Below are 288,358 nucleotides of genomic sequence, written 5' to 3'. Positions count from 1 at the left end.
GGAAAAAGAACTTAACTTAATTTTGGTTATTCTTCCTGTTATTGAAATAAGTAAATTAAGCAAATAACTGAGATAGTACGTTTTGGAAAAATCTGACAGGGAAAAATAAAAGTTAAGCACTTTAGTCACGACAAAATTTTCTGTGTAAAAGTAGAGGTATTTACACCAAATTTTGTCAGTATAGAGATTTTAATACGTAGAATTCAAAAATAACATCAACTCGTTTTTGTCATAACTCGAGTTAGTCACTTTTGGCTTATTGCCACAGAATTGTACACAAATCTTAATGTCTGCAATTTTTTACAAAAGAGGTTTAAACGTAGTGGGAACGAATTTTCTATTTTTCTACGTTTACAAAATTAAAAAAATATATAAGATTTCGACGCAGTAAATTTTTAAATTTGGACTTGCCAGCAAAATTTATTTCTGCATAAAATATAGGCTTTCTGGCTTCTAAAATATAGAAATCTTAGAAAAAAAAGAATAGCAGATTAAAAATCTATTTTGCTGGTATTACCCCAAAAATATGCAATTTTTTCAACTATTCTATTATTATTACTGATTTATTTTTACAAACTATTATTATTTGTAAAAATAAATCAGTATTACTTCTCTTTCAAATTAGCTGGTTGTAATTGTGATTTTTTCTAAGAAATTAAAAATATTTGAAACTATTGCACACTTGGCAATAAAATTATTAATTATGTTTTTTATTTTTTTTGAGATTTTACGAAAATATGTAAATTCTTGGCAGTAAAATATTCTAATTTTACAAAACCGACAATCTTAAAGTCTATTATTATTTTCGAAAGTTAATGTACAAATTATTTTAAAATTCAAGGTTCAGACTTGACATAATATCAAAAATAATTGCTTTTTCAATTTGAAACATTTGAAACAAACAGACATGCATACTTGAGATTTTTTAATATTAAAGAGCTTATAAAAATTTAGTGTTTTTGAATAATTTTAATAATGCAATAATCATGTATTTTACAATCAAGACAAACAAGCAGTTTCGATAAAAAGGGAATTATAATTTCGCGTGTAAGGGCTTACTATCAAACATGATTTCTATAGTAAAATTAGACAGAGGTAAAATATAATATATTGAACAAATTGCAACCGGAAATTGAGTTAGGTACTCATCAAGTAACCAAATTCAACGCCTAAACAACAAGAACAATGTTTAAAATGTTGCTGGAAAACAACCACTGAAAATATTTCTTTCCTTATGAAGTAATTTAAAATTTAAAGTCTTTTTTTCCTTATGGAACTATGGGGAAATATGAAAAAACAAAGAATGATTCTTGTAAATAAAAATTTGTAATTTACAAAATAATTTTTGATGATGCATCAATAAAAATTTTGTACGCAAAATTCTGGTTCAATTGAAAATTTTTGGAATAATTTAAATTTTTTTCCAACAAAATATTTTGTTTCGATTTTATTTTATCAGTAAGGTTACTGACCTTTTTGATTGAAATTTATTTTGTAAAATAAAATTCACGAGTTGGCATCAAAAATAAACTCGTGTATATCAGTAAAAGCTTTTCATATAAAATCCAATTTAAAAATAAAATAAAAATTTTGTATAAATACGAATGAAAAGTGAATATTTGGTTACGATATTTTAAAAGGATATAGTCAGGACAATATTTACACTTTTACATAGTTGAATGGAAAAAAGAAAAAATTCACCTCTATTAGTATCAAACTTTTAACTAATTTATTCTTCTTTTTTTTTTTCACTCTCTGTCAACCCCTTTATACACATTCCCAATTATTTCCTTTGTCATCTTCTGCCAAGCAGCAAAAATAGTTTTTGTTTTTCATTTTTATTGTGTATACTCGATGAATTTTAAAAAAGTTTTTGTTTTTTTAATTACAAAAATATTCAAAATACAATTCCATAATAGTTTTTATATAAAATATAACAATAGCAACAAACAACTATATAAGTAAATATCACATAAAAAGGGCATTAAACCAACACCAAAGTTTCAAGAATTACATAATAATAATGACAGTATAAATTTTAAAAAATAAAATGAGAAAGAGACACAACATACTAATATGAAAACAAAATATTGTTAACAATTTTTATGCAATGTAAGCTTGAATGCTTTTGATAAAATATTTTGGAGAGCAAAAATTGAATTTAATATATAGCTATAGAATGTATATACATACAGTTTTATATACATACTATAAAAATAATAATATCAACAAAAATATTAATAAAAACTGGTTATAAAAAAAATTGTCACGTATTCAAATTAGTTTACAGCAGAGAAAAGTATAACAGTAGCAGCAATAATAACAACTAAACTCAACAAAACAAAAAAAAAATATTTTCAATATAATGAGAATTGAGAAAGTTTATAGTGGTATGTGTTAAAACCCCGAATAACATCCGTTCATTTTTCCGAATTAATTTTATTTTGTTTAAAAACTGTCATTTTTGACATAACCATTTCCGTTAAAATTTATATGTATATCATATAACAATATGCATATTAAATGTGACAATGAGTGAATTTTAATATTTAAAGGATTTTTAAAATTGAAATTCGAGTTTAATTTTAATTTAATTTAATTTTATATTTTCGCCTAATTTATACAAATATTTTAATTATTTAGTACAGTATCCAAAATCTGGTAACACTAATTTGACTGAAATAAATTATAAAATCAATGAATGCGATATCAAACAGCAGACGCCTTAATGTGAAACCAGTCTCACAATATAAGATTTATCTACAAAAATGAAAACTCCGCAAATAATACGATTATATTCAGTATTCAATTAACAATGGAAAAACAAATTCATAATGTTACGCAGATAATTGTAATTACTATGGTTTAAAATATAAATTTACGGAAACCTTTTTTATTTGTATACTGTTCAAAAGAGGGTCAATGCATTGAATTATACCAAAAAAAAATTACATGTAAATATTTTTCAATAGCGCACTATGACATGACAGGGTAAAAATGAAAATGTCTACTGCTCGTATTTGTGTCATGTAAGTGGTAGAAAAAAATTTTCTTTTTCAGGAATTTTAAAATTAAAATAAAAGTGACACTGAAATCTTATACTAAAATATGTTAGGGCTGTAAATTTTATACTTTATTTCGCACATTTCTGTTGTATAAAATTATATTGAAGAACTTCTTACTAATATAGAAAAATATTCGTTCTTATTTTGTAATTTTGTAAAATTTTCAGTGTACCTACAGCAATATAAATTTAATATTATAAGTACAGGTACTTGGCAAAACCAAGATCACCTGTACAAGATTTAAGCCGTACGCTGCCTAAGTTCATTATTGGATTTTATTACATGTGTATTGTTCTAATAATGTAATTCATCTCTATTGAATCGTTCCAGTTTTATACAAAAATTAGTACTTGATTACCATTTTTAATTGGTCTAAAAGTTTTTCTTCCATTTCTTTTACAAAATATAAATTAATTTTGCTGTTTTATCAATGTTACACAAAACTGCAAGTACATAGGCTTTGCAAATCATGTTTAGTTGCGGGTACCCTATAATTGCATAGCACCATTTATTATGTGTGGATTTTTTTCTTATCATTACCTATACTTATACTATTGCGGAGAAGGTCATCACAAAAACCACTTTCTACTCAAAAATTTTTTGATATTTTAATTTTTGATCTTTTAATTTGTAATGTCAAATTCTTAAAGAAATCCCATAAATATTATACCATCTTTATAGTAATGTTGTTGTTGTAATAAGTTGCACATAACTTAAGACTATTGGAAGACAAACTACGGGAAAAAATGTACAACCGAAATCACTTTATATTTAAAAAAAATTAAATAAACAATAACATGTGAAAAGATCTAGTATATTTTAATATTACTTTTTTCTTCCTGTTAAAACCTCTAGAGAGATGAATACCCATACCCATATATCTGCAAAATAATCATCTTCTAATAAATATATTGAATATCAGTCACGAAAACCTACTAAGTTATCATTATTTTATTCGGCAATGGCCACTTCAACTCTAATTCTAAAAGTATTTTTTTTTTATTTTTATCATCTATATTGAACAATAATTAAATTACAAAAGTAATCAATAAATTTTCAATATAAATTTTTATTTTTGCTGCATAACAACAAAAAAAAAACACTTTCAAGCTCATGGTAGCCTACATTGAATATAATTATTATAAATTTGTTGGTCCATTTGACAAGGTCAAAACAGAAAAATTAAACATGTATTTCAGAATTTTTGATTACTTGCTCTCACAAAGTATTATGAAAAATATGAGATCGTTTTTAATAATGAATGATTAATAATCAACATCCGGCCTCGATTAATAAGTGTAAATTTTCTCAAAATTGCAATAGTATCGCCTGTGCTCTGCGATAAAACCTAGAACTTTGAATACCATTTTCAATGTTTTGTAAAAATTTTCTGAATAGTTAGATTTCGTTTATGTTTCAACTATAAGGCAATCTTATTAGTATTCCTTACCAACAATAATGTTATTATAATGAAATGGAAGAACAATCATCAAAGCTTAAAATCAACTAAAATTAATTTGTAGAAGTGAGAAAACAAAAATTGATCCACACATTTAAAAATTCTATTCCTATCTCTTCTGTAAATATCTCTTAGTTGGCAAGATTAACTCTTATTCATTTTTTTTAAATTTACAGCTATGATCAATTTTATTTATACAAGTGGTTTTTGCGCAAAAAATAAAAAAAAATTTTTCAACTCACAAAAGAAAAAATTTTTATACATGAGAGTCTCAAAACATAAAAAAAAATATTCACTCAAATTCTCAAATATTTATGCATTTTCAATTTTCAACAAATCACCATAATAACAGTTTTATATAAAATTGCAACCCAATAGGACAAATGTATGACAGTATTGAATTTTAGATTAAAAAAAAATTTTTTTTTTGTTCTTATTTTTTAAATTCTATTTATATTTTTAACTATATACCTACTCCATCTTGCCTATCACATGAAATTTAATTAAAAAACAAAAAAAATCGTTTAGAATTGCGAAAAAAAATTTATGCTATAACTGTTAACATAAATGTTATCGATGTTATATTGATGGTTCATAGATAGTAGTTATTTTAATTTGAATGTCCAATTCAAATTAAAAAAAAAAAAAAAAATTTAAAAAGAAAATTTGATTTAACAATTGAAATTGTTTTTCGTTTTTGATTTAAACGAGTTTTGGCTACTCCTCAATTTAATAAATAAGTTTGGAGGTAAGAGAATAGGAAACTTAGCCTATTTTCCAAGAATTTAAATTTCAATTACTAACAAATTTTCCTATATTACTGATTTAATAGCTAGTAGAAAATTAAAATGCAACTTTTTCGTTCCTCCTGGATCACTCCATTGTAATTGAAGCAATAATACTTGCATCACAGCTGCATTCTTAGAAATAAATTTTTATTTCTAAATTAACTTATCTTTTTGTATAGTGAGTGACTTCCAGTATGTTACACATGCCTGTCATATTCAATTATTATTTGACCGATCTTCAATATCTTCGATTATCCGAAAAGGTTTTTCCAAAAAAATTTTCCGTTTCATTTTGTTTTCGACAATTGGCCCTAATTTGTCAAATAGCGATAATATTCTAAATAAATTTATTATAAATTTTAAAATGCCATTGATTAATTACACTATAATTCCAATTCCTTTACACAAAACTACATATTTTCATACAAACACAAATCATATACATAATTCACACCCGTAACTAATCATTTAGCAATTTAGAAAAACAAAAACAAAACTGAAAATAAATGCAACCAAAATAACCTTTTAATTTTTCCCCCTTTTGCCTTCTTAAGTACACATGCATAGTGCAATTTAATTTTTGCAAAGTACAAAAAGAATTTTTCTTTCTCCCTTGTAGTACTTGTTCAATTTAAGAGAAAGAGCAATTATTTACACAAGGAAAAAAAAAATAAAATAAAATATTTCAAACCAAAACATACAAAAATAAAAAGTCCAAAATGACCAAAATGTTCACTTTTCACCACCATTTCCCCAAAATGAAAAAAAAAAAAAAACTTGAAAGTAGATCAAAAATTTTTGCTGTCTCTCATAATTAAATACACTTGTTTAAACAAAATACAATACAAAGAAAATTCTTTTCATTTTTCCCAAAAAAAAAACTTTAGTGTTATTTTCTGGTCCTCATAATATAAAACTTTAAAAGGCAAACATAAATCCGAATATATGGTACCATAAGATTACAAATATAACTAGGGTTTCTGTTTCATATCATTTCCCACAAGCAAAAGAATTTATTCCATGTCTAGAGAATATTTATTCTATTCAGATAATTTGATTTGTAATGTATAGGGAATCCAATTCAATCTCTTCTCTATTGAGTCTAATTCGAGTTGTCACTAAATTGGCTGTTTTCATTTTAACGTGTTCTCTTCCTATTCTCACAAGTAGAAGAAAATTATCTGCAAATTTCATTGAAAGAAGAGCTCTATTTAGTAACTTCTGGGGCAGGAATGGATAGAAATAAAAACAAATAACTATAAGATATCTAAGAAGAAAATTATTTTAATCAAAATTTTCGTAATTTTATTAAATATGATATTGAAAATCAAACAAATCCCCAGTAGAGCGTGTTTTAGAAGAAGAGTTATAACGTGTATGACTCGATTCTACATAAGCCATTCTCGTTAGAAATTCTCTCTAATTAAAAGTAATAATTCTCTAGATTTTGGTTCTTTTAAGGAAATTGTTCGAGGACAATGTACTATATGATAACAAATTCGTTAAAATAAAAATGCCGTCATAACGCAATATCAAAATTCTCGTGAGAAATCTAGAGACAACGACCCTATACACAAATAAAATCATTTTATATGCAATATTATTCATAAAACATAAAAAAGAGTGTATGAGTTAAAAAATATGCTGTATGCATTATGTATGAATTTTATATCCTTTTTATAAGCAATATCCTTTTTCATTTTTTTCATTTTTAACATTTCTAAACTCAGTTTTCCTTAAAATACATAAATTTTTTTTTATATTTTTTTTTAGAAACAGCTTTTTTGTGGAAAAACAAAAATTAAAAAAAAAAAAAAAAAAAATTGTAAATAAATCACTGCATCATCAGAAAAATGATGAAAGTAAAAATTATTATGATTTTGTACACAAATATAAAAAAAAAAAACTGGTTTGGAAAAAAAAAAACAAAGCGATTTAAGAGCCCAATATTATGTTCAACTCTCATATAACACAACTCCTTTATGATGTACCCATAATTTTAACTAGATTTCATGTCCAAAATCATAACGTGTAAAAAAGATAATATAAAACAACATAACTATTTTAGGTTATTCACAAAAGTTTATTTATGTATGTAGTTTGTATATATAGAAAATATTTTTACGAATAACGAACATTATAACCAAAAGAGTATGAAAATTAAGTTTCGGCAATTTACACAGTTGGTTGAGTTTCTCTATCATAATTATTTTATTGCTATGTGTGGCTTTTATTATATGTGCACTTTAAAATTTAATTTGTGAAAAAAAAACGGCATCAAATCATCATCACACAACAAATTTTGTAAATAATTCAGATTTATTTTTTTTGGAAAGTAAAAATTCTGCGTTTTAAATTTAATTTAAGACCCTGTTTGTGTTCAAAAATTTTATCAAAGAAATATCCAATTTTTGCTATATGAGAGTGGACAAAGTTATAAAATTTTTGTTTACTAGATTATCAAATTAAATTCTAGATTTTTCAAAATTCAATTTATTTTTTTTTTATATTTGAGGTTATTCTTTACCTAAATCGGACATTGATTCATTTTTTGTATTGAGTTATGACTTTCAAATCATAGAAACACAAGTTCAGTTTTCAATAAATTTCAGCAGACATATACTAGGTGCTGATTCATAAATTCATTTTTGTAAGTAATTTAAATTTATTGATATTAAAGCCTTTGGTGTGTATACGTTCGTAAAAAAACTTTACTCTACAAGTAAAAATCTCTTCCAATTCTTAACTTAGAAGAGAAAGCTTAAATTGAAATATGAATAAATTCTGCAATTCCTGCTGTAAGTTCTGCAATTTCTGAGAGGAGAACAAGAATATGTTAGAATTTCCTGAAATTCATATACATATATACTCATGAGTGATTGGTAAAAATTTCTCTTTTGATTCAAAATAAATCAAAACGATCATGATTTCAATTAGTGTCTCGAAAAGCTTCAACTTTATTTCCATTTTCGAAAACTCTCCACTCTTATATTTAAGGTTATATAAATGTAATCAAATTAAAACTTTAATTAATAAATATATTGTCAAATTCAAAATTTCATGGTATTCATTACAAAAATACAATTCTTTGCACCCACCACAAAATAAAGCACTTTGCTTTGATTCTGACAAACATTTCCTCGATTTTTTCAGAAAATTTCCAATCTTAAAATATTTTATTCGTTCTCATACATTTCTTTGACATCAAGTATACTAATGTTTTATAATTTATAAATAAAAGTGATGACGTCAAATAGCCGCAATGATACTTTCAATATTGCACTATGCCATTTCCATTATGACAATATTCTCTTGAATTTTTTTTTGAATAATACGTGCATACTTTTATATTTTACTTACATATTGTATATACTACGTATATAAATATTCAACTCCCAAGCTATATGGTTTTCGAATTATTAAGAAATTATGGTATGCAAAACGTTTTGCTCTTTCTTCATAAACTTGTTTAATTTTCTCTTTTAGCAAATATTCCATAAAAAAAAATTGGAAAAAGTGCGTATTAGTTCCACTCTTTCTGCTTGTCCTGGTGCCTAATTATTGAAGTTTAAGAATATTAAAGATACAAACAATTCTCACATATATTCTTACTATATACTTATGTCTGTGGAAGAAAGTTTCTGTATGTACATATCTCCGCTTTTAAATGTTTTAGCTTTTCAAATTCCTCAAAGTGTTATCATTTTATTGAATATTCAGACACTTATTTCCGAAAATGCAAGCTTTTATGTGCAATAACTTGATATATTATTGAATTTATGAACGAAAGCAGTTTTGTTCAAGGAAAAATGGCTTTTCTATACGTAATTGCTTTTAACCGAACTTATTGTAATATTTTGCTCTTTTCTTCAATTTTTATTTTAATATTTATGATTGTTTATGGTCCACCTCTAATATCTGTAAAATCGTTTATTCTTTTAAAATAATAAAACACTTTTTATGATATTATTTTTTATTCAGAAAATATTGTTCAAATGAAAATCAACATGGCGATTTCTCGAGATATTCGTGAGTAATGAGACCTTAGAATTCTAAAAATTTTAACATACAATTGTACGTAATATATTCCTAGCATATATATAAATTTTAATCTTCTTACGAAAAAAATATAATAATAGATGTTTAATAAAGGTTCGAACTTAGATTAAAAATCAATATATATATTTTCCAGACACTGCTTATTCTATGTCTTTAAAAATTTCTGAAATATTTTCAAACAATTTAAGAAATATGAAATTGTTGCACGAATGTAATATGCACATAATAAACTAGGTACTGCAAAACAAACGAACGTTGTATTAAAAATGTGATGAAAAATGTAATAAACAACGGTCATAGTAACAGTTTGCCTAAAACGAATAATATTGAAAAACAACCGTCTCATTTAATAATCCAATGTTCTTAGTTTATTTCTCGGATGAAATTAACGGGTTATACCAAATTTCATTGTAAAAAAACCCATAAAATCATTCAGATAAATTTCGTTTTTTTACACCTTCTCAATTCGTCTGATTATAATAAATCTGAAACTAAATACTAAACCCTATCAACACTCTATTCAGTTCACTTAAACAATAATCTTACTTACAAATCTTGAATAAATTTCATTGGAAAATTTCGAATTTTGACGCAAAAAAATTAATTTTCTTTTAAATTTTCTCATATTATACACAAAATTTTTAAAAATTTTAATATTTAAAATTTAATATTACAATTAAATCAAACATTAATAGAATTTAGACTTCTTTTGTTTCCTCTTTCTGAATTCTGATTAAATTTTGATAGAATCAAATTTTAATATTTCAATATAAGTTATAAAATCTATATATGTCATGTAAATGTCATATACAAAATAAAATTCAATAGAAAATTTTTAATGAAATTTATAATTCAACATAGAGAAAAAAAAATATTAAATTTTATTTTTAGTTTAGTTTTTGTGTTTTGAAGTGTTTAAAATTGCAAAATTTCATTGAATCTGTCAAATCATCAGAAACGTACATATACATATGTGTATAAATATAATTGCTTGTCAATTTTATATTTATATTCTGCAGAAGGTCTATGTAACGTTATAAATATATATTTCATATACATCTATACATATACACACATACCCATTCAGGTATAGTCGAGTTAAAACCGTCGTTGATGCATCAATGCGAAGTCTTTCAAATTTTTCAAATTACTTATGCTATGTCTACAATATTTTTTAAAAACATTCAGCAAATTAAAATAAATACTTAATATTGGAAAATTACTCCAGCGAGAGCGCAAATTTCTACATAAAAATTTCAACTGTTGCAGGCCCAAAATGTGAAATATGTGCAATTCAAAAAGAATCAAAAATGTGAGGAAGCAAACCTCAAAACGTAAAAATACTGCTTCTTAAAGAAGTCTACAACATTATTTAAATTAGTTTCATATATAAAAGTTATGTATGAAAGTTTTATATATAAAAATATTGCATACTTTTGGGATGAGCAAAAAAAAAAAATTAAAAAACACTTACATATTGGATATTGGACGTTTAAGCGAGTAAGTTAAGCAAAATAATTATATTTTTTTATAGCATGTTATGTATTTGCCGTTAGCGTTCTATATTTATAGAAATTTGGAAAAGCTTGCCGTTTCGGTAGTATAAGACGACAGAATGAAGTTTATAAGTACTCGTATTTCTTTTCAAAGTTTTTTGTGGGAAACTGCTAAAAATATTAAAATTATTATTTTGATTAATACAAAATACAAAATACTGAAAAAATGCTACTAAAATTTTTTACTAAGTTTATAAATTTTTTAAATTGAAATGTTTTCTACAGAGATAAAATTTGTACCGATATTTCAATTTAATGTGAGTTTTGTCAGACTATTTTTCAAACAAGAATTTTTAAGTAATTGAAAAAAACAATATTTATTTACAACAGATTTAAACATCTATTCAAAATAATGCAATATTTAAACAGCTTGAGCAAATCGGGGCCAACATTTTTGTCATTTTCTTGGAATTGGAGTAACAATTACAATGCATTGGAGAGCATTCTGTATATTCTAACTTCAAGATTAAAAATCATTTATGCCATGCAGTATTGTGACTTATTATACCAGAGTTATAAATGGCTAATAGCTCGGTTTTGTTTAATTTTGACAATTAGGCAAAATTGTCGCAATAATTTTTAATGTGAGCAATTCTACTGTTCTAGCTAATATTAATTATAGTACAATTCTTAAATAATTTATAATAAAAAAGTTTTTTCGTAAGTCAAATCAGTCATAGTGTGAAATCATAAATGGAAGTCATAATATGCGAAAATTTTCTTAATATTTTTAACCAAAAACTTAAATTAGAGAAGAATAACAAAAATTTCTAAAAATAATTTAACCTAAAATAATTGTTAACCACACTAATGATGTAAAGGTATGGATTACTTTTCCTGACAAAAGCCAAAGAATTCAAAGACAACAATTCCGGCCAACAATTTGTTTTTTAATCGTATAACGTTCGCTATAATGAAAACTTATTTTATTTGCTCGTGTAAAATAACAAAACGTTTGATGACGTTGCTTTTTGTATAAGACACGAGTAAGCAAAAATCTTATATAATATAAATTTAAATATTCAAAAATAAAATAATATCAATATATAATAAACATATATACGTATATATGTGTGTGTATATTATTTTATCCTTGTTCCACAAAAACACCCCAAATATTTCGTTTGAAAAAGAATCAACAGGCATTTTTCTATTTTTAGAAAAATTTTTATTTTTTTTTTTTGTATTTTTGCTTGTTTTTGGTAGAACACATACATACAGACACAATATTATACACACACGATTAAACATATTTGCACGATTTTAATAAAAAATGAAAAACAAAAATAGAAAAACATTAAAAATCCTTGATGTGACATTTAACTTTTTCAGCTTTTTTTAACTTCTTTTTGATTTTTTTTCTCTCCCGATTCTCCTGTATTGATGGAAAACAGAGAAAACGATATTCTGAAAAAAATTGTATGTACTTTTATCCTTGTCGTTGAATTCCTTTTGGTATATGATTAAATTTACATAGTAATGAATTTAATTTTTAAGTTTTTTTTTTTTATTTTGTACGTTAGTTACAAATTAAATTCCCTGCTTAGATTATAGATTATTTAATGTCAACATTGAAGTTTTTGTTTTGTTAAGGGTTCCACTATGTTATATTGAAATTTTGTTAAATTTTGTAGGGAAATTTTTTTCTTATTATGAAAATAATTTTCTATTTTTTTTCTTTGAATATTTTTTCAAGGTTAATTGTTTTTTTTTTGGAACGTGTTTACAAAGGATTTAAAAATATACCCAGAAAGGGAAGAATATTATGTTAGTTAAAAAGGTGAAAATAAAAAGTTAGTTTTTAGAATTTTGCTATTGACTGCAGACTCTGACTTTTATATTTTTAAAGATAATTATTTTGGTTGCGAAATTAAATTACACATAGTTCTTGGAATACTTATTTACAAAAATTATATGAAGTAAGAGATAGCATTGTAACACATTAATTCTCGAACTGGATTCCAACCAGTGACCTATCGCATTCTAAGCGGACGCTCTACAAACTGAGCTGCAGAGGTATGAAATTGCCGAGGAAATGTTCTTGTATGAAGAAATTTCCGTTAAGTTAATATTATTAGTGTAATAAGCACATTACTTATTAATTTAACAACTATATGTTGTATTAGTAAATTCATAATAAATAGAACTTATTTATCTAATGAGAAACTAATTTGATAATTCGTGGACTTGAAGTGCTTATTGACAGGAAGTATGGAATGAAAATACTCTTAGTTTTAAATATTATATTTTTATATCTGCCATTTTAATGAAACACTCGAATTCAGTAATTCGAGTAGTGTTATTACGAGAAATTGTTTTATATTAAAAATTGGAATGGCAGAAGTAAATTACGTTTTTTTAATGTAAGCAAACATATTTTTACCAAGTCTTTCTTATAGAAAAATCAATAATAAGTAAAAAGATTTTTCAAAATACCAAAGACTTGTAAAGGTGTTAATTACAAGTACTTATTTCTTTCAACATATTCTAGTGTAATAGAAACGCTTATGAAACATGATAACAAATTCAAAAATAATTAAATTCCTTTCCAAGAAAAAGAAAACCAAGCAAAAAAAAAACTAATTTAAATGTACTAAAAATTTTCATTTTTATTCATAAAAGTATTTCAATTTCGACTTCCTAATTTGAATCAAAATTAATCGATTTAAATTAAAATTACACTCCTAGATTGGATCGAATTAATTGAAATTGAGTTCAGGAAAGCTAGAAGAAGAAGAATGCAACTCTATTAAAGCTTTTTCATTTGATACAAGTCTTAGGATTATAGGGCTTCCAGTTGACATCTCCGTCTAATTCTTTTGTTGTCAACTTTCTTAATTTGATCCCATGTCAAACCTGCGCTCTTACAGAACTGCTCCCGCCAAGTATATTTGAAGCGACCGGGCTTTGACCGGGTCGCTCTTAGCTCATTCGGGTTTTGTTAGGGTATCCATAGATCCACCTCCTTTTTTTCCTTCGTATTTACTTGATGATAGGTTCCTTTTTCATCATGTATTAATTGAAGCCCTTATGGAACATCACAAATTAAGTCCTTCTCTGTTATTTTCCAGAGCTAATCATTGTTTATAGTTTTCAGAATATTCGGTATCTGTTGATAATATGAGCTTCAGTGCTATATATGTATTTAAGTAAGTGATCACACTGTTTCAACTCATTGCACTCCAAAATCTCCAACTGTTATATACGATATTGGAAAGTATTAAAATTGAAAGAATAAATTAAAAAATTTATTTGGTACTTTCAGTCTATTTCCACAAGCAATTTAAAATTAAATTCTTAATACTTGGAAAAAAGTTAATTAAAAAAAATGAAGCAACACTTCCTATATTTTAATTTTCTTCCAAGTGATTCACTTGTCCGTTTCATTCCTTTCCATGAAGCAAAAAAAAAACAAAGTATATGTAAATATGTAATTGTTATTTTAATTTAAATTTACTTAGCTATTTTTTTTTCCTTTTATACTTTTTTAACAAAAAAATTTTCACTAATTACAATTTGAATTATACTTTCGTCCTTCTACACATTTACATTCCTTTCGTTTCTTTGCCTTTTTGTTTTTCTCTTCTTTTAAATTGCAGCAAGCGCAAGTCTCTCTGTACTTAATTATACCATTTTAATTCAATTTACAAAACAACTATAATAAAATTTTAAAATTTAATTTAGAAAATGAATTAACATCGCAAGTGTTAAATAAATTAAAATTAAAAATTGAAAGCAAAAAAGAAAAAAAAGAAAATTTTCATTTTATTCAGTCGCTTAGTCTATAAAATTCTTTTGTTTTCCTTTTGTTCATTTTTAAAATAGAAATTACTAGCTATATATACGACAAGGTTTTCCTATCTCTTTCACAAAAATTATTGTTCCAACAATTGTACGTATCACATTACACATACCTACCATACTATTACAAACACATACAACATTTTATAATGTGACACAATAGTATAGAAGGTGTATGTAGTACAAAAAAATAATGAATCACTTAAAAGTAATGCACAAGGTGTAAGAAATATTAAAAGCACATTTCAACACTGTGCTTGATAATATTATTAGTGTTAATTATCCTATGTATAAAACTAAAATTAATTGTACCAATAATTGAAATTAAATATATTATTGTATCTATGGATTGGTCATAAAATTTCACTTAGTCAGATTTCATAATTAATGCAGAAAATTATATTGAATTTTAAGGATTAATTTAAGATAATATCTTTAGGTACCTCATAATTACAATTCAGTTGTTTAGGGTTATTTCGGTAGGTAGTTGTTTAGGTATTCAGTTGTTAGGGTTGTTACATATTATAGTGGACAATTACTCTGCAATAGTAGCAAAAATAACAACGAAAACGAACGAACCCAATTGCAATCTATACGCCGATATTTGCCGATTAATCGGTTAAATAATTGATTCTAGAATTTCTAAAAGAAAATAAAATTGATTAAAATAGATTCATGATCAAGAATCAATTGTAATAAATTTTACAAGAAATATACTCATCCACAACACAGTAGTGCAACTGTTCAATAATATCTTCTACAAATGAAATATATTCTGTAGTCTTCTCTGTATATTGTGCTTGAGAGTCAGAGAAGAAGAGATTGTTAGAAATTACGAAAGATATACGTGTGTTCAATTGCAAGAACTGGACAGAATTTCTTTGCTTTACATAATTTTAATGAGGGACATTAAGTCGAAATAGATTCAATGTCAGCTCGTTAATTTCAAGTCATTTAATTCCATTTGTTAAAAAAATTTTTTTGAATCCAATTTTAAATATTTTTATTAAACACATTTTACTTTAAAAATCACATGATTCTTAGTTATGAAACAATTTTGTTCAGGCTGTAAATTTAAACAGCTTCATTCAAAATATTATTTAATAAAATTTAAGAATATTTTCTGAATGTTGCGCTCCGTTTAATTTAAAATCTATGTTTCTTTATAAAACTATTAATACAACAGCATCTTGAACTGATTTAGCAACCTCAAACTTTATGATTATTATAGCACATTTTCTCACATTGGATCAGCAAACTGTGGTCTGAAACTGTTTATGTTTCTTTCTTCTAACATCTGCCTTGCTTCTGTTTTCCCTTATGAGGAAATTGTGAAATGTCATTCCGAAAGAGCCAAAAAAATTATCAAATCAAAAAAGAAAGGCAGTCTTTTTAAAATGATTTTTTTTTAAAACTTTTTTTAAAATTCAAGGAAATTCGAAAAAAAAAACATAAAACAAAAAATATTCACAATAAAGTCATATAAATTCAAGTAATAAAAATTTTGTGTAAATAGTCGTTATTGTGAAGTTCTTTTCTTTTATAAAATTTTTTTTTATATATAATAAAAATTTTATAAAAAATTCATAAAAAACAAAAGCAAAAGATTTTTTTAAAACCCACATAGAAAGGACGTGGTTTTGTCCCATTGCAATAAATGAATATAAAGAACAAGGCAAGTAAATACGTTACAGACACTGAGTTCCCACTGAAAAGAATCAAGAAAAAACAAAAACAATTTTTTGAAATTTTCACGTTTCTTTGTTTTTTCCAGCTATTTACACTTCCAATACAAGTAACCATGTAATGCACCATTTATATTTTTATTACTATTTTCATCATTGTTCATCAACATCACAATTATCATCGTCATCATCAAATAATATTGTGTACCATGCACATTATCATATACCTATGTAATCAAACGTATCAACTAAAAGCTTTCGTATACAAACATATTTTTTGCAAATTATATTGCAAGTCTCTCTCTGACAATAGTATGCAGAATTAAATGGTGTTCACATCCATTCTCTTAACGCCATCTCATTCTCCGCAAGTATACATGTACATGTATACAATGTATGTAAACGGAGATTTTATTCATTTACTATTATGCAATTTAATTTACTTTTAATGTAAACTTATTCAGTACAAAAAATAAACAAGAAATGATTTTCTCTTTGTATTTTAATTGAATTAAAATTAAACATTATAGAAATTTAAGCATTTTTTTTTCAATTACAATTAAACGAACATCAAAATGCAAAGATTTACATACACACAAGTGCATTTGCATAAATTTTTTTTTTTTTTTTGAATTACTTGATCAAAATACAGTTTTTATGTATGACTTTGTTGAAAAAAAAAAAAAAAAATGAAATTTGTTTACCAAAAATAAACGAACAAAATTGTATTCAAACATTTTTTTTCAATTTCTTTAAATTTTACAATAAAACGGAAGGCTTATTGTATTCGTAAATGACATAGGATTAATAACAGGTCAACTGCGTAGGTTTTGTACTCGTAAGCTTATAAAATAATTTATGACAGCAAAGCGAGAAATGAGCATTTCAATAATAAAGATGGCGAATTCCGGAGTTTCAGATAACTTGAAAATTATAAATTTTACTAATACAACATCATAGTTGCGGAATTAATAAGAATGTGCTTATTACGCTACTAATTTATCCTAATGGAAATTTCTTCATGCCTGATTTTTTTAATGAATTTTTCTGCCTTTAACTCGTTCCTTTGATTACGTCATCCATCTGTTCTGCAGTTGCATGAAGAAATTTCCATTAAGATAAAATAACTTGAAAAGTTATTGCATAAATTGGACATTATTTGCGCGACACTGATATAAAACTGATGCGCATAGATTACAGTACCTGATTTCAATATTAAATTTTGAAGCCAAGCTTTAAACCATAAAAATGAATGTTAAATAATCCAAAATAAAAATTAAATTCAACCAGTTTAAGTTTGAATACCTTATTATTAAGTGAAAATATTAGAAATTAGCTTTAGCTTTAAACTTCTTTTGTAAGCTCAACTGTTGTTAAATATACAGGTGATGAATAAGAACTTACGTAAGAGTTTATGAGGATATTCTTAGATGATAGATTCACGTACATATTCATATCTCTATACAGTTTTTCATTCATTGTAAAGGTCTTGAGGAGTTTTGAGAAAATAATATATTCTGAAATATTGTTTTATTTATTCCAAAAAAAATTGTGATTCAGCACTCAACAAAAATGAGCTCACATTGCATTAAGCTGAAAGCAGAATAAGAGCAATTTCCCGCCGCGAAATATTAGAATTCATATAGAATATACAAATTTAAATGTGACTGCTCATATCATGCGAAATTACGGCCGTGAATAGCTTAAATTTACCCCTTTGCTATTTTCCTTACGTTATCAGTTTCCATCTCTATGATAATTTACGCCATTGCTGTTCACCGCACCTGGCTATGTTTTTACACTTTTTACAATTAAATTGTAGAATGCAAACAATTAAAGGAGTTTTCTGAACACGGCAAAAATTTGTTGAAGGAAATTAACATTGGGAGTTTATTTTGGAGCAATTGATGATTTCGCTGGCCATTCGCCCCTTGTCAATTCGATAATTTGTTTCAATAAAGCATAAGTTTTTATTCGATCAAAATTCAAAACTCGTACTTAAAATTTCACCTGCGCTTGTATTTATTTTTAACCAACTTACCCTTTAGTTCTCTTATTTTTTATGTCTTCGCTTTTTTTTCCAATTAACTTTTTTAAAAAAATTAATTAAAAAAGTTAAAGTTTTTAGTCAATGCGACGCATCTTTAACAAAAAAAAACTCATTATAAAATTATAAAAAAAAATGTTAAACTACAAAGCACTACGAAAAACACAAACTTTATTTTAATTAGTTTGCATATTTTTTTATTTTTATTTTAACCGAAGTGTTAAGTTTTCGTGATTGTGGTTAACCCAGAATATGTGCATTAAAATTAATGTACACTAAAATTTTCTTAAAAGTGCCATACTCCGTTCTAGTTTATAAACACGAGAATTGAATTTAAATTGAGCCGAAGATTCCCATTGCTGCTTTAATTTGACTAGAAACAATGAAAAACACGTAATCTCTTAGTAAAAAAGCTGCTTATTAATTTTACTTTATCCGTTTGTTCGTTTAGACCTGCCGGTCAAAATCAAAAATTTAAATAATCCAAGCTCAAACATTTGAACAACACAATTTCATTGTTAAAATACCGCCGTTATATAAAATTTCTACTGCATTCCTTTGTTAATGTAAGAATTGTATGTACAATGATATTTATACCCGTACGAACGTATGTTCGAAGGGTATACTAAATTTGCCTTACCGTTTGTAACGCTAAGAAATAACGGTGTTAGATATAGACTCAAGTGTATGTTTTTGATCAGCGTCAAATTCTGAGTTGATTTAGCTTTGTCTGTCCGTCCGTCCGTCCGTCCGTCCGTCCGTCCGTCCGTCCGTCCGTCCGTCCGTCCGAACGATAACTCAAAAAATAATTGAGCTAAGTTCACCAAATTTTCACAAATGATTTATTGTAGTAAGTGCCAGAACCCTATTTAAATTGGACATGATCGGGGTACCGGTTCGGGTAGCTGCCATACAACTTCAAAATTTATTTGGCTATATCTCAGAAACTATAAAAGTTATGGTATTGAAATTTCACTTAAACGAATATATCAGTAGGGCCAATGTGTCACATAAAAGTCGTTGAAATTACTTGGCTCCTTCTGGTACCTGCCATACAACTTCAAAAGTTATTTGGCTATATCTCAGAAACTAGAAAAGCTGTGATATTGATATTTCACACAAGTGAATATATTAGTAGGGCCGATGTGTCTGGTAAAAGTCGTTGAAATTACTTGGCTCCTTCTGGTACCTGCCATACAACTTCAAAAGTTATTTGACTATATTTCAGAAACTATTAAAGCTATGGTATTGAAATTTCACACAAACGAATATATTAGTAGGGCCAATGTGGCTTATAAAAGTCGTTGAAATTACTTGGCTCCTTCTGGTACCTGCCATACAACTTCAAAAATTATTTGGCTATATTTCAGAAACTATTAAAGCTATGGCATTGAAGTTTCACTTAAACGAATATATCAGTAGGGCCAATGTGTCACATAAAAGTCGTTGAAATTACTTGGCTCCTTCTGGTACCTGCCATACAACTTCAAAAGTTATTTGGCTATATCTCAGAAACTAGAAAAGCTGTGATATTGATATTTCACACAAGTGAATATATTAGTAGGGCCAATGTGTCTGGTAAAAGTCGTTGAAATTACTTGGCTCCTTCTGGTACCTGCCATACAACTTCAAAAGTTATTTGACTATATTTCAAAAACTATTAAAGCTATGGTATTGAAATTTCACACAAACGAATATATTAGTAGGGCCTATATGCCCCATAAAAGTCGTTGAAATTACTTGGCTCCTTCTGGTACCTGCCATACAACTTCAAAAATTATTTGGCTATATTTCAGAAACTATTAAAGCTATGGCATTGAAGTTTCACTTAAACGAATATATCAGTAGGGCCAATGTGTCACATAAAAGTCGTTGAAATTACTTGGCTCCTTCTGGTACCTGCCATACAACTTCAAAAGTTATTTGGCTATATCTCAGAAACTAGAAAAGCTGTGATATTGATATTTCACACAAGTGAATATATTAGTAGGGCCGATGTGTCTGGTAAAAGTCGTTGAAATTACTTGGCTCCTTCTGGTACCTGCCATACAACTTCAAAAGTTATTTGACTATATTTCAGAAACTATTAAAGCTATGGTATTGAAATTTCACACAAACGAATATATTAGTAGGGCCAATGTGGCTTATAAAAGTCGTTGAAATTACTTGGCTCCTTCTGGTACCTGCCATACAACTTCAAAAGTTATTTGACCATATCTCAGAAACTATAAAAGCTGTGATATTGAGATTTCACACAAGTGAGTATATTAGTAGGGCCGATGTGCTTGATAAAATTCGCTAAAATTTCTTGGCTCTTTCTTGTAGCTGCCATACAACATCAATAGTAGTTTAGCACAACCAGTATTTTGAATAACACATAGTACTGAAATTTTTCATAAATTAATATGGTAATACGGCAACTTAAAGTCATAGTCTGCCCCATAGTTAGTTATGGCACAATAGTTATTCGCACATAGGATAACAAATTCGTACGGGTATCACAGAGTTGACAAGGTCAACTCTATTTTTTTCTCGTTTAAAATTAATTTCTCTTGTCATACAAAAAACTGTAAAAAATGGAACACATTGGTTTACACAATCAACACTGCACCAACCAACAATACAAAACAAACTAGTAAAAAAAGAAAAACTAAAAATTGTTTTTCAAACTAAAAAAAGTATTAAAAAAATTGTTTTCTTTTTAAGAAAAAAGTTTCGCAAAATATCACGATTTTAAAAACAATCGACTTCAGAAAAGAGAAAAACAAATTTCTTTTCAAGTTGGCAAAATACAGGTGATTACAGGCAACATTACATTTGATTCTCTTTTAATTTTGTGATTTGAAAATGGTGACGGTTATAGCATGAATTAGAAAGAATCTTAAAGAATTCGACATTTCTCGTTCCAGCATTTCTACAAATTTATCGTTTGTAGAAGAAGTGAATGTTATTGAGAAGCGAATTTGAGTTTTTATTCATTAATAGCACTTAAGAGCTTATTTATAATAATAATTCTCTAGTCTCAAACAAAAAGTGAGTTTAAGCTGAAATTCGAACACCCTATGCTATGCTTTCTATTCCCTTTTAATTCTATTAATATACGTTTCGAAGAATTCCGAAGTTTTCTGTTCTTAGTTTTCAGAAATTTTTTTTTCCATTAATTTCGAAATTACAGATAAAAGCATTAAAACTCTCCTGTTAAATGTATTATTTCAAGTTTACTAATTCCCGGAAATAAAAAAAAACGCTATTTTTATAACTTATAAAATATTTTCTGCACAAATTTTTTTTCCATTACAAATTCCGAGAACAGTAAGAGATGGATCAAGAATTCTTAGAAATTAACCAAAGTTAAGTAATTTCTTATGGAACTTATGGAAATAAATTTCTAAGTAATTTTCTGGAACTTACATGCGTTTATATAAAATATTTCAAATTATACAAAACAAAATTTTAATACTATTTTTTTTTCTTTTATTTACTTTTTTCTTTATCTGAAAATCAAATACTTTAGACCTAATTATTTTAGATTTAGAATAAAATTATTTTAGATTTAGAATAAAAAAAAGTCTAATCAAATTTTCATTAAAATGAAAAGTTATCAAAACGAATTTTCTCGAATTTTTAAGAATTCTTTTGAATATTTTTAGCGAAATCCGGCAGGTATTTCAAAATTTATTTAGCTTTCATATTTTGACGTGTATTTTTACGGCGACTAGATTTAATGAACAATGAAATTTTAGATCATGTATGTGATAGATTTTATAAGAATATCAAGATCTGTACATTACAATATTATGAAAATATTCATCCAGTCAATTAAGACGCTATAATTCGAAAAAAAGATATTAGAAACACCCAAAGGAAAACAAATAAAGTTGGGTCAAACCAATGGTTTGTATTGTAGCACTTTTCCCTTCAACAAGTGAAAATTCTGCTTTTAAATACAGTCTATGTGTACCTACCACACTATTAAAATTATTTTCATTCATATTTATAAAACTATTTTTAGGATTGCCTATATTTAGGATGATGCATACATGCAGTCTTTGAATAAAGCAAAAATTAATATAAAGATAGGTTAACATATTGCTCGATTTTAAGGGTTAATTGTGTGAGTTATGAAAAATAATTATATTTTTTAATGTCATGGAATTTACCGTTAGCTTTTTGTGTTTATAGAAATTTGAAAAAACTCGCGGTTTCGGAAATATAAGGTATCAAAAATTCAAATTTTACGAATTTCAAGAGGCGATAACTTGAGAGTGGGTGGAAATGGTAAAAAATTTTCTTCTAACGAAATGAACTATTTGTTAATGTCCAAAAGCTCCTAAAATTTCAAGCTGCTACAGGCTGGGGTCTAGAAGAAAAACGACATCAAAAATTTGGAAAAAAGAACTTTTGATAACGGTAAATTTGAATGGCCATTTTGTTTTTCTAAAGTTTAACTGTAGTATACCGCGCTAGGGGAAGCAAGCCACTGCCTTTCTGCGTTTGAAAAATTTTAAAAGTGCTTAAGGTTTCATTCCAACAAGTATTTAAAAGAGGCCATTTTTAGGGTTTTGGGGGGGTATAACTTCTAGAGGAGGGGAGATAGGTAAAAGTTTTGCTCTACGGAAATAAATTTCTAGTGAAGATCTATGTACGTATGAAATTTCAGCTTTCTATCTTCAAGGGTGTAGAATTTTTGTAAACAAATAAAGTGTCCACGCACGGACGGACGGACGGAGTGAAACTAATAAGCACTTTTTTCAAAAAATTTTTTGGAAAAGTGCTAAAAACAAGGAAATGCGTGTTTACTTCTTCCTGACAGAGTTTAAGTCAGAATTTTATGCATAATGATGAATTTGCAAATAAACTTCGAATATTACTCTCGATTTTGGATTCAATTCCAATTCTTTTGAAATAATAAAACTTCTTATATCAGAAAACTTTAAAATTTTAAAAAATTTTTTAATACACACTCTTTGCAAATTTATAGTGACTTAATGTTTGTTAATTTCTCATTTTTATAAAAAAAATATTATATAACAAATTATATAAGCACTTAGATATCCCCTTAAAACAACATAGGGAAAACCATTTTTCATCAAAAAAAAATGAAGAAAAATCAGTTATTGTTTTAATTTTTTTTAATCTGTGTATATACCTAGCACATACCTACATAATATCAACACAAACACAAACTATAAGAATGCATACTTTAAGTCTTTTATATTATATGCATTCATGTGCATTTTATGTACATCTGTTATCTCACGTTCACTAATTCCCGGAAATGAAAAATAACAAAAAAAAAAATTGTTAAAAAAGAAAAACAATTTGCTAAACAGAGAGAAAATTTTGTAGAAATAACTAAACAAATCCAACATAATAGCATAAAAGGAACATAAATTATTTCATAAATGAAAATGAAAAATAGGTTAGGAAAAATTGAAAGACGTTTTTAAATTATTCATAGAGAAAACCCGAAAAAAAATTATGGAAAAAATGAGTAAAGCAACGATAATTTGTTTCAAAATCACGAAAAAAAAACGTAAAAAGAACAATAAATAAAAACAATGAAAATTGAATCAGAACACATACACACATACTTTCAAACACATACATATATGAATACAAATAAAACATGTCATTTGCAGTTGCCTTAAGCAGTTTTTCTCTTTTAATCGAAAAAAATTATGCAATATTTATAATAATAGCGGAAAAATAACTAGAAAACAAAAAAGAAGTTGATGAAAAGAGTTAAACTTCCATTATTAGAAAAAATCATTAAAACATTTGACTATATATGTGTGTATAGTAGAAATATTTTCGCTAATAGAATAGAAAATTAAATTTTAGCTGGAAATTTATACATAACGTCAGAGGAAAGAGGAGAATTCGAATTCTCGCGTATGAAAATGCATTGTGCTTTAATTTAATTTTTTTTTTTTTTGAAAATAACTTCATTCCGCCACAAAAATTATCATATAAATTGAAATGAATAAAAAAATATTTAAAATCTCTCTCTCCATTCTTATCAAAATATACTTTAAAAGAATAAAACAAATGCATATATTTATAGTCATCTTAACAAAATGTTAGTTGAAGTAATAAAACCCAATTTGTTATGTTAAAATTTTAATTAAATTTATTATTTAATTTGAATACATATATTATTTTGTAAGTATATGTATTGTGGTAAGAACTATCACCAAAGCATCATGATGCAATTCGATCTCTAGATAATTAGTATGTATGGTAAAATTGACTGTAAATTGATCACGAATATTATCCCTAATGTACAGAAGATAAGGACTGGTTCTGAATAAAAAAGTGCGGCACTCCCCTCCCCCCCCCCCCGACTTTTAAATTAACGAACAATATGCAATAAGCATTGTACACTGTGCATAACCATCACTTTGTTATGACTTTATCATGCTGGAAATTTTCTTGGAAAACACGTAAATATTGGAAAAAATTAATTTTTTTAAGGTCTTAATGGCGCCTCTATTTTCAATGCGGACACTCATTGCACGTGCTTATTTTGCTTAAATAGTAGATCCGGCTCTGTATTAGATGAACTTCTTAAAATAAAATTTTTCAGTTCTTTATTACAATGTTGTTATATTTTAGATCCTTATGTTATAAATACCCAAATATTGCATCAGTGGAATGCATTAGGATGTCTTCATATACTAAATGATTCAAAGAGCTATTATGTCACGTGTTTGCTAAAACACACTGTATTTTTTGTGATTATCTTGAAGAGTAGGTGTTCTGTGCTGTCTTAAATTAACGTTATATTTAAAACTTAAAGCTAACTGCAAGATTAAATAGAAAATAATATTTTCCACAACTCCCACACTTGTGATTCTAGTTAAAAAAATATTCTAACTAAAAAAGAAAACAAAAAAATACCTCAAATAAACAAGAATTTTCCGTGAGTAATGAATTTTGCCTATGTATCTATGTATCTATATAAAAAAAAAAACAATCTATCAACCAACCACCTGAAGAACTTACAAATCAAATTTTATATTCCATATTATATACTCTAATTTTTATCCTTATATAATTTTAAATTAATTTGAACTGTAAACAAATTACGATCCTAACTAATAAAATATTTTTACGACAGCGATTTATTTCTCAAACGAAAAACAAAAAATAAATTACGATAAAAAATTATTTCGTGTCCTACATTTAATTTCAGTATAAGTTTTTTTTTTTCTTTATAATACAAAAAAATATTGCAATAGAGAGAAATGCCAAAAAAATTCAATACTCACGTCATCACTTCATTTTATTAAAACCGTAATACTGTTTTTTTAACCTCTTCAAAATTTGTCTCTTATAAAAGTACATAGATACATATGTATGTCTATAAGGAGAAGCAGATTAAAAAACGATACGAAATTGTAATACATTTAAAATTCAGAAAAGAAAAACAAATTTTCTTTGCTATAAATCAGCTGATTTTTACGATATTAAATTTTACGATATCAATATATTTTCTCTTTTAAAAATTCTCTTTCGAATTTTCGGAAATAGAGAAAGTATATCTTACTACTCCTTGTAATTTCAACTCAAAATATTTTACGTTATATTGAATGAAAGACAAACATATTTTCTATTATACGAGTATATAATACATAATATTTCTATATATATAATACATAAAATACTCCGAAAATAAATTTCGAAATATTCGGAAATCTTCCACAGCATTCAATATATAGAAATAAAGTCAAGCAGTATATATAGAAATAAAGTCAATTGTTCTCAATTTTCAGGTATAAAAATTTCTCTTAATTTTCTGGTTAAAATTATATTTTGCAGCATTCATGTACCCACTAACACACTCATAAAGTATGTACGTAAATTTACTCAGCTGATTGAGAATTGAGTGTTATAAAAATATTTTTAAATTTGTTGTAAAATAAAGAATGTCAACTCAAATAATTGAGTGATAATATTTTGTATAACAGTTTGAAAATGAATAATTTAATAATAATATTTGGAATTATTTTTACAAGGATTAGAAATAATTTTCCAAATGAAAAATGTCAATTGCCCATATTTATGCTGCTTTCATACAAATTCAAATCGGAAGTAATTTTTTTCAAGTTCAAGCCTTAAATTATTGCAGATATTATAAGGAAAGAAAACTGGTTCCATTTTTATAATATTTTATTGAACAAATTTCATGTATAAAATAAATCAATGTTGAAATATTGAGGAAAAAGGATATAAAAAACAAACTATAATAAAAAATTAAAAAAAATGAAAAAATATGAAGAAAATTACGATGTTTTAGATGAATTTTTTTTTGTAATAAAAGTATAGCTGCACCTTTATATGTATTTTTAGTTTCAGCCAAATTGCCTTAGTAAATTTTGATAAATATGAGGTAATTAACACCTTAACAATTTCCTTGAAAACAGTTATAAAAGAATAATAATAGCTCTTTATTTCAAAATTTTCAATTTCAATTCTCTGAAATTTCTAAAAATTCTATTATCAAATTTAGAAAACTAAAGAAAAATCTCCTTTTTTCATAAAATTTTATTTTTAAACTATAATATAAGAGTTTTATATTACAATTTTGTAACTTAAGCATACAAATCATACAAGTGGGTATATGAGTGCTTCTATATAGAAATATTTTTTCTTAGTATTTATTTTTTTTCCTTTTGATCCTTGAAAAAATCTATTAACGACGTGACTACTTGCAAAAAGTTGCAAAATAAAGAGAAACTAAGAAATCTATTTAGTTATTTTTAAGTTAAAAGTAAATTAAAATTTAGTATAATAATTGGGTGGCAAAAATACCTAATGTGTTTTTTTTTCATACTAAAAAAAATTAAAAGAGGAATTTTAAGTAATTATTTCTTATGAATTATATGAATGAAATGCCTTTTGTTTTTGTAGCCTTGAATTAAAATTTGCATTCGTAGTCATAGCATGGAAGAGAAAAAAATTACAGTTCTGATGAATCATATAAGAATAAGTGAATGGTTCCGTTACTGAAAAATTCTAGCATTACAAAACTTATTACAGAAATTGTAATTTGCATTCTGTTACAATGGCCTTATGCCTTGCATTCCATTTCTGTTTACGTTCATACAATTTTGTGATTCAAATTAGTATTTGAGTCATTGCTATTCTGATGTGCAGGACTTAAAATTCTCTTGTATTTAAAATTTTCCAGGTAATTAATATTAACGTATTAATTTATGTATTAATATTACAAATATTTTTAATTTAAGCCCTTCTGTTAAAACTCCTCCGAGCCGTCGGCAGAAGGGTTAATATTATAATTCTCATACTACCTCCGAGTTGAATTATTGTTGTAAACCTTGTTTTTTTTCTAAAAGAGTGAATATTACTATGACAGGTGGATTTATGAAATGCTATTGGAAATATATATGTAAATTTGCAAATGCATCTGCCATGTTCTATTCTGTTATTTAGAAAAACCAGATAGATAGCTAGAACAGATTTTATTTCTAAGCAAGAGTTGAAACAGCTAAGAAAGGAAGACTTAAGAACTGGCTAAAAGATATGATCAAATAACCATATTTAAAAAAATTTAGAAAAGTTAATGAAAATTACTACTTTTATTACAGATTTCGGACAAAAATTAATAATTAAACGCAAATGCTGAAATTTATCTCATTTTCAAATTAAAGTTATTAATTCTTGTAAAATCAGAAATAATGTTAGATAAATTCTTAGATATCTAATTGGCAATTTTGCAATTAAACTTAATGTTATTTAAATGTGGATGTAATTACTTTACTTATAATTTTCTTTTATAACAGCTAGAGAAACTACCAAGTTAGAATCGTTATTTCTCAGAACTATACGTTTACTTATTACATTAATTAGATTTCTTATTAATTTGAGTCAATAAAAATAGAATTAATTCAGCATATTTAAATAGCTCGCATTTCTTTAAAAAATCAATATGGATCTTTCAGGCAACAATATTTCCTGGCATTAAAATTGCCACATAAGCTGAATATTTGTATAATAATACACAGAATTATTTTTTTGTCTATTTTTTAGAAGTAGTGTATTCACATGACAGTTTGCGACTCTTTACTCACAACACGTTTAAATTTGAAAATATTTTACTTCAAGTTCATACAAAATGACGTTCTCCTGCCAAAATTAAAATTTAATTTCAATTTCAATTCTTTTTTATCACTATATTCCTTTTTTTATAAGAATTTTCATCATAACATAGAGCAATCAAATATTCATTATTGAAATTCTTAAGTAGCAAATTCAAAAATTTATCAAAATATCCTCGTCCTTAATCATCTGATAATGTTTTCTTTTAATATTTTTTCGATTTGTTTTCATTTTGTTTTTCATGTCCTTTTTTACTTTTTTTTTATTTTTTTGCAATATTTCTCTTTTATTGCCTTCTTTTATATTATCTTTCGGTTTTCTTTTACTTGTTCTTTTATAATAATATTTTGCTAAAAGAATTTCCACCGCTACAAAATTCCAATTCAACCAATTTTCAGGTGAAATAAGGTGATGATATGAAATTTTATTACATTTTGTTTTCCTTTCCAATTTTTTTTGTATTTTCATTCAACTTTGCTGATGATGAACTGATATGATAAAAATTAGAAACACACATCATTCGCACCTCAAATTTTTTTAAAAAAAAAAAAAAAGTACAACAAAAATATTGAGCGTCTTGCCTATATAGAACTTCGATATTATTGCAAAGGAATTTTGTTAAAACTTTTGGTAGGTCTTAAGGAATATTTAGAAAATATTTTGCTTAATTTATTCAATACTGGGTACAATTAACAATTAAAAATAACGAGAGCTTACTGAATGTTTTCTTTAAAAAAATTATAATTCTATAATATTAAATGCGAGTAACAAAATAGCAAGGATATTTTTGAATAGTAGAAATAAGTTTAATATTATTAAGGCTTTGTAATAGGAAAAAATATGCCAGTTTAATCTAGTGAAATCCTTCAAGCTGCCCGGACTTAGGATTTGGTGCTCATTAACAGGGAGCCCAATAAAAATATTATTTTTAGACCTCGTTTACTATTAACTCATGTTGTATATAGTTATATATATTAATAGTTATAAATTAACTGCGATTAAGGATTATTTACACTTTATTCTTCGCTTAAACCATGCTTGAATATAGACGTGATTTTCAAACGTAGTCTTGTCTGAAACGTATTCAAGAATAATAATTTTTTCAATTGAAACTGATTTTCTCACTCTTTTAAATAATTTTCCTACTATTCTGGATTAATTGCATAAACGATTTTCCAAAATTTGGGACCGTAAATATTTTCTTTTTCATCAACTAATTGGATTTCTTCTTGACTAATTTTTAAAGCCTTGCTTCTTGATTTATAAAAAATATTTCTCTTAGATGTAATTAAAAATTTTTCATGAATTTCAGGGCAACAACAAATCATATACAGTAGTTGATTAGATAGAACTCTTGATCCTATAATAAGTATTCATTTGATTATCATCAAATTGTTAAATCAAAATACTTTTTGTAAATTTCTAATTCTATTGAAAATACTAATCTAAAAAAGCACAAAAATCACTTTCAATTTTCAAAATTTATTTTAATGATTCTTCTATACCAAGAGTATCAATTATTTACTTAAACTTAATGTTCTCCCACAATATTCAAGGTATCAATACATAAATAAAAGAATTAATACGATATTCATTTCAACTACATATATAGCATACATTCTCCGTACATATTTATGTGAATTAAGTTATGGATATATATATGTATATTCGTAAATGTACACGTTTAATCAGTGAGTGATACGTTTGAATTGATTAAAGTTGATGTTAAAATGGGACACCAATTTTCTTAATATTTTGTATTTTTTTTGTATATTTTTCTTCTTTTTGTTTTTTTTTTCTGATACATGGACCTGGATTGATAACAAACTGACTATTGAAACATGGAACTTTTCATATATGTATACATATAGGTGTGCGTAGTGCTTATACATATTACAATTCAGATCCTTTTATAGCCTATTTTTCATTTTAAAAATGCTTTAGTATAATATTCTTTTCTTTTTTTTCATTTCATTTCATTTCATTTTATTCTTTCCTCTCTCACGATTCTCACTAGAATCCTGATTTTGACCCGTGTCCTTTATTATTTCTTGTTTTTTATTTTTGGTTATCATTTTCTTTTTTAAGTTTTCTTTTGCTTATTTATGTTTTATCAACAACAAAATAAAATGGAGAAAATGAAAACAAAAAATAGCAAATTTCGTATCTTTCAAAGCCATTTGCGACAACTTTAAAAACACTTTACAAACTATATACATAAATACATATCTATAAAATAATTGGTTAGAGAACCTGAAGGTGATTTCTTTTATTGTCTTACTCTTATTGGTTATAATTTTTCTTTTTTCTTTCGTTTTGTAATCGTTTGTCCTACGATAATAATATTATGAATATTATAGGATAAATCGAATTTGATCATACTACTCAGTATAATATTAACAATTCTGAGAAAATAAGGAAATGGAATAATGTTGAACAGAGTAGGTCCTTTAATGGTTTACTCGTATTAATTTATGAAAAATGTTTGATATTTAAAAGTAATGTTAATTAATTTCGGTTTATAACCAGGTTATGTTTGAATCAAAATTAAAATTATTAAATGAAAATTTAGAAATTCAGCAAAAATATAAAATTTTCAAAAAAGAAATCTTATTATCTGAGAATGGTTGACAAAATGTTTTAGAGGAAACTCAAAGTTACCGTAAATGTGATAATTTGTAATTGAATTTTAAATAAAATTGTTCAAGACTTGCTTTGTTTCTTTTGATTGTTCTCTTCTCCCAGGGGTTAAAATTTTGCTGAGTTTTATTGCAATAGCGATGAAAAATTGTCGCTGGAGAAAAAAACGTTACATTATTTTTACACAAGGTCTACAATTTTGAAATTTTACACCGACTAAGGCTATAATATTTTGTTTGAATGGCGCCCGAGCATAACACTCATCTCTCCATGAGTAATAGTTGTATAAACTAAAAATAAAAACTGATTTTACTAAAGTTGTTCCAAAATATGGTCATATTGTTGTAGGAAATTCTTATACTAAAATAAACTCAAGATTTTTTTTGAAGTGGCACTCCAATATGATTATACAATTTTTGGAAATATTTTAAGACTAATTTCCAATATAGTTTTTTAAAGATACCACAATGGCTTTAATACAAATAAAATATTTTCCTTTGTTTTTCATTTAGTTGCAGTTGTTCATCACATTTTCAAAAGTTCGTTACCAAATTCATAATATCAATCGAAAATATAAAATTAAAAATTTATTGTATAATGAATTGATTTTTAATATACGGGAATACAAAAGTACTGCTGCAAAGTGTATACAATTTTTAAGCATTAGAAAAAAATTAAGTATAAAGCCAACAAAATATTTTTATGGCAGCTGACTTCAAAAAAATTTCTCTATCATATGCAACATATTTTATATCTTAGAACTGTACTTGTTTTATGGACCTGGCCCATCTTATATTCTAAAATTATTAGGATTTTTTTTTACTTTTACTTTTTAACTAAATGCCACTAGCAGACTTTAGCTTTCGTTTCATTAATTGACTGATGATGGTAAAAGAAATGGTTTGAGAGAAATACAAAATGTCTTTGAACGTATGGTATACCATGCGGTATACCCATATGTACTATTTTACAACAGACAATTTTATTTAAGCTTCTCACTTTTGCCTATCTATAATATCTATACATATAGTTACATGTATACAATATTGGAATGAGGTCAACAACAAAATGAAATGAATTTTTATATATTGTATAAATTTATACAAGTATTTACTTTGTATGTGGTACTCCTGATTTAACAAAATATTATACATTCGTGAACTACATGTGTGTATATATAAATTTTCTTTTTTTCATTTATACTTCTCTTGATACTTCAGAAAATGTTGTTCAAGGATAGTCAAGGATGTTATAGATAATATATTGTAAGAAGCTCAATACTCTTATTGCAAGAATGTCTTCCGCATAACTACAGCAACCTTATGATGTGTAACATAATAGATATACGATATTACAATATAGGAAAAAAGGATATTTTTTTTTGTAATAGTTACGTGAAATGTGTGCATGGAGGTATTATATTATATGCATGTATAAAACACAAATATACGTGGAAATTAGGTAACAAATTATTCGATTTGTTTGTTCTTTATATTTTATATAATATTACATATATTATGTACATGAACACTATCTAGGTCCTTACAACATGTATGAATATAATACATACGAGTATATGGATATCATAGATATAGTTGTAGTAAATGAAAATTAATTTAGCTGATAAAAATCGAAATAATCTGGAAAAGTGTTTATTTTTCTTTTTATTTTCCATACACTTTGTTTGAAGAATGTAAGTTGTCTTTACAAAAAGTTAAAATATTAGAATTAGTATTAGTTGATAAATAAAAATAATGAAAAAATACAGTTTGTGTAGAAAGAAAACTATTAGAAAATTTAGTAAAGAAAAGTACATAAATATACATTAATTAAGTTTTATTTGGTATTGGTTTGGTAAACTGTAGCTCATAGTAATAAGTTTCTTAATAACTATATGATATAGAGCAGTATAAAATAACATTGAGTTATTGCATACAACTAAATATTTATGAAAACTAAATAAAGGTAAACGACTTTCACTAATTGCGCATCAAGGTCTTCAAACGCTATCCTTGCAATAAATTCAAGTATTTTATATGGAACGATTGCTTGCAGCTCTTTTCTTTTGAAAAAATCCGTATATGTCCTAGCACATCTTCCTCTAGTGGATCAATCCTCCGAATTCTATAAGAAATGGATCGACTATATCAACACTTAAAGCTTAAGAGTGCCCCAAAACTTCAGACCTCGCATCCACAGAGGACCCATGAAACACGTTAATATTTTCATTCAGTTCTTACTCTATTTTACTATATTTCTTTTTTGTCGATCCTGTCGTTAATCACCTAAAAAAGCACCCCTCGCAGCCCAGTTTCGCTTCAATTCTTTTAATATTTTTCTGATTTCCTTTCAAATCGTTTCTGGTCCAACCCTATAAAAATTCATCTGTATATATAGAATTTGTTAACAATATTGCTTTTCATTACTGGTTATTTTCTTAACAAACTGTACTTTTACTGTACACATAAAGAATACAAGGTAAAAAACATTCGATAACAAATAGTGTACACAAACAATTCAATGTTCACTATATCTACTTGTAAAAATAGAAATGGTATAAAACAGGAAGTAGTGAGTGGACAATTTAAGAGAATTTAATATTTTTCCTGTATTAAAGAATTGCGAGAGTATCATACAATAAATAAAAATGAAAGCTCATTGAATTATTTTATCACCTGAATATAGCGCATATTAAATCAAAGTATAAAATGTGAAAATTTATTGTTATGAAAGTATTAGACTTAAGAATTTCCCTAACGGAAATAATAAAAATATTTTATATAAACTGGAAAAAAAATATAAAATTTTAAGCAGTAAATTATTATTATTGGTCAAAGATTCAAAATTTGTATAAGAAATAAAATAATATGAATTAGAAAATATGGATTAATGAAAATTTATTACAAGTGCATGATAAGTGAAGTTGCTTTTGCAAAACAGGGCAGGGAAAATAATTATTAGAAGCCCGAAAAAAAAATCCCAATATTTTACATTTCCATGAATTGCACTACCAAGTCAAAAATTTGTACGACCTCATTTATATGACCTCATTTCAAAAAGTTTTCATCTTAGTGGCCGAAAATCTAAGGCCGAAAATTTCCTTTCAGTAAGACAATCGACACGCTTGCTGCATCGACAATTATTTTTTGCTAATCTGCAGGATCTAGGAGACAGAAGATTTGCGGTCGCTACTGTTTATTTTTTCTGAAACTTTAGAAAGTACTCTAAGATGATCATCAATGAGTAAATGACGTAATCAATATTCGCCAAATATCAATTATAACAGCTATGCGTTTGAAAATTAATGCGAAATTTGTATGTTCTCGGTATCGTACCCTGAGAATCTTGTTTGCATGATATAATCCATACCTAAGACGCTATTGCTTTACTCATCTTGGATATTGATTGAATTCTAAAAAATCTTGCTAATTATACCCTGCACTTCGTGAAGGGTATATTAACTTTGGTATGGAGTTTGTAACTACTTGAAGGAGTCGTCTCCGGTATGGACATATTTATGTATATTCTTGCTCAGCGTAAAATTCTGCGTCGATTTAGACATGTCCGTCCGTTCGTTCGATTGCACGATAACTCAAAAACGAATAATGCAAACGACACCAAATTTTCACAAATTTTTTCTTTTGTGCCACGGACGAACCCTATTGTAATTGGACTAATTGGGACAACGGGTTCTGGTAACTGCCATACAACTCAAAGAGTTTATTTTAAATATTTCAAAAACTAATAAAGGTATAAATATAAAATTTTGTATACATGTGTCCAATTATATTCTACATATGCTCTAAAAATTTTAATGGGATAGCTGTATCGGTTCGGATGGCTGCCATACCGCTCCAAAAGCAAATCTTTTATAGTCGGAAAAATAATAAAATCAGATTCATGAAACTTGGCAGTCATATGTGCAATTATAGGTCAGATATATTTCTGAAGTTTTAGTGGAATTACTTGACAGATACGGATACCTGCCACACAACTCCAAAAGCTAATTTTAATATTTGGAAAAATTATAAAGTCAGACATATCCTTGAAGTTTTTATAAAATGGTTTCACAGGTTCGAGTAATTGCTATATAACAACGAAAGGTGCAAGGTATAATTCAAATCGTTTATACCGACTGAAACGTTTTTACTTGTTTTAAATTTAGAAATGGTAAATTATTATTGATAGGAAACTTTTATTTAGGACAAAATTAATCGAAAAGAGATTTGTTACGAAATTCGGAAGCATTCTAAATGTTTCATTCGAATCGCAGAATAAGTAATTTCGGAGCAATTTCTGTATATACAAATCAAAATATTTGGATCTAGAGAAAAGTAGTACAATGATCAACTACCAAAACAAGTTTTAAGCACAATGATCGGACACACATAATTTTTTAATGCAACCATTTTATTGAGACTAAGGCTGTGTTACTTTATTCCAAATATTATAAGTATATTATAAAATAATTCTTATTTTTGCCCCTCTGTGCTGTGCAAAAAATATTTCTCATTTCTCCCCTCCCCACTCCTCTACTGCACAACTGCATAATATTTCACAAAATTATTTATTTACTTTTACAAAAATTCAAATTCCCTTAAATTTTTAATTACTAAACTATAAAAACTTCATATAAAACCGAATTAAATAGAAAAATATCGAAAAGTTTTTTTTTGGAAATTAAAATTCTTCCTCGAATTTAAACTTTATTTTTAAATTGCATTTATAAGTATTGCACCTTGAAATATTTTCTACAGTTGTTTCTAAAATAAATTTGTTCAACTTTGAAAAACTATAGAGAAAATTTCTTATTTACAGATCAAAATCTCTAAATAAAACTTCAATTTAAGAATTTTAAAAGTTTTATTTTTTTTTTGCAAATGTTACAAAAATCTTTTTACAAATAATTTTTACATATCTTCATAGTTCCTCACAATATTCTGATCCTAATACTCGTATAACAGAAGAATCACATTTTTTGTTAAAAATTTTAACAAATCCTCAACATTCTCGAAAAAAAATATGAGATTTTTTGAAATTTTAAAAAACTTGAACTTCTTTTTCAGCGAATATCATATTGCATAGTTGCTAAAATACTTGTGATATTCAAAATTTTTATAAAATGTAATCATTATGGTATATAGAACCTTATATATGTAAAATAAATCAAATTTATGTGCTATGAATTAGAGTATATAATCTTATTTTATGTAATTAAAGTTTAAATGTAAAAACTTTTATTTTTTTTTAGTCCTTTAAAAACTTTACAAGGAATAATAATTTTTAAATTTTACCGGAGATGAGAAAAAAGAAAAACAAAAAAGTTTTTAAACAATTTCACCGACTTTCACCTAAAATAAATTAAAATGCATTTAAAATTTTTCTTCTTTTAAAAGTTTTTCAAATTAGATGAAATAAAATTAATTTTTTATGTATTTTTAATCCAAACTAAATGATATGGTTTTCATTTAATCTTAGGAATTTAATCGAAAGTTTATTTTTGAAAATAATTTGAAAATGAATGCAATCAAAAGGACGTTACAATTCCAATTCTTGTGTTGTACAAACCCAATCGATTTTTTGAACACTTTACCCGATGACCAATAAAATTTCTAGGGTAATAAGTCAAATTTAAATTTTTAGTCAAACAAAATTTAAATCATATTACAAAGTATGGGTAAAAAATCAATTCACATTAACTTTAAATATTGACAGCTTGACTAAATGAAATTAAGGATTCAGTCTAGGAAAATGCATATCCAATTAAATCTAAGCTATAACATTCCTAATTATTATTCTAATCCAAACACCTCGAAATTTGTTCACCCATTCCCACAATACGAATAGTTAGGAATGAACAGATTGATTCGTATCCTATGGTTTATGCCTATGGTTTATCTTCATTATTATAAACGAAAAATGGGAATGAGAGCAGTTTCCGAACGCATAGGAAATCCTGTCCAAAACAATTATGACGCCGGAAAATCGCTAATGGACGCGCACGGTAGTTTTTTCACTATTTCCACAAAATTTTCACAAAGGGGAGGCCGATTTCTCCAGCTTATGCAAATGATATTTTACTGGGCAATATTCTAACAACTCTAGAAAAATTTAAATTCAAAATGTTTACTTTTAGATGTAAGATGCAACCTATTGTCGTAAAAATTCTGCATTTCTCTTGTAAATTTTATTCTCTTTCAATGAATCAGAGAATTAGAAACTTTTTTGTTCTACAAGAGTTTTTTTACTACTATATAAGTTGACATGTTGTTGAAATATTTTTATGCACAGTATCCTTAATCCTCAATAATATTTTTCTTTCTATAAATTTAAATAGTCTGCATACATACTTTTAGTACAATATTGGACTTATTAGCAAGAATTATTTTTTTAAATTTTCTAAAATCTAAATAATATGAGCAAATATGAGATAGTAGATTGATTTATTAAATAAATGTTGTGGTTACAAAAAAATTATTCAACAAATAAAACAAAAAAAAATAAAGTTTATGAAAAAAATTTAATTTTATAAAACTAAAAGTTTTGTTTACTAAAAAAAAAACTTTAATTCTAAAATCAGATGACCAACTATTTCTATTTAATCTTCTTCTTGATTAGAAAAATGAAAATATCAGAAAGTGGTCAGTGTTAACATTTCTCTCTCGCAAATTAACTAGAAAGAACCTACATGATGTCGGTAAAATTGAAAATTTCAAAAAGGATAAAATTTTATAAAATTAAAATTTTTCTTAAATATCAAGGAAAAATTAAAAAGTAAAATTAAACAAGCTACAAATCGATGGTGAAGCGGACAGATATGGTAAGTAGCAAAAATAAAAATTTTGATAAGGGAAGTTTTGAAACATTGGAGCTTTTCGAGAAGTGCCCATGTTAATTGGAGTAACGCGGCATAGCTAAATTTGTTTGTTTATTTTTACTAATTTTGTTTGTTTTTACTAATCTACTTCAATTAAAAAAGGCTCGTCCACTTACAATAAAAATGGATAATAGTGTTAAAATTGCTAATGCCAACTAATGTGCATTTCGTTAGTATGTCAGTTTATGTAATATAAACATTATAAGAAAGCACTTAGTCTAAAAAAGTGCCTGAAACCTACACCACCGTCCGAAATTAGTATTAGTGTAAAACAAACGCATTTTGCAAAATTTGCTACTTAGCATATCTGTGCACTTCACCATCGATGTACAGAAATAAAAAAAATAAAAAGAATTTTTAATTAACCTTCATCGTTTGAAAAATTGGACAAGTTGCTTTCAATAAATTTTATTTTTAGTTTAATTATTTTTTTTTTTTTGAATATTCTAAAGGAAAATTTCATGTCAGCTTATTATGATTTTCCCTTTAATTTCTCTCTCTTTCTCTTTTCTCTAAATCTTTCTTCATTTTTTTCCTAAGTAATTATCAGCTTATATCAATTTTTTTTCCTCATTATCCTTCTATTTAATTACCCTATTATTATCAGAAGAAATTGATAAAATTTTTTGCTGACTTTAAGTCATATCTTCTCCCATCTATTTTGATTTAAATTAAATTAGGTAAAGTGAGTAGTACAAGTTTGAGTAAAATATTTAATATTCAAAGATTATAAAATTTTCTCTAATAATAATTACCTTCAGAAATAATATCTCTTGATAACTGATTTCCAAAATGATTTCAGACATCAAATATTTTTCTTAGGGTTTACTTTCAAATAGACTTTTGTTTGTTTTGTTAAATCTTCAACCTATTGAGATTATATATTTAACGAATAATCTGTTGTTATATGGAATTTATTTTTTTCTGTTCTTTCATTCTTTGAGCAGTAAAAATTTGATTTCCAATGGACTGACTAGTGACTTCTTTCTATATTCTGCATGATATTCTAAGTGAGTTAAGTTGGTTGGCGTATAGCACTGCATGACGTAACAGTGTTCTTATTTATGAATTGTGTTTGATTTGAATGAAAATTGCAAGAAATTTAGGACATACTTGAGTCTGGTTCGATGTAAAAAATTGAAATAAAATTGGTTTTCATTCAACAAAGCCTAAGACTATTATTTAACACTTAAACTTAGTCCAAAAATATTTTCAATTAAATAAAATTTGGTTTGGATTTTCATAGCGTTGTACCCTGTAAGGTGTATTACATGGCCTACCATGTCAGTTTAATGCAAATGTTGTCTTCTTTTCATTGAAATATAAAATATAAAAATTTTAAAATGTTTTCCACTTCTGAAATCGTTTTTCAGCTGCTAACTGCCAGATCTGCTGCTACTGCTAATAGAATACTTTAATTCCAGGAAAAAAAAAGCAATTCATTTGAAATTGGAACTTGTATTCTTAAAAAAAATAAATAATTATTTCAATACTTGTACCACGCAAAATACATGCAGTATGTATGCTTCTTGCATATCTACGTATCTACTATTATAATACACGCAACCATGTGTATCCCAGGTCAAATTTCTGTTCGTCTGTTACATAGAAAAATTTCAAAATTTCACATTTGAATAAATGATAATTTAAATTTTTCCGACATACAAACATCTGTTACCGAACGTCATTTCAAAACACATATTTTCGATTCAATTTACATATAGGAGGATAAAATAAATTCAACATTACATTCAAACTTACAGCTTAACAACCGATATCCTCAATTTAATACATAACTGAGTATAACTTTCTCTACATAAAATCCTTTTTACAAAATTACGATAATAAAACTCTACATAATTCTTAAAACATTTACATGAATGTATGAAGATGCATTAAACATTCCAATATTCATTTTAGCGTGCAATTATAAGTCGAATATATTAAAAAAAAAATGGAATGAAAAAATTAGAGTTAAAGGATTTTGAATAGTTGTTCATCTAATGATATGCACTTATGTAAAAAGTCTTAAAGGATAACTTACTAAAATTTTTGTTAAAATCATAAAATTTTATTTAGTCTGTATAAGATTTTTCAATATGAAAGCATAAGCACGTCTCAATATTATGCAAAAAAAAAAAAAAACTTTTTGAGAAATAAATCATTTGGAAAAAATAATGAGAAAAAAAAGGTCATGTGAAGGTGATTACCTAAATTTATAGAAAATTTTAAAATAGATAATATGATAAAAATTCGACTACATATAGAATATTTTTCGTATATTGTGAAAATTATGAGATTCTTCTCCTTTTTGTAAGAAAAATTTAAGCAACAATTAGAAATTTTATCGATTAACGTCAAGTTTCCAATCTTTATTTTCAGATTGTATGACAAAAGACTAAATTAATTTAATTTAATGGGCATATAAACAACAAAAACTAAAATTTTTATTACAATTATTTGATTTGAAACAATTTTTTATGGTAGTACTAATTCGATTTATCTAATCTGTTCGTCCGTCTGCTCATTTCAAATACAATTCTAATACGCATTGAGCTAGGGTAATCTTATTAAAAAAATTTACTGCAAAAGAGTTGGAAAAATAAAAACAACATAAAAAATTTTGTTACAAATAATTTCTTATTGTTTTTGTGAACTTAATTACTAATTTCATCGTATTTCGTTAATCGAGATTTTGCCGAAATTAGTTTAGTACCGAGCATTTTAACTGCCATGAAAGTATAATAATAATTTAATTATTTGTCAGAAAATATTGAAACTATAGTAGTCAAATTTGAACAATATTTTATAGTCTGGAACTGGGGTTCAAATTTTAGGAATGCCCTTCTCTGAATTTTTTTTACGAGAAATTTCAGGGTGTGTGTAGGGGGCGGCCTCGGATGTCTAAGAATAGTTTTGGAATATTAAAGAAATTTTGCCCGAAAAATATTAGTAATAGCTTCAGAAGATATCAAAGCTAGAGTATACGAAATTGTAACAAATTGCATTGTTAGATTGTAGTTTATTTATGTTTATGTTAAACATACCCTCGGTCAAGATCTTGTATAAGAGCTCTCTGAAGAATAAAATATGTTATGATCTATTACGGAGTGGTACAAAGTTAACAAGATGTCACATTTAAACTTACGAAAGGAATTTTGTCGAAAATAATTCCTACAATGTTACAAAAAGCATTGAAGAATTTGTGGCAAAAAAATCATTTTGACTATTTTATATACGCAAAAATGGAAAATGTTGGTTATTGCGTTGGTTGAAATTCCCAATAATAAACTTTTTCTTATTGGAAAAATTAACTACTTATATGCTAAAAATGTTGACGCACAAAATGTTGTAATAACGTTATTGCTCCAAAAAATGTGTTTAGTAACATCATGGCACAATTTTCTGCTTGGCGCAATATTTTCGTTTGAATTCATTTGATTTACCTAATTAAGACGACTGATTTTTAGCACTTTTCCAAAAAATTTTTGAAAAAAAGTTTCACTCTGTCCTTCCGTCTGTCGGTGTGTCTGTTTACAAAACTTCTTCACCCTTGAAGATAGAAACCTGAAATTTTATATGTACATATGTAGATCTTTACTAGAAACTTATTTCTGTAAAACATAATTTTTATCTATCTGCCCCCCCCTATAAAAGATAAAGCCCCCAAAAACCTTAAAAATGCCATTTTGCAACTATTTTTGCAAATGCCATTTACTGTAGAAGAACCATATGTAATTTGCAAATTTTGCAAACGCAGAAAAGCAGTGGCTTGCTTCTTCTATCACGGGATACTATACTCGAACTTTAAGAAAACAAAATGGTCTTTAAAATTTACCCGTTATATAAAATCCGTTTTTTTCAAATTTTGATATCTTTTTTCTTCTAGACCCCCGGGTGTGGGAGCCTGAAATTTTAGTAGCTTTTAGGCACTAACACATAGTTCATTTCGTTAGAAGAAAATTTTTTTCCATCTCCACCCCATCTCAAGTTATCGCCTTTTGAAATTTGTAAAATTTGAATTTGTGACGCTTTATATTTCCGAAACCGCAAGCTTTTTCAAATTTCTATAAACGAAAAAAGCTAATTGTAAATTCCATGACATTAAAAAATATAATTATTTTTCTTAACTCACGCAATTAACCCTTAAAATCGAGCATTATGTTAGCCCCTCTTTAAATTAATTTTTGCTTTATTTCAAAAACTGCATAAACTGTTTATCCTAAATATATGCAATCCTAGCAATATTTTCGAATATGAATGAAAATAATTTTAATAGTGTGGTCGATTGTTTGTCAAAGCAGTATTTTGACTTGTTGAAGGGAAAAGTGCTACAATACACACTATTGGTTTGACCCAACTTTATTAATCAACTTTTTTGAAAATCAATTTCTCAAATTCAAATTCAAATAGACATAAATTTTTCTAATGATTTCTAAGATTGTTCACTAAAATTAAGCCATTGCCTAATTCAAATAATATTAATAATGAGCTACATAAATCGGTACAAAGATTATTTTCATGCATTCAAAAATTCCAATTATAATTCGAGCGTATACTCTATTCCGTTTCTTTTGAAATTTCATTTCTTTACGTAATGTTTTTTTTTTTTGTATTCAATTCATAGAAATATTTTTTTTTAAAACTGAAAGTATTTATGAAAAGAATTTAAATTTTTAATGTTTGAATTCTCAGAAATTTATAATTGTTTACATAAGAATTAAATTTATTACTGCAGAAATATTATTAATTAAAAATTTATGCCGAAGGTTAAGTTATGTAAGTTATAAATTTAAAAGAATTTCACTACCACCGTATTCTATAGAAATTTTTAAGCAGCTATTGAGAAAATTAGAATAATCTTAGCCCTCTTATACTTCTGTATTAATTTAATTAAAAAATTATTAAATTGTTGAATTCTATAGTTGAATTAACGTATAAAAGAGTTTATAAGTACACTATTAAAATAAGAAATAAGTGCTTAGTTCTATAATAGGGAGTAACTTTTTAAATAAGACATACACAATAATTTTTATGAAAATGTCCTTTAAAAAATCCTTACACTATAACTACTTAGTTATTCATTTCAAAAACCATTTTGCACACTTAAAGAATTTTTTTTTTTTTGTTTTTTGTCTCCTATTTTATTTACATTTTCTCTCTTTTATTGTTTTTATATATAAATATATTTATATAGTAGATTTTTAGCGTCTTAATTAAATTTAAAAGTTCTGAATTTTTACTCAGTATTGTATTTTTTTCATCTTTGTCTCTCTTTCACTTTTTACTATATATTCATCTCGTTTTCCTACTTTTTGGTTCCCTGAGCACACTCTTTTATTGTTGATAAGAATAAAAACAAAAAAAAAAAATTAAAAAATTCTTTTGCTATCCTTTATTTTTTGAATCTTCATGAAATGTGACCGAAATCTTAGTTTTAAATTTGTATTGTATAGGTACCATAGAAAACACACTGAACAACAATTCCCCAAAAAAAAAAATTATAGTATATAGTGCCATAAGGATATCACTTTATATTTTATATTGTGTGCACAATTTTTAAGGATTTTATATTCCTTATATCCTGACAATAAGCATATATCGCCCATGAAGCATTCATTTTTCCCGCTTTCAGGTTCAGTACCATGTCAACTATTCACTATTGTGGTACATTAAAACAGAAAATAAAACTAAAATAAAAAAGAAAAACAAAATAAGTTAAAAACTTTGTATTTTTTTTTTCGCTCTAAAAAAGAGAGAAAGAAATATAATTTTTTTTTTTTACTTTATTTTTGTTTTTTTTACTTCATATGAAAAGCTAGTTTTCTATAATAGAAGTGAACTTAAATCGCTTAGCCTTCGTTGTAGTAATATAGAAATTTTATAACAGAATTCTCACGTATAAAGAGCCGGTATAACAATAATATTGTTTGAATTAAATAAAATTTCAATTTACGAAGAGCATAAAGGCAAGAGGAAGTACAAAAAAAACAAAGAACAAAAATATGAGAGAGAAAAACGACAATTTTTATAGCCAAAAAGTTGAAAATAAACACCCAAAATAGATTTTATAAAGAACAAAGGTTAAAAACATTTGAAAAAAAATTAGAGTTCTTTTTAACCAAAATATAGAAATATTGTGTGTAGTAATTTTGTCAATTGTTCGCAACAACTATGAGAGTAAAAGACAATAGACAATTGTTTTCTTATTACTGAAAAATTTATGCCGAATATAAAATCAGAGAGCATGTGCGTCGGTGATGGACTAAATATCAAATGTTAGATTCCTCAAGAGAATCAAGTGGTTTAGATTTGTGATTTAGAGAATAGAGTGCGTGGTGAACACGGGCTAGTGGTAGCAAAACGGCACATTTCTGCTAATTGGTTTGTGCTGGACTTGCTGCATCTGCCACATCAACCAACCAACCAACCATAAAATTATAGTAATTTTAGACAATATTAACTTTATGGTATCGAACCACGTATTATTTTTTGGAAGAAATTATAGACTATATAGAGCCAAGGATGATAGAAGACCCAACAATATTTCTATAGTGTGGTAGTAGTCATAGCTATATTTGATTTTTTAGAGACCAAAAATATCCTCAACATCACTATTATTAACAACATTCAAGTAACAAAATTTTTATTATTAAGAAAACATAGTGTATAACTTCAATGAATTTCATTTGTGTTTATTTACGAGACAGGAAATTTGTTCATAAATCTAATCATACAAAAGAAATTTGTAAAAAGAATTTGAAAAGAAAAAATTGCAAATTTTATGTTACATAGTTATTTTGTATAAAATTTGTATAACATAATCGAAGTTCCATTTGTGAATTGGCTGCAAAAGGAAAGCCCAAGTGGAAATGGTGTTGTTTACATGAACATAAATGGCCAAATTCGTTATTCTTAAATTTAATATTTTCTGGAAGTTTCAGTAAACAAATTTTGTAAATCGCAACTTCAATTGCAGCAGAAATCTTCAGTCTGTTTCAATTAAATTTCAATCACTCTGCAATTATGTTTTAAATTTTAATTTTGTGGCAAACCTATAATGCTGTACACTTGAAGTTAATTACAATATTTTTTGGGTAGAGTTTTGAAAACTTTGCGATCATTTATAATTATTGTATAATTTATAATTAATTTTTAATAGCTTGCATTAGTTTGTGCAACGTAAATATGAATAAAAATTCAATAAAGGTGCTAACTTAACGGTTCACTTAAAAAAAATGTTCGCATGCATCCACACTAATAAGTATAGTGATTTTCGTAAATATTAGTATTCCCTGAAGAAATAATAGTACAAGACGATTTTAAAGTAAAATTATTAAATATAAAATGAAAAATCACGGAATTTACTGGGAAAATATTACAAATGGATTTTCAACTTTTATAACTACCTTATATAAAGTTTATTTAATGCATTAAATAAAAATAATAATAGTCTTTAATTTTTCTTTAAAATTCTAGCAAAAAATTTTCAAACTATATAATTATAATTAAATGCAATCCTTTGTAATTACAAAAAATATAAAGTAGATTTTCAGAATTACCAAAAAAAAAAAGTATTATTCTAAACTACAACCTTGAATATTAAAATTCAATTGAAAAATTTTGAATAGAATCTCAAATAGTAAAAATATTAATTAATAAATTTTTTTTGCTGAATTTTACTGAACAAAGGTATTGTTTTAAATTTTCTGATAATATTACGAATTTTATTAAATCAGTTATGAAAAACCACAATCATTATAAAGTGATTGGCGAGAAATAAAGAAACTATGATGTCTTATAAAGGTCATTATAAGTAAAAACTTAAATATTTTCCACCACAATATTGTTCAGTATATTACGAAATTATTAATATGTTCAATATAAACTTTTGCCAGAATATAGATAAAACTATCTAGAATTGTAATTTTCAAATTTTGACAAAACATCCAATTTAAATTTTTTATGAACTTTAATTTCACTCCTATAAACTAGGAAAAATTCAATATTTCCTATTACTAGTTGCCAATACAGCGTGCAGTTTTTTATCTTTATTATTAATTTCTTATGAGAATAAAAACTAATGGAAATTCCTTCATACAACCGCAGAACAGATGGATGACGTAATCAAATTTTCGCTAGTTATTTTCGTAAGAAATTAATAAAAATGATAGAGAATTACAAGTCGTATTGATAATTACGAATACTAAGTAATCATACAGATTACCCAAGAAACTGGAAAATAATTTGCCAATAATTTCTCTATACCTCTGTAGCTGAGTTGGTAGAGCGTTCGCTTAGAAAGAAGTAGGCTGCTGATTGGTGTCTAGTTCGAAGAGAATTCTGTTTCAATTTTTCTGCCTTAGCTCCTTTCATTACGTAATCAATCCATTTTTTGAATTTTCATTAGTTATTCTCAATATTTTTTATTTTTTTCTTAATTTCTCCAAAAATTCTATATAAAATACACTTCAAATTCTTAAAATCTTTTATGTTATTTAAATTCACAAAATCCCGTTTGTTTTTTTTTTTACAAAATTAACTCTTTAACAATTTTATAATAGTACCGTAATAAAATATAACGGCAGTCATTAGACATATCATATAAAAAAATTTATTTAAATTATTGCATACTTTTAGGGGAAATATAAAATTTTAATGATTTTTGTAGTATTCGCATATCTATATAATATTTGCATAAGTATGTGAATTTTAATATAGAGTTCCCATTTCTGTTTTGCTTTTCTTTTACTTTTAATTTTAATGAGTTAGGCATGAAAATGAAATCTCAGTTTTTTTGAACAATATAACAAGAGAAGAGCACCATTAAATTAAATTATAACATACTTAAAAATAATTTTTATTTATAATAATCTCAAAAAATTACCTGGTTATTATATTATTAAATATAATATATATATATATATATATGTATGTGTGTACATAAAAAGGATATTAAGAAAATGTTTATAAGAAAATATTAAAGAAAACAAAAACAATAATTACAATTTTTAATGTTTAATAAAAAACAAAGAAACATAAAGGGGGAAAAAATCTCAATTAAAAACAATTTTCACTTCGAATTTCATATTATTGTTATACAAAAATAGAATATTAAAGTACCTCATTTTCACTTTTAAAATTTTCAAAAAAAAAATAGAATTAATAAGCTTATATAAGAAGTAAATTGTCCTTAAAAAGTACAACAAAAACAAAAAGGATGTATAAATTAATTAAATAAGAAAATTTTCTTATTGTTTTCCTCTTTTATACAAACAACATTCTTATTATGTATACTTACATTGGAATCATATGACTTACTCTTAAAATATGTATATCGCTTTTATTCCTGGAAAATCATAACCAGAAAATAAAAGAGAAAATGAATTCTTTGATTGAGTTTTAAAATTATTTAAAATTTTGGTTATTTTGGTTCTTTTGGTTTTTAATTCATCCGTTTTTTTTTTTTTTAATTTGGTTTCTTTCATTATAATATTAATTGTAATTTCGTATAATAATTAGAAAATTTGTAAGTGTATTTAAATTTCAATATTAAAAGCAACAATTTTAAATTAAGCAAAAACCAAAAAAAAAAAATTTTGTATAACAAAAATTTTTTCAATTTTCTTTTAATCATTATTATTATGGTTTCCATATTGGTTTCTGTTATGCATTAAAGAATTAAATATATTATTCGAAAAATATAAAAGATATCTGATATCTGAAATAAATCTGTTGAAATTATTGACATTTTTTCATATTGAATTTTTGCTGCAATTTAAAAACTCAAAAATTTATAAAAATTTTATTGATTTGGCAATAGATTCATTACTCAGAGGCTTTAAATACAATTTGTGTTAATTTAAGTGCTTTGATTTGAGTGTATGATATATGTGAATCAAACAATTAAATAACTTAAGAAGAAATTATATCCTATATTAAAAAGGCTATAGAAAATTTGTGATCCCATGTTTCAATAATTTTTCGAGAATTTCTTTGATTTAACGCTTTGCTTCTATCTGTTTTACTCTCTTTGAGTTTTGCAATTTTTTTAAAATTTGAACAAAAAAAAATATTAGAGTTCACGCAGACATGCAATTATAAATTTTGCAAATTACTGCTTAATAGTAAAATCGATTAACGTACATCTAAGAAACTAAGCTATTGCGTCAATTCATATCGATTGCCCTATCTAAAAATATTAAAGCGTGCTCAATTCCACGCGATCATACAGTTGCATATGTGCCGGCTTGAATATAAACCTTTGGAATAAAAATAGACATTCAAACAGTTGCAAAACTAAGAATTGCATGTCCTCCTATAATAAATTTCTAATAAGCTAGAAGCACCCATACTATCTTTCGAAGAAATTTCGCTAAGTTAATTACCACTCCGTTAATACTTTCACAAAATTTTTGAAGTCTTCATATTTTTAATAGTGCATTTTATAAAAAGTTTTATATTTATTTCAAAAATTCTATATAAGAAAATATCCGATTATCAACGACAAACAGCACTATAATTAAATATAATTTTATTTTTTATTATTAAATTAAAATTTGTTTTAATTATACACAAGTAAATAAACATGTAAAAATTATAAAAACAAAAAAAGAAAAATGAAACCGAAACTTTGTAAAAGGACGTGTTTTCTCTCTTTACTCTATATATTATTTTTTCCATATAAATAGCAATATAAATGTAAAAGAATAAACAAAAAAATAAATAAAACATAAAAAAAAAGGATGCTAATTAGACAACTTTAATACAATCAGGATAATTCAAATAATTTCAGGATAATAACAATTTAAAGAGAAATTTTCTTTTATTTTTTCCCCATTACTTACACATATGAACAATTTTAAAACTTCTAAATATGAAATGAATATAATAACAGGAATATAATAACAGGATATCTCAGTTAATAAAATTTAACTCAGTTAATAATAAATATTATTAAAGCAAAATTAATTCTAAAGAAAGATTCTGAGTTAATAATAAATATTATTAAAGAAAAATTACTCTAATTTTGCATGGGGACTTATCAAAACATGTTTACTGCATGTTAATAACCAATATTTTTTTTTTTCCTTCTTCACTTCTTGGAGGAGTATAGGGCTAGTGCATGATATCTATCATGCCCTAGTTTCTATAGTCATAGAGAGTTAGCTAGGTAGGTGACTAGCCTACGGTAAATAACCAATATAAAGAGCTGTTTTTCAAAAATTGGAAAACAGTTTTCTAGAAAACTTCGTTATAAATTTTATTTTAACAAAAATAATGATAAAAAAGGACTCGGAAAATTTTTAATTCTTATTGCCACTGGAATTAATTGTAACTTTCTAAAAATATAAAGGAATTTATTGCTAAGATAATCTTTTACTACAGAAATATTTCAACTCTACTTAAAACTCATATATAGACAAATAAATATTGAAATATGATTAGTGTTTTTTTAATTTAGGGCTCAATCGCAAAAGATCTATTAACCAATATACCGCATGAAATTTATGAGAATTTCGTTTTAATTCAGCATAAACAATAAAAACAACCTTAACCTCTGAATAATATCCAAAAACATACCCACATATTTTTTGCATACAAAAATCATCAAGTTGTAAAACTACTACTTAATGATTTGGAACACTTTGTATTTTTATAAACGTGTATAGATGCAAAACTTATGTAAAATGAAAGTTTACAAAAATTTAATCCTTTTCTTTTTTGAAATTTTTGTTTTCGTTGTTTGTTTTTCTCTCCAAATTCATTATAAGGATATTTTCTCGAAAATTACAAAATTTTAAAATTGTTTTCTTCCCATATTTTTGTTTTTTTTTTTTTAACTTTTATCTGAATTTTAAAATAAGAAAGAAAAGAAAATAATGATTGCATATAAAAGTTTTACTTAAAAAAATTTAAAAGGATATTTCTGGAATATTTTTAATTGAATATGCGGCAAAATATAGGTGTTCATATACGTTATATACTTGTATATATTATATTAAGAGCATTTATTGTAAAGTAAGAAAATAGTTAAAATTGATTTTATTTTTTGTTAAATTAAATAAAAAAAATCTGATGTGGTCAACACATAACCGACCGCATTGTGTATTGTCTAGTTAAATGAAAGTGTTACACAATATTATAAAACTGTCTATTAAATACTCCTTTCCAATTTTTAGGACATTAGTAAGCTTATAGTTAACATACCTAGAAAAATATAAATTTGGCTCATAGTGGAGTTTTGCTTTGTGCCACCCGAATTCCCTGAAATGCTCGCCAGTTAGTTTCAGTAACAACCAGAACTCAAATATCAAATTTCAAGAAATTCCAGCAATTCGTTCCGTAGATATGGTGAAAAATGTAGAATCGGCCCGCAGATCAGTTTTCGAGTCCTGATCTTTCCAAAAAATTTACATGTTTATTGTTTTAATATGAGGAATTCAAATATTAAATTTCAATGAAATCGGTTGATTATTTCTCTTTATATACACAAAAATATATATTTGGCCTGTAGTAAAACTCTAGTTGCCGATGTCTGATTTCTTCCAAAACATAGGAATTTTCGCGGACGGTCGAGCTAGCTTATATATAAAATTTCAAGTAAATCGGTTGAATATTTTCTTCAAAATGGTGAAAAATGTAAAACAGGCCCGCTAAAAAGTGCAGTTCCCGAGGCCTGATATATACCAAAAGTTGATCAATCCGTGCCATGGTGGAAATAAACTTACATATAAAATTTCATCAAAATCGGTTCAGCCGAACTTGAGATACACTCGTGCACACACAGACCGACAGACCGACAGGTTGCTAAAAATAGTTTATTTACACTTCCCTACTATGGAGAAGTACGTTCCTACCGTAAACTCGATATGCAAAATTTGTTGCCATCACATAACCTACCTATTGTTTACACAATACGGTCGGTAATAAATAAACTGAAGGAAAACAGAAACAAAAACAGAAATCTGATTTAATTTTTTTTAATCTAGTTTTTTTTTTTCAAATAATAAGGGTATTTTCAATTTATTTAAGGATTATAGTTATACCATATAATTTTATATTGTACGTAATGATGTCACACTGTATTATTAAATTTTATAGTTGAAGAATTTTGTGCTATATGAAAAATTCATTGTAAATAACAATTTTGTATTCAAATAAAACTTTATTAAATAAAAAAATATATAGAAATTTTAAATTTAAATAAGAAGGTTAATTAGTTTTCGTAAAATAAATTTATTATTATAATAAAAGATTCTATACTAAAGTTTTAAAAAAAACTCTCAATTTTTCCTTAAAATAATGTAGAATTAATAAATAAGTTAAAATGTCCTCTATTAAAATATTTTATCTTCAATTGGAGTTAAAAATATATGAACAAGATTTTCAAAAATACAAAATTTGAAGTACAGAGCAGCACTGCCATAATCATTAAATTTTCAATTAAGAAATCTCAATTTTTAAAAGTAAATTTTTTAAGAAAATAATTTTTCTCACTTACCTATCCTTATTTTTATTGCGGATTATCCAATATAATTGCATACTTTTAGGGAAACAACAAAAATTTTAAATTAGTGGAATTTTAAATTCAAATTATAAAATATGGTTACGGAAAAGCCCTATTTCGTATTATTGTTATACTAAGTAAATTATCCATTCAGTGACTTAAAAATGCGGATATAAAACTTTTGGAATGCGGTGCAACTAAGAAATTGAATAATGTGCAATTATATTACAAAAATTATGTTATCATTTTAAGTCTTACAACTTATTTGAATATTGTCCAAATTTAATAATTTACTTAGAACTCAAAATAAAAGAAATAACAAATAATATATTCTAAACTATGGAACATATAGATCCAACTTCAAGAATTCCAATTTCTGACGGGTCCAAGTTATTTTATATGATAAGGTGGAAGAGTTTTCCGAAATATTATTTAAGCTGGAAGCTGACAATTCAATTTAAAAAAATGCATTACGAATATCCGAACGAACGTATGCTCGAACTTTATACTAAGTTTGCCTTACTGTTTGTAAAGGTATAAGAAATAATGGTCTGAGACATAGAGTGAAGTGTATGTTTTTCATCAGCATCGAATTCTGAGTCGATTTAGCTTTGTCTGTTCGTCCATCCGGACGGACGGACGTCCCAATGATAGCTCAAAAACTATCACAGGTTTGTGATAGAGAAACAGCAAATTTGTACTAATTGGGATGCGGTGGACCTGCTGCACCTGCCAAACAATCAACCAACAATTGTTACTAATATTTATAATTTTATTCATATGACCCCCCGTTTCAATATCACATTCCTTGTAATATCTTTTTCGCATATATTCTTCGTTAGTACAGGGCTCTGTATTATAAGTACATTGTTTTGGCGATTTAAAAAAATGTTGGCCGGCCTTAAAAAATCATCCGTTTTGCGTTTATTTCAGAAAAGCGCCGAAGGCGAGATTTCCGAAAATTAATGAATATGGGAAATTAAAAAGCGGCCATAAAATATTTCAAAACCTTGTTGAAGACAAAACAAATCTATTAAAAATACTATGAAAGATCACCGCCAAAACTAGCATGTCTTTTAGTATTTCAGCATTAATTTTGATACTATTAGTGCAAATAGTAAAAAAATTGTGTTTGCCCCACAGAATCTCGAAATCGATGATATCTTAGTTCCGAAGGTATCCAGTCACGCATTAATAATGTTTTAATTTTTTAATTACAATTCATAATCTAGTGTAAAGGGGCTGGATTTCAGCTTTCAACTATACCTTAACTTGAATTAATACGCCTTTTAGTTTCAAAACTAAAGATAACCACAGGGATAAAAAAAACCGAAAAACATTGAAAATTCGGCTTAAAATATCCTTGTGAAAGTGAAAAAATATTTTATCAATTTCTACATTATGTAACTCATTTATTATCCTTTTCTCACATTTTTTTTTTTGCTGCTTCTACTCACATTCTCTCTGTACTTTGCGCTTCTTTTTCTTCTATAATATTCTAAATTCTTTCTCATTAATTTTCTTAACTTAAACGTTATTGTAATTCAAAATGATGCTGATGTTGCTGTTATCAAAGCTCTACTTTGAATATTTTAAAATTTGCATGTTGATGATTACACTATGATCTCGGTGATATTGATTGTGATGCTGGTAATGATGATGATCGAATTGATAAATTGTGCGGAAAACGTTAAGCATTTCGAGAAATAACGGTTTATAACTTAAATATAACTGTAATATAGATTTTGTTTTACTCTTTTTTTTTTGCTTTTGTGTTGTTGTGTTAATTTTCATATCCTTTTTTTATCCTTCTTCATATTGTCCCTTTAATTTTTTTTTTCAGAATTCTTGTTTAAAATTTTTTTTTTGTTTTTGTATTTTTTTATTTTCTCTTTTAAGGATTGTCTTTATTTCATTTTTTTTTTGTTTATCATAGAAATTGTCCATTTAACCAGTAAACCATACTCGCTTAACCATTATTTAACAGCTTAAGTTTTAGCTTCAGTCTAGTGAATTAAAAAGAAAAACAAGAATATAAGTAAAAAGGAAATAGAATATGATCTAAGGAAAAGAAGGTCTTCGTTTTCTTCGTGTCTCTTTTCTTGTTGTTAAAAACGGGAGAAAAAAAAATTTTCATTCTATTTGATTAAAACTTTTTCGTTTTTTGTTTTCTTTCTTGTTTTTTTAACAGGCCTGTGGTTTTCCAATGGAGACATAACACTTTGAATGTATATCTTAATTTACAAGCACACACCCAAACACTCATATTCCGAGCTGCTTCCTTGTCTTTATACAGCAAATTACGACAAATATAATATTTTCTGTTTTGTTTTTTTTATTTAAAGGATATTTTTATTTATGAAGGACATCATATCATTCTATATATTACATTTTATTTATGTTAGTATTATATATACAATATAATATTTTAAAACCAGAATCATAATAAAAAAAAATTTCTTTTTAGAGATAAAAGGAGAAGATGAAAATATAATGTGTAGCCAGTTAATAAAAGGGTCATGAATTTATTATCGTTTTTGAGATTCATACGGTATATTGGTGCGGTAAAAACAAAGTACTACAATTGGCAATAGCATCAAAAATAAAATATTCGAATCGGTTTTGCTGATTGGAAAAAATAATTAGGTCAAAAAATATGTGTTCGTTGTGCACACTCTTGGTTATTAAGGCATTTCATTGTAAATTCAAAACAAAAAGAAATTTTTAAAACAAAAGTGAACATAGCATAAGTAAATCACGTGATTAATTCTCAATTTCAGACGCAAAATCATATCAAAAAAATTAAAAATGTTTTTGTTCGAATTTTACATCAAAATTGCAAACGAATTTTTTAACAAATTAAAGTTTGATTTATTTAAAATATCAAGTTTCTTTGCAGTTTATACAAAATTTTTTTTTTGGTGCGAGTTGACTTTTGTAAAGATTTTGACAGCCGGATAAAAATTTGAAATTTAAGGCTACGGCTCTCGTCCTTGGTCAGAAAAATTATGTATATAACAAATAATGCGTACGTCATAGCTTTTTTTACATGATCATGAATTATTTACTGCTAGGGCCTACAAAATGAAAATTTTATTTTATAATCAAGTTACAAAGTATAAAAATAATTTCAAATTCGTGAATTTGCAAAGAACTTCTTTTTGTTACAGCTTCCTGTTACAAAATTTGGGTTCTTTTCTTTATAATTAAATTTACATAAATAATTTAGGAATATTATTTGGTCATAAATCATCAATTTAAAATTTTTAAATTTAAATTATTTTACTCATTATAGAGAATCGACAGAAGACCTCTATAATGTAATCAGGACTAAGAAGAAAAAATTTTCTTTTCTGTAAATTAATATTTTTTTTCTATCTCACTTTATTTTTACTACAGCAATAAGAGAATAAAAAGCAAGAGAAAACTGTAAACGTGTCATAATATTAGAAATGGAGTCATCATCTCATTCACTTGAATGAACTCTTCCAGCTGGTAAAATTTTACAATATATATAAGAAAGTCCAAAATAATATCAAAAGTTTTTCTCTCATCCTATATATACATACGTTATTATTGTTTTAATATCTACCTCTACTTTCGCATTCTATACTGTTTCTCTTAAATATTTTTCTCAGCATATTCTCCTTTTAATATTTTCATTTAAAATTTCTTACTCTTCACTTGACTTCATATAATATTTTTGATAATGTTTATAAGAAAACTTTTTTAACAGAAAAAAATATCCTTAGTAAGTCATATTTTGTTTTTTATTTTGTTGTAAAAGCAAACGACCAAGGACAATATTATCGAATATGTAGTGTGCGGTTTTAATGCTATATTAAACATATAATCATACCCTTAACATAATATTATTGTTGTGAATATACATTGAATTATAATATTCTCTATCGTGCTTACAAAAATCTCGGTATAATATCGATATGTATATGTATGTCCTATATTGTATGTACAAATTTGACTCAAAGGGTTGCTGTAATTTAGATGAAAAACTTTTTTTTTCTTCTTACTTTATTGTTATTGTTATTATTTAATGTGTATTATCCTTAATCCGAAATATCTTTCTTATAACAGTTTAACTATAAATGGGTTATTTGTTATACATATATATAATATATATATGTTGTTGTAGTAGTCATTTATTTCATTTTAAAAAGTGTCAAACCTAAAAATGGTTAAAATTTTTACTTTTCTTGACATTTTTTTTTTGTATTTTATTAATTATCTTTTTCGTAATATTTTCATATTATTTCCTTTAATTTGACTTCCTGATTATATTGGTAGTTGGTTCCTTAAAGAAAAATTACCTATAATTCTTATATTTGCCTTTGAATACAATGACTTTTGGGTATTAAATAAAATACGAGTATGTTTGTTTTCATTAGCACAATAATTCCTTTTCTAGAGTAATTCCATGCAAAACTATACTAATAGAGTTAATTGAATTAGGTCTATTAAAATTTAGATATTCGTCATAGTATTATAGATCTATAATAAATTACTACTTTAGATCTATAAGAATTCATGTAAGAATTTCAAAAACTATAAGAAATGATGTTGGGATTAGAATTTACGTTGGGACTAGAATCAAATTACTTGGGACTAAAGTGATTTAGTGCAAATGGCTGTCTAAATATACTTGCGTTTTATTATTGCTCGTTTAACACAAACTCAATAACTACTATAAAAAATTTTGTCGGAAACCCGAAAATTTCGAAAAAATTGCATCTTTAAACACTTGATATTCTCTAATAAATCACTTCATCTACTGTTAGTTTTTATTGAAATTATATGTAAAATGTTATATGGAATTTGAATTTTGGTTTAGTCAACAAAATTCTCAACTTTTCTGCTATTGCACTGAAACTTAGAATTCTGTAAATTGTAGATTTATACAAGCGGGGTAACATTGCACCGAGACTGCGTATAAGAACCTATTGTAACAGCCCGCCCCCCCCCCCCCCAAGCACTTGGCATGAACTATAAAATACGCTCGATACCCACTCGCAAGTTGTGAGGCCCGGAAGACGGTTACTCAGTCACCGTGAGAGGAAAGCTCAGAAATATTTTTATTCTCCCATAGGCGAGAGTATAGAATACCGTAAGTAAAGAGAATTAATGGGGCCTGTCTCAAGTTATATCTCAGTTGTATGTTATACTAAAAACTTGCTCTTCAATTTTTAAGGCTGTGTTGAAATAAATCGTTCTTGCATCAGAACTGATAACTTTTAATTTAGCTTTCCTATAAATAGGATGTTTATCTTATTCTCAACTAAACCTACATATATGCTAAAAAATAAATTAAAAATTTGTAGAAAAAAAAAACAAGTTACATATATTATGTGCTACACAACTACAGAGCCAATTTAAAATGTCAAATGTTTTTATCTGTCATCCAGTATGAAATATGTACCTACCTACAGGTAGCCATATCGTCAAGTTTGTGGTGCTTTTAATTAATATAGCTTGAATTGGAAGTAATTTTATGGTTTATCCGTATTTTTCCGCATAGCTAACCAATGTCAAAATATCTAGTAAGGAATCAAATTTAATTTTAATTTCAGCAAATAAATTTTGCTACGAAAATTTTAAAGAAATTCCAACTCAAAAGAATTTACTTTATTTCTAATGCAATTACTGCAAAAATTTAATCTACGAGTATAACCCAAAATTGGATTTTACTTCTTCAATATAATGATAAAATTTCTCTTAGGTCTCTTAAAGTTTTAATCCTTAAAAGTTGTGCAATAAGATGGAAGAATTTGTAATAACATAATAATTAGTTGCGATAACTAGCTTGGAATTTCCGATTTAATTTTTTTTTAAAAGACTTTTAAATATAATTAATAAGAAAATTATTATTATTACCGGGCATTAAAGGTTAATTTTTTTCTTTCCGCAATTAAATGAGAAAGTAATTATCGTAGTCAGTCAGTTTCCTTTTCTTTTCATTAATTTAAAGTAATTTTTCGTAATTATTAATTTTATGTATTTAAAAAACAAAGAGAGCAAAAAAAAACACGAAAGGATAATATGAATAAATTTAAATGGTTTACCCTTCATCTTCATAGCGCACATCATTTTATTTAATACTGTTTAAATTGTGTATAAATCTATGGGTACCTATAAAATGGAAGAAAATTTTTTAAAAAGAAGAATCGAAGAGTTTCAATTAGCCTACAGGAGATTTTTCAAAAAGTAATAATCATTAACTAAAATAATAAAAGATTATAAAAGCTATAAGAAGAAAAAAGAAATTAGAATAAAATTTTCGGTTATTATTAAAAATTATTATGAAAGTTAAAAATGGTTTCGAGAAAAATTATAATTTTGACAATAAAATAAAAATATAGGTATTTAAAATACTTTTAAACAAAAAAATTTAAGAAGTTAATTTTTCTTTTCCGTGAAAATTATATATGAAAGTTTGAACAGTTGGAAGCAATCCTTAAATTTAAAATCGGATTTGGGCGATTTTCTATCACAAATAAATTCGTGTTTTATTACAGACCAATAATCCATAGAAATATTCTTAAGAAAAAACTGGAATTTTACATAAAAACCGCTTAAGTACTTTTACGTAACAAAGTCAATGGGTAAAGATATCTAAATGGGTAAAGATAAAGAGTTAAATATCTTTCTCAAATTTGCACAAACAATATAATATATGTATAACAGTTATTCAGTTCCTGTTCTGGTGCATATGGTTACACTAAATTTTTATGTTGAGTAAAATTTTCCTCAAATTAAGCTGTAAAACACTGCCAGGAGCAAAATAAAGCACCGGAGATGGTAACACTACTTAAAGTAGCAGACTGATGCGACCTCAATTACCCCTTAAGTAACTGTAGTTTACACCTTTTACATGAAGCTTCTCATATTTTCGGAAGAGAATTATTAAGAAATTTTCCAAACGAGAATTTCACCCGTTTTTGATGCTTTAAATGATGTGTTACATAATATTAAAATCTTGTTGTATAATACATTTTTTATTATCAAACAAAAATTAGAGTTCTAAGACCAAATAATTTCTAGAAGAAATGAATAGTTTTTGTGATAATAGTAAGAAAGAGTGTGTAATAGTAAGAAAGAGGGTGAACATTCAACACTAGCCTCACGCAAACGTCCAACACATTACAACCCTTAGAACTATACCTATCGAACTCCATCTTGAATCTCTAAAACCTCCTTCAAACTTCCAAACAACTTTCGAAAGAATAAAGTAAGTAAAATGTCTTTGAGTAGTGGAATTCAACCGGTCTACTTTATTTTGTTATTAATGGCTCCGCATAGTCTCTTAAAATATATGTAAACAAAAATGCACGTAAAAAGCTCAATATTGTCTTTTAAAGCAAAACATTTGCTTGTCTTTTAAAAATCCAATTTTGCATATCGAAGTTTTTCTTTATAGGAATGGGTCTTTTCCTACATTGTTTTTCATTTTTGCAAAACTTTTCTTTCTGCTTCTTTAATTTTTAAGCTCTACTGAAACAAGTGTTCATATTATTTTAAATTTTATTTTATATAGTAAAGCGTATTTGTGCATGTTTTTAAATATTCTTAAATTGAATATAAGTTCTGTGTATAAAATAGGAAAAAAAGGAAGAATAGTATTTTGTTTTTTACTTTACTGATCCTTAGATGCAAACAAAATTTTAAATAAAAGCACATGCTACTTCTTTATTTTGTGTGTGTTCACGTGTTAAATACACGCTTAAGGTAACCATATGCTCTGATTTATAAGATTATAGAAAGTTTTTGGTATTTGTGAAGAACTTGAATTTTGTTATTTTAAATCCATATTTTACGGAAAATTTATTAATGTAAGGGACTCTTTTTTGTTTTTTTAATGACAGAACTAGGACACCCGTGACCCTTCTCACTTCGACCGGTGATTTGCAATTCAGTTACATGAGCATTATTGAACTATTCAGTTACATGAGCACTAGGCCTATGATGAAACTCAGTGATACATCCACCAGGAGCCGTGAGACATCCGAAAGACTAGGAGAGTCTCACCCAAAGCACTTCAGCCTTAGCCAGGCCACTGTCTCAAACTGGCATGGCAGATACTCCGTTTTCACATCCACATTCAAGCACAGACGACACAACTCATTCTTCACCTTACCCATCCTTTTCAAATGAACCACGGTGAGACAATGCCCAGTGAGCATCCCAACCACCACTCCTAAGTCTGGAGGACTCAGCGAGATTAGCTCTCCTCCGTTCCTTAAGGGTGCCATCAATTTTTTTGGAATGCGCCATTCCTGAGCGACATCTCCATCAGTCATTTTCAATCCCCATGTACATACGATGTTTTCAATCCCCATGCTCCGAACATTATTGTATTTCGACTTAGTTTCCGACAACAAAAGAGAAAGTTAAAACTTTCCTTCAAAAATTAAATTATTTAAACTTTGATAATTTACCTCATTATTTTATGTATTTCAAACTTGGTCCTGATTTATTTTAAAAACAATTTTTTGACTTAGCAAACTTTCCTAAATTACAACAAAGTATAAGGGAAAATAAATACTGTACAAGGATGATTCTCATAGCAATCTCTACACGGCACCTATAACCAAACTAAATTTTTTTTTAGAGTTTTTTAATTTTCACGGAACGGAATTTGCAAGTGGAGTTGGAAGACAAAAATTTTATGAAATTTTATTTAAAACTCAATATCTTGGAAACCATTCCGGTGTTTGAAAATTTAAGACCTTAGAAATCATTCCGGCTTCACAAGTTTTAGTTTTTTTTTAAACTCTGCACTATAGTATGAGCTAAAAAAGGAATAATTTATGTATGCACCGTTTTTTTTTCACAAAATAAAAAAGAACTGTTGGCAATCCTAACACATATGAAAAATATTATATGAAATATGTTGAATGTTTGTTAAAAAAATGTCATCTTTTGAAATGATATATTGCTATATTTTAAATTGTTATTGGTATATTTGGTTGTACATTTTATTTTAATTTTTCTTTCTTTCTTATATTGTGGCATAAACATGGTAACGGTAATGTCATCAAAGTGAATTTACATTAACATCCTTTATTCGCATATATGTAGGTACATGTAAACGTAGACATTTTATAAAACTTCACTCAACTGTACAAACTGTTTACTAAAAATTATATTTTTATTATTTCTATTTTATTTATAAATTTTCTTCTATATTAATATATTTTATGAATATATACGTATGTATGTACATTAACTATATGAAATTTATGAATAAATTATTTAAAAACAAATTATATTATAATTTTAAATTCTTTATTACAATATCACTTTAAAATTCTTTAACAAAGAAATTATAATAAATTACAGAGCAACTTTTACATTTCCATTATTACCAATGCAAAATATTTAGAATTTTAAAGTGCTGTGCATATAAAATAAAATTGTGCATTTGACTCTAAAATGTCGGTATGAAATGAAAACTTATAACAATATGAATTCAATAGATTAAAGTAGTTATTAAAATTTTAAAATTTAATTATACTCGTAAAGTGAATATTTTATGTATAGTTTTCGATTTTTGATGGACATTCTCTATTCCAAATGCGTATAGATCTAACCAAATATTTGGAAAATTCTAGAAAAATCTAGATTATTTTTGCTCTAAATTTTTATTTAGTTAACGGTTTTAGGACTATTTTTATACATATCTTCGGGTCTTCGTATCTAAGTGGACTGCTATATAAAATACCATTATATAGATCCTCGAGTGGACAAAACTTTTGTATGGGGATGATATTCACATCTCAATAAATTCTGAGTTATAGAGGATTAAAATCAATGTAGATAACTTTTCGAAATTTTAGGAATAACTCAGTTTCTGTGTAAGACAGGCACATTATTAAATATGACTTCGAAACCTTCGGAATAACAACCACTTTTCATTTTTAAAAAACGTCAATTTCCTAGGTGACATAACATTTGAGCTTTCTTCAATTTTATTACATCTGGCAATCATGTCTATTGACTTTTAATTTGGTATACAGGTCATCTTCGTACCTTTTCTGGTTTAAGAGTTATTGGAAAAAAAAATTATTTTATTCCAATTTTTTTTCTTAATGAGTTAGCAAAATTTACAACAACCGTTCAAAATGGTGTTTCTCATTTGTCACGCAAATGTTCAACTTAACAACCGTATTTCCCTTGAATTTGCAATAATTAGTTGAACGGAGAAAATCATACGGTGCCTTTCATTAATACAGGCATGTAATTCTGATTTGATTTGATTACAAAAACGAAAGCTAATAAATCGAAAATGGCTTATATGGCTGTATAAATGAGTTCGATTATGGTAATATTCTTATTACACTGGGAAAGTAGTTTTATTGGAACTTAAATAACAAATCTATTCTTAATTAATCAATTTACTTATGTTTAAAACGACTAACCAATTTTCTTATGTATTTGAAAATTGCAATTTACCTTAATGTGCAAGTTATGAATTTAGAATTTTTAAAAAATTATAGTAAATATGGAAATTTGTATAAGGTAATCTCTTAAACCTATTACTACTGTTCTTCTATAAATATGTAAAAATCTTCTAATTTCTTTTCTATGGAAAGATTTTGTAACATAAGCTATAATACGAGTAGCTTTTATTTTTTTATGCAGGGAAAAAAATACAACACAATTAAGGTTTGAAAATTCATAAAAAAAATTTTTTTACTATTTTTGAATACATAATTGGATAAAGTTTTTGAAAAGTAAGTTTTTATAGTAACTTTAAAGGATTATAAAATTACAATAAATTCCTAAATTTAATAATTTTTTGAAAGTATACGAGTATACTGTATTAGTAAAATAAAAATAAAATCGGATACAAAGAAATCCTTAAAATATCATGTGCCTTTCTTAAGTTCTAATTTTTTAAAGTTAATGCTAGAACAATAATTGGAAAATTAAACTACTGCACATGTTAGTTTGCAATATACCAAAAAGATGTAATAATAGGATTTAGATAAAACCTCGATTATTATTAAAAATTTTTAAAGTTCAAATAGTTTCCAATTTTCTTACTATTGTACTCGAATATAAAAATGCATAAATTGGTTTATGAACCAAAATTACAGAAAAATATAAAATATTTTTATGATTTAAAGATTTCAAGCGATATTGTCATTTTGCGAGAAATAAATAGAGCTACGTTATCGTTATATATTGTGAGTTAAACAAGCTTGCTGTTTAAATCACAATTGCTTTAATGATTTTTCATTTTCATTCCTGTAGGAACACAAAACAAAATGTTTTACTATGTGTTAATAAAGCTAACGGACCAAATATACGAAAATTAAAGAAAATTTCACTAAAATTTTGAATTTATCTGATAGAGATAGATGAAAGTACATGACTGATTTTGGTAGCTCTTATACAATTAGAAAAGTTATTTAGCATCATGTTATTAAATTCAAATATGGCTTTGTATATATTGCGATATGGCCATTATTTGTAATAAGAGAAGGTGAACGAGTATCATGCGAGTTATACGCAAATATACTCAATAATAAAAATTTTCTTATTTACTCGTAATTTGCGAAAATCTAATAAAAATTTAAAACAATCTTAACAAATTAATTTTGGCCCTTTTAAAGTGGTATTCCCTTTTTAAACATTTTTTCATTTCTCAAACTCAATTTTCATAAATTCTTTAATTTTTAAGCAAGTTTTTGATGAAGAAAATTAAATTATTTTGCATCTCTAACAAATAGTTTGTTTGTGTGTTTGTTCGAGAATCAAAATGCCGCAATAAATGTTGCATATTTGAGTTTTTCTTCAATCAAATTGAGCAGAATATGAAAAAAAACTTCGAAATAGCAATGTTTTACTTTTAATAAAATTTTGTAATTTTCTTTGTTTATTTTTTTTTTTTTTGAATATTCCAAAAATTAGGTTCATTGCATTTTGATAAATTTGCTTTAAAAAGAACAAAATGTTATTGTTTTTCTGTTTTGTTTGTACTTTTTTTTTTTACAAGTAATTTTCACTTTTTTATCCAATCCTTTTCTCTTCCCTGAAGAAAATATTTTCTATTATCGTTTTTGAAAATTAAGAATGATAAAGTTTTTTTTTATATTGTTTAAATTTTGTACTCTTGTTCCTGAATAAGGATTACAATTTTTTCTTGTTCTTCTTTTGTTTTTTACTCTAAGGATTGAACATAATCATAAACTTTTATTCTTTTTTCTTTTTTGGAATAAAACAACTTTGTGAAATTTTATTTAAATCTAAAGTTGATGTAATCAATCATTACAATCTACAAAATCTTCGAATTCTTTTTGGAATTAAAACAAGAGAAGGCAACAAAGAAAGTTGAAAAATTCGAGTGTTTGATAATTGTATTATAGGATGATGATTGTATTATCGGTCCTGAATAAGTTTACTGAAATTTTGTTAAATTTCATTAAAATCCGAATTAAGTTGAAATGCTAAAGCCCAGTTACTTTCGTTTCCAATTAATTATAATGAGCTTTTTCACAATTCCTCCTAAAAGTTACTTGGACTAAATTCGAATATTGTTCTTAATTTCTGCAAACCTATAATGTCGAAAGGACGAAATTAATTAAATATTTTCGAATTCCAAAAAAAAGTTTTAAAATTTCACTATAATTTTGGGTAAATAATTAAAAATTCCGCTATCGAAACTCAAAAATAAATGTTAAATCTTTGCTTTTTGAGTTTATTAGCTCGTTTCCTTTAAAATTTTTTACATAAAACAGAATTGTCCTCTTACATCTGAAACGTGAGAACAATTTTGAAATATTTTTAGAAAATAGCGTAAATTAAATGCTCCATAATGTAAAAGATTTTCTTTTGAATGACGAAATTTTTGAACTTTTTTTAACGAGAAATAAAGCAAACACAAAATTCTATTAAACGAAAAATATTAAATAAAATTATAAAATACTTTTTATATTGTTGCTTTTAAGCATAACCTAAACACAAACGTTTATAAAACTTTTTCTCATATTTAAGTTGATTTTTCAAAATAAATGACATTATAATAGAAATATTTATAGACCTACTTAATCTGCATGCACCCTTAACAAAAAATGGGGAACTTGTTGTAAAAAGAAAATAAAAAAAAAAATTTTTTTAAATGTAAGTGACAAACTTTGTATAGATACTAGAATTCAATTTATTCTGCATTGAATTGAAGTGTCGAAGACGCTTACGGAAAAAGATGTCGGAAAATTATCATTCTTCATTGTTCATCATAAATGAAGATCAGTACTAGAGATTTTAATGAAATTTATTTTTAAAGTACATCAATCAATTTATTGTCTTAAACTTTTTCACGTTAAGAGCCAGAAAATTGTGTTAAGATTTGGAAATATCAGGATTTAGTTTTAATTAAATAAATATTTTAAGTAATTCTTGTAGTAAATTCTTATGATAACAAGAAATTTTTATAGAATTGTTCGCGATTTATACTTTTTCTAGTTTTAAATTTACTCATAACACACGCCTTAAATATTTATAAGATGTGAATAAAACTAAGAATTCACCCACTGATGAGCAGAACGGGTAGAGAAATCCCTCTTACAGAACTTTCAAAAATATTTTAATCACTATAAATAACGCCTATTTATTGAAAATGTACACTATGAAGGAGACCCCTTGCTAGTCGAAACACTTTACTGTACGTTGTCTCCACTACTGGATTTTTCAAGCCAACTATAATATTCTTCAATAGGAATATGTAAGTTCATTTTATTTATTACATAATGTATATTGTTATTTAATTTTTAATTATTCATTATTTATTACCCAATAACAAATTTTAATTAATTTAACAAAATTTTCGGAAACTGAATTCGAAATTTGTAAGTTTAAATTTTTAGCTTCATAGTCTTTCCCTAAAAGTATGCAAAATTTTGTGTAAATTGATTATTAATATTAATTCATATTAATTTTGATAACAAATAGTTGTGTCTTTAATAATATTTTATTAATTATATTCAATAAACTCCAAAATAACTAAAATTAATCCCATTTCTTAATTTTCCTTTCAGCGGGTACAGGACAAATTATGCCTTTCCTAGTAAGAATATTCAGAAGCAGCTTGGATCTCGGGTATATCCCGAGTTGTAGCGGCTCACTAGGGTGGTCTTTATTGCAAAACTTGGCAGGAGAGACATAAGGATCAAATCATTCAGGCCAATTAGCCTCACGTCGCTTTTGTTGAAGACAAAAATGATACACTGTAACCTCGTTTTTACAAATCTACAATTCCAGTTATGTCGATTTCAGAAATTTAAGAAAGAACTCAATTTTTCACTTTGAGACAAAATTGGTAGTAAACCAACTAAGGTAAAAAGATTCTCTTTTACCACATGTTTTTTTCATTCAAATGGATTTTATAATTAAAACTGTTCTCTTCCTTTACGAAGCAATTTTTTTACATAAACTAAAAAAAAATAATTTCCAGTTCATTTGAATTTGTTTATTTAATATAAAATAATAAAACACCTCAGGATATTTTATATCGAAATTTCTGTATATAAAGAAAAATAATTACTTATTCCTTATATGCAGACCAGGTTATCAATAAAATAGTAATTTAACATTTTCTTTGAGCTTCTCTACTTAAATTTTCCAGCGAATTCTCTATTGAAGAGACGTTTTCTATTTCATATTTTTTATTTTTTCTTTGAAAATTTTCCTGATTTCAATATAATAGGGGAATATAAATAAGAGGTGAATTATAGGATTTTTGTATATCCTAAGCTTTTAAAAGGGGACAGTGTTAATTAATTGAACTTTTATTAAATTTTCATTAAATTTTAATTAAATGTGAACTCATTTGTTAATAATAGGTTTAATTTAAGTATCTTAAAATCAAATATAATAAAAATGGAAAAAGAATAATTAGATGGAATTATACTATTAGTGTTTTATTCGTGTCGGTAAAAAATCAGATTGAAAATCAAAAACGCAAAGAACACGGAGAGAACAAAAATAAAATATTTTTAGATTTTTTATAAAGTCCCACTGTGGGACTCTATAGGGTTCCCTATATGTGGGACTATGAACAAAATCCTATTAATTTTTAATTTATTTTCAACCGCTTCTCCATAAGTTACTCTAAATCAATCGTAATTCTTATTCTATACAGGATGACCAGTAACAAGTTAGGAGCCGTATACCATCGGATATAATTTCCATAAAAGACACTTTAACGCTTTAATAACTTAGATTAAAGCTTAAGTAACTGAGCAGAATTTTGTTAAATGCATTTTGATAGTTTCAAAAAATTTCATAAGAAAATTTTTCGGACAAAAAAAAAAAAAAAAATAAAAAAATTAAAACTGAAATTCGAATGCTTGTATTTTCAGAAAACATGTTCATCCAACATTATTTATATTAAGCCCTTCAATAGATTTTTCAAAATTTGAAGCTTCTATCTTTTTTGGAACGGAAGCTATAACCAAAAAAACTTAGATATGTTAAAGTTTCGCCAAATTGTTTTAAAATCCTGCCTCTCGGAAACAGTTTCGATTTGACACTATGTTCCAAAGAAAGAATTTACTGATTTTCGATCCTCTACTCCACTAACTTGTATATGATCAGTAACTTCTGGCTGAACCACCCTGTTTAGTTTGAATTTCTTTTCCAAAAATTTGTACTTTTCTAAAAAGAAAATTCTGAATTTTTTCAAAAATTATTTTGAATTGGAATTAGAGAAAACTTAAATTCCAACATAATTTAAAATCTTAATTTTCCTCTAGTATATGATAATACGTATGAGTAATATATGTAGGAATAAAAATATAAGGATATTAAAATTTTGACAACATTAAATTATTTAAAATGGAATCAATTTTCAATTTACAAAAGATTTTCAGTTCAGTTATTATTACTTATTAAAATAATAATGATAAATTTTGAATTTTATAATGACCATGTCAAATATACAAAAATCTTAAATAATATTTTGATAAATTATTTAAGAATTAAAATTCTAATAATTTTCAATTATTTATTTTATAAAATCCTTTTTTTTTTATTATTCAACTTTACAAACAATTGTATACTGAATATGGAACATGTTATAGATATATTTTTACATATATAGAAATTACGTAATTTTTTTTTAAGATTGAATTTATAAAATTTTCAAAATTTTTCTTTACAAATATAATATTATTGTTCTGGTTATTAAATCAAAATTTTATTATAAATCTTAAAATAATTGACATTTTCAACAGTGCATATATGTATATATATGTACATACTTATAGACACATTAATATTTTATTATAAAATTATTAAGAAACCTTTGTTCAAGATTATTTTATTAAATCGGATATTTTAAAACAAAAACGTGATGACGATTATGATATTTTAAATAGAATATTTAATGTGAATTTTTAAAGAGTTAAGGAAAACATTCATGTATAAGTATACAGAAACAAATATGTGTTTGTATAATAATATGAATAAATTGACATAAAAATAAAATATTATATAAGAAATATAATGTTACTACTAAGGTTAAAAATTTCGAAATTTTCAAATGATCAAAATCTCTAGAAAATTTACTAATAATATTTTGATTTGAATTAGAATAGATTAAAAAATTTAGTTAAATAAAACTAAAGAGCCAAACCAAAGGTTTCTATTAATAAATTAAAATTACTTTTATTCATACAAAAAAAATTTCAAAAATTGCATACATTTAGGATGAGAAAAAAAAAATCTAAGAGGATTTTAGATAACGGTTAATTTTAACTGCTATTTTGTTTTTTTAAAGTTCAAAACACTATGCCACAGTAGAAGCAACCAGCCATTACTTTTCTACGGATCGATGGACAGAGGGGGGATATTATGAGATTATAAAAGATTAACTAATATTTTTTTGGAACTTTTCAAACATTTTGTTTTTTGAAAATCAAATTTTGGAAATTGCATTCACTTCACAGTTTCCAGTCGATATACAATTAATAATTCTCATTTTATCAACTAAAATTATAAATTTTTCAATTATATTTTCAAGGTTTTCAAGTTTATTTCAATATCATCAAGTAAATATCGTCAATAAAATATTATATTATGTACATTTAAAATATCGACTAAACTAGTGACTATCCAAACATAAAGTTCCAAAATTTTGTTCAATATTCACTTACAATTTCCGAGAAAGAAAGATAGATTCATTCCATTTCAAAATTATATTACAAGAATTAATAACACTGAATCATAATCTGCTCATTCTGAAATCATTGTTGAATTACAAATTTGAATTTTTTTACACTTAAAAACTTTGAGGGCGCGAAATTAATGGGGTTTAGTGTAACAAAATTTTAAGAAAATCATATTTCTTATTTAAATTTTTAATCAATTAAATCTATAATAACACAAGGTGTTTTTGTTGTAATTTATGTGCATATATACATATGTACAAATGTATTTAAAATCTTAGAAAGGATACAAAAATAATTTTATTTTGAAAATTAGATTTCTTATATTATTGTTTTTTATAATTTAAATTGAATATTATTTGAATTTGATTTGTGGTAAGATATAAGTGTCAAATTTAATTTAATATTTGTGTAAAAACTAAAAAAATAAATAAAACAAAAAAAGTTTCAGGCTTAGTTAAGAAAATTATTATTAAATAAAAATTTTAATACTTTAAATTAAGAACTGAATAAATTAATTTGATCCAATTTAACAAGTTGATAGGGCCACTTTCTATATTGATTGATAGAGTGTTAAAAAATGTTCAATATCCCAGGGAAAACGTTTGATTGTTCGAGTGTGAAAACGGTAATTTTTGTTTCAAGGTTTGCAAATTTATCATATGCTGTTCTCTTTTTCAATTAAGAATTATTTTAAGTTCCAGGGTACCTTTTCCTACGAAGTTTATTAAAAATTTCTGGCGAAAATAGTTTGACATACGTACATTTTGGATTATTTTGAAAACTGTTCACAAAATAAATTTTCATACTGTTTTTATCTTTCGGAAAAAATAAAAATTCTAGTTAACAAACTAGTTTCAAGTAAAATTAAATTTTAAATGCACATTTCCAAAAACTCCGATTATTCCACAATGAAAAATATTAATAATGATAATAAACTAAAAATATTTTTTTGTTTTTACTTTTTCCTCCTTATGGGGGACTCTTTAATCTCAATTTTATTCCCTTTGTTTTTTTACCTTACTGTGAATAGTTACGTTTTAGAATCTGTTACGATAGAAAGCTAAGGTCTATAATGAAATGCAATTCTAAATTTTAAATATTTAATTTAAATTTTATTCAATTTTTCTGAAAAAAAAGGATATAATGCACATACGCGCAGGGTATAAAAATACAAAAACTCGAATTTCTATTAAAAATAATAAATTTTTATTTTTATTTTTTTTTTATATTGTAGCAAAAATCCATTTTTATAAACTTTATTTCCCTATTTCCATTGCTTTAGGAATGAATTTTTAGCATACTTTATCGTTCTCTATACAAAAAGCTTTAAATCCTTTCTATAATCCGTGTAAAAGGTTATGCAAATGTAGGCAAATCGAAATATACTTTTTTTTTTTGCCAAAGTTTTTAATAGGAAAATAAAAAAAAAAGAGAACTATCAGAAAAGTTTAGTTTTTATTTTAGCAATATTAAATTCCAATATTATTAAAGATTATGTAAAAAAAAATTTTATAAGAATTTTCCTATTTAAAGAATTTAAGAATTCATCTAAAATATTTTGATTTGTATTAGAATAAAATTAGAAAAATTGTCTGGTATGAGAATTTTTTGAATACACTCACTACTTACAATATTAAGACACTGCTTTATAATATATCTGATATTTCAATCTTCTTAAGATCACGAACAAGAGCATGGGGGAGGTATGGTTTAAATTGAAAATTTTGTTCATTTTGTACGTGCCCCTAAATATATGCTAAAATCGATCTCAATTTTGTTTTATTAAAATTTTCTTGAAAATACAGCTAATTAGACTAACTATATTTAATATAGACCTACCGGGATGTCAAAAGGTCGAAATTAATTTTATCATAGAAAAAAAATTAAAATAATATTTTTAATATTAAAAATTAAATACTTTTTCTACTTTATTTTCTCGATTCCTGCCATAATTAATAAATTCAACCGGTTTTCAATTTTCAATAATTTTTTACTATTGAATAATTTTAAAATTATTCAATTATAAATATTTTAATACATTTTTCATAAAATCAGGCGAATTAAATGCAACTTAAAATTTAGTACATTCGCTTATTCTAAATTACCCAACAATATTGATAATCTCACTTTTTTCGGATTAACACTAAAAATTCCAAAAATTTAATGCAAGCAATTGATTTGGTAAACTTTTTAGAAATCGCTATTAATTGCTTTTATACAATATTGTGGTGGCAGCACTATTAACAATATTGACGGAATCAATCGACTGACAAATCTTTTTTATTTGCGATTATACGAGTATTATCATTCTTAAGTAAGAGAGAAACAAAATTTTTCAGTCTAAAATTAAAAACAAAATCTATCTTGATTTCATAAATTGTAAATAATTCAAGTAAATTAAGTAAATTACATTTGTTCGTATAAAATTCGCATAATACAATGCGTACACATAAAAGCTCAACAAAAATCAGAAATTTCAATGATATTTTAAATATAGGGACATAAATTATTTCTACATACTAACACTAACTTATGTGTTAGTGTCCAATATCAAATATTATTTTTAAGTAATTTAAACAAGAATTGGATGATGTTCAACTTTTCAATCAAACAAAAAACAAACGAACGTTCCGACATCAAACTTTTATCAAATTCTCATCAAATCAAACAATGTAACAAAATCACGTAAGTACTTTTGCAGCTCAATTTATAAACCTTTTAATTATTCCTTTTAAAAAATTTCCAAATTCATGTCTAACATACTTATACACTAAAAAATTAATTGTTAATATTCTATTTTTACAAAAGAATTTAATGTTATTCAACAAACAATCAAACATTTTATGACACAATTTTACAAAATTTATGGTACAAAGTAACTTAAATTGAACATTAAAGGGTATAATTTGAGAACAATAATAGAAAATCTCCTTTAATATTTTGAGAAGAAATGAAATTATTACCACAAGTTGAACTAGAATAAGAGTTGTAGTACTGCATATAGTACATACACTAAAGTCCCGGCCGCCCCCTCACTCAACATGCAACATTCGTTAAACAATACATGCACGTATTCTTTACCTGCAACACACACAAACTTTTGTTTTATACATGCTTGTAATATAACAAGTATAATTTTATTTTAAGCACTTTTCAAGTCAAAAGTTGGAAAAAAGCTGCTTGTTGGTTTCTCTCTTACCATCTTTCCACCCCTCTTCTAGAAGAAAATTTTTACTTATCGTTCCGAATGTTATTTTTCGACTATTTACTGTATGGAAACCGGAAACACTACCTCTGCGTGCTTCTACCGCTATACAGCATAGTCAAGAATTACAATTATTAAATGGCAGTTAAAATTTCATGACACTGTTATGTGAATATAACACTGTTATGTAAAACCCGTTTTTTTTTTTAATTTTTTTATGGAGAAGAAAAGCGGTACAAAAATTTTCAACCATAGTAACCTGAAATTGTAACAGATTCAAAATACTAATAAACAGCTGATTTTGTTATAAGAAATGTTCTTCCCAACCTCCCTTGTTATCACCACACGAAAATGGTAAAATTTGAATTCTGGGCACCTTATATTTTCGAGAGTATTAGCTTTTCCAAATTTCTACAATCTATTTAAATATACAGTTATTCATAGCAACTCTCAAGTTTTTTTGCTTAGCCTCTCTGTATTCAATAGTTTGATTGAAAGCAGTGTTTCCACTTCTTAAAAGGAAATGTGCTACTTTACAAACCATTGGTTTAATTTACCTTTATTATTTTTTTGTTACATTCTCTACATGAAAATTTTATCCTTTATTCAAACTTCAAATTACCTGAAAATTAAATTTGACATTAGATAAAATATTTTTTTTTGCAAGTATTGGAACAATAAGGTACTTACATGTAAATTTATAGATGTATATATAGAATATGTGAATAGTTGCATATGTGCTAGGGATGTGAAGTGAATGTAAATTTTCTAAAAAAAAAATATTAAATATTTTATATCAAAGAGAGTATAATGGCATTATTCAAAATTAGAAACTGTGTTTTCAATATTTACTTACTACCTTTTTAATATGTTACTTACCGACACATTACTTTGACACTGTAATCATACATAATACAAAATGCCAAATTGTAATATTTCCAAAATTGATTTTTTATGTATTAAGAAATATCTTTAATTACGTTTGTTTAATTGCGTTTTTGTATTCTTCAAACTCAAGTCAAAGCTTCAAATTGTTCTCCTGTAAAATCTAATTTTTGTTACCTTCTCTATATACTCCTATGTAGAAATAATGACCGTAGCAAATATTATTATCAGTATAAAAAAGGAGTGTTGCAACTGGGAAACTGCATTTTCGCTGCAAAAATACTATTTAAAAATTTCCACCATACTTTAGAGAAATAAGTGGAATTTTGAGAAGTGATTAAATTTTATTTCAAATATTAAAAGATTCCATCTTAATTAATCTTAGTGGAAAGCTTGCTATTTATTACTTTTTTAATACTCTAGCAAAATTTATTACTCAATTACATTAATAATCGAAAACCTATTTGTTTTTCGAAAGATCATTTTGCTTGCACCTTCTTGAAAATTGAGACTCCTGCGGGAAAACCTCTTTTGTTTTCAGGTCTTACTATGTATACACTTTACTTTAATTATAATTCACAACTGACCTTAAAGTATGTTTTCAAAATATTTATATTATTTATCACAGCTCATTGCAAATATTTCAAAAGTAAAGAATACACTAACAAAAGAGCCTAATTTTTATAGAGATAACAAATATAAAGTTATACAATAAAAAAGAATCAGTGATACAATGAAACATCAAGTGATAAAATGAAATACAGATGTCCTACATTCTGTATACAACACCGTAAAATCACACGATCTTGACGACTAAGTGGCAAGTTCGAAATGTTGCAATGGCATAATGATTACAAGTTTGCAAGGTTAAATGAATCATGCGTCCGAATTGACATAAAAAGTCAATCAATATTGTCAATAAAATTTATACCCTTCAATAGTTATAAAAGTTTCCAAAAACAAGAAAAATCTCTAATTATTCCACAAAATATTGAAATGAACTCAACTGTATATTAAAGAATTTCTTTTTTTTACCAAAAAACTAAAAAAAAAATTAATTTTAATTTTTATACAAATTGTTTACTTTTTATCTGATACTCGTATTTAAATTTTCAATCTATTATTGGTATAGTTGGTCTATACACTCAATAAAATGGGGAGAAAAAAAACAATCCAAATAAAATTTTTAAGTATTTTCGATTTTCCCCATCACTCTTGTATCGTCTCAAGCTCTCATAGACTGTGTCATTAAATAGTCCTTACATAAAATATGGAACAAGAATTTTAAAATTCTAATAGAAAATTCAACAGATCCTTAATTTTTTTCTTTTTTTACTTTTGGTTGTATTATCCTTGTTATGTGTATTTGTACCTGTGTGTTTTTATTTTCGTAATATTTTTTTTTTTTTTGCTTTAATATAGTTCTTACGCATAGTTGAACATTGAATACATAAAATGTTCACACACACACATGCATATTTAAATGAAAAATTGTTGAAAGAAAAAAAAAATTATTTTTTTTTTTAAATGTTTCCGGAATCAGGACTATATTAAGGTAGCTATATAGGAAAAATAAATTCAATAGAAATTTTTTTACTATATAAAATATTTTTTTTTAAAAAAGTAAGAATTTTTTTTTAAAAAGGTATGATCCTGGCTATATGTTTATATATAGTTGTATTTATGTTAAAAGTAAACTGATTACAATGAAACTAGTTTAAAATCTGTAAAAGAACCTCTTAATAATTCTTTGAACTTACTGAAAATTCTTTAAAATAAAACTAAAATGAGAAACATACACGTTAAGAGAGGGTAAACATACATGAGGGGTGGAGGAATATAAAAATTATTATTTTTTTCCTCCATCCTTTGTCAAATGTACTGTTTAAGTTGTACCTATACATAAAATGTTGGTGTTTAAAATTTTATTTAAAAAAAAATTCGGAATAATGTTGTACATGTTGTACATGTTATATTTCGGGTCTAGCAATAAAAAACAAACATTTATCATTGGAAATGGTTTTATTGTTTTTCAAAATATTCCCCATGAAGATCAATACACTTTTGCATGCGCTGAAACCAATTTTCGTAGCACTTTTTCCACTCCGATTGAGACACCTCCAAAACATGGTTTTTGAACGCATCGACTGCTTCTTCAGGTGTTGAAAATCGTTGTCCACGCATTTTTTTTTTGATGTGACGGAATAAGAAGAAGTCATTGGGTGCTAAATCAGGACTGTACGGCGGATGACCCATCAATTCGACATTTTGAGTGCTCAAATAGTCCATTGTTTCAGCTGATTTGTGAGAGCTTGCATTGTCATGATGAAGAATGATTCGCCGGCGCTTGTTTGTTTTCCTTATTTCTTCGAAAACTTTCGGCAAACAGATGGTGGTGTACCATTCAGAATTGACCGTCCTACGTTCCACTAAAGGTACTGTGGCCACATGACCGGTTATACCAAAAAAAAACGCGATCATTTGCTTCGATGTGCTTCTTCCACGAACAACTTTTGTTGGATTTGGCTCGTCTTGGAACACCCATACGGTCGATTGCTGTTTCGTTTCGGGCTCATATGCATAGATCCATGATTCATCACCTGTGACTATCTTATAAACGTCTTTTAACGCACCGCGATTGAATTTTTTCAACATTTCTTTGCTCCAATCGACACGAGCCTTCTTTTGTGCAATCGTCAAATTTTTTGGGATCCATCGACAACACACCTTTTTCACGGCAAGATGTTCATGCAATATCTTATGTACGCTGGTGGAACTAATGCCCAAGGATGCCTCAATCTCACAGTATGTCACATGCCGGTCCATCATTATCATTTCGCGCACAGCATCGATGGTTTCCGGCAAAACGACCGAAATTGGCCGACCTTCACGAAATTCATCCTGGAGCGAACGGCGTCCGAAACCAAACTCTTGGTACCAGCGATTTACAGTGGGTTTTGATGGTGCTTCATCACCAAAAGTCGAAACAAGTTGATCGAGACACTCTTGTCTCGATAATCCGCGCCGAAAATCGTAAAAAATCATCGCACGAAAATTTTCACGGGACAATTCCATTTTTTGACCGAGATGAATTTTTCAAGTCACTGTAAACAAAACAATTCGCGCTCGAATGACAAAACGTTCTGAGTGAAGTTGTACTAAAAAATGTCAAACTTTCCAATGGAAGTGTCAGATTGCACCTGGCAGCACTAGTATTGCCAGGACCCGAAATGTAAATAGTGACCCTCGTATTATTGGCAAATACACGTACTAAAAATATATGTGAAAAAAGGAATGCCTTCTTTTAGTACTTTAAACCTACATGACTACATAACATGTAGACACTATTGCATATTTCAAAAACATATACTAAAAGGAAAACTTAGCATTCTTTACGTACGTGCATTCTTTATTTATATAATATGAATAAAAAATGCTATAATGGTGAGAATCCTTTATTCAGATATGCATTCTATATTGTTTAAAATTCGAAAACAGGCGCACATTACCAACCCTAGTTACTAGATGCACAAAAAGCCGTGATAACATTCACAACCATTGTAGAACAATTTAAAAAGTAATAAACAGTTAAAGCGAACTATCAAATCAGATTAATAAAAGAGCTATTCGTTCCAAATATGTGGCTTTTTTAATATGCTATTTATAAGGCTCATAAGGAGGTCTTCGATTTTTTTTTTTATATATTGAGAATCGTTATGCAATGCAATTCTGCTCGTATAATCCAACAAAATGTTTGCAAAAACGTCTTAAATTGGCATAGTTGAAAGTCAGCAGATATTATTTAATTCGAAAGGCCCCGGAAAATTTGGTAAGTTTTTTTCGAAGATTTTTTTTTTATAGTAGAAAATTTTATTTTAATCCATTCAATCTATTGAATGCCTAACCAAGCCACTCAAGAGTAATGTTACACTCTCCGACTACGGTACATTTTAGTTTGCTAACTTAGTAACCCTTGTTAAGAAAATAGTGATTGAGTATATCGTGGTGTCTGTTGCATATGTTTTACAATTTTCTAATGCGAAGAATGATCATGTATCTCTGTCCTTCGACAAATTTGTGAACAATTAAAATTACAAAATTTCTAAATAGCAAAAGTAATTAAATTTAGTAAAACCTTAAAAACACGGAAACAATTTTTCTTTTACTTTATCAGGTATTCATAAAAGACAAACAGCTAGGCAACTACAATCATTATACATAGAGTAAATAAGTGAGTCATCCATTGATATTATAACCTATTCAAATTCCTTATAATAAAAAATAAATGTTTTCACTATAAAATTTCAATAAAAAATAAACCAATCTCTTAACCAAAGAATACTAAAAAATTTCCATATCTTCCTCAATTTTAATAAAATATTTCATTATTCACTACAAAATTTTTTAAAATATTCTCTATACGAAAATGTGAGACAAAACAAAACTAACTTTGAATATAGAACAATGAATTTATCATAAAAATATTAGCATATTATTAAGATAAATTATCCTTTAGAAACAGAACTAAAATAAAATAACAAGATTTTTAAAATATTTCCAAAAAATACAATAAAAATTATAAAGGAAAAGGGAAACCTAGGAAATACAATTTTTTTCTTAATTTTTATACGCATACATATGTATGTTGTACACCTACTTTTATATAAAACAATTAGAATGTATAAATTCATGTGTGTATGTCTGAATAGTATATGAACATTTGTACTGTTATCCATTAGAGCGTTACTTATATTTCTAAAACTGTTAAGTAAAAATTGTCCTACATTTTAGTGTTTTTAATAAATTACAATATTAAACTCAAATTTTGGTCGGTCTAAAGGAATGAAGCCAATATATTTCTATACAGGATGTCTATAAGGCTCGATGATACTCGAGCTAGGTGGTGGAATGCATAAAAGCGGACAAAAATACCCAGTAAGATTTTCTTTTTCGGCTTTCCTTCTCAAGTCCTGAGAGCTCAAAGTTGGAAATTCTAAAAGTAGTTTAATTTTTATTTATGACTCCTCCATATGTTTGACAAAGCCAGCTTGCTGAACTTGGGAAATGATGTTATGTATTCTGATTCTAATTTTAGCATGACATAATAAAGGAAGAAATATTTTGCCTGTTCAATAGAAAAGAATTGATGGCAAAGTAATGAAATTTTTCAAAATAATTTTTCGTAATTCGCAATCGCAATACACGCACATAATTTTATTAAAACTTTGATCTAAACGTTGTTCAGGTATTCTGTAAATTTAATCCGACTAATGCGTTCACATCAAAATCTAAAAGTATTAAATCTTAGTGTAATCTTGATAATTGGGATAAATTCAATTGAATAACTATTTTGAATCAACCAAAATTTCAAAATTAAATTTCAAATATCTATCTTGAATTATTATTCATGGGAAAACAAACCCACGTACGTACTGGAGTATAGTCATAGTATTTTTGTAGAAAAAATGTGAACAAGGAACATTTAAACAGAGGCATTATTCTCTACATTCTTTTATGTTATAGTTTTTGTTTTTGTATATTTCGAAAAGTCCATGTGCCGCCATAACTATTCAAGAGACGAATAAAATGATAGAAGTATATAGAAAAAACAAAGCATAAAGTAGAAAAAAAAATCATTTTTCAACAACAAAACTATGTTTATAATAGAGAAAAAAGAAAAAAATTCGGAAGGATATGCGTATAGAAAAATAATAATTTTTTATAAATTTTTCTTTCTTCTTTTTGTTTTTTTTTTTGTTTTGTTCTTCTTCTCAATATAAAATATTAGATTTAGGACTATTTTAGCAATGAAATATGTTCCTTGTTATTCGAATAGAATTTCAATTAATCTGTCAGAACATAAATATAATATAGATATTTGAATATATATATACAAAGCATTTACGTTTTTATTCTATGACTATAAAGTTGGTTAGGTAGTTAGTTGGTAGAATTCATTTCCACACCAGGTACACAGTAAAAAATAAAAAAAAGTAAATAATAAGAATAAAATCTGTAAAAAATAAAATAGAAAAAAAAAATTGAAATTGAAAGTATACGTCATTATTAACACCTTTTCCACCAAAATAATATTAGAACAAAAATTTTATTAGTAAACTGTACATTTTGAATACAAACTCGTATCGAACTCATATTGGAATATATTGGTAGGTAAAAAATGTAAAATTTCATAAAAACTCTTTAAAAAAATTTAGAGAAAAAAGTAAAATGCCTTGTACACAGCAATACTTCAATACAATCTATGGAAACAGGTGTTGTAAATTTTAATTAGAATGTGAGTCAAATAATATAGATCAATTGAGGTTTTGCTAAAATAACACCTTAATATTCTAAATATTTGTAAATAAATTTATTATACCATTTAAAGTATTAACGACGCCTAAGCTTAATTTTCATATACATTCAAATGTAATGCCTGGATACCCCCAATTTACATTAAATTCAATGTTCAATAATAACAATTAAAATAATCTAGAAACGTGCAATTGCATCACCTCGGTAGTCCAGGTTTAAAATATAGAATCTATGGCATTTCAAAAACATTTTGAATAAACATTCGTATATAATATCATCAAATCTGGAAGCATTGTGAGCGCCACAATCTTTATAATATGAAAAAATGACAAAGGAGATTTATTTAAATATGACACGGTTTTAATTTTCTTAAATAAAATTTGTAGTGTTCTTGACAGAAATGAAAGTTGGCAGACATGTTGGTGGTAAAAGAGCTTTTGGAACACCCTTCTTTGGGATCAGTTCACATATAGTTCGATGAAAACTAAGGAAAGAAATAGAAAAAAAGCTAGATAAAATAGCTATATAGATAGCTTCGTTGCGTTCAATGTTTTCTTGGACATTTCATTTGTGACTAGAAGCATTTGAATAAATGAAAAATTCAGGATTATTTATAAATATTACATTTACTGCAACGAAATTAGTTTATCAGCATGGTGGCTCATAAGAAATGTTGTTAAAGATGCCTTGCGTCCGGGCAAGTACACCATATCTATGTGTTCCGCGGTGCGTTTACAATCTTTAAATTATAGCTTCACAAAAATTAAAATTTATTTAATCCTGATACGTATAGACATAATTACAAATTATATAGAAAATATATTTGGATACTTGCGTAGAACATGAATTTACATGTTTATAATGCTTCTGTAAACGAGAGAAGTTGACTTTAATTAAAAACATTGTTAACCTTGATAATTGGATAGTGGGAATGGTAAATTCAGTACAGTTACTTTATTTATTTAAAAAGTTATTGAATTTCCCGTACATTTTCGGATACAATTTTCTTTTTTGCATTTTGAATTCTATAAACAAATAGTACCCGAACATCCTATATAAAGCATTCTGACACACATACTACGTATTTGTATATGCATTCGTAACCGTACTGTAGTCAAATAAATTGAAAAAAATTTAATACGAGTATAACGGTCAAAATATTAAAACAAAAATTTTTGAAAACTGTTCTTTTAGTCCTTGATTTTTTCTCTTTTTTATATCTTTTACTTTTTTCCTGTTTTCGATTTTGTTTGTTAACCTTGTTTTTTGTGCATTGAATGCGAATATTAATACTGATTGAATAAGTATTTCGTTTTCACATATTCTTCCCGGGGAAAAAGTGTACAACACACAAAATAAATGCGAATTTAAAAAAAAACCCAAAAAAATAAAAAAACAACTTCCAAAAATTAAAAGTAAAATTTATATGTATGAAAATATTTTTATGCACCTGGTCGGACATTTTGTATGCCTAGCAGGATTTGAAATTGGAAATTTTTCGAAAAAATATTTAAATGAATATTGTGTGTATGCAACTTGTACAAAATTTGTTTTACATTTAATAAAACATTGTTTCCGGATGTTTCCTTCACGGAAAAGTTCTTAATAAAATATAAACTATGGGAGTGGTGAATTGTAGAACATTTTGTACTTGTGAAAAATAATATTCCATCATATCACAAAAAAAAAAAGCGGAAATTAAATTCTCATATCGAAATTTACTCAAAAATTAATTTGTGTTCTGTAACATTTCCTCTTTCAAAGAAGATACATTAAACTATAAATGAAATCTATATTAGCAACTGGTTTATTGAAAAATTTAAGCATTGTTTCATCTAGCTTCTTTAATATATTATGCAAAGTGTAATCAAATTTTATCAGAATAGGGGCCATATTACTTGATTTCTTTATATTAAATTAAATTTGAAAATTGAAGGCTTTGTGGTCAAAGTTAAACTACAAATTGTATAACAGCGATTGTAAGAACTTATTCAAGTGAATAAGGTCAGGTCCTTCTACCAAAGTTCTTTATTTAAAAATTTATTAACTTGCTTTACACTATATATAAGATATCATAACTGAATTAATTTGAAAGCTGTATGACGGCTACTTGAGCCAAAATTTCAATTAAATGAAAATTTTGATTCAATAAAATGTTTGTGCTAAAATTTAAATTGTCTAGTTTAATTTGTTTGTGAGTTGCCGCTGGGAATGACATACAGGACTCAGATAAAAAGTAATTCTGAACTATTCGAATAGCATATTTTTCTATTTACAGCTTTGACAAGCTATTCTGTTTGAAAAAATTATATAAGCGTAGACAATAGAAACAATAATAAAAAATCATAAAATAAATGTCTGACTGTTGAATAAGCCTCACAAATTTAGGAGTATGTATTGCAAATCGATTTTCGCTAATTTGAAGAAATATTTCTCACTCAAAATTTTGGTAGATATTGATGAAGTTGTTTTTTGCTTTTCCTCATGCAATTCGCTTTCATAAACGAATTATTGTCCTCAAAATTTATATTTTTTTTCATCACTGTTTGTTCAGGTCTATAAGTTCCATTGAGCTTCCATAACACAATAAAATTACATAAGCCGTCTTTTTGGCCAAATGGTATACCTTTACGATATTGCTTTAATTTATAAAACTCAAGAACTTAAACACAAAAGAGCTTGCTCATTCAAATCTTTCATTTAAATGAATAAACTAAAAAACTAACAAAAATTTAGTAACACAGAAATAAAGCTCATTAATGTCCTTGTATTTTCCTTCCTATTCCGCTTAAAAATTCCACAAAGAATTCTTTAAAATTCTTTTTAATAAAATATTCTCAACTATTTTCAGATGAAAATCCAGAAATAAAAGCAAAAAATCTTTTTATCCTTAAAATGGTCACATTTAACTTTTTATCCATTTCTTAAATGATTTTCCAATTTATCCCCATTTCATTTATAATAAGAAACAACGAAAATAAAAACATTATGCGTCCATACGCGTTTGAATTTTAACACCCAATCTGATGCCTCCCCTTTTAAAATTACCTTAACAATTTTAATATTAAAAACGAAAATTATTCGAATTTCTTTGTTTTTCCGATTTTGTTTTTGTTTTAGTAAAAAATAAACGTTTTTCGTTCATTTTCTCTTTTAATGTCAAAGAAGAGTGTAATTACGCATTCAAATAATGTTTATTATTCTTGTTATGTTCCTGTCTTGTAAATCAGATAAATTGTAACTATAGCATCATTTCTCTCATTCCGTTCTGGTTCCCCTCTTCCAATACGGTGAGTAGAAATCCAGAGAATGTGAATGAGGTTATTTACAATATTGGACATTTAATTTTAAAATTTTTTACAATTTTCTGTCTTTTATTCTTTATGGTATACGGTATAGGTATTTTTTTTTTGTAGAGAAACTTACCTATACATCCTGGAAGATCCTGAGAAACGTGTAATATAAGAGAAATTGAAATTTTATTTAAATTAGATAAAAGTAAATTTTATTTAGTTTATAAATTTTTTCTTCTTACAAAGTTTGCTATTCTTTGAATTTTAAAATTAATAGGTGTGGGTGGGGTGGCGAGTAGTCACACAACTTATAAATCAATTACTTTGAAAATTACATGGAAAATGAATTTTTTTTTCTCTTTTTCTACGATTCAAATGAATCGTTTAAAATATCAAAGTTTTCTTTTTAAGTTTATCAATCGTTTTTATCGTTAAATTGGACATTAAATTAAGAGAGGAAGATAAAAGATTGGAAAATTATAATGTTAAATTTATGGAATTATTAATTTTTCAGTCCAAATTGAAATTCGATAACGAGTTCAAGTTTTGTTTGTATAAAAATTTCTCTTTTGATATTTGTATCGAGAATAAACCTAATTGGTTGTTTGTTTATTTCATTATTTGTTTTCCCTTTTTTGCATATTTAAATTTTAATCAATCGTTTCTCATCCCAATTTTTAAAATTTGCTAATTTTTTGTTTTCTATAATATTACTGTGCAAGGTTATCTGCAGTATATTAAGAGCGACAGAACAGAATTGTACACAAAATTATATAGAAATATGATGTTAAAGTAAAAAATCGAACATCAAATTAATTATTTGGGAAGTCCCAGATATTTTCCCACAAAAGTTATTCAGAATAATTTGCCTACAAACTTGTTTCACAAGTATCCATGCAAAGATTTTTTCAAGCAAGCTATAAAGCCAGTAATGAGATTTTTTATGACCGCAATACTTTTATGAATAAATTACATTCCGTAAACTTTTCACATTATAATCCAAAATTTTCTTTTATAAATTTAATAATGTGGTTATAATCTGTATACAGCTTATAATTTTTTATTGTTTATTATAAATAGTTTATCCTTGTATAGTACACTCTTACCTCTTTATACGGTATAATCAATTTTCCATTAGGAATATTTTTTGATAAAATTTAGTCCTAATAATAAATAAGATGTTTTTGTAAATTTAATTGCTTAGACATTTGTTATTTTGTTCTGGAGTACAGTAGATACTTATTCCGAAACCATATGTTTTTGATATTCTTTGGCCAATGTGCTACCTATTACCTGAAATAAATTAAATTGCATTCATTCAATTATATTTCAATTAAATTCAAGAATTTCATTAAATTAATAAAAATGTCATTGTAATCTAACTAAAATTCTAAAATTTTTTAAATAAGCCCGTTTAATATTGATGCTGCAAAGATTCACTGACAAGCCCGACGTTGGCGAGTTTCAGACAGGGATTTTTTGGCTCCTACTTTTTTTCAGCGGATTACGGACTTAGCGAATGTAAATGCTAAAGATTTTGATGGGTTTTTTCAGGAACATGGGTTGATTTTAAAGAAAGGGAGAAATCCAGCGGCACAACAATTGGCCTAGGTTAGCTAAGTGTACCTTTCGGGTGGCCGGGCAACCTAACCTAACCTAAAATATGCAATGTTATAATTTTAATTTTGTAATTTGCTACAAGGACACAAGCTTCTTTTGCACAAAAATCATTTGCATGAATAATATTATTTCAATCGGTCAGATTGAAATTATAATTTCTCAATTACAGAATTTTTTCGTACTTTCCAAATGCATCTATAGTAAGTATGAGTGTACACTACAAATCCTATTGAAATTATAATTGTAATTACAATTGAAATTTCTAAGAAAAGGACAATAAAATGTTTGCAACATTGAAATTGAAAAATTGTATAATATTCAATTTTAATATCAAAAATTTACAAATTTCTTTGATATCCTTGGAGATGTTATTAGAATTTCATCATTATTACAGCAATTTCATATTTCTTTAACTCATTTGCACTCATACTCGTTCTCTCTATCGAATTTAATGTTATTATAATTGAATACAAATTTTTGTTGTCTTTTCCCTTAAAATATCTCAAGCTGTGTTCGAAATATTACAAGGAAAATCAAAATTACATTTTTCTTTTAAATTGAATTTCTCTTTATAATAATTTTCTTAAGATTTTTCAATGTATTTTTGATTTCTATATAATTACTTTGGTTTTACAACATTCAATAAGAAAATGTATAGAAAATTTTCGAAATAAATAATACAATTCGTATGCAGTTATTAAAATTTTTAGTTTTATTAATTTTTGATATCGTTATTCTTCAATTTAATTCATTTTCACCCCACTGTTTTATTATTAAAATTTTATTTCTGTTCCTAAGGTTATGCAATTAATAAATTGATTGCTTTTGTTATCTATATTCCTCTCTGTCTTTGCTTTCCATGAAACTATTGATATAATCATACATAGAAAACATTTTTATATCATTTGGGTGAATGTGTAAATAAAATTTCCAAAATTTATTAAAAAATAAAAATAAAATTGAATAGGAAAATTTAGCGTTATAATTATAAATTTGATTTTTTTTCCTCTTAATTCCTGTTCACACAAAATACATACATAAATGGAAATCGGAAACAAGAAAGAAAAAAAAATTTTTCCAAAAATTAAATAAAATATTCACCGCACCCACATTATTTTATGCTTGTAAGTGTTTAATGGGTTCATTAGCTTTTAGTTAAAAAATAATAAAGTTTTTGTGCTCAGTTTTTCGTGAAAATAGTCATATTAAAAAATTGTAATTTTCCAATTTTCATTTGAAATACTTTGAATTAAAAAAATAATTTTTAACTAAATATAAGAGACTTTCTTTATTATTTTTATTAAACGTATTACAGCAACTAGTTTATCCACGTAGTTTAACGAGAGAGGAGAGGGCGTAGAAAAGAACTCTTTTAAATTCAAAACTATATTGAAAACAATTCTGATAGAAGACAAGGTGTCCAGAACTGGATAGCATTTTTGAAGCAGGCCTAAATAGAGTGAATCTAAATGACATCTCGTAGATTTAATAAAACACAAAAAAAAAATAGTGAATTTAGGATATTTTCTTTAAAATCTTGCAGGTTTGATTTCGCCTAAATAAATTTCATTTTAAATCCGGAGACATTAATTCCCTAGTATCTTGTCACCAAGATTCAAAATTTTGTTATCCAATGAAATATTTTCGTTGTAGACCAAAAAATTTTTATAACATTTCTTTTAACTTTTATCAAAAAATACCAGAACAGAATAACCACCTCTGAGTAATAAGTGTGCATTTGTAAAATTAATTTCAATATAGTACCAAAGATCCAAAGATTGAATTCTAGAATTCTGCGAATTTAACTTACTAAATAAGAACTCTTTTACCCTCAGAATTAGCAAATTTCAAAATTACCCATCTCGATAGAATTTTTGTTGCAACTTAAAATATTTTTTGTTTTATTTCTTCCGTTTATGAATTTCAAATTGATACTAAAACTTAACACCCGATACCATGGAATTCCTCTTATCCTGGTATCAACTTTAACCTGAATAATTTGAAATTACCATTTTTATTTAAAAGTTTTAACAATACAAAATTAAATGAAAACTAAAAATGATGATTTTCTGTTAAATGATCGCAATTTACTTTGTTATATTATTTTTTATTAACTTCTTGTTACTTTTACAATTTACGAACGTAATACTTGTACAATTTAAAGAATGTAACAATTTGAAAGTGCCTTTCTACATTTTAATTGAGTATGCGTTCAACAAAGCCTTAATTCTTTTCATTATTTAAATTTAATATTATTTTTAACAATTCAACGCTAAATAACAAGCTAGATTACCTGAAAATTATTCGAATTTAAAAAATATACAATTCGAAATTCGAAAAATTGAGACCTGTTCAAAAAAATAAAAATATTGTTCATTTCTAAAACGGGCTTATTACAGAATTATACAGTTAAAGTAATATCAGAGTGTAGTAGATTTCACCAAAATTTTTTTTTCACATAAAAGATAAATTCGAAATTTTGCTAGATTTCGCCCGGAATTCAATAAAACTTGAGATAATAAAGATGTCGTTAGCTGATTTAAAATGCTGTCGCCAAAAATTAAGACAAAACTCTAACTATAATTTGAAATATGCACTGAAAAAATCAGCTGTTTACCCGATAAATTTAATGTCAAAGAAATTAAGACACTAATACAAGTAGCAGTAATAACCCTTATCCCTTTATTGTCAAACCGGCATCCTATCGCTTCTTAGTAAGACAAATAACTTCAAAATCAACCGCTATAATAACAAACCTCGTCCAAACTCTCTATATCAAATTCTAAAGTCAAATTCATGTACGATATAACATACTTGTGAATTACCTTGCATGAGACTTGGGATTTGATTCAATGTATCAATATTAATTTTATAAAAAAATAACTTTATTCATTTTTTTCTTGCGCATTTTTTTTTTCATTATTTTCTTACAAAAAAAAAAAAGGGTGAATAATTTTGTACGTGCATTTAAAGTTCATTTGTACATGTGCATATTTCATGCACAGAGTAAATAAAAGTAACAAAAATAATAAGTTGTAAAAAGTTACAAATTACAAAGAAATCAGAAAAAAAAATTGAAAAAAGAAAAATAAGAAGAAAATTTTTAACAAATCTGCAAGAGACACTGGAAACCCAGTCAGCCAGCTAAGAAAGCTCACGACGACGTTGTACTCCTTTTTTTATTTCGTTTTTCTTTTTTTATTTATAAATAAGAAAAAAAAAATAAAAGTATTTGAAATTCGGATGTCAGCAAAAGAAAAGCGAAAATTTCAAAATGCTTTTCTATTCTTTTATTATAAGAAAAAAAGAAAAACGTAAATTTTCAATTTAGACAACAAAGTTACTAACTTTTACTTCAGAACAAAACAAAAATCGAAAAAAAAAATTCAAAAAATAATTGAAAAGATTCAAAAAAAAAACATTCTTACTTTGTTGTTCAATTCATTTTCAAATTTGAACACGGAGAAAAACGAAAAATGAAATTTTCAAAAATTTTGTTTTGAAATTTTCTTGTTGCTCTTTTCCTTCTCTTTAAAATGTGAAGGATTCAATTTTTTTGTATGGTTTTGTTTTGGTTTTTTCTGTTACAAGGATAAAAGTTAATTATTTTCTTTCTTTTCTCGAAAGTTTTAATTCACGTGATAGAATAATTATTAGGGCTTATTAAGAATTTTACTGAGTACAGAATTATTGGAAAAATTTCCTTATATAAAAATATGAAATTATAAAAATTCTTAATATAAATTGATATTTTGCCAATAGTAAATAATATATAGCTGTCTATTTGGAAGAATTTAAAAATTTTGGTTTTTCCTTTTCTGTAAAAATTGTTGAAATCCTGAAAAGAAAAAATTTCTAAATGAAAATTGATAGCGTTCAAATAAAATTGCACCTGAAAGTATGCAATTTTTATGTAAATAATATTAAACAAGAATAGAAACCTGCAGTTTGTAGGAACCCAATTTTACATTAATACCATTCTTTTACATTTCTAGATAGAGGAATTTCTTTTTAATGAATCCAAAATTTAAGAAAAAGCTTCACTAAATTATAGAAGAATTAGTTTAACATTTTTAAAATTAAAATTTAGTTAATAAATAAATATTGTAAGAAGAGTTGAATTTTTGAGTCATAAATGACCATTTGATTTACTCTCTCCGTCTATCTTTCCGGTTGTTTACAAAAATTTCATACTGTCCAAGAAATGCAATTTTGTGCCCGCATTGATCTATTTTGCCAAAATTTGTCTCTCAAAGCAAAATTTTTTAAAGTAAATTGTTTTCGTATTCCTTCATTTACAAGTGTACAAATACTTTTGAAAAACTACTGTATTTCAAAACCAAAAGCAATTTTTAAGCTCAGCGTATGCTGAAAGGTTAGCAATCACTTCTTTTATAATAAAATACTTTAAGCAAATATCAGGCAGATGAAAAAATATTGAAATTAAAAATCACCCCAGTGTTCCAATGTTACACCACAATTATAAAAAATTATGACTCATGAATAGCGTAATGATAATGGTATTAATAGACAATGGATTTTTCCAAGATAGTAAAATGTTTAATTTCTATTATATTCTGCTTCTACCCTATATCTATCCTAGTAAAGCTATTAATAAGGTATTTACCAAATATGCAATAAATTTCATATTTTCCATCTATTCTTGAACGTATTTCTATATATATACATATACCAAATTGCATACTTGAAATAAAGCACAGTATTATACTATATCAAATGTATACCCAAACAATCCAACAAACTTATTCCAAAACATAATCATACCAAAAATCAGATAATTTTTAAATATATCTGATAAAACTAACCTAGTGCACGGTCGATTTAAATTCAGCTCATACATAGATATTATATATACAGATTCTAAATACCTGTAAAATGTTAATTTTTTTATAAAATTATAAAATCATTTCCTTGTGGAAATTTAAAAACAATGAAAAAGCAAAAAAAAAAACCAGAAAACCAATAAAATCGAAAGATAATAAATTTTAAATTTCTGGAAAAAAAAAAACATTTGCTTCAAATTGTATACACGATACATACTCGTAGCAACAACAAAATATAATACACAACATTATGAACACCATTGTGAACACGTTTTCCGAATAATAAAGTATATTTTATAATTATATACTTAAGTATACTGTATATACTTTGACCATGGCTTTTCTCATTGTATTTATTTTACTGTAGGTTAGGTTTTCACAGGATATTATAATGTTCAATGTAAACTCATTGTTTTAAATGAAGTATAAACAAAAAGGATAAAATTAAAATCATGTTACTGCGTTTAAACTGCATTCAAACATGTAATCGGCCATCATCATCATATCATGTTGCAAAACAAAAAAAAAATAAGAAATAAAATAAAATGAAAGAAAAAAGAGGAAATAAAATAAAAATAAGCGGAAGCTGAAATTTATTTTGATTTTAACCTTCGTTTCTTCTTTTTTATTGGCAAAAAACAATTTTTAACCCTTTAGTTCTTTAGTTAGAATTTAAGCTCTCTCATTTTACATTACAAGCTTGATTTTTCACTCTGTCTATGTAAATTTAAATTTAATTTAGCATTGCATGAATGATCGTATAACAATTTTATTAATTTTATTAGAAATTTTAATACCAGATGGCTCAAGCAAAATTCAGAGACCAGTAAAAGTAACTATTATATTCAATTAAAACTGTAAAATTGGTAGAAACAAAAGTAAACTTAATTTTCATATAAGTAAGCTTATACTGGAGGGAAAACTGTGATACCATTTAAATTATTTTCTACTTCACTCTAAAACCACAACAAGATCTAGCTTTGTACAGATTCTATCTTTAAAATTTTTAATTATACACTATTCAAATTTACCTTATGTACATTTTAGTACAAATTATTTTCATACTTTATTCTCGAAATTCTAATTTTCCTAGATCAACGATACTTTCGGCTATTTTTCCTCTCTTTAATACTTAATGTTTCTGGCGATTAATTTTGTAGGTATTTGTAAGCCAATAACTCTAAAGAGTTTCTCAAAATTTCCAACAAAAATTTCTTTGACAGAGAATATTCCAAAAAAGTATTAGAAATCTTGTACTCACCAATATAAAAACAAATCAAATTCACTAATATTTCTTGCCGATTCATAGCTTTTTATTTAAGAATTTTTATGAGGTTAAAATTGATACTGAAAAACTGTATATATACTTAAATTATAATGATATACCATTTATTATATAAATCACCAATATTAAATTTTGTAAAAACGAGAATAGGTGGAGTTGACCGTGTCAACTTTGCGATACCTGTACTATTGAATGATTTCAAAGGCTGTACATTAATTGCCACACTGTTTCATGGCAAAGTCTTATTGAAAATAATGGCCATATTACTATATTTGTTTACGAAAAATTTCAGTATTGTAATTTTAATAGTTTCTATAATAAATGACCAAATTACTTTCGAAGTTGAATGGCAGTCAAAAAAATTGCCACAAGTCAAGAAATTGCAACTAGTTTTACTTTATATAAGAGTTCAAATAAAAGATTTGCTTGTGCGAAATTTCAATTTTATAATTTCTGAGATCTAGTCAATTAGCTTTTGAATTCGTATGGCAGCTATTATAAGCGTCTTCAATATCTTAACTGCTTCCACCGTATAATATAATTACCATTTTAACATATCTGTTTTTGCAAAGTTTCTGTTCTGTAGGTTCAACCAATTCTAAATTTTGATCTAGTAACTTTTGAAATTGTATGGTAACTACAGACAGGTGGACAGCCGAAGATACGGACAGACTTGGTAAAATCGATTAGAATTCGGAACTGATCAGAAATATACACTTATGTCTATATTTCGGACTATTATTTATTGGCGTTAAAAACGGTAAGGAGAAATTGTTATAACCTTCGAACAAACGTTTGTACGGTAATAAAAAGCAGTTGTACACTAACTAAACATACCTAAAATTTCATTTAACATTTTCGAATACAAAAAAAAAAATTAATAAGATTTTTGTAAAATAACCAAAAGCAGCAATTAACATAGCTATAGGTACCAGAATATTACAAACACAAAAAAAAAATAAATGAAATTACAAAGGATTAAATTATAAAATTTAGTATAGAGCCGGAAAACATATGAGATTTAAAAACAAATGGTTTTGCTTTTAGTTTCGTTTTTAAATATTATCCTTTTTTAATGTATCCTGTAAATTAAAAATAAATAATAATAATAAAAATTATAATTTTCTATTTTGTGTAGTTTTTTTTGTTTTGTTTTTTATTCTTTGAAACAATAATAAAAATTTAATAGAAAAAGAGAAAAAAAGTTTTTCTAACTGGCTTATAATGAAAAACCATAAAAATTTCTTTAATGCGAATTATTATTATTCGAATTTTAAAGTGATTTTCTATCTCATTCATTCATTCATTTTCAATATTGTTGTTTATTTTGATATTTTTATTCGCGTTTATATATTATTCTTTTTTCTTTCTCGTTTCCTCTTTATTATTGTATTAAATTCACGAAAGATTAAAATTGTATATATTTTTGTATCCGGAAATAAATTATATTTGTAGCATATTATTAATTTACCACTTCTTTTGTAATGCAAATTGTAGTACGAATTTGTATTTGAAAGAGTAATAAGATTTCATAGTTTGTATATAAAATGTAAGTAGAAAAAGAAAAGAAAATGAAGAAAGAAAATGTAAAATTCTATTTTAAATTTATAACATACTGCAACCTGCGATACTATGTAAATTTTTGCTGAGCTCCGAATTTCTAATTTATATAGGATAAGCATATCTTCCGGTCACTCTTTTTATCTTTACGAGACATTGATAAGTTTGAAATAGATTACCAGGTCACTAAAATTTTTGCAAACGGTTCGCAATTGTAAATATCAGACTTGGGACTGAAAATCCAATCGAAATAATAATTATTCGAGTAATAACTAGCAGGCCAATTTTAAAATAATCTGTCAATTTTTTAAAAACTATTTGAATTCAATTCATAAATATCATACGTTCGCATTATATCCAGGTCTGTAGTTCAATACGAATCCTCATTGTAATACGTACTATAAAATTTTATAGTACGTCAAAAATTCTCAAAAGATTTTGATATAATTGTAGTCTTTTTTCTTAATACTCGTTATATGATTTCGAAAATAATTTAATTATAGACCTCAAAACAGTCTTAGGAAACGTTACCATATTTTTAAATTTGAACCCCATTAAAAAAAACGATTGGAAATGGTATGCATGTAATTTTCATTTAAAATGTTAAAGTTTTCCATTGTAAATAGTTACTCTTGGTACAGTAAATTGATTTTTTTTTTAAATTTCAAAATTTCGTAAGTTATAACTCTTGACGGTTCTCTATAAAAGTTGAAACTGTCAGGAAATTTTTAATACTATTCCTTGGCTACAATCCTGTCGGATATGGCATGTTAAGAAAGTTGTTGTTCCGTATTTAAATTGTGCAATTTGTTTTGTGATCTAATTCTGTTTTCTTGACTATAACCAACTTAAGACAAATACATCCTCTCCAGTCAATGCATTTTAAGGCATTACTTTTCTATCCTTCAATTTACTACTTCAATAAATGTAATTTATTAGTAAAGTGAAAATTCTCATGTATCCACAAAACTGTTCATTCATATTATCCAATCACAAAGTTGACACGGTCAACTCTACTACCTATTCTTATTTTTTTTCTTTTTTATAATTTTTGCCAACATTATAAAATATCCTGTTCTCTGATATTAAATTACGTTATGTACAGAATTTTAAAATGAATTTTTATTTTTCTTCCTTGTTTAATTTTGCTTATTATACAAAACAAAAACAAAAAAAAAATAAGGATTTTAAATAATTTCGTTGAAAAATAGACGGACGTAAAAGGGAGAATTTTTTCGGAAACATTGTGAGAAAAAATTTTGTCTGGTCATGTTTTGTGTTAAAAAATTTATATGATTTTAATGGAGCAATAAAAACAAAACCACAACAAAATAAAATGAAAAAAAAAATTTAAAAAGAAAATCTAATATTTATATAAGAAATAACCATCTGTACAGTTGCATGTGTGTCTATATAATATAGAAATAAAAGTATAATTTCCAGGATAACAGCAGCATTAAATAAAATATTAAAAAAAAAACAATGTTATTGGAAAAACATTGTGTATTTATAAATTTTATTACTAGGAAAATTTCTGTTTTTCGTTTAACTCAATATGAATACTAATTGCATACTTATAGGATATTTAATATTAAATTTTTATTATCTATCGAAAACTGAATGAGATTTAATGTGTATAAAAAGCATTGTATATAAAATAATCTACTTATTTATTAAATTTTTATTTTTATTTCTTAAAATTTTTAAAATTAATTTTTGATTTTGAAATTAAAATGGAGTTTTATTTTTTGATTTAAGAATAGCGAACATTACTTCGATTTTATGTTGTAAATGACGGGTAATAATATAAAATATTATGTAAGAAGTTCAAGCAATTTTAGAAATCTGTTAATGCAGTCATATACCAGCAATTTATTTATTAGTATAGGTTATGTATTTTAGGTTTTTGCTTTGGAATTAATGAATGTAATTTATAAACGCAATTATGAGTCTGAATGTGGCTAATTTTTAAATTCAAAATAAATATTAGTTTGCAAGTCACTAAAGATTAATTATATTTGAGGTGGAATATGTCATTTTTAAAGAGATTTGGATCAGTTTTAATTTGGTTTTTCTTTGATTAACCTCTTAAGATCCAATTATTCTGACATATAAGTATGCTTTTGAAATTATTAATTCTTCTATTATAAACACGATTTAAACTCAATATGTAATTCGGCTAGAATTAAAGTAATTAAGTTGGCTAAACTTTTAATAGATTACACGTGCTTATTTAAATGACGATAAAAAGTAGTGCTGGCGCTTAGAAATAAAATTATGTAAAATGAACAGTTCAAATCCTGGAAATTTTTAATTTGTTCAAAAAAAATTTCTGCGTTTTTCTGTTTTAATCAAAATAACTCTTTACTTATAATTTTAGATGTTTTTTCACTAAAGGGTTTGTTATAAATAGTATGAAAGTTAAATTTATCTTGAAAAATATGCAAATGTGAAAATTTTAAAAAAAGGCTGAACGACTACAGAGAATTATGCGAAAAGAAAAATTATTTTTCAAATAAAAGCACATTATTGTCTTAGATATTGTCTTTGACAGAAAACTCTTACTAAACTTTCTTCTTTAGTCCGCAAATCGACTGATATCTTGCTATGTGTTTCTGTATGGAGTATTAAGGAACTTTCGGATTATTATTTTTAACATCTATCTATACCATACCAAAGCAATATTTTAAAATTTAATGAAAAACTTTAACATAATAAATTATGCAAATATACACATACATATATAATAAAAACTTAATTACCATTCGACAGTACTAAAACCGGAACACAGTACAACTGTGTAATTAAAAATAAGTTGTAAATATTACAAAATCCAAGTAGCAATAGAAAAATTTTTATAAGAAAAACGTTTTTTGAAAGAATACGAAATTATATTTATCTTGAGAAATAAAAAAACTTAACATACATTTTTTATTTTAATAAATTTTTTTAATATACCAAATTAATTAAACAATTATGCTAAGTGTAATTGTAGTAGTAAAAAATTAGTACAAATTTAAAAATGAAAATTATCTTCTTAATATTCTCCGACTTTCTTAATAATTATAAAATTTCTTTTAATTTCCTCATGTCTTAAAGATAAGAATATTTTTATTACGTAAATACGTTTAAAAATTTTATATATTAAATAAAGTAATTGCAAAGACAGCAATTTATAAAATTTCATGCGAATGAAATGCTTAAAACTGCATGCTATTTGGTTAAGTGTAAATTTACAGGGATATTTCTCCTCTAATATTCATAAATTGGAGAGCTCATAAAAGATTTAAGATTGGATTAAAGAGGAGCATGGAAAATTCTATTTCTGTCTTAAAAAACTAACATTGCGAAAACATTGCGAAAATTATTTACAAAATTTTGAAATTTAATATTATTTTACCCCAGAAGTATGCAAAATTTTGACTTTTTACATTGGAAATTTTTTATACAATTAAAATTAAATTTGAAAATATTATAAATGTCACAACATTCCACCAAACCATATAAAATGGTTGCAGTTATAACTTAATACTAAGACAAAAACCTAATTTTTAGGAAATTAATTATAATTACCTATGGTTGTAGAATTTCAGTGATTTTTTTAATAATAGCAAACTTATAAAATCCTTAAAGTCACAGTATAGTATGGCTAAATTAATACGAAAATTTTGCTTCAAATTAAACAAAACGCGTGCCTATCAATCTTTCATGTTAAAAAGTTATTGTTCCCTAAAAGTATGCAAAATTTTTATGTTTATTTCACCTCATATTTGGCTTTCAATTTCCAATAACTTGAAGTAATTTAAAAAATTGAAACTAAAATTAAGTTCACTACCACTTCAGCTTCTTATTTCCTTTTAAATCCTTTTTTTTCGGATTTAATTTCAATTAAATCTTATTCAAATACAATAACAAGATGTGATCATTAATATTATTTCCTTATAAATTTTTCAAGTAATTTATTTTTTAACAAAATTAAAATTTAATCGAAAATTCAGTTTTCCCCACAAAAAATATTTCTGAAAAGAAATAAATTCATTCTTCCATTTGTAATATAACAGAGAAGATCCTTTAAATTCCTCAATAAGCAATACAACTTAAATAATGACTTTTTTTTAAATGATCACAAAAAAAAAAAAATAAAAAATAAAACGCATGACATGTAATTTTAAAATGAAAATTTCAGGTCATTTCCAAAAAAATTAAAAATTTCATTTCCATTTCATTCTTTTCTCTTTAAACACTACAGCAAAACGTCATTCTTTTTGTTTTTTCTTCTCTACCAGCGCCTGTCTGAAAACTTCTTTATCTTTAATTCTTTCATTTGTGCATTTCTTCACTTCCTCCCTTTCAACCTGTTTTTGGCAATTTGATTTATAATTTTCTTATATTATTCGCTTTGCTTTTTAATTTCTAATTTTAAACGTTCGTTCTTTAAATACAACAGTCTTTTTTTATTTCTCATTCTTATTTTGTATTTATTGACATTTACAAGCTGACAGTTTTCTTTACTTAATTCTTTATGTCAAAAAGTATATATAAGGATATATTGTAAGGATAAGAGAAAATGGATAAAAAATCATTTCTAATCGTAAAGTACGTTAAGAACAGAGAACTTTTTTTTTATTATGATTTTCACATTTTCCATTTTTTTTATTTTGCTGTTTTTTGTTTTTTATTTGTTGGTTAACAAATAAGTGAAACGCTGAAATGAAAAAGAATAAAAAATCTCTATAAACCACAAATATTTTAATCCTTATTAAATACAAAAAAAAAAATCTGATTGAAAATTGCTCCAAGCTAATGCAACAGGAAGATGACAACTGATGGTAAATGTGTCTATAACAAGAAACTAAAGAAGAAACTAAATGGATGTTCCATGTTTGAAACTTTCAAAGTATTAATAGTTTTACATTTTTTTTTTTTCGATTTTGTGTTTTTTTTTTTCTTCTGCATTGCGCTTCTTATCTATTTCTTAGGCGTTTAAAATTCTTAAAAAATTTCAAATTTAAAATTATTTATTCCCAAACTACTAAAGGATATTTAAAATTTATATATAAAAATCAATAACATAGTTTTGAATATGAAAAGTGCTAGATCTGTTCAGCTCTAGAGAATCAAAAACTGCGTAAGTGAATTGTAAAAGTTCCCAATTATTTTAGAAAAAATCAATTCTCAATAATTTATTCTATATTATTCTAAAAATTGCTCAATATGTTTGTCTACCTTAGTCCTCTGAAGTTATGCGATATATTGGTAAAGAAGGCCATTTATTCATACAAGCACCCAACATCATGCATATAATGAAAAAAGGAATAAGCCTGAAGCCAAAAAAGAATTGTTTTTAAAAGCCTATATTTTCAGTTGTGGAAGGGAAAACTGCTACATTACAAATCATTGGTTTGACCCAAGTTTATTTTAATGCCAACTCAATTTTGTAGTGACAAGGAAAATTTTATTTTTATTCAACTTTACGAGTATGTCGAAAATTTTCCTTTTCCTCAAATGTTTCTCTTTTAACAAAAATTTTTTTACAATATTACACAGACACATTCAACGACATCATAAACGAATTCTTAAATTCATTACACACACGTTCATTTTCTGTAACAAAAAAAATTCTGCTTCTTATTTTTATGCCTTCATAAAATGAAAGAAAGTTTGTACTTGCTTTCTACTAAATTTTCTATTACATCCTTGCTCTTTTTTTCTTTTATTTGTTTTGCTTTTTCTTTCAAAAACTTTATTTCATGAAATCTTAGAGTTTTTTTTCTAAATATAAGAATCCTTTTTTTTTATTTTAATATTTTATTTTTTTTTTCCTTTAAATACTAAAAAGTTCAATTGTGCAAGTTTATTAAGGACATTATTTTCAAATCAATATAAATAATGGTGAAAAAGAATATAAAAATTTTCATCTATTTAAAAACAAAAAAAAATCTATATGCAATTCTTTCAAAATAGACACTAATGATGCAGTTCAACTCAACTCAATACAAATATTGAAGTTAAAATAAAAAAAAGAAAAATTGTAGAAGAAAATTTTTTTATTCACAACTTGTTCAATAAAGAAAAAAAAATGCAAGTACAATAAAGGTCTAGTACACACAGTTCCAGTACATTATCCGCATATCTAAGGACTTTTTTTATACATACATACGTACTCTATATAATATAGTTCTCTGGTACAAGACTACAATAAAATAGAAAAGATTAAAAATGTCTCGCCTCTAGCAAAATTAATACAATGCTGAAAATATAGTGAAATAAAAAAAAAAATTAAATATAAAATGAAGAATATTTTGTAATATGACGACATAGATTTTAAACAACAACTTAAATTTTAAACAAAATCATGTACCATTTAATACTTGAGGCTACAAAAAAAAATCTATTGCATATTATTAGGTATAGTAGTATCATAGTATTCAATAAATATTAACACTTAAAAAAAATTGAAAGTATTGTAATGCTGAAAGCTATATTTCAGAGATTTCAGAACAACAAAACAAAAAAAGTAATTTACCAAAACTTATACAAGACTGAACATTGATATTTTATATTTTTCGATTTATTTAGGAAAACTTTTTATTCCTGGACTGAAAGAAATTTTTGAATTTCAATTTAAATTTAATAAAGTTGGGTCAAACCAATGGTTTGTATTGTAGCACTTTTCCCTTCAACAAGTGAAAATTCTGCTTTTAAATACAATCTATGTGTACCACACTATTAAAATTATTTTCATTTATATATAAAACTATTTCTAAGATTGCCTATATTTAGGATGACGCTTATATGCAGTCTTTGAAATAAAGCAAAAATTAATATAAAAAGGGGTTAACATAATGCTCGATTTTAAGGGTTAATTGTGTGAGTTAAGAAAAATAATTATATTTTTTAATGTTACGGAATTTACCGTTAGCTTTTTGCGTTTATAGAAATTTGAAAAAACTTGCGGCTTCGGAAATATAAGGTGTCAAAAATTCAAATTTTACAAATTTCAAGAGGCGATAACTAGAGAGGGAGTGGAGATGGAAAAAAATTTTCTTCTAACGAAATGAACTATTTGCTAATGTCTAAAAGCCCCTAAAATTTCAAAGTTCTACATTATGGGGTCTAGAAGAAAAACGAGATCAAAAATTTGGAAAAAAAGAACTTTAGATAACGGTAAATTTGAACGGCCATTTTGTTTTTCTAAAGTTTAACTGTAGTATATCGCGCTAGGGGAAGCAAGTCGCTGCCTTTCTGCGTTTGAAAAATTTCAAAAATGCTTATGGTTTCATTGCAACAAATATTTAAAAAAGGCCATTTTTAGGCTTTTGGGGGGGTATAACTTCTAGAGGGGGGGAGATAGGTAAAAATTTTGTTCTACGGAAATAAGTTTCTAGTGAAGATCTATGTACGTATGAAATTTCAGCTTTCTATCTTCAAGTGTGTAGAAGTTTTGTAAACAAAAAAAGTGTCCACGGACGGACGGACGGACGGACGGACGGACGGACGGACGGACGGACGGACGGACGGACGGACGGACGGACGGACGGACGGACGGACGGACGGACGGACGGACGGACGGACGGACAGAGTGAAACTAATAAGCACTTTTTTCAAAAAATTTTTTGGAAAAGTGCTAAAAATGTACGCAAACGAATAAAACCCGTATAAAATTTCAATTTTTCATTATAATGATTTAAAATTTTTGAAACAAAAATCTTGATTGCACATTTTGAAGGTCTTTTATATTGCTTTAATATAATAGAAAATTTTCTTGCTGGTCCCAATAAATTTAACACTTTAAAGATTTTGCTGTAGTAATTTTAATTGTTCTTAAATTTTTTGTGTATGCAGCAATGAAAAATGTGTAAAAAAACGCATATTGTAAAAATTTGTATTTCCTAAAAACAGGATCTTACCAAAAAATCTAGCTTAATAACATTTTAAATAATATTTGTATTTATAATTAGGAACTTGTGATTTTAAAGATAAATTTGCTTAATAAAGAAATTGTATTCCAAAAATATTAAGTAAGGGAAATAAATTTTGGATAAATTAAGAGAGAAATTTTGGGATTTTATGCAATATTACCCATATTATCTTTGGAGCTTTTAGTCTGTGTAGGCTCATCAAACTTTTATTAAAATTTATAGATAATTCAAATATTAAAAACGTAAATTTAAATTTATTTTTTCTTAAATTGTATCAAACCCGTCATATTAATTTAATTATATGAAAATTATATTTGTTTTTCCGAAAAAAAAGTTTAATTTGGTTCTGGTCTGCTCATAATTACTAATCAAATTAAAGTAGTTAAGCTTTTGAATTTGCACTTTTCCGTTTCGAACTTATGGTTTGTAATGTAGCACTTTTCACTTACGAAAGCATAACAAGCATAAATGCTTTTAAAATCAATCTATGTAAATATTAAATTATTAAAATTACTCTCATGCATATACCAAAATTTTTTCAAAAATTGCATACATTTGGGATGAAACAAAAAAAAAAATGTAAAAGAGGTGTTAGCATAAGGCTCGAATTTAAGGGTTAATTACGTAAGTTAAGAAAAATAATTATATTTCTTAACGGCATGACATGATGGGCGAACGAACGGCCAAAGTGAAACTAATAAACACCATTTTTCAAAAAAAATTTGAAAATATTCTGGATAAAATTCGCAATACTTAATTTAAAATTTGCTATAAGAAAAATTTATTGATAAAAATTATATTAGATTACATGCAAAATTTCATAAAATGAGATTTCTAAAATTATTACGTTTAAATTCGATAATCGAATTAGAAATAAAAATATTTTATTTTAAAAAATAATTAATATTTAATTTGCCTATGCAAAATTTAAAAAATCTATTTATATAAATTAAAATTTTTGCACGTCAAATCCCGATTATATTTAATCTAATTAATAATTATATAGAATTTCGGAATTCAGATCATTAAATTCGGTGGTGAAACACAAAATAACAATTCGGCGGTTTGAAAATAAAAATTTTAAATCGAATATTTAACTCCGGATTCAGAGAGTTTAAACTATTTAGCAATATATGCAAAAAAAACTATCAACACAACACAATTTGGTGGTATCAGTTCTCAAGCTTAATGCCAAAATAAATATAAAATTTCTAAATATTCAATAAAATTATAGCAATTTCCAAAGTATACAGAACCTATTCCAGTTTTCCTTAATTTTGATGGTTATTTAAAGAATTAAGAAACAATTTCTCAACAGTATAGCTTCATATCCAAAATTCAGATCTAAAATTAACTAGACTGTTTTAAAAATAAAACTTTAGTGACTACACGTTCAGCTAAATGCCCATACATTCAATAGTAAAGGATTTTAATTCTTAAATTGGACACTATTACAAAACGTTATTCTATGAAATTATTATAAATTAGAATGGGTGGCTCTTATAACACAAAAAAAAAATATAATCCGACAACAGAAAAAAAAATTATTTAAAAATTAAGCGCAAAGCAAAAAAAATCTTTTTTTTTTATTCTGAAGTAGGTGTCAAATTAAACATGACACTCTTAACTGTTTGACAATCTAAATTCATATAATATGAAATTATTCAATTTCCAAAGATACTTCAGATTTTCTCATTATTTTTTTGTTGCTCTTGTTATCATTGTTTTTGCAACATTAACAAGGGAAAGATAAACGATGCCACTTAAAATCTTTAATAATAAAAAAAAAAATTGAGAATAGCATCAAAAGCTCGCGTGCCATTAATTCTCGAAAACAGCGACATCTATGTATCTACGATGAAAATTCTTTATTTTATTTGTTTTGTCATTGTTTTTTTTTTGCGTTTTTTGCTATTAGTTATTGTCAATTATCCATTTCCCAACTAAAAAACAAAAATCATTTTTTTTTTACTTGTTGAAAATTATTTCTCAGTTTCTTAAAAATTCATTTTAAATTTTCTACCCTATGTAAAATATATGAAACTGATCACATACACATAATTGTATAAAATTACAAATTTATAAATGTATAGTAAATCTGTTCCAAATCACCATACTCTGCAACTTAACTGAATTTATTTCATATACAATGATGAATTCGCACAGAATTTAATTAAATTAATAAAAAATAATTTTTATGAAATAAAAAAATTTATTTTATCATTTATTTTCATTTAATTTTTATCAGTGTATGTAAACAATTGGTACTTAAATTCTCGTCGAATATTTTTATGTATTCTACTCGCTCTGAAATCAGAGCAGGATTATAGCATTTTTTGTATTAATCCGTTTCTCGAATTAATCCCTTTCTAATTACATACTTACATTAAGTCGCACAGTTTATTACAATAATTACTGATTTAAAGTTCATTGTGCACATCATTTACGGAATAAAAAGGCAAATTATGAGCAGCACTTTAAAATTGTTATATTTTTTAATTTTGAATCTCCAATCTATCCTCGATTTAACAACAGGATTAAGTTGCTATTTTCGTTTTTTCACTATACAAAATCTTAAAACTATTTAATTTTAAATTGAAATTTGGCATTTTGATTAAGTTGCAAGCTCATCTCTTTATCCTGATTATCATTATAACTTAAAACAAATTCTTGAATATTATTAAATTCTTTACTTAATACATACAGAACTGTATACAATTTAATGTTCTTAAATACTTCTATATAATGCAAATCAAGCCTAAATTATAATTTGAAACACAAGCACCTATGTGACTCCTTAATTACATTTATTAAATTATAGTGTAAAAGAGAAAAACTAGAGTCGAATGTGCTTTCTCAGTGATAACCGCAGGAATAATTTTCGAGACCTTTTTTATAGAAACTGTTTCTTCATTACAAAATGTTTTATCAAATTTTAAAAGCATGAAATTTCAAGATCTTATAATAGAACAAATTTTTTTTAAGGCAGTTTCTTAACGAATTAAACAAATTCAGCAATTTACGTCGAATATTGTAATTATTACTTAATTCGCAAAAATTTTTAACACATAATTTTATTTTGCGATAGTGTTCTAAAAGGAGTGTTTAATTTATAACACTTTTACAAATATACATTCGCTCTATTATAAAATTATTGTAGCGACTTTCACCATTATTACTAAAACAATGATTAAGAATAATAAAAAATAATCAAATTTTCAAGGTGACAACCGTATTTTATTTCGGATATGTAAGAATATGGAGGGAACACTTTATAAATAAAAATATTTAAATTGAAACACCCGCGCAATATAAAAAAGAAAACTTAATACATACAAACATTTTTGATTCCTAGAAATTACTATAGTTGAATGTATAGAATACCCAGCCATTTCAATAGCCAATTACAAGATCAATTTAAAATATATTGCAAATACAAAAAGTTATTTTGAGGCAACTAGAATATCACCAAAATTTATATCAGGAAGAGTTCTCCCAAAGTCTAAATAAGAAGAATTTCCAATTTTTTAAATTTTTGTTTTACAAATAGTGTGTTTCGCCCTAAAATCTAAATGACAATGATATTGTACATATGAGACAATTTATATATAATAATTCTATAATAACTACATTAGATACTTGTGTTCCTGAGAGGTCGTTGATTCTAAAGAATCAGTTTTGACTCTTTCATAAAACAGAATCAGCGATGATTTTTTTGATTTTTAATTGACAATTCAGCAATATGCCGGAAAGTTGAATAATTAAATTAATTTTTAATTGAAAATTACTTGTTAATGAAGCATTTTTTTACTATGTCTTAAAATATTGCATAAAGTTAAGTATTGCAGGTTCATAAAATGTAATTAATTCTTTCATATTAAAAATAATTTTACGTGGCTAATTTATTTAACCCTAAAGCGAAAATCACTCGAAACTAAAATATTTCTTCACTTTTTTAATATTTCTTTCATTTTTGTACATCACTTTCGAGTTTATCGTAGTTAATATTTTAAAAGCTAACAATATATTGTCGTGTGGTATGTGGTAAAACACATACCACTGAGAACTATTTTTGGAACATAATTACATAATACATATTATACTCTCGATTAAATTTATTATTTTGGGATATGTGTCAACAAATTACTTAAATAAAGTAGCATAACACATTTCAGCTTTAGCTAATATTGAAGTATCTGTAATAAAAATTCTTCAAAATGGATGAAAAATCACAGTGTCATATTTCTGTTGAATAAAGCAAATCTTTGTAAATTACTGTTTTGCAAATTCTCAAGACTCTTTCATATCTGCGATAAGAAGTAAATATATATGTTAACATGATTAAATTAACCACTATTTGCTGCCATTCACCAGTGTTTATTTGTATGCTGATGTAGAAAAATAAATACAAACGAAATTACGTGCAATATTGCAATTATTATGATTAATATTAAATTAGAAACTGTCGTTTGTCCTCTAGGGTTAAAGAGCAGACCAAGAAATAAAAAAGGATGAGTTAAAAATATTAAGATTTGTGCATTATTAACAAAGAGGCATGTTTAAATTATTAAGTTGTCATCGTCATTTCATTTCTACCTAGCTCTTTCTTACGATGATTGTAGTTAGTAAAATGCATATAATATAAAGCATATAATAATTCCAATACATTATTTAAAATTGTGAAAATTTGCACTATGTTAAAGTCAAATCATTATTTAGATAACTCAATTTTAAATAATTATAAATAAATGTTTGTAATTTTACACTATCACACATGATAACTACAATTATGCCTTTTGATAGTTCTTTAGAACTTGAAATAGCACAAAAACTCTGAGTATTATTATTGTTTGTATATAGTTATGAGTTGGTAAGCACCATATAAATTTTTTATAACTCAAATTTTACAAAAAATATTGATATATCAAAATTTAAGATCTAATATCGTAAAATTACAAATACCTACATTAAAATTGTTGAATCGCACCACCATTTAATATGAATACATATACTATACCTTCATATAGGACAATTTATAAAATGAACTTGACACTCAAGATAAATAATACAAACTTTCTAATGATACACGGTTTACGTTAATTACTAGACAGTCCGCGCATAAAATATGTTACAAATTAAACGGTTTTACAAAAATATATCATCTTTATTACAATGAAGATTAAAAACATACACTATTACATATGCTCTACACATTTATATAATAATATATAGGCGTTTCGTATAATATTTGATGTTACAAGAACCATATCATATTTTATATTAGTAAAGATAATTTAGAATTATTTTCGAACATTCCTAAAAGTGTGGGTTGTCATAACTTAGAAATGTTGACTGTATATACACAATTAGTATTACAATATATAATATGCATATGTACTTATTTATTATATGTATGTATCCAAATGTGTAGAAGAAAATCATTTAATTTATTCCGCAAAATAAATTATTTAAAACACAGAAAAAGAAAAGAAGTAATAAAAAATAAAAACCATAAGTAAGAAAATCTGTTCTTATTGAAGATAAGATAGTATTTGTTATTGATAATTAAAAATATGTAAGCGACATATTTACATATTTTTGGGAATTTTTTTTTCTTTTTAATTTTTGAAGAGAAAATGCTTATCATTCAAAAATAGAAGTTATTGCAAGCGTAAAATGATGAATTGGGAATGAAAATAACAGCTATTTTGTTAATAATTTAAAGGATTTTATAAACAGAGCGGTTGATGCAGAGCACTTTTGACTATATTATCACAATTTAAAAGGTTTGTGAAAATGTTTTTCAATTATAACTAAAAAATAAAGGCAATAAGAATTTAATAAATTCAGGCGATTTTTTGTTCCTAATTTCAAAAACTGCGCATTTTTAAATTCAAGTATTAAAATAAGAACCATTTGGTTAGTAAAGCGGTTGAAAATTAAGTTAAATTTTTCGAAATTTTATAGCCATTCTAACCCAAAAATGTATTATACAAAAATTATTTCGTACCTTAGTCGAACTTTAAATAAGCACTTTCGAAAAAAGAACGTATATTTTAATGTTCTAGTTTCGTGCAAGTTTAAAATCGGAATGCTTTTAATTACAAGTAGAAATTTTCATGAAATTTAGAGTAGCCGGATTTCAAAAACCATCGAAATTCTAAAAAAAAAAAAAACAATTTACATAATTTCAATTCTGCAAGCAGTGGTATAATTTTCTGCCCTCTGCCTCTTCATATCGTGTGGAAATTTATATTTAATTTACTAAATTATTACATTGATCAGGTAATTAATTATCATATTGATTAATTTAGAATTTCGTTGGAACTTTGAAAGCAAAAAATTGTACAGATTTAAAGTCGGTCGTAAATTGAGAGTATTATTTGTAATTTTTGTCTTGCGGATAATGTTCTTGGCTTTATTAATTTTTTTTTTTTATCTCAAAATCATTGGCCTTTTTTTAAAGAACAATATTTAATTAAGAATTAGTTTTTGAAGAATACGAGAAAGAAATTTCAATCCTTTAATTAATACCAACATTACTAATAATTTATTATTAATTCAGGCTGCTTTTGAAAGAAATGCTATGCTTATAAAATTTTCAATTTCTTAGTATAAAAAAATTGTTGCTTACAACATTTAAAATTTAAAGATTAAAATAAATCAAAAATTACAAATTTTGTTGGAGGAACATTTTTTTCGCTAACTATTTCAATTTAAAAAAAAAAAAAACAAAAAAAAAATGTATATTAAAATTTCTACTTAAATCTGTTTTAAAATATTGTGGAGAACAGTTTGAAAATTCGGACGCCGCGATTACGTTACTTTATTTTTTTGCAATTTCAATCGGATATTTCCATTTTTTTTTTCGCTTGCTTATTTTTGGTTATTCTTTAATAAATCGTTATTATTAAAAAAATAAAAGAAAAATAAAAGAAAATTTTTTCTAAAAAAATTTTTTTTTCAAATCTGATTAAAAAATTTTTAAGTTAATTTGTGCTTTATTAAATTTTAACTGCATTCTAATTGACAAAGTGTATAAAATTTAATTAAATGTAAACGAAAATATTCTTAACACCCTTTGTAAAAATAATGTTAGTTAATTAATTATTAAAACAGTTTAATAATTGAATATTATAGTAATAACAATAAATTTTTTCTTAAATAATTTTAAATTTCCCGTGCATTGGTGTTGTAATACAAAATTATTGCATTTTTGTTTGATAAATGATTAATTTGAACGTAAATTTAAGAATTATTAAAATTTTAAATTTTAAATAATTTTAATATTATAAGAATATTATGCAGACAATTCAAATAAAAATCAATTGAACAATTTAAATAACAAAAAACAATTGAAGAAATTTGCAATACTTTGAATATTTTTAAAATATTTTAATCTAGAAATTTGATAAAAATGTCTTCGGGTCTTTTTAATTTAATATAATTTAAAATATATTAATTTTAATTCATTTAATAATATAATATTTTTTTTTGGTAATTTTATTTTCTAAAATAAAATAAAATATTTAATAAAAAATAAGTTTTACGGCATATATTTTGGATATACACATAATATTATAAGAATGTGCGTAAATACACAACCATATCTCTAGCTTACCGTAATAATAAAATTTTTTTTCTTTTAAATTAAAGTATTAAGAATAATATCACATACATACTCACACGAATGATTCAATTTAAAGTAATAATAAAAAAAATAATAATAATTTAATTCGATAATTTAGCGTAACAGTAAGAGTGTATATATCTATTAAAACTCTTCTCCTAAATGTATGCAATTTTTTAATATCTAAAATTAAAATACTATAAGAAAGGTTTTTTTCATAATTTGAAATTTTTTTTGCAAAATTTAAAAAATTATTAAGGAATTTTCAGTTTTGAAATTAAATTTTTTGTTTTCCAAATTATCGGATTAAAAGTTAGAAATTATGAAAATTATCTAGAATTTTATCTATTTACAAAAAAACTCGAATTTATCAGTCATTTTATATGTTATAATAAATTAAATTATTTAACTAAACTGTAGATATTGTTATTACTTACTTTCGTAATTATAACATCAGTGCATATTCATATTATGTGCAGCAATATTTTTCATTTTTATTTTCTTATTCACAATAACTTACAAAGTTTACACAATCCAATTTATCCTTCAAAAATATTTAGATAAAGCAAATACCCAGATTACACCTACAAATTCTAGTAAAGTAAGAATGATTTTTTATCTGTTTTCAAATTTAATAAAATATAGAATTAACAAGACATTAAGAACAATATAGCTAGTTAGGAGTTTTTCACTTACCATCCGAAAAGAATATTTCAATGAATTTTAATTTTTGTATGAAAATTCTTATCGGCGGATACATGATATATTTAACATGAACCTAATTTTTAATAGAAAAAGTACATAGACATGTTGTGAATCTTTACATAGCTTCGTTTTTGTAGATAACTTTATATTTATTTAATTTAGTGTTAAAAATCTCCCACCTTTTATTAATTCACCTGAAAGTGTTAGTAAATTCTCTTAACTTTTATGCAAATAAATCCGATTTACACAAATAAAATTTTATATAGTTTTCAAATAGAGTTTTTCGTCATAAATATGAACTACATTACTGTTTCTATAATATACCAATCTAATTTCTAACATTTTTCTTGTTACCTTTTTAATACTTTCAGAGCAATAATTTCTTGATTAAATGTAATAGTTTAGGAAATATCTTGCATCCACTAAGAGATTAAAGAGGAAAATATTTTCAAAAAATATAATAGTGTAATTAAAATTACTTTTTAAATTTTTTTTTTAAAAATGGTTGTCATGATTTAATAAGTAAATGGTATGGATATATTATAGTAACTAATTAAATTAGGAATTCCAGTTTAATAATTTTTAAATAAACTTTTTCTCTTTTAAAATTTAAAAATACAAGAAAATATTTGCAATTTCCAAGTGCTAACAATAACTATAGCCGCTTTTTTAACAGACTTATTGAAATCACTCTCAAATCTATACAAATAAATTTTCTTTCTTTATCTCTCTGTCTTTCTCTGTAATAGGTGGCGCAAATTGGATTTTACTGCGGGAATATTTAAAATATATAAACATGTTTTAATGATATGTATAGGCGTAGACAAAAAAAACATTCTGAAATATATTCACTATATTTCTGAGGAAGGGCTGAGCAAATTAATTTTACTAACATCTAATTCCACACAACAGATCGAGTTTGTATTAAGGATCACGGTTGCTTGATTTTTTCTTATATTTAATAGTGACTGTTTTTATTAAATTTGCCTCAAAATGACTTGTTCTACCACTTTATTAAAACGTGTATCATTGAATAAAATATATCATGTTCAGTAATCAATGGTTTACGGAAAAGTTTTAAAATAATTTTAAAAACTTCGAAATTCCATTTAATTTTTTTCTTCTATTGAAAAGAGGGTTTTCCCCCTAACCCCCTATTATGCATCATATAAAATCCAATAAGCTTTATTCTGATTTTTTTTGCAAAATCAAGATTAAAAAGGGTTTTAAAATTATTGTTAACTATTACTACCGCAGTACTTATAACATCTAAATTAGTTCCTTTCCAATCAAGAACAAAACCTTAATATTTTTTTTCAAATAATGCAATAAATTAGTTTTAATATGCATTTTTTAATCGACGGGCATGAACGCATATTGGCACGTTCTACACTTACTTGTCACTTATAATATTATTAGAAAAAAAAAACCCCTTCTATCATTTTGTATTGCCGCCGATGTACATTTTTATTTATAAATTTATTTTTAAATTACTGCTACTAAGATCAAAATTTCCAGATAAATAAAATACTCTATATTATATACATATAAAGTGTAGTGCATTTTAAAATTTACAAAAACAGAACGTAAATAATAATATTTTTTCTTATTGGGAACAGGAAATACATAAAAATTTTAAAACTAACACAAAAAAATAGAAATTCAGTATAATTTTTATAGTACTGCAATACTCTGAGTATAATGTGCATTAACAATTTAATAAATTATAGGTATTATTATTTTCGCCATTAAGGATGGAAAATTTTATATATTTAGAACAAGTATCCCACATAAAATATGTAGAATCTATATGGATGTGTCTATTATGTATGTACATGTAGGATAATTTGCATTCATTTATATTTCACGTAAAATTTTATTATTAACAACAAAAAAAACACAAGATTTTTTTTTTTTAAATTTAATATAAAAAGTAAAATTTCAATTTTTTCAATAAAAATTGTTTTGTATATTGTGTGTAATGCGCCAAGCATTTTAAATTTAAATGAAAATATAAAAATAAAAATGAAATCAATTTATTTAATAAAAATTATTCAATTATTTTATTAAATTAATAAAAATAAAAAAAAAATATTTATTTAAAATGCATTTTAATTTCATAAATAAAAAAAAAATAGTACAAATAAAATTAAATTACTTACATTTTATTTCATTGTTGTAAAATTTGAAAATTTTAATGTTTGATCGCATTTGTTTTTGCATTTTATTACTAAATTAAGGTATTAAGTAAAATTAATTGCAAAAAATTGACTTCGAAGTAAGTGTAGGAAGGTATCAGAAATCTTATTGTAACATTTTTTTCATACTTTACAATTTTCCTAGACTAACAACTCCCAGTTTCCTTATATTTTATTTTTATTGCATTACAAAGCCCAATTCTCAAATATATGAAAACCAAACCTCACATGTATTTCAAAATAGAGAAAATCGTGTGAAAATGTTAGTTAATTCAATAATTAAAGTAGAATTTTGCATATTCTTCCGCCTAATAAATCCATATTTAAATGCTTTTTACCAAAATTTGGGTCTGTTACTGAGATCTCACATATCTATGAAATCACTCATAAAAATATTTTGAAGCACCATTAAATTGTTTATAATTCACTTTATTTTTTTAAGGTATGCGAGCCAAGATAAACTTAATAAAAGTTGAAATATTAAAAATTTTGGGATTTTATTCAGTTTTTAAGTTTATTATTTAAACAATATATTTAATAATATTAAAATGGTTTAATTTCCGTAATATAACACTCAATATTATTTTAGAAAATAATTTTTATTTAATAATGCTTCTTATATGTACACAAAAATCCAAATCTCATTTTGAATATTTAAAAATTTATTTCTGAAATTATTGATAAACTTTTATAAATTTAATTTCTTCTATTTAATTTGGGGAAAAGCGCATAACATTCAATACATTCATAGCTTTAATTGAATTAATTTTAAATTCTTAAATCTTTTAATTTTTATAGAAATAAATCAGATACACATATATTAAGTGTATTAAGATACACACACATTATAATGCGTGTATTTTGAAAATAAAATGTAAAATTAAATGCCCTGTTTCAAACTAAAATTTAAAAAGATCTTTAAAAAAAATTTTATTTTGAAAATTTTTAATACAGTACACGGCTTTTCCTTATTTAAGAGTACCTACAAATGAACAAATAGTTAATTGGAAAAAATATTTAATATTTTATTCAGAAAATTTAATTTATCTTATTCTTATTTTGAATAGGGCATCTAACTCTTTTATATGAAATGATATTTATAAAAATTATAAAATCTTGAATTGTAAAATTTTTTTAATTATTATACATTAAATGAATGTAACTTCAGGAATGTCAAAATTAAAATATACCAAGTTAACAGGTAATTTATGGTTAAGGCTTCAAAAATTAATAAAATCCCAAAAATCGTACAGAGTTGTCCGAGAAATAAAAATAATTCAAATTTAAATTAAATCCCAAAAATTTACAAAAGGAAAAAAAACTAAATTATGAATGAACACAAATTTTATTTAAAAATCTTATTTGAAGAGGGCAAAATAATTTTAATTATAAATTTTCTTAAAATTTATAATTAAAATTACTTATTATTAAAATTTATAATTAAAATAACATATACTTTCAAAATGCAAATTTTTCTGTAAGTTCATTAAGAAATTGTGAAAATATTTTTAGAATATCCTTGATTTTTCTTAAAAAATAAAAAAAAACTCCAAAATTCCATAAAGCAATTAAAATATTAATACATTTATTAAATACACAAATATTTATTAAAAAAAATCATTAAGGATATTATTTTTTAAATTAATAATTTAACACAAAAATATAATAACATTGAATTTTAAGGATATAATAATTTAACCAATACATACACTATAATAACATACAAGAATTATATTTAACCGCACTGAGGATTTTATTAAAATACAATTTGTTAAATGGTTATATCGATATTTGAAAATTTTTCTTTTTTCACAAAAGATATACAAAAAGCTTAAAATATTAATTTTATAATAATTGTTTTATTATGCATGTAGTTTTTTTCTTTTTGTAATTTATAAATTTATTTATATACGAGTACAAGGACATTAAATTAATATTTTTCAATGTAAAATTAATAATAAAACAATTAATTTTATTTCTACCCTATATGAAATATTTTCATAAAATTTATATAAAAAGGCTTATATTTATTAATAGCGACACAGTAGGCGATAATTTTAAATTATTTTGAAATTGAATACTTTTTTTTTTTAAAAATATAAGCAACCACAAAATCATTACAATTTTTTTTTTGTTGGTGTAGTGTTTTTATATTTAAAAACTAACTTAAATACAATGTGATATTAAGAACAAATGATCTAAATCGATTTGTTATAAATTAAAGATATCGCAATATTTAAGCTGGCTGCATTCAAATCCATAATCAAGGAAATTTCGGTTCAATTTGGATAACTCTTAATGTATTCAAATGAATACATTAAAAGAAAAAAATAATTCTTAAAGAATTTGAGGTAAATTTAACTTAAAATCTCATAACAGAGTTTCGAAATTAAATAACTATAAATTCCAAATTTTCAATGACAGCATTAAGTTAAATTTTGCGAATCCTGTTTTATTAGGGTCTTAAAATTTGTCCTACCGATTAAATCTTTAAAATTGATTTACTCGAAACTATAAAAATTTTGACTTATACATAATTTTTAATTTTTTTTATGGTTTGTTTTTAAAAAAAAATTAAGCAATATATTGGACTTGTTATTATAATTAAATTGAGCTCAACATAACAATTAAATTTAACAAAAATTATACTACCATATTATTAAAGAAAACAAAATTATTATACAACATTGTATAATACATATGTAAATCGAATTAAATTGTCCATTTATACACCATAATCCATTTTAAAATTAAAAATAATAAATTATTATTATATTGAAATTCTATTAATTTAATTTAATATTGAAATGAAATTTTTTTAAAAATTATGTTAAAACGCATACCAACATTAAAAATATACAAAAATATTACAAAATATACATAGAAAATATACACAATATAACATCAATTGATTTTCGCTTTCATTATTTTTTAATTGTGGTTTTTTTTAAATACATAAATTGTGTATTGGAATAATTAAAAATATTTATTAAATTATTTTTGGTTTTAATTAAAATTTATATGTAGCTGCAATACATAAAAAATTATATATTTTTAATATTTTTAATTATGTAAACTTAAAAATCTCAATTAACAACCTTGAATATTTAAGTAAGGCCTTTAAAATAGTATTGCTGAATACCTTTAAAAATAATTTTAATTTACATTTATATAGGAATTCCATTAGGTGCTTCTATGATATTGGATACACATTGCAGGTTTAGGTATATTTTTCAATTGAAATTAAAAAATAAAATTGACTATGCTAATTAACTATGCTAATTGAAGACAACTGCAATAAATCAAGTCAAACTAAATCAAAATGTAGTATAATTTTATATTTCGAAAAAAATTGCATATAATAGGGCTGAAAATTTAATTACTTTATTAAAATCTGATTTACTTTATTTATTAATAATTAACTAATTTTATATGAAATCCTAAATGTGAAAATACATCTTTTAGTGTAACAGTTCATACTTTATTTTGGAGCGCTATTTTCATCATTTAATCTATTAATATTTTTAGTATTTGGGGCACTATTGTAGTTGCTTATTTTCATACAATTTTTACAAGTATGAGCGTAAAATATGTACTCAAATAAAGTGAAAGGAAATATTAACAAATCGCATCTTGGGTTAATTTATTTTTCACTTGAATAGTATTCAGTTTGGAGGTTTGATAGATGGAGGTCGATTTAATTGTACAGTGTATAAGCCATTAAAAAAAGAATTGTTTTTTTTTGCCACTTTTTCAAAATGTTATTAATTTAGTTATTTACTTGTTAATGCTGACAATTATTACCGACCCCATTACAATACAACAACGGAGGTTATATTACGGCATCAAATTTCAGATGTCCAGTGTCTGTGGGAAACGCACTTCTAAGGAAGCGTAATTTAACTCTTTTTAAAAAAATGATTGTCTATCGGCCTGTGTGTCTGTGAGGCAGTCTCTCTGTGTGCCCACGCGTGTAAAATACATTGCTATCAGTTATATGCGGACCACAACCGGTTTTAGTATTTTTCCATTCCTGAAATTGTTTTCACGCTAATACCGAACGAAAAATATTGAATTTTTTAGATATTTTTAATTTTTTTTTTTGGAAATAGACAGTACTGTTTCAAAATTACAGAAAATTTTAAACTAAAAAATTTTTAAATTTAATTTTTAAATATTTGAAATTAATTATTTTTTACAATTTTATCTACTGTTTACAAATAATCAAATTTTTGTGGTATAAAAATGTGGTAATTTCCCGTTGTTTTTTTCTTAAATTTTAATTTTATTTTTAGCAGTTTATTTTTTTACCAGAATAATTAGAATACCACAAATATTTTTAGTCTCTATTATAATTTTACCACTAATTATATTATTTTTAAATTACATTGTTTATTATTTATTCAAGCCTTAGGATTATTATTAGGTCAGAATTTGTGTATTTTTTTAACAGAAAAATTTTAAATTAATTTATTTAAATTATTCCACAATATTCTCACTTAAATCTTTCATAGCATACCTATATGATAATAATGTTATGTGTGTGTGACCAAAACAAAATATAGATATCCACAAAATTAATTTTTAATTTCAAAATAATAATTTTAAATATTTAAAAAATAAATAGGTGTCGATGACAGAAACATGGTACAAAAAAAAAAAACCATAATAAAATTAAAATAAACTTTTATAAAAATTTATAAAATAAAAAAATGCGTAAATTTTAAATTAAATTCAAAGAATAAAAAAACATTTTGTAAATATTTATGCAACAGATCAAATTAAATTAAACAATTAAAATTAAATAACAAAAAAAAAGGCAGAAAAAAAAAAATAATTAAAATTGACTAAAACTTTAATGAAAAATAATTAAAATTCAATTAAAAAAATATTTAAAAAGAAAATTTTTTATAATTTCTTTTTTTTTTTTGGAAAAACAAGAACACGAAAATATTAATGAAAATTTTATTAATTATATAATAGATTTTAATTAAATTAAACCTCGTCATAAATTATTATTGTTGTTATTGAGAAAAACGAAAAAAAAAATATAAACAGAAAAAAAAATTTTAATATTTCAATTTAATTAATTAACATTTTTTTTTACTATTATTAGAAAATCAGTAAAAAGAAATAAAAAAAAAACTATTCATATGCATAAAAAACGTGTAGTTATTATTGATGATATAACGACCATTATGAGCGATAGTAAAAATTGCTCAAATTATGGCGGAAATGGAAAATTTAAAGGGTAAGTTTAAAAATTTTTTTTTTGTGTTTCTTCCAAAAATAAATTTTATTTATTATTATAATTAATTTTTATTAAATTAGAACTTTTTTTTTGATAAAAATTTTGTTTATTTTTGGAAATTAATTTATCATATTTTTTACAAATGATTTTAATTTTTTTGTCGAATCTAAAAATAAATATTATAATAGAATTTCTTCTATAACGTAATTTTTTAGTTATTTAGTTATTGTCTTTCAAATATCAGCAAATTAAGAATTAATAAAACCTGACCATTGATGCAGTGGTTATGGCACCTGCAGTGGTTTTAGTCGAAGGGTCTCGGTTCAAACCCCGGTTAGGTTACTAAAATTACAAATTACACTACTGGTATACAATACTTATTGTATTGTATTCTAATAATTGCATACAATACAAGTAATTTTCATATATTCATAATATTCGATATTAAAAAAAAACTAAGAAAAATAAAAAATAAATATTAATAATCTTAAATATTTAATATAAAAAACGACGGCCGGCTAGGCACCTACCTAGTTAAACCTGTATAACGTAATGAGACTGGAGCATGAATCTATATGATATCATGCAATAGCGGAACAAGAAAAAGAGAAAGAATTAATAACATATTCTGAATTTTTGTTTTTTTTTGTTTTGGAAAGATTCTACATATTCTCAAGAGCTCAAAGTAATTGTACTTTTATATAAAATTAAAATTATAAATGCTATTATCAATAATGAAAATAGTATTGGTAATGCATTCATTTTCGAAAACATATAAAAGGAAACCATTATTTAATACACCAGAAAACGAATGGATAGGATGAACGAAAGAGCGAATGAGAGAAATTACGAACTTTTTCTTCTGATATATCTAGGGCTTTCTATCAGAACATCAGAACAATGACAGAAAAATCTTTGAAGAACATTATAACTAACCAATATTGTTCCAAGAAAATTTTCTGACAAAATTAGATATCAACAGTTATTTACTTCTTGGTATCATAAAATTTTCGAAGAAGGCATTAAAATATAGAAATGTCATTTTATATACTTAAAAATTCAATCGTATTTTACTTGAAATAGCAAAAAAGAAGTGTTCTGACAAAAAACCCTGTATACATATTTCTTTTTTCAAACCGATGATTAACCACTAATATCAATTGCAGTTACTCACTTTATGTGCCTATTCTTGGCATTTAAATACGTTAAATTTCTTTAAGTATCTATTTATAATTTAAATGATAAGAATACCCAAATTTCTATTCTAATAAATACTACACAAAATTCACTATAATAAAATATTTCCACTAAAAATATTTATTTATTTTTTAATTAAGATTTCCATATATGTATATAATATTAATGATATTAAATACGAATTTTCCCATACTATACATATATATAAATTTTATATAAATTTTAACACAATACGAAATAACAGTATAACAGATGCAAAATACCACCATCTCAAAGTTTCTATAATTATGTACACTAAGATAGCAACACGTGACTTTTAATAAAAAACAAAAAAACTTTTGTTTGTCAGCAGCAAAATGGAAAAAAAATGTCGCGTATCTGTCCGATTTTTTATTTGCTTATTTAATAATCATAGTTTTTAAAATTATAAAATTAAATTATAAATAAAATTCTAATTCTTAATAATAATAATAAAATAATAATTTTAATATTCACAACGGAATTCTTCCAATATTATTTAAATAAATAAATTTATATGAAACAAGTTTTGAAAAAAAAAAACGGTTCGAGAAAAGCACATTTCATAAAAGAACCATTTTAAAAAGAAAAAGCAAATAATTTAAATTTTGTACCAGAGACAAAACGTTCACAGAAATCAATTTGATTACAGATTTTTAATTTTTTGTTTCAAATAAGTTGAAATTTACAAGTAGACAGAGGAACTACCAAAACCATATTGTTTCATTTCCCAAAAATTTCCAAAATGTGCTGAAATAACAGAATAACAATGTTTGTTTACAATAATGTATTCAAATAAAATAAAATATTTTATGTTTATTTAAATTTTTAATTTAAAATAATTTGCAAAATAAAAAAAAAATTGCATACTTAAAAATAATTTACAAATATTTTCTTTGAAATAAAGTTCTCTTTTTCTGTCACTTTTTTGCTCTCATGTCATGTACTAGTATTGTCTTCTCTTTCTTTTAATAATATGAACATTTTGCCTTGCATTTTTTGTACTTTTTTCTGTTTTCTTTGCTCTAGTTAAGTTAATCGTTAATGGTTTGGTATTGGTTACTTGTTTTTATAAATTTTGACATTAAGACGTAATTAACATATTTGTTGGCAATAATAAGAGTGTTAATTGAATTCAAGTGTCGCAATAGTCACGAGAGACAGAAGACAAAAAAATAGAGTATAATTACATATATAGAAATATGGCAAATAAAATATTGAAGTTAATGTACGAATCAATTGATGAAAAATCAATTTCTATCATACGTAGATACTCATTAATTGAAATGTAAATAGGACTAAATATTAATTACAATGAAATGACAATTAATTTTACTATATCATTATTTGTTTTATTTATTGACAGATCACATGTAATATTCATAAATTTTATAATTCTTTCAAACTGATCAACAATGTTTCTGTAATAAAAATTAATAAAAATTGTTACTAAAACATTTTGTTGCTAACAAAAATTAAACTTAATATTTAATAATTTTAAGAATTTTAATGGAAAATGAATGGTTGTATGCCAAATAAATAATAAAATTTCAAAAGTCGACATTTCAGCTCTTACGACCAGCCATAATAAATGGTTTTATTACACACTTTTTGCGTTTTATTCAACAATACAATATCTAACATCTAGTGTTATTTATGCAACTCTCCCAAATTTAGAAGAACATAATATATCAAATGCTAGTTGAGTAAGAGTTATGTGCAGTTATTTTGGTAGACGGCTTCACATATTAATAAATGTGTAATAAATATGAAATTTTTAATATTTAAATATATAGCATCCTTACTATTCCTAAATAATAGGTTTTCTATACAAAACACTGTTCCATTAACAAAGAACTCCTATAGAGGTATTGTGTAACTCTTGGAGGTGTTGCATTTCTTTAAATGGAATACTTGCTCTTTTATTCTTACCTATTCGCATTTTGGTTGAAAAACAGTTTGATGCAACCTTTTTATTTGACTTTGTGAGATTATATGACTTGTCATTTAAAGAATAATCGACACACAATAATTTCTAATAAATAATAAAATATCTTTTGTTAAAATTTAAACCATGCAAATGTTTTCAAAAATATTTTCATTTTATAAATACACTTTAATTAAAAATTTTGGTATTAAATTAAAATATTTTACAATGTTATTCATTATTCTCTTTAAATGATCTGAAAAACCAAATTGGTAACAAAATTTAATTTCAATTACCTACTCTTAAACATCTGTATATTACCATTATCCCTTTTTATTCACTATCCATACTACAAAATTTCATCAAATTCATCAATCAAAAGCAGAATATTTAAACGAGGACTATACCATAATAATATTTACACATACATATAAAAAAACGCGTTTTTCAATTAAAAATTATAAAAGAAAAATTTAAATTTCACTCAATATAATAAGAATTTCAAATGACCACTAAATTATGGACAATAACATGTGTACATAACAACATACAAATATGCCAACACATGAAAATTGTATAGAAAACAAAAAAAAAAAATATTAAATGTACTTTGTGTCAGAGAAATGTACATTATGCTCATTTAATGTGACTCTCATAAAAATCCTTTTTACGCTCCTTACTTTTTTTGGTTCCTATAAAGTAAAAATAATATAAAATCATATAATAATTCATTATGTCCTGAATTTCATAAAAATTAATTACTACAAAATAATAACAAAAAGGATATATGAAATAATTTTTTTTGTTTTTTTTTACATCTCATTAAATATTTTTACAGCTGAAATGTTTTTTTTTAATTGTTGGTCGCAAAAGTAAATGACATTTCACATCTCAATGGTCATTTTTTAAACCAGAATACAGAAGCAAATTAAAGAGTCCATGACCATCAGACATTTTACAATATTATAAAAATATTTTAGTCGGTTTCATTTACATTTATAGATGTTTACGACTTTTCAATGCGATTATTAAATAATGAGGTAATATTAATTCTTAAAATACTAGAATCAATAATGGAAAAGATCAAAAAATTTAGCAGAATTCAGTAGTCCTATAATCTAGTAAAAAGAAGCTTTCATTTAGTAAAAAATAAATAAGAAACTGGTACCGAAAGTCATGAATTACTTATACACATATACTGCAAGCCTCCATATATTTCACTATCTGAATAAATTGTATAATAAACTAGAATGTGAAAGAATTATTAGATTTCAAATTTATCAATCGACTAGAACTTGTCTATCAAACATTTTAACGCACATTCATTTTCTTCTTCAAAAATAATTCTCAACTATTTATTTACAAATATTTGCCTTAAACTAATGTATGTTTTTCATTGATTTCAAAAAATATAAAAAAATTAAAACCATAATTCGAACATAAATATTTACAACAGTTTTGGTTGACTAGAGTTAAAGAAAAAATATGCAAAAAAAAAATTTTTCTTTTTATTTTCATTCTATAATTAAACAAAACTTATTCTCGGTTTACTCTCTCTTACTCAGAAAACATCTTCAACCACGTAATAAAAAAATCTGCTACAATACAATGTTTTTCGAAATTTTTTGTTATATAGACGGTAAGCCAATCATTTGATTACACAATTGATAAGTTAATCGATCATTTGGCTCCTCAAATGTTGGCTAATCAAAATTATTTATCTTCAACTCAAACTTATGGCACTCTAACTTAAAAATAGACTTTACTGTGTCAATAAATTTAGAATCTTCAATGAGAATTCACTGTGAAGCACAATCGAAGGCAAAATATTAAACGTCACATTACACTATTGTTGTATTTTATTGTCGGTATTACGAAAGAGTCAAATGCTTTTTTGAGAGTTCAATGGAAGAGAAAATGCTTTTTTGAGAGTTTTGAATTATGTATACAGAAAAATAACGTTATAAATTTTACACGTAACAGCAAATTAACATTAATGTGTATATTGTTAAATGCGTTTTTCTCGAAACATAAAAAAAAATCAGTTTCGTGACCCCTCCATGATACCAACGTTATTTAAATAATAAGGCACCGAAATGAAGAAATTTAGAGAATTTTACAATTTAAATGTACGATACAAAATAGCTAAAACTTTGTTATGAAAAATGAAATATTTTAATTTCCTGCTCTAACTTTGTGTAAGTTGTGAAAACTTTTAAAGCCTACAATGTTTAAAACCTACATTTTTTGCGAAATTTAGGCTTTAAACATTGTAAATTTTAATATTCAACAATTATTTGTAAATTTCAATAGAAAAATTCGGTAGGTTTTAATGGTTTTTAAAAAATATCAGAGTTTTTTTTGTATACAAAATCTACTTGGCAACTGCCTATTATAAAAATACGCAGCACAATTTTGTACCAAACATTAATATTTTTTAATTAAAATAAAAATTTTGTGCAATTTAATGATCTTTTTTCATGTATTTTTAATATTTTTAACATTAAATTAATTTTTGATTAATACAAAATAATTTTCACATTTTATTTAAATTTTACTCAACACGTACACTTTTAATAAGGAAACGTGTACCTTATATATAAAATGCAACAGGTGTATTAATAATTTTTATATTGGTGTATAGTGCAATATTTACCGTCATTAAAAATTGCCATTAAATGTCGATTTAAATACTTTCAAAATTTTTAAATATTCCCATTAATATAATGGGTAAAATCGCAAAGAGAATAATAAATCTTTGATGAATTTTTACCTTTTTAACATTTTAATTAATAAAATATTAATTAATTTAAAATTTCATTTTAATTTAATAAAGAATATGAATACGGAAATATATTCAGATTAATTTAGTGATATTTTAATTAATGATATTTAACTATTAAATTTCGTCCACGAGGAAATTTTTATAGGAATTTTGAGCACTGATACCAATAGAATCAACGATAAAAGGAAAATTAGTCAGAGAACCAAAAATTTTTAATACAATTAAATTGTTAACTACTTTCTAAATGGCACACAAAAAATTCACACAAATTTAAGCAATTAATTTTGCACATTTTATCAACAAAATTGAATAAATTAATAAAAATATTCTTTGAAAACACAGAGACATCAGAAGTTTTCTATGCTTAAATACAAAAGCACGGATACAATAATGTATAAAATTTAAATTATAAAGGTAAAACAAAATTGAAATTTCATTTCTTATCAATTAATTTAATCAAAAAGAAGTAATTTTTTTTTATCAATATTTTTGTTCACGGTTAACAAATTTTGTAGAATATGTTGATTTTAGTGTGACAGAAAATGAATTGATTAAACACTTTTACTATTATTCACCAAATTCTGTTTAAAATTCATGATAAATTTTATATGTAATACACAGCAAAAAATCGACTGAAAAATTCTTGCAATAACATAACTGAAATACAATCATACTAGTTTTATTTTTAAATTATGAGGGTATGCATAAATTTTATTTAATTTAACAGAACTTTTCAGCTTTTCTTTCAATTGGAAGGTAACTTTATTTGTATGCATAATAGATTTGCTCTACAACCATACAATTCTAAATTTTTACTATCATCATCTTTTTTACAAGCATTAATAAAGATATTTGGTTGTTCATTCAATTCCTTATAAAAAATAAGATCGAAATGCATTAAAGGCACGGCTCAGTAAGAGTGAGATAATAAAATTTCGAGCATAAATCAATAAAATTATACATTAATATTATTACTCATATAATTTATAACAAATTCTTATATAAGAAAATATATAATATCTTAGAGTTGAACATGTCAAACAAACAGTATAACATTTTCCTTCTCTTAATTATTTTATGGTTACGCAATAACAACAAGTAATAATGAATTTATATATGTTCTGCATAATATTTTATACAGTTTATTTTTTTATATAACACATATCTACATAAGAGGACTTTAAATTAAAAATTTATTCAATCTATGTCAAAAATATTATATTGAAAGTACATAATCTATATGCATTCCAATTTCATTATAGGCACCTACTACATAAAATTTATAAAACCAACGATTTTCTCGTATACTTTATCGTCATCATTATAATGTTATAGCCATCTATGTATATGTGTGCATAATACACGTACATAAATAGTTTAAGTCTACATGGCATTTGTTATAAAAGACCGGCACACATGCAATTTATACTATATTTATACTCTACAGAAATGTATGTGAATACCTTATATAGTAGAATTATGCGGGCAGATACCAGCAATCATAATTTAAAAAAAAGAAAATTGTAATAATGTTGCAGTTTGTATGCAAATCTTTTAATCATCATAAAGTAGGAAAAAAAAATAACAGAAAAAAAAGAAGTTCAAAAAACTGCTATGCTCATGGTTTAATTTTTTTTTTTGTTTTTTAAATTAATTACAAGTACAAAATTAGCGTATGAATGACAGAATTAAGAATAAAAATTTACAAAATTTTTCTGTTTCATATCATTTTAATTAGATTACATGAATGAGTACATGTACTGCTGTAATAAGTATATTTTAATGTATACATAATAATGTTATACATAATGTTATACATATACATATATTTTTTTGATAATATATGTATAGAGTTTTGGTTTGGATTAAATTAATTTTTTGTTTAAAATTATAAATCTCTTCTAAATGAAATTTAAATGGAATTGAAATTTATGTAAATACAAGAATATACTTTAGTAATTTAAAACAAATCATTATTTTGCAATAATAATAATAATATCATTAAAAATAAATTAGTTAAATGCTAATTTTGTAGGCCGATAACTTTATATTAATGTTGTAAATGGTATACACCAATTATGTTAAATAAAGTAGTCATTGTAAACGATTAGTTTCGTTTCGAAATGACTATTTATTTAGAATAAAATTGTTATCTCTTCTTCTTGGAAATTACGGCACCAAAACTAAGCTGATTTCGAGACAGAATTAAGAAATATTAGAATGACAAAATTGAATAAGGAAATATTAGAATCTTCAACAATTAAAATTAAACTATTATCTTTTCTTCCTAAACTCTTTTACTTTTTATTAGCATCCCTAAAAGTATGCAATAATTATTGCATAATAATTATCATTTTTGTATTTTAATAAAATAATTAAAGTACAAGATTTTTGTACTACCATAAGGGAAAACGTACTACTTTCCATGATATTACCCGAAATTTTACCCGAATTTATTTGAGTCATCTTGCTTACTCTTCTTATTTCTTGCAGCAGTGGCTTATAATAATTTTCACAATTTTTATAATAATTTTTGGTCTATACTAATTTAAAAGAAGATGTTCAAATTTTGGAAAATCTAACTTTCTTGCATTTTCATTCCTGTGCGACACTAACGCGGCCTTTATGTGAAACTAAGTGGTTGAGCCCGGTATGTGTTAATATGTGATCAGTATATTATACAAAAATATAATACACGCACGTTGTAAATGAAATTTTGAAAGTAAAATGAGAGTATTTTACCTTAATAACTCATTCTGCATGAAAATTCTAATTAACTCTCAAATATTTTGTTTGTAATAGCTTCTATATACTCTCAAATTTTATTCGTGGAACTTTAACTTTATCTCCTATAAATTTAAAAATATTTATTATTATTCATAAGAAGATGTCAAATTTTATGATCTCTTTCTCTTTTAAAAAAAATAATGGACACAATGTCATATATTCTCATTAAAAATTAACTTACTTTTGATCCGGATCAATGTTACTTTCTTTTTAATAAATTTTTTACTGTATACATTTCATATATCATATATAACATCATATATATATATATATAATAATATATATAATATATATAATAATATATATATATAATAATATATATAATAATATATATATATATATAAAAATAAAAAAAAAGTTATATCTGAAAGAGCAACAGGTTTTTGATTTTTTTTTCTCATTTTGTTTAGGTTTTCTCCTTATATTTTTTTTTAACCTTGAACGACCTAATAAATATTCACTGTATTTTATCTACTATTTTGAATATTTTGTGAATAAGAAGAAAAAAATTTTGAAAAACAACATAATCTTTTAAAAAGTCCTTAAAATTTAAATCACATAAGAAAAGTGTATTAAAATTTCTTTAAAATAACACTCAAATATATAGGCGACATAACAATACATTATATGTTTGTATGGTATTTTGAAGCACAGAAATTATGTATGTATTGCATCCTTTTCAGAAACTTCAAAACCACTTACACACATATTACACATACACAATTTTGCCGCCCAACATACAATGGAAAATTTTTTTAGAATATTAAGATCATCCTGTTTTTCATTGATTATTAAAAATAAACCTATTTGCAGGAATTATGTTTAGCAGTGATTTTTTCATTTCATTACTTTAGGTAGTCCACCTTGAGTGGTTTATGATTACATTAAAACAGATGATTACTTCTTTATTAAAAAATCAACGCACAAATTATTTGCAAAGATGCGTTAGAAGTAAAATAACAGCATTGTCACACTGCACTTATGAATAAAATTAATTTCGAATTTTTACTCTTTATACTTTAAAGATTATTATCAACCAACTGAATGTCATTTTTAATTAATACTCTTTAATATTTTCGCAATTATTTAAGACAACCGCATATTTTATACAAAATATTTATGCCATTTTTTCAAAGTATCATCATTGGACCATTAAACAACCATTGGATTTTAATTGGAAATTAATCTCAACCAAAAAAAAATAAAATCAAATAAAAAAAATATTTCCGCAATATTTAAATATCATAAATTTTATTGAATTGAAAATCAAATTTTTTTTTTTTATTATTATAATTTCTGGAAAAAAAAATAACTTTTAACTAAAAATGATTTTTTCCCAAAAATACGATATTATACACATATACACATACATAAAATGATGACAGAAAGGCATTTCGGATGACACTCAATCAAAATATTAAAATAAAAGACAAATTGTCAATGTCAAATATAAAGTGAAAACACTATCAAAAATTATTTAAGAGAGACAAAATGAAATTTTATTAAAAAAAAAAAAATGGGAGTAAAATAGTATAAAACGAGATAGAAATAATTGAAACAAAAAAAAGAAAAGCAAAAAAAAAAAAACCAAAAAGAAAACTATTGAGAATCGAATGGTATGCAAGAGATAATTTTCAACAATTCATTGTTGTCGTCCATAAATTAAGTTCTCTCGTCATCTCCTTTTTCTCGATTATCATTTTCACAAAACTTCATCCCAGTATCCTCTATATGAAGTAACAAAATATTTTCTTGAATATTTCATGGATAAATTTCATGATTCCCTTAACATAAATGTCTTCATATCAAAAAATATTATATAACAAACATTTATATCCTTGACCATTTACATCTGTATCATCAACTTTGCTGAAACATTTGAATGCATATGTCTGTATAATATAAAAGACTATGTTCGCAATATATGATTACACAAACCTACCCTATATAGGTACCTAAATATGCTTACACTCTGCTTATACATGTATATATAATGTATACCTATATAGGAATGTGTTGTTATTTTTCCAATTTTGACATTTAGAGATGCTTAACAAGCTGGCAAAAAGTCCAATTTTAAGATCTGTGAAACAAAAAAAAAAAAAAAACAGAATCACAATTTGAAATAATAATTTTTTTTTTTTTTTTTGCTTTTTATTTTGATTTTATTTTGACATGTAATCTATTGATAATTGAAAGGGGGTATATACACAATAAATTTGGACAAGACTTATTTCCTTGTACTATACATATTAAAATTTATCATACTACTCGCATGTACTACTTGTATATTATTCTTATATGTATACAAGTATATTGGACAAATAGATTCGTATTTACTCGTATATCAGTTATAGTATAATTTTATTTAGATAGAGTCAATGAAATCTTCTGTAATTGATGTTATATTTGAGCAAGTATTACAGAATGATGCGAATAAATATTTGAAAAATTTTATTCACTTTAAAATTACAATTACAATTATATACATTTGTACCTAGCTCAATATAGCTTACTTTGAGAAACTGATTGAAATAGGATGATGAAATTTTCCTTTATTTATACATATGTAGGGCATACACCGCAGAAACCTATGACATTACAAATATTTAAATAAATATTTTTCTTACAAAAATGTGTATGAAGTAAAACTGATAGAAGTAAATTTGGAATTAGGCTATGAAAAAATTAAACAAGCTATATTTGAATGGATTATGGAACGGGAATAAAATGAAAATAATTGCTATACAAAATATTAACTTACGGTGACAGTAATGTCAATAACATTACATAATGTAAATGGAAAGTAAGAGTAAAATTAGCACCAATAATAAATTTGGTTTTTGAAAATTTTATTTTTATATACGTTATATGCCCATTTTAATCAAAATTATTCAGGAACATTACATTACAGCAATTTGTAAAAAATTTTTATATCTAGTCAATACCGTGAATAATGTAAGGAAATTGTGATTTACAATAAATTCCCATATAATTTCGTTATTTTTCTCCCATTTCTAAAAAATTAAATATATAAAATATATGAACTGTGCTGCCATTTCAAAAATAAGATCTGAGAGTGTTACCACCAGTGGTTACCACCAGTTACTTAAAATCATTCTCAGACGCTTTGATACTCCCTTAATCTGCACTATTTTAAAATTTCTCTTTTTAAAGTTATTTTGTTTTCAAAGTTCTGATTAAACTTTTATCAAAATTATTTTCTTTCATTTACTGTACAAACACAAATTAATATTAATCACATCTATGCAAAAGACACCAGAACAACTTCATAAACACTTCATATTTATACACTACATGTGTGTGTATGTATGCGTTTGTAACTTAATTAATTACCAATATGCATAAATCAAAATTATTTGTTTATTCAATATTAAAAAATTTCAAAAATCTAAAATTTATGTATATTTCATTCACAAAATTCTTTGAACACAAAATGTAGCAGAGGCAAAAATCTAGTATCTTAAACAAATGAAAAACATGAAACAAAAAACCAAAAGCATTGATTATTATTAGTCTCACTAATTTGTGAAAATGATTTAGTAAGAAAAAAAATCCAAAATCAATCAAAATAACAAATACCTACTTTGGCAATAAGCTAAAAACAAAAACCATGTACACTGTAGAGTAAACGAAAAGCAATTCAATCGTATTATGAGATTCGTATGAATAAATCATATTTAATTCTAGAATATTTTGATGTAATCTAAGTCACTTTTGTTACAAAATTTAGTTACAAATATACACACACATACTTACAGCTTGTAAAACTTTTATTTATTCCTCATTTTTTTTTTGTTGTATCCTTAAATTGCCTCAGAAAATATTTATTTGACTTATATACCATTTTTATAATAAGAAGAAATCAAACAAATGAATTGTAATCAGGTTGTCTATTATGCAATATGTTTTCATATGTACATAATAATTTTCATAAAATTTTCCTCAATTTTCCGATATGTACATACATATACAATATTTCAATTCTTAAAAACACAAAATAAAAACCATTTTCAAAGAAAATTCACCATATTATTGTTATGTAATGTACATACACACTCACATATAGAAATTTGTTCACAATTTAAACTATATACATAGTTGCGTATTATATACGAAAAACTGATAAAAAAAAATAAGAAAAATCAAAAGAAAAATTCATCAAAATGAAAATTTATTGGAATATTATTTTGTAGAAGTAAATTGTCTAGTTCAAGGATTTAAGGATTCAATCATATTTTATGACATCGATCTATTTATGATATTGTTTTCATGAAAATAAAAGTCTACTCGGATTAAATTATTTTTTGATTTTTTTTTACTTCTTATTTTTCGTATTATGAAAAATTATATTAAATTTCATATTTTGATATCTTTGTAAACAGGTATAAAATTTTTTTTTTTAGAAAAATAAGAGGAAATCTGACAAAAATAAGATAAGATTAACTTTTTTTTTCAGGTGTTCTAATTTAAATCGATAATTATTGTATAAGAATATTGATTTAAAATTATAAAGAATTGTAAAACTCTTTGAGAATAATTTTAGGAATTTAATTAATTTCCTTTTGGAAATATTCGCCTAATGTAAAATAAAATCTGACTGATAAAATTTCCGTTAAATGCTAGAGTAATTAGCATAGTCTCCTTGTGAATGGCTGTGTTCAAGACCATTGTTTGCCGAATTGCCATTATTTTTATTATTTTAATTGAATAAAGTTTGCCTATGCAAGTGATAATACAAAACCACTTTCGAATTCTACTATGTTCTGAATATGAATTCTACTAATTCCTAGGTAATGTGAGGGAGTAATTTCATGTAATTGTTCACGCGTAAAATTTCATACAATGCTTATTGTAAAATTAATTTTTAATCCATGAATGAAATTATTAAACATAGTAATGTATGAAATTATGTATGAACGGAAAACACGAAAAGTATGAAATATCCACTTAAGCGAAAGTGTCTCTTAATTTTCAAGAAATACATAAAGAATTCGAGTAGCATTAGTAAATATTACACCATTAATTTGCCAATGTGTTCATGACATTAAATATTATTAATTGCAATAGCTTATTTTGAGTGAGGACTTATTTTATTTCTTCATATTGGGGTTTTAATTTTGCATTATAGACTCTCAATTAGTATTGCTTTTTATACCCGTACGAACGTATGTTCGAAGAGTATACTAAATTTGCCTTACCGTTTGTAACGCTAAGAAATAACGGTGTTAGATATAGACTCAAGTGTATGTTTTTGATCAGCGTCAAATTTTGAGTTGATTTAGCTTTGTCTGTCCGTCCGTCCGTCCGTCCGAACGATAACTCAAAAACTAATTGAGCTAAGTTCACCAAATTTTCACAAATGATTTATTGTAGTAAGTGCCAGAACCCTATTTAAATTGGACATGATCGGGGTACCGGTTCGGGTAGCTGCCATACAACTTCAAAATTTATTTGGCTATATCTCAGAAACTATAAAAGTTATGGTATTGAAATTTCACACAAACGAATATATTAGTAGGGCCAATATGCCCCATAAAAATCGTTGAAATTACTTGGCTCCTTCTGGTACCTGCCATACAACTTCAAAAGTTATTTGACTATATTTCAGAAACTATTAAAGCTATGGTATTGAAATTTCACACAAACGAATATATTAGTAGGGCCAATGTGTCTCATAAAAGCCGTTGAAATTACTTGGCTCCTTCTGGTACCTGCCATACAACTTCAAAAGTTATTTGACTATATCTCAGAAACTATAAAAGCTGTGATATTGAGACTTCACACAAGTGAGTATATTAGTAGGGCAAATGTGTCTGGTAAAAGTCGTTGAAATTACTTGGCTGCTTCTGGTACCTGCCATACAACTTCAAAAGTTATTTGACTATATTTCAGAAACTATTAAAGCTATGGTATTGAAATTTCACACAATCGAATATATTAGTAGGGCCAATGTGTCTCATAAAAGTCGTTGAAATTACTTGGCTCCTTCTGGTACCTGCCATACAACTTCAAAAGTTATTTGACTATATCTCAGAAACTATAAAAGCTGTGATATTGAGACTTCACACAAGTGAGTATATTAGTAGGGCCGATGTGCATGATAAAATTCGCTAAAATTTCTTGGCTCTTTCTGGTAGCTGCCATACAACATCAATAGTAGTTTGGCACAACCAGTATTTTGAATAACACATAGTACTGAAATTTTGCATAAATTAATATGGTAATACGGCAACTTAAAGTCATAGTCTGCCCCATAGTTAGTTATGGCACATTAGTTATTCGCACATAGGATAACAAATTCGTACGGGTATCACAGAGTTGACAAGGTCAACTCTATTTTTTTTCTCATTTTTTAAATATTTCTCATATTTAAATCTTCTTTTATTAAGAGGGTCGGCGAACTTCTTTCTTGTTCCATTCATTAAAAACATCTACAAATTTGGTAATTTGTTTTAATTACTATAAAACTAAAATTTCTAATTGCTATAAAATTATATTTCCAATAGCAAGTCACTGATGACTGTCATGATCTTAGATTAAGCCTAAGTTTTTAATTTTATTAAAGCTTTAAAATCATTAAAATTCAAAAATTATTTAGAGTAAACTTTTTAAAGTTTACAAAACGATAATTACTCTATTACATAATAATTATAATAATTGATTTAAATTTAATTTTTATAAAATCTAGTTCGCTTTAGAAGTAGATTGGCATATATTTAAATTAAATAAAAAAAACAGAAATAAATGTGATTTGAATAAATTTTATTATAATTTTGATATCTTAATTCAATCGATAATTTAAATATTAAATTTAATATCAAAATAAAATGCAAAACACTATCAATATTCACTAATTATAAATTATATATTTGATGTCAACTTAACATCTTTACACTAAAGAATGTATATTACTATGGCTAGCACAGAATTATATTGTTATTATGGCTAATATTTATTATACTTACTTTTAGATTATTTATCATATATGTATATTGATTCATGAATTTCATGATAAATTCATTAACATTTAATTATTAAGTTTATGATTTTGGACCTGATGTGCACATCTAATTATCACTTAAATGAATATTTATTTACAAATGAAAGAGAAAATGGAAAATATTTTAATGTATGAATATTACACCCCTAATGGAATGCTATTGTATAATATAAAAGAAATTTGAACGAAAATTTTGAATTTTTTATTAAATTAAATTAAATTTAGTAAAATAATTTTGATGATATTAATATTTAGTAATAAAATAAATTGTAAAATTTATCTTTTATATTTAATAACATATGAGAACTCATTTTAGCATAAGTTATAACTTAACATGTGTATTGTTAAAGTGCAATGATATTGGAAATAAAAATTACTAACTAATTTATCATAAATTAAAAATTTTATGTATAATGTAGAATATAGATCCCCTTCTTGATTCTAATATCTATTCTACAACACAATTGTTATCTAGGGTTGAATTTTGCTTAATTTTTGTGAAAAAATATACGAACTCGTATTGCTTCCTCAAATTTCTGTACATTTTTGTTTGATTATATAATAAGTTTTATATAGACAATTAAATAATTAAGTTGATTTAGATTTGGTTAATTACCGAGATACCTTAGCAAAGTCAGAAATTATGAAATATCCTGTTCAGTCAAAGATTATACCTGAAATGCTTTTCACAGAAGCTCCAGGTCCTAGAATAGGTTTACAAAAATTTTGAAATAAAAAGTTGATAAAATTAAAGTTTTACAATTTTTATTTGGAATATTTCGGACGTACCCAAAGAGAAGTTGAGTTTTATGCAAAAATGGAAATAAATAAGTACCCAAAAGCAGTATGGTTTAATGAAAAAGCGCAGGAAATATTTTAACAAATGAATCACTTTTTTAACTGAAAACTCGTTGCGCCTTTTACCTGTGATCTTCGATCTTTTCATAATTATTTTATATTTTTTGAAATAATCTACTTCTAGTGGTGCGTATTTTTACATGTGCTTCACCATAATTTTGTTATTTGTTTAATTTGTTCCTAATAAAATACAAATAAATTTTAAGTTACTATATGGAAATGATTGTAAAAATAAAACAAAACTAGAGATTCATGGACAAAAATATTTATAATTAATAATTTTATGTTAAAAATTAAAATTAAATGTAAATCTTAAAGTTTGTAATTTATGATTAATTATTGCCATTAATTATAAATTTACGATTATTTTGAAAACTTTGAACAAAAGAAACTTTAAATTATTTAGCAAAATATTATTTGTACTAATTAATTCTAGATTAAACTTATAAAAATTTTAACATAAACTTAATCTAAAATTAATTTAATTAATAGAAAAAAATATCAGCAAAGTGGTTTTAATATTTTTATAAAGAATTTTTAGTTCAGTTGTTCAGTGATTGTCAGGAAATATGAAATTATGAAAATACGCTTCAATTAATTGAACGTCCGACTTAATATTTTCAAATCTCATTTGAAATAATTTATAATTTGGAAAATTCTATTAAAAAATACAAAATTAAATCGCTCCCGTTCCTAAATTTCAAATTTAAATAATATTTGAAAATTTTAATATTATACCAAGATATTTAATAAATTAAAAAAACAATTAAAGCAATTTAAATTATTGAAATTTAATTTTATTCTAATTCAAAGAAAAATAAAAAAAAACAGCAATTAATTGCCATCTATTTCCTTGTTTACTAAAAAATCAATTAGTTAGAATCTAAATTTAATTATTAATATTTCGCCAATAGCATAAAATTATTAAATTTAATTCAATAAATTAAAATATTCTTTAATATTGAACCAATGAAAGCCTCATTGTTCAAAACGAAAATCGTTATACAATTTTACGCTACAATTCTTAATTAATAACTTTAAAATTATTACCAATATTTCCTCTTAAAATTTAAATTGTAATACCTTGTGTATAGTTCAAATTCCATTTATATTAATTATAATTATTATATGCCTTTGAAAATATGAAAATTATTATATTAAATCGATCGTTTTACTTTCATGAATTTTTGTGGCATTTTCGTAAAAAATTAATTTATAAATATTATTGGTAATACAAAACTTAATTTGTCAATGATAAAAATTATATTCTAATATACAACAATATTATATTTAATGTAAAGCATAAACAAAATTAATTAAAATAATTAATTATGGATTTTTCCATAATTATTTATGAAAAATACATATACATACAAATATAAATGTATATACATAGTCTTCATATCGGGAAAATATAATTATTCAAGTTTATTATATAAAAAAAATTTTTACAAACCTAATTTCCGGAACTTTTGTACCAAAATGAATGTATAACAGTTATTCCAGAATGTGATACTAGCAAAGCTTCATTTGTGATACTAGCAAAAAAAAACCTTAATAACACGTCTCAATTAAATTCTGAGTTCATTTACTTGAATTTATGATGAACTTACTCGAATAAATACTAAGCAGCATGAAATTCCACGTGAAATTTGTAATGTATAAAATTTAAATTGTCATGAAATTTTATCTTTGAACTTAATTAGTCAAACACCCAATAAATATGATTACATAAAAATTTCAACCGCATAAGCGCGGTTAAAGAGACTGAAGTTCAAACAAAATTTCCAATCTATATTCAATTTCACGTTTTAGACCTGTAATTTAGCCAGTGAGAGAAAGTAATTTGACGCCTCTCGATAATTTGTTTTTGGTTTTGAAATCTTTTTGTATATATCGAAAATCAAATATGGCTTTAAAAAAATATTTTAATATATTTGAAATATTGAAGATATTATATTAAAATCAAACTAAATGAAAAATTTACTCAAATTTGAAAAATTTACTCAATCAAACAATCAATTTAGTTTATCGAATAAAATAAGAATTGCATACAAATTTAAATTTTTCTTCAAATATAAAAGTCAAAAACTTAAAAAAATTACCTCATATTTTAATTAGATTTTAATATTGTTGAAATTTTTATAATACTTAATTACTAAATTAAATTTAGTATTAAAAATATTTGAATAAATTTATATATAATCAAAATGCCTAGCATCATATACATATGTATACATACACTTAAAATAGTACTCAGCATCATTTTATAAAAAATACCATTAATATAATTGTAATAATTTTACAAAATATAGAATTAAAATGAAGAGAAATTTTCCCTCGTACTCTCATACCAACTACAAAATAATTAAATATGAATTTTTATATTTATCTTGATAAGAATAGAGTACTAGAATATAATAGAGTACTAGAAATTGTTATTATTCTCTTATTGTCTCTCCGTTTAAAAAGCTGTAGCATAACATTAACATAACATTAAATAACATAAACAAATTTTGCTATTATTATAATTATAGTCATACTAATATACTAGTACATAATAGGTTTACAAAATATTGATGATGGCTTCTTTATATAATATTACAACAATATTATTTTTTGTAAAAACGAATAATATACTTTATATTTTTTATTATTATAAAATTTAATTTAACGCTACATTATGTTTGTTGTATACAAATTCAGATTTAATTTATATCAATAATATAATTATATATAAATAAATATTTATAAGAAAATATAATATTTTATTAACATACAATATATTTATTTTCAAAATATAATTAATTGGTCTCATGATAATAATCTCACTACATTATGTAATTTAGTATTTAAAAAAAAAATATATTATAATAATATGAAAAATATTGATTTACTCATTTTATATTAAAATTATTTTGCAATAATATAATTTGTTATACAGATACTATATGTGTATGTATTATTACAATGTACCGGATTCCATTTGTACCATTTTATGGTAAATGAAGAACATTATAATTTTCCTTTTTTATTTTAAAATTATTATTGTTATTATTTGTTTAAAATATCACGTAAATGGAATTAATATGATTTTATTTTTTGGTTTATAATAACAATAATATACACTTTTTTAAAAAATTACCACCAATTTTTCGCAAACCAATGATTCGAAAAACACAATAAAAATACGGAACAATAAAAAAAAGGATAAACATTACAATAACTAAAGATTTAAAATTATATTAAATACTAAATTTTAAAATACAAATTCAAAATATATGTATATAGGCATATTTGCAAATATTTTAATATACATACATATACAAATATTATTATAATTCCCGAAATTATATTATTATTTTTTATTGATAAAAAACAAAAACATTTTTAAATCCATTTAAATTAGAAAATTATATTATAAAATAATTATGGCGGTTTTGTGTATAACTATTTTATAATTTTTCAAAATATTTTATCAACCAAAAATTATTTCTAGTTTTATTTATTAATAATAAATTATAATTTACTGTTATAATATTATATGAACTTTAATTCTCAGGAGAAAATTTCATATGCTAATATAGTTATACAATATTTTATAAATGCTAATTTGTTGCATTATTTTTGTACTATGTATAACAGATGCAATAACTATTAGTATATTATATAATATGCACGCAAAACAAGATCATTATTGTATTAAAATATGAAGAGGGATGGTAATTATTAAAAGTTGAGAAATATATTTTCGATTGTAATAACTTGCATAATACTAAATTTTGTAAGAGATATTAAAAGATTCTCAATAAAATTACTGTGTTCTATTGTTATATACGAACTATTATTAGATATCAGATAATGAACCCGAAATAATATTGTTGCAGAAATTTGCTATTGGCCATAATAAGCTTACTTTAAGGCAATTTTAATTCTTTAACCTGTCAAAATAAAATAATAAAAGGGATTTTCGAGGAAGTTATAGGTGCTACTATTTATTTCTATTTACATTTATTTATTGGAAATTGCCCTATCTTACTTAAAATTCAAACAAATTTCTATTTAATTTCAATTTTTTTTATATAATACATACAATAAATTGCCACTATACCTAAATTTTTTTTATAATTCTAAAAAATTATATATATCACTTTCTATATCAAAATAAAAATACTAACAATATAAACATTTTATTATCAATATAATTAATATAATATGTATCTCAAATAAAGAGAAAAAAAAAATTTCAACTAATTGTTAACAATGCTAACAAACATAATATTTAATTGCTGATAATTTAAATGACTAGTTTAAATACTTAAAAGTAGGAAGAAATTTGATTTACTTTACCCAAAAATTTTGTTAATAGCACTTAAATTTCGAACAATTTACTGTCATATCGGTAAATGAAGTATAATGAAATTTTTCATGTTTTCCCATTAAAAAAATAATTATAATATAATGTATATAATATATGTATAATAATCTATGCTAGTTTAAAATTTTTTGGGAATGGTTATTATTTTAGAAATTTTAAATATATTTACTTTAAAAAAAATAAATGGAATTCTTTGAAAATCATAACTTTTTTACATAAGCTAAATGAATAACTAGCAAGTCACACCCTATTGTTAAATACGCGTGTCATATGTATAAAATAATTATTATTACATAATATTTGAATTATTGTACTGCATTGATACCTCAAATACTGTGTACATTATTTCGCCTAAAATTATGCAATTAGTAATAAATGCAAATAAGATATTGAAAATATTGTATTTTCAATATTTTGAATTTACTAAATACAATACGATAAATACATACGATAAATACTACATAAGGCGAGATTAGATTTTTTTTTATAGATTTTTCTTCATGTAATAAGAACATTCATAATACCATCAAAATTTTAATTGATAACATCTTAATGTAGAGTTTATTTGGTTTTACTGTTATCCAAGTAGAAATTCATATAAGTATAAATATTTCTAATGTTATTTATATAATAACATTATTAAGTACAGTAAACATGAAATATCAATTTAGTAATATACTTGTATTTTTTACTACTATTGGTAGGTACTTACTATAATTTGTAGTACTTACTACTTAATTATTTGTTGTTATTAAGTACCAGGTATTTTAATGCCAAATAAATGATGTTTAAAATGCATTTTCTTTGAAGTAATTATAACTGTTTGTATATTAAATATTTCATCAATTGGTTATTGTTATCTTTATATTTACCGAGATACTATAAGTTCTCGTTGTTATTATTTATTGCTGCTTTACTTTACTAATTTAACGTGTAGTTGTTTAATTAATAAGTGTTGTGCCTATTAACTCAATGGAAATTTTTTCATACGACTGCAGAACAGACGGATGACATAATCAAAGGAATGTTTATTGTTAATTAATTAATAAATTATTTGACGAAACAAAATTTATTGTAATGAATTTAGATGTTAATTGTGCATAATAACATCTAAATTCATTACAATAACAATAATACCTCTTTCCATGCAAATAATCGCCACTATATAATTAAAAATGGTCAAATATTGTTCCTTAATATTTATTAGATGCAGTTATTCAAAAAATTTAGGAATTTTTATTGACATGCCATAAGACAAGCAATTTAATGTGAAATATTAATAAAATCCAAATTAATTTAATTATATGTAGTAACTCAAAAACTATAATCATTAAAAAACAATTTAGTTTTATAATGACATCAAGATTCGCTGTAATATTAACAAGTTCAAACAGAACACTTACACATAGTAGTCATAATAAATTTCATTTCAATAACAAAAATAAAATTTATTATTTTGGTTTTATTTGTGCATATAATATATAAAATATTTATGCTTAACACCTTAACGTTTAGTAGCAGTAATAATAGGAACAGTAGGAACAACAACAATAACACTAATGAAAATGAAAACTCTTATTGCATGTTAAAAATATTAATTTGCTTACATTTTTTCTCCAAATTTATAATATTATTTTTTTTTTTTTGTTTTCATTTTCATTCAATTTGTTGCATATAAAACTTATACTGTTTTCATGTAACATTAAAACAATTAAGCGCGAAAATATTCATAACACGAACTAACGTTTTAACCACTATAACATTCAGTTTGTTCTTTTATTATTAAATTAAAGTCACAGTGATTTTATTAAATTCGCGTTTAAAATTTAATTATTTTATTTTTAATACTCATAAACAGTACAGATAATAATATTATAAAAGAAAAAACAAAGTATTTAAAAAGAACCATGAATAAAAGTTCAATGTCATCAAGGGTCACCTGTAAGTAATTTAATTATGTTTTTAATGTTATGCTATTATAATGCGCCAAACTTTTATGTTATTCTTAAAAATTAGGTGAAATAGTATAAGAAAAGAAAATTAGTAAAAGTTGAATCACCTGTATATTGCGTAAATATTTGATTTTACTGCAATATTTTTTTTATAGGAGTATGAAAAATTTCTTGTTGTCAAAAGTTTGAATAATTGTATACAACAAAACAGAATTGAACAAAGAGCACAACCTCGGCTAAATTCAAATAACAAGAAACAAAGATTTGTTCTAGTTTTTCAAAATCAATCAAAGTTGAAACAAACATGTTGAGAACGTTAGTGTAATTTGTATGTATATGCTAAGAATCCAAAATTCGTCTAAATTTATAAAAATAATATGATTCCGAAATAGAATAAAAATTTTTAACAAAGCAAAAGCATTGGAGCTTACATTAAAGAATAATCTGAAATAAATTATTTTAGTTGATAAAATTAATAAAGTTGGGTCAAACCAATGGTGTGTAATGCAGCACTTTTCTCTTCTATAAGTAAAAATACTGCTTTTAAAAACATAATCTAGTGATGCTCTACATTATTAAAATTACATTAATTCATATGCGAATACATTTGAAAAATTGCATACTTTTAGGATGAGAAATGTATTCAGTGCTTAAAATAAACTTGTTAAACTATTTTAAATAATTGTACATATTTCTTACACTTATCCAAACAGATTTCCAACATAAATCAAAGCAATCAAATCAAATATTGTTTGATCGTTTCCATAAAAAAGCAGCAACATTTTAATATATTTTTGGGAAAAAAAATTATTTAGGTTACAATACTGATATTTCGAATAAATGGGGGCCATTATTCTTCAAAAACCGAAAAAAAACTTACAATAATATTTGCTGCGACTGCCAAAACTCTACTGAAATAATTTCGTCAAAACAATACTTATATATCTGTCCTTCATTTTTACATAAAATGAGTACATTTGGTTATCTTAATCTGAACGCGCTTTTTCAACAATTTTCACAATTAAACATATTTGAGACATTATGATTTTATTTATTTGAATAGTAAACAATTAAAAAACAATAATTGAAATTATTTTACAATCGAGTACTCACCATCTGTACTCACTAATCAATTAATTGATTTAAAATTAACATGTTGATTGCATCATTATTGTTTGAAAACAAAATAAAATCGTGAAAATTTACAGATATATAATTTATTATTATTGTTTAATTTCTATTTAACAATTTCTATTTGAATAATTTTATTTAAATTTAAATTCCAGAGCAGATTATCAAGTGAATTTTCCTCTATGTGGTTATATCGGCATCTTTTATTAAAAATGTTCTGTGAAATGTAGACCACAAAACAATTAATGAACGAAATTAATTTCTACAGAATAAAATAATTAATAAGTTAAAGTAATTGTGAAAGTTTAAATAAAGTTATTCTAGCTTTTAAAAATATACTTATACTTTATTTTACAAATATTAACCTACTAGTTAGGTGGCGGAAGATAAAACTGAATAATTCGACGTTACGAATTTCAACCCCCAAATAACAAACGGAGATGAAAACTTTCCTTAATTTGGAATTATTCAAATTGATTAAATTAAAGTGAGAAGGACTCATCTTTTCCAAGCTCACTTTAAAATGAAATTTATAATCAAAGCTGAGTGGTCCCTCTAAACCAGGCAAAATTTTCATATCAAAATATTGAATAAAATTCTAACTTGGTTTTAATTTGAATCTTTTAAGTTTTTCTTAATATTTACAGTTAATTTAAAGTTACTGGAAACTATGATAATTCCAGCTTAGACAATTATTCTTTGCTCATTAATACTTCTACAGTGTATACATTCGATAAAGATAAATGAAATTTTTAAATCAGAGATAAGCCTAATTTACAATACACCTTTCTATGTGAAAATTCCACCTATTATAATTCTATATATAGTCTTTATATTAATGTAGACATGAGTAATTTTATACAAATAATTCTTATTTAAATAAATTCATTGAAAAAAATAAATTTAAATAATATGGTGACTAAGTAAATATATCAAAGTATACGAGCATGTATGTAGCTACTGAAGATGAAGAAAATAATTAGCATTCAAAAAAAAACTAAAATAAATTTAACAATTTAACCCTCATTGAATGTCTATTGAATATAAGAGAAAAAACAAAAAAAAATATAGAGTTGACCGTGTTAACTGTGTGATACCTGTAATGTTGTTAACTAATGTTTTATAGTTCCTATTAGCATTTTATTTGAATTTTAGCCCAACTCTTAAATTTGTTTTCGACTTTAAAATATCTAAGTTTATGTAATAAGCAAATTATTTTCGAAATTGTTAAATAATTATAGCAAGTACTTATAAAACCGCAATTTAGGAGCAAATACTATGACCAACTTATTTTTGAAATTAAATGGCCATCATTGTTAGAACTTTCGCAACCGTAAACAAATTTGATCAGAATGGGGCCATTATGCTAAATTTTAATACTAATACTGTGTTAAAATTTAATATTTTTAAATTTTAAATTTTAATACTGTAGGCTTTTTATATTCCGAGATATGATTAAATTATTCTAGATTAGGCCTGTTATAGTATAGCAGCCACATTACAAAACCGTGTTTACCTACAACTAAATTTGAAAATTATTAGCCATTAATGCATTAATAAAAACTATAGGAATGTAGTTAATGCAGCATTTAGTTACTCTATGCTTTATGGGTTTTTCTAGATTGCAGAATGTAGATTTGTACCACTCTCCTGAGATCCTTTCTCCTGATCAACTCAACCAACTTATGAAAATTTTTATTTTTAGAGTTGTGTGTCAAGTAATTGAACCATTACTTCAACAGAACTCAATGCGACTTTAAAATGTCGCAGGTACTTGCATAGCTAAATCAATTCAGAACGTTGATCAAAAGCATATACTTACGCCTATATATCTCTGACATTTATTTCTTAGCGTTACAAACAGAATATTAAATTTATAATACCCTTAGAACATTCGTTCGTACGGGTTTAAAAACATGTTTTTTTTTTTGTAAATTGTAACCAATTTGAACGTGTATGGAATGGTCAATAAATAAGTAGAATCTAATCAGTATGTACTTTATTATGAAATAGACATATTGTTTAAATTTCAATATTTTTCAAAGATGAACAACAAAATGTTGTATTTTTCAAACTTCTGATCTAACATAATATTGATGAAATGATTTTTGAAGTGTTGTAGGTGCCACAATTAGTAATTATTGCTAAGCTTTATCGTGTAAATATTAATTTCTGCAAATTTTCACCTTTATTCATATTTCTTAAGAGAGTGCAAAATTTTCAATATTAACTATGTCAATCCTACACTAAAATTAAACTTTTGTACATTATACAAACTACCTCTTCATTTCTCATAATTTTATTATTTTTATTTCTTTATTGTAAAGTGGACTTGAGCCATTGACCTACTGCGCTTTCTAGGCGGATGCTCTACCAACTGAGCTACAGGGGTATAAAGAAATTTCCGACAGTTCGAGGAGAAAAATTTTTTAATTTTTCTGCCTTTAACGCGTTAATTTGATTACGTCAGCCATATGTTCTGCAGTTGTGTGAAGAAATTCTCATTAATATTATTAGTGTAATTGGCACATTTCTAATTAATTTAACAACTACACGTTGTATTAGTAATTCAATGTAGTTTTAATTTTAAATGTCTGTAAACGTAAAAATAATTATAAGTTTGTATAAATTTTGTGATCATACACACAAAATAATTGAGACTTTACCTAAACCAGATATTTCCAAAATAAAAACATGATTATGTCAAGTGCCCAATTCTATTTTATCTTTTACAAAATTAACCTTCATAAATTCAAATATATCAGGTTATCAAAAATTAACCACAAAATTATTGTATTCATTCTATTGACGTACATTTCGTCGAAATCATTCAATCGATGACGTTTTTTCTTTTTTCATTAATCTTGTTTTTAATATTTATTTTTCTAAATTCAAACTTTGATAACTTTCCAAATCGGAAAAATACATTCTATAAATATTCATATACATAATAATATGTACGAGTAGTAAACCACTTATCTTTTAATCAATTATTTTACCTTAATAATAACAGAAATACTAAAATATTTAAAACTCACGTGACTGATATGATAACTACATTGATAAAATGTTACTGTTACGCTTCTGTATTATTAACTACTATCTATATAATTTGTAAATTTATTATTCTGTTATACATAATAATAATATAAATTGTTATAATCGCATTTATTATAAACTCAAATTATATTCTCTCTCTAATCAGTTTAGTAGTTCAAATAATTTATTTACATATATAGATAATAAAAATAATATAGAATCTATATTGTATAGTTGATAGTGAAGTTAATAATCAGGTATTCAATACCTTTTATAAATCTATGTAAATAAATTAAATTTTATTTAGATATCATGCATGTTATTATTATGATTCACATATATAATAAAGGTTTGAATCAGTCGTGTTAAAATGATTTTGTTGTTATTTTGTTATTAATTTTTTTAATATTATCGTAATACACCATTATTATCATTATTATTAAGTTTAATCACCTTTAACAAAACATAAAAATTATTTTCAATTAATTTATTTATAATTTTGTGATTATAATAGAATTTTTATGAAAAAAAATTTAAGAATATAATTAACCTAATTTAGTAACTGACATTTATAAAAAAAATATATATGTACATAGACGAACAACTAAGTAATCTTTCCCATGTAGACTTTTTGAATTAATTGAGAGCTTTTTGAGAAGAAAGTGAGCCAAAAGCAAGTAGTTCAGAAGAACTAGTTCCGAAAATGAAAATTTTGACAGACTTTTTGAATAAATAAAAATAATCGAATAATATTCCGATTTTCTATTGAGAAGAAAGTGAGTCAGAATCAAGTAGTTTAGAAAAACTAGTTCCGAAAATCAAAATTCTAATTCAAAATTGATAAAAAATATAATTCCAAATGGTAGTTACAAGTTCAGGCTATGAATTTATGCAAATTTATTCATGTGTTTTATTTTGTTTTGAAGATTCTAAATATGTGTGTGTATATTACAAAGTAACTGTATTATAAACAAAATTTCTCGAATTTTTGACATTATTTTTGACGTTATTCTGTATTTCTTCTTAATTTCTCTTAAAATTCTGAAATCTCAGTTTTACAAATTGTATAATCATTTAAAGTCTACCTGGGATTATTCAAAAAATTTTCCATTTAAACATTTTATATCTGGAATTTTACGGAAAATATTTTAAACCGCATATTATGTGTACGTTATTAATAATGAAATCAATTGTATAATTTTAAGAATTAAATTTAGAATTTTAATAAATTGAGAATTTTTTTTTCCGTAATAATGTTGGTTTAAGTTGAAGGACAGTATTCGCAGTTTAAAGTTCAATAAAAGTATTTTTTTCTTTTTTTTAATTTAATATTATGGAAATAAAATAAAGAAGACCATTCTTAATTTGATATTTTTATTCAATACAACATAATAGAAGTAAGCGTATTTCTTTAATATTGGAAAATTTTCTGGAGCCCTTTAATTGTTTACTTTAGAAATATTAAACTGCGTATATAATATGAGGGGCTCAGAAGCATGGTGGTGTAAGCCACAATGTGGGTTATGTCACTTAGCTTTTGAAAAATCAGAAAATTTTTATAAAAGCAAAGGTATTTTTTGTGAAAAATAAATAGAAAAAAAACTATTTCGAAACTGGAAATTAATATCACTGATTCTAGGAGATATATACATAACCGATTGTAGCAAATAAATCATTTTTTTTTTATTTGTGGCTTACGCCATTCTACTTCTGATACCCTCATATGTAGGCCCGATTTGGGCGACTTGTAGATAGAAGTAAAGAATTTCGTATATTAAAAGTAAATTATTTAATTTTCGAACTTTAAAGGTTTAGTAATTAAATTTAGACTAGAATAGACTAGAATTTAAAAATAATTAAATTTAGAGCGACAACACTTCCTACAGGTGAACCATAAAACGATATTTCGAATAGTGGAAAGTACCTAAAATCAATTTTAATAATATTAATATAAGCACAAATATTTTCACAGTAATATTGTTGCTTGTTTCAACGTTTCAGTGTAAAGAATTTTTTATAAGAAAATTTAATTAAACTTTCATATTTATTTTCTTAATGCTACAAGAAAAAAAATACACCCCTACGATAAAAGTGTGCTTACTGTAAGAATGTCGATTTAAAAAAAACTGTGAAAAAACATTTCTGCTGTAAATCTAAATCAACTTGCATCATAAAATGAATGTATTTAAATCAACTCAAATCAACTTGCATCATAAAATGAATATTTTAAAGTTATTGTAACTTACTGTAGCTTATACACATATGTTGGTATTATGTGTAGGTAAGCTACAATCACTGTATAAATACGATTAGTAAACTCTTACATATTTGCTTCTTATTCTTTTCATCAATAAGAATTAATATTGACCAACCTTACCAAATGAAACACCTCGTATCTCTTTAAAAAGCAATTTCCTAGGAGTTTTTTAACTGATACTAGGTTTCGTAAATGGGAATTAATTTTGACACATGTGATAGCTTATTTGAAATATCCAAATCACTAAGAACTTAAGCAAAACAATTGAAGTTCCTTGAATCTTTGTCATTTTGTTTAAAATACAATAATTATTTGTCGTATAAGTTACGAATTTTTTTTTGAAGTTCATTCAAATTTTTTTTTTTTAACTTAAATGATAACATAATTTTTGTGAATTATTGTAGTCGAAAGTCTATATTTTTCATGTAGTACTTAATAATAATTTCCTTTAAAATTTTTAATCTTAATCCATATGCTTAACTCAATTAGATTTATACACTTCACCATAATATTATAAAACATTAATAAAAATTATAATCTTAACTCCCATATTGTATTGCGTACTTGAATTATTTGGCTTAACATTTTATGTTTTAAATTGATTCTCTTGTTAACATTATTTTTTATTATCTTAATTGTTTTAATTGCTTTTTGAATTATAACAATTATATGTAAGTATACACGATGTATATTATGTACATATTAGTACATGTATATAGAATTTGTTTTATTTTTATTATATTGGTGAATTAATATAGCATAAATTAATTTGATTAAAATCGTGTACTTATCAAAAAATAATCAAAAATATCAATTATTTTAACTGCTTTTGTTTCTCACATTCCTATATACAGTCATTGTAATAATACAATGAAAAACAAAATACATATTTTACAGCTCATAATAAAAATTATCAATTTCAGCATAGCTGTGTACACTGAGGTTAAATACCTAATTTAAATTTTTTCTTAGCCAATCAAGAACTAAGTTAACAAAGTTCTATAATAATTTGGCTAATTTAGCAAAACAAATGAATGAAAACTATAACAATTATTCAAGTTTTACAAGCTATCACAAATTACAGGTATTCTGCAGTAGGTCGAGTCCTCGATCAAATGGATATCGTTTAAAACACTCTAATCGAATCGATTCCCTGATTCAATAAACTTCAATTAAATTTCCAAGGATGATAAATATCGCATTTTAATCAAGACACTTTATAGTATTCAAAACTATATCAAATATTAATTTTATAGAAAAATATCATGGAAATTTTGGAATTAAGTTGATTTTTCAATTGCATTTTTTTAATATTTTTTTTTTTTTTAAATTGAGCAATTTAATTCAACAACAATTTTAATAAAATATAATTAACACCTTTCAAAAGTATCAAAAATCACACATTACAAATTTTGTGTAAAGTCAAGTGAAATATCGCATTTTGCTTTTTAAATATAATTAAATTGTTAATTTTTTATGATAATTTCATAATATTGTTTTATATAAAGCATGCTAAATTCCGCAAAAATTAACAATAACTATAAAGGCAAGTGTTTTTCCCTGAATCATAATAAATGTATGTACGAAATGGCAATATTTGTAGAAAAAATGAATTAATTTAAAAAAAAAATATTTATATTAATAAAAAATAATGTCGAAAGGTGAAAGTTCGAAATTAATATAAAATTAAACTAAGATAATAAGAGCAATCAATCTTATTTTTAATATAGATTTACTCAAAATTTTGCATAATGCCAGAATAACCCTTCAAAATTTTTGTATTTAATAATTTCAATTTATTTAAAATTAAAATTAAAATTAAACAATTTTTAAGCAGATTTTAATTATTTGATAAGTAAAAATTAAACTTTTTCTTCCGGTATTTTTTTATTATTTTTAATTACAGGCGAAATTTTAAAATTTTTGATTGAATCGAAATTTGTGCCAAATATTCTAAAATTTTATAAAATTAATTGAAAAAATCCGGAAACTGACGAAATGTCTTAATTGATAAATTAAAATTTTTTTGTTGATTTAAAAAAAATTATTCTCTAATGGTAATCCTTCGCTCCCGATCTCTATTTAAAATGACTTAAGATGTTTTTTTTTGTAGGCACAGAATTTTGGGAATTAACAAATAATATGATCTAAATTCGTATTTTATATTTAGTTCCGTCAAAGGGCATTCACTTTTCAATATCCTATAGACTCTGTAGCATTTGAAAATTTCCAATAGACGCCTTTTTTGGTATACGACACCAATTTTTTTTTTAATTAAACTCAATCATGTATACTGAAGGTTATTGAAAAAAGTCATTGATTTTTACAGATAGGCTTTATAAAAAATTTTGGTGTACACGCAACACCACTTCAAATAAAACACGGTTTTTAATAATTAAAATTATTTTAATTTATTGTCTAAGAAAAAAGTAACAAATTTTAATTAATATTTTTCAGAAAAAAAAAATTTTTTTTTTATTTCGTCAAGTTTCTTTTTGATTTTGATAAGTAAAAAAATATTCTAAACTAAACACGTCACTTTCTTCTTAATAACTCTTCAAATATTAAAAAAATTTAACAACAAATCTGAAATCTTTACACTTTAAAATATTGATAGCTCTTATATAAAAAATAATTGAATCACTTTATTGAACAACTCATCCAATTGTTTTGTGAGCACAAGTGGAAATTATACTTAAAAATTTCAAATAATAAAAATTAATTTTGTATTCACTTGAAAAATCTTTTTTGTATACATAGCGACATACAACAAAAATACCAGATTGAAAAAATTTTGGAAGTGTATTGTGTATTACAGAAATGTTACGAGTAATTTCAATTGGATTCTTAAAAAAATTTAGTAGAAGAAAATTTGATTGGATAATTAAATTTTAATTACGTTTGCAACACTAATATTTGGTTCGACTTGTGCGCAAATCACTGAACAAAGGTATTTGAGAACTTCTTGAAATCTTTTCAACAACATAAATTTAGATATTTGCTTAATTTTATAAGAAAAGATTTATGCGAGCCTCTCTAAACACTTGCATAATATGGAGTTTGCCATTTTCAATACCGATTTTTTAATTACTTGTCAAATTTCAAAATTTTAACCTCTTACTATTCTGAAATTTATACGAATTAGAATTCAACTATGAAAAAGGAATTCGGAAATTCTTTTATAGTGTCTAGTAAACTATAAGGGTATAACAATCTATAAATAAGAAAATAATTATGGATTAAAAATATATAGGTGTTTCACTATACCCTATATATATAAAGAATCGATACCTTATAATCGACATATTCAACTCACTTAAAACCTCTTATAATTTAGCAGCCAAGATGTCTTATATTTAAAATATAAGACTCTTGAAAAAATTTGAATACGCACTTTTTTAATATTTTTATTTAGCAACTACTCAATTCCTATCTAAAACTTAAAATGCTTGAAAATTTTAATTTTTAAGAGTTATACAAATATTTGTATAACATTATGAATAAATTATTTGACGTCAAAACATTTCATTCTTAAACTAAAATCTAGATCAATTCATAAATTTCAACTGGTGAATCCATTTTTTTAATAAGTTTATATTTTTGCAGCGAATTTTTCATTAAGTTATTTCTGAATATGTTATACACAGTCTGTAATGCCTAAGTATATACCTCAGTACATATATTGTATTACTTGAACATATAGGTTTACGTATACAATTCAAAACAAAGTTTAAGTATACAATACGTAAGCAAAGTATACGAATTCTTCATCTTTGTTATAAGCTAATCTTAATCCCAAGATAATAAAAAAAAAATTAAATATTTGTATGAAATAATAATATCTGTTAAGAATATAACAAATCATACCTAAACCTAAAACTTTTGTTGGCTCCATAAAATAATCCGTATGTCGTAAATTTATTTACCAAAAAAAATTTCCACTCTGTTATTATGTTCTCTTTGTATGTTATAATATTTTCTGAATATAAATTTGTATAATTTGTATAAGACAAAATTTTCGATAAAAATAGGAAAATTTCATAATATCGTTTAACATTCTAATGAATTTTTTTTTAAGATAATGTCCTTTATATACAACTTAGATTTAGAAAATATAGAAATAATATCGAAGTGAAAACTACAAAAGCTAGGGCTCGACATTCAAGTTTAAATTATTCCCATTAAACTTAATTTTTCGGACGAAATTATCGTGTAATCAACATTGCACGAAAGAGTACAAGCAATCATCTTCTAGGCACACAAAATGCAGCTTTCGCATTGGCAAGAAAAATTGTTATCACCTAATGGGAGAGGAAAGGTGGAGAGTTAGTGGAGAGTTTATTTATAAATTTTTATCACCTAATGGGAGAGGAAAGGTGGAGAGTTTATTAGTATGAGATATAAGAGTTTTTAGGGTTTTATGAAAAAAGAAAAACTGTGAAAAAAACAAGAAGTCATAATCAGCTAAAAATTAATTACATTAAAAGAAAGTACAGACCTGAGGGCGTCTTTACTAACACTATGCTCAAAACAACGTGAATTAGAATTGAATACACACGACATCCTAATTATTGGTTCATTTTTATCATTTTTATCAAATTGCATTCACAAATATAGGAAAAAAGGTGAAATCAGTATAATTCCTTGAATAAAAAAGTTGAAATCAGTATAATGTTGCACAAAATTCTGTGCAACAATACACAAACTAATTGTTTGCAACAAAATGTAGTTAAATTTTTTAAAAATATCGTTAATTTTTATTTCTTTGTGAAGAGGGTGCGATTAACTATATTACGTTGGGAAATCATCTTTATTTATCATAATGTTAGGTTCATATTGAAGTACGAGTGTACGAGTAGGCATTTCTATTTCCTAGGATCGAATTCTAGAATTATTTAAAGAAGATTTCTCCATTTCGCATTACGTGGTAAGGTTGGTCTGATCATCTCAAACTGTTGGAGCGTAAATCGCTAAATGTTGGGGCTGATTAATAAATTGAAGTACAATAACGACGGGAGTGTTAAAATCATTATACAAAATAAATGAAACCTGGCGTAAAATTTAAAATTTTCCTTATATGTTCTTTACAATCATAATTTCTTATTCAAACATAATAATTAAAAAATCGTAAAAATTTCATTATGAAATTTTACATGTTATCTAAAATAATAACGTACGTACATTACATACATATTTTTGCAAGATCTTAAAATTATTTTTCAAACTTTATTAAAAATTTTATATAGAAACATCTTTTGTTTTTGAATTTTCTTTTTTATAATTATAATGTTACTAATTGAAAATTAGTATAACAAATATTTTAAAAGTAAATAAACGTGAATAAAATATTATATAGCAAAAGATTTACTTCGGATGTATTACATAATATATATAAATAACAAGTTATATGTTAGTATATACAGATTTTAGTAGTAGTTAATAAAATATGCGTTATGCGGAAATTACACATAACCTTAATAAAGAATCAAATTAGATTTATTTTAATTAATCAATTTAAGCAAATCAAAAACTTCATCCCAGTATGATACTCTATCACCTAATAGTAAATTTGTTATAAACCATGTAGTATAACAAAACTAAATTAAGTGATAATAGTTTTCAGTAGGTAGTTTTGATATTAAGTGATAGCAGTGTTCATTCAATAAGCGATAACAGCGATATGATTTGTAAACTATATTGACAAAAGTCAGATTCAAATAAAGTTGAATTGCACACGTTAATTTTCGTATTAATTTTATAATGAACAATAAAATGCACTTAATTAATATAGTAATAAATAAATATAATAAGCTGCTTTCATAAGTTTCTGTCCTCATAAATTATTTATTTCAGTAAGCGCTACATAATATATACAAGCTTTTATACCACACATATAGACTATTGTTGAGATTTTACGGTAAATTACTTAGTTAATCCTATGAAACTATTACTAGTTCTCCACAACGCAGTATAAAAATGCAGTAATAAACGTGAAAATCAACAATTAATAATCAATAAAATTAATATTCAGACATATTGTGTTGCACGCTTCTTGGCCTAATGCTGTACTAATCCCTTTTACTGCTTTTAGTAAAAAATTAAAAAAAAAAATTTATATGAATTAATTTTACTTACTTTCTAAAATTAATATTATTTATATTGTACGTATGGCTGACCAGTCATAAATTAAATTGAATATTTCAAGAAAAAGATTAGTTTACAATATTTTAAAAAAAATAATGAATTGATTAAAATTGGTTTTATTGAACATCTGTATTAAAACTATGTGCAATATCAACATAATAAATGCAATATTTAAGATTAAAGCTGCATATACTTCGGAAATGAAATAAAAAACTTAATACTTATTTAAGTCAAAACCATATCATATTTAGGACCTGATCGTCTATCTCGCTATTTTACTCGACAAGTGAGAAGAAAGTGACTAACTATCATATATATAATGTAATTTTCGAGCGAGATACACGATTAGGATGTTAATATACAGAGGCATTTTTGAATATTCTTCAGAAAGCGGTTAAACTTTCGGGAAAATAAATTCGTTGTTTCATTTTAAGCAAATCAGTACCATCTATTAAAGCGTAAGAATTGTTTAAATACTTCTTTGATGTTTGAGATGAATTAAAAAATTAAAAATTTTTTGAAGGAGCATAGTGAGAGCACAATGAGAAGAAAATCTCGCTCTAGTTATTTGGGGTACAGTAAATTTAAATTTTATATTTAAATTTAATGTGGATTACATGGAATATAAAGGAATAATTATTAATATATAATTATTATTCTCAGAAAACAAAAATTTTACATAAACTTACAAGCATTTATTTTATAAAATTCATTTTATAAATTCATTATTTTATAAAACTCAATTTGTAATATTTATAAATACACAATGCAATATTTTGTACAGTGAAGTCTAAAAATAACGAACTCTCTTTGCACAAGTAAATATTTGATAATAGAAAAGCTATATTAAAAAATTAGGAATGCCTCTCTGCCTAAGAAGCAATCAGTCTTCCTAACGTAATGAGATTATTTTTTTTGTGATACAGGATTACTTACGTGCACTATGGTTGTCAAGATCTCTTTATTCTTCCATATATGTGAAATCAATACGTTCCTCATTTCATACGAAAATTTTTCGGTGAAAAAAATGTTATACATATATTTGATTAAGTTTATAATTCAGGGTTAAAAACTGTGTTGTATATAAAACTACTTGAAAAATTTTATTATTAAATAATATTATTTACTACAATGTTATCACATATATATTATGTATATTAGTTATAATTTTATTATAATATCAATTAAATTTATAATACATATTATAGGTTATTAAATTTGTAATAATACACTTATAGTTTAAAAATATATACATACATACATAAAATTTTAAAGTGGATCGCCCCTACAATGAATTTAATTTATATTGAAATTTAGTTTAAATAATATTCTAGGTATGTATGTACCTACATACCTACACGGTATACCGAATTTTTATATTATTGCTGTTACAATTTGTTATTATTGTTAATGTTTAGTGTGTAGTTGTTGTTTTGAATGGTTAAGCTTTTTTTTTTATCATTTTCTCATTGTTGTTTTTCTTTTTTTCTTATTTTGACAATAATAGGTAACTTTTATACTAAAAAAAAAAGAAAAAAAACAGAAAGAGAAAAAGAAAAAAAAAATTTTTATTCTCCATATAAACAAATGCACAAATTGACAAACATTTAGAAAAAAAATTTTTTTTTTTTAATTTGAAATGTTGATATGAAAACCTTTAATTCTTAAATTTTTTTTTAGTTATTCATCGATCGTCTTACTGTGCAGAATTTCCATTTAATAATAATAATAAAATAAAAATTAAATTAGAGTATTAAAAAAAAAAAAAAATAAAAAAATTTTAATTTTATTTTTTAATAATAATTAAATTTCTCGGAATTTTGTCCTTTAAGGGATTACCGAAAAAGTGAAAGAATAAAAGTCAATTGAAAATAAAAAAATTAATTAAAAATATTTTTTTTTATTTTTTAAATAAGTAATCGGAATAATATAAATTTTTTGTTTTAGTTTCTCCGAAAAATTTTTACTATCACAATAATTTTTCGTGAATGTAGAAAAATTTATTAAGAAATTCATGTTGGAAATTCAATATATGATATAGGATAACTAAAAAATTTCGAATTCCGAAAAAATAATTATTTCGAAATTTAATCAAAATTATAAATAGATCACATGTGATTTGCAATTCATTAGTAGATCGCATGATTATTATTCTAATAAAAAACAAATTAATTATTCACGAATAAAATAAAAAGGTTCGGAAAATTTTAATTTTAATTTAATTTCCATTAAATAACTGATGAGCATTGATCCCAAATTAAAAAAAAAATTAATTATAAGAGAAAATGTTAATTGAATTAAAAACAAAATGAAAACTGCTTAAATAATTACTAAAAAATTAAATTTTTATTAGTAAAAATTTTTCATTTTAAAATTCATAAAGTGTTTCAATTAAAATGTTTAAATATTAAATTTTGATTAATTAAAAATTTATTATAAATATTGAAAATAGAAAAACAACAAAGACAAAACTTGTGTGTTAATTTGTAAAAAATTATTGTTCAGTGTTTAAATTTAAACAAAAGAGAAGGTGTTAAAAAAAAAGATCACAACGAATTTTAATTTTTTTTTTTTGGATTTTTTTGTGCATATTATATTTAATTTATTTAATTAAAATTAAATAAAATTAAATAATTTTGAAAAATTAAATTAAATTAAATTTTTTCCAAAAAATATTTTTTATGTTTTTTTTGTTTTTTTTTGAATAACAATTTGTAAATATTGTCGTGTGTTCGACAATAACATATATAAGCTGCTCACTATTCTATATATTAAAATAATTATAATCAAGGTAATTAAATTAGAATATTTTGAGTAAAATTTATTTATATACTTAATTATTTGAAATTATAATTGAAATAATCTGATATTAATAATTGTAAAAAAAAAAAAAAATAGAAAAATTATACCACATGTGTAAATAATTAAATACATACAAGTATTTAAAATGAAATTTGAAATATTTTAATTATGATAATAAATTAAAGGAATAATTAAAATTATGAGTGTAAATTGTTTTGTAAAAGATTATTATACGATTTTTTTTCTATTATTCGTTTTTTATTTAGTTGTTTTAAAACAATTTTACAATAATATAATTATTAATTGTTATACTCTCACTAAATGAAATATTCTTTCATATGGTTTTACATTTACACACGCACAATTTTGTATACACTCGATATATTCCGGTAAAATTCTCAGTGAAAAATAAAAGAACAAAAAGAAAAATGTTGTTGTAATTTCAATTAATATAAGAGATAATATCTTGTTATGAGTAAAATATTGTAAAAATAATATTGATGAGTGATAAAAAAAAAATCACTAAAATTTTACACAAAGATTACTCTTTATATAACGAAAATATTTTTTGCAAAAGGGTTTTTTTAGGAAAAAACTGTCTTATTTTAAAAAAAAACATTTTTCGAATAATTTGAATTTTTCTTTCTTTTTATCTTACTTCACTCCTGAGACGAGCTTATTACTGGTGCATCATATTATAGATAACCATAAACTAGTTCGTTGCGTCATTATGTTTGCTAAATAGATGGCGAACCTACCGTACCTTACGACTTTAAATTTAATGTATTGAATTTAATGTATTGAATTTAATATATAATATTGTTGAGGCCCATATAGTAAATCATTATTATCAAATAAAATTCTTATATTATATTATTATTCAACTACAATGTTATAATTTTGCAAACATTCATTGATATTTTACCGCTAAAAAAAAAACACAAGTACAATAATTTTGTCATAGAACATTAAAATGTTCATTATTATTTTTAATAATGAACATTTAATTTATTTTGAAGATTAAATATCATCCAAATCAAGAATAGTATTTTGTTTTTATAATATTCAAGTTTAAAAATCTCATACTTGCATAAGTTGATAACAAAATTAAATTTTTTTCAATAGGTATTTCTTTTGAAATTAATTTTATTTATTCAACTGCCTGTACTTTGGAATTCCTTCTTTTATTAAATTATAATCTTAATAAATGTGTAATTTTTTAATTTAAAACTCTTCAAGATCAAGGAATGTATACCATTATGAAAATTATAAATGAATGTTATGAATTGAAATTTTCGCAAAAATGGATTCTATTTAATTAATTTAACCAGTTCTGTCACAATAAATTAATAATTTATTTATGTTAGCAAAACTATCTTAAAAACTTTAAGCTTTTTCATAATTAAATCCTACCTATTGTACTGTTATATTATAATATCGGAAAACTTTTAATTTTTTTCTAACATCTGGCCGAATTTTACTATTTTAATGTTCATATATAATTTATGCATTAATACCATTACCATGATCTATTATTACCCCCTTTAAATATTTTGAATTAGTTGAAAAGTCTATCAAACTTTAATTTTGGGTATAAAAATGCATTCTCTTGGATTGATTTTAATAGCTAAATAAAATTTTAAATGAAAATTTGTAAAATTACAAGTACCTACTTATTTATTTATATTGCATATACATGAAGTATATCATTGTTTTTATTTTTAAAGTTAGGTGTTAATATTTTAATTAATTTTTCTGCTAATGATAGATTTTCACACTTATTATGAAAATAAAAATTCACGTTATTGCAATAGTATGTGATCAAAATTCTCAGAAATGAATGAGTAGCACAAAATTATGACATAAGTACAATAAGTAACTATTTTATAGTACATTCTTTTCAGAATTTATTATGGAAAGAACAGAAAGCATTTGTATAATTCTGATGTATATAAAAGTGAACGAATATTTTTCAATAATAATTGAATATTAAATATTTTATTTAAATTCACTTTTTACTACTATCAGGGCGTAGTCTTAAAATTGGTAACATTAAATTTTTTAACATGAATGCCTAAAATCGACATTTTTAATTTACATTTCTACAATAATCATTTACTTAAGCCAAATTTTTTAATTTTTTATTTCAAAATATTTAAGATAATACTAAAAAAATCAAATTAATTAATTGGCCAATAACTAAGCAAATATATGTAGTATATTCCTATATTATAACATCAATATTTCTGTTGTCCTATAAATTTTATTTCTAATATAATATTATACTACAATTTTTGAAAAAATTCCCGTCAATATTCCCGCTTTCTTTTAAAATATAAAGTACTTTTACCTTATTATAGAAAATAATTGCATTAATATACAATTACTAATCAAAAAATGGTAATAATTGAAAAGTACAATAAAATATTTTAATAATGTTATTAAGAGTATTATAAAGATAAGATTTTATTAATACTGAATAAATAATAATAATAATCGAAGGTTATATAGTAATACACAATTATTAATTATAATAATTAAGTACTTCTTAAAAATTTTATAGTTTTATAAATATTATTTGTATACTATCTATAATAAAATAAACAATTAAAAATGAAATAAAAGAATAACTAAAATTATTAAATAATAATTTCCATAATATTATCAATTGTAAAATTTTTTTCACCACAATTAGAAAACCATTTCAATTTTGCAAAAAGAAAAAGAATTTGTAGAATTTTTGTGAAAAATATTTTCAAAATTGAATTTCTTATATTAAATTAATTTCAAAATAAATTTCTTTTAATAATTAGAAAATATTTTTGAAATCTATTGGTTTCCTAAACAAAATATGGCTAATATTAAATTGATTGTAAGCCTGAAAATAAAGAGCAATCAATTGCCTGTAAAACAAGCCCCCAACGGTTGTAATATTTAGCATGGTTCAAAAGTTATAAGAATTTCTTTATTTTTCTCTTTTTCAGGAAAATCTGGTACCCTTTTTTTCAACAGGCTGTAATTCGAAAATGAGTATCCCTGAACCCCCCTCCCTTCCCCTCCATAAAATTTTGCTGGAAATTGACCAAAGAATTACCCCTGAAATTATTTACTATTTTAGGCGAGACACCCTGTAAAATATATTACATAGAATTGTGGTCATATTAATAATACATAATCATAATCTCAAAAAATTCAAAATATTAACAATGAAGTCTTATTCTGAACATTAATATTAAAAATTAATTAATTCATGCTGTACCGTTTGTTGAACTTCGAAAGTAGGAGAAATGCGATAGTTTGTTTCGTCTATTTTTGTCTATTCTTGTTTGTGAATCTTAAAAAATTCACAAAGAAGAATGTAGACCTAGATTTTTAAAAGCTCTAAAAAATATTCATATATCCAAAGAATTACTCTAAAATAAAAATTACAATATGTATAAGCTACTCACGTAAATACACAACAAATTATACATAACCAAAAGTAAAAGCAAAATATTCCCAAAATACGATAAAGCTCAAATTTATTTTTTGTACATTTTTAAAGAAAAAAATATTGCATATTTTTAGTCAAAATTAGTATTTCATACAAAACTTTACTTCAGGAACCTTCAAAAATTAATCACATCGAACTCATACCGAATAATAATTTAAATTTCATTTTGTTGTGATCTTTTTCTTTTTTGTGAAGTTTAAAAGTTTAAAACGCTTTAAATGATGAGAAAATTTTACAAATTATAGCATTGAAATTTTAATTAAATTATTCATATTATTATTTTGGCAACGATTTTAAAGTTGTGTGTAAATAAAACTTTTATAATTGTAAAACAATAACAGTTTTATAAAGTAAGAAAGAAAAGAACATAATAGCGACGAGTCGGTTATCAATACCGGTTACGTGAAAAAAATTTTAAATATTTAAATTATGTACATAATGTAAAATCTGTATGTATACGTTGTACTTATATTGTGAAGGTGAAAAATATGGTAAAGTTTATCAAAAAAAAATTAAATATTATTGAGGTGTCTACAAACTTTTTTATTGTGAATGATTAAAATTCACTTATAATTTCGCACTACCAAATTATAAAATTGGATTTAAATCTAAAAGTCTTGATAAAGTTTTGACGCACACTTTTCTGAGTTAATATTAATCAAACAAAAATGGTATCAAAATTCCAGTTTAAATCAGAAAGCTAAAATTTTATAATAAAAGTACAATTCAATTTTGCATTTTTACTTTGTAAAAATTATGAGATTCAACAATAATGTAGGCATTTGAGAATAAAATTTGGGAACAACATGTTCTATTTCTTAATTGGGTAATCAAACTATCACATTTCAGACCCAAAAACGGATCTATATTCCTTATTTATTATGCTTTGAATTCTCACGATAAAAGTGGAAAACTTAAGATTATAGACTCATTTTAATTTTGTTTAGAATATCAGAAATGTTTGTTTTGAAAGGGAACTAAAATAAAACTTTTAAAACGCATAGGAAAACATTATACATTATTAAATTTGTTGTAAACGAAAAGTATTCTATTTTAGTAACGTATTAGATTACAAATTTCTATTCAAGCATAAAACCATAGATTAACCTCTTACATCACATTGTCATAATTTTAATTTCAGTAAAGTTTTGTGTGTAATATGAAGGTATATGCAAAATTTGAACATTCCATTTGAACCACATATATTGACATACGGTTGCATGAACGCTATAACATACTAGCATTTTCACAAGCTAATTAAATTTGTATATTTTATTGTGTATTTCAATTATAAATATTTTTTATGATAGGGAACTTCAATTTAAATTATTCTTAAGCCCAACCTTATCAAGGCTGAACTAGAATTTTGTTTCAAATAAAATGTAATTTAAGTAAAAATAATTTGTTAAAATTGAGACAAAGGGAAAACGTATAATTGTATTTTCGAAGATGTGAAAACAACGCAAATATTCCATATTTTTTGTCTGGATAAGCAAACATTTTATATTTTCTGCCTGATCAAGCATAATTGGTTTATATAATATAATTTTTGGACATAATATATAAGACGTTGTTTTAGACACTATAAATTTTTATTGAATTGAGGTGATTGCGATTGATCACCTTCAAATGGAAGGGAATCCCTTGGTATTCTCAAAATATTAATTTCTTGCGGGGTTTAACATTTTAATTTATATTTCATTTTAAAACCTACTTAAAAACAAAATACCTAACAATAGATTAAAAAGAAACTACATGTTAAATACTTTAAACGCCAATCACCAAATTTGTAATAGAAGACAGTCACTAAAGTTTTTCCGTTTCAAAGTCATAATTAAGTTGACATACTTTGCACATTTAAAATCAAAAGCCGCCAACTTTCTGTAAATTCTAATCAGATTTAATAAATCTAATTAATTGAGTTCTAAACAACAAATGTGCAAATTTTGTAGTAAAGAATGTGATTAATATTTCGTATAATAAGCCATCTCAAAAGGACTTGTTTGTTTGTTTTTTATAATATCAGTTTCTTGCATAGTAATCAAAAGAATTAGGACACAATAGGGTTAAATGAATATAATAAATATTATCATTACGTAAATGATTGAATTTTTTTCCAAGTTCTAATGCATGTATTATTTAGATAAATATAACATACATAGTTTTAAATATGTATGTACTTCTTATATTCTGCCAATTTTTATTTCACGTTTAGTTAACTCATAATATTTGAACAAAATATCATATTCATTTACAAGTCACAATAAAACTCATCAATTACTTTCATTGTTTATAACTTATTTATATTATAGACATTTCTATCATTGTTATATACACATAACATATGTATGTATTCATATGCATATTAGCACATCATAGACGACTAAAGCTTTTATTTAATTCTAATGATAAAGATTAAAAAAAAAATATTCTCCTTTCAAAGAATACAATATTATTAAATTAAAAAACAAATTCATATTAACACAAAATATTCATTATCAAAAAAAAAGTGTTGATTACCCAAAGTTTTCTAAACAAAAAGATTCTAAAAATTTTTATAAGCTTAGCTCAGGTCATCATTTATATTGTAGTTTTAAGATTTCATTAGAAAATAAAGAAAAAATTTTAATTTAAAATAATAATCCGGATGCTAAATATTCTAAAATTGATTAAGTAAAAAACCCCGAAGCACAATTATTTATTTTTAGATTTTACCAAGAATTTCCCTTGTAATTAATGAAAATGTATTATTTCTGATTTAGAAAAAAAAAAATTTCACTCATTTTTATTTTCAATTTAAAAATCATAAAATATAATTAAATTTTAATCAAGCTGTATAATGAGATGAATCAAAACCTCTTGATGACATAACATTATCAATCCATGGACGCAAATGTGAAACACTAGCATATACACCAGGATTTGTTCCACCGCAACCTATACCCCATGCAACAATACCAGCTTGATAATATTTATTTTTTTGACCAGATATTGGGCAACTTAATGGTCCACCACCATCTCCTTTACATACATCTTTACCGGGTTCACCACCAGCACAAATAAATGATTCATGTAATTGAAAGAATTTACCTAAACGTGTATCACGTAAACTAGCTTGACATTGATCATGTGCAACAACTGGTACATCAATTTTTTTCAATATAACTTGATATTTACCCTGTTGACCGAATTGATCTTTACCCCAACCAGTAGCAAAACAACGTACATTCTCAAAATTTGTATTTGGTGGTGGTAAACATACTGTATTAACATCAATTCCCAAATCATATGGTTGTGCTGTAAATAATAATGCGATATCATTATGTAAACCACCTTTTGAAAATTGTTCATGTAAAACAATTTCAATAACTTGACGATCTTGTTCTCTATATAATTCATCTTTTGTTTGTGTATCCCATTCACCGGCTCTTGCTAATAATTCATGTGCACTATTTTTATAAACACAATGTGCTGCTGTTAATACAACTTGTGGATGTATTATTGAACCACCACATTGATATATATTTAAAATTTCTTCACCGGCTTGTTCTTGTTTTAATATTGCAACCATCCATGGAAATTCACCATATTCAGTTTCACCTTCTTTATTTCCAGTAATTCGAAATAGTACACCGTCAGCATTTCTATTACCACAACCTTTTTTATATTCCTGTGGTTTTGGTGTTACAACAGGTACATCAGTACTTTTATCAATTAGTGAACAACATGTTTCTAAATATGATGCACATGATTTTGTATCATCAAAACGTATATCAAGTAAATATTCACCATCGGTATTTAAATTACCGGTATCATTTTTACAATTATAAAAAGGTACACAAATTTTATTATCACCGCAGGGTGCATATGATGCCCCATCACCAGTTTGTGGTGTATTAGGATTTGTTGGTACAGGAGCTTTTGTTGGTATTACATTTCCATTATTAGGATTTGGTGTTGGTTTTGGATTAAAAACATTTTGTAAAAGATCATCTAATGACGTACTTGGTCTCTGTGCTTCAATCCGGTTTGATATTGCTATCGTTATAGCAAATATTAATAAAATTATCTTCATTATTTTTTACAATATTTAAATTTGTTATAATATAGCTGTTATATTTTTGTATTTTCTTTTTGTTTTTATTTTCTTTTGTTATGAAAATTAATTTTATACCGAATCGAAATCACATCCGAATACTTGAACTACTGAGTAAGAACTATTTATTATTCCTATACTTGTTTATTTAAAATTAAAAAAAAAAACATTTTTCAACAGGTTATCTGTATTTGCTTGCACACGATGACCTTTCCATAAGATAGTTAATATTTTTTTGTTTTTATTCAACTGGTTTGAGATTAAAATAAAAATATACTACTATATTATAATAAACAACTAAATATGAAATGAAATTCAGAAATATATAAATATGATTCGGTCTCCTGAAATATCGAAAATAAACCTTGAGCAATGTGAATTAGCGCTTAATTATGATTCCATTATTTACATTTGGATTCAGTTTGAATTTCTAAGAAATGTACACAATTGGAATTATTTGATTTAAATAAAAAATTTACGTCTTTAGAAAAATGAATTTTGTTTATTTTACTTATTTTCAAATTTCAAGTTGCTTTTTGATGTGATGCCTTAGTTAAAGCTGTGGTATTGATAGATGATAACACCAAATATATTAATTAAATTTATACGGCGAAACTACTGAACTGTCGTATTCAGTTTTTGACCCAGAGAGTAAAATTCGAAACAATTCGAGCTCCAATCAAAATAAAAACCAAAACAACATTATTATCCTCAAAATTTATTGAACACTGCCATTGGGCACGTCAACGAAATGCTTTATGCGAGGTGCACAACATTCATTCATGATTGCATAAACAAATAATTCAATTTAAATAAGGTTACGCCGAAATTGTCTTGAATAACTCTGCAATCCTTATTCAGAATTCTTGTAAAAAATATAGGAAAAAATTTTTAGAAATTTATAGAAGTGAGTTTAGAGCGACTACTTCATGTCCCTCATGATAATTTATTAAAATTATTTATATATGAAGTTTTAATCAGACTAAAAAATTTAATAATCTATTACAGAGTCAGACGAACAGTAATTTTTACTTAGAACAATTTATTTAAATTAATTTTCGACTACTAGAGAACATAAAGAAGATACGGATATATTCTCAATATTGTAAGCTATTCCTAACACATACATACATATTTTTGTTATTTTTTTTGCAATAGAACATTTAAAATTTAATGTAAATTTCTATTTTCTGATAACCTGAAAAAGCTATATTATGTATGTATATTAAAAAAAAATCACTCTCTTGTTCTTTGTACTTTATTCCTCTCAATTTATGCATAAATAATTTTCAAAACTTATAGAAAATATTCCGACTCGTTCATAACACTAAAAAAAATAGGATTGTTGTACTAGCAAACGTATTCTACTCGTAATTTAAGTGTATATACGAACCTTGGTCTAAAAACACAAAAGACTGTATGATAACAAATGTTTTACAACAAATTGGCTGCTATTGAGCATATTACATTCACTGACTTTAGATTAATTTTAAGAAATTTATGAATTCTTATTGTACTCATACAAATTTTTTTTTAGAATTATTCAAAACCATAACAATATTCGTGCTTTTAAACTTAAATAAAATAATTACTGAAAAACTACTGTAACTTCCATATGATTATTAGAATATGAGTAAAAAATACAATGAAAAAAAATTAATTACTGAATAAAACAATTAACATGCTTCAAATTAAAGAAAGCATAAAACAAATTATTATTCATGAGTTTGGGTTATTCCAATAAACATACACACATAAATAATATTTAACCAATGATGACATAAAAAATTAGGTTTATTTAATTAATTTTTCAAGCTTTGATTTTTAAAATAAAAATGAACAAAATTATAAAATCTCATTTTATTCTAATCTCTCACGCAACTCCTATCTCTCATTCTCTTTTTTCATTCTACTCTTTTAAATGAGAAAAATAGACAATTGAAATAATTTACTCATTTATTGCTAGCATGTAATTTGATAATACGGTAAATTATTTAAATGTATTTTATAGTGCCTAAAAAATCTTATTGACATCCATGTGGTATATTAATTAAAATTGAGCAACTCGCATTTAACTAAATTTAAAACATTTACTTGTTTTTTTTGTTTATAATTTAATATGCTATATAATAAAATTTATCATAATTTTTCATTTCCATTATATTATCAATCCAATCACGTAAATAAGTAATACTAGAATAAACACCAGGATTTGTTCCACCACAACCAATACCCCATGATATGATACCAGCTTCATAATATCTACCACTTTGCTCTGGAATCGGACAATTTAATGGTCCACCACCATCACCTTTACATGTATCTTTACCTAATTCACCGCCAGCACAAATAAATGAATCATGTAATATAAAACGTTCACCAAAACGTGTTTTACGTAAACTTTCTTGACATTTATTATTTGGTACAACAGGTATATCAATTTTTTTTAAAATAACCTGATATTTACCTTCTTTACCAAATTGATCTTTACCCCAACCGGTAGCAAAACAACGTGCATTATCAAAATTTATTTCTTTCGGTGGTAAACATATTGTATTAACATCTACACCTAAATTGAATTGATCTACCGTTATTAATAGTGCAATATCATTAAAATATGTATCAATTATAAATTTTTCATGTACTATAATTTCATTGATATAACGATCTTGTTCTTTATATATTTCATCATTTGTTTGTGTGTCCCATTCACCAGCTCTTGCTATTAATTCATGTGCACTATTTTTATAAACACAATGTGCTGCTGTTAATACAACATGTGGATGAATTAATGAACCACCACAATGATATGTATTATAAATGGAGCTTTCAATTTCAGTTCTTTTTAATACAGCAATCATCCATGGAAATTCACCATATTCAGCTTCGTTTGCATTATTACCAGAAAGTTTAAAATATATTCCATTTTGATTACCAACACCACAATGATTCCGAATATTATTTATGTGTTTTTCATTAAAAATATTTTCATCAATGATTATATGTGAATCATTTTTACAACATATCTCTAAATATGATTTACATGATTTTGCTTCATCAAACCGAATATCAATTAACATTTTCCCATCTATATTGTAATTATTCTTATTTTTGCAATGATAAAATGGAACACATTGTCCATTATCTTCACATGGTAGATAACTGGGATGATATGCTTCATCATTCTCAGAACGCTTCTTTAATCTTGTACTATCTCTTTCTATCATACCGGCTTTTACATTATCTAATATATTTGAAGGAATTTTATTTGTATTGATTGTACCAACTAGTATTGAAATTAACATTAACATAATAAAATTAACACTTGATTTCATTCTTTGATTTTATTGTTTTTAAGTAAAAAAATAATATTTCTATTGATATCAGACTTTTAATTCACGATTATTTAAATATGACTGTTTGTCTGTAAAGTTAAAATATTACTAACTTATGTGTATTTAATAAGCTTATGTTAAATAACTTTTGTTTCATATTGTTATTATTTCAAGACTAGTTTTTTATGCAAATTTGTGATATGACAAGTTTTAATTTTGGTTGTACGAAACAGAAGTATGTATTTTCTAATTGCAAACCAGAAACTTGAAAAAGCGAATCTGAATTTTTTCTACAATATAATTAAATGCTTTATAAAATAATAAATTAAGGGTACAATATGACTTTGGGAAGCGCCATTCAAAGTACATTAATAAAAATTTTAATATTCTTCTTTTAAGTACTACTATTTTTTTAATATTTACCTTAATTTTTATTAAATATTTAAATCCAATGTAGCGCAAGATAGTATTGCTTTATGAATACTGCGTCTCAAAAATAAATTTTCGATTGAATAAAACTTTTCATACTTACTTGAATTTTTTGGAATCTAAGTTACGTAAATAACCCTTAAAATAAAACAAATCATTTTATAGTTACTTAATAATTTTTTACATATATCCAGGTTGACGTCGAACGACTTAAGACTTTACAAGAATCAGCGATCTTAAAAATATCGGACGGTAATAATAACGAACAGACAACATTTGTTGGAGGTCGAGAAAAAAAGTTAGAGTAAAATTAAGCGTAGACCCCATACAGCATTATAATTATTCATTACTACAAAAATATGATCGACATATGTATAAAATGTCAACCTCCATTACGATGACAATTTATTCTGTTTAATGATGATATCCCCTGCATTTACCATTCCAGGCCGAATAGTTCTTTACAAATTCTGATAAATTATAAAACTGAATTAAATTTACAAGGTCTTATTAAATTAAGTTAAATAACTTTTGTTTCATATGTTTTGTTTTCGCAAATTTCAATTTCTTACAAGCCCCCTTAAACTTTAATGTTATATTATTTACGATAATAAAACAGTTTTACTTACTTTAATTCTTTATTTAATTTCATAAATTATGAGAAAAAAAGTTAATTATTATCAAATTTTGCAATTAAAATTGTTTATTAAAAAATATAATATAAAATTTTTTTTTCGTTTTAATTAAATAAAAATCTAAAATCTATAATTAATTATGAAATGCTATAATAAGTTGTACCAAAATTTTTCATTTTCATAATATTATCTATCCAGTCACGTAAAAACGATACATGAGTAAATACATTTGGATATTTGCCATCACAACCATTTCCCCATGATGATATGCCTGCCAAATAATATCTATCCGTTTTTTCTGGTATTGGACAACTTAATGGACCACCTCCATCACCTTTACATAAGTCATTACCTACTTCACTACCAGTTGCACAAATAAATGATTCATGAAGTTTAAAATTATCTCTTATTTCTTCATCTTCTTTTATTTTCGCTTCACAAATATCTGATGGTATAACTCTAAAACCAACTCTTTTCAATATATTTTGAAAATTTGACGAACCATATTGTGTCGTACCCCATCCATTTGCAAAACATAATTTATCTTGAAAATTTGTATTTAATGGTGGTAAACATACAGTATTTACATGTCTAGCTAATTTAAATGGTTCTTTTGTTATTAGTAATGCAATATCGTGTTTCTGTGTTAATCTAGAATATTTTTCATGTACAATTATTTCACTAACTAAACGATCTTGTACTTTATAAATTTCCTCCTCTTCTAATAAATCATATTCACCAGCTTTAACCATTAAATTGTTTGGCATATATTTAACAACACAATGTGCTGCAGTTAAAACAACATTTGGATGAATTAATGAACCACCACATAAAAATATTTCAAAAGATTCATCATCAGTTTTTTCAATTGTTGTTACAGCTATCATCCATGGAAATTCACCATATGCACTAGAATCTTGTTCACCATCTGCAAATCTAACTAAAACACCACGTTCATTTCTTATGCCACATGTATTTTCAATTGCAACTAATAACTGAGGAACTTCAATAGTTTCATCAATTGTTTCTATACCAACTTTACAACATGTCTCCAAATATAATTTACATGGTTTTGTTTCATCAAAACGTATACTTATTAATTTTTCACCATCAAAATTATATGTACCATTTTCTTTACATTGATAAAATGGTACACAAACTTTATCATCACCGCATGAGGCATAATTTGTTTTTGTTTCATTTGATTGACCTACTATATCTTTTAAATTAACTATTGTGGGTAAATTTTGTACCATTGAACTATTAGCATTTATGGCACCACTTAAAACACTTTTTAATAAATCTGTATATGATTTCGTTGTTGTTTGCGTTTTAGTTTCCCAAATAGATATTGAAATCAATATCAGTAATGCATTAAATATTTTCATTTTATAAAATAACCTCATTATTTTTGTTAATATTAAAATAATTAAATAATATATTTCAATTAATTAAGGTTTTTTTTAAATATTATCACGTTATCAAATTTATATTTTAATTTTTTGTTCAGCGATTTGTAGTTAAAATATTATGTCTTCTTACTTCAAAAGTTCAAATCTGACTAATCTCTCAATTAGTATTTATAAAAGTAAAATAAAAATACTTGTTTTTATGCAAATCTAAACAGTATGTCAAGTTTTAATCTGTGTATTTAACATAACTCAAAATATTCAACGTATTCTCTTATTAAATTTATATACCTTAGGTATAGGTGTGTATATAAAAATACTATAGGTATACAAAATAAGTTTAAGTCAAAAAAAAGTTTTTAATAAAAACCGCTCTTTGGTTGATAATAATTAATTTGAGGAGAGGATCACGATAAGCCTATATCTATGTACATAATATAAATATATATTTACATATACTTATTTACATAAATAAATATTAATTATGAAAAAACAAATAAAAAAAAATTATTAAAATTATACTTTGCGAAACCTGGCTAAAAGTTACCTTGAATTGCAGTAGACCAAATTTAAAATTTATTTTTAGTAACACTCTTCATTTCAACAATGTGTAACTTAAGCTGAATATTGTTATTCTATTCGATTCTTCTTTACGTTGTTTCATTGATTATCACTAACAAAACGCTTTTAACCTTAAATAAACCTTTTTGATTGTTTAAGCACAATAATCACTTTGGTGATCTTCTGAAGCTATAAAAATGCTTAACTTGAATTACTCAAGAATTTCAACATGAATTTAAACTTCAAATTCAAATCATCAATTTTTAATAAAAATTTTGTTACCAACCATTGTGAATTGTTCTGTATGATTTGAATCTTGAATACTCAAGGATTAAAACGTTTATATGTTTTTGGCAATTTCACACAGAATTGTTAAAATTACACAATTCGGTCAATATAGCTTTAAATTCCTTATTCTGTTAATATTTTCGAAATATTTTATTGTGAGATTTTTCATGAAGAGTGTGTTTAATCAGAAAATTATGAACTTGTCTTTGATATAAAGCCCATGCTTTGAGTTCGTTATAGTAAGAATCAAGATTATATTGTATACCTAAATTACTATCATGCAAGTTGTAAACTAAATACTCAACACTATTTTTCTTGAATACTAAATTCAGGTTCTTGAATACCGCTTAAACACTTATGCAAGAAGAATATGGTTTGAATTTTAATTTAAAATGAAGATCTTTCATATGATTATTCTTAAGTAAGTGCGTTTACAATAGGAAGTTCTTAAGTAAATTTAATAAAATTGCATTTACAAGAATTTTGTTGCGCTCCAATTGTCTAGAATGAAATTAAAAGTATTTTTAGAAATTAAAAAAATAAATTATATTAAAAAAGAAAAACGCTGCGTTTTTAAAAATATCATTTCTTACAAAATATTTTATTAGTATATTTTCTTATAAAGCAGTATAATGAATTGAATCAAAGTTTCTCATTTTTAAAACATTTTCAATCCATTCATATAAATATGAAGTGCTTGCATATACACCTGGATATTTACCATCACAACCAATACCCCATGCAACAATACCAACTTGATAATATCTTCCTTTTTGTCCAGGTATTGGACAAATTAATGGACCACCACCATCACCTTTACATGCATCTTTACCTAATTCCCCACCAGCACATACAAATGATTCATGTAATTGGAATAATTTACCAACACGACTTTCACGTAATCTTTCCTGACATTGATCACGCGGTACAAATGGTAATTCAATTTTTTTCAATATTACTTGATATTTACCTTTAACACCAAATTCATCTTTACCCCAACCACTAGCAATACATTTATCATGATCAAATTTTGCATTTGGTGGTGGTAAACATATTGTATTAATATGACCTTGTAATTCAAATGGTTCAGCTGTAAATAATAATGCAATATCATTATGTAGCCCAGCTTTAGAGAATTTTTCATGTGAAACGCTCTCTATAATTTTACGATCTTGTTCTCTGAAAATTTCATCTTCAGTTTGTGTATCCCATTCGCCAGCACGTGCAACTAAATCTTTTATATCATATTTATCGATACAATGTGCACCAGTTAATACAACTTGCGGATGTATCAATGACGCACCACATAAATACACATGTAAAATTTCTGTACCTACTTTCTCCTCTTTTAATAAAGCAACTTGCCATGGAAACTCAGCATATTCAGCTTCATTCTCTTTATTACCAGTTATTTTAAATACAAGACCATCAATATTTCTTTTACCACATGAATTCTCAAATTTTTCAATTGGTTTGGGATTACGTACTTCTTGATCAATTGATTTTACATCTGTTTTACAGCATGTTTCCAAATATGACTTACATGGTTTTGTATCATCAAAACGTATATCAATTATATTCTCACCATCAAAATTATATGAACCATTTTCTTTACACTGATAAAATGGTACACATAAATTATTATTTTCACAAGGTTCATATGTTGGCACGTATGGATCAATAAATGGTGGTGAATTAGTTGTACTTGATAATGGTGATTTTATTGTTGATGTATCAGTACTTTGATCTCCAGTTTTATTATCGAATACTAAGCCAATTAGTTTATCTAACGATATTGATTCTTTTTGAGCATTTATTTCATAATTAAAAATTAGAATTAAACTTAAAATTATCACATTTAATATTAATTTGATCGCCATTTTCTCTTTAATATTGATGATATTTATTAATTAGTATATTTCTTTTTCTAAAAATAAATTAACAATTAAGCAATAAAAAATTAACATAAAAGAGACAAAAATAAAAAAAAAAAAACAAAATTCTCAACTTACCTTATTTTCTGAATCTCAATGCAACCGTGTACGTTGAACGCTTATATCTAACTAAAACTTTTTTTTATGTGAATCATAATCGTCAGCTTTTTATTTACAAATTGATGTTTTAGTAGTTTTCTATAGTTATTAAAAAACGAGAACAAGTGAAGTTGATCATGTCAACTGTGTGACACATATACGAATTATTGGTTTTAAAAGTTGTATAATAAGTGTGATTTGAATTTAATGATCATAATTGCAATTTTGTTTTTGAATAGCGGCCTTATCTTAATAAAGTTCCTATTAAATTTCAACATTGCAACTTGGATATTTTCTGAGATTTAATTTAGTTTACTAGTTGAACTAGTTTGAACGGAATTTTTATATAAAAACCAGTTTTCAGTATAAAGGCAACAACAAGAATTTCAGTATAAAGAGTAGTTTTCAAGACGATCACTCTATTTATAAATTTACGTGATAACTGCACGAACCACTGTCTTCATCCTAAAGGTTAAAACTAAAGTGAGATTCTGACATTTAGTATTACAATGACATGTGAAAGTTTGTTGAAGTTTACACAATAAGCTTTTAAGCTTCCGGAGAAATGGAGAGATAAGCAGAAAAACATTCTTTACTCGAACTGGACAAAATTCGATAAAAAACGATCACATATTTTTAAGAATTAGATTATTACGTTTTGTCATTTCAAACGGAGTTTTAAGTTTATAACACCCCACGAATGTTGCTCGTATAAAAATACCTGTTTTCAAGAATATTTAAAATATATTTTGAGAAATAAAACGAAATTTGTATTTTTTTTTAAATTTTTTTAAGACCGTATTTAAAATCAAAACAACATTACAAGAAGATGAAACATAAATGTTTATTTTAGTACAGCAATTAATTATACTGACGTTACGTTCAATTAGCATAAATTTAAATTATGTGTTTCTTACAAACACCAGAGAATAGTAGAGATTAACAGAAATTGGGAATTTTGTACCTTTAATAATAAAATTGTAAACTTTATACCTCAAAGGGAATAGGTACTTTATAATTATAGCTGTACGTATATACTTATTATGTTCTGTCAGATATCATTTTTAGCAATTATAAATTTATATTTAATTATGAACGTATATTAAAACTATTAAAAAATTTATTTTTAATTGCAAAATGGAAAATCCAGTTGTGAATCAGTGCTAGTATGAATGTTTTTTTTTATTCAATTGAATTTACGAAACGTATTTAATTGTGTAAATTTATTTAATAAATAAAATATTTATTGGAAAACATACAAACTTGTAGTACATTATTTTGTGCATATATACGACAATCATGCAAAAAAAAGTTTATTTCTTTACGTCATAGTGCCAGTAATTGCTCACATTTTTACAATATCATCATGTCGCGTGTAAATAACTACCACTTTTGAGTATTTTTCAATTAAAATTTTTTTAAGAACGAAAATTTACCAAGTAGCTTATAATATAGAAATTCAAGAGAACGAAAAAAAAAATTAGTTATAATACTCAAAATATTTTGAAAAAAATTTATTCGTTTATTGCCATATTATATTAAGAGTATGTCAAATTTCGAATAACCTCAAATGTAAAAGCATTGTAACCTAAATATAAATGCATGACACCACATTCAATGATTTGAATGCAAAGCGAATTGGTTTTAACTGTTTCAATCAATTTGACTCTGATTCTTAAATATATTCAAACGATTTCAATGCATAATTTGGGTGTAAAATAGAAAGTTAAATAACAAATAGATTCTGGAAAAAATTTATTTTTATCATTCATTTTTATTTATTTTAAATGTTCGTCTTAAGCAAAATCAAGTTTCATTGCTTTCCCCGTATTATTGTTTAGCTTTAGCATGTTCATAATTATTATTACTACCAATTTTTATTTTTAATAAAACGATATTAAATTTTTCATTTTTTCTAATTCTGAAAAACAATATCTTTTACTTAATAATATTATTAATTAAATTTTAATACAAAAAATTTTATTTGGATTAACGTTAAAGTTTCTTGTAGATATATTTAATTAAAGTAGTTATAAATGGTATAATTTAATATATGTGATCAGTATGTTTTAAATTGATGGAATATTGATAGTATCCGAATAACATATTTAATTACTTCTACGAATGCAATAAGTATTTATAAAGAACGGAAAAATTTATAAGCTTTTTAAATCATCAAAGTTGTAATAGTGGGGCATATACTTTTTAAATAACGAAATGGAAATGAAAATATTTAATTTTGTTATTTTGATCTTCTTCTGCCTCAATCCCATTGTTTCCCTATATATGTTAAGTAAAATTTTTATATACCGAAATGAATTTTAAATCATTTGTGTATTTCGCAATATAGACTTTGTAGAAAAATTGATAATTATCTTAACTCACCAAACTAGTAGTATTAACACTTCTTTTAATATTGTTCTCAAATTTAAAATATATGAGAGTTATTCATTACATGATATAATTTTGGTAAATTTATGAAAATAGCTTAAAACTTTCACTGCGAATCGAAAAAGCCTGACACGTTACTGCCAATACTCACAGACTCCACCAATTTAATTTTCTATTATAAGCTGTAGCAAAAATATTTTTAGTGATAAAAAATCTATTTCAAAACTTTAAACGCATTTTCTGGCTAGCTAGAAGGAAGCCACAAAGACAATTATTAAAATGATTCCCGCTACCGTGACGATTTTTTGAAAAATTAGCTAAATTTTCAAGAAGAGAAACTCGATCAAATGTAAAAAACATGTAAAACATTTTAAGAAAGTTAAAACGAAAGTACCATAACAGTGTGAAAATTTTTATAATGCTGACGAATTAATAACTCTTAAAATAATAGTAATATATTGCAAGACAGGGTAGCTTTTGAATAAAAAAATTTATTAGGTCAAAGTGCCTGTTTAAACAATTTTGGAGTTTATTTTAGTCAGTCATTTTTAACTGACATAAACCTAAGCAAAAAGGCTTAAAAATGTCATGACAGTGAGAGTATTAAATAAAAGATTTAAAAAATAGGGTATTTTTACTTGTTCAATAGGAATTCTGCTACTTTATAAACCATTATTTTGATTCTAATTTTTGATATAAGTTCAATATTTCAATTTACACTAAACTATCAAACTACACCTACGTATGATGACCGAATTGAACGAAAAGACGAAGAGTTGGTAGAAAAAGTTGAATTTGATGGAAATTGGAAGAAGATATTTTAAGTCAAATAAATTTTAGAATTTTATTTGAAAGGATAAGAAAGAAACTTGTTTACTTGAATATATTTTTCTTTTGTTATTTTTTTCTTACTTTTCAATCTTATGAAAAAAAATCCTCTTCTTACAAAATATTTTTCTGCTTAGAATTAATTTATAATAAGTTTTTGCTTATTCTCTATATATATATTTTAATTAGCATTTCATGTCACGAAATTACCGGTTAGGTATTTTAAATAATTTTGTATTTTTTCACTTTGCTTTGAAGACTTTTAGAGTAAGTAATTTTCGAAAAATAATAACTTAAGAGGAATTTGAAATTTTCTTAAGTTGAGTTACTCTGTTTAATTAAAAATCTAAAAATAAACTTTTTTTATTAGCCAATATCTTAAACACAACTATAATGAGTGCATGTCTTTAATATACTGTGTACAAGTCCGGAGTAACTGAAAGTAATTCGGAACGTTACCAGTTTTTTACGAAAATCGTAATAAATATAAACGTTTATTTTCAATATGAAAATATGAAGCCACCCACCGAAATAAATGTGGATAATTTCATCTTAATTGCTAATCCTTTGTTATACTTTGGTTTTCTTGGGAGTATTATGCATAATTGCTATGTTAATTATGAATAATTATAAATTATTAATAATTTATGTCTTATATGCTCTCTTAAGTGAAACATTTTTAATAATTAAATAAATTAACCGTTATTCAAGTAATAATTTTAAACTTGTACACAATTAATCACTTAATTTTTAAGAATCCTACTAGAAAAGAAACTTACTATAAACTGGCGTTAATTTATTTGTATACCGCATTTTTAAATGTTTTTTTATTAAAAAAACTAGAAAAAATAGAGTTGATCGTGTTAACTTTGTGATACCCGTACGAATTTGTTATCCTATGGCGAATAAATATATCATAGCTGGCTAACGAACAGACTATGACTTTAAGTTGCCATATTACCATATTAATTTATTCAAAATTTCAGTACTTTATTTCAATATTTTCTTAGATATGGACAAACAACTGTTGAAGTTGTATGGCAGCTACCAGAAGGAGCCAAGAAATTTCAACGAATTTTATCAAACACTTTGGCTATACTTACAATTATATTCGTTTGTGTGAAATTTGAATATCACAGCTTTACAGTTTTTGAGATAGCTAAATAAATTTTGAAGTTGTATGGCAGCTACCCGAACCTGTACCCCGATCATATCCAATTTAAAATAGGGTTCTGGCATTTACTATTATAAATCATTTGTGAAAATTTGGGGAACTGAGCTCAATTAGTTTTTGAGTTATCGTTGCGAAATACGGACGGGCGCACGAGCGGACAGACAAAGCAAAATCGACTCAGAATTTGATTCTGATCAAAAACATACACTTAAGTCTATATCTCAAACCATTATTTCTTAGCGATACAAAAGGTATGGTAAATTTAGTATACCCTTCGTACATATGTCCGTACGCGTATAACAAGAAATAGTAAAATCGCATTTACATAGGCAAAGGTATACATACCTACTTATTATATTTTCAACACAAAAACATGAACAATAATACTGTAATTCACAGAAGAACACTAGTTCTTATATACACACGCAAAACAATAATTAATAAAACGTAATCAAGAAATTATGTTTTACAATATCTCAAACAGTTCAAGCCAGTTTTAATCTTTTGTATTAAATTGATATTTCGAATTCATGTGTCATTCATATTTTTTACTGGAAAAACCAAATTGTGTTGTTTATTAAAATTATTATATTTTTCATTATTTTTATTTACAGTTAAATTGCTAAATAATTTTTTATTGTACTACATATTTTACTTGAATCATTCCTATCATAGGATCCAAAAACGATTGTATTTAACTACAAAAAAATTATCATTTTAATTACCTAAATTATTATTTTAAAAAATTAAAAATATTTCGCATATTAGATTCAAAATCGATAGAAACGTGCTCTGGCCCATGTAATTTTTTATACATTAATTAAAAATTAATTTACATATAACTGGAAAAGGAATATTAACAAAGAAATTATGTTTGCGCATAGGTGACTTGCAATATTAGTTTGAATGAATAATAGCAAACTGAATGATAAACACTGAATTCGAATGTATAACAGTGAAATTTGAATTTCCAATTCTTTTCCATTACCTTATTCTACTACTAATACAATACACGCAATGTGAGGTAGTTACTAGTGTATTTTAGAAGCATAACTTATTTATTAAATCTTTTTTTTTTTGTTTAACATATTACAAACGAAATGAGAGTATGAACATACTTATATTTACATTAATTTAATAAATATAATAAACTCGTCTGCAGTTTTGGCAAAATTTATTCGCAAGCTAAAATTTTTATATATATGTCCACATGAGTCTTGAATATACATATACATATTTAACACAATATAATCAATCAAACCGAATTTTTACCATGTATCATGGTAACCTCATTTTACTGATAATAATTATATTAATAAAAAGATTGTTATAAAATGATAAGGTTAAGACCATAAATAACTTAATAATTTTTTTTTATATCAATGTGAAGAAATATATTGCGAGTTTTTTATAACATTCGCTATTTAATACTATAAAATGCATGATAATATAGAGTGAAATAAAAAATCTGTGTGTGAAATAAAAAGAATTTGTGTCCCACAGAAATCATCAATTAAAGGTAATTCAGCTTTCCATTGATTTTTATGAATTTTCAAAAATCATTCTTATAATGGAATTCAAACTTGTTTAAATATTATTAATTAGACAAAGAGGCATACTCTTTCTATATTATAACACTTTCATATAGTTTTTTAAAACCAGGAATTAAAAAATGCGAATTAATCTTCAAGAAATACATGATTTTCATGGTGGTTTATATAGACCACCAAGAGTCCATGAAGACCTGCTAGGGGTCTACGAAGGTGGGAAAACATTAAAGGTCTATCAAATGAAAATTGGGAAAATTGAAAGTTTATCAAATGAAAATTGGGGTCTACAGAATGAAAAATAAATATGTGATAAAATTGACGGAAAAGCAAGCGATATGTATAAGAGTGAATTTGTTTTTGTTCAGTTTGGCTCATGTAAGAGTTACTTTATTTTTATTTAAATTTAATAACTAAATTAATTATATTTAATAAATTTAATAAAGAAATAGGAATTTAATTAAATAAGTTTTCACATCATATGTGTACCTCTTGCTACTGTTAGAAATTTAAATCTATCAGAGAATCTATCAAAATTATAGTAGCAGAGATATCAAAATTAAAAATAGCAGAGAGTCTATAAAAAATTTAAAACACGACAAGAGGTCTACGACAGAAAAAAGTTTGGAAACTTCTGGCATACCCTAAAAGCGAAAAATGACTTCCTTAATTTTGTGATTCCGATAAATTTCCGTCCAAAGATCTTGATTGTTTGTTTTTTACTTTTTATTTTTTTTTATTCTTTACAAACTAAAAGAAAATAAAACATTTATTTTTTTAAGAAAGTTGATATTAGTACCATGAGTTAAAAAACACAATTTCAGTTAAGGGTTAAAATTAATGTCAATTTGAAAATTTATCAAGTTATATTATTCTAAAATTTTGTTGAAAAAAACACTCAAATGCGGCAACTGAATCTTCATAAGAAATACTAAATAGTGAATACTAAATACTCTATATATCGTTTATGTTTTACGGCAAATATTATTTTATAGGTAACTAATTATATTATTATAAAAATTTAAATACATACGAGTAATATTATCTATAATTTAAAATTTCTAGTTTAACACTATAGTATTTATGAAATAGATATTCAATTGATAATTTGAATGCTGAAGAGCTTCAAAATTATTCTAAAATATTTAAGTTTCGAAACAATAAATGCCAATTGAATGCTATAAAACCATTATATCATTTGTTATACGAAATTTAAAAATTTCTTTAAAATTTTTTATTTTTCATATTTATTCATAAACTACGTAAAATAAATGCTCATTTATAATATTAATTAAAAAAAAATAAATTATATTTGTTTTTTAATTATTCACATAGAGTCAATAATTTTAAGGCAAGAGTAACTTTAAAAACATAAAAACTAAGACAAATAAAATATACTTTGAAACTAACTAGCTGTGTAATAAGATGTATCTAAATTTCGATACGTGAATATATTATCAATCCATGTACGAAAATATGCAACATTTACGTAAACACCTGGTGTTTCTGTACCACATCCAATTCCCCAGGCAACAATACCACTTTGATGATACTTTAATTTTTTATTTGTTATTGGACAAACTAATGGACCGCCACCATCACCTTTGCACACATCTTTGCCCAATTCACCACCAGCACAAACAAATGATTCATGTAGTCGAAAAAGTTGACCTAAACGTGTTTTGCGTAATTTAAATTGGCATACGTTATGTGCTACCATTGGTAATTCAATTTTTTTCATAATAACTTGATATTTTCCTTCTCTACCAAATACATCTTTACCCCAGCCAGTTGCCAAACATCTAAAATTTTTATAATTTGCATCAATTGTTGGCAAACATATCGTATTAACATCAGCACGCAACTCGAACGGTTCAATTGTAAATAATAAAGCAATATCATTTTTTAAATTCTTCTTATTGAATTTTTCATGTAATACATATTCCAATATTTTACGATCTTGTTCTCTATATAATTCATCTTTTGTTTGAGTATCCCATTCACCAGCTCGTGCAATCAATTCATGTGCAGAATAATTATATACACAATGTGCAGCTGTTAATACAACTGATGGATGTATTAATGATCCACCACATTTATATAGGGTCAATATATCATCACGAACGTATTCTTCTTTTAATATCGCAATCATCCATGGAAATTCACCATATTCAGTTTCATCTTCAATTCCACCTGAAATACGAAATAATATACCATCATCATTTCGTTTACCACAGTTTGGTTTATTATATTCATTTTCATTTGTAGCAAAATGTATTCTCGAATCGGTTGTATCATTAATTTTACAACATATTTCTAAATATTGTGAACATTTTTTACTATCATCCAAACGTATATCTATAATTAGTTCACCATCGTCATTTAATGAATCTGTACCGTTTTTACATAAAAAGAATGGTACACAGATTTTATTTTCACCACAAATCTCATATGTTACGTTGAAGTTATTGTTATTGACTAGATTTGGTGTAATTTGATTTGGCGCTATTGTTGTTGTTCTCACATCCAATTGTTGATTATTAAACTGATTAAATTGTTGTTCAAATTGATTTTGTTGTGTTTGAGTATTTGTTAAATTTGTATTAAATATTAAATTTAAAGCAGATTCATAATCCTGTTCTCTTACATTTTGTGTTTTGGCATTATAAATTTGTGATAACGTTATAGTTATTATGAGAAAACAATTTCTTATCATATTTTTTGTTTCTCTTTTCCTCCCTCTTTTTTTCATATTATTATGAAATTTGTAAACAAAAACAATGAAAAAGAAAACAAAATAATTTGTAAACGACTAAAAATGATTTAGTTTCTAAGATTTCACCGCTTGCTTGTATGGTTTGAAGAGAACTGATTCGAATTAAAATAAAAATAAAGTCTGAATAATAAATTTACGTTTTACTTATAAACAATAACATAATATTTTAATACGATCTTAAAGACAATAAATAAAAAAGTAAAACAAGAAATTTTTATGTTTGTATTTACTTATACTTATGCGTAGTATGTATTCACATACATAAGTATAACAAATTGTAATATATACAGTACATTATACACACATGTAACCTAGTAAAGCTCAATTATAATGACAAAATAAATTCAAGTAAAATTTTCTCATAATGTTTAATATATAAGATGAAAGTTTACGAAATACTCCGCTCTATTCTATAGTAATATGTTTAAAACTTATGTCAACTTTAAGGTTTAATTTTTAATGACAGCTTACAGTAGTTTTCTGTTAAGAATATGGTTCAAATTAATAACAAAATCTTTTTAATAAAAGCTTTGTTTGATAAAAGTTAATGCATTTTTTGTAACTACTCCTGCACAGTAGTTGGTAGTAATTCGGAGGTAGAGCACTGTTTTTCCAATTAACTGAATCCTTTTCCATATAGCAGTAAAAGCTAATCTGTAAATTTAAATTTTAAAGATTTGAACATTTTAGTTTTCATAATATTTTTGCTAACGGAAAAATTGGAAATATACAAAAAACAAAAACAGAATAATTTAAAAAACAATGACGTTTAAAGCGAAAGCTTTCAATATTTTAAAGATATGCGTGCACCTTTAGCAATATTATGACATTAAAATATTTAAGAATGATTGATAATGACTTAAAGATGGCAAACTAATACTCTCGTGATACACATTATGTACATACTTCACTTTAATAATATGTATGAAAAATAAAGCAATATAATAAAGAAAAATTGTAACTGATAAAAATCACTTGACTATTAATTTGTGACTAAGTTGCGATTATAAATATTTTCTTTACATGGCGAATGAATCACTCACTAGTCACTATAACAGAATTGAAAATAATTTTGTAATAAAATGAGATTCCTGTATTTCCATAAATTGAGATAAAACAGTAATAAGAACGTCGAATGGGGAAATAAAGAACACATTAAAGCACTTTATTTAAATTTTTCTTAATTCTTTAATATTAATTACCTATATTATATTTAATATCTTATTTATAATAGACCATTTAATAATTGTAATTATTCTTATAATTTCTTTTATTTTAACATCATTTATTCACTCAACAAGTTTTGAGATTTTTATAACTCTTTTAAAATTAAATTTTAAAATAAATACGAATTCAAATGAATTTAACATTAATGTTTCTCTATTACAAATTTTTTATTGCAACAAATATCAAAAATTGATGCACATTCCTTTCCGTAATCAATTGTTGATGTTTCATTTGAGTCAGTCGCTTTTATGTCGATATCACATTCAAAAAATGGAACACATATATCATTACTTCCACAATTATTTCCAGTTAGTACACCATCAGAATCGGATTTTTTATCTTCTGATTCTTTTGAAATTGATGAACTACCCAATTCAGAATCTGAATGTATTGAAGCCGTACTATTACCAAAAATTTGTGATATTAATAAATCTACCGAATCACTTTCTTCAGTTGGTGCACCAGCACAACAATATACTAAAATGCTTATTTGTAATACTAAAATAAATTTCATTTTTAAAATTTTTAATATTCTTTTCTTTCGATACAAAAAAATATGAAAAAAATTAAATTTAAAAGAAAAAAAAATTTTTTTTTAATAAATTTCAAAAATAAAATTAAAATTTTTTTTTTTTTAGCACAACTTTATTTCATAAAAAATATCGACTAACTGAAACTGTCAATAAATTTTTGAGCTTAAAATTTAAAAAATATTTTCATATTAAAATTTAAAAAAAAAAAAAACAAAACTAGTTTCAAGTTTATAGACTCAAATTACTTGTGTACGTTTATAAATGCGTTGAAAATTTTTTTTTTATTTTCTTTATAATTTTTTAAGTGATCTTATGAATGTTAATTAAATGAAAATATATATATAAAGTTCAAATGAATTAACATATGTACATATGTATATTCTTACAAACAGCATTCTTACTCACTTACTATAATATTGAATTCAATAAGAAAAATTCAAAATATTAAAAACTTTCCCGATTTGTTTGTTTCTGTTCTGACGTATGGATGGAGTAGAGGTGCTTGATTTCCAATGAACCTCAATTATTAAGTTCTTAAAAAAAATATACATGGCATTCTTATAAATAAATTTTATTAAAAAATGTGATGATTTTGTGACATTATTTGGTGAATCACTTTCTAATATATTGGTTAGTTTTAAAATTCTAGAGAAAAGAACAGAAAAAACATCAATTTCTGTTCTAATTTTTTGAGTATAATTCGAATAAAATGTTAACTAGAAATGTTCACTAACAAAAATAATTCAGATGCTTCTGAAGTTGTCTGAAACACTGTTTTTCCAGCGTATAGTACCTTGTAGTTCTATTGACTCCTCATCTAGAAAAATTTGTTATCCCGATGAAATATATAATCATTTGTGCATTTATGATATTAATATGAAACAAGACTAAATTGATTTGAAGTTAACATTCTGTAATGAATAAAATGTGAAGTTTACAAAATAGGAAAATCCCACTAACACAAAAATCACCCATTATTTTTATTGATTATGTTTACAAAAATTCTATGAGTTAATCATAACAACTATTTTAACCAAAATAAATTTTAAATCTTTGTAATGACGAAATTTTCCTTTTAATCAATACTTTTCGATAATAAAACAAAAGATTTCAATGCTTAAAAAAAATTTTTGGGTCAAATTAATAAAATAATAGCAATTTTTATATTGCATTGTGATACAACATAAGCTTAATATTGGTTTTCGCTCAATTAAAGAATTAATAAAGAATTTTTTTAAAATTTCAAAAATTTATTTTAAACAACGTATTGTCAACAACGCAATAAAAACACTCTTCCATTAATACCGAGCCAATATTCTAATCAAAACTCGGGAAATTGGTAAATTCAAAAATTCTTAAGAAAATATTAACGATATTTTCATATTTTTATTTTCATTACAATACCACATAGAACAAAGATTATTAAACCTATAATTATATTGTTTTTAAATGCAATAATTTTTTAACTCCTGTTTAACTATTCAACAATTTAAATAAATCATGAATTAAAATTTTCCCACCAAATTAAAAAAGTTAGATTTTAATAAATAAATTGAAATTTTATCAATATTTTTTTTAGAAAATAGCAATGTACATAAATATATTATAATACATAATGTATGTACTTAATATTTAAGTACATAATTTATTTACTAGATGTTTCACGGCAAATTGTATTAATTTTTTAATAAAGTTGGGTCAAACCAATGGTTTGTATTGTAGCACTTTTCCCTTCAACAAGTGAAAATTTTGCTTTTAAATACAGTCTATGTAGTCTATGTACCTATCACACTATTAAAATTATATTCATTCATATACAAAACTATTTCTAGGGTTGCATATATTTAGGATGAATGATTTATGCAGTCTTTGAAATAAAGCAAAAATTAATATAAAGTGGGGTTAACATAATGCTCGATTTTAAGGTTTAATTTTGTGAGTTAAGAAAAATAATTATATTTTTTAATTTCATGGAATTTACCGTTAACTTTTTGCGTTAATAGAAATTTGAAAAAGCTTGCGGTTTCGGAAATATAAGGTGTCAAAAATTCAAATTTTACAAATTTCAAGAGGCGATAACTTGAGAGGGGGTAGAAATGGAAAAAAATTTTCTTCTAACAAAATGAACTATTTGTTAATATCTAAAAGCCCCTAAAATTTCAAGCTTCTACAGACTGGGGTCTAAAAGAAAAACGAAATCGAAAATTTGGAAAAAAAAGACTTTAGATAACGGTAAATTTGAACGGCCATTTTCAAGGGAAGCAAGCCGCTGCCTTTATGCGTTTGCAAAATTTCAAAAATGCTTATGGTTTCATTGCAACAAATAGTTAAAAGAGGCCATCTTTAGGTTTTTTGGGGGGTATAACTTCTAGAGGGGGGGAGGTAGGTAAAAATTTTGTTCTACGGAAATAAGGTTCTAGTAAAGATCTATGTACGTATTATATTTCAGGTTTCTATCTTCAAGGGTGTAGAAGTTTTGTAAACAGACACACGGACAGACGGACGCTTGGACAGACGCACGGACGGACAGAGTGAAACTAATAAGCATTTTTTTTTTTAAATTTTTTGGAAAAGTGCTAAAAAGCTCACTAAAATAATCTTTTATCAAATATGGAAAATTGTTACCTCTTATTATTATATTACAATTAATTATAAATATTTTGAATTTCAACTCTCTATAAGAAACTTCTCTAACAGGGAATTTTAAAAAATTATTAATTTAAAAAATCTTGATAAAACATTTTGAACCAAGAGCGTTCTGCATTGTTGTAGATTATTTAAATTTAATTAAATAATAAAATTTTTGAATATATTTTTTTTCTGGTTATTTCGGTTTAAAATATATTCAAATCCCGCCTTTGTAATTTTTGTACTATTATAAACGAGAAATGTATTTGTACACTACATAGCATAAAGTAAAAATTTATTTTTAATCATGCATTTTATAATTTTTCATTGTGTTTGCAAAGTTACACTCACGCGAGAGTTATAATGAGTAAAGCATTCGAAAATTAATATTAATGCGTCATAAAATTAATTTTTCAGAAAATACTTCAAAAAACGTGTTGTTATAAATTTGTAAGCTCGTTTTTTTTGTTTTTGTTATTTTTATTACCTCTTTTAAGAAGTATATACACAGAAAATAATTACGTTTTCGTTTTGAACTTGAAATATGAGAGAAAATTTTTAAACTTGTTTATTTACTCTTGCAACTTATCGCTTTCTATTTCTATAATCTTGTTTCTAAAGTTGTCGCAGTTAATACAATAAAATAAAATACTTTAAGATCTCATGAGCAGTGTTACCAGTTTATTTCAATTTATTTAGCTGTAAAATATCAGCATTATAACGAAATGCCGAGAAAGGTTTTAAATAGGAATAAATTTATTATATCGTTTTTAATATTGTGGACTGTAATTAGAATAAAATTGGATATAAAATCAAAGAAAAATTATAACAATAAAGTCTGTATACTAATTGTACATCTTGAATAGTTCACCCTCACAAGATTTTGAGCAAATTTTAGTTTACCTTGAAAAAAAATGGGAAATTCTCGTTCATCTTTTGAAGCCCTCTTAAGAGTGATATTAATTATCTTCTCCGTAATCTCTGGTTTCCCCTGATTCACTTGAATAATGATAAGCTTTAACATTATATAAAGTTGCCACATACTAAAATCACATGAAATGTACATAGCTCTGCAACTAATATAGATTTGGAAAACCAGTTAATGAAAATGTTGCAATTTACTATAGGCGGTAAAATGTGACGGAATAAGAGTTTGGAATATGTTGTTTTGGAACAATCTTTGATACTAAATTTTATAAATTAAAAAGAGTAATTTTTGCAAAATTAAAAATAAAACAAATTTTTATTTTTCACTAATATACTAACTCTAATTCGGAAATTATATTTTTTTTTCTCTATTTCATATAAAATCAAAATTAAAAATTTATTAAACAAAAACACAAAACAAAAACAGCATGGCCGAACCTCCACCTTCGTCATTAAATGATCCGATAATAACAATTAATGAGCCTTCATCTCAATCATATAATAATCATTCATCATATCCGAAAGTAGATTCATCTGCGGCAGCTGGAACTGCAACAGTACAACCTACAATAGCATCAGCACAATTTCATCCACCACATTATCAGCATCATCATTTACATCCACATCATAATAAAGCAGCAACTACTGGTACTAGTATAAGTGCTAGTAATAGTTCAGCATCATTAGCACATACAACTGAACCGAGAAGAAGGATTAGTATAGCATCAGATCCAGCAGCAAATGAATATGGTGGTAAACATGGCTATGATAATTTGGCATTTGAACAAAATCCAAAAAGAAAAATATCACAAGTAAGTTATTAACCTAAATAAAAATTATATATACGTAATTATTTTCGAACAAGGAACACAAAATTTTAAATAATAATTTATCGCACACAATCACCATATATCACTATGCACACGTAACACTTAATATTAAAAAGCAAACCAAAACTATTGTAAATTAAATGGTGGAATAACGATTAAAGCGTAAAAATATGAATGGATTTATTATAAAAAATTGCTAGAATAATGTCAGGTTATAAAAATATCCTAAAATTTTTGGTTCTATTCACAATTATTTTTAATGGATATTTGTTATTTTAATAAATATTACTATGATAATAATCATATCGTAAATGCAGTACCATACATAATCGTTAATTCACCATAATTATATTTTAAATCTATATACACATTTTAATACCACAATCATAGAAACGTATTCATATTTGCACAAAAACACACAAATATAAATATAAAAACTTTTATGGAATACAAAAGTCCATATTTGTTTTTCCTATTCTTTTTATTTATTTATTTGTATATTTCTCGCAATATAGACATCTGTACATTCGCATAGTGAGATTGGACCAGTTAGAAAGAAAAGTATTCTAGTTAATTCCGGTCATGATAACGAATCAGTTTACAGTCATAATTCAGCTCATAGTTATGGTAAGTTCTCCATTAAAATAAATTTCCCATTGCTTTTTATTTATATATACGTTTAATATTAAAAACATAAAAATGTTGAAAAAAAAATAAGGAAATGCTATAAATTAAACCATTAAATATTTTTTACCATAAATTTCACCGTAATGTTTTTTTTTTCAAAAATATCGAAATTTTTTGGGTGCTTTTAAATAAAAATTATATTTTAATACATTTAAGCACATTATTGTGAATTGGTAAAAAAAATTGTTAGTTCTAGATATGCATGAAATCTGTATCTTATTTACATAAGTCACATTTATATTTTACGCAATTTAAATCAAAATTTGCATACTTTTAGGCACATTTTTTTTTTTTAAATCAATTTTTTTTTATCGTTATGTCAAAATAATTAAATTACTATTTATATATATTACTTATCGATGAATTTATTATTTAAATTTATGAATCAATTAAATATCCCACTTTTATGGTGAGATTGCACATTTCATTGTATTTTTCATTGTATTATAAACATATACTTACATTTTTAATGATATTTTGCAATATAGAACTGTGTTTTTTGTAAATGTTTAAAAATAAAAACCGGAAACTGTTTATATTGACGCCAATATTAAATATTATTAATTTAATAATAAATTGCTTATTGTTATGTTAATATTAATTAAGAAATTATACAATTGCAACAATAACTATAACTGTATAAAAATTAATATAATAAAAATCGAATTCAACTTAAAAAAATTAAATAATTATTTACCTATCGGAGGCTAATAATCGCTAATAATGCATTCAATGTTAACTAATTATAAGTAATGTTTTATTCTTTTCAAGATCACTTGAGAAATTGAGTAGTAAATATGTTTAGAAAGAATCTTAGTTATTTGTATGAATTTTAAAAATAAATTCATTTATTTCCAATTCTAGTTTTGAAATTAATTTTCATATTAATAAAAAAAAATTTTGGTCAGTCTAAACCGACTGAATTGTAGCCTTCGCATTGACAATCTGAATATGAAAACTTGTTCTTGAAATAGTTAGAGTTAGTTTTCATGGTTGTATGATAGCTACTGGAACCTGACCAGATCATTCCATAATAACATAACAATAACGGATATGTGCTATCTGTAATTGGACATCTGACTGCCAAGTTTCTTGAATCTAGCTTTATTATTTATCTGAATATTTATAATTAGTTTTATGGAATCAAATGGCATTTACCCGAACCTTTCAAAGCATTCCATAAAAACTTCTATGGACGAACGGACAGACATGTCTAAATCAACACAGAAATCAGCTCTGATTAAGAATATACATGTCCACACCGTAGATGACTCCTATTAATATATCCTTCAAGAAGATGCAGGGTATAGAGACAGGTTTTTGTAAAACTCTGGCAAAGATTATTTTTCCCTTTCAACTGGTCCGTGTCATCAGTAAATAATCCAGTGGCATAGATTTCAAGAAACGAAAGAATATAAAATTTTGTAAGTTCATTATAAGGAAAGAAAGTATTTAATATGTCATTTACGCTTTGCGAGATCAAAGGTTCCAAATGACACAAGCTACTGCATAGACAAAAATGGCAATATAATCTTAAAATTTACGGCTTTATTAGATTTTATTGAAGATTTTTGTTTATTTTTAAGTTGATTGAGAAATTTTAATTTCATATTATGTGCAAGATTCAAAATTATACCAAATATTTATACCATACTATATAATAAGTAAATTTTGAATATATTTTCTACTCTAACAAGTCATACGAAATAAGAACAGCCAACACTGTTATACTCGGTTATACTAGTAACTGTACTATGAAAAGAAAAACAAAAATTTTAACAAAAAATCTCACTTTTATGTTAATTTTATGAGCAAATTGTTTTATGTTCTCAAATTATTCTATTCAATATGAAAAATTTAATTTAATTTTCATTTAAACAATTTTTAAAATGTTAAAATATATTTATATAGGGATGTATACATACAAACACACATTATATGTATAATTATATACAAAATGAGCAATAAATTTTAACAAAAATAACATTTTTGTCCTTTTTACCGACCGTATTGTGTAAACAATAGGTAGGTTATGTGATGGCAACAAATTTTGCATATCGAGTTTTCGGTGGGAACGTACTTCTCCATAGTAGGGAAGTGTAAATAAACTATTTTTAGCAACCTGTCGGTCTGTCGGTCTGTCGATCTGTGTGTGCATGCGTGTATCTCAAGTTCGGCTGAACCGATTTTGATGAAATTTTATATGTAAGTTTGTTTCCACCATGGCACGGATCGATCAACTTTTGGTATATATCAGGCCTCGGGAACTGCACTTTTTAGCGGGCCTGTTTTACATTTTTGAACATTTTGAAGAAAATATTCAACCGATTTACTTGAAATTTCATATATAAGCTTTGCTCGATCATACGCAAAAATTCCTAACTTTTGCAAGAAATCAGGCATCAGCAACTGGGCGTTTACTACGGGCCAAATATACATTTTTGTGTATATAAAGAGAAATAATCAACCGATTTCATTGAAATTTAATATATGAATTCCCCGTATTAAAACAATGAACATGTAAATTTTTTGGAAAGATTAGGCATCGGCAACTAGACGTTTACTACGGGCCAAACATACACTTTTGTGTATATAAAGAGAAATAATCAACCGATTTCATTGAAATTTAATATATGAATTCCTCATATTAAAGCAATGAACATGTAACTTTTTTGGAAAGATCAGGCCTCGAGAACTGATTTGCGGGCCAATTTTACATTTTTCACCATATCCACAGAACAAATTGATGAAATTTCTTGAAATTTGATATTTGAGTTCTGGTTGTTACCGAAACTAACTGGCGAGCATTTCAGGGAATTCGGGTAGCACAAAGCGAAACTCTACTAAGAGCCAAATTTACATTTTTCTAAGTATGTTAACTATAAGCTTACTAATGTCCTAAAAATTGGAAAAAAGTATTTAACAGACATTTTTATAATATTCTGTAACACTTTCATTTAACTAGACAATACACAATGCGGTCGGTTATGTGCTGACCACATCAGATTTTTTTGGTTGCCTTCCTTATACATACTTTATTTTTTTCTTATAAAATTATAAATTAAGATTTTCCCTTAAATATTCGTAAATAAATTTATGCTCTAAATAAAAACATAATTTTTAGATAATGTAAAAATTATTTAAATTGTTACATTAATATTTTTTTTTTTTATTTTAAATTGAAAAATCATATTGATTATTATGTTAAAATCATTGATAAGATATTTTTAATATGCCTATATAGTTAGCTAGCTATTTTAAAATAAAATTTCAAATTATATTGAATTATTTTATACTGCAATTTAATATTTACAGTCATTATGAAGAAAAGATTTTAAAATATTTTTATAATAATGAGGAAATTTAATTTCATAAATGAAAATTTTATTGTTATTTAAAAAATATATTAAATTTTAATAAAATAAATATTATTCTGAAACTTATAAAATATGAAAATTTTTCAATATCAAATAATTAAATATGTTATTGAGTGTCAAAAAAATCACTAAAAATTTATATTTTCTTTAAGACTAAAATGTCATACAAGTTTTAATTCAACTAATAACATATGAAGTAAAATTTTAAAATGGTTATCAAAAATTACATTATATGTGGCACCATTTTACTCGGTTAATCATCGCAAAAATCCTTTCTTAAATTTTAACCTTAAAATTTGCTTTTTAATTAGCAAATGTATAAAATTTCTCAATATATATTATAGTTTGTAGTACAGTAATGTTATCATATTTCATATAATATATATCATTTAAAACCCACTCCTGTTGTCAATTCTTCTAAGGATGAAGGATAATCGTAAATTAAATTCACCCAAACCATATACATTTGGCCTTATTTTGTATATTTTTGTTATTATACTTTATGAATTAGTCAAACATTTATCGACAATATTATTAATTGATGTACAAAAGAGTAAAAAACAACCAATATCATTCTATCCTTTATTCCTTTATAGTATATTTATTCTATGTCGTTTATGCAGTAAATGTAAAAATACGATAAAATACCATTATTCATTATTTTCATTTCAGTTTTAAGGTTCTCTCTCCTTTTTTTTATTTTTTCCGAGAAATGAAGAAATTTACAAAACAAATTGTGAATAACGATGACAAAATAAAGCTGTGAATTGTGATAAAAATTTTTAATATTTTAGTTTTTTTTTTTATTTGTTATTATTTTATTTTGACCTAAGTGGTTTAATTTTGACATTTTTTTCAAAAAGGGTTTCATTTAAAATTTTTTTTTTTTGGTAGTTTGTATCCTTTGATGTTATTGATAAACACATCACGAATATTAATAATTGTTTTTGTATAACAAAAAAATAAATTCTTATTGAAAATAATTTTTTAATATTTGATCTTTGCATAGTTTTAGGGGTTCAAATTTTAAATTTGTGTTTGTTCTGTTTTTCCGTGTGTCCAGAAACGCGAAATGAAAATTTTTAAAGTAAACATTTAATTCGTATGATAAAGCATGGTAATTACTACAAAATTTAATTGTCAACAAAATTGCTCCTTTATGATTACAAATAAATGGTTCAATGTATAACTCCGTTACATCTAAAATACCAAATTCTTACGTTTTGGAATCTGGGTTATGAATAGTTCTCATGTAAAGGATCTTAACAAATTTAGTCTTATATAAAATTATTATATATTATATAGTATATTACATATATTTTTATATAAAATTATTAATTCAAAAAATGGCTGCCTGGAGCCCAATTTCAATAAAAAAATGGTCAAAATATAAATTTTTTTTTGTCTGCGATCCAATTCACTCCAAAAATGAACCACAATCACAAATTAATTATGCTTTTTTAAATATATACGTTATATAAATTTATATCGTATATAATTGTGTATAATTGAATGCGATATATACACATATCGTATTCAAACGAATTTATTAATATGTACTTATAAATTTAATAACTTTTTGCTTTCCTGTCACCTTAAATTTTTACCCCATATCAACGTCATTAAATATTTATTTTTTAAAAATATTTTAATTATTATTTAATGATGGCAATATAAAATATTCGGTACTGTTGAACTTTTCTTTAAATAATGTACTTTTTACCAACCGCTTTGCATACACAATAAGGGAGGTTGTGTGATCACACCAAATTTCGTATATTGAGTTTTAGGTGGAAACACGCACTTTCCCATTGTAGACAAACGTAAATAAAATATTTTAAGCAGGATGTCAGTCAGTCGGTCTGTCGGTTTGACGAAATTTTCTATGTGTGTTTATTTCGGCTATGGCACGTATTAATAAATTTTTAGGATATGTTAGGCCTCGGTAAGTATACATTTTAACGGGACCGTTTTATATTTTTGCTAATTTTTTAAGAATGTATTTAACATATTAATTTGAAATTATATAAATGAGCTTCGTGTGAAAGTAAAAGAGGGCACTTAACTTTTATATAACTTATAAACTTATATGTCAGAATCTGGACATTTTCTAATTGTTCAAATATACATCTTTGCGCATATAAAGAGAAATAATCAATCGACTTCCTTGGATTTTAATATATGAATTCAGGAAGTTAAAACAATGAACTTATAAAATTATTTGGAAATGTAGGGGTCCGATCTTTTAACCAATTTTACATTTTTACCATATCTAACGAAATTTGTTGAAATTTAATATTTGAGTTCTGTTTTCTAATGGAAGTTACTGGCAAACATTTCAGAGGACTCGGAAACTCTATTATGAGTCTAATTAATATATTTCTAGGTATTTTAAATATGAATTTGAAAGAAACATTTGACAGGCATTTTCATATTCTTATGAAACATTTAAAGTGCGATCGGTTATGTGCTGACCACATCAAATTTTTTTTTAATATCAAAAATAAAAATATTTATTACATCTACTTACTTGTATTATAAAAATGAATTGTGTTAACATAATACACACGGTTATAAATTATCATAAAATTTTATTAGACATGAAATTCTACAATTACCTATTATTATAATTACTGTTATATTTCATATTGATAAGTGTGAAATTTATTTTGAAAAGTTATATTATTTATTGTAATAAATAACAAAGTAATAAATTAATAATAATAAAATCTAAATAAATTTTACAAATAATTCAAAATTGAAAAAAAAATTTAAGCGGAAATTTGAAAAAAAAAAAATAATAATAAAAATAAAAATGTCTAAAATTTGAACATTATAACCCTTAATATTTTAAATCTTGTTTTATTATAAATGGCAAATAATATATTTGAATAACAATTAAAATAAATTTTTAACAATAAAAATTCATATTTTATATTCAATAAAAAACAAAAAAACAAAATTCAATAAAATTTTTATCAATTAATTATTAATTTTTATTATTCATATAATTGGGTTTTGAACTAATTTTTTGCTCGAGAATTTGACATCCTCAATAATTTATTTATATTTAATAAAAAAAATTAAAGAAATACTGCTTTTAATTTAACACTATAATAAACCCAGATCGTATTTAAAATTACTTGAATAAATTTGAATGGTACTGTGAGGAAGACGTTTGTCATAAAAACATTTGATTTCAAAGACAATATTAGCACTCACTTTATGTGTTATTTAAAATTTTAACAATTTTGCTTATAAAATTAGATATTTTGTGTTATCGTTTTTAATATCACTATATATATTTCGCCTTTGAATTGGAATTGAAAAGCTCTAATTCGTAAAGATTAATTTCTTTTCAAACTCTTAATCAAATTGTTTTTCCCAATGACAGCGCAAGAATGTTTCCTACAATCCACGTTACATATTCCGTATTTTCTTTTACTTAGAATTTATACAAATTTGACATCAAATTTTGTTTAATTTAACTAAATGTGTAAGATCATCTTAATACATTTCTTAAATGTGAAGTCCAATAAAATTGCGTCTGTAAAGTATGCAATCAAAAATTTTGCAGAAACTTACGAAAATTAAAAGTATCATTAATTCGCGAGGGTATTATTATTACAATAATTTAACATTATAGTGTGTTATATAAATATAAAAGAATGGTATTGTAATTTCGGTTCTAAACCGGAATCTTCAAATGGGCGACAGCCAACTTACTTCCATCGTACCACACTTATATTCTTATGATGCATATAAAAAGTTTAATAGAAATCATAAGTCCATTAATTATATAATAATTAAAATATCGTAAATTTTCCCATTATTATAATAAATTCTATAAATAACAAAATAAATAATATTTTTAGTTAAAATTAACAATGAAATTTTTTTAATTTTATCTACGTAATATACAAGTACCTATACATATACGAAAATTAAAGTATTTTACGTTAGGAAAATTATTTACAATTACCTACGTGAATTTAAAAAGCTTAAAAATTTAAAATGATATTATATATCTTAATCATAATATACAAAAATCTATATGACAATTTACTTAAAATATATTATGCAATAATGCACAATTTATACAAAATAAAGAATTTTCATTTTAAATTTAAATTTAGTATACATAGTATATACAATTTAGCATTCTAATTTAAATAAGTCTTTAAACTATAAACGCAACTGAAAGTATATAATTATACTGTAAATACATAAATGGGAAGTGCACTCTTAATAATTTTTAATATTGTACTTTTAAAATAATCATTGCCAAGATCAGAAGTACATATAAAAAATGCAACATTGGGTATATAATTATTATTATGGGTACAATATGTAAGCTGCATTTATATATACACAGCATACACATATAATTACTTCAAATCGTAAATTTTAATAAATTTAACCTTATTTCATTTGTAAAAATAATGTATACATAAAAAAAGCTGCGCCAGTATTATCATAAATAATAGGAGTAAATACGGTCCATAATTTAGAATTTAGATGGTAATGAAGAAACATGTTCACTTATAGGATTTTAAAGATCTCAAAAATTCGTTAAGGGGCAGTTGGGAAAATTTTTAATAGAATTTTTGTAAATATTATGCAGCACATATATAAAAATTTATATTAAATTTTGGGAGTTATTTCAACTTGAAATATTATACTGAGCAAGTAAGTCTTGGCTAGCTAGTTATTTATAAGGCCTATACATGCTTTGATTTTACTTTTCTTAATTCTAGTTTCGAAAACACTATACTTGATAAACGTTCTTAGCAAATTCTCAAAATTAATTTGAAAAATATTAAAATGATTTTTAATTCTTTAAAATTGAAGAATTTTCAATTCAAATTAATTGACACCTTTGTTTAGGTGTACCACACTATTCTCGCCTGTTTAGAAAAAAATTTTCCATTCAAATATTTTAATAATTATCACACAGAGAAAAAAAATCTAGTTAAAAAAGTTCCACAATTTTCTTTTCTTGCGTTTTTCTTATTCTTTGTCTGCTATTTTAATTTAAGACAAGAATTTAAATAATAATGAGGTTTAATAATAATTTATTTGGGTTTTTTCTATTTTATGTATGATTTATAATATATAATTATTTTAATATAAGAGAAAGAATAAGTAGATATATACAAAAAAATAAAATTATAAAATGAAAATTTAAATTGAATGTCAAGATCTTTTTTTTATTTATTCTTTATAGTTTTTAATAATGACAAGGTTTAATTGAAAATCTTCCAAGAAAAAAATTATAATTTATTAAAATATAAATTAAATACAATATACTTTTATTAAAATAATAATAAAATACTCTTAGTAAATGATATTTTAAGAAATTTCGAAATATACCAAAAGTATTTTTTGATAATTTAAAAAAATCTGAAATAAACACATGGCATAGTTTACTCGAAATCATTACTAAAACTATTATTGAATATTAGCGAACCAAATTGTTTCAGTAACGTGTTAGTTGCCTCACGAAACATAGATCAAACTATCCTTATTATAGATGAAATAAAATCCAAATGAAAAATAGTTAAAAAATTTCAGTTCGAACTTTCATATTTCTTTAAATTTTTTCAAAAACTTTAACTCTAGAAATTTTATGACAAAAATCTTGTTATAAAAAAATTTCATCCTGTTATAAAAGCATAATTCCCAAAATCTAAGAAATTTTCATAGAATATTAAAATTTTTTTAATGATTTTCAAATAAAATTAAGAAAAATATTTAATTTTTTTGTTTGTTTGAATAAAATTATATTTTTTTTAAAAATTATTCTGGTTGACTCCAAAAACAAATAATATTTTAATAATAAATATTTTATTTTTGATTTTTAAGAAAAGTAAGAAATAATTTAAAAAAAATATATATAGTAGATATTTTGTATTATTTACCAAAACAAGAAAACATATTGTTCCATATTGAATAATATGAAACCCAGAGCGTGTCGAATTAATACTGTAAATTTTCTTTTAAAAACCAAATTTGAATACCCATTAAGAATTTTTTAATTTATTATGATTTTTGAATATTTTGAGAATTTTGAATATTTATTATAATTTACTTATCTTTATCGGAAGGGAAGCTATAAGCAAAAAGTCTTGGGCAAGTAAAAATTTCATGAAAATTCGGTAAAATCCCTGTACCTCCAAAAACCCCTATAAAATCCAAACAAAAATTTTACCCATTTTTGTACCCTAAACAATGATATAATATTGAACTCTTTACTGAACCACCCTGTATATGGTAGTATTGCATAGATGGTGCTTTTATATTATAACTAAACATAGGAATTTAAGAAATACTAAAATTTAATAAAAAATTGAAACTAAGAAAATCAATTTTTGAAAAACAAATAAAATTAAAAAAAACAACCTATACCACTTTACGCTCTAAAAAATCTCTTATTCTTAGAATTTAATATGGAAAAATACAAATGTATATATGTATATATGAAAAAGAAAAATATATTTTTTTTTTTGAATCATAAAAATATTTTCATTTTTCAAAAGAATATTTGGAAAAAAATATTTAATATTGTTTCTATTTATTACATAATGCATGCATACTTTGTATGTGCATATGTATGTATGCATTTATTTGAAAATTTTATTAAAAATTCCAAAATTTCTACACAAGAATATTGAAATAATTTCTTTTTTTTATTGAATATTCAATATTAAACCAATATAAGAAAATTTGATTTTATATTGTTATAGAAAAATCAGGAAAAAAAACAAAAATTAATTGTGTATAATAAAAAACAACAATAATGTTTGCATAAAAAACAATAATAAACAATAAATTACATACACACACACAATTTAAAATTCCATACATGCACACACATATTTACGCAAAAAATTTATTTTTTTTTTAAATCATAATTTTTTATTGAAAAAAATAATATTTATTTAATTTTATAGGGTTCAAAGAACTTTTTAATATAATTTTATTCTTTCATTATTAGGAAAAAAAAAATATTGACCTATAATTGTCAGTTGAACCATTTTATATAAATTTTGTGGTATATGCTTATTTTAAGGCAAAAACCAAATTGTTAAATTTTGGTATTTTTGTTTTTGGTATAAAAACAAAAGTTCAATTACAATATGCTATACAATATAATTCAGCAATATTAATTGTACAACAAATTCATTTATTCTTTGGGTTCTATAGATAAATTTTATGAAAACATTTTTATGAAAATGAATTTTTTTCCCCAAATTATAAACAGAGTGTTTCGTGTATAAGGTGGTAAATAATTTCAGGGATGGTTCTTTGATAAATTTCTAGCAAAAAATTGTATGAATGGTTGGGGGGGGGGAGGGATGCAGATATATTCCTGTTTGAGCTATAGCCTGTTCAAAGAAAAAGGTACCGAACTTTTCCTGCATATAAGTAAATGTTTATAACTGTTACATTTATTACAATTAGCCTTCAATATCATTAAACTATTGATTAACATTAATATTGGAGAAGGGCTCATTCACAATACTGCAAAATTGCGAGAATAAAGCGGGACTAAATTTATCGAAATTTTCCAGCATTCGCTATCAAATTTATACCATTACAATGCTGCTTACTCGTCAGTATTGATGACATAAAATCAATAAGGTCCATGGAAAAAAGGTTAATATTTGACCTTAATGAAAACAACGTTGAACTGCAACTCAAAATTTTAGCTGTTCACTTCCCGTTTCTTCGATTAAATAGTTCGCTTCATATTGTTTGATTTTAATTAATTATAGATTAAGTTTTACACAAAGAGAAACATTGCAATCTACTCCAGAGTAGACCCGGATCAAATGATTCCAAAATTACGAGATATATTCCATTATACAGGATTCCATAGTTGTATGGATATATTTTGGGATGAGAAAATGAACACTAACAATTTTTAATGTTAAAAATATTATTAATGATTTTTAATTATTTTCTTTTTTTTTTATTAAAATTTATTTTTTCTTTTTCCTTTCTAATTTCAATGTCAATTTTCTTAAAATTTCAATATCCTTTTATTATTTCCTTAACGTTATCTTATATATTAAAGAATTTTTCATTAATTTTTTGCTTTTCATATATTTTTAAATCCATATTTCCTATTAATTTTATATTAAACTTCATGTTTTATAATAATTACAAAAATTTTATTAATACTACGAAAACCCATAGAAAAACAAGAAAAAATAGAGTTGACCGTATCAACTCTGTGATACCCGTTCGAATCTGTTATACTGTGCGAATAAATATGCCATAACCGACTATGTGACAGACTATGACTTTAAGTTGTCGTATTACCATATTAATTTATGCAATATTTCAGTACAATATTTTCCAAGGTATGGCCAAACTACTAATGAAGTTGTAACAGACGGACGGGCAAACTGACGGACAGGTAAAAGTTAAATCGATTCAAAATTCGACGCTGATCAAAAACATACAATTGAGTCTATATCTCAAACCATTATTTCTTTACGTTAGAAACGGTAAGGCAAAAATTAGTTAACCCTTCGAACATACGTTCGTACGGAACGAGAAAAGAGATGACAGGAGAAAAAAATTTTCCCACAAAAAAAAATTCTCAAAATATTTCATTTCCTTATCAAAATGTTACCAAAAACACCTTTTCTAATATTTTCTAATGTTCCTTTTAAATTTCCGTCATCTTATTGTAATTTTTATTTTTATCTTTGAATTCCTCTGCTCATTTCTACTCTGAATTTGTTCTTTCTCATTATCTTCCCTTTCTCAAATCATTTCTTTCCTCTTATAATTATAACTATCTGGTTTTTACTTTTTCTTTATGATTTGCGCATTAATTAAACACGAAATTGAGTATTTTTTCTTAATTTAGAAAAAAAAAATCGGTAAGTGGAGAAAAAAAAAACAAATTTGTTCAAAAATCTTTTTTGCGTATTCTTCCTCTTTTTTTTTCGGAAAAACTTGAAAAAGGGAAAAAATCCTTCTTTTATAGGAAAAAAATCTGAAATAAAGGAAAACTGTTTTTGAATAATAACACAGAAAACAAAAATTAATTTAATTACAAAAAATTTGAGGAACAGCGTTACCAATTAATTTAAACATTTTCTTAAATATCCAAAATTTTTAATCAAAAATAAACTGGCTTAGAACTTGATGTATGAAAAATAAGTCTGGAAAATTCCAATAAATCAAAATTGGAGCTGGAAAAATGTATTACATATTTTTTAATTTAAATTTAGTCTTATGTCCTTTTTGATCTGGCAAACATTAATTGCGTATTTTCAAATGTTTCTTTAAAACAAAAATCATATTTTACCGGCGAAATCGCTTGGAACGGAATGTGTAATAATTATTGCATATTTTTCATTTCTTTGAAAATGGGAGGGCGCACGTTATGGAAAGCGCGTAGAGCGCCGAAAAAGTCAGAACCGGGCCTGCATACATATAATAACAAACTGTTACACTCACTAAATTTCTTGACGAATTTGGCATACATAGTAAATCTACAAATATACCCAATAGTGAGATACGTTCCTATATCTTTTACAATGTGACAAAGATATTATTCGGTAATATTTGCAGCAAAGAATAAAATGTAATTATCAATTGCTTGAAATTAATTTAAGTTCCTTTAAATATATTATAGTATTTTAAAACCGAAATAGATTTTTTATTTAAAAACTAAAATATTTTAAAAAAAAAATTAAATTCGAGGCATAATTAGATTTTTAAATTGTAAAGTTTTAATATGCTAAAATCCTGTACAATACTCTTATTCAATACGCCGCCATTCAAATCCCAAATTATGTATAGCATTATTTCATCGTTCAAAGTATTCTCCAATTACATATTAAATAAATATATTTCTCTACACCATTTACATTTACATCTAATTCTGTTAAAAATTTACATATAATAATTAAGTTAAATATTTATCAGCCCCTGGTCACATTGAATATAGGTAATCGAAATTAGAAAAAAAAAAACCAAACCAACTTAAACTCATACATATACATATAAAATAATCAAATTATATATCAAAAATTAATGTCATAAAAATTGATTTTCTCCAACCACAACACATTAGAAATTCTTTCATCTTCCTTCATCTATATGTTCTCATTATATATTTGTAACATTGAGTCATCAACATTACCTTATACAAATGCTTATAAAAGCGTTCACTGACTGGTTAATGACTTTTAATGTTACTGTTTTTTTTTTTTTTTTTGTTAGGAAACAAATTTTAATTTTTCTATTCCTCACTTCTTATGATTCTTCTTTTGCTTCTACTTCCATATTTCTTCTTTAGTAAAATGTTAAAGAGAAGAAAATGAAAATCTTTGGATTTTTTTTCGTTTTCAAATTGTCAACAAAAAATCACAAGAAAATCACATTGAATCAAGATAACAATAAAGGACATAAGATAGAATAAGAAATATAGCTTTTAAAAAAAAAATGAGCAAATTATAATATGCAAGGTATAACCCACACTCATACACAAAAATACATTCCTGAATATATTATAGAAATTTATATTACACTTTAATATTTTGTGACCTTCTCATTTAAAAAGTTCGCCATTGACATTAACGCATATAATTATTATACATACATATATTATTTAAATATATATATATATATATATATATATATATATATATATATATATATATATATATATGTATATATATAAGTATGTGTAATTTATACACAAATACTATATGTATAAATGATTGAGGAAAACGCCCTTCCATTAATTTTCCTGTTTTTATGTGATCTTTATGATGATTTGATTTTTTCATTCGCCATTCTTTTTAAAATTTTTGCTTTACAACAAATACCAAACTATATGTATAGTCTTTAAAAGAAAAAAGCGGAATAGCCTTGTAAATAGTAGGAGTCATTTCAATTTTTGTTTTTCTTTTTTTTTGAATTTCTATATTTTAAAAGTTTTGCTATCATTTATTGAAAATTCGAAAATAGAACACACATAATAAAAATGGCATAGAAATTGTTCCCCAAAATTTTTAGTTACCTCATAATCTGGTTATCACACAAAATATTTTTTTGGTTTTATTTAAATGAGAATTTCATTAAATTTTCTTAGACGCATTTTTCAGTTTTTTGATTCTTCTTTGCTTCAATCTTAAGCAATGTTCAAGCTTCATCATGAATTTTTAAATTATATTCTATGAAAGTGTCTGAAATTATTAGCAACTAGAATGAGTAATAATATTAAAATTTAATATTTAAAATTTTATATTTAAAAGTCATTTAGAAAATTTTTTGAAAAATGAAAAATAATGCATAAAAGAATTTAAAATAAATGAAAAAATTAAAGAAATTTAGAATTTAAATGCTATCCACTGACCAAGAGTTTCTAATATAATTGAATTTCAGTAGCATGCCATTAAATCGCTGCAACCGTCATACTAAGAATAATTTTTATCAAATTTAATCTTTAATCATTAACCTTAGATAATTAAGACAAATCCTTCAGAAAGAATTAATTCATAAATTTGTATTATCGTAAAAATTTTGTATGATCAAACAGAATGGTTGGAATCAATTTTGTATTACATCTTTTTTTACTATTAATATTCTCTCACTATTAAAATTTAACATTTTCAATTAAAAACAAATTTTTATTATTCTTGTTATATTGTAGATCAAGATTTGATTGGTTTTAAAATAAAAATTTTAATTTTAATCGAATCCTAACCAAAACCAAAATTTAACTGAATCCGAACCGAATATTACATAATCCTAAATAATTTTATAATTTTTAATTAAAAACTTCCTGCGGTATTACAATACTCTCATTTTGTGTGCCTAAAAACACAAAATAAAAACAAAATATAAAATAAATTTTGTATAAAGTTTTAAAGTTCTTCTTTTTCTTTTTCTTATTCTTCTTATTTTTTAATCGTATTTAATTTATGATCAAATTTACAGAATACTTTTTTGGATAAAATATAACATTTAGAGAGGAGTGTGGTCTTTTATAATGATTTTTTGATTATTGAAAATTTTTACAACTCAGCAAAAAAAAAGAGTGCAAAAAATAAAATATTTGCTTATTTTGATTTTTATTTTTTATTTTGTTTTTTTTAATATTGATGCTATTTTGTGATTTCTAACTTTATTTTTAAAATACGACCTTGATTAATGTTTGGAAAAACTGGAAGACAGAAAAGAAACTGAGATATAAATTTCCTAAATTATTTAAATTAAAAATTTTCACGCTATTAATTTTGTATATGTATATAGAGTAGAGAATTTAATAAGGAAGAAAAAAAATTCAATGTTTTAAATTTTTAAAAATTTACTGAAATTCAATTTTTTTTATTTTAAATTACAATCATAAATTTATTTTAATTAGAAAATTAGTTGAGAAAAATTTTAGTATAGTAAACACAGTCAATTGAGCAGTGAGAAAAATTACAGTAACCTAAAACTATGCAATATAATTTGAAAAATTTTATATTTTGTAAATATCTGAAAAATTTTTGGTTTTGCTACATATTTAAAAATTAGCTATCTATAAAATTATTAAACATAACTAACGAATTTATTTAAAAAAAAAACTAGGTATTTTTACAAGATCTTATATAATAAGTTCTTAACCCATCGTTCTCTTTATTAGATGTAGGGTTTTTTTAAACTATCATATCAAAAATACACACAAAAACAGTTTAATATTTTAATAAGAATAACTTCAGTAAACTTCAATTCATTCTAAAATAATTAACTAATATTTATAAGAAATATTAGTTTAATATTTGAAATTGATCTGAAATTTTAAATTTCAATATTTTACTAGACGAAACCATTCTATAATACTATCAAATCAGCAACACTTAAGATAAAAGAGATTTTGCTGATAAATAAAAAAGAAATTGCCTCATGTTGCCACAGCTTTAAATTTAGGAGTTAAATAACATCCAATAATTCTTCTCTTAAGAAAATTTTGTATTAACTATTTACTTTTAATAATTTGCTACAAGAAATTTCACAATATTGGCAGCAGACCGATGTTATGGGCGATTAATTCGGTAATATATAATTAGTATACTGTCATATAGACAATAAAAAAAGATTTGTAAGGTTGTTAAAGTGGCTTTGAATAATTATTTCATTTACATATTAAATTTGAAATATATTGTAATTACGACAATTGTATTCCAATTCGCACCCGTATAATTTCTTTGTTAGAACAAGAAGCGAAATAGTTCCTTGTTCGGAAAAATTTAGAAGAGAATTAATTTTTAAAAAGTTTTCAATCTTCAATAAAGTTAATGTCAAATAATTTTTGCGTAAACAAATTTTGAGACCAATATGGATATTTTTAATTAATTGTAAAATAATATTATGATTGTCAAATAGCGTAGAATAAAATGATTGTTTTTTTGTGCAAATCTACTTAAATTGTCTAAAATGCTTTAGAAATGCTGTAAATATTTTTATGCTTAACAATGTATTTTTAATTTTAAGGGTTTTTATCGCAAACATATTGTTTTTATATTAAATTTTTTCAATAAACATAGACATTTAAGAATTATTTTCTATGCATTAATAATGTCCTTTAAATACGTATACAGTTGAACCTGTCTATAAGAGAAAAATTCTAAGAAATTGAAATTTCTTAATTATTTTTATTTACTTTAAGGGTATAGGGTACATTCTTCGTTTTATCACAATATTTTTCATTTTACATATAGCTAAAGATACAATGAAATAGAGAGTAAATTCTGTAAAATTAATTGCAATATTAGAAGAAGAATAAAAGCTTAGATTATAAACCTAATATAAGAACTTAAACTTACAGGAAAAATAATTTGTTAATTAAAAATTTCCCTGTTTCTCAAAGTACTTCTTGTTCAGGTTCAACTATATATAGTATAACATAATATATTCTGGTACTCTATGAATTTACTTTAATGTTTATCTCCGTATATAATATATTAATTGTGGTTATTTTAAACTTTTATATTGATATATAGCACTGTTTTGTAATTACACACACACACACAAAAATATTTTGGAATTTATATTAAATACAAATTATTTATATATATACATTAATTAATTTATTATAATGTCATCAATATTATTTATTATTAATTAATTGGCACATTTTATTAAATAATATTATTTTAAATATTGTCATAATTATATTTTATATATATATATATATATATATGCAATGTTGTCAAAATGGGATAAATTCAAAAATGCAATGATTCGTTTAAGTGATTAAAAATATATGTAAAGATTTAAATTATATTTTTGGGCTTAACTAATAAAAGATTTTCAATAATTGAAAGATTATAAAATTTTAATTATTAATGTCAATTATAATTATGTAATAATATAATTAAATCATTAATTAAAATATTCATTAAAAAATTTTTTTGAAAATATTTACAAAAATGTAATTTCTCCTTATACCCACAACTTATTATTACATAATTGCCGTAATAATAATGGAATTTACATAGTAAAATTTCTACTCTAATGAAAACGCTAGGCAAAAATTTGTTATAGTTTCCGTATAATTTGGCAATTTAAGAAATTTCCGAAAGGTTTTTTATAAAAGTTTTTGTAATATTTAAAAAACCGCAAATCAAATTCTTAAATGTTTCAAAAAATGGTTAAAACTGGGACTGATATAAACTACACTTTCCTTCTAAGAAATGTAGTAAAGGAAACTTACAATATTTTCTTAAATTTTCCGAAATATTTGAATATTTTTATTGGAAATAAATCCATTATCAACGAAATCATCATTATTCAATTAAATATATCACTTTGGCGTTCTTTAAAGTTATAATTCCTTAACAAGATCTCCCACCTATCATTAAGAATTTTTCTAAATAACACATACATATTTTTATTATTCATATGAATTTCTTTATAACCATCAATTTCTGTTCTCAAAATACCACAGCAAATCCTTTAAAGCAAAAATAATATTATATAATTTTTTTTATATGAATTTCAAAAGCATAATTCAACTGATTTCAATTGGTATTACTTTACAAATTATTATACTGTCAATAAAAATGATCAACATGGTGATTCAAATATAATAATTTTAATATGACTATTATGACATCTTACAATGAATGACACCAATCACTTGTATTTTGCACAACAATTCACATAATTATTGCATTTTTGAATAAAAGCACACATCAAGTACACAATGTTTTCATCAAAATATCTTTTTAATCAGTTTTATATTATAAAAACAGCATAATTTATTCCCTATATAATAAAAAAATATATGATTAATTTTCATTTTATATTTTTGAATTTGAATGCTGTCATCATCTTCTATTGACTTATCAAAAAAAAAAAACAAAAAATTAAAATGTCAATAAAATCTTTACTCGAAATTTCAACGATAACACAAACAATTTAAAAATTTTATTAATGTATACAATAAAAACAATTTATTAATAATTATTAATATTAAAAAAAAAACACACAAACAGATGAAACTGAAAATGTAGGTAATTATTTTAGCAATAAAATTTTATTTATAAAATTATTTGTATATATTTTTTTTTTCGAATTAAAATCTTTGTATATAAATTAAAAAAATAGTACAAAAAAATAATAATTTTAATTTCATATAAAAAATTATTAAATATTCTCTTATACTCTGTTTTTTTTCTCTTTTAAAATTTCATTCAAATATACAAAAATAGAAAATAAACAAAATGGAGGTAAAACTATAACACCACATCATCAAACAGCTTTAGATGCATTACATCAACGACTCAACGAACAAGCTGCAAATACAGCATCAAATCGAAATAATTTAGAACAATCATGGATATATGCATTATGTTTAAGATGCCGTGTTGAAGATACAAGACCATCATGGGAGCCACCACATTGGCAAAAAGTTTGTCCATATCCATTATGTCCATCATTTCGGCAATTTGCTCGAATTATTGCATTAGTATTAATTGGTAAATATATATATATATATTTTTTGTATATTTATAAAATATAAAATTGTATAAGAATGAGAGCCATATTGCATTCACGAAACCTACACAATTATAGGATCTCAATTAATTGTTACGAAATAGCAGTCATATTACCAACGGTTTTATTACTAAATTTGTCTATGCAAATTTTCATTACTGCGTAGTCCTAATAGTTTCTCATAATATATAATAACATTTTGTAACGAACTTTTGTTCTAACCATGCAAATATTTAAATTATCATATAAAAAAAAAAAGTTCTTTAGTTATCGTTAGTGCAGATAAATAGACATACTCATATCCGAAAATCATAGTTCATACGGCAGGTAATTAACTTCTTAAAATAAATCAAGTAAAAGAAGCAATGAAATCTGCAATATATTGCATATATACTCTCAAACATTTTCGATAAGATTTGTAACATGTTCGATAATTAACAAAATCTAATCTTAGCTTTTGTAAAGAAAGCTAACCTTTATCTGTTTTATTAACGCGGGTTAATTACCAAAAATTATGAAGCAATCATTTTGTTGAACCCATTTTAAACTGTGACATAGCAAAGTTTAAATCGATGTGATTGCCTTATCAAAAAATTTCTATACAAATCTTATAATTTTACCATTGCAACATGTTCGATTCATTTTTTAAATCAAAATAAATACGCTCAATTTTATGCATTGCAACTTTCATAGAACAAATTATGCAAAAATGATGCAAACCTATATTACAAATCAATAATTAAATAGAATATAATTCGTTTATAGTATTATATATAAGATTACATTGTATAATCGTGTTATACAATAAGAAGAATATTTAAAAAACACACGAAATCAAACTTATACAATTATCTGTACAACTTATATAAAATCTAGTAATAATGCAATATCAATTGTACGAGTATGTTAAGTAAATTTGATTCATTATTATTATTTTGTCTATATTAGACTGATCCCATCCCTTTTACGTTATTTTGTATGTTTGAGTACATTAAGTATTATTTAAGTATATTGCAAAATATTGAGAGATCATACCTTCATTGTGTGTTATTATACCCGCAGAATTAATCTGGTTTCAACTATACTTAATTAGTTTTCCTTATAGTAAGTTTTCATCATTATATACATACCTTTAATATCAGTCAAAATATTCTCTATTTTCAATCGCGTATATAAAATTAGTACTATGTACCTATAGCTACATATATTTCTTCATAATAATGTTTCTCACTTATATTATATTATCATTATCGTAATGCAATGCGTATTCTATAATTCAGGATTCACACAATTTAATCATTATTATTATGTATGTCATACAAATATATACTTTCAAAATAATAATAATATTCCTATGTATAATATCAATATAATTATAATAATCTAAATATATTTTAAAGGTGTTTTAACATGGGTTGTTGCGTATGTTATAATTGGTAAATCAGCTGGACCAGGAGGACAATTATTTCAATTGGTAATATTAACTGTGTGTGCAAATTTTGGTGGATTTCTCATATCATTAGCAAATTTACCACGTTTAATTGGTATGCTATTAGTTGGAATATTGTTTCAGGTAATTAAAAGTGTTCATTATATATATACATATATATATACATATATATATGTTGTTTTTGTTTTACATTTCAATTCATTTTGATATTAGAATATGTAATTATATAAAATAACCATTATTATATAATCTAAATTTTAAATTTGTGGAATTTGTGTTCAGTAAAATTTTATTTAATTGTTTTTTAACCTACTTATTTTACAATATGTACGAGTATAAGAATTACTAAATTAAATATTTTTTTTTTATTTTTTGTTAGAAAAGAGTTTATGGTACAAAATTTTTTGAAAATTTTTTAATTTAATTTTGAGCAGTAATTATTAAAATAATTTAATTTCATTATTATTTTAGTTCTAAATCCCAAAAGCTATTTAAATAAATAATTATGTATATATGTAGTATAAAATTGTAATCATATCATTATATTTTAATTGTTAAATTTAAAATAATTTTCCTAAATTGTTATTTTTTAAATTGAATTTATTTTATTATTATACATTTATTTTTAATTTTTATATTTTTTTCATATAATTTTTAGAATATTGGTTGGGTAGATCTTGGTGGTGATTTTACACATGTAACAGGAGAATTACGTAAATTGGCATTAACATTAATATTAATACGTGCTGGTTTAGAAATGGAACCGGAAGCATTTAAAAAAGTATGGAAAACGATATTAAAATTAGGTGTTATACCATGGACAGTAGAGGCTGTTGTTACAGCAGTAATGTCACATTTTCTATTAGAATTACCATGGATGTGGTCATTTTTATTAGGTGCTATAATTGCTGCTGTTTCTCCAGCTGTTGTTGTACCATGTTTATTTAGATTAAGAACAAAAGGTTATGGTGTTGCAAAAGGTATACCAACATTAGTTATTGCTGTTGCTGGTATTGATGATGCATTATCAGTTGCAATATTTGGTATTATTGTTAGTATTATGTTTTCATCTGGTGATATGGCATATGTTATATCACAGGCACCCGTTTGTATTGTTGGTGGTTTATTATATGGTGTATTATGGGGTTTAATGGCATGTTATATACCAGAGAAAGGTGATGCATATGTTGTACCATTACGTACAATAATGTTATTAGCTGGTGGTACTGTATCAATATATGGTAGTGAAATGTTAGGATATGAAGGTGCTGGACCATTAGGTGTTGTATTTGCAGCATTTATATCAAATTATTTTTGGTGTAAACAAGGTTGGGAAATTGAAGATAATCCTGTATCAACAGCATTTGAAATATTTTGGATGATTTTTGAACCAATATTATTTGGTATTACTGGTACAACAGTTAAGGTATTATTAAAATTAATTTTATGTAATTTACATAAATTAATTATTTTCTAATATTCTTATTTAGATAAATGAATTGGAACCGGAATTAGTTTATACTGGTATTGGAATTTTATCATCTGGTTGTATATTAAGAATTTTAGCAACAGCTGGTATTGCATTTGGTGATCGTTTAAATGTTAAAGAGAAATTTTTTGTTGCACTTTCATGGATGGCTAAAGCAACAGTGCAAGCAGCACTTGGTCCAGCTGCAATGAAACATTTAAAAGAAGATTCACCAGAAGAAGAAAAACATTATGCAAAAATTGTTCAAACTGTAGCAGTATTAAGTATTGTTTTAACAGCACCATTGGGTGCAATATTAATATCAATATCTGGAACAAAATTATTAACAAAAACAAGACAACCACAAGTATTGGAAGGTAAAATTTTAAATATTAATATTTATATTACAACAAAACAAAAAATTAAAATAAAATATTTTTATTAAATTTTAGGATGGCGAAGAAGTCATAGACCATCTATGCGTGATATTAGTATTATTGATGAGGAAGAGGAACGTGAAGATCCTGAATCATCTGATGATAATAAAGGAACAACTCAAGCAAATACAAATACAAATGCAAATACAAATGTTTATTCAATAACATCACCGAATCCAACAACGTTTACATATACAAAATAACAAAAACAATAATTATTTTCTTGTTTTAGAATTCCTTATTAAAATATTAAATAAAATTATGTATTTAGTTCAGTATTTTCTTCTTCGTAATTATTAGTTTTAAGGATAAATTTGTTTTTAATAATATGTAAGTGCATACAATGCGAATACTTATTTGTTCCAATACAATTTTTTTTATTTTCATTCCATTGAACTTAAAAATTTCATTTTTATAGTTAAATTCATCAAAATTTCATAATTGTACACATGTGCATATTGTTGTATATTGTGTTTCATACATTTAATTCATTCACATGCCATATAGATTTACAAAATTTTAGATACTTTTATTATTAACTCGGTTTATGATTATTTGAGGCTTTAATTTAATACTCTATTTTAATGGTATAATGTGAATTCAAAATAAACGCCATTACATATCACATGTTTCGAATAAAAATTTTCGATATCTTTTCAAACTCAAATTTAATTCCAAAATTTTATTCTCATCATAAATTGATCACTATAATGGCAACTATTATCCTGTCTACATCATCACTTGTTGTTTGAAATAAAAATTATTTAACGCTTAAACCCGTTCATATTCTCTAAATGAACGCATATCTAAAATTAATAAGGAAATCACAAAATCACTCATACAATAGCATTTATACAACAATTTTGATTATTCCATGAGCATGGTAGTTTATTAATGATTAAAGTATGTATGCATTTTATCAGAAGATTATAAATACAATTTGTTTCCTTTCACTATACCCTTTAAAGAGAAAACCATTTTTCCAAAGATCTTGAACAATTTCTATATTTTACTTTTAAAAAATTATTCTCATATAGAAAATATTAGTAAATATATGTAAGTAACTTCTAAATGCATTAAATACAATATGCTCTTCATGTTCCAATTTCATTACGTAATCCAGTTTGTAAATATGTTTATTTTTGAATAGTGTGGCACCACTGTGTTACTTTAATTCAGATATCACAGATTTTCTTATTGAATAAAATAAATACTTTCACGTATTCACATATTACCGAGCAAGGATTATAATATTAAGTTTATTTTGATTGTGAACTTCAAAACTAAGTCTACTTTCCAGAGAAAAGTTTACAACTATTTTCAAACAACACCTTTGTTAAATGTGATGCAATTTGAAGCAAATAATAACTTTTTCTTAATAATAAGAACACAGTCAATTATTCACCATTTTTTTTTGTTTTACAAATTTAATAAAAACCGATTTACTAGAGTAAAGACTATAATTTAATACAATAGTGATTCCTTTACAATTTATATTCATAGCTCTATAATAAATATAAAAACAAAAAAAAGTAATATTAATTTTTCGCTTATTTCATTCTTACTATGCTATAATTTTCACGATATCATCTACATTGCAATTTATATTTTTCAATTAAAATGCATAAAATGTACTCGTATTACACACATATATTTATTTAATGAAATAAAATAAATAATTTTCTTCTCTATTCTTTTTGTTTTTATTTTCAGAATATCCTATATAAAATGAACACAGATGAAATTTTCCAAAAAATTAAATTAAGAGAAAAATAATATTATATATAAACTAAAAATAAAAGTATTACTACTCTAGCACTTAATCATTTATAATATAAAAAAAAATAAATATATATATCGTTACCAGTACAATATTAAGGTACCTACACACAAAATCGTAATTTAACTCCTCAATTTTTAATAGTTTTGTGTTTTTTTTTGTTGTCTTTTATTCTCTCCCTTTTGTTAATATGATTAAAAAATTCAGTTCAAGGACTCTTTTTTTTTTCTTTGTTTTATTATTATTTCTTTAATTTTATACACCATCATATAAAATATAATATTAAATATTAGTCTGTGTGTATAAAATACAACGATATGAGTTCAATAACGACGATTCAGGTTTATCGTCTCTCCTATATTATACAATATTATTATTTATATAAAAAATAAAAATATATTAAGTAAATATGAATAAAATTGAAAATTGTAAAAGTAGGAATATATAAAAAAAAAAAAAAATAAAAAAAGAAAATTAAATTTAAAAAAATATAATAATAATAATTAATGTAGCATAACCAGAAGAATATTGTATATTTATCACATTGGAATAATAATAAAGTATATAAATTGAAATTACATATTTATATTTCATATTAAAATATTAAAAGATTGTATTGGGTGTCCAGCAATAATATTAATGATTTTATATTCGGTAATAAAAAATAAAAACAGTGCCTTAAATAATACCAACAGGGTAGATTTTTTTTTACAAAATCTTGCATAAGTTTCGAAGCCAAATGAATTGAAATTTTAGTATTTATGTCAGTATACCAGTATAATACGCAAGTTTAAAATTTATAATAATATGAAAAATAATATGTAAATTTGTTTTTAAGCAAAGAGTCATACAATTTTGCAGCAAATTTAATATTTTAAAACTCTCATAATTGTGTTGGTTCAGCACAAAATTATTTTAATAAAAACTCAGTACAAAAAAAAAAACACTACCCTGACTTTACCTATTCTTTTCCAACAACTTGTACACAAGCAAAAAATTATAGCAAGCTGCAATATTTGCAACACAAGTTAAAAAAAAATGTGTATATTAAAGTATGAAATACTCTTTCATAGTTTCAAAAAAAAAAAAAAAAAATACAAATAATTTTTGTTCCAACGCTTTACGTATGTTTGCATATATACATACGAGTATATTCGTCTTTATGAATCATAACGATTACATATTTTCTTACCATTTCCACAAATCTCATATTTTATGGCTATTTATAATTTTTTTTTTTTGTATTAACGTCCCGCTGAACTTTTTGTTATTCTTTTTAAATAATTGTAAGTATAATGCAATTGATAATACGTACCCATTATCCTTTGAGTTCATTATAATCACCATCACAATTTCTCACAATTTGGTATGTATTTAAAAATGTGAACGAATTATTTATGATCTTTATAATTATAATTAAAATAGTACTAAAAAACATTTTAAAAATTTTTTTGAAAATAAAAAATTTTTTAAATTTTGTGTGAATTTTCTAAAATTTTAGTTGTTATTATTTCTAAACGATCTTCTATGCAATTATATTTTTAGTTAATTTCAATTAAAATATATTTTTTTTAATGAAATTGAATATAAAAAGTCTTGTTTTGAGAGAACAAAAAATTAAATTTTGTAAATTAAATATTAAATTTAAAAAATTAAGTTTTTCTAAATAATCTTGGGGTTACTTGATTTGCTTTTACCAAGCTATATGAGGCAAAGCAATATATTTCATCTTTATGAATTTATAAGAATATAAATTAAATATATTATTTTCCAGTTTTTTTTTATTGGCACAAAAATTAAATTGAATAAAAATATTTTCTAATGAAAATTAAGAAATAAAACGCCGAATAGAAAACATTACTGTATTATAAAGATGTTCAATATAATTTTCTCTTCAAAAATTTTTCTAAAATAAAATATTTTGGTTGTAACTTTATAATAGTAATTTTTAATAAATTATACACTATTGTTCTTAAAATTTATTAGGTAACTATGCTCCTAATTTTGTATTCCTTTTTTTGTTTTAATAAAAATTGTTAAATGTATTAAATTTACAATATTACAATTATTATTCTATAAGAAATTTCATATTATTATTAATCAATTATTGTTATAATATAATATTATGTATATACGTATTATGTAGATATATGTATAAATTATATTGTTATCTAAATTAGTTAGTGATGATATTTTTAAAGTGTAAAACAAAAAATTAAAAAATTAATAAAAAAAAATTTGAAAACCGAAATATAAAAATGCAAGAATTTTTATTTGTTACTTTGCATTCGTAACCGGAAAAAATAGTTTTATAAAATAAGGAGAAAGTTACACAAATTTTTTTTATTATAAAAAATTATAGAAAACTAATTGGTGGTATTTTAAAAAAATTTTATTATGTAGTTATTATTATTATATTAACACTTAGTTTCTGAAGTCTTGCGAACAAACACTTACAAAACTAAAAATTCATTAGAAAATTTTAAATCTTCAATAATTTTTTCCAGTCTAAAAGTTTAAAAAAGAAAAACAATAACTATAAAAAATATTTTTTGGCCTTATCAGAACTGAAATTGCATTTCCCTTAGGTTAACAAAATTCAATTTCAATTACATTTTCAATTGGTTTGAACTTAAAAACATGAAAAATAAAATTAAATTATAAAATTTCAATTTTTGAATTTAATTTAAAAATTTATTCAATTATAAATTTTTTTTTAAATTAAATCTTTTAAATCTACAATTTAAATTTTTCTTAATCACTTTTTTAAACAATAATTAATTATGCATAATTTTGAACTACATTTATAATTTAAAATAATCTAGTTTTATAAAATATGTATGTTTTATTTAAAATTAATTTTCTTTAATTTTAATTTATTGGTTGGTCTCACAATACGTTTTCTTTCATCTCTATGTTTCTTCAATTCATATTCACGTTTTTTCATTTCCTTAGTTACTTTTTTGGTACTGAATGTTAATTGTTTATTACCAAATCGTCCATTGGAAACATCATCATCTAATTTATTTGATTGTTTTTGAAGTAATTTTTCAAAACTAATTTTACTTATCTTCTTTTTATGGGCATCGACCTTAAAATCGGCTTCTGTATGCAATGCAACCATTTTTGATAATGACTTTATTTGATCACCGTCTTCCATTTCATTATTATTATCAATATCATTTTCTTCTTCTTCATCTGCTTTTCTTGCCTGATCTTTTTTAATTTCTTTATAAGCCTGTCTCATTTCTTTACTGTACTCTTTAATATCTTCATCAGAACTTTCTTCTTCTTCGCTACTTCTTTGAGCATTACTATCTCCAAACAGATCATCATCGTTATCTGATTCACGTTCTTTTCGTTCTTCTTCTTCAGCTTGTAATTCTAAGACCCTTGCAGATTCAATTCTTTGTTTAATTTCTTTTAATTTAGATTTCTTTAAACGATTCAATGCTGGTGCCAACATTTTATATTCTGGAGCATTATAATCGATTTTAAAATCACTACTTTCAAATAATTGTTTAAATCGATTATCTTCCAATAATGATGGCATTTTTTTCTCTTTTCCATTAGCATTCATTCTATCTTCAATTATTTTCAATGCTAATTCTTGATTAATTTTAGGTAAGTTCGCTAATTGTAAACGAGAAGGCCTTTGGGCTTCGAGTTCTTTACGAACTTTATTAGCTTTGTAATTTTCATAAGACGTAGGTTCAACGATACTTCTGGCTTTTTGATATAATCTATAATCAATAAAATATCCATGCATATAAGCACGTAATAAATTTGTTCCAATTAAATTATCTAAGCCTAATTCCTCTAATTCCTTTGTCGTAACGAATCTGTAGTCATCGTAAATATGTTCAACAACTTCTGATTCAATTTCTTCAGCAACATTATCTAAAAATGAACACCATTTTGGTGCTGGTCCCATTGCCGGTATATAATATGTAAGCATTTTAACATCTTCTTGAGCTAAGAAAAATAATCCAGTCCCAGGTATTGTACAAAAATCATTAAAATGTGAAGTAGATTCAATGTAAGTTAATTGTTTGCCCTTAAATTAAGTGAAAATGTAAATAAAGTACATAATATAATAGATTATCTTTGAAATTTACGTTATTTTCATCCCAAATTTTCAGCATAGCCGAATCTAATGAATAAACGTTGCCCGTATTCGCATTGAAATCAATTCTTTTAACTGGTAGTTTATTTAGTTGGTCTTTAATTAACTTTGGCGTTTTAGAACGTATATCAAAGAGAAGTACATGACCAGATTTAGTTCCGACTCCTAAAGTAAGAGCATTTTTAAAATGCAATGCTGAAATCTGAAATTAAATTCTATAAGTTATTTTAAAATTTATTAATTATATACACTAACAGATGGGAATTCCTTAGTATTCAAAAGATTCACCGCAACATCTAAAGTTGCAACTTTTTTCCGATCTCTGTAATCCCATGCTTCCACAGTTCCTTCTTCTGTACCCGAACATATCAAACCATGTTCATTATTAATTGCTAAAGCATTTACACAACTACCCTCTGACTCGTATGATTGCAAGAACTGACCCCGTTCTAAATTTAAACGGTAAATATCCTACAAAAAAACTTCAATATTAACTTCATAAATTTAAAAGATTTTTTATGATTTACACTTGAATTGGCTCCAATCAATAAATCTGCAGTCTCCTTATGATATTTCATATCTCTTCCAAATTTTGGTATTCTCAAACGAAAATGTCTACCTTGTGAGGTATGGAGTTCGATATATCGATCACATTGCAGAAATACCTAAATATCATACATAAATTGGTTCAATAAATGTCTAGGAAAATCAGTTGGTAAATCCTTGCACCAATAAGATGAATAGTAAATAATATTTTACATAATTGTAACATCACGTATATAGTACAAAAATATGAATTTACTACAAGTAGTTGCAATGTACTTTGCTATACTAAGAAATTGTGATATTGTATTGGCTTACTTGTATGGTAGAAGTGTGGTTAAGATATTAAGACCTTTAATCATACTTTTAAAGCCATTACAAAGTTACAATTAACCAAATTGGTGCAAGTGTATACTAAATATCATCCAATTACCATTTTGCTGTAATCTTCGCTTAAGACTTCCAAACATGCAACTTCAGAGTCAAAGCATCTTTCAAACTTTATTGACAAGTTACATACTTCGTAGCATTTAACCCTAGGTTTGTATGTTCCACATGCTACAATATATTCATTATCTGGAGTCATTCTTATAGATGTAGAAACAGCAGGCATATTAAAATCTTGTATTAATTCTATTTGTCGTCTGGAATCTAATTTATTTTTTAATTGGGATTTCTTTTTCTGATCGGTGAGCCACTAAAATATATATGTATGTAATTTAAAATTACACTACTTCAAATATATAAGTAATGTATTTTGTTTTTACTTACTTCCGGAACTGATTTCCCTGCACTTAAATTGTATATTTTAATATTATTAATATCGGTCATAAACATTTTGAAATATTATTTATTTCAAATTAAGAACAATTGAATAAAATTTAAAATTATTTATGCCCACATCACTTGGACTCAAAACAGAATGTAAAATAAAATGCTAGTCTGTTTGTTTGTACATGTGCTCTTTGACAGTGTGAAACATTTTAAAATGTAATAAAACAAATGTCAATTTCCTATTTGACAAGTTAGAGGGTCATCTATTGACATATAACTTAACCAAATCTCTAAGTACGATATGGTCACCAATAAATAATTGCATTTTATTTTTATTACATTCGAGAATTTTTATTTTCAATCACTAGATGTCCCTTTATTTATATAGGTTCCGTTATCTTTTAAATAATCCGAGCAACATTTGAGCTGAGATTATTGTCAGATAAAATATCACCATCACGTAGTGAGTTGACGCTTGTGAATAAGATCCATTGTGCTACGGGAAATTTTCTTTCTTTTCGAATAAATAACATGCGCTGATTGAACTTTTATTAATCTCTATAATATATGTATTGTTTGACATCAACTGTAAGGTTTTACATAATCGTGTTTTCATATACATATGGAATATGTTCAGTTAATATGTAAATCGTAATATGCGAAATCCATACATAATGACGATTGAACTTAATATTCTTTTATTACAACTTAAATTTCATATTATTGTATTTAAACGAATTCGTTTACTGTAAGCTTTATTATTTAGAAGTATTCTTAATAATTTGGTTGTTTCTTATTTTGTTTAGGAGTCTAGTATCTTATCTTAGCAAGTAGTAACGTAATTAGTCAAGCTATATTATGATTTGAATGTTGATTTAATTGGGAAAATTTATATTAAATTTGAAATATCAAAAAATGTTTTCTAATATTAACAAGTAAGTTTCAATTAATAAAATACATAAATTTTCCATTTATAATCTTCACTCTAAACTCTTTAACAATTTCCACAATACAAAATGTAACCATACAGAAAATAATTGTGCGACATCTGTTAACAAAGCGATTATATAGTTAAAATATTCAACCAATTATCCCTATAAACACTTTGTTCTTTGATTTTCGATTTTGTATTTTTGCCTTTTCGGAATTATTAAAATGACATTTCTATCATACAAAAACTCTCTTATTTTTTTTTATTTTTGTTGTTTTTTTAAAAATGAAAAAATTCAAACAAATACGTTTTATATTTATTCTTTAGTCGAGTAAGATCTGGACCGAAGGAAACATCTAAAATAACGCAAGGAAGGGTTTTTGAAAGCCGGAGTGATTTTTTTTTACCATCTCTTACCATCTTTGTTCATCACTCGTTGTGTGAAACATTTGAGAAAAAATAAAGAAAAAAACCATTTTTTTTTTTTTTTGAAAATTGAAAAAAAACCTACAATTTGAAATAAAATTAATTTTTAAAAAAATAACCAACATACAAAAAAAAAAGAAAGGTACTGCAAAACACAATTTCAAAGAAACTTTTTAACACAAAAGAAAATTGAGTCTTGAAAAAGAGGGAAAAATCGATAATTTATAAGACCGACCCTTAAAACAAAAAAAAAATCTAAAATAAAAACAAGAGACTATCAATTTTTTTCTTTCTTTCTCTGTAAGAACAAAAACTAAAAAATATTTAAGGCAAAAAAAAAAACTTTAAAACCATTAATAAAAAAAAAAACAACTAGAGAAAAACAACTGAATTTATTTTTTCAGAAAAGGGAAATTTAAAAAAAAAATTTTTTTTGAATATTCTCTTTTTATCCGAATAAATAAATTGGAAAATTATTCTGAAAGAAGAAAAAAATTACAATTATTATGGCAGACTCAGAAAAGGAGCAACAACAACAAGCCCAAGGCGGTGATCAGTCACCACAAACGGCTAAAGCACCGAAGCAAGTAATTGGTAAGTTTAATTACAAAAAATTTTTACAAATAAAATAAATTTTTATAAATTAAGAATAACAATAATGCAAATAAAGAATAAATTTTTTGATAATTTTGAATGTATGTATGTATACATGTTCAAAAGAATGTATGGATAATTATACATACAAACATACAAACATAAATACTAAACAACTATAAAATTATAGAAAATTCGAATTTTCTCGGTTTTCTCTCAAATTCTTATTTGAAAAAAAAAAGAATAACTTTTTTATTAAATTTTTATTCCCAGAATATGACGCCCGCCATATTGATTTTATTTTTCATTTTATTTTGTTTTTTTTTTTCTTCTCTCTCTATTTTTATAACATAATATTTTGTAGCATCAAAAATATTTAATTTGTACAGTAAGCTCCAATTAAATAAGATTACAATAATAATTATAATTCTTTGATTAAAATTTAAGGGAAACAGGATTAATTTATCGAATTCTGCTAAGCTTTACTTATTTTATTGTAATATTATTTTCAAGTATATTATTATTTGAGTTACTCCTGTTCTTGACGATGAATTTAATTCAAATTTTCAATTCAAGTTTTTGAATTTATTTTCAATTATACTTGCAAACAAATAAATTATTTTTTTCATAAAACCATTTTTTTTTTAAATGAAATTTATTAATTTATTTACACTTTTAATCATACGAGCATAACAGCGTACATTGGCCTCGTTCCAAGCAGATCTTTTATTTTAATTTTACTTTCTATTTTGTATTGTTCCTATATCAATACAAAAACGAAGAAGCGAACCGTAAAATACATACGAAATTCATTTCAAATGTATAAAGAAGTTTTGAACATTGCTCGTAAATATTGTATGATTTGATTTATATTCGATGAATAATATTAGATTCTTTCACAAGACTGAATGAAATTTTAACTCAGTTAGCAACGATTTAAATTATAACTCTGTGAGCGTGTCTTTTTCTTCATCAATAATATTAATATTTAATTTTTCTGACAAAACATTGTATTAATTTTACAACTCTAATAAATTATTTTTTTAATCAAGTTATTTCAAAACTATTTATTATTATTTTTTAAAATTAAATTGACTTATTGTGAATTATGATTTGTTTACGTATTGTGTAAACAAAGCAAGCGTCAATATTATTAATTCATTAGAAAAATATATAGAATGCCATGCAATTCCGTTTCAAACAAAATTCAAGAAAAATGTTTGGTTAACAAATTTCTGTTTGACTCATATAAAATGTTTTAGGAAATTTATGCGAAACAAAACAATTGAAAAGAGTTCATCGCATATTTTATAAATTTTTGTTTTTAGGTTTTACTGTGTTTGTTTATTATTCTTATGTATCTAACATAAATTTTTACATAAAAAAAAACAAGAGTCAATATAATATGAAAATAATATACTAATATACATTTATACATACATATGTACATACATATATGTAGATGAACTAATAGTATTTTTTATTGTAGATTTGATAAACATAGAGTTTACTATATTGTATAATTTTATACGAGTATTTATAAAATTGTATCTTATGGGTAGGATTACATACATTACATACATACAGATATATATTTCGTGCCTAAATAGATAGTCTTATTATTTTGTATATTTCATACAGAAAATGTACATATGTACAAACAGTAAGTCTATCTACACTATATACAATATTGTACATACAAATATACTTATAATATCTAAAATGTAATTTTCCTAGGTGTTATTCAACTCGGAATAGAAAGAAAAACAACATTTGTTTTTTATTTTCAATATTTTTTTTTTATTTTTTCTATTTTCGTATAGGTATTTTAAAATTTTTTATACTTATTTATATATGTACATATATATTTACATATACATATAATTTATAAAATTTTATATTTTATTATATATTTAATTATGTCGTCATATATATTTTGTTTTAATATAAACCCTAATATTAGAATTTTTCAAATAAAATATTAACAATTTTATGAAAGAAAAATTAAAATTTTTTTTTAGTTTTATTCAAAAATACGCATATTAGGCTATTTAATAAATTTTAATATTATTAAAATCGTATAAGTAGAGTAGTGCCCTGTTTATTAATGAAATAAAATAATATTTTATGTGTTTCTATCCCTATGCGTATGTTTAACTAAACAATATTTTTATTAATATTCCAAATTGGGGTTATTTTCAATCAATCCGGCTATACATACATTTTGTATTCTATAGTCTTTATATTTCATGTAGCATTGAAAATATTTTTTTTAATAACAATGTTATATCTCGTATTTCATATGTTAAATTTTTGACATTTTTATTTAGTGGCCAATTGATTATGAAAAATTACTAAATATAAAATAATGTTTAATGAAATTCAGTGGAATATTGCACTTGCACACCAGTGCAATTCAATAGAGTATTAAGGAGTCTATTGGAGATAAATACCACAAAAATAGTTTGCAACTAAAACAATTTTTTTCAAAATAGCTTTCTCGTTTCAAGTGCATATATGAATTTTCACAAGTAGGTACCTGAAATGTTTTGCTTAGTCCTTATATTTATTTTAATATATTAAATTCAACTCCTAAATTTAAATGTTTATAAATAAGTGTCTACATACATACAAATTTTGTAACAATTTCTAAAATGTGTATTTAATTATGCTCCTCTATATTATTTATATAGCGGGTATATTTAGTTTATTACGACGTGTATATATACATACATATATACAACCCCTGGAAAGATATTTTTACAACTCCATAAAGTATAGGTATAGACATAATAAATATTTTGACTCAGAATCAGAATTGAAAAAGAACAATATTTAAAAACTAGTACCTCCCGTACAAGAGTTCGATAGGAGCTTTAAAAGAATTTCACCAAATATTGTCATGCGGCATTTCATTTAAAAAGTCTCCAAAATCTTTACGACCTTTTTTTCTACAACTGTTTTGAACATATTTTCTCCAAATCTTCAGAGTTCAAATGGGCCTTGTATGATCAAGGCGTTTACTGTTATAAAGGTCTTGAAAAACTCTGCAAAGAAACGTCTCCCTTAACTTTATGTTAGAGGCGGGTATTCAATTTTTGCCAAAGACCAAAATTAATTTTATTTCACCTAAAATTTATTTATATGTTTTTTTCAAATGAAATCTAAATATGTCTGAATTTTACTTTAATTAAAAAAATTATATTTAGGATGGCAATGATTATAATCCTTCCAAGTTATGTTTATCATGCTCTTTATCAATTTTAAACAAATGGTCACCTGGTTAACTTTATTATTCCGTATATTCTGGAAATTATTACAAAACTAATGACTAAATTTTGTAGATTGTTATTTTAGTACGTAGTTAGTTACAATTTTTTATTTTATTATTGAGCGAATAAAGTAAAAATTGTTTTTGGGGGGAAAATTAATAAATAATACAAATATTATTATATATGTATATACATATATATACACATTTGTTGATGTACATTTAAATAGGCGAGTAGTTGCGAGGTTACATTGAAAATAAAAATCACAAAACAATTTTAATTTATATATTGTTAGTAGTATTATTAAACGATATGGTATGGTTACGGTCAAAGAACCGGCGAACCTAAAAAAAATTTTTTGTATTTCAAATACATACATATACATATCTATCTGTTTTACTATAAATACGTTTTTATTTTTTTATTTTCATGACAAAATACATACTTAATTGAGAAGAAGTTTTGCTTTTTTTATTTTTTGGATGAAGATCAAAATATTTAAAAAAACATACGTACGTGCGTTTATATACGTAAATAAAATGTACTTATATACTCAAATATAATGAAGTATGCTATGTATATACATATATATATATACATATGTATGTACATATTTAAATATATAACTACAAATACGTTATGTGTGGATTTACGTACAGACATTAAATTTTACAAGCAAAAATTATTGTACACATGAAGGAATGCTTATGTATAAGAAGCCTACTATACATAATGTGGCAATTTTTTTAAATTTTTATATAAAAAATTTATATTTATATTAAAGTATGTATGTATACATAGAGTATGTACATTTTTAATCTTAATCTAAAAATAATATAATTTGCTTACTTTTGTTAGATGATCTAGTAAAAAATACACAGAGGTCTATAATAAATTACTTACAATATATTTCTATGTAAGTATGTATATGTATGTATGTATTCGCTAATTTCTATGTTCTTTTCCTTCTTCTTATTCATTAGTGTAATAATTTTGTTATGCGTGTTTTTTTTTTGTTTTTTTGTATTTAAGACTTTATAAAACTTTTGAACTTATAGTAAAAATTCCGGTTGAAAAAAAAGAATGAAATTCAAAATAAAAATATGAAAAAAAAGCAAATTAAAAAACACTGGTGACGCTAAAAAATTCAGATCTAGCGTCATCATCGAACCCAGCGAAATTTTAAACAATTCAATTTTTGAAAAACTACACTAAAACAGGAATCTATTAAATACCAACGCTTGAAATCCGTGCTAATTAGAAATCAAAGTAAAGGTTTTCAAAAAACTTTGCAAGTTCTTGGCTTTAATTACGCTTTCATATCGCTCAAAACCTAAAGTATACTTTCAAATTAAATTAATTGTTTATAAGATAAAATTAAACTACTTACTTTTTATCCCTGATCATAAGTTTTTACCGTAAGACCTATAGGCTATTCAAAACGGTTTTTGCTATTTTATAAAAACTGTCTGCTCTACTTTTAAAAGTGTACCCTTTATGTTATACCCTTTACATACTTTTAAAATTGTATTAACATTTTTATATATTTTCTCTTTCATAAATATGAGTTATGAGTCATGAGCTTCATTCATTTTTGAAATGGCAACATTTCACGTCACTTTAAATCTAACGTCGTTTAAATTTTAAATATGTAAGTGATGCAGAATAATTAGATATATTGTGTTTAGTTAATTAATTTAGAGAACATAAGGGTTTCTGTTTTGTAGATTGCTTTCAATATCTTAAAAGCACTACATCTGATAAGGTAAATTATAAATATTTTATTTATAATAATTTTATAATTAACACTTGTGAGATAATTTTATCTACAATAAGTATTTCAAATAGGTATAAGCATTACGTAATGCTACGTAAATATTTCGCAAATTTTGACGTTGCATCAAAAATTGTATAAAATACGTTTTTAAAAATCTTGTGAAGAAAAGCAAATCTGTCATTCAATAAATTCTAGTTTTTTTTTGTCGATAATTTGTAATTTTGACAATAAGTATGCAATTGTTAAAATTTAAGTTGACATATTGAGTGTTAATTTTTGACTTTTTGCTCGAATTTTGTTGTAGATAATCGGCAATACTTATAATATTATTTGTACTTAATGTCAATTTAAAAAAAAATATTAACGTCAAAAAATCATAATTTTTTTACGGTTATGTAAAAATAAAACATTGTTTTTTTATTGACAATGCAGTGTCATTGTACGTCATTTAATTTTGGATTTGAATACAGTAAGACCGTTTTTAAAATTTTATTTTTTTAAAATATGAAATAATACTTATGTTTTAAATTAAAATTACAAAAATAATTACAACATTTAAATTATTACTCTATAATTTTACAGTTTACGCACCATTTACGTATTGTTTTACGTACATTTTTTACGTACATATTTTTAATTCGCATTTATATTTACTTTGAGGATGTCACATTTACCTTTTTAAACCTCATACCGTCATAATTATTTTAATGATTTGTTACCTTTAATTTTCAATTTCATAATACTACAATATATTAAAACACATATAAGGTACACATTGATTCAGAATAAAGAATAAAACTACAATGACTAATTTTAAATAGTTTATTAATGCTTTTAATTTGTACATACATAGGTACGCATGTATATTGTATGTTGTGTTCTATAAGTTGTATAAATTATGTGCATTCGATTTTAATGTCATATCCTTCACTTTATTTCACTTGATTGACTCTATAATAATTGTACACTAAAAATATAGAAAAAAAAATATTTTTAAATATTTTAAAAATATTTTTTTCATTCAATTTTCATTTAATTTTCATTCTCATTCTCAAGAACTTTTCTATATTTACGAAAGTCGCGTGCAAATATAACCTTTATATTTTATTTTTCTAATTTTGGATATCCTTTCTACATAAATACAAAAAAAAAAATAAAAAAAAAATATCGTTTATACAATCAAAACAAATCATAAATTACAAGTAAAACAAAAAGTAACTATTAAAAAAAAATTTTTTTTTCTAAATGTTCTGTTGTTTTATTTGGCCTTATTTCCGAGGATAACCTGTTTTTCTTAACAAATTTTGGTATTGGCTTTTTATTTTCTTTTCTGTTTTTGTTTTTATTTTCTTTTGTCTTCCTTATTTTTATATTTATTATGTCTATTCACGAATATTTTTCACACAGAAAATTAAAAAAGAGCAAGAGTAAAAATCATGAAATTTTATATTATTTATTTGGTGTTACATATTTACATACATACACAAATACATACATCTATGTTTATTAAGAATCATAAAACGAAAGTTCGAAGGCGACTTTTTGGTCTATACAATTTCATTTTTATTATCTTCCTCAAAAATTTCAATTAATAATAAAAAGGCAAAACAATACAGTACAAAAGTTTATAGGTATTTAACTTATACATATACATACATATGTACATGCGTGTATGTAAAACGTAAATTGAAATTGAAAATTTCTTCTTTTTTTTCTACTGTGCTCCTGATATTTTGGATTTTATATTTGCAGCAGGTTCTTTACATTTCAAATAATAGGCAGTAGCTTGTTGCAATCACCAATTAGTATAATGATAAATGTGTATGACATTTATCATTATACTAATTGGAATGAATGTTAAATGGCATGTTTTATTTTATTTTAAAGCTGATTGACAAATGTGACGTGATCACCCTTGGTCATCTTCCAAACAAGCAAGGCCTTTGAGTAATACGACTCATTATTTTCAATATGACGCTATATTTGCTATTATTTCGGCAACTGTACTTCCCGAAACATTAATGATATTTTGTAATTATACGATTTCGAAATTCAAAGTTATTTTCATATGCTAAATATGGAATTGTGGGCTCTTACATGAATGATAGTATAAAGTACCATTTACTTAAATGTTATACAAATGCGGAGTTTTGCTGTTTCTGATCTATTACAAATTATGGCAGAGAATGAATAGCAGTGTTTTAAATTTCAGCTTAAAAATGAGTTTAATTGACATAACTGAGATGATATATTATGGCAACTGTTTTCTAAAAGCGGCAATATAGTATTTTTTTGAAGTGTTCAAATATTACTAATCAAAAATTTGTCAATCATAATTTTATAACACTGTCCAAATTTTATCTTATCAATTTGATAAATTTTATTGCAATTGATTATTGTATTGCATGTCATACATTTTGCTTCCAATACAAAAGAATTAGGTCATTAAGCGTTATTTCCATACCAAAATAGAAAATAAAATGTAGGTGATCTTATAAAATTTATTATCGGCCTACAATTTTTTTTATTAAATATAAATTTTCTTTATTAGTTTTCATTTTTTATTGAACGAAATAAGTTAATTTTTGTACCTAGTACAAATCGTAGAAATTTGAAAAAATTATTTTTAAAACTTTTTGAATACCTTTGTGAATAATTAGAATTCTATGTTTTATTTCGTATAATTGCTCCAAATATTTTTTAAAAAGGGCCAATTAATTTAAAAAATATATTTTATGTATTTTACAATTAAAAAACGATCAAAAAAATTTTTTCATTTGAAATAAGAAAAGCAATTAACATATTTTTTACATTTATTTATTATTAAGGAAAAATGCTTGTAATTGAGGTCAATAACCTTGATTATTTCGTTTTGAATATACTTTTATAAGGGTTGTTGACAATTTTACTGAATTCTTTTGTTTCCATTTACTGTATATTATTATTATGTATGTGAGAAATTTTGTACGCAAGTAAACCACAATAGCAATAAGTTAGAAGGGTAAATATTATCATTGTTTGAAAAACTTGTTTTTTAAATTGAAACTATAGCCAGATTGATTATCTTATATATCTAAGCCCAACGTTGTATTTTTCTCTATATAGGTTACACTTTTTGAATGATTTTAATGTAATAATGGCTAACCGTAAAAAGTTGTTTATTGAACTTTTAGGTGCAGCTATTCGTAAGTTGACGGTAAGGTTACGTAACGTAACGTAACGGAATTTTACGTTAACAATCGTAACGTAACGTATATTTTGCGCTCAAAATACTTATTTTTATAAGAATTGAAAGCAATTAAATACGATATTTTTTTTGGAATATTAATGTAATTTATAGAACTTACATTTTTAAATGAAATTTAAAAAAAAAAACTGAAGGGTTATGAAAACTTAACAAAGTGACATTGCTAGTATCAATTACTTTAGTTTTTATTGTTTTTATTTATCTTGTAATTCTTATGAATTTGAATCAAAACTAACTCTTGTATAGTATATGGTCATTAAATTTCACAAACTATTCAAAATTTGTAGTAGTCCACAAGTAAAAATTTGTAATATGGCATTGTTTTTAGATAACAAGAATGAAATATAAGGAAGCTTATTTCTTATAGAAGATTTTTCTGTTATTATTTTTTTTAAAACCAGAGTAAAACTTTTAAACAGAGTAGAAACGTAGAACTCATAAATAAACCAGAATATTTTTGCAAAATTGCAACAATAATGAAAGATACGAACTTAGAAGTTTTTATAAGAACAAAGCATCATAATTTGCATATGCAAAACTAATTTTTGATTTAAAAGTGACTGACATTAATTGATTTCTGCGCCGCCTTGTAAAATTCAATTATAAATTTAACAAATTTTTAAATTTAGATATTTTAAAATTTATTTTTTTTTTTTTCAATTTATTCGAAGAATGAAACAGAGCCACATTTTTTTAGCAAACAATACCAGAACACTTTACAATTAAAATAATTGATTAATTTATATTAATTTTAAATGTTACTATTTAAATTTTAATTACTAATTGTTATTGATTTCCATTTTTATTGCAAAATCGCAGATGCCTACACACACATACATACACCAATTTACCCAATATTACGGTATTGGGTAAGTATTGTAATAGGTACTTACCAAATATACAAACATACTTAAACAATCTTCAAATAAAAATATCGAAAATATTTTAAAGGTTATTATTTATTAAATATAATGCATACACATATGTACATACCTATATATTGTTAATTAAAATCAAAAGAATTGAACAAAAAAAAAAATTATATAATAAAATTTAAATTGAAATTTTTTTTTATATAAAAATTAACAAAAAATAAAAACAATGTAATAAACTTCACATTTTAATGATATGAGTAATAACAGGAAGCTTCTCGCAACACAATTCTTAAAGAGTTTGTTTTTTTTTTTACGTTTTTACCGAATTAACAATTTTAACGCGAAAAATAAACGCGCAAACAAAGAGACATGACAAAAAATTTAAAAAAAAAAAACGAAACAAACAAAGCAAACACCATAAAAACCAAATCAATAATGTTATTGAATATTTCAGAAATGGCGTAAACACCATTTCTAATGGGCGAAAATAAAACCATATGAAATTTCAATTACTTGTAGTTGTCGCCGCAATCTAAATCATAATTTTTTCTTAATTTGCTAAAATATTTTATTCAACGGAAATTTGAATAAAAAAATTTTTTTTAAGTATAATTTAAAAATAGAATCTTTTTCACTTTATACACAAAAAAGATAAAGCCAAATAGAGTTTTTTTTTATAAGCATTTATAAGCGTTATAAATTTTATTTATGCTCTCCGTTTTCACGTTTCTAGGTTATCTGGTGGTTAATTATTTTGTTTATTTAGAATACATAAGTAAAAAAAACAAATAATACTCGTATTACCTAATAAAAATTTATTGTCATAGAAATAAAAAAAAAAATTATCAGTTTTCATTATTATTTTCGATTTTTTCTAAAATGTTTGGAAATTATAAAAAAACAAACAGATTAAATCAATTCGAATTTTTTATTTAAATTTTATATTAACACATGGTTGACCGGTGATTGGAAGTGGAAGTAAGACAATAAAAATAAACTTTTTAATATCAAAAATAAAGCCGTTACCCTACTGTTAGTCGGTGCGTGATCAAGTTCAATAGTTGCACCAGGAATATTTAAATAATTCTGTAAGTTTGGTGTAATATCATGTTTATTCTACTCTTCTTCCAAATTGTCGTCACTATCTCATGCTATTAAATTTCTTTTTTGATATTTTGGTAGCCTAATATCAAAATCGCTCTCTTCTGATACAGTATTACTTTCACAATAACCACAATTTGATTCGTAATGACTTGGTCAATCAGATAAAAGCATTCGTGTGTAATTCATTGAAAGATTCTTCATTATTAAATATTTTGAAATTATTAAATATTTTTTACAACAAAATATTTGGCGGGTCTTATAAAAGAGAGAAACAGCTAGTGTCTGACCAAAAATTGAATTGTATGGTTGTCAACAGAGAAAACAACAGCAATGCGAAAAAAACCACTGGTTTACTCGTGGCCGGTCAACAATGTTTGGTCATTAAAACACTAGTTAACTCGTGACCGGTCAACAATGTATTAGTAATTATTTTTACATAATGTGTCTGGTATAAGTTTAATTGTTAATGTGTGAGTTTTAAGATTAAATTATTTTAATAAGAATGACGATTTAAATGCTGATTTGCTGATTTTTGAAAGTTTGATTCTATAACATTGTACCTAATCGGTTTTTGTAAAACTAGAATTTTTATACATATGTAATGTATTATTATACATTGACATTTTATGAGCGAAAAAAAATTCTATACAAATCATTGAGTTTATAGGTGTACAACAATAGATTTAGAGCTTATAGAAATTTAATCGTAGTTGCATTCTAATCGTAGTTAATGATTTTAAAAGTAAAAACTTTATTATTATTATTTCTCTAAAATGATCTTGTTTATTTTCCCTGAATTGAAAAGATTTTAATCTTTACATACAAATTTTACCCCGTCCATTCGTATTTCCGTCCGAGTGTCTTTTTACAAAAATTCAACACCCTTTGAGGAATAAATCTAATTTTTCAAACGCAAACAAATCTTCTTTTCGGCGCCTTATATTTCAGAAATTACAACAAATTACTCTTTATTTGTACAAAAACTAAAAGGTAACGGTAAAAGCCATGCCATGTAAAAAAGTATAATTATTTATTTAAAATCACTAACTTGACCGTCGAAATTAACCATTATATTAATACTTCTTTCAATATTTTTCTTTTGTTCATCCTGAATGTATGCAATAAATTGATATATTTTGATGTATGAAGAAAAGTAATTTAAATAATGTAGTAGACCTTTATTAAAAGCAGTATGTTTTCACTTTATTAAGGAAAAAGTTCATCTGTACAAATAACTTTATTAAAATTAAACATTCTATTCGTTCATACACAATCGTCGTTCTTGCACAAATAAAATTTTCTATGAAAAAACCGATCAATGGGGAGACCTGCAACATTTTATTATATAACAATTAAAAAAACAAATAAACAAAAACTTGATAAAATTGAAAGGTAAGAGTCTAGCCATAATTCTTTTTTTTTTTTGTTCAAGAATTTTCATTATTACTCGTATGCGAAAATTATGTATAAATTTTAAAAAAAGCAATATCACTAAAAAAATTATCACTTGTTTTCATTTCAATTTGCAATCATGTATGTTTGTATGTATGAAGATGCATTGTATATATCAATTTCAAAATTATCATACTAAATTCCGAAGCTCCGATAGTAAATTCTCAATTGTATAAATTATGATCATTATTTTTTTTTTATTTTTTTATTTCACCTTATTTGTATATTTTTTTTACCATATTCAGTTTTACTTTTTTTCTATAATCTTTAAGGTTAACTATATAGCAAAAGCACGTGGTTGAAAAATAAATTAATAAGCTTTTTTATTTAAAGAAACAAACAAACAAACAAAACAATCCCATAAATTATGCACTATACAAACATAAATAAAAAACAGAAGCGGCAGCAAAAAATAGCGAGAAACGCGAAAGTGAAAAAAAAGCAAAAAAAATGTTAAATAGAAAAACGTAAATTCTAAATTACCTTTCCTCTCTCTGTTTGTTTGATTCAACGCGTTTCAACGCTGTGTGAAATTAAAATATTACATTTTTTTCTTTATTCAAATATTTTTTTAATTATACAGGGTGTTTTGCATAGGGGGGCAAATAATATTTCGGGGATGATTCTTAGATCAATTTCCAGCAAAACATTAATGCACATATGCACTATGAACTCTAGGTCCGGTACCTTTTTTTTCAACAGGTTGTAGCGCGAAAACAAGTATATCTGCACTACCCGCCACCCATACAAATTTTTTGGTGGAAATTGATTAAAGAATCATCGCTGAAATTATTTGCCACCTTATGCGAAACACCCTATATATATATATTTATACATGTGAGTACATTTTATCACATTATTTATTTATTTATTTATTTAATTTATTTTTTTAACTTATTTTTTTAACCATATTTTTCTGTGTATTTTAATGTCCTCCAACATAAAAAAAAATTATTTGCTGCTTTTCTACCTTGTTAATAATATTTTGACGAAATACGTTTCTGTAGCCTATACTTATAAGTAAATAATTTAATATTAATTGTTTGAGTAAATGTAAGTATAATAGTTTTTACAGTAAATTTTCGAAATTAAGCAACATAAACCAAACATGGCATAGTTCAAAAAATTTTAGTCAATGGATTGTAATTTTAGGGTAAAAGTGCGAAAACGGAGATGTGAATATAATCCATTTGATGACATATCTATGATCATATCATTTTTAAGCCAGTAATAATAATAAAATGTCTGATCTCTTAACTCTTACATTTAATGCAAATGTATCAGATTGACTTGCATGATTTTTTACAATAAATAATTCGTTGTGTATAAAATTTTAAGCTTTTTGGAATGAAAACTGTTTAAAAATAATAGTGTATGGTAATAATAATGTACAATAATAGTGTAGTAGTAATCAGGGGCTTTCAGGGAAAATACGAGACCTAGGACAACTGATATTTGCAAGCCCTTTAAATTTTTTTATATACAATTCATAAGTAAACAGAATAAAAGCAATATTTTAATGTTTAGTTTATTTTCAATTATTGCATAAAGGCTTTACACACTTTCGTACCAGCAAATTTAATAAATAATAAATTTTCGATTTAAGGTTTTAGTAATTCAACTTTTTGTGACCATCGCAAAAATGAAACTATTCAAAATTTTTTATTCGGAATAAAATACTTTTTATTTTTCGCTAATATATTTCGTGCGCTACATACGCACTTTATCAAAGCTGATTTTCTTCTTTAAAATATTAAGTTGTTAATTTAAGGCTCCGCAGATAGTAAGGGCCAGACAATTAACAGATAGACAAATTCCCTCTTATCGCCCCCTCTGATAGAGCCTTGTAGTAAATAACAACACTGATACGAGTTTGAAAAAAATTTGATTTAACTAATTTAAATTTTTGAAATTCCCCGAAAAAAAATATTAATTGTTTTATTAAAAGAAACGTGTTTTTATTTAATTTAACATAGGGTGATGTAGCTATGCACAACAATTGAATTCAGCGAAAAATGGAGAAGAGATTAATTATTTGAGTTAATTTATTTGTAAACCATTATAATATTAAACTTTAGTATGTACGATTCAAAAATATTCGAATTGTGTCACAGTCTCAATATTTGAATTTCTTACCCTATATCTTTGTATATTATACATATTAATAGGTCTTTCCATAAACGCAGTATATCATGTCACATAATGAAAATTGCTTTATTAATTGTGTTCATAAACAAATAGTACTTATCTATAGCTAGTTTAATTTAGTTATAGTTAAACATTGCTAACCATATTTTCGCAATTTGTCGAAATTATTATGAGTAGCGCGGGAGTAAAATCATGTGAAACTATTTTGATTTTATATAGAATAATTAAAAATATTATGCATTTAATTATGATTATATTTTTGCAGTATTGCGTTTTTGAAAATCTTTAAACATTACCTAAAAGATTCTAAAGCGAGTGGGTATTTAAATTTCTTGAAAATTTGATACATACATAATATGTACATATGTACTTTAATTTGTATACATGAATACATACCTACAATTAATCTTTTTGGTTTAATTTTGGTGTAGTTGTGTTAGTTGTGAGAATAATAAACGTAAAACTAATTAGTTGTGCTTTATTTGAAAAATTTTAATTATTTTTTTCATAAAATGTAATAAAAAAACAAAAATTTTCTAGTTTATGAGTTTTATGAGTTCGCCATTTAAATTTCCTATTTAAAAATTTTACATAATAATAATTAATTTTCAGAATATTTTAATGTTAAAAAATTTTTAATGTCATTTAAATTCGAATCTAATATGATTTATTTTTATATACGGAAAAGTTAATAACCTACCGAGGAGGTGATTTAACTTTAACAAATTTTCTGCCAAAAAACAAAATAGAGTATTGAACTGATAAATTTCATTATTTTTTCAAATTAACATATGTACATACAAGCACTTGTTAAAATATTTTCAGGGAAAATTTCAAACACATATATACTTATTATATTATAGGTACATAATATGAATAATTTGTATATGTATAGAACTTATATATGTATATGCAAATTAAATTATAAGTTTTTACTTTACACAAAAAAAATATTTTAAGATTTATAAAAGTTCTTTTTATTTCATTTATTAATTAATTACACTTTAATTTCCAATTCCAAACTTATTAAATTAAACTATAAGTTTTTACTTTACACAAAAAATATTTTAAGATTTATAAAAGTTCTTTTTATTTCATTTATTAATTAATTACACTTTAATTTCTAATTCCAAACTTATTAACTTTATTTTTAAATCTTTATTTTCTAAACGGCAAAACGATTTAATAACTAACGAGCTACTGAATTACCAACCAAGCCAAGTTGCTATTGAATTTACTCTATTTATAAGAAATAACTGTTTAGTAAGCAAAAAATTGTTTAGAATAATTCTCATGGGTAAGTTTTAATATTGTAATTTGAATATTTGGAACTTTGCTTTAGTTTTGTCTGTAAAAGTTCAATCACGTTGCAATTAAATGATTTCATATAGGAGTTTAATTGCAACGTTGAATTTTAATTTTAATTTAAAATAAATATTTTGTTTTTGTCAAATCACGTTGCGATTAAATGATTTAGAATAGGTTTAAGTAATAAAGTATGGAAATTTGATCGCAACGTTCGATTTAATTTTAGTTATAGTTAAATTTTATTTTTTGGTGTTCCGGGCGTAAGCGAATATATAACTCCCCCCTCGTTAAGCTGGAAGCTCTCCTGAGCTCCAGAGATTATATTTCCTTTACTATTATTTTCATTTGTATCGTTTGGCCGTTTTTTACATTTATAAAATTTTTTCATATAGTATTTTGTAATAAAAATTATTAAAAGCAATATAATAGAGATATTTGACAGTATTAAAATATAATGGTTTTTAATTTCAAATTTTACAAATTCTATTTCATTGTAATTTTCAATTTGCTTCAAATTAATATTTTCTAAATTTGGTATATAACTAACATTATAAGGTTCTAAATAGTTTGGTATTATTATGTGGTTGTTAATTTTTCTCTCTATGTTTTTGAATATTACGTCATCTATTTTTATAGTGCAATTATAATATGTAATTAAGTTAGTTTTAATTAGTTTGTATTGTATGTTATTACAAGTATTTTCTAACATTACATTATTTGCATTTTTTACTAAGATAATATTAGATGAAACTTCCACAATCTCAAAATTAATATTTTTTCTTTTTGTACAATTCTTAAAATTATTATTCATTAAATTTTTTATACAACCATTTATTACTTTTAGTTTATTTTCACAATTCTGTTTATTATTAAAGTAAATTTCATTTTTAAATTTCAATATATTAGTAGATTCAATGTTTATTTCCTCGAAATTTTTGTTAGGTACTGGAGTAATTTTATATCCAACTGCAAGTTCCCTTGCAACGTTAGGAATCAAAATGGCAAAAATAATATTATTATCTAGACTAATAAGTGAACTTTTTATTTCTTTATATTTAAAAACATCGATTTCAAATTCATCAATTTCTTCATTGGATAAAATGGAGTGAGTCATGATACCATGTTTAGCGAAAAGAATGTTTTGTTGGACTTTGTCTATTTCTGAATTTAGTAAGTTAATATTTGTGTAACTAGAAAGAAACTGTAAACTTTTTATGCTTTTGCTAAAGGTGTTGTTTTGTTCTCTCAGTGTAATATTTAAAATTTCTTGGTTTTCGTTAATTCGTTTCTGTAGAATATTTAGGTTTTTCTGAAATTGGTCGTTTATTTTAATCTGTTTATTTATGGTCTGAATGGAGTTGTAATTTCCTTGTTCAATAAGTTTTATGTTTTCTACAATTTCAGTTTTGTCATCATCGTCTAAGTTTCCAAATAACCATTTTAAAATTTTGCCACCTAAATTAATGAGTCCTCGTTTTTGTCTGTGTGGTAGTAATGTTTTAATGTTATGTCGAGTTTTTTCGATTTGAATTTGTAATTGTTTTAATGTGGTATTGTCTTGGTTAAAAGTGTTGTAAATATTATTTTCAATTTGTGCTAAAGTATTTTCTAGTTCGCTAATATTTATAAAGTGAAGAATTTTAGAATAGTTTTGAATTATAGGAATTTCTTCCCGTTTGATTAGTTGGAATCCACCTTGATTTTCCAATACCTGAACGTCAATATTTGCAGAACAAGTATTTGAAGTGAGGAGTAGAATTAGTAGTGCTAATTTAAGTTTGTTGTGGTAGTGGTTGAGTGGAGTTTGTTTCTGGGTTACCTGAGGAAAATTTAAAATTTCTTTTTAATCTACTTGGGTGAATATTTCTATTCTGGTTATCTTTTAATTTACCGTTAATTAATTTAGATTTAATATACGTATATTTCTTTTTATGTTTATATCTTAGAGCTTCGGGATTTTTTACAAGAACTTTATCTCCTTCTTTATAGTCAGGGTCTATCCTATCTTTGTTTAGTTTTTCAATCGTTTTAAGTTTATTTTCATCAATTAATTTTCTAATTTTTTCAATATCGGTTATTTCGTTATTTACAAAGTTTATAGGCTTAACTTTAGTTACAGAGTGAATGGAATTATTATATTTTTCGACTGCGAATAATATTTTTTCATACGGTGTTAAATGTGATTTTTGTGTATCTAAGATACGAAGGTGTTCGCTTAAAGTTCCGTGAGCTCGTTCGATTGTAGAATTTCCGGTATGGCTTCTGGGTGACGTAAAGTGAGCGTTTATATTTTCTGTTCTAAAGAAGTTTTTGATATTAAGACTATCGAACTCATTGTCGACAACGATTTTATCTGGCCTACCGAATAGTGCAAACCTGTTGCGAAGTGCTTGTATAATAGTAGTTGCATTTCGGTCATTAAGACGTTGGACCATTAAATGCTTTGAGAATTTGTCAATTATTGTAAGAAATATTTCCTTATAACAGAAAAATAAATCGACGTGTATTATTTCATTAGGAGAGCTCGGGGTTTCGGAAATTTCGAATCTATATTTATTTGGTTTGCGATCATATTTTGATTGATTACATATGTCGCAATTGTTTATATACTTATGAAATAGTTCCTTAAGTTTAGGGAAGAAAAACTCATCTTTCACTTCTGTATAATTTTCAACGATACCTCGATGGTTTGATTCTTTATGAATTTTTTCTATTAATTTTAAGGCCTCTTCTTCATTTTCTATGTCTATTGCTTTTTTAGTACATTTTATGAATTTCATTTTATTATTATTAGAAAAGAGTTCCGTGAGTTTCTGTTTTACTATATCAAATTTTTCATCATTTAATTCGGAATAGATAGCAGTTATTCCATTTCTAATGAATCGTCTAAGTATGTCATTTAAATAATGGCTATTATTGATTTCATTTTCACTAATAAAGATTTGTCTAAATTTTTTATATTTTATAATTATTTCCCTTTCTTTTTCTTTTGTCAAATAAAGCTGCGTCAAATATTTATTAATTATTATATCGGATGTTGGGAATTGATTTTCATGGCGACTATGGTTTGTTGTTATAACTGAATTATTAGAAGGTGTTTCGTTAGGGTCATCTATATGATTAATTTCATTATTTGTAGAATCCATTCTACTTAAAAAATCAGCAACACGATTTTCTTTTCCTTTTACATAGTCTATTTCGAAGTCGTATTCGTTTAATCTGATTCGCCATCTTTGTAGTTTGGCGTTTGGTTCTTTTAGTGAATGCAACCATTTTAAGGGTTGGTGGTCTGTTCTTATTAAAAATTTTGTACCATATAAGTATGGCCGAAAATATTTAGTGGCCCATACTATGGCAAGAAGTTCCTTCTCTATAGTAGAGTAATTGCATTCATGATTATTAAGGGTTCTGCTAGCGAAGCAGACCGGGTGGTTTTCTTGTGATAGGACTGCTCCAACTGCAAAGTTGGACGCGTCCGTCGTTAATACAAATTTCTTTTTAAAATCAGGGTAACGAAGTATAGGATAAGTTGTAATCAATTCTTTTAATTTTTGAAAGGAGTCTTTATATTGTATATCATTTTCATTGATTTTATTTCCCTTTTTCAAATATTTAGTCATAGGCTGAGCTACTTTCGCATAGTCCTTGATGAACTTGCGATAGTACCCCGTAATGCCTAGGAAACTTTTCATCTGCTTGGGAGTCTTAGGCAGTTTGATTTGTTTAATTACATTAATTTTATCTTCGTTTGGCTTTATTCCCTCTGGTGTTAATATGTGTCCTAAATACTCTGTCTCTTTAGAGAAAAATTTGCACTTATCCACTTGGATTTTTAGATTGAACTCTCTTAATTTTGAAAATATTTTATTAATAGCTGAGAGGTGTTCTTGTAGTGATGTAGAGAAAATAAGGATGTCATCTAGATAGACAACGCAAATTCGCCCGATAAAGTCCTTTAAAACGTAATTGATCATCCTTTGAAAAGTTGCCGGAGCATTCTTTAGTCCGAATGGCATCCGTACAAACTCAAAGTGACCTTGCGGTGTAGAAAACGCGGTCTTTAGACGATCCTTTTCATCCACTAATATCTGGTGAAACCCCTTTGCGAGGTCCAGAGTGGTGAAATATTGAGCGCGACCCAATTTATCAAATATAGAATCTATATTCGGTATCGGGAATTTGTCATCAACCGTAATTTCATTTAATTTACGGTAGTCGATGACAATGCGCCATTTTTGTTTCCCTGAGTAGTCCAATTTTTTGGGTACTACCCATATAGGGCTATTATAAGGGCTACTGGATGGTTGAATAATATTTTGCTCTAACATTTCCTGAACTTGCTTATTTACTTCCTCTTCATGTATTTTTGGAAACCGATACATTTTACTATAAATCGGTTGGGAAGTAGTTGTAATTATTTGATGTTTTACACTTTTGACACATGTTAATCGATCTCCCTCTTTATAGAAAAGATCCTTATTAGAGTTTAAAATATATTTTAATGATTTAGTTTCTTCTCTATTCATATTTTTATTTAATAATTTTTCAAATAATTCATTATGGTTGATTTGTAAAGGTTCTATTTGACAAGTGTTTTCAAAAGGACAAGCTGAATTAAATTTAATATTACGGTTGTTAATTTCTAACCGCTCCTTTGAAAGGTTAATATTTGCTCCTATTGGTCTTAAAATATTTTGGCCTAAGAGAGCGTCAAAGTTTTTATTGCTAAGATCCATTACTTTCCAGGACATAGTTGAATTTTCATTGAACTCGTCAGGTACTTTTGTAGTTATTTCGTATTTAATGGCTTGGTTTCCTGCGAGTGTTTTTAATTGAATTGGATTTTCTAATTTGTTTTGTTTAGATCGATCAAAAATATTGCCGTTTATAATTGAAGTAACTGATCCTGTGTCGATCAGACAGGTCAGCTTTTTGCCTTCTATTGTTAAGTCTACTAAGGGTAATGTCGGATAGGGGGACCACAGTGAAAATTTTCTGTGGAACCTGAATCTACATCCATTGGAACTGGACTTGACCGATTTTCGTTATAAGATGGTCCTGGTAGATTATTACCTGTACCACCAAATTGTTGGTTGGGCCTAAAATTCCTAAACTTTTCGTTAGTAGTGTAGTTTCTGTCCATTGGTCTATTTGTGTAAGTGTTTCTTATGTTGTTATTGTAATTGTTATTGTTGAAAGTTCTATTTGCGTTTCTATAGTTATTTCTGGAATTTGTATTATTACTACTATGTCTAGAATTTATGTTATGGTTATTTCTGTAATTTGTATGATTATTGTTCCTATACTGAGAGTTGGTGTTTGGAACCTTGCTGTCGGATATATTGGTTTCTAATAAGCTTCTATAAGCGTCTTCTAATGTTGTTACATTTTTAGTTCTAAGGTACATTGAGTCTACTCTATTTAATTTATTCAAAAATTTTTCTAATATTGAATTTTCATTATTAATTGGATTAAATTCTGAAGATTTATTGTCATCCAAATCATATTTTAAATTTAACAAATTTAATATGGAATTTAATTTAACATAAAGATCACTTACATTTCTAAAAATTATACAGTCTGCTTCTTCTTTTAATTTCAAATAAGATTTCTGTACTCCGAAGGTAGCTTTCAGTTGTTGTTTTACTTCGTCCCAAGTTTTTTCCTGAATTCTCCGGATTGCTGCCGCTGCAGGACCCTGGATCTTGCTGTACAAAATTCTGTATAGATAGTTTTTTGCATCGGCATCCGCTGCTAAGGCAATTAAACTTTCGACTTCTTCGATGAAGGATTTTAGACTGTAGGCGTCTTGTCCAGTAAAAATTGGTACTGAACGAGCTTCGCCTATCAAGTCTTTTAATGTAATTGCAGCAAGTGACATGTTAAAAATTTTTTTGTATATTTTTTAGATTATCAAAGTATTTTTCTTTTTCACTTTTCTTCATAAATGTTAAAAAAAAAAAAAAAAAAAAAAAAAATATTTTGGTTTTTTTCCTTTTTTTCTCTTTTTATAATTTTTGTTTTATCAATTTAATTAGTTGTAAAATTTGATTTGATTAAAGATCTTTTAATAGATATTTTATTTGTGTTTTACTTATAATTTTTGTTCGTTTATTTACCGAATTAACTTTTTGAAAAAAGTTCTCCGCCTTTACACAACTAAACTTTTATCACTCAGTTCACCACAAAATTTTTTTTTTTATTATTATTATTTAATTTTGCTTAATGGTTTGAGCATTACACTATTTTATTTTCTAGTTTTTTGTTCATTTAAATTGACTTAAGAAAAATATTAGTGTTTTCTTTTTTTTTGTTTAGATTTTTTTTTTGTTTTTATAGACGGAGTCGGTATCCTACCGACTGCGCCAATTAAATTATAAGTTTTTACTTTACACAAAAAAAATATTTTAAGATTTATAAAAGTTCTTTTTATTTCATTTATTAATTAATTACACTTTAATTTCCAATTCCAAACTTATTAAATTAAACTATAAGTTTTTACTTTACACAAAAAATATTTTAAGATTTATAAAAGTTCTTTTTATTTCATTTATTAATTAATTACACTTTAATTTCTAATTCCAAACTTATTAACTTTATTTTTAAATCTTTATTTTCTAAACGGCAAAACGATTTAATAACTAACGAGCTACTGAATTACCAACCAAGCCAAGTTGCTATTGAATTTACTCTATTTATAAGAAATAACTGTTTAGTAAGCAAAAAATTGTTTAGAATAATTCTCATGGGAAAGTTTTAATATTGTAATTTGAATATTTGGAACTTTGCTTTAGTTTTGTCTGTAAAAGTTCAATCACGTTGCAATTAAATGATTTCATATAGGAGTTTAATTGCAACGTTGAATTTTAATTTTAATTTAAAATAAATATTTTGTTTTTGTCAAATCACGTTGCGATTAAATGATTTAGAATAGGTTTAAGTAATAAAGTATGGAAATTTGATCGCAACGTTCGATTTAATTTTAGTTATAGTTAAATTTTATTTTTTGGTGTTCCGGGCGTAAGCGAATATATAACTTGCATACTTGTAATTCAAAAAATTCGATATTATATAAGTTAACTGTTAAGAATAAACAAATAATATAAATATATATATTTTTTTTGTCATTTTAGCTGTTAAGGTAACTGGTACTGTTAAATGGTTTAATGTGAAAAGCGCCTATGGTTTCATTAATCGCGACGATACTAAAGAAGATGTGTTCGTACATCAGACGGCCATTGTTAAAAATAATCCAAAAAAAGCTGTCCGCTCAGTTGGAGACGGTGAAGTTGTTGAATTTGATGTTGTCATTGGAGAAAAAGGTAATGAAGCAGCTAATGTTACTGGTCCATTTGGTGAACCAGTTAAAGGTAGTCAATTTGCTGCTGATAAAAGACGTTTCCGTTGGCAAAGTAAAAATCGTCTACGTAACCAACAAAAGAAATTAAGCGGTACAACAGGTGGCGGAAATGGCCAAGAAGGCACTGATGGTGAAGGTGCCCAACAGAGTGATGGAGGCGGTCAACAACAGCAACGTCCCCAACAAAGACGGTAAATTAAGAAATTAATTAAATTTTTAAAAATTTTAACTTAAAGACCATTGTGAATATTTAAATGCAGGACTCGTAAATTATATTTTTATTTTTAACTTACGTCATTTGTTTAACATTTAAAGTTATAGTTTGTAAAACACAAAAAAAAAGAAACAAATTTAAATTTAAAAAAAAATAAATCTAAAATTTCTTTTTCTAATTCTAATTTTAGTATCCGACGCGGCCGTGGTGGCCGTGTTAATTACTTCAGACGTCCGAGACGTCAAACAGGTGGTAATAATGCCGGAGGAGAGAATCAAAACGGTGGAGATGCTAATGGTGGCGGAGATTCAGCTACCGAAGGTCAAGGACAAGGACAAGGACAACAACGCCGTGGACCTCCTAAACGATTCCGTATTAATTTCAGGGGTGGACCACCACGTGGAGGTAATCGTCGTATTAATAATCAAGATGGCGAACAACAAGATGGAAATCAGGGTGGTGGTCAAGGTCAACAAGGAAATGGTGGTGGTAATGGCGGTGGCAACGGTGGTAAAGGTGCTGGCGGGCAACGTAACCGCCGCAGACGTTATAATCGCAAGAGGAAGAATGGCGGTGCTAACGAACAAGGTGGTAATAATGAACAACAAGTTCATAATACTACTGGTGAAAGCAGCGCTTAAAATATAAAACAGCAATATAAAAGCAACTACAATATAACAACCATTAAAAAGAGAAAGAGAGACATTAAAATAGCACCTTTAATTTTCGTTCTCTTTATTTAATAAACAAGAAAAAAAAATACAATAAAAAAGAAAAAATAAAAAAAAAAAGAAAAAATACAAAAAAAAAAAGAAAACAAAAAACTCCGAATATTACCAATTAAAAAACAAGGATAATTTTTGGTCGAATGTAGAGTTAAAGAAAATTTTTTTTATTATTATTTATAAAAATTTAAGTTATTGAGTCTACCAAAAACTCTACATTTATGATTTTATTTTATTAATTTAAGCATGATTACTTTTTTAATATATTGAAAAACAGAAACAACCAGAAAACAATAAGAATATTGAACCGAAATAAAATAAAAAAAGAAAAATTTACAGATTTTTGCAATTTGTGCACCCCTTTAAAAATGGAAACAAAAAAAAAACTTATACAATTAAATTATTATAATGAATAAAATTTATACAAAACAAAAACTTTTTTTTTGAAAAATAAAAAAATTGAAAAAACCAAAAAATAAAAGAAATGTTTTAATGATTGCCAATACAATTTGCTCTTTCTACATTCTGGGCTAAATTGAAAATAACTTGAAATGTTGTGAACGGATTACAGTGCGCATTAATTATGGCAAACTATAAGCGAATATGTAATTGAATTGGCAATTAACACTTGAGTCGCTATCTCTGACATATCTACTAGTGTAAGATAAGTATAAAAGTGTACCAATTTCCGTACAGTTTGCTTAATTTCTCTGTTTATGCATTCCTTGGGGGTTTTCGTTTATTCAGTTCTAGAATAGTTCGAACTTGTACGTTCGAAAATTCACGCTGCATACACTGAAAATAAAGATCGTTCAGAAATTACTGGCTGCAATACAGTGCGTTCGGAAATTCAATCGGCAATAAAGAATTGTTAGATATGTAGCGCATACTTCTAGTATAAATTTTGTCGCTACTTCATGAAATTTTTTTTTAATTTAAAATTCAAAAAAAAATTTTAAATTTCAAAATAGCAGATTCAGATATTGAAGTGTTATTAAAGTAAGTTTTCTTTAAGTCTTCAAATATTGGTAAAATTTCCTTATTTTGCAATGAATTGGCACATTAAAAGTATTGGGATCCAATTCTATAAATAATGTCATTTCTTTTATTTTCGAACGACTGATTATTTAGAAGTTTCAAAATTACTGGGACTTAGAAATTTTAGTTCTAATGTAGAACTTTCAGCGGAGCGTGCATAAACAAAAACCCCCCTTGTTAATAATGTTTTTTGATATTGTTATAAAAATTGTTTACAATTATACCTAAAATTTACTATGAATAACACTAAATTGACTTCATTAAACACTTAATTGAAGAAAGCAAATTTTCTGATGTTATTTCGTTATATGTTAAAATTACCATATTAAGTTCTGTTTATTCCTTATGTTAGTGTTTTGACTACTTTCGAAAATGCAGTACGTAAGGCTTAAACTATATCGTTTCAAAAGTTTCATGTACAAATTAAATGTAGAGCTTTTAAAGTTTTGCCATTCTAATCTTAAGAACTGAATTTTATAAGATACCATGTTTTAAGATTTATCGTCTTTAGTTCTTCCATGTAAATAATTATTGTTTACATTAAAATAAATGCATATATGAAGCGAAAAAAACAGTTTAAGGTTTTCTACAATAACTTTGAATATCTAACAACTAATCCTATTCATAAATGTTGTATTCATATACGAAAAACCTGATTAACAAAATCGGGCAATAAAATACTGTTGAAACATTTTCGAAACAAAAGTTATTTTTTTACCTTTACTTTAAGCTTACCTTTAAAGTTTAAAGCATTGTTCAAAAATTGAAATGAAATTTTGAATTTTAAATATTTCACATTTATTAATCGACCGCCAGATGACTCTTTCAATAATACCGTTAAAAATATCGTACGTGTAGTATTACCACATTTTTTAGAAACTGTAAACACATACCGTCTAATGAAGTTTTTTATTGATTTTAACACAAGAGATCAATAACTAATTCTATATTTTATTCTCAATACATATTAGAATAGTTATTTGTTTTATCATAAACTTAACTGTTAACAGCATTTAATAACTAAAGATATAAGATGATTATCGTAACTTTAATGTAGTTACATATCATATACCCGAAATATTTGAAGGAAATAAAAGAAATTTTTTTATAGCTGTGTTATTTTTTTTTCTATTTTAGCAAAGACGAAAACCATTTTTTTACGATAATATTGCAATTAATATATAAATTCAAATATAAACGATTTTAATATTTTAAGATAAAAAAAGTGTAATAAGAATTTGTCTATATATTCTAATTTGAAAGCTACTTTTAAAGGCCAAATATTAATATACCAGTATCTATAGTTGACTGTTAATAAACTATTGAATTATAGTGTTTCTGAGTACTTGATTAAATCCAGCTAATCTTATCATAAAGCTTTCATCTTTTAATTTGCATAACATTTTTTGAATATAATGTATCTGTCGAAGTAAGACCAGTATTTGGTCTCTGATTACAAAAGTTTTCTATTAAATTTGAGATTTAATATTTTAGAATTAAAATTTTATACATTGGTTCAAAATGCAAATGATTTATATGCAATGACGTTCATGTGCGTGTACAGAAAATTTTAAAAACTACTACAAATATTTACTTCTTTAAGGCGATATTTTGATTGGAGTTTGAAAATGTTTTAAAATTACATATATATCGTATAAGAGCAGAATAGTTTTTTCGGGAATTAAAAATACTTTCTAGAAGTCTACAGCATTTTAATGACCCCTTACATGTATATCTTTTAAGATATTACTATTCCGATATATCATAACTAAAACCGTTCATAGGTACGGAAGCTAACTCTATACCGTATTACTATAATATAAAACTTATCACCTATATTTTTTAAAATTATTATTTGATTTAATTTTTAATTCAATTTTAATTCTTAAATAAGAAAAATAAACAATAAATAAATTGAAAAATTTTGAAATTTTATTAAAAATTATTATATAATTTTGGAATTTTTATATGATATTATCAAATATAATATTAATGATTTTTATTAAAATAATTATACATACATAATATATAAACTATTTATTTATAATTAAATATTAACTATAATTTCATACAAAAAAAAGAACAAAACAAAATGAAAATTATATTGTGCTACACAACAATAAAGAAAACTAATATAATGTTAAGAAAATACAATTAAAAAATAATATTTTTTACTTATTTTTAATTTAAACTTAAAAAATATACAAGATATTATTAATATCGCAAAAAATTGAAATGCATATTGTGCTTAATAAAAATCTGTTTTAAGTCTTAATATTAATTTTATTTTATTATATTAATATGTCATATTATGTGTTGTATATTCATATACATAAAATGTATAATTAATAATAATACTAAAAATATAATTATTTCAACTAAATTCATGTTATGATTATAATAAGAAAGTATATTTAATTAAATATTATGTACTTGTACATATATAATTAAAAAACAAAAGTAAGTTTTTCAAAGATTAAATATAAAGGACTCAGAAGCATAACTGCGTAGCCCATATTAATATTATTAAGTCACAATATGTGTTAAGCCACTTAATTAAAAATTTTTCATCATTGATCCTGACAGAGAAAATATGCTACAGAGATTTAAGTAATAAGTAATATTTTCATGTATTTGGGTTACGACACTAATGCTTCTGGTTACCTTATAATGTTGATTGCCATAACTAAATTGTAATTATAACTCAACTCTTAAACTCAAAGAAGCAAATTAACAGAATATTAGTAGCAATTTGCATCCGTAATTTAAAAATATAAATGATAAAGTATAGAATTTCTATTAATAATTCTCATATGTTATAACTGCGCACAACTCAGCTTGTGTTATGCTTTCCTGAATTCTGCAAAAATATGAGATGCAAAGTCTGAATAATTATAATTGTAAAGGAAGTTCCCAAAAGTATATTAAACTTCCAACCTTTCTTATTATTTTTTAATTTTGTCCCTAGGTTACTTTAAAAATTTCTAAATCGCAAGAGAAATTACAAAAAGGACAATAAATCATTAAAGATATATTTTTACTAAAATTCGAATTTTAGTAAAATTTAAAAAATTTTTCAAACTAAAATAAAATAAATTTTAAATAAATTAATTAATTATTTCTATTCATTACTATTATTAAATAATTCAACGTGACATGAATAACAACAATTCTGTTGATAATATTCATGACCACATAATTTCGCTTTAACAGCTAAATGACAATTTGAAAATTCATCATTACATGTTGCAATATCATTTTGGATCATTTCAACACGTGGTTCTAAAATAAAAATTAATGTTATTTTAAAACTTAAATTTGCAATTTTATAATTACCATGACAATTATGTGTATTACAACTTCTGTAAATTGGTTCACGTTCAGCATATCGACATCTTTGTGATTCTTTTAATGTATTTTCTTTGATATCCAATTCAAGACATTTAACAGTTCGTCTTTGTGTACCACCATCACATGATTTCGAACACTAAAAGTTAGAAAAATTAAAATTATTCAATAGATTCATTCGATTATCTATACAAATATTTTACCTCTGTCCATGATGAATAATGCCATCTTGGTTTACAATAATCAACATCTTGAAAAGTACAATTTTGTAATTGTTCTGGTTTCTCATTTAATATACATTCATCATCTTCAACAATTAATTGATTTCGTATGCATATAACTTGACGATTTCTTGTTAAATTAAAGCAACTACCACTACATTGACTCCATGGACTTGTAAACCATTCACCAGTATCACATGAACGTTCATTTTCACATGGTCTCGTTGTATCTGGTGTAAAACGTAAATCACATCTATCTGAATTTGGTGGTGATCTATCACAAAATATTGAACGATATTCAATTCCGGTACCGCATTCAGCTGAACAATGTTGATTCCAATCTGATACTAACCATGTACCAGATTTATTATAATCATGTTGTTTTTGTGGTGCCACTGTACTACTATTCATTATAAAATTATCGACAACAGGTGATCTTGATTGATGTTTATTACGATTATGATGAATGTGATTTAAATAATGTTTTCGTCTTGATGATGTTGATGTTTTTGGACATTCACAACGTTTCTTTCTTGATGGTTCTTCTTCCAAACAGGCAGCTGTATTAACTTGTATAACAATTCCAGTTGCTAATTCTTGTACACATCTTACTTCACGTTCACGAAAACCTTCACCTAAATGACATCTACAATCACCCCAATCTTCAATTCTCCAATATGCTGGACAGGGTTGTGTATTACAACGTAATAGATTTTCATTTAAAATTGGTTTTTCTGTATGTGAACAACGTTTAGCTGAATAAAATCGTTTTGGTATTTCACGCACACAGCGTATGATAGGTGTTTGTGTACCACCACCACAAGATTTACTACATGGACTAAAACCAACAACTTTCCATTGGAATCGTCTTTTTCGACGTGGTTTGGTCACTGTTACCGATGTTGGTAAATTGTCATCATCTCCTGATTTTAAATGAACTTCACCATCAGATTCAATAGAATTTGAATTTTCATCTTCTTCTGAATTTGATAAAACTGGTAAAAGATATTCATATTTGATTCCGGGATTTTTATCTGTTACAAATACCTAAAATTTGTAAAAGAATATTTAAAATTTTCAAAAATTTCAAAATTCATATTTAAAAAGTCTCCCAGTAATTATACCATTAATTCAATTGTTTCACGTATTGGTCCCAGACATGTAATCCATTCTGTAACACCTTCAATTTCTTTTCCATCAGTTGCAATCAAACCATCAATTCGTCTATAATCAAATGTTGCACCAGCTATTTCATATGGTCCACTTCTTGATGGTGTTTGTTCACCATTAAAAACATATTTACCATTATGTAATTTTAGCACTTTTTAAAAATTTAAAAAAAAAATTGTCAAATTATTTTAAGGTTTTATTAATTTGGTCTTATATTTACCTAATAAATTTTTGCTATTTTTCAATTCTGTTATTGAAATATTTGATGCACCAGCTGGTAAAGTTGCAACATGAACATATTCGTTTGGTAGTGGATCTTTAGTAAAAATTCCTGAAATTGGTCTACATAATAAACCTCCACATGGTATTGTACCGCTATTTGCAAATGATCCAGTTATAACACCACCATGGTGAATTGCCTATTTTAATAAAGAAAAGTAAAATTTTATTGTCATAAAGTTTTCAGCCAGAATTTATTTGTGCATTTAGAAAAAAATAACCACGAACTCACCAAAATTGCTAAAATAATTTTATAAAATGCCATCTTCTCAATATTTTTTAAAATTTGGATTATTTTTTAAGGTTTAATTCTTTATCTACGAGAAGTTTAAATTTTGTTATTCTTAAAATATGGAAAATACGTTCTAAACAATGATTCGATTAGCATTTATTTTGTCCTTAAATTTTTAATAATAAATTTAGTGTTTTCTTGAGTTTGCAATTTAAAATGAAATATTGTAGGCCTATTATTGATCTAGAATTAAAAATACGTCATATATATAAGCTCATAACGTCATACATTGTAAAATATTAAAAATTTTTGCATATTTACATAATAACTATCATAATTATGCGAATTTTAACAAAATCCCCAAGTTTATTACATAAATCAAATAATTTTTCGTAAACATTTTCAACTTCAATCTTACACCAAAGTTTAGGGAAAATTCCATACAAAATTCTTTTACTACCAATCTACAGTAGGCTCGTCACCTACTTAGTAAACTCAATAACGTTAGAAACTAATTCATGGTTATCTACAATGCATCAGCTCTATGCTCCTTTCGCTCCCATGAACGAAATACGATAAAAAAAAAATCTGATCAATAACAAAATATTGCCGATATTTAGGGGCTTAAATAATATGATTATCGCTTAATAAGTATTTAACTTCAATTTTGGACTAATTTTAGGATAGAAACATCTTAATTAGCAATTTTTAAGCTATAGGCTATTAAAAATTTCTGAAAAGTTTCAGATCACACATGCAACTGAATTAGTTATCATTTTCAAATATTTTCAATTCTGTTCAATTCTCAATTCAAATTAATATTTTATTTTTAATTGCGAATTTCCAAAATATTTTTCAATATTTTCATCTTATTTTTTATTATATAAATAATAAACAGCATTAACTTATCATACCAAAATATCAAATTACACATGTGGAAGATAAAAATATTATACAATACACTTACGTGACCTTTTTAATAAAGGGTGTTAGTCTTAATTAATCGCTCAAATGAATGTAAAAATATTCAAATAGATTAGATTGACATTCAATCCGAAAAAATTTTAAAATAATCAAAAATTTTACAAGAAAATCTATAAGAAAAACAAAAATTATAATATAATTTTATTGGTTTTTAAGTAAAGTTATTAAAATGGCTATTAAAAACCCATTAACGCCAAAAGAACCAAAAAACAAAAACATCAATGTCAAGCCCAATAAATTAAAATATTATATTGAAATTTTTCTAATTTTATTATTAAGTCATAAAAATCTAAACCAAATTGACTTACTTAAATATTTTTAATATAATTAATTAATTTTATATAAAAAGATCAACAGTTTCTGTTGTGTGTTTTTGCAAATAAGTGTGTAAAATTGTACGCAAGTTTCTCTTTTGAATATTATATTATTGTAATCTGAAGTTGATATACAAAACACAAACAATAAAAAAAAATTATTTAATTAAATATTTTAAAAATAATCAAATAAATTCGTAATCATTATGAATAAAAAAAAATTATTATTTATTTAGTTAATCAACACTAACGGACGTTAACCGAAATGGAAATCTGATGCTCGTATAATTCGACTAATTCGGCATAATATAAATTTAATTGCTAAATCAAATAAATTGGAAAACAATTTACATTTACCCTATTATTACTGCCCTATTACTTGTAATACATTTGTCCTACAGTTTCAGTGCAATATTTTAGTTTTTATGTACAATTTAGTCTGAACTACTATTGGCTGAATGAATTTAGCATAAATTTTTGACAGCTATTCGAAAATTCTGTACTATAAAATTAATTATGCTATAGAATTTAGCTAAAATGTTAAGGTACATAAATAAATATTAAGTTTAAACTGGATTACAATTTATAAATCAATCAAAACTGCGATGAAATTTTATTGAACCAATAATTTATTATCATATACAATTGCCATATTAAATATTGTCTTACAACACCTGAGTCTACAACTCTCTCAGTATAAGAAATTTACGCGTATTTAAATGATAATCTTAAAAACAAAAAAAATAAATCTAATACGTGACATTCATAAAAAATTATCTTTGATTCTAAAATAAAATCGAAAAAAGATAGTGTAAATTATTCATTATAATTAAATAAATTTTAATTATCTATTAAACATCCGTTTTAGAGGAACCATATTTAAATTAATGAACTATAGAGAATGTTAATTTTTAAAATTTACGTGTTTATTAGAATAGATTTAAGTCGAAAAACTAAAAATTACCCACAAATTTGATGAAAATTACCCATTTTTACTCTCAAATGAAAAATGTACCAAGAAGAGGCTCCTGTATACGTAAAACAAATAGAAAAGAATTTTTTAACAACAGAAATGCAAATAAAATAATTTTAACAATGACATCAAATATGGCATTTGTTATTCGTGTCAAAATTGTATACAATATTTATAGGAAAGAGAAATAGCTATATTTAGTAAAAAAAATTGCACTACGTTTTTGTAAAAGTGTTGCCATTTTTCCAATAATGCGCTCATTGAAATTGAAAATTTAATATAACCCTTAATTTTAACCTCAAATGGACCCAATTCTCTATATGGTTTGTCATTTACCCTTTATATATTCTGGAACCTTATACTTTTACAACTAATTCGTATATACGAAATTTAATTCCATAATTTTGCTTCAATTCCTCCCTTATATATGAGATTTTTTACAATTTGTGCTCTAAGCGTTTATCAGATTGCCACTAGACATTAAAAGAATTAAAAATTGTAAAATATTCTAAGCTAGGGTAATAAGTGTTGGCTTTTTCTTAAAGATTATAATGATATTGAAAATTTAAAACAGGTATAAGCATAAATAATTTGATTTTACGACTCTTGTTCATTCATATCAAGTAAACTGTTTGCAACAATAATTCTTCCTTGTTCTTTTTATGCACAGCATATTTACATTGTACCAAAATGTATATCTATTTTAAGTTATATTTATTTTCATTTATATTTAATTTATATTTTATATCTTTATATAGACGCTATAGACGACGCTTACTTATTCTAAATTGTAATCTTATTGGTATTTTAGCGATATTATATGAAGTAACTTAGCCATTCGTTTACATCATTATTCATTAATTAAATTTATATGTACATAATGTAGGGCTAAGCCAATTTTGGCGTGTATACGCAAATACATACTTGTAATAATTTTAAGTTTGGATTTATTTTGGAATAAAGATTTATTGAATTGAAATTGAAATTTAGGATTTGAATCAAATCCAACCCGGTTAAATTTAAAATATCACTTATAATAAACAATAATTTCGGATTTACTTGTACGGTTACGGTTTCTAAAACTAACCGCTTACTAGTTATACTGATTTCGACTGTACATAGCAAGTCTGTCCGTCTAATTTTATAAATTTTACAAAGCCTTAATTAAATTGTTCTAATATACAATTTAAATTAGGTTAAATACTCTATGAAAATAATTTATAATTTAATTTATAACGCTTTTATTTTAAATATACTTTAGTAATTATTATATATATATACGTATAACATTATACTTTTATAAATATTTGAATTTAAAGTCTTAAAATAATTATTCTCTAATCTATGATGTTCTATATTTTATACAGAGCACGATTTTGAACTTGAGAATTATTATTTTTTTTTTGATTTGTGCCAACTTTTGATTATTAATAAAGTAATTATTTATAAAATTCAAAAAATAATTTAAAAATAGTTTTAAAATGAAATATTGAAGGCAAATTTTTACTACTAACCAAGAATCTTTTACTGCGGGTTAAATTTTGTTTAATTAAAATCAAAATTTTTTTCTTAAATACTTAAGAAAAAATTTGATAAGAGAAATAAGCGAAAAAAAAGGAAAAATTTCATAGTTTTAATCCGGAAAAAATTTTAAATTTTTGATAAACTTCTTGAACTTTAAATATTATTTTTTTATAGGTGAAAATAATTTTAGTTTTTTTAAGCAAAAACAAAAATATTTTGTATAAAAAGTAAAAGGCGTTTTTACATAAAACAACGTTAACAGTTTATTATACAAACACAAAATAAAATTTAGAAAGCCATATTTCTTATGTTGAACTTTAGAAGAACTTGTAACTCTGGTATAAAACAAATTGCATTTAAGGAAATAATTAAAAATATTGTGGCCTACTAAATGCCGTAATTAATAATAAACTTTACTATTATAATAAGCTTAGTTCAAAGAAATCATCATTTCATAAATTAATTATCAACAATTGCGGCAATAGTGGTTTTGCGGAAAAACCGTTAAAATACATCAAACAATAAATAAATATTAACACATAAGGTTCATAACAATTTCACTCATAACCTTTATTAACCCTAGAAATAATTTAAATCACAGTAAAATCACTAAAAATGATTGAAAAGCACATATTTTTAATGAATGTCCAAAATTTTAAAAGTTTGAAGTTCTTTTTTGTTCTATTTTCATTCTCAAATATGCTAGAAAATAGTTTCTTGTTTCTCAAAGCTTTACTCTGCTACCAAATATGGAATGATGTAATATAATTCCTACAAATTACCCTTCTTAAAATCTTAAAACTCTAGAATTTATTCATTTTTTGTAATATTCAAAAAAAAAAAAAAAAAATTGAAAAAAAGTTCTTATTATTTTTACTCGATTCATGCGTATATTTGTCTGTTTTTAATCCACCTACACCCTTAAAGGTAGAAACCTGAAATTTTATATAAAAATTGGTTTTTATTTGAAAATCATTTCGCTATAGTACAAAATTGTTGCTATCTTAAAATTGAAAATTCTTATTTTTAAAAGTTAAAGCCCCTCAAAGCTCAAAAATGACCACATTTGTTTCATACTACCCGCTTCTTGCACCAATATACAGCATAGTAATTTTTTTTTAGATAAATTTATACAAATCTGATATTAGCAGGCGTTTGAACACTAACAGATACTCCTGTTCATATTTAGAAATTAAAATAATATCAAATTTCGTCTCCTGTTATTTCCAAAACTGCAAGCTTTTATCAATTTCTATAAAAGCAAGAAGCTAAAAGTAAATTACTGTACTATTATTACTGTTCTATATACTGTACTGAAAAATACTATTATTTATCTCAACTCACTTACTATCAAAGGTTTTAGGTCAAATCAAAAGCTAGCATTGTATTGACGTTTAATGTCAATACTTTTTTTTATTAATTTCATCATCCTAATTTTATGCAATAATTATTTTGATATGCATAATATTTTAGTATTTAAATATTTTAAATAGTTAGTAATTTTAATAGCAAGATCGTTTTCCAAAAAAAAAAAAACAAAACGTGTATTATTTCACTTATTCAAGGCAAAAGTGCTTCTTTACAAACCATTAGTTTAATCAGAATTCATTTTTCTTTTTTTTTAATTAATTAAAAATTATTTATATTATTGTGTTAATGTCATTATTATTCATCTATTAGCATCATTACTGTTCATTTTATTTTTAATTCAACAATGTAATCGCTTTATCATCATAATTTACATAAAAATTTCATATTACAATCCAATCACATTTACTTTTCTATATATTCTACATACTCGTATGTATAATATTTTCATTCCATTCGATTGATATATTCTGTTAGTATATTTAATAGAATCTTGATTGAATATTGATTGATTTAAATTTTTCTATATTTATAATTTGTTTTTTATTTAGTGTAATTGACACATAAAACTTAATAACTATGATTTGAATTTTAATAAACTTTTCACATACATTAAAAGCTGTAAACTTTGTAACATGAGACCTTGAAATTCGACGAAAAGAATTTACAAAAAAAAATTTTTAATTTTTATAGAGTTGATGTAATAAAATCAAAAATTACTTAATTTAGACAACAATATTAAAATATAAATAATAAAATACAAAAAAATTAATAAAATTTTATTGATTATTGCAAAAAAAAAATGATGGTTAAGACTTGTGGAATATGTTAATATCTTAGCATTTAATTAATTAAAATCTAAACCACATAAAAATAAATAGATTTGTTATTATTGTTTTGTCCAATAATATGTTGCAGTTTTAATAATTTATTATAGACTCAAGAAAAATTTATAATAATTAGAGCAATATTTAAGATTGTATAATCTTGTAACGTAAGTTCTTATTGAATTTATACATAAACGAGACAAAATAGAGTTGACCTTGTCAACTTTTTGATACCCGTATGACTTTGTTAGCCTGTGTGCGAAGAAATATGGCATAACTGACTATAGGACAAACTATGACTTTAAGTTGCCGTATTACCATATTAATTTATGAAAAATTTCAGTACTTTGACTTTCAAAATACTGTGTGTGCCAAACTACTATTGAAGTTGTATGGTAACTACCCGAACCGGTACCCCGATAATGTCCAATATAAATAGGGTTCTGGCACTTACTACAATAGATCATTTGTGAAAATTTGGCGAACTTAGCTCAATTAGTTTTTGAGTTATCGCTGGGACGAACGGATTGACAAAGCTAAATGAACTCAGAATTCGACGCTGATCAAAAACATGCACAAAAACATCTCAGCATTATTTCTTAACGTTACAAATGTTATGGCAAATTTAATATACCCTTCGAACATACGTTCGTACGGTTATAAAAATTGCAGAATATTATATTTCTTCATATTAAATTAAAAAAACTATTTATGTATATCGAAATAATATGTAACCAAATATGGAGTATATTAATTTTAATATTTATTTACCATAAAATAAAAGTTATTAAATATGCGTTAATTACAGTAATTATTAAAAATATGTTATCACTGACTTCGAAATTTCTGTAGTTGTAATGAATTTAAAGAAAATTTTTCAGCTTTCACGATTATTACGAAACTCAGCTTACAGAATTTCAGCCAAGCTGTGTAACAGTAGTATAATACTGTCTTTGAAGTAATAGTTTATTTTCAACTGCAACGTTTTATAATAAACGAGCAAATTGAATTTACTTTTTGTAAAGATAACAAAAATGTTTGGATAGAATTATAAACACTCATATGATTTCAGGAAGTTGGGTTCTTATTTTGTACTATAAGAATTCTAAGATTTTTTTAAACACTTATCACTTAAAATACACACTGCATGTGTAAGTATATTAGAACCGTATAATTGTGTATTCTGAATCAGATGATATTTCATATGATAAGCAGTCAATATTGAATCAGATATACGAATATATACATTTAAAATTTTTTCCGAAATTATTTTCATTGTGATATTCATAAGGTTCCATCTTGTATACAATTCAATGTTTTACAAATATTTACAAATTAATAATTATACAAAATTTTTAAATCGGATTGAAGAATTTTTTATACAAATTGTATTTTTAGCACTTTTCCAAAAATTTTTTGAAAAAAAGTGCTTATTAGTTTCACTCTGTCCGTCCGTCTGTCCGTGTGTCTGTTTACAAAACTTCTACACCCTTGAAGATAGAAAGCTGAAAGTTAATATTTACATAGATCTTTACTAAAAACTTATTTCCGTAGAACAAAATTTTTACCTATCTCCCCCCCTCTAGAAGTTATACCCCCCCAAAACCCTAAAAATGCCATTTCTAATTTATTTAGTGCAGTGGTTTGCTTCCCCTAGGGTGGTATACTATAGCTAAACTTTAAAAAAACAAAATGGCCGTTCAAATTTACTGTTATCTAAAGTCTGTTTTTTGCAAATCTTTGATGTCGTTTTTCTTTTAGACCCCAGCCTGTAGAAGCCTGAACTTTTAGAGGCTTCCATCTCCACTCCCTCTCAAGTTATCGCCTCTTGAAATTTGTAAAATTTGAATTGTTGACACCTTATATTTCCGAAACCACAAGCTTTTTCAAATTTCTATAAACACATAAAGGTAACGGTAAATTCCATGACATTAAAAAATATAATTATTTTTCTTAACTCACACAATTAGCCCTTAAAATCGAGCATTATGTTAACCCCACTTTATATTAATTTTTGCTTTATTTCAAAGATTGCATAAATCGTTCATCCTAAATATATGCAATCCTAGAAATAGTTTCGCTTACGAATAAAAATAATTTTAATAGTGTGGTGGACATACATAGACTGTATTAGCAGTACTTTCACATGTTGAAGGGAAAAGTACTACAATACAAACCATTGGTTTGACCCAACTTTATTAATACACAGTATGTGAAATGATACGGTATGAGCTATATATACCATTTAAGAAAATCTCAATTTAATTCAATAGAGTTGAAAATTTTTATTAAAATTTAGTTTGTGGTTTTGTATATTGTCATTTAAAATTAAAATTTTGCATTTCAAATCAATTCATTCCACTTATTTTAATAATTAAAATTAAGAATCAGTGTTAATATACTTACATATTATGTAGGTATTCGTAGTGTAATTGAATTTGAAATAAGTTTCATGTTTTATAATTACTATGTATAAATTATTTAAGTACATACATACATATTATTGTGTATCAGTTTCTTATGTTTCAGGCGGTTAAACGAAATTTTTAGATTTTAAATAATATTGAATAAATACTCGTAATATGGTTAATGTCTTTTAATAAGATCAATGAATTGTCTTATATAGGCAAATTAAATGCTTGTAATTTTAATATTTTTGAATATAACTATATAGCTATATTTGATCTTTTATATTTGGAATTGCTTAAATTTTATTGAATTATTTAAAGTATATGGAAAATGAATTAGACAGAAAATATAGAAAATTATTGTAAAATTATAAGGAAAGATTGATTATAGTATGATAAACTATACAAAAATTTAAGGACTTATTGTTTTTATTTATTAAACGAAATTAGAAGAGCTTATTCGCAATTTTTATTATAGTTAACCCCGGATACATATTGTGGAACAAGAAATGGTAGGCAAGTGTTTGCTGCAATATTATATTTAAAAGAATTTCTATTAAAATCTTATGTAACACGGTCAAACCACAGAACTATATTTAATAATAACCAGTTTCTCAAAAAATTCAAATGATTTTGTGAAAAAAGAATAGACATTTTATTAGTTAAGAGCATTTCAAACGTATCTATTATGGAAAATCATTTGTTTTTACATAGAAATGCATCCAAATTAATTGGAGTTCTTCATATAATAAAAAAAATATTAATATTAATTTTGAAATTTCATTTTACATATTTTTTATACATTATACATTTGAGTTTTGATAGCTGTTATATTTTGACCCATATTTTACATCTTTCTTAATTTTATAAAAATGTAAAACTCATTGTACAAATCAATTAAACTTGAAGAAAAAAAAAAAAAACAGAAATTTTATTCTTCACTATCTGTGCATTTATGGTGAAATTTTTAAAAATTTTTTTGCAATTTTGTTTGCGAAAAATATTTTTTTTTTATTCTGCTTTGCAATCTGTTCTATTATAAGTAATTAAAATTACCGATCATAACATCCTTTTTATACCCTGCACTTTGGGAAAGATATATTAACATTTGGTATGGAGTTTGCAACTACCTGAAGGAGTCACCTGCATGGACATATATATATATTCTTGCTCAGCGTAAAATTCTGCGTTGATTTAGATATGTCCGTCTGTCCGTCCGCTCGTCGATCCGATCGCACGATAACTCAAAAACGAATAGTGCAATCGACACCAAACTTTCACAAGTTGTTTCTATTGTGCCAAGGACGAATCCTATTGCAATTGGACTAATTGGGAGAATGAGTTCGGGTAACTGCCAGTGCTTTTTGAAAATTATAATAAGTTTCAAACCCGTATACATAGCATAATATACATACTAATGTTATATTCTTATTTAATGAATAATAATGACATTCATCGCATATTATTTGATTACATTTGAATTAATATCATGACAATTTTATTGATTAAACCCTTAACTTAGACACGGTCTCTTTGGAGGATGTACTCATAGGCCATTTTTGCGTGTTACACTACCTTACTTTACACGAACTTATAAAAAATTTAAAAATTTAGAAATAATATTTGAATATTTTACCTTATAATGTTATGTTCGTATCATAGCATTGGCAACGAGTATCATGAGAGTATTTGAGTAATGTTTTGAGTTATTTGCGTTGACTTCCTCAATTTTTAATTCCATTTGATTGTATATTGTTAATTTGTTATACACTCAATAATTTGTGTGATTTTTTTTTCATGGCTATGCTAAGACACTTATTATATTAAATTAATTTAAGTGTAGTAAAATAATAGAATTTGTAAAAAAAATCACACAAATTATTGAGTGTATAACAAATTAACAATATACAATCAAATGGAATTAAAAATTGAGGAAGTCAACGCAAATAACTCAAAACATTACTCAAATACTCTCATGATACTTATATTTGTAAAAAATTAATGAATTATATATGCATTTTTGGTGATTTAAATTATAAATGCATTCATATGTACCTAAATGTACCATACGATCCCATAATTATCTTATTGGGCACTTCAACTTGATTATTATAGTGTTGATAATTTTGTATTTTTCAACACTATAGCTATACCTTGAATTTTAAAATTTCCCAGTCAAATTACTTTTTTAATATTTTGAGCTCATTATTGACATGAACAACTCTACATATGAAGTGCAATAATTTCCTTTTTTTTATATTTTTATGTCAATTTTCCATTTGCACTTTGTCAATATATAGAAAATTTATGATTTGTTTTTGATAAGAGTGTTTTTCTTTCTCGTTATGCTATACATACCATCCTCGGCATATTAAAAATTCATTCAAAATTTCCGATGCAATACGTAAATTTTAAATTAAAATCTGAAATTTTTTTTTTATTTTAATTATTATGTTTATTATAATGTATACACAGTTATGAAATACTTTTTGAAATGATTCAGAAGTGATTCAGTCAACTTTTTGGCATTTGATTTGTAATTTGATTATGAAGTAGTTGGCATTTTATACATTTATGGAAATATTATTATTATCTTAATTGTCTTGTTTGTACATTGATAACAGAAAATTGGTAGTAATTTGGTGTTTATATATTAACAAGGTGTGTGGTAATGCTGTAAGAAGAAATTACTTAAAAAAACAGGAAAAAAATATTATTTGTTTTATTTTTAGATTTAAAAATAATTGATTGGTCCGGTCTCAAGATTGTTATGCAAGTTTACTCAATATAAAATTTATAATTGTTTTAATGAACACATAATAACTTTTGGGAGCACTTGAAATGTGAAATTTTAAAATTATATTTTAATGCCCGGGGGTTATTACCCTTATAAAAATGTTTACATTAAAAGTTAACTTTAGAATTCTTTAGATTTTTGAAATTTAAGTACATACTTGATTTTAAAATTGAACGCCGCCCGCCTTTCCCCCCCACCCCCCTCTCCACATCTATATGATTATAATTCAAATTTATTCTATTATCAAGAAAATTTTATTTCAATCGGTAATCGAAATAATTTTCAAAAATTTAATATTAGATTATTTTATAATAGATGCATTGCTTAGGCCAAGTTTGCATCAACTATCATGCAAACTAATATTGCACGAAAAAGCAAAAGCAATCACCATTTTAAGTACCAAAATCAAAAGAAGCAGAATTAGAACGAACTACCGTGCAAGGATCTAGTCATCATCTTATTTCTACCATAATCCGTATTGTGATGACAAAAATGTTGAATATAAGTCCAATTACGGAAATTAGATTAATTAGAAAAATTATTCAACAAATATGCAAAATTTTTGCAAATTTTAAATGAATTTTAAATTGACAAATTTATTAATAATTGCCAAATTTTCTATTATTCTATAATTGTACTGTAACTTTAATTAATAAAAAATGCAAAATATTTCTCCATACTAATCATGAAATTAGGTGAATTTAATTAATTTTAATTACACTATCTATCTATTTCAAAAAATTTAAGAAAAAAAAAAAACTCTTATTCATCATGACAATTATCTTCTTTAAAAGTTATGCTAATTGATATATTCCACCAATTAATAAATTAAGACACCATTTCTATCTATGTGTATATATAAGGAGTAGGTATAATTTATATAATAATACGCAAATTCATATTTTATTCATTTATACTTATGTATATACCTATAAAATTTAGTTTATTGAACCTTTTATTTTCTATGAAAATATCATCATAAATGTTTTGTATATTAATATTAAGTTCATGCAAATTTTAATTTTATTTTTAGGAATACGCAATGTACTCAAATAAAAATAAGACAAAAAAAAACAAAACATTAACAAAAATTACAAATTCATTTATTCCAAATAATAAAAGCAAAAAACCTTAATTATAAACCAAATATAAAAAAAAAAATGTATTTAAACCAATTTATTTTAATTAACGTCCCCATATATGAATTAATTATTCAGTAAAATATTAAAATCAACCAAAAATTATAATAAATTTGTTATATAGGTAATAATTATGCAATATTTAGAAAAAATCAAAATTTAAATTTTTTAATATTGAGATAGTTATGATTTATTGTTCATAGATACACTCATAATCCCTTACAAGCAATTCTTCGAAGAGGTGGCGATGTCATTACAAAGTTTTCAGAATAAAATCGTAAAGTTTAATTTTGAGTAACATTTCATCTGTTTAAATGATGCGTTTTAAGAATATACGGGTTATTTTTATTGTATTTTTAAGTATTTGAATATATTAGGGATATTCTACAAACATGTATTTTGCACAAGTTATTTCGTATAATTCGAATGTTTGAAATATGAAACATTACCAATAAAATGAATTTTATACTTTTCTAAGACACTAGATTCGTAATTTTAAAATATTTCATTTTAAATTGCTAATATTATAATTAAGTGTTATATAACAATTTCTGTTATACACAACAATTTTGTAACTTTGAATCGGTACTACTTATATTTAAAAAAAAAAAAATTTATTTCAAGCACTTTATAGCTCACAATATTATTTATTTCCTTAAATATTCCTTAAATGGATTTCACTTATATAATTTATAAACACATACTCATATGCTCACGTAGGTATGCAATAATAAAATGTATTATAGAATCACAGAGGCACCGTTATTTAATTAATAATATCAGCGCAAATAAATTTGTGTATTTTTTTTAAATTTCGTTTTGCAAATTTTATATTAATATTTCTATATACAATGTAAGTAATGGCTGCGATTAATCATAAAAATATTCACAAAATAATTTCAATATTTTGATTTTAGCCAAAATGCGTTTAAATGTTAATTTATTCTATCCGCATTTATGCGTATTTTTTTTGTATGTGAATAGTTTGCCGATATAGAAAAAATAGTACCATCATAAAAATATTATTACAAAAAAAAGCAAAAATATTAAAAGTTCAATAAAACCGAAAGAAAAATTCTAACTATTTTTTTATATTTATTTTATTGATTTCACTTCTTTTTTTTGTATTATTTTTTAATTCATACGTCTCTTGTGATTCAAATTATGAATAGCTGCCGCAAGCGATCTTAATGTACTTAATATAGGTACACATGTACACTTAAATTATTTAAAGTTTACAAATTATTACAAAAACAAAATTTAGCTTTAAAATTTTCGAATATATTCAAAAAGAAATCATATTGCGGTCCGGTCCTTAGAAAAGCAAAAAGAATTCTCTAAAGTGCGAGTTTAAAAAATGTAAAGACAATACTTTTTTTTTTGCGCGTGTTATCCGTAATATTCTCTTGTCGTTATTATCAACATGTTAACGGTTTCAAAGCTTAAAAATAACTCAAATAAAAAAATTGCGCGTATTTCAAGTTTTTCAGTTAATTTTTTTTATTACCCACACACAAACACATACAAATACACACATAATCTCTTAGAGCAAGATACAAAAAATTACTTATTTTTGTTTATTATAATTTTATTTTGATTTTTTTGTTTTTTTTGAAAGCACTTTTTCATTAAATTATGGAAAAGCACTGACTAGCTGAATTGTGATCATTTATGCGATTGCTTTACACGATGGTATTTCCTTAAAAATTGTTTTTTAACAGTTTTATAGTGTTAGTGTTATTTTTTTACCCATTTTGTTACATTTACTATAATATGTAAACAATATTAGTTTCTAATGTTGTCTTGTTTTTTAATTGTTTTTTAAAGATTTTTCGCTTTAAATGCTTATGAAATTTAAAAATACACAAATTTTACATACGCATAAATTAATTTATTTGAAAGTATACATTTATACGTATGTTAATATAGAGAATTTGTTTTTATTTCAAATGGATGATCAAGAGAGGAAAAATTTACAAAAAAAAACAAAAACAAGGAAAATAAGAAAGATGGGTACTTGATGTACTTTTGATATTCCATTACGGAAAAAATATTGTTTTTAAAAAATATAGATACTTTCCATAGGGAAAAATTTAAAAATTGGAATAAGAATAAAAAGAAAAAGAAATGAAATAAAATTTTGGTGGTCGGTTTGGAGTTCTTTTTCTCCGACGTTCACATAATAAAATTCTATTATTAAATAATTTCCGGGAATATTAAGTGTAACATTAAGATATGTTAAAAGTTATCTCTAAAATATTATGTGAAAATTATCTAGATAAATTTGTAATATAAATACATACATATGTTTGTACATAAATGTGGTGAAATTGGAACAATTATGGGGGCATTTTAAAGTAATACCAGATATATGAAAATTTCTGTAACATGGTTATTATTGGCAAAAAATAATTAAAATCTCGGTATATTCATATATGATACCTTAGTGTTAGAAAATCGGTCCTTAATTTTTGCTTCATACAAATACATATAAGAGAATATGTTCACACCCATTCAAAATAGAGTAATAATCAAACACTTATTTTACATCTAATTAATGTGTCCTAAATTTTTTTATAATTAATTTTTATTCTTATAATTAATAGAATCTGGGGTTCAGTTTCAGTTTAAGTTTTGAGTGAAAACTAGTTAAAATGAGAATCTTTGCAAATTTTTATAAGAATACAAACTTTCTAGAAAGTGATAGTTATATTTTGTCTCGATTGACAGATCGTATTGCATTTAATAAGGAAAGACATGTAATGAAACCAAATTCCGCATGCAGAGTTGTTGACAAAATGCACAGATTGAAAATGATAATAAATTATTTTCAAAAAGGTGTCTGTTTGTCTATCTATGCACTCCTGTATCTGTGCGAACAAAATTGGTCAAAATTTGAGGCAAATCAAATTTAAGCTATCTTAATATTTATTACGGGTCAATTTTGCGCTTTTGACTGTTTTTGAGGCACCAACGCATTTTCCTTCAATATATAATATTTTAATTGTGGTATATAAATATTTTGTGGCCGATTTTACATTTTTCGGTATATCTAAAAAACAATTATTAGACGAATTTTTTTTTATGAGAATTTGAATTTTTCTAAGGAAATCAAATGAAAAATTTTAAAATAAAATCGGATTATAGAAAATTAAATTTTTCTAAGAACCAAGTTTACATTTTTGGAGGTACAGATTCTACGTGGTTGATAATGTACTACGCAGGAAAATTGGAAAATTGCTCTACATAATATTTACCTCAGTCTCTTATAGTTTTTCCAATAAAACAAGTGTTTCTGTTACCTGTAGTTTTTTTTGATGTAAAGATAATCCCACTTAGTTCAAATCTGTCAACTGTTTTAAAAAAACTTAAAACATTGTTTGAACGTATTAATACTAAACTTTTAAATTTTACCTGTTTTCTTTATAAAGCAAATTTTCAATTATACACCACAGATCTGGTAACAATATTGATCTTAGCCAAATTCTCTCTTACAATTACAATACAATGTGCGCTTTTAGTTTGGTTTCTTTAAATATTGTTATCTCTTTTCCGTGTTCCATAATTTTTCTTAAAATATTTAATTACAAAATAATATGTGTAAAGGGTTGAAATAGTTATATATAATTGAATGGTATGTGTATAAGGTATGAACGTAATTCTGGACTAGCTTTAATATAATCAAAATTTGTTTAGTAGTAAAATAATCTCAGTAAATAATAAATTTTTAAAAATAATAAAAATGTTACAGAATTTTAATGAATTCAAGACAAATATTTAACTATGTAAATTTGAAATTTTATTAAAAGATAGACAATGTGGGTATCCACATCCAAACGTATATTACGTATGCTAAGTGTACATATGTATTTGGTGTGTATATATTGAATATTATATACATAAATACATATGCTGTGGGTGATAAGAGAGAGTGATGCTAACTAGCTAGTGTAACTTTGATTTATGAGTTTCTGGATAGTTGTATACATTATGTGTATAATATAGAATTATACGTGGGTATATGGTGTTTGTATATACTAAAAAAATTTCTTTTAAACAAATATTTGTTTTTTTCTTTTGTTTTCTTGTTTTTTTTTAGAAAGGAAGTTAATTTATAAGTATTTAGCTGAAGGTACTTGTTCGCCTTAATTACTATGATGATTATGTCATATATGTTAGGCCCGTACTTGTTGTTTCTTAATAATTTTAATATAAATTTATTAGTTTGTATTTTAATTATTTATTAAAAATAATTTTCTGTGATAGTTTTGTATGGTGTTGTAAGGTCATTAATATTTTATTCCCATTATGTTGTATTTAAATTAGTGAATGATTGTTAAAATTTTGTAAACTGCAATGAAAATATTTTGAAACAAAAACAACATTGATTTTACTGCGACTACATGGATTTTTTACATTCTGTAAATTATCGTAAACAAATTTACTTTTTGTATAAGTAGTAATAAATAAATTTTGATTTATTAATGTATGTATATAAATATTTCCTATCTAGTTAAACTACCTTGAATAATTGTTTATGAATATTAAAATTATGCAATTATTTTTTAAACAAAATTTTATTTATTTATATTAAAAAAAAATTATGCGATACATTATATTGTGCAATAAAATTTTGCCCTAAAATTTTATAAACAAAATTTCTTAATAAGTACACTTCTATAACCGTAAAAATAGTTCTATTAATAGGCTCTACCCGATTAAAATTGAAAATATTTAATATAGTTCACCTGCAATTATTTTTCTTTCACCAAATAAAATATTTTGAAATTTAAAAAAAAATTATTAAACAAAAACCTAAATAGATCAAAAATGCAATAAAAATTTGGAAAGCATAATGAATTCATATAATATCTACGTATATATGAAAAATGTTTGACTGGACAACTTTCGGATAGCTCTCGAGTTCTAAAATATTAAAATCTTATACACATACTCGTAAAAATAAATCTTTCGATTTTGTTTTATAAATTTAATTTGGAATTTGGTATTATTTCCGAATAAAAGCTTGATATCCCTTATTTTTCAACAGTTCGAATAAATAGTCGAAATACAAATTTAATTTATTAACAGAAATTTAAATTAACTAACTTAAAAATCAACCGAGTTTTCAAAATTTCATTAAGTATTTATGAATTAAGTTTAATTCATTTTACTTTATAAGCTAGGTGATATAGAAAGGTAAGCGACGATTGATTAGTAATCGGCAATAGGTAAAAATTTTGTTCCTAATTGAGGTGCTAAATCCAAAAGGTTTCATAGATAGATGGATTTTATCGAACTTAACACCCAGTCTGGGCGTCACATATTTTTAATCCCCCAAAAATTAATGGTATATATTGCCGCCTGATATTTATTTTGGAATCCTCCCCTTTATATTTGAAATACTATAAATTAGAACAGTTTCTCAATTACTTTATTTTTATATTGAAAACAAGCTACAATTGGAAAAATTAATTTTTGGATAAATGTTATAATTTAATAATCAATATAGTAATCGAGAAATAACCTTTTACGTACAAGTAAAAATTATATGAAAAATGAGTTTATGTTTTATAAATGAATTCGAAAAAGCAATCATAAAATTAATAATTTTTGTTTTAAAAACGCATTCGAAAAATTATTGAATTACTACAACTTTTATAAAAAAAAAATTCGAAGAAGAAAGAACAATTTTATTTCCACATACAAAATTCGGGAAGAAATAAAATGCAAAATAACATCTGCTAAACAAATGTTATAAAATAATTGATGTATGTACAAGATGGTGCAGTAAAAAATCAATCAGAAACGTAAATTTTCGTATTTTTTACACAATTTGTATTGAAATATTAAATTGTGTGTTGATTGTTAATCTTGCAGACGATGATTATAGTTTAATTTCAATTAATAAAAATTCAAATTATGATGTACATATATTATAATATCTAATGTATGATAGCTTATAACGAAACTAATTTAATTTAAAAGTCATAATAATGTTAAAAAGATGTTAATTAAAGGGTTTTTAAAAAGACGTTTCCATTTCTACATTAATAATATCCTACTATATATTATATTAATTAAAGACTTTGTATTTAGAACTGTGAAACATTAATTAATAAATTTACATTAATAGATTTTGCAAAAATTTTTGCAAAATGTTCAAATCAAAAAGAGAGAAATTTTTCTTATAGTTCCTATTTAAATATTCCAGGAAATTATAAATTCATACATGTAAATTATAATTAGTAATACAATTTTTTTTTTAATTGAAATTTGAATTTTTATTCAGCGAATTAATGGAATTAAATTAATGCTATAAACGCTGAACTCAATAGGGATTATTATACAAATATTATTTTATAATCGACTAGACTCGATATTTTGAGTAATAACAAACAGATGAACACGATTTCTGATTAAAGTTAAATGTTATATAGATGGAAGTATTCGTTATTTAAAAAAAAATTGAAGATTTCTGCAATACAAATTTTCTTCAAACAATTTATCATTATTAATATGTTTTTGAGTTAAAATAAGGCTTTTATTTAAAAGAATTATTAATTTTGAAGCAAAAGACTTTAAATCATAAACTTTATATAAAAAAACACTAATTAATATATTTGTATTAAATTGCAGGACTGTTCTTAAAATTTTATTATTTTGAATCAGCTTATTCTATTAAATTAGAATTTTAGTTATATTATAAAATTAGCCTTAGTTATTTATTATATAAAAATTGACTACTATTTTATTATGAAACGCTCATCTGTCTATAAGCAATAATTGTCATAAAATACAAAAAATTTTGAAAATAAAAATAAATTCAACAAAAATATAACGCAAAGAAAAACATTCAAAATAAAATTAAACTTAAAATAGCTATTGTGAATGAACTAAAATTCACTATGATTTTATTTGAGTATAAAGTAAATTAGCTATAAAAAAAATTTCGCCTAAACATATGCAATATTTGCGGAAAAAAAAATTATGTTGTGTGTCACACTTTTATGTTTGAAATGATGAATTACTATTATTATAATTTAATCGGTCGGTCGGATCACATTATTATGAGATGACAGTGGGTGTACAAGACAAGACATACTAGCAGGTATTTAAACTACTTAAAAAATATAAACTTTATCTTTCAAAAATAGATTTTTTATAAATAAACTCTAGCATATGAGTTGATAAATTTATTATTTTAAAAATTATTCGGTTATTTAAAAAAGATCATTATAGAAAAAATGGGAAAAATCATGTATAATTTTCATTTCATCCCATTGAACATTGAGCATTATAGGTTAATTCTTTAAATAATATGCAATGAAAATGAATAAGGAGTTCGATAGAGTGAATCTATTGGAATATTTCGGGGTAATAGTGTGGAACATATTGTAATTTTTGTCAAATTTTACCTTTTAGAAACAGTCTTCAATTACTAATTTAAAATCTTCAAAAAATTTACAAAATGTGGAAACAATGGGAATAAATTGGATCAATATTGTAGGTATATGGCACATACATACGCAAAAACCCATTGAAATTTGTACTCTTTGTTTATAATAGAAAAATCTCATTTCAATTATTTTTATTCACACATATATATGTATCTACATAAATTATTGAAAAACCGTTATGATTTCATTTTAAACAATTCAAAATTACATATAACAGTTTATGTATGATTAAACATTTAATTGCTTTATTATACTATGCAATTTTTAAGAATCAAGGTGATCATCCTCTTTTAACTAATTACATATTCTTATATAACCATAAATAATCAAAAATGCATGATTGTAAAATTTTGTATATGTATGTATATATGTAGGTATACGATATAGGTAAATAGAAAAAATCTGACTCACCTTTTAAAATTAAAAATTAAGTTCAATTCACCTATACAAAGTAAATCAGTTTTAGCAAATCATTTTAAATCAAAACAAAGAATGAATATAATATGACATAGAACCTGTTAAAAGTTAATGTATGTACATACAAAAGTTTACTCATATGCCATATACATACGTGTGTGTATTTAAAGGGCTAAAAAAACATTATTAAATTAGGTGTTATAAATAAAAAATTTACCAATACTGATACAATGAAAGGGAATAACTTGTAAGATCTATACAAAATTTATTCTATATAAGTATGTAGAAAAACTTGGAATGAGAAGATGACACCTTACTTTTACAATAACTCACAATATAATATGTAATTAAAGTTCTATTTAAAATATTTCTAAATCATTTTGTTCAATTAATGCACCACCCAGAACAAAAATAAAAGCAAATATACAAAACTCACCTTACAAACGCCATCCACACAAATCGCTTTTGATGTATAATTCTTACGATAATATTCAGCTGGCCGACTACATGACGTTCCGTCAATTACTGTTGCGTTAAGTGTAGCAAAATATTTCATACCGATTGGTTTACAATTTAATTCACATTCAGCATCATCTAAAATAAATAATTTTTTTTTTTAATTAATTTTATGGTTTTAAATCGCATGAATAAAAATTTTAATGAATTCACCTTTTATATATGGTTCCCATTCATATTTTTTGCCTTGAAAATAAACATTATCATAACTGGAGCACTGTTGCTGTCGAAAATCGATATCAGATGATGGACAGGGCTAAATAATTTGACAAAAATGTTTTTTTTTTTTTGTTAAAGAAAAAAATTTTTATTGTATGTTTTTATTTATTTACCTGTTCATTGCACAAGTGATACCTTCGGAATAAGCCAACGCAATCTTTACTAATAAAACGTTTTGTTGAATTTGCTTTTCTATTATTTTAAGAAGAAAGAAAGAAAATATTATATGACATTTAATAAACATTTTATTTTCTATCAAAAATCTACATACATAATGTACTTAAGTATGTAACGTATATAGTTCTATTGTGAGCTTTTATTAATTTTATTTTCCTTTCTTATAGTCATTGAATTCGACCATAATTTGGCACGTGCTGGTTACATACATTTCATGTGTTTACATTTGAGTTTTTATGTAGTTATTTAACTACAAACAATGCTGGAATTGAATCTAATACAATTGAAACTTCAAAGAACGTTAATCGATCTAAATATGTTAACGTTCTCAAACAAGTTATAAATGTGACGTGATTGCCTTATTTCAACAGAATGAGATGCTTCAAGTTTTGTAGAGTTAATTTTGGATTTTCTTATTTTACGATAATAATATCAAATTATTTGGTAAATTATGTATATATTATGAATTTTTTAATAACAATAATTTTGAGTTGCCTAGTATAAATCTTTTAAATGCAATTTTACTTAAGAGAGTGGCGCTTTGATTGCAATCGAAAATCCTGACAGGGATTTAATAGGGAGATAGGAGAATTAAATGTTCTACTGACATTTCTTTTTTTTTTAATATTTCATCAAGAGTCCTATAAATCAATGTATGGTGTTATAAATGAAATTTGAAAAAGAACAAAACCGCAAATTCATTAGTAAATTTCTTGAAAAGAACTACAAATTGACACAAACCTCTTATACGTTACAGAAAACGTTGATATGTATTAGTAATGTAATACTATAAAATACTACTTCATAGCGATAGTAAATGGAAGGATGGCTAATATACTACCAAATATATGATACAATTTTACTGACGTTTATAAAGAAAAAATTTCTTTTATTTTGAAAAGTTTAATAAACAATGAAATTTATTACATTTTTGATCAAGAGTTTTATTGTCAGCATAATTTCTCTCATTGTTTTGATTAATTAAATTTTTGGTTTCTTTAAGCGCCATCATTACAATTAAAAAATTTCAATGGTCAAACATCTCATACGTGCCCAAATATTTATAGGTATACGATATGTATATCAAATATATTAATAACAGCATAACAGTATTATATCATAAATTGTACGTGTTAATAACGACGACATACTTCAAGTATAGTATAACAAAAAGTTAACCTTTTCTTGCTTTCATTCACAATAGTTATATACCTATATATATGTACAAAAGCATGAACTATAGATATAAAAATGCCTTTTAAGTTTTTTATAGCATCGACTCTTCCTAAATTATTAAATCTATATAGTGTAAATTTAATTGCACTTATAATTCGAATATGAAGTGAAATAACAGAAATACAAGGAAAAATGCAATAATTTTTTTTAATTTTCCTTACAATTTTTAAATTAAATAATTGATCATTTTAGTATCCATTTTAAATTATGGTAAATGGGGCTCGTGTCAATTAGACTTTGAAGACTTAGAATTAAATTAAAACTAATTATTGAAACAAAATCAAATCATTTAAAAGAAAATTTAAACAATGCCTAAATATCTAGGTTACAAGCGTATATCAATATATTCTAAATAAATAGACCACAATACAAGCCAAGGTATTTATTCCAAGTCTACTTATTGCAAATAAACTTCATGTAAAATGTGTTATAATTTTGTGCATATGGGTATAGCTACTTACTTTGAAATACATTTTCTTTGCTGATACATTACACCAGTACCACAGGATCTTGAACAATCAGTCCAATTACTCCATGGTCCCCAAATAGGATATTTTCTTTTTATTTTCGGTTTTTTTGTTGTCGTAATATTATTCGTAGAATTCAGATTTGTTATAATATTTGATTTATCTAATGTTGATTGTATTGTTCCAATATTGGTTGGCCGTGGTGTTGTGAATGATGGCATCGATGCAACGGTATATTCTTTTCGATTTTTATTTTCATTATTATTAGTTGTGATTAATGGTGATTGTATAACAGTTTCTGTTACTAAATTATTATTAAAATTATTATTATTAAAAGTATATGGTTTAGTTGTTATTTCATATTTTATTGGACCCGAATTAATTTTATCAATTTCATTTATTAGCGGTTGTTGCTGTTGTTGTTGTGTAGTTCCTATTCTAAATTTTGTATTAATATTTTCTACAGAATTTTTTATTTGTAAATCATTTGAATTTTCATTTTGTATTATATGTAATGGTGTAGCTGTTATACTACGTGGTGTTGTTGTTTCTAATTGTAATTGATTTAAATCATCTGGTTCTGCAGAATATACTACATCATTTCGACTCGGATCATTTTTATCATAATATTTAATTTTATTTTCATATAATTTTGGTTCATTAAAACCAACTTGTGATTTATAAAATTTTGTAAAATCAGATGCATTTGCTGTACCAATACGATATCGTGCTTTCAATTCTTGTCGTTTTTTTAACCACTCTTGATGTTTCTATATATAAAATAAAGAAATTAATATGATTCTGTTATTCATGATTGATTAAGTTTTTGAATAAAATATGATTTCTTAGACCTACAATAAGAATTTTTTCATTATATATTTTACATATATTTTTTTAAATATTCGCTCACTTTATAAGGTATTATACGTTTAATGGGAAACTTGAAGGTCGTATTCTATTAGGTTTTCCGATTATTTCAAAATATGTTAATATTATTTATGAAACGTACGTATTTCATTTGGGACATTTTATTATATATAGATGCCTGCTTTATAAATATATTATAAAATTAAAAATTGAAAAAGTAAAAGACAATAGGTTAATTATTTGACCATATAATGAAAATTTTATGCTAAGGGTGATTGGACACGTTCAATTTAAAATAAAGAAAATATTTTCATTTTTATACAACGAAAAAAAAGCAAATTTCGATTAATTTTTATATTATGAATTTCCAAAAATTGATGAATAATTTTGAAATTTTCACATTTTTTCTTTTGGGATTTCATTATAAAAACAGAATTATAAGAAAAATACAAGAAAATATTAAGAAGTAGCTCAAGGTACTCTGTAAATTAGGTGTAATTAATAGATTAGACTATTATTTTATATTTTTGTTTTTAAAATTTTAATGATATTAATGATTTAATAAAAATTTTCGCATGTCTGTACTATAAAATTTTCCTAATATGCACAGAATATGCCTCTTTTATTTTAAAAATGTGATTAATTTCATTCCAAAATTGCAAAATTTTGTTATTTTAATAGAATTTTTCTATATAAAAAATGATTTAGTGTCCTAAATGAAAACTTTAGGGTTTCTAATAAATGTGCTGTCCAATTCCATTACGTCTACTCCATTATATTTAATGTTAATAAATTATTCTTCTACGGAAGTGAAGAAATCATTATTTTCAAACTAATTGCCATTTAAATGAAACCTTTGTGTTTTCTTTTAAAATTTTTTATTAAATCTGCGCACAAAGAAAGCATAATTTTGATGTTTCATATAAAAAAATAAATTAAAAAAATATGACAAAGGAGATATTAATTAACTAAATGGTATAATTTTATAACTAAATTAGAAAATATTTTATTAAATTACGGACATAAGCGTGATAAATGAATTAATCAATATGTGAACGATTTTTTCAATGGTATACCATTGATAGTAATGGTATTAGACTCCTTATAATGCAACTACTGCAATATGTTTTTTGGAAACCATTTAATAAAAATTTATATTGTGACCATTTACCTGCATTTAATTAGAAATTTATGAAGATGTTTCATACCATTCCAAATAGGGCATTATAAAATTTCAAATTGATGATTCATTTTCATATTATATGTAATTTGTAAAATAATAATGCAGGTAATATTTCTCAAATATTTTGAATATTCTCCATCTTTATACAAACAATCCTTATCTGTTTTTAATGGATAATTCATTTTAAATAATAGTGATTTATTCAGATTATAAGAGAAATAATATAAGGGAAATGAAAACTTCGTTTCAAATTGTAGCTGCATAATTCTATGACAAGTGCCAACACTTTTTGCGTACTCACAGATCACCTTTTAGCTAGCAGCAGTGAAATTTATTATTACATTAAAAACAATGAGTTTATTTTATTCTTTACTATATTCAATTTATAATTTGGTATTCTAAAATATATTGAGAGAAGTGATGGTTTAAAGTGGTGATTATAAGGAATTGTACCATTAGATAATAAGAAAATTTTCATAAGTAGTTCTATTATTTATAATATATTTATAATTAGCAGTTTGCTAACACAAAAATGATATTCTTGTAAAGTGATAAAATGTCAACACCAAATTTCGCCACAAACAGACATTTATGTACATATAAAATATTAGAATTTCAAAACAGCAGTGAGAAATCTTGAAAAATTGCGAAATTTTTTCATTTAAGTTAAAAATTATAGAACGATCGTGCAAGCAAATTATATAAGTTATCTCTACTTAGTCATAATTGATATACCTCAGTATTGTCAAATTAATTTAATTTCTATTTAACTAAATCTTGCGCAGAATTTTCTAAAATATTTCTAATTATATAATGCTACATTCAAACAATTTAAAATGCATTTATTTTTTAGGAACCTCCAGAATGCATTTTTAGAAATCTTTCTAAATTATAATTTCCAAAAATGATTTCATTATAGATCTCCAAAAATCCGAAAATCTTACGAAACATTTAAGAAGTTTAATTATTTTTTAATTAAGAACTAACTTCTTAAGATTATTAAGAACTGATTTTTTTTAAGATACCTCATTGGTACCAATGTTTATAAATAATATCTTCCCATTTGAATATTTTCTAAATATATGTATGGACTGGTATACATACAATTGTTTCAAAAGTCGTAAATAACGGTATAAATAAGAAAGTGATGAAAACAAAATTCAATCACAGTTCTAAAAGTTTCAACTCTTCATTTTATTTCATTTCCGAATTAAATTACATATTTTGGGTTAAAATTCTGTAAATCTTTTTAATTCTCTTCCATTTAATACAAAAAAAAATTCCAAATATTCTAAATTAACAGCACTTAATGAATTTAAAAGTTTATTTTATGACTTTATGAAATTCTCAATCAAATTACACTTAAAAATTTTCTTCTCATATTTTCGTTTTTTCTTTTAAAATTTTTAGAAAAGCTCGTCCATCAACTATTTGGGTATGTACATGACAATGTTCTTATGTTATTAATTTCCAATGAACTACATAAAAGATGGTGTAACTATACAAATAAAATCATTTTAATTCCGGAGAACTTACAAAAAAAAATTTGAGTAAAAATTTCGTAATTTTCTTAAGACTTCAAAAGTGTAACATAGATCGCTATAATTTTCTTCTTATTGAACTGATAACGTACTTGAATTTCATATTTTTGTTATATTATTTTTAAGAGCTTTATATATAAGAGGATGTTATATAAAATATTAGATAGTTTTTCTTTAAACTATATTGTATATCATTATGATCGTAAATTTAATAAAGTACTTTTAAGGCGACAAATTAAAGTGAAAAAATCAGAAAATGAAAAATAAAAATAAAGAACATGAATGGTTGTTTATAAAGCCTTAATGTGGGGGAATATACTCGTACATAACATAGAATTCGTAATTATATATACATATATGTAGAAAATAAGCCATCTGTACTATTAAAATTATATCAAAGTGAGAATTGAAAATTAATTAAAGTAAAGATTTGAAGATTTGTTGAAATTATAGTTGTGCAATTTTGAAATTCTTTATCTAACACTTAAATTTCATTAATATGAGTTAATAAAGCAAAAAAAAATTCTTTTGATTGCATTCGAATATTATTAAACTATGTGTGTGTATTAAATCTTCTAAGAGAAAAATAATTGTTTTTGAAATTTATATATAGGGCAAATAATTAAATAAATGCATAGTCAAAAAAAAAATATCAATGTTGCAATAATTTGATTACAAATTTTTGAAGTGAACAAATAGTTAATGACCGACCGCATTTTTTATATATCCCAAATAAATTAGTTAATAAAAATAATGTAGTTGTGTTAGATTAATACTGAATATACCACTATTAAAAATTAAACAATAGAGCTTGGTAAAGAATAAGTTTCTAGGATGCAATTTTCATGTAAATTCTGGGATATTATGATCAGAAAAGATTTAAGAAGATTGTAGGGTTCAGCAAGAATAACAGTTTTCACCTGAGCCTTTTCGGGACAATGCGGTCTAAGAGATAAACTCAGTGGGGTGAACCTGAAAATTAAAGACACTTGCAGATTCTGTGGGGAAAATAAGGAAACCTCAGTACGCATTCTGGGAGAGTGTGATGCTCTCTCGCTCTTAGGATAAGGGAAATACTGCGAGGATGTTAAATTCATTTTAAAATTCACAGCCCACAATATTTTAAAGAAATAAAACTTTGGCTCAGTTAAATTGAATACTATAGGTAATCAAAATTTTTCAAATATTTTTACGATAAAGTTTTCTTAATTAAGCTAATAGAAAACTTTAAAGAATATTATCCTAATATCTCATAACATTGTTTAGAATTCAGTATTTATTTGCATTTTTTTTTACTACCTATATTAATTGCTTATACGAGTATATACTTATATGTAAAATTTTACCAAAACACAAGAAAACTCTATTTATATTATAATATCAAATATTAAATGCTTACCCTTAATTTTTCTCTAGCTGTTAATTCTCTCGGCTGTGTTGTCGATGATGAAGATGATGATAGTGATGATGATTCTGACAGTATTGATGATATCATCAAATTTATCGTAATGAATAATAATATCAACCTATATAATTAAAAAATAATAACAAAATTCAATTATATAAAGCAAATTTTATTTATTTTATAAATAATTGTGTTTAGTATGGGCACATGGTTCAGTTAAAGAGATCAAATAAAGTGATTGGTTTTTTCCAAAGTGAAAATTTTTAATATCAATTCGCAAAATTAGATTTTTCTCTTTTTGTAGTTTTTCCAATTTTGATAAATTTTTTTAAAATATATGAGTAGGAGTATAAAGTTGACACCTCTATTATCATTGTTAAAAATTCTAATATAATTAATTTTTATATTTTTTGCTTTGTTAATAAAATAATAATAATAAAGTTTCACTTTGTTATTTTTTTGCAATTTTTGATTGTTAAATTAAAAACCAATTAAAAATGATAAGAATATTTGTCCCAATTTTTCATTAATTAATAGATTGACGATTTAAAATGTGTGTTTATATGGGAGTAATATACGTATGACATGATATATAAGAGCTGACGTAGTTTCATTTTTACTTAATTGCATAGTAATAAATTTAAAGATGAGTGCTATGAGAAAAATATTACTGCCGTAGCTGCAAAATGTCAATGGAGATGTAGGTTACTAAATCTATATGTTACCATTATCTAAGTGTAGAGCGTTTTATTCATTAAAACTTTATTGAAGAGAAGCCACTTTTAAACAGTTGCTACAAATTTTTTGAATCATTGTCGTCAATTCAGAACCTTATTTGAAATTAAAGAAAGCTGTAATAGTATGAATCACTTAAAAAATTTAGCTTTTTGAAAAATAAAGAATCAAAACTTAATTTTTCGAAATTTAAAGTCATTATGTGATTCCAAAATTTGAAAATATTACAACTAATGTATGTAGATATTTTTTCTGAACTTTAAAAATTTCAAAATGTAAAAGGAATAGTCCAAATTAATTTCATGACTAAATATAATAGTATGTATATGGCAGTGCATTTAGAAATCGAACAACCTGCACATATGTATATTCAATTTCAATTAAATAAGGGAAGCATGTACAATCAGGATTTTCTAAATTTTTCATATAGGTATGAAAAGAAATTAATAAAACTTTGGAAATTAAGATATAAGAACATTTAATTTAATTTTTTTTTGTAAAAATTTTTAAAAATTGCTCAAAATAAATTCTTTTGTACTTTAATATTCATTAAATTGAAATGCAAATACATAGATGATGTAATTTAATAAAATTAATGGCATCCACAAATTATAAATTTTATTAAAAGGCTAGTTTTTGTCTTGCTTCATTGTATGTACATTAATTTTAGTAATGACAATTTAACAAAAATTTGAAAACAATTCTGTGAATAACCTTAGAATTTATTTGAAAATCTACATAATATGATATTGAATTTGACATATGTACGCGATTATGTCAAATTTTATTTGACATAATCGACAATTAAATTGAATATTTTAAAAAAAAAATTAATTTAAAGTTACAAATAATTAAAATATAGAATTTATTATTTAAATAACAATTTAATATTATGTAAATTTCAGGGATTCTTTTATATACAATAACAAATTTATTACAATGATAAAAATAAATTTCTAATGTAAATAGTTTCAGTATGATCTGACAATAATATTACTAATGAAAATATTTCTTAAAAAAATACAATAAATTTCGATCAAAATTTTAATTTCATGTATGATGTACGTAAAGGTAAATGTAATAAGCACATAACATATGTGTTATCGATTTGTTACTACATACATATTTTACAACATTGAATTATATAATCAAAATTTAAAAAATAAATAAATAAATTGTTGGCTACCGGGTTGAATGATGTTTTTCATAATTTTTCCGTTTTTCTTTTGCTTACAATATTTATTGTAAATTAACATAAATAATTGGACGTCTGGCCTGAACGGGTGAATCAAACAAAAATCAACACTTTGTATAGTACAAATATTATTTATTATTATATTCATTTCGTAAAGGAGTAGAAGTATTATGAATTTTATATTCAATATTTTAATTTTACGGTTGCCATACATGTGCCAAAGTTTTTCTACAAAAGCATTGCAGAACAAAGAATTTATCGAATTCATATTATGTTAAATAAAATCAGAAATTAATAAAGGTAGGTACTATACGCACAAAGGCTCTGTAATAATCATATTATCAGACTATAAAAATAGTATCTCAATAATTTGTCTACTATTATTCTTATTTAAGTATCGATTCTTTTTATATTGTCAAAAAAATTTTAAGTTTCAGTGTAAATTACAATTCAGTATTACATTGCAAAATTAAAGATGGGAAGAGTATATCACTTGTATAGGAAATTCACCACAGTTTTCGTATTTTAAAAAAAAACGTGATCGTATATCTCGCTATTTTACTGGCCAAGTGAAAAGAAAGTGAGCAACTATCACATATTTGTATAATGTAATTTTTAAGTAAGAAGATCTATTCCGCATTGCACATCTCGTTTTTTTTCTAAAATATATAAAAAATTTATTCACTTTGTTTTTGAAGGTGGAGGCGTTCAGTCGATTTTTTGAGAAAAATGCAAAAATCCAATTGAAAAAATTAGTGGATATTTAATTTTTTCCAATAATCTTATTGGAAAAAAATAAATATCCATTAGAAAAACGGAGAATTCTGATTTGAAAGTGAATTAAAAATGAGAACAAAAGAATGGGATACACGATTAGGCCATAAACAATCTCAATTAAATAAAGCAAATTACAAAAGTTATAAAGTTTTTGATATGAATTAAAATATTGCTTTAAAATCGGAATACTCTTCAGAACTACTTTTGGTAGATATTATAAATTATACCATTGCGAATAAATTTGAATCCTCAGTCAGGAAAATTAGCCCAATAAGAATTTAATGTATAAGTATAAACACAAGGTATCCTAGAGTGTTCTCGGTAGACTTATATTTTTATTTGTTATATACATACATAGTTTTTTTTATTATGAGTATAACAGTTAGAAGTTTAACCCTAATTTTTTTCTTTGTATTTTTAAAAATATTTGAGTTACTTTTAACTTAAAAACCAAGTTACACATAATTTTCTTTTTATTTATTCAACTGTTACTTATTTTTAATAATAGTTTAAGTTATTTAGTTTATATATGTAGTCAGACATATTGCATTAATTTTTGAATATTTTTATGATTGTATTAAAATGAAATATAACAAAAGAAATGAGAATGAAAAAAATTTTTTTTATTTAAATAAAACACTTGCATTTTGTAATTTCTTTTCTTTTAAGCCTTCATTATTATTATATGTATATGGTAATTTGTTGCTAAGGTGTCATCTAAATAACACTCAATGGAATTTTAAAAATAAATTTATTTCTAAAATATTTTTTAATTTAATTTTTGTTTTTTATTGATTTTACCTACTAAACGAATGAATATTATGGTTTATTAATGTCAGTTATTTTTTTGTTTTGAAAAAAGGTTCAAGGTTATTGTGTAGGTAATTGTACATATTATGTATATTTCTTTCAGGCATAATATAGTTATAAAAAAATATGGAGTAAGTTCTTTAATTATTATTTTTCCAATATCGCAGTTGTTTAACATATTTCATTTAATAATATTTTAAAACCCAATTAGATTCTATTTCAGGGTTTTCAATTTTACAACTTGTTAGTATAAATTTTTTTATTTCTACAATTTTAGAATATTATTGCCGAAATGATAACAATTCAAATGCAATTCACATATTGCCATATAACACAGGAGCACAAAATAATCAGGAATGTAATATATCATCTGCATTTACATATTTCTAAAGTTCATCATATATTAGATTCAATTTCGATGTACTATGTATATAGAAATCTTCAATCGGTCCTAATATTGACACTATTAAAATGATTAATGAAGATGTCATAGAATAATGATTTTTCTTTGAACATTAAAATATTTACCGAATATTCATCGTCTTTTTCCATTCAAAGAAATTTTTTTTTGAATTATAAGTATTATATAAGTATATAAGTTGATGCAACTTTTACATTTTCTTATAAATTTTAATCGAAATTATGTTTTTTATTAAAAAAAAAACATTTGAAAAGTTCTTAATTATTCATTTTAATCAGGCAGAGATATAGGTGTTAAATTACCGATATTCTCTATATTATGTATGAAAATACTCCCCCCGCCTTCATTATTATAGATGTATAAGGAAACAAGCATTATTCATGAGTTCGTTAAGAAGGTCATTATAGAATTTGTGATAATAACAAATGATATTATGTAAATATATTTTATATAAAAAGAATTTTCTGGTATTTAAGAATCTGACCAAAAGATGCATGTATATGAGTGACCTTTGATGTTATTTTTTTGGTGTCAGAAAGGTTATAACTCACTGAAATAAATAATTAATAGTTCTTTGTAATGCAAGATAATATGTAATGTATATATCTATAGGTGTAAATAATTCTTATGAATAGTGGGATTAATATGTTTTGAATGCTATAAATAATATAATATTATTTATAAATAAGAGAAATTATATAATATATGTATGTATGCTGTAATATATAAGAGAAATTATTGTAAAGAAAATATTGCTATGATCATAAATGAAACAATGTTTAATCTCATTTTCAAACTTAAAACTTGAAAATTTCTTTATTATATATACAAAATATAATTACCCTAAACCTATATATACGTACCCATACACGAATAACTACGAAATTAAATTATGAAAGCCTGTAATTTTTTACAAAATTCAAGCAATTATACATTTGTTAAGATCTACACACTCTTTATTTTAAATATTAATATTAAATTGGATTCAATTAAATAAAAGTCATTTTTTAAATATTTTATATGAAAACTCCTTGCTCAAATTTCATATAATAAGACAGTTATTCCTCTGCAAATCACTAGCGAAATGCAGTCCAATCTAATTTAATTTAAGTGAGGCTGCAATTTTTAACAAAATTTTTAGTCGATTTTCTTTCGAGTTGGCTGGAAATACACCAAATCAACAAACTTTTCCGAGTTAAACCATCTCATGGGAAAAAGTTATGTAACTGATTTGAACTTCTATATTTCAGCTCTATTTACTAACTCATAAATCCTTCAGAAAAGTCCTATTCCAAAAACGAAAAATATTTCCTGAAAGATAAATTTAAATTTTGGAAAATTTACTGACTAAATTCTTACAAATTTTCCTGATTTTTGGAATATCTATTAAGAAAAAAAATCCCACGGCTTAGGTATACAACATAAGAAGATTTTAATAGATAGTTAGTGAATATCAAAAGACATATAATATGCTGAATGCTGATACAGGTCAGTTATATTGATATTCTTGAATTTATAGTGTTACAATTCTAATTCATTTTCATATAAGAGGCACTTACAACAATTATTATGTCATTCTCCCAAATCAAATTTATTAACATAATAAATAAATCAATTATAATAGAAATCCTGCCTCCACATTTTTTCCAATCCTCTTGTTTAAAAATTAAATTATAAATAGATATTTACTTATTTCAAATGTAAGTAATTTAAATTTTCAAAATTAATATAATTATATAAACATAAATAATAAGTATTCGGTTTTCCTACACACAAATCCCAGAAAACTATGTAAGGAATTGGACAGAATATATCGGAAGTAATAATTCAAATATTTTATTAAATGCACTTAAAATATATATAAAAGAATAACTGTAATATTTGTGAAATATATAGGGGTAAATAAAATTTATCTATACTGACTAAGTACAAATGATACAATAGTTGCACATTAACACATAAATTTGAATTGAAGCACACTTTTCAATTCTCAATTTTACACTTTCTTTTTTTTCAGAAATTCTCATATAAATACCAATGTATGTATATATAAAAATTTATGCAGTATTCTGCATATTTTCCACATGGGTCCAGTTAAAAACACAAAAAATCCACTTGAAACAGAATGCATACCATGGAAAACAACACAATTTAAATTGCAAATTCACTTGATCGTTTATGCACTTTGAAAAATTACAAAGTTATAAAATAGCACATGCTGTCTTTAGAATAAATGAGCCGATTTTATTAAAAGACACAATATAATCATTTAAATTTTTTTAGACAATGTAAGTATTAGCAAAATATAAATGAAAATATCAATTTAAATAACATCTGCATTGTTAGGATCATAATATGATCTTGTAAAGGAGGCAAAAATTCAAAAATTTTGTTCAGTTTTGTTTTTGATTCAGAAAAAGAAATTTTCAAATTTAAAAATCTATTTTGTTGACAGACATTCTATTGAGGAATGTTGAAATTTAAACCGCAACCACACGATCTTATGTTATTAAAGTGGTAAGAATTGGATAATATCAGATATTAACCAATGATAATGAGTTATACTTCTAGACCAAAGAATACATCTAAATTATCAACCAAATACGATTAATTAACCACCTTAGATTTGCTGATTTGTACATTGCACCGCAAATTGTGTTCCCCATCTCATAGTGTGAGGCATGCTCCTACAGTATCCACTCTAAACCCACGCTCCTAATGAACAAGAGAAAATCTTCCAAATACTTTCCTTTTCTTACGAGCGAGAGCATTATACTCTCCCAGAATGTGTATTGAGGTCTTACATCTGCCCTTGGTGCCCCGACAAGATCTTGGTTAGAATTCTCTCCTCACTCTTGCCCAACCCTATATCCTTTCTGGTCATAAAATCACTTCATTCATCACTGTATAATGAATGTATATATGAATGATATTTAAAACTATCAATATTAGTTCATATATCTGCATTAGTTTGTTTAAACGGAAGGTTTTCAAAATATTGTTTCCAAATTTAATTTATTTCAAAGATCATCAAAATGAGCGTCGAATCAGATACAGGAACCGGGGTGTACAAATAGGCAAATCGACAGAGCAATACAAAAAAATATTTTTTTTTCCATCTCACATTGTATGCGGTCAGGGAAAAATTTACGTTTAACAGCCTCGGTCTTATTGCACGCCAACCACATTTTACTTTTTCTAATAAATTTATCAAAAATTTCACTCTTATGAAAAAATTCACAAAACATACAATCGTCTATAATAAGATTTATAATTTTGATTAAAGAAATTATAATAAAAATTTCCTTTTGAATCATACAAAAATGTCGAAAAATTTCAAAACTAATTAAACGCATCTAATTTATATCTAATTGATATGAAAAGATACGCGTTATTTGTAAAACTTCGCGGATCGTTTGTTATAAATTTATTTACATATGCACATGCGTATATATCTTTAAGAAAAGGAAAAGAATAATTTTCAAAATTAATTGCAAAATGCACTTTCAATGATTTCATATCTTCTTTTTTGAAAAAGAAAAAAAAACTTCACACATTTCCTCAATAACTGTTCAAATGTTCACATTAGAAAAACACTCTTTCATATTAAGATCAGAAAAATTTTTTTTCAAATTCACAATAATGAAATTAGGTTAAATCTATATATATAGAGGCTCAGCTTTCACGATATGTTTCGGGATTCATCTAATTTTCAACATTTTCGATAAAATATTTTATAAATTTAAACACTAGTTCAAACACATATTATTATTGTAGATTGTTATTATTACGGCATGGTTACATTAAATGCATTCAAATGTGGTTCATTTTCTAACATAAATATTTAATGCAGAAAGTGCAACAAAACATAAAAAAAATTTCTATATAAAAATCTGAGGTTTTTGTTTCTTTAAATAATAAGGCATTAAAATTAATTGCAATATACAGAATAGTAACATAATATGTGTACAAAGTACGTGTTCTCAAAAAATTATGGAAAAGAAAAAAATATATAGCGCTTATAATAGAAAATATGTAAAAAGTATTTCCATAATAAAATCTGATACTTTTAATTGAAATGTTCGTCTTTGTACGAGTATCGTATTCGGTTTTTGAAAAATATGTGATTGAAAATTAAGTAAATTATGGTCAATATTAGCAACTAATTTCAAATTTCAATATATCGGGAACTTTTTGGAAAAAATCTCTACATCCAAAATTTTATCAATATTTTGATGTTTATTTTCCATATAAAAATTAAGCCGCCCTGAACCCGACTAGCTACTTAGTTGTTGTTGCCGCTCCGTTGTTCGGCTTTGTTTATCCAACCCAGACAGACTGATGATACTTGATTTTGATTTTAACTGATACTGGTCGGTTTAACTGGGAGTGTTGTGTATTTTTATCGCGTTACGTATCTTTAAAACGAACGCTGCAATTGTTTATTATTTTATACGGGCAATTTGCCCAACAACTTAATTTTTAAGAGGCATTTTATACATATAAACTTTTTCATATTATAATTTTCAAATTTTTATGATTGGATTTTCAATATTTTATTATGATGTACATAAATACACTTGTACCCCATACATATTACATACATTTATTTACTATTACGTATTGAATATGATTGACAACATCATAAGATTATTATTATTCCTATACTCCAAAGTTTATTAAAATTACAAGTTATGCATTTCAATTACTAAATTCAGTAGTGTCATTCTTGGGAAGTTACACACAATCATGTTATGTTTTCTTACGCCGTTCATTATTTTGAAGTTGATTTTGCACGGAAACTTCTAATTTTGAAAATTCTCATAATGTTTTTGTTTTTTCAATTATTCTTGTTTTAATATTATATGTGTTCTTAAAATATTAAAATTTGGGTCTTCAGTTTGATATATGGGATCATAACCAATACACATTTACATACATTCATGCGTATGTTAGAAAAGAATTTGTATGCAATTAAAGTGCAAAGAGGGAAATCATAATATACGGAGGCGTTAAATAAAGAACACATGATATGTTATTAAATTTGTCGCTTTAGATGCAGGTAAATCTTAGTAATATAAAAGGTATGGAACCCATATATATATATGAACGTATATATAATATATACGTTCATATATAGGCGAAATTGATTTAATTTAAGTCACATATACTAAACTTGTTATACGAAGGCAATGGTCAAATATGAATTCAGAATTAATTGAATCATAATCAAAGCATATTCAAAGTTGCTTCACAAAAGTACTTGAGTAATTTTGAATTACATATTTTTATATGCAGTGAAGACTAGAAATTTATTTAAAAATTTTGTTACTGATTTTTTGACTTCAAGTTAGCTGTTTTAGCTTATTAAATATCCGTAAATTAATTTCACTTGAATTTTTTATGTTGTTTTTTCTTTTCTTGCCACTACATTCTTTTAACTGTAATAACAGATTTATTGAACTGTCAAAGATCTCGTTGGAAAAGTCCCGGTAGCTGTTTTTCTTTTTCTTTTTCATTTTACCATACCTCCCACCCTCAAAATGTGCATATATTTAAAAGAGGCAGGGAAGGTGTTCGAATGAAATAAAATTACGATGAATAAGTCTATCTCCCCCGTCCATACTCATCGAAGTGTTAAAACTTTAATAATTTCTGCAATAGAGACCCGTATTAATCTGGAAGAGGAATGGTTAGAAAGTCCTCGGTTGTTAGATGTGAGTAAGGAGGGCATGGGAAGTGATCTTTACTTTCCATTCTTAAAAAATGTCTTCGACAATTACAGCAGAGTTAGTGGGAGCAACTTAAAATAAAATTTACATTTACAATTTCTGAGCAGTATATAATTAAACTTTCTTAAACGAAGTTTAATTTTCCTCGTAGATTTCGTTCTAAATATTTCCATCTACGAGTATATATTAAATAAAAGATAAAAAATTTGGTTGTCGTCTCATTTATAATTGATATAGGACTTCTTCAATATGTGACTTTAAATCTTATAAATTAATATTGTTCAGCAGGATATATTTGTAATTGTTTCAATATTCAAACTTGAATAAAATAATGGATATGTGGAACTTTATTCAAATTAAATATTTTAATATATAAATTACAAGAATTACTCAAAATCAGTAAAAGAACCAGTGGTAATATTTGATGAGAAATTAATACTATTTTATGATGTAAGAAAAATCATTAGGTATGGAGGTACCTACAATTTTATTTACTAGACACAACAAGAAGAATTTAAAATTAAATCACTCAATAAAAAATTGTAATAAACATTAAATTTTACTTACCGTAAAGACATCATCTTAAATGCCGACTAATTGTAAATTAAAGATTTTAATCAGGATACAGACAGCCAAACAGAAAATTAATTTCACCTTCTTGAAATTTTTTTTTTTCGAAAATATTTTTAATTTTAATGAGCTTTTATTTTTATTAAAATGGTAATTTATTCACTTGAAATGAATTAATTCCACAATATTTTTTTAATTCGAATTTTTTTTTTAAATTATTTATATTTATTTAGTTTCTAAATAATTTCAGTCATATTTTAATTTACGAGTGTATTTAATTCTATATTATCACTTTAAAATTTTAAATACAAGTAGCTCAGTCTTTAAAAGTCTGTACATTCCTTTATAATGTTTGTGTTATCGGGTAAATCACTTTTATTGGATGATTTTAAGTGACTTAAATAATGTTTTTGTATATGATAAAACTTCAAATTCACATTGTTTAATTTCTAACTAAAGATATAAAAATTTATAAGAAAGACGCTATTGTCATTCGAAGAATAAAATGAACTAAGATATGCGTAGCTTTTGATGTTATCAAAGGAAGTTTCTTAAAAGAGATATTTTCATTTAGGCTACAATATGTCTATTAAGGAGAAACAAACAAGAAAAAATATTTAGCTAATTCTTCAACAAGAAGTTTTAATTTAGTCAGAATAGCCCTTAAGTGAATAAATTGATATTAAATTTATAAGTTACATATTATAACCTGTTACAGTTGATTAAAGTGAAATGATTTATCTTTTATAATTTCATGATGAATTTTGATAACCAATTCTAACAAACAAAACCAATATTTGAAACAAAGGAAAAACTAGAATATAAATGAGAACAACTTTCTTGATACATCTTATAAATGGTAGGTAAAAAAATTCTATAAGAATTAATTGTATTTGGCAGATTATATGACCCACTATACTCTTGACACAAAAGTTTGCTATAAAGTAAAATGAAAAATTTGGTAACAACTGCAACAAAAAATATATTGTAGCTTCGTGCTTAATGGGACTGTAATTTTTTATTTCCGAAAAAGTTTTTCTTAATAATATAATTTTTTTTTTTGTTGTAGTCGTCTTATTGTCTTTTATGAAGGCAAGATTTTGTAATTGCCAAATTTTACAATTTTTAAGTGCAGTCTCAATGGATTAATGACATTACAGTTACTGAACAAAGTCTCTTCCCGATCATTTTATCTTGATATGAGTATTGAGCCTAAAGGAAGACTAATAACAGACCATTTATATTACTAAGTAACATAATATCAGAAATCCTGAATATACCTAGAATAAAACATTGCCGGTAATAACTGCCTAATATTTATAATAATTGTGCAAGTTATTATTAAAATTTGCTAAAAATTTCAATTATAAACATTAAAATTTGAATTATAAATATAATTTCTCGAATTCATTGCTACTTCTTCAGGAATATATAGAATATAGACTCCTGTTACGCACTTTTAATTCAAACGCTATTCTTTAAATTTGTGTTCAATTCACGCTTGAATTGTGACAATGAAAAAGTAAAAATATTATGCTATTTAAATTTTCATTATTATTTCCTAAAATTTTCTTGGCGTGATAGTTAAAATAAAAATTATTATGACAATATTCAATAAAAAAAATTTTTTTTAATATTCTTCTCCTTTTAAGGATATTTCCTCATTTAAAAAATTAAAATTTAAAGAGAAAAATCTTTCTATTAATCATAAGTTTTAGCGAATATTGTTTGATAAATTTGTTAAATTTGACTAATTTTACTCCACGAGTTTTAGAAACTATAGTAAAATGATATATATATATGCGTGTATATTTAATTAGAAAAAAAAAATGGCATATACACCACACCTTTTGCTCCAAATTTTCAATAGAGTTTTTTTTCGGAAACAATACAATTTTAATGACAATTTTTTATGCTTATTTTTACGTCATTTTAAGTATAATTTTATTAAAGAATTTATATATATGCGAGTACATGTTTGTAATATAATATGATTATGGGGACATAGAACTTTTTAGCCATTCATATATATATTTAGACCCTCATTAAATATCAATCTATTAACACATATACTTGTTTACATAGTTTTATGCTTTTTTTTGCTAAAGATAATCTAAATCTAAATCCATTGTTAATCAAATTCTATGATTTTTTTTCAAATTAGTTTAATGATGAATCGAAGGAAAAATATAATATGAAGTCTTTAAACTTAAAATGTAGCGTACATGAATGTTAATTTACATTAGAAGTTTTAAATTTGAAAAAAAGAGCAAATTTCTGAATGAAATTTAAAAAAAAAATTGTGGGGAGTTTAAGTTGAAATTTATTGAGATTTTTTTTTTGTGTTTTATTGTGGCGGTACCTAATAAATTTACAATTATATTCAAAACAGTTCTGATTTTATGCTTGTTGTTTTTTTGTCTTATTATATGAATTTGTGGAAAAAATTAAATCGCGAAATTATTTTATTGATATACAAATATTGTATACCAATGACCCGTGAATCAATGATATAGTTTTGGTTTTTTTTTAATTTTCTTTTTATGGTATACATACTCGTACACACAACAGATACGGTTTGATACATTTTCATCAGAGTGTTTAATAAAATTATTGAAGTCTATAAAGATAATTGTGGCATATATAGATTATGTTTTAAGTATATTATTATACCTACAGCTACAAATATATTGCATATAATATTATATATACGCATATATATTTTAATTAATGATTAAAAAAAAAAGTTATCAAAATTAATGCACAGTGAAAAAAGAATGTTTGTGAAATTTATATTTTAAAATTTGCTGAAAAAGGACGAAAATAAGTCCAGTTTTTTTAAAGTATTTTCAGTAAAATATTAAGTAGGTTCCTCTTTAGTTCAAATTTATTGATTTACCAAAAAACTATATAAGAATTGGTTGATTATGGTATGCGATTGAAGCTTTTATAAATTATTAAAATCT

The 288,358-nt window shown here is 24.5% G+C and overlaps 9 protein-coding genes across 17 annotated transcripts; 2 read left to right on the top strand and 7 right to left on the bottom strand.

Annotated features, from left to right (window-relative positions):
- The first annotated feature begins 115,304 nt into the window (after positions 1-115,304).
- On the top strand, positions 115,305-208,710 carry LOC129606120 (sodium/hydrogen exchanger 9B2). Of its 2 annotated transcripts, XM_055516236.1 has the most exons (9): positions 115,305-115,511; positions 184,548-184,932; positions 185,466-185,577; positions 204,530-204,547; positions 204,746-205,012; positions 206,432-206,604; positions 207,140-207,907; positions 207,972-208,326; positions 208,402-208,710. In XM_055516236.1, exons 1-9 carry the CDS (start codon positions 115,414-115,416, stop codon positions 208,587-208,589), a joined length of 2,364 nt encoding a protein of 787 aa, XP_055372211.1. In that variant the 5' UTR covers positions 115,305-115,413; the 3' UTR covers positions 208,590-208,710. The 2 variants fall into 2 exon arrangements, with proteins under 2 accessions (XP_055372211.1, XP_055372212.1); XM_055516237.1 differs by lacking the exon at positions 204,530-204,547.
- Positions 160,067-161,597, bottom strand: LOC129606124 (phenoloxidase-activating factor 2-like). Its single transcript, XM_055516242.1, has one exon. It carries the CDS (start codon positions 161,376-161,378, stop codon positions 160,131-160,133), a length of 1,248 nt encoding a protein of 415 aa, XP_055372217.1. The 5' UTR covers positions 161,379-161,597; the 3' UTR covers positions 160,067-160,130.
- Positions 163,223-164,793, bottom strand: LOC129606125 (phenoloxidase-activating factor 2-like). The gene has a single exon (XM_055516243.1). It carries the CDS (start codon positions 164,732-164,734, stop codon positions 163,514-163,516), a length of 1,221 nt encoding a protein of 406 aa, XP_055372218.1. The 5' UTR covers positions 164,735-164,793; the 3' UTR covers positions 163,223-163,513.
- LOC129606122 (phenoloxidase-activating factor 2-like) lies at positions 165,849-167,334 on the bottom strand. The gene has a single exon (XM_055516239.1). The coding sequence runs from the start codon at positions 167,202-167,204 to the stop codon at positions 165,936-165,938; it is 1,269 nt and encodes a 422-aa protein (XP_055372214.1). The 5' UTR covers positions 167,205-167,334; the 3' UTR covers positions 165,849-165,935.
- LOC129606123 (phenoloxidase-activating factor 2-like) lies at positions 168,627-170,003 on the bottom strand. Its single transcript, XM_055516241.1, has one exon. The coding sequence runs from the start codon at positions 169,934-169,936 to the stop codon at positions 168,674-168,676; it is 1,263 nt and encodes a 420-aa protein (XP_055372216.1). The 5' UTR covers positions 169,937-170,003; the 3' UTR covers positions 168,627-168,673.
- Positions 177,280-178,865, bottom strand: LOC129606121 (phenoloxidase-activating factor 2-like). Its single transcript, XM_055516238.1, has one exon. The coding sequence runs from the start codon at positions 178,779-178,781 to the stop codon at positions 177,435-177,437; it is 1,347 nt and encodes a 448-aa protein (XP_055372213.1). The 5' UTR covers positions 178,782-178,865; the 3' UTR covers positions 177,280-177,434.
- A 3,848-nt stretch (positions 208,711-212,558) lies between the features above and the next one.
- Positions 212,559-215,776, bottom strand: LOC129606094 (nucleolar protein 10). Its single transcript, XM_055516199.1, has 6 exons — positions 215,607-215,776; positions 215,269-215,532; positions 214,820-214,957; positions 214,548-214,763; positions 214,285-214,494; positions 212,559-214,223 (listed from the first exon to the last, which is right to left on the bottom strand). The coding sequence occupies exons 1-6, from the start codon at positions 215,670-215,672 to the stop codon at positions 213,012-213,014; spliced, it is 2,106 nt and encodes a 701-aa protein (XP_055372174.1). The 5' UTR covers positions 215,673-215,776; the 3' UTR covers positions 212,559-213,011.
- Positions 215,777-216,856: 1,080 nt separating this feature from the next.
- Positions 216,857-241,411, top strand: LOC129606156 (Y-box factor homolog). The gene is made up of 3 exons (XM_055516291.1): positions 216,857-217,560; positions 239,877-240,294; positions 240,508-241,411. Exons 1-3 carry the CDS (start codon positions 217,473-217,475, stop codon positions 240,956-240,958), a joined length of 957 nt encoding a protein of 318 aa, XP_055372266.1. The 5' UTR covers positions 216,857-217,472; the 3' UTR covers positions 240,959-241,411.
- A 2,921-nt stretch (positions 241,412-244,332) lies between these two features.
- LOC129606066 (thrombospondin type-1 domain-containing protein 4) lies at positions 244,333-270,510 on the bottom strand. 8 transcript variants are annotated; one of them, XM_055516136.1, is made up of 9 exons: positions 270,151-270,510; positions 268,390-268,468; positions 268,211-268,313; positions 267,978-268,135; positions 247,040-247,238; positions 246,774-246,970; positions 245,632-246,696; positions 245,417-245,567; positions 244,333-245,362 (listed from the first exon to the last, which is right to left on the bottom strand). In XM_055516136.1, the coding sequence occupies exons 1-9, from the start codon at positions 270,375-270,377 to the stop codon at positions 245,202-245,204; spliced, it is 2,340 nt and encodes a 779-aa protein (XP_055372111.1). In that variant the 5' UTR covers positions 270,378-270,510; the 3' UTR covers positions 244,333-245,201. The 8 variants fall into 8 exon arrangements, with proteins under 8 accessions (XP_055372111.1, XP_055372103.1, XP_055372104.1 ...); XM_055516128.1 differs by lacking the exons at positions 267,978-268,135; positions 268,211-268,313; positions 268,390-268,468; positions 270,151-270,510 and adding exons at positions 247,331-247,573; positions 261,037-261,111; XM_055516129.1 differs by lacking the exons at positions 267,978-268,135; positions 268,211-268,313; positions 268,390-268,468; positions 270,151-270,510 and adding exons at positions 247,331-247,496; positions 260,369-261,098.
- Between the last annotated feature and the right edge of the window lie 17,848 nt (positions 270,511-288,358).

Source organism: Condylostylus longicornis, unplaced genomic scaffold (assembly GCF_029603195.1).
Source record: "Condylostylus longicornis isolate FDR11 unplaced genomic scaffold, ASM2960319v2 ptg000017l, whole genome shotgun sequence".
Taxonomy (NCBI): Eukaryota; Metazoa; Arthropoda; class Insecta; order Diptera; family Dolichopodidae; genus Condylostylus; species Condylostylus longicornis.
Note: the sequence above shows the minus strand (reverse complement) of the source record. Positions and strands in the feature narration are given on the sequence as shown.

Bases quoted from the DNA above. Each gene is read 5' to 3' on its own strand.
- LOC129606123 (XM_055516241.1), bottom strand. From the start codon at position 169,936: ATGGCGATCAAATTAATATTAAATGTGATAATTTTAAGTTTAATTCTA.
- LOC129606125 (XM_055516243.1), bottom strand. From the start codon at position 164,734: ATGAAATCAAGTGTTAATTTTATTATGTTAATGTTAATTTCAATACTA.
- LOC129606120 (XM_055516236.1), top strand. From the start codon at position 115,414: ATGCATAAAAAACGTGTAGTTATTATTGATGATATAACGACCATTATG. The intron at 205,013-206,431 runs GTAAATATATAT...TATATTTTAAAG, and splicing joins TATTGCATTAGTATTAATTG to GTGTTTTAACATGGGTTGTT. The intron at 207,908-207,971 runs GTATTATTAAAA...ATTCTTATTTAG, and splicing joins TTACTGGTACAACAGTTAAG to ATAAATGAATTGGAACCGGA.
- LOC129606122 (XM_055516239.1), bottom strand. From the start codon at position 167,204: ATGAGGTTATTTTATAAAATGAAAATATTTAATGCATTACTGATATTG.
- LOC129606066 (XM_055516136.1), bottom strand. From the start codon at position 270,377: ATGCCATCATTCACAACACCACGGCCAACCAATATTGGAACAATACAA. The intron at 268,469-270,150 runs GTAAGTAGCTAT...TTAAAATAATAG, and splicing joins CAAAGAAAATGTATTTCAAA to AAAAGCAAATTCAACAAAAC. The intron at 246,971-247,039 runs GTAAATATAAGA...ATTTTTAAAAAG, and splicing joins AAATAGCAAAAATTTATTAG to TGCTAAAATTACATAATGGT.
- LOC129606124 (XM_055516242.1), bottom strand. From the start codon at position 161,378: ATGAAGATAATTTTATTAATATTTGCTATAACGATAGCAATATCAAAC.
- LOC129606094 (XM_055516199.1), bottom strand. From the start codon at position 215,672: ATGTTTATGACCGATATTAATAATATTAAAATATACAATTTAAGTGCA. The intron at 215,533-215,606 runs GTAAGTAAAAAC...TATATATTTTAG, and splicing joins CAGGGAAATCAGTTCCGGAA to TGGCTCACCGATCAGAAAAA. The intron at 214,224-214,284 runs GTAAATTTCAAA...ACTTAATTTAAG, and splicing joins AAATTTGGGATGAAAATAAC to GGCAAACAATTAACTTACAT.
- LOC129606156 (XM_055516291.1), top strand. From the start codon at position 217,473: ATGGCAGACTCAGAAAAGGAGCAACAACAACAAGCCCAAGGCGGTGAT. The intron at 217,561-239,876 runs GTAAGTTTAATT...TTGTCATTTTAG, and splicing joins AGCACCGAAGCAAGTAATTG to CTGTTAAGGTAACTGGTACT. The intron at 240,295-240,507 runs GTAAATTAAGAA...TTCTAATTTTAG, and splicing joins CAACGTCCCCAACAAAGACG to TATCCGACGCGGCCGTGGTG.
- LOC129606121 (XM_055516238.1), bottom strand. From the start codon at position 178,781: ATGAAAAAAAGAGGGAGGAAAAGAGAAACAAAAAATATGATAAGAAAT.